Source organism: Gopherus evgoodei, chromosome 11 (genome assembly GCF_007399415.2).
Source record: "Gopherus evgoodei ecotype Sinaloan lineage chromosome 11, rGopEvg1_v1.p, whole genome shotgun sequence".
NCBI classification, from domain to species: domain Eukaryota; kingdom Metazoa; phylum Chordata; order Testudines; family Testudinidae; genus Gopherus; species Gopherus evgoodei.
This window is the reverse complement of record NC_044332.1, coordinates 40769021-41012605: the sequence shown is the minus strand read 5'-3', so window position 1 is coordinate 41012605 and position 243585 is coordinate 40769021. Positions and strand designations below refer to the sequence as shown.

General features: G+C 41.3%; 3 protein-coding genes across 11 annotated transcripts; 2 read left to right on the top strand and 1 right to left on the bottom strand.

The window, feature by feature from the left end:
* The first annotated feature begins 9965 nt into the window (after positions 1 to 9965).
* On the top strand, positions 9966 to 68271 carry LOC115659506 (cytochrome b reductase 1). 4 transcript variants are annotated; one of them, XM_030579724.1, is made up of 6 exons: positions 9966 to 10322; positions 19054 to 19262; positions 22236 to 22390; positions 22583 to 22868; positions 67485 to 67627; positions 68131 to 68271. In XM_030579724.1, the coding sequence occupies exons 1-6, from the start codon at positions 10136 to 10138 to the stop codon at positions 68141 to 68143; spliced, it is 993 nt and encodes a 330-aa protein (XP_030435584.1). In that variant the 5' UTR covers positions 9966 to 10135; the 3' UTR covers positions 68144 to 68271. The 4 variants fall into 4 exon arrangements, with proteins under 4 accessions (XP_030435584.1, XP_030435586.1, XP_030435588.1 ...); XM_030579726.1 differs by lacking the exons at positions 67485 to 67627; positions 68131 to 68271 and adding an exon at positions 48051 to 48248 and having other exon boundaries at positions 9972 to 10322; XM_030579728.1 differs by lacking the exons at positions 67485 to 67627; positions 68131 to 68271 and adding an exon at positions 34865 to 35540 and having other exon boundaries at positions 9973 to 10322.
* Positions 68272 to 83530: 15259 nt separating this feature from the next.
* DYNC1I2 (dynein cytoplasmic 1 intermediate chain 2) lies at positions 83531 to 138922 on the top strand. Of its 4 annotated transcripts, none has more exons than XM_030579784.1 (17): positions 83531 to 83891; positions 85824 to 85941; positions 88115 to 88229; positions 98179 to 98323; positions 102599 to 102658; positions 104029 to 104144; positions 129490 to 129579; positions 129858 to 130020; positions 130117 to 130216; positions 130746 to 130871; positions 131863 to 132009; positions 132365 to 132478; positions 132937 to 133070; positions 134051 to 134195; positions 135211 to 135351; positions 136972 to 137097; positions 138219 to 138922. In XM_030579784.1, the coding sequence occupies exons 2-17, from the start codon at positions 85834 to 85836 to the stop codon at positions 138330 to 138332; spliced, it is 1944 nt and encodes a 647-aa protein (XP_030435644.1). In that variant the 5' UTR covers positions 83531 to 83891; positions 85824 to 85833; the 3' UTR covers positions 138333 to 138922. The 4 variants fall into 4 exon arrangements, with proteins under 4 accessions (XP_030435644.1, XP_030435645.1, XP_030435646.1 ...); XM_030579785.1 differs by having other exon boundaries at positions 83533 to 83891; positions 98233 to 98323; XM_030579786.1 differs by lacking the exon at positions 102599 to 102658 and having other exon boundaries at positions 83533 to 83891.
* Positions 138923 to 151737: 12815 nt separating this feature from the next.
* SLC25A12 (solute carrier family 25 member 12) lies at positions 151738 to 241239 on the bottom strand. Of its 3 annotated transcripts, XM_030579238.1 has the most exons (20): positions 240521 to 240804; positions 239973 to 240026; positions 223996 to 224052; positions 222039 to 222135; positions 220222 to 220364; positions 207552 to 207667; positions 194842 to 194981; positions 191115 to 191261; positions 187522 to 187660; positions 185860 to 185953; positions 185186 to 185270; positions 174579 to 174663; positions 173322 to 173480; positions 169107 to 169159; positions 168770 to 168850; positions 159692 to 159832; positions 157013 to 157151; positions 153345 to 153503; positions 153054 to 153144; positions 151738 to 152377 (listed from the first exon to the last, which is right to left on the bottom strand). In XM_030579238.1, the coding sequence occupies exons 5-20, from the start codon at positions 220329 to 220331 to the stop codon at positions 152182 to 152184; spliced, it is 1935 nt and encodes a 644-aa protein (XP_030435098.1). In that variant the 5' UTR covers positions 220332 to 220364; positions 222039 to 222135; positions 223996 to 224052; positions 239973 to 240026; positions 240521 to 240804; the 3' UTR covers positions 151738 to 152181. The 3 variants fall into 3 exon arrangements, with proteins under 3 accessions (XP_030435098.1, XP_030435097.1, XP_030435096.1); XM_030579237.1 differs by lacking the exons at positions 222039 to 222135; positions 223996 to 224052; positions 240521 to 240804 and adding an exon at positions 241143 to 241239; XM_030579236.1 differs by lacking the exons at positions 222039 to 222135; positions 223996 to 224052 and having other exon boundaries at positions 240521 to 240807.
* Between the last annotated feature and the right edge of the window lie 2346 nt (positions 241240 to 243585).

Genomic DNA, 243585 nt, shown 5'->3' with positions numbered 1-243585 from the left:
AGTCAGCCATCTTGCTGGAAGGTAGAAAGATGAGACTCTTCCCTTGAACCAAGACTGTAGTTTTGTTAAGTCAGTCTCTAAAAAATGTTTTTCGCTTTTATTTGCTTGTATCCATTTCCAACTCTATCCTTTATATTTGAGCTCACTTAAAATCTTTTTTTGTTAATAAACTTGTTTTACTTTTAATAAACCAACCCAGTTCTGTGTATGATTTAAAGTGACGGTTAATGTGGCAAGCTGCTGGGTGTTGTATCTTTAAAGGGACAAACAAATATTGAGTGAGAGCTGCATAAGACACAGACACTCACTGCATACTTATACGCTGGTTGGGAGCATCCAGATGAGGGAACTACAACAGCAAAGTATTTTAAGGCACTCAGGTTACAGGGCAAGTAGCGACAACCCCCCACTGGTATGGATTGCACCCTAGAATATCACATTCATCCAGTACTGTTTTATTAAAACATGTTCTGTCATAAAATTTGCTTTCATATAACTTCACTTTAATACATACAATGGTAGAATGATATCAAATCAGACTAAAACCAGGCAGACTCGTTCAGAGTATATGATAGAAGCACACAGACATGGAGAGTACTCTTCTCTTCCTCTCCCCCTCTCTCAGTGTTCAGCTTAGCAAAAGACCAGCACAGAGCAGCCTTTATGCTCACCTGCACTACATAACTAGCAGTAGTAGTCATGAAGCTCCCAGCTCACATGTGGCCTGAGAAAATGGGCAATGTCAGGCCACAACACCCCTGTGTGTTCATGTAAAGCTGTCTCCTAGTCACACGTTAGGGATATACACAGAAAGTAGCCATGGTTGCAGTGATGTACTTTGGGTCTTTATCATTTTGCTTCAATAGGCATTTCTACTGCCCCTTCAGTATTCCAAAAGCACACTGGACCACCAATTTGACATAACAGAGGCAATAGTCAAATTACCGGTTGTTAATATCCTCATAATTTTCCTCAGAGTAACAAAGGGAGTGCAAGGTCCTTGTTAATCACAGCTGACACAGCAGCAGCACTGGTGTGTAATGAAAAAGTATTCTTGCATATCCCTTCCTGTACAAGCTTGAATGATTCAATATAATATTCTAGCACCATGAACCTTGCCAAGCCATCCTGTGTTTGCATCCATGAAATACCATCTGTAGTCAACCACAGCCTGCCTGATCAATGAGAAGTAAGACTCAGTTGTAGAATTCTGAATCTGATTAGGGTAACAAAGAATTGGAAAATGAGTTCCCTGAATGATTCCAGTACAGTTTGAGAAGCTTCAGCATTGTTCAAAACCATCCATTATTTCAGGATCACTCGTAACCTTGATCACACAAGTCTACTTCATTGCACTCCACTCCTCTAGTCCAATGTGATCTTCTACATGCCAAGGAGCATTAGTATGTGTTGAGGGCTAGTTCCCAGATGCCTATGACACCTCTCGTCACCAGGGACAACAGCTGTCAAATGTGTTGTTTTATGGTGTAAGCTAAGCCTTTGTAAGGAATCTCAACCACAGCTGTCTCAGCTAGTCACTGTCAGTCCAGGAGTCATAACATTTTCCCACCAGTGGATAGAGCCTGATCTGGCTCAGAGTCTGCGCTCCTCGCAATTCAGTTCAGCATGTAGGTGAACCCAAATCTGTACATATCCCCTTGTATTCTTTTCAGGTACCACCTCAGAATGCTCTGGATATTGTTACCATTTCTGCTCTGCTCTTCCTCCAGTATGTCATGCATCAAAATTCAGAAGTTGGAAGATGCAACTATCAGCAGTGACAAAAAGGTCTCTGATACCAAGTGGCAACTGTGACTGCCTTGGAAGAAGATTATGGACTTTATGTAAGAAATTGTATAATCTTAGGTAGAAAGAAGGAGTGTTGCTGAATTACACATAGGCCATGGTACTGACAGCAGCTGATAGGGCATTATGAAAGAGATGCCCAGAAAGTCCTAGCATGAACTGCTAAAAAGAGGTGGAGAGGTGGGTGTGGACATAAAAGTACAGTTGTGATAGAAGAAAACATGCTATTTTCACAGACCAACTGTGTAACTTACAACACAACTGGTTAAGGTGACCAATCCCATAACTGGTAACCTACAATCCTAGCTGTGGTCTGGGTGAGATCCACTGGAGGATTAGAGCCTCTAAATATTTATAATCCCCAATCCACCAATGGAATCTGACTGCATGGGCTTCTGCACCTGTGCAGAATCCCAGTTAAATCCAAACAAACTTTCATTTTAAAGATTAAAAAAATAGCCTTTATTGGCTGCAAAAATAACCTTATATGTGAATCAAATGTAAACAGGTAAAGCCCTGTGTATGGACAGCCCCAATTCATTTCAGGTTAGATTCTGAAACACAATATACAGCCACCAGAGAAAGGTGACAAGTATTGTGCCACTGTCATCGAGCCCAGTTTTGGCCTGCATTCAGTCCTGGTCTATTTTCATTTCCAGCAGACTCAATATAAAAAGCACTAAAGCACTTCTTTGGTTGCTGCTGTTGGTGAGGCCAAACTGCTGTGCAATCTCAAACTAAAGTGAAGTCTGAATAGATATATAAAATCAGGCCACATCTGGCCTGTGGACCAGGAGCTTGATAACCATATACCAGCATGTGACTGTGGAGCAGTTACCTTTCTCTGTTATAACCAGTGTAAAATAGATACTTGGAAATCACTTATATTAACTGAATTATTCAATATGCTAAACAGTAAGAAATATTAGTAAAGTGGAAAAATTCCGCGGATTTCCATATGGTTCCAATTGCAAGAAAAATAATGTTTGATATCCACATGCTCAGCTCAGCATAATTGTCTCTTTCAACATCAAAGCATGGCACTGGCACAAGGAAGAAGGAAGGAAATACCTCTGAAAATTGCGTGTAGCTTTCCAATGCATTTGAAATAAAGCGGAATATTTTATTATTTTTTCAGGGTTGCTCATTTGAAACTAAAATCTGCATTTTCTTTCCAGGCAGCAGTTCAATGGTTTAAGATCTGGAAAGCTGTGGGTTTAGCCCAACAACAAGAATTGCCTGGACTTACGAAGAGTGAAATGCTAAGCATCCTTAATTCCTACTGATTTCAGCATGAGCTGTGGGTATTCAGCATCTCACAGGACCAGGCCCTTACTTCTATCATTCTATGAGATTTTCAAATAAAATTCAGACCTTCAAGAATTAGAACAAGGATTGATGCGCAGTCACATTGACAGAGATGTCTGCACTGCCACTCTTTGTGCTATATGGATAAATATGTGACTTTCCACAAGCTCTACATTCAATTACATTTGTTTTTAAAGACAACTTTAATATAATACTCAAGATCATTAAAACATATATCACAAGAAAAAAACTCAGAGCGTATTACTCACTCTCCACTATGCCTCTCAACCTTGCAGTGCTATGAATCACAAATATTGTATAGCATTTTGTTAGTCCATTCTTGCTATCTTTGTCCTTTCTATTAACAACCTCTTTCTTTATTGATCCCCATTCTCCTTGATCCCTCTTCCTGTTCATAAGTAAAATGCTGCTTATGTGACTTTAATTTATCTGTAATACACTCCCATTACAAACAAAATAATGCCATATTCATGACTGCAATATCTTCAGTTACCTTTCCTGCATATGCTGAATCCTTTTTTTCCTATATCCATTAAATTAAGAGACCCTGAGAAATTACATTTTTGATTCAATATATTAACTATCTTATTATCAAATCTATGTACTTGTTTTCCTTTTGAGAAAATCACCATATATCATCCTAAATTCCATGGACCTCTTTTTACATGCAAACTGTGTCACTGTCTTTGGTACAACAAGCCATATCCTTTTTTCTCTACAGTCTGCATGTTGCTATTATCTGCAGTGGTTGAAGAAAGTATGCCAAAAGAGTCCTGGGGAACAATTTTCAAAAGCATCTAAGTGACTTAGTAGCCTAAATCGAGCAAAAAGAAGTCAACACTAAGGCTTTGAAATTGTCTCTTATCCACATTAATTTGTATTCCAAAAACTTTTAAAAGATAGTCTTATAAAGAATTATACCTTAATATTTACTTATGCAGATGTGCAGCTATTTAAAATGGGAAACTTTTTTGTAATTATATTTCAACTTCAAATTCATCCAGACATGGCCACTTGAAACTCCCCAGCTCCTGGTTTTAGCATACACCCAATCATGATTTTAGCAAATATTTCTATTATGTCACAAAGTAATGTCCCATGTAGCCATCAGGAGGGCCCACCAGAATATGGTTACCAACCTTTTGATACGCATTATTTAAACAAGAAATCTTTTGGAACAGTAACATTTCTTGCATTGCACAATAAGGAAACAAGCACTTGGCTGCAACTCCTCCCTCCATCCAAAACCCACAACCATTATACATTCTTCCAGCACAACAAATGGGGGTAGTGAAACAGTCAAAAGAATTGAGCTTCTTGGTACAGCTTTTGCGTAGACATCATAGTTACCAACATGTGAAAATGTTTGTCAGCAACAACTCACCTCATAGGCTGAGTGTACCAAATCAACTCGGGATCCTGTGCATACTCTGGTGAATTTTAGGCCATTTTCTTTTTAGTAAGGAGAGATGAAAAAAGCAACTGCTAGGAGGACCCTACAATTCACCAGAATTATCCTTCCACCAGTCCCAGGCCCCTGGCTTACTTGTGGAGTTTTCTCTTGAGAAAAATATTGCTCATCATCTGCCCCTCAACTTACCTTTTCTCTTCATCTGTCTGATTGCAGGCTCACCAGGCAGTCCTCAGTGTGGGCTGCCTCTCATCCTCATCAGGAACAGGGTGGAGGGGACAGATGGGAAGTGGCTAAAACCAGAGGCAGTCAGTAGAGGTAACAGAACTCCAGCTACCGGCCTGTCTACCTACCTCCACCGTGTGTTCACATGCACATACACATACCTTAATCCCTACTAAGAACCACATAGTTGCCAACCTTTGTGCAGCTCCAGGTGTGAAATGTATGAAATTTTTTTGTCTAATTTGCATGTTTGCAAATAAACTTCAGCTTACAGTCAGTCAACAAACCTTGCTCCAGGCAATGGTAGAGGTCAGGCAAGGAGCTGCACTAAACTCATCTGCTATGGTTTGAATAGGTGGGGGCTGGAAAGTGTCTGGAGTGTTAGGGAACATGAGATGGGTGGTGGAGGGTGCCTGGGGGTAGAGTTGGCTGCTGAGTGGAGTGGGAGACTTGGGGACTGGGGAGGCAGGGAGAACTGCATAGCTGCCAACTTTTGTGCAGGATAAATGTATATAGGACCATAAACTTCAGCTGAATGTCAATATGCCCTGCCCCAGGCAATGGAAAGGGATCGGATATGGATCTGCACACGCCTTGGCATGAGTGGCTGGCAGGTGGATGGATGCTGAGGTGTGTGTGGGGAGCAGGCGGGTGCTGCACGAGGGCTGTCAAGTAGCTAGGGCTGCAGGAAAGCTGGGTGGGCAGTGGCTAAAGGCAGCTGAGGTTGTGGAGGAGGGGGTGACTTGGGAGTAGCTACAGGGAACGATAAGGAGATGCTGAGTGGCAGGAGGCTGGGCACAGGTGGGGTGTGTGGAGCTGGCTGGGGGAGTCCTTGGAAAAACTGGGCAGTAGCTGTGTTCTGCGGGTTGTGGGATTACTGGAGAAGCTGGGCTTGTGACACCTGCGGGGAACACAGGCCCAGTACTGGCTCCCCGCCTCCCCTCACTTCCCCTGCTGCCTCCACAGCAGCTGCAGCTGGCGCCACTTGCCTGCTACTCCCGCTTCTTGCCTCGCTCAGATCCAGCAGGGGGAGCAGCCTAACTCAGCAGGTACCACGGCGCCCTCTGGTGGGCGTGACCTGAATCGCAGGGGATTCCTGCAGCTCAGCTGTGCGGGACATACTGCCTGGCCCGCGGGAATGCGCCTGTCTGTGAGTATCCGAGAGAAGAGAGACATTTGGCAGACCTGAAGGTGAATGTTTACGGGCTTCTTGAGGGCAAGATGTCAATTCTCGCTTAAATCAATGCGAACTGAGGGCATTCAGCACTTTGCAGGATTGGACTCATTGAGCAGAATCTGGCCCAGAGTTATTATTGTTTGCTGTCTATTTAATCATTTTTTACACTGGTTCATTTGCGTTTCACTATTTGAAACTAACAAGCACTATAAGCTATGTAACATTTTTACAACTATTTAAAATTTCATCAGACATCCGAAAATGTCAGAAATAAATATACTGTAAAAACAATACTTTGGGAAAATAACTCTTTACCAGAGATCCCCCTCAAAATACTAATTACAGATGGGTTGCACAAAGAGCTTGAAAATGTGACTTATTATTTGTTTTCATGACCCCAACATTAATTTTTTTTTAAATCTCATGATTTTAAGCCACTCATGATTTTTGAGGGAGGTCTGACTTATGATTTTATTATGGATTGGGTTTGCAATACATAATATTACTGTATTATAATTCTTTGTGTTGCCATAGCACCTAAAAGCTCTCCTCACAGGCACGCTGTGCTAGCACTTAAGTGAATTAATTTTCTTTTGCATATGTGTCTCCTGATTATACAGTATAGAATATACACTGTGTAAAAAAATTATAGGCATAAATTTGGGATGACCTGCATCTCCAATGAGCAAGAGTTTGTGATCATGTGCAATTCATGCAAGTTTATTCATGAGTAAATTCATCCCAAACATATGCTAATAAAAACCTTATGCCACACTAAACTTTACCACAGCATTGCTCACTTTAATTACAACTGTTCCTCAAACTTTTGAAAGTTTAGTGCTCCTTCAGAAAAATAAAATTGCATCCTCCTTCAACCCTGCCATATGTTGTCAAAGGCCTACCCATATTTTAGAATTTCAACCAAATTAAACTAATTTAAAATATTTTCTTAAATGTTTATTCAAAGAATGATGTATATTTAATATTGGATGGTAAGAAATGTTTGAATAGATGTTATTTCATTATTTATAACTTAAACAAAATATTATTTATCAACTTTATAATAGTATTATTTAAGTGGCATATCATTGCTACTGTTAAGTGGCAACTTTAATTTCCTCCAAGAAAATATCTCACATCCATAAGCTCCACTGGGGCCTTCAGGTTTGGCCTCCCTTTAGTAGGACTCAGATATCCCACTGGGCTTTTGGGCCTGTCTCTTTCTCGACTGGGGAAAAAAAGTAAGTGAACATATCTCCCAAGTGCACCCACTGGTGGCACAAAAATGAGCACAGGTTGTGTAGATCTTCATCCTTTTCTATATGCTTTAAGCAGTGAAATAATTAACACTGGCATTTAAAGTATCATTGTCATCTGAGTTAGCATCCACTGAAATGATGGGGCAATTCATACCTCAAAACTATTGTTTCAGGCCCCCTCTGATATCTGGAAGGAAGAAAGAACATTGTGTCCCATCTGAGGGTTTCCTTGATTCTTCTCTGATGCTCTACCCCTCCCCTCATTTCTGAATCCTCCTCTGTAATGAAAAGCTCTAGTGCATACCACTCCTGTTGCTCAGAGCTTTCCCAAGCAGCACCAGTAGAGTAAAAATGATTTAATTCTTGACATACTCCCTGTTTCCATAGTACACCCAATAAAAACTGGAAAGGCACTGGTCAGTTTTCATTTGAGGTGGCTTGGGAAAGCGAGGAGACACAGAAGAAGACTGCAGAATTAGGAGGATAACTTTATATAGATTTACATTCTGTTCATGTTTGGAAGGGTATTTTCACAGCCCCAGAAGCTAGAAGTTTAATTTTTTGTTTTAAATTAAAGCTTAGATTTTTTCAGAAATTAATGGCACTTAAACAGGAGAACTGCCTGCTCGCTGCCAGTGAATGAGTAAGTGGAGTTTTCAAGTCCTGCTCATAGTAACTAAAAAAAGCCACCTTGGACCTCTGGCTGGAGCTACTGGAGCAGGCTAAGCAATCACACACTGCTACTGAGATGTTGGAGCAGAAGAAGCACATGGTGGCCAACTACATTGCACACAGCCTGGCCATGCATGAGTATAACCATGCATGGCAGCATGAGAAGAGCCAGCAGCAGGTGGCCATGTTCAAGTGGTTGCTGGCCATTATGGCTAACAGTACCCAGAGCAACATGGGCTGACACCTGCCCTGGAAGAGACGCATCCTCATCTTTCAGCCACTCCTCCTATATACCATGATCTGCAGCCCATGATCTCAGGGTGGGGTTTCAGCCAGAGTATGGAAGGAAGTATATCCTTTGTATCCACTGTTAGACTGTAAAATATTAAAAGCATCAGCACAAATGTGAAATAAATTATTGATTTGTTCAATCTCTTGTTTTATCTGATCTGTTAAAGAGGGGTACTTCCACTCCTACATAGCTTTATCTAGGTATCACCACCACACCAATTACTCAGTGACATAAGGGTCTCCTATTTTGGAAAGCAGTAAAGACTCACCCCCTGCCAGTCTCTAGGGGCACTTCTGGCAGGGTAGGGGCTAGGTGGAGAAGAAAGGATCAGGCCCAAGGAAGTGGACACTCCTTTACAATACAGTAGCAGTAATGTTCATTGGACAGGCGAGGTCATTAACAACACCCTACATGAAAATTCAGCAGATATTCCCTATCAAGCTTCAATTACACAGTTGTAATCATCTGGTCAGACTCAATCATTTCCCCTTTCCTCCATGTGTCCTTCCAAGTCCAGGAGGCCTGAACACAAGGCATCCCTTATTTCCCTAGCTCTCCTGCACCCACCCCCAGTTGGCACATATTCTGGCTGCTTTAATCTAGCTAGCTCAGATATTGATAGCAATGAAACTGCAGCAGCTTCAGAGGTGACTGTACAACCCTGCCTGGAACGCTTAGGAATTATTTGGGCAGCTAGGCCACACTGAAACCTGTGCTGCCACAGCTTAATTGATACCGGTACCCAAACTAGACAAATTAAAGCTAGCTTGGGTATGTCTACACATGCAGCACTCACACCCCGTGATTGCAGTGTTGTAGGCATATCCTTAAATATGTCTATACTGCACACTAAGCCTGGGCTCTGACTCAGGTTTGAGCCCAAGTCCCCCTTCCATCCACACACAAATCAGTCTCACTCAGATCAGCAGGCACTGAGGACCCAGGTCCTAGGATCCTGCTAGGAGGGTGAGTCAGAGACCCAGTCATTTTGCAGTGTGGAGGCAGGTCGAGCCACAGACCCAAGTCAGAAGGTCTGCATAGTGCAGTAGTGACACATTAGCACAGCCGTGAGACCCGGGTCCAGCAACTGGGCTTGGAAACATCAAGTACACAAGCAAGGGTCCCATAGACCCTGGTTTAGAGTGCAGTGCAGTGTAGACATACTCTAAATCTCTGTCTCCAAGTATATTTCTGTACTGTGTCTTTGTATATGTCTGTCCGTTTTTCTCTGTAGTGTTCTGAATCTATTTTGTGATTTTGGCTGCCTATGTTTGTCTTTGTAGTCTGTCTCTGAATCCTTGCAGTCTGCCTCAGTATATGCTTTTGCCACTTCAGCAGACTACCTCATTACAGCGAAAGGTATAAAACTAAGGCTGATTGTTACAAAATATAAAATCAGGGGCTATGAATCAGAAGTGAAAACGGGGAGAGAGAAAGCACCAAAATCCAGAGGAGTTCAGTGCAATCTATCTGAAAAAGGAGAGACTGAGACAGAAAAACCCTGCGTTCACCAATAGTCAAAATGTGAGGGATTGGGAAAAAAGTGTTTCCTCAAAATCTTAAACATGAGACTTTTCATCAAAAAGAGAGGCAGAAAAGCTGGGGGAAGGAGAGAGCCAGTGGTGGCACCCTACTAGCCCAGAAAGGGACCCAAAGGAAAGAGGGATAATAACCCATTCCCCAAACACAATGCTAAACCCCTAGGTGGGGCAAACGGTAACTCAGCCTGTCAGTCACCAGAGGAGTCCGTCTTGGACGAGCTGTGTTTGCCTTGCCACGCTCATGACTTGCTGAACTGCTGAGAGCCACACATCCAGCGGGGGAGGGAAGCGGGGTGTGCCTCTCTCTGCCCCCGGCCCACTTCCTCTCCCCCTGGCGCTCCGGCCCGGCTGCGCTGCCCTGCGGAAGGGGTTTAGCGCCAGCGCCTGCCCCTCTGGCTGCGGAGTGCGTGCGGGACTCGGGACATGGAGGGCTACGGGCTCTTCCTCGTGCTGCTGGTCTCGGCGCTGCTGCTCGGCTTCCTCTCCGTGCTCTTCGCCCTCGTCTGGGTCTTTCATTACCGGGAGGGGCTCAGCTGGGACGGGGGCTCGGCGGAGTTCAACTGGCACCCGGTCCTCATCATCACCGGCTTCATCTTCATCCAGGGGATCGGTGCGTGAGGGGCGCCTGCCCAGCGGGGAGCGCCGGGGGGGGGGCCGGGCGGGGAAGCGCAGGGGGCTGGGAGGAGGGACAGGGAGTGCCTGGGGCTGTGGGGAGCGGAGCATGGGGCTGGTGGGACGGTGCGGACCTGCTGGGACAAGCCAGCGAATAGACTCGTGTTGACGTTGTTATTGTTGACGGTATCCAGCTAGAGAGTCTAGTTCTCTCGAGTGAGCGCCCAGCCCCCTCCCCCCCGCCAGGAGAAGGGACAACGGGGCTTTCGTCATTCGCTGGAGCTGCTGAGTGTGTTTTGCTCTAGGGCCGCTTATTTACCCTGGCCTGGCATTTCTTTGCGCCGCGAGTAACGCTGCGGTGTGTCCGCAGCAGGCAGGCAGAGTGCAGCATTTATGCAAGCGGTGGAACGAAATGTCAGGGCTGACGCGTTGTGTGCGCCTCTTCCTCATGCTGTGTTTGGGTCTCTGCAGCCCCTGAACAGGCAAATCAGAAAAGAGAAAGGAGGTTCTGCACCACTGAAACCATGCTAGGGAAGGTCTGCCTTAGCCAGAGCAAACGGCAGCATCCTAAACGCCGTTTAGAAAGTAATCAGTCAGCCTGGCTTTAGTGCAAATCGCCCCATCAGGCTTTCACTTCTTGTTTTATTTAATTTTAACGCGGCAACGTAGCTATTGTGAAATGACCAGGGCGGGGAGGGAGCTATTTTCAATAACTCTATTTTTGGTTGCGTAGTCTTCAAACTTTCACTGACTTTCATGCGCTTCCTGTTAAACAACTGCACCGAAATTAGTCCCTGGCATCTTTGTTCTAAATGCAGAGGTTGCTCAAAATGGGCTAATAGTTACTTTCCATTTTGGACTGTGACTTAAATTTTATTACTTCGAATGTTTGCTAGCTCCCCAGAAACACCGAATGACGACAGAATATAGTGCACAATTGTATCTTTATGTAATAAGGGGGAGAAGAGGAAAACTTTCGATTCTTTTATTAGGCTTTAAACAATAGAGAAAATGGTAGGAAAGCTCTGGATGAGTGGAATAACAGTGACATTACTCTATTATGTCTATGGTTTGGTCCAAATTGAGACTAAAAAGTGCAAAAATAAAGGCATTAGACTGTATCAGAAAATGTTAAGTGTTGAGTGGAAATAAAAGGGATAGAATGATAGAGGAAATAGACACAGAAGAATAATAAAAAGGTTCCAATAATCTGCTCCTACTGCAATCTGGCATAATTCTTGTTGGCTTCAATAGGAGCAGAATCAAGTCCTACATTAACAGTGTCCAGGTGCAGTGCAGGAAAAAAAAAGTAAAATACCAGATTATTTTACCACTTTTTTCTTTTTGTTCAGCTTTTAAAATTTTTTGGGGGAGGGCAGGGAATCATTTCTAGTCCTTTTGTTTTGAAGAAAAATCAATATAAATGTAATTCAGGGTTTGGTTTTTTTTCTTCACTTTTTGCAGTAGTGGTTAATTTAGAAGGTGATTTTTGACCACTTTAAATACCAAAATTTTTGTTTGGTTCACTGCTGAATGATGCTCCAGATTCATCCAGTAAGCTCACTAGTCCAAAACATCTCGATATTTCATAGGAAATTGCTGCAAGCACATTCCTGCAGCAGTAAAGTCAGGCTGCATCTACACTAGGGGGTATCTATGTCAGGTATGCCCCCTAGTGTAGACACAACCTATGCAGATGGAAGATGTTTTTCTTTCAGAGTGTCAATACCACCTACTCAAACCACTTTATCTACATTGATGGAAGCACTCTGCAGTGGGGGTTATTAGCCCTGACCAATGCAGATATGCTGATGTAACTTTTCAATGTAGACAGAGCCTCAGATTTAAAATCAAAACATAAGGGTGGGGGTGGCCTTTAAGTTTTGGTTGGGACAGGGAGTAAAACTCATATTGACTTCAGTAGAAGATGGATCAGACCTATGACAAGGTCCTAGACCCTCATCCCCTGAGGCAGGAACCACCAAGGACTCTGTTACTAGGCCCTTAATCAGTCTGCATCAAACTAATAGTTTTTATTTACAAGCAGGGGAATTTATTTTTGCAGAAATTAGACAAGTTTCTCTCTATAGACCTTTTCCCCACCACCCTGAGATTTGGTATGCCCTTCTGCTGTGATCAAAGGTTTTGTTTAAAGCAATATTTGCACAGGGGATTTTTTAAAAAAGTAAATAAAAGGTCATCACAGCTCAAAAGAAATAAATGTAAAAAGAAGTCATTGGTAAAAGAATTATCTGTAATATTAAACTCTGAGTACAGTTAATATTGTCAAATAACAGGAAAAGCAAATGTGGAAAATGAAAATAAGTTTGTGCAAGAAGTTGGGATTAATACAAGATTAAGAACATAAACAACAAATTATGGACCTGATCTAAAATTCACTGAAGTCAATTGAAAGACTGCCATTGACTTCAAAGGGATTTGTAATTGGATCAGGCCTTAAAATAGGGCACCCTTTTGTTCACATACTGTGAAAAGAGGTAAAATTTCAAAGTAATTAATATTGTATTAGAATGGAATCTCAAATTAAACTTAACTGTGGGATATGAATGGGTAACCAGATCATCACAAACTGAGAATAAAATGAGCACATGTGGTTATTTAAGGGTGGGATGGAAGGAAGCAGAGGGGGTGGAAAGTTCTGGAAAAGCAGAAGTCTGAGGTATGAAAAAGAAGCATGGACAGTGGTTGAGAAGTAGACTTGTAAAATGACTGAGAAAAGGTAAATTCAGTGCAGGGGAAAAAGGGAGAAAGCTGGTTGTTTTTCTGTTGTTTGTAAGCGACAAAAGAATAAGCATAAATGGAGAACAGACATAGTAAATGAGCTGGTGAAAGAAAAAGGTGCATGGGCCACTACACAGAGGTAAAAAATATTTATTGCACGACACCAGCTCTACCACCAAGGTGAGTTTTGACACAACAACGTGTACAAAGATGGGCAGTTTCAGAAATCAGCATGCATATTTAATATAGCTAAATTAAATATTAATTTTCTTAATGAATAAAGTAATTTCATAGCAGTTTTTAGAAATACTTGTCACTGTTTCAGTATCTTTTTGATGGAGGATTGTGCAGGATTGGAGAATGCCTCAAAGTGGTATTTTTTTATGTCCACCTTGAACTGCCCCCTAGTTATCACAGTGATGAGCATGGTGCCAGTATATGAACATAAACAGGAAATAATTTAAGTTCCTCCACTCATGGAAGTGGAAAGGATGGTGAGCCCTTAATCATCTGAGTTTTAAGGGCAACATTTTCACTGGAATTCCTTAGTTTCACAAAACTTTGAATACATCTGTGCTGCACCTGCAAAATTCCCATTTGTCACTGTAAAATGGATAATAGAAGCAAATAATTCAAGTTCAATTACAGTTATGGAAGCCATAACAACTGGGCCTCAAACATGGTCTGAACTCCTATTGCACTCCCATGAAGAGAGACAAATAAACAACTATTGTGGAACCCAAACTTTTTCCTGAAGTTGCCTTTACAAGAAGAAATACTACAGTAAATTAGGATGATGCCAAAATGGGTGACCAAGGAACTTTAGCATGTCTGAATAGTTGCTAAGTTCTTGGACACATAAATATCCATTCCCACAATTTATCCAAAACCCAGTGGAATTTTTGCCCTTATAATTCAATTCTGAAAGTTTCATAAAAAGATGATAGAAAATGCATTACATCTTCCTCAATCTATTTGTGCCAACCAAGTTTCTAAACAAATTTAAATGTAACTTTCTTATTTATGAAGGAATCTCAGGAAGATGTAGAAAGGTATGCAAGCCAGTGTTCATCAATGGGGACGATGGAATAAATCTTCCCAGTTTATTTAGAGTGTCAGCTCTGTGACATATTACAAGTCCTATCTTAAGTTGGGCATCTATAAACTTTAAAAGTTTAATGGTAAATGAAATTATTTTTATTAATTGAAAAAGCATCTTATGCTTAGGTTAGCATTTAGTAGGAAAGTTATGAACTAATTTACCAACAGAGAATTGAGGAACTGAGGTACATTCCAAAATATTTTAAGAAGGGCTGAAAATGAGGGAATGTGATGGATATAGGATTGTTGATAAAGCTATTAGTTATTTTTATCAAGAGATAATTCTTGCTGAGTGTGTACCTCATGCTAGAACTAAAAGAAGAGGTTGCACCAATTTGATCTTGTACAGCCAGGAACATTCAGATAGGATTTTCCATATGATGAAGTATGGCTTAAAAACTGCTCACAAGAATTACAGTTACTTTATCCAGAATACTTGGATACACTTAGTTGGTCCTGAAGTTACGAAGGTGGTCTTTGATACAGAATAAAGGGAAACCTACCCTATAAAATTTAAGACTATGTGGAAAGAAAGTAATGTCTCTTGAGGCCAGAGCAATACCTGCGGCCACATACTCCTTGCTTCCCTTGAAACACCTGGGTCATCATCGTCAGTACTGGGCAAATTAGTTGCAACAATAGTTAAGAATAAAATTGTCAGACACATAGAAAAACATAAACTGTTGAGCAATAGTCAACATGGTTTCTGTAAAGGGAAATCATGTCTTACTAATCTATTAGAGTTCTTTGAAGGGGTAAACAAACATGTGGATAAGGGGGATCCAGTGGACGTAGTATACTAAGATTTCCAGAAAGCCTTTGACAAGGTCCCTCACCAAAGGCTCTTACGTAAATTAAGCTGTCATAGGATAAAAGGGAAGGTCCTTTCATGGACTGAGAACTGGTTAAAAGACAGGGAACAAAGGGTAGGAATTAATAGTAAATTCTCAGAATGGAGAGGGGTAATTAGTGGTGTTCCCCAAGGGTCAGTCCTAGGATCACTCCTATTCAATTTATTCATAAATGATCTGGAGAAAGGGGTAAAGAGTGAGGTGGCAAAGTTTGCAGATGATACTAAACTGCTCAAGATAGTTCAGACCAAACCAGACTGTGAAGAACTTCAAAAAGATCTCACAAAACTAAGTGATTGAGCAAGAAAATGGCAAATGAAATTTAATGTGGATAAATGTAAAGTAATGCACATTGGAAAAAATAACCCCAGCTCTACATACAATATGATGGGGGCTAATTTAGCTACAACAAGTCAGGAAAAAGATCTTGGAGTCATCGTGGACAGTTCTCTGAAGATGTCCACGCAGTGTGCAGAGGCGGTCAAAAAAGCAAACAGGATGTTAGGAATCATTAAAAAGGGGATAGAGAATAAGACTGAATATATTATTGCCCTTATATAAATCCATGGTACGCCCACATCTCGAATACTGTGTGGTCTCCTCACCTCAAAAAAGATATTCTAGCACTAGAAAAGGTTCAGAAAAGGGCAACTAAAATGATTAGGGGTTTGGAGAGGGTCCCATATGAGGAAAGATTAAAGAGGTTAGGACTCTTCATCTTGGAAAAGAGGAGATTAAGGGGAGATATGATAGAGGTATATAAAATCATGAGTGATGTTGAGAAAGTGGATAAGGAAAAGTTATTTACTTATTCCCATAATACAAGAACTAGGGGTCACCAAATGAAATTAATAGGCAGCAGGTTTAAAACAAATAAAAGGAAGTTCTTCTTCACGCAGCGCACAGTCAACTTGTGGAACTCCTTACCTGAGGAGGTTGTGAAGGCTAGGACTATAACAGTGTTTAAAAGAGAACTGGATAAATTCATGGTGGTTATGTCCATAAATGGCTATTAGCCAGGATGGGTATGGTGTCCCTAGCCTTTGTTTGTCAGAGGATGGAGATGGATGGCAGGAGAGAGATCACTTGATCATTGCGTGTTAGGTTCATTTCCTCTGGGGCACCTGGCATTGGCCACTGTCAGTAGACAGATACTGGGCTAGATGGATCTTTGGTCTGACCCGGTACGACCGTTCTTATGTTTTTATGCCAACCTAGACCCACTGTTGCTGCCAGAGAGAAGCTACATGCTTTAAGTTATGACCTATGATCACCTAGTTCCAGTTAACGGAATAATAATTTGGTGACTAGTTTCAGCCAATATGAAATGGATTTTTTTCTGAAAAAAGTCAAACAGTTGGTTTTCATCATTTTGAAATAAAATGTTTGGACTTTTCATTTCAAAATGTAATTATAGTTATTGGGGTTAAAAAGTGAAAAACATCAGGAACCAAACAATAAAACCATTGTGGATCGAAAAACACCCCAAAAACTAAATGAAGTCTCTCCTCCCCCAACAAAGTTGTTTTGTTTTGATTTTTTTTTTTCATTGTTTTGGGTGTTTTGTATCTGAAACAATTTTTTTTGGTTTTGGTTTGAATTTTCATTTTGTCAAGAAACCAAAAATTAATTCATTTTGGTTTGAAACTAACCAATTTTTTTCTGGTTTGTCTCCCAAGCCAAAAAATCAATTATTCCTTCAGTTCCACATGCGAGTTAAAGATCATAAGAAATGTAAACTCTTTAGGCTGTTTATCATTTAGTGCACGGGGATGTCTCAAAGCTCCTGTCCTCTGAGTGTGTGAATAAATATTGTGTTGATAGGTAACACCTTTAATAGTCACCTATCCTAAATAAAATCCAGCTAACCTTAAATTAGCCAATAACTCTTCAGAGTTAAGGAATAATATTCTGGAACTGGCTTAAGACTTCGTAACTCTAAGTCATTTTTAATTTGAGATAAAAAATTTTCAAATGTAATGGGAAATCTATATTTCTCAATGTTTTAAATATTATTTATTAGTTTGTAAAATATAAAGGACCACATTCTGCCCTCAGATACCCATTAATAATAGAAGTTGCATTTGGGTATCAGAGGGCAAAATTATGCCCACATTTTTTTCAAAAAACTTTGGGAATAATTGCATGAAAATCTTCAAGAAGTTTACGATTATGCTACTTAGCTTCATTCATGGTAGGACAAGGCAAGGCATTTTCCTTCTTGTTAGACAGTAATCATGAGACTGACATGCTGAACTGTAGCAATCTTTGCTATGTCATGTGGTTTGACTCCTGCCAAGCTGTCTTTAAAATGAGGCTGCAACCTTTTTTGAGTTTGAATATTGCATGCTTTACTTGTATCCCATTCTTGAACAAAACCCCATAAAATATCTAAATGCTGTATGCACAGTTATATTAACAGGATTTTTTCATTCCTGTTATGTTTCCCATAGGATGTAGAAATTTACATTGATCTGAGACCTGGTCATATTCAAGGCCATTCCATTTGTGAACAGTTCTCTTTGTGAATTCTGTAGTGAAATTCTGTCATTTCTGGCATGCATTGTACCCAAATAAAAATCCAAATGCATAAAAGCAATTTGCCATTCATTATTATTCATCCAAACACACACAATACATATTTCCTTTCAGGATTCCTATCATATATAATTTCATTAATAATGCTAAGATATAGCACAGTAGTGAACTGAAAGCATGAGTGCTGTTTCTTTTGCTAAGTAGTGATTTTATCCTTATATTACTGGGGAAAAGTAAAGAAATATACTCACCCCCATTCCCTGTGGTGTACATAATAATGCATTCATGCTCCCTCAGAATGGGAACATTTCATATAGCTAGGAATATTCTCATTCTTTTGTTTTCAGCATAGCTAACTCCATATTCTTAGCTTGAGCCTAACACATCTGAATGCCAGGCTGCAGCCAGAAAAATTAATTTAGGATTATATCAGTTAGCTCATTGTTAAGAAACTGTTGCTTTGTTAATTGTGAAGGAATTGTCTCCTCCAACCATTAAATGATTTTTGGATTTTTTACATTAAAGTGATAAATTTCTGCCTCTCTTCATTCAATTGCTTTTCTTCCCTTCATTGATATTTCCTTGTAAGGGAGGGACCCATGCTTATAATCTGGCTTTTTCTTACTGGTGAGCAGTTAAGATAATGCTATTTCATCTGCATTCCAGAGTCAGATGCAGCCTCTCCTTTCTGTAAATAATATAGTTTAAGGACCAACAGCTGTGTAAAAGGGGTCAGTGCCAAAAAAGACATGACTTGTGTACCTACAGTGAATTCTGAATTAGTAATAACAATTGCACAGCGATTCATTCCACAAATTTTCTCAGGAAGGGCGTGTGGTAACTAAAAAATCAGTACCTGATAGGAGAGCAATGCTTTCAGACTTAGATAAAATGTACAATTTGCTAGCATTCTTTTGCAATATGCATATACTAAAAACTATATTGATACAAGATTAAGTTTTGCTGGACCCCTTAGGTTTTAAGGGCCAGATTTTGATTCCCTAACTCTCACTGAGTAGCATCTTACTCGATACATAGTCTCATTGGGGCAACGGAGCTACTTGTGGAGTAAGGCACTATTTAAAGGGAGTAAAGGCATCTAAATAAATTTTTCCAGTATATGATCCCATGAATAAATGAATTAGGCCCCAATCCTGCAATTTTATCAGCAAAAGAGGACCAATGTGCCCCATAGGATCCCATACAGATCAGGCTTCAGGAGTAGGGCCTAACACTTGTTTGCTGTTAGTTTTTAACCTGCTTGGCAAAACTTCTACGAGAAAGTTATAAGAAAGTTTCTCCCTAGAGGTTATACTTTGGCCTGAATTGTATGTTGGGAACTAATGAACACTATGAAGTGGGAGGGAAAAAATCTGACTCCTCTAAAGTTTTTCCTGTTCTGTAGTTTACATTTGAATGATTTGAATTATGCATGATTATCAAAATCTTTATAGAAAAGAGATTTACTATTAAATCTTTCTTTTATTCCCTCCTCAGCCATTATTGTGTACAGATTGCCCTGGACCTGGAAATGCAGCAAACTCCTGATTAAATTCATCCATGCTGGGTTAAATACCATAGCAATGATTCTTGCAATTGTTTCTCTGGTAGCTGTTTTTGATTTCCACAATGCCAAGAACATTCCCAACATGTACAGTCTGCACAGCTGGATTGGACTGACTGCTGTTATATTTTATACTCTGCAGGTCAGAATTTAACGACTGTATTTATAAATAAGATATAAAATGGAAGAATGTGATCTATAATTAATTAAAGTACAGTAAAGCCTCACTAATTTACATTAACTACCGGGAGACCTATTTTGATTTACTGAATTTAGCAAATGTGCAAATAAAACACACAAACAATTAAAAAATATTAAGGATCCTGTAACTTGTTCATCTTACTTTGATGTAAAAATAGTAGTATCACCACAATAGCATGGGCAACGGTGGAAGTGGCGCGGACTAGTCGTCCTGAGTATGTACTCAAAGGATTCAGGTGGGTTTGTGCTCAGGGAAGCTAGCCTGTGCTATCATGGCTGCACTACTATTTTTAGTGTATTAGCTCAGATAAGAGCTAGCACGAGTATGTGTACATGACCTGGGAATCACATCCCTTGCTTATTGTGTAGACGTACCCTACAAGTTTAATATGTGTCATTTTCTTTACGTTCAGTTTAGTGATTCTGCATTTTGAGCTGAAGCCCGTACAATAAAAAGAGGCCTTGGTTACCTAGTGTCAAGAGGAAACACAGAAAATACCCACTCCTGAGCTTTGTCCCTCACTCCCCAGGCTGGCAAGAGCAGGGAATTCCATGGAGTCAGTGTGTTCTGATACTACAAAGGGGGAGCATTTTGCATTCCTGTTCAGCATACTGTCTATTCCTGACTAAAGGAGCAACTGGCTTATGAGGGGCTGTGTCCTGCGTCGGTTGGCCCACCGAGCTGCTAGGGGGTGGTGGGTAGCTACTGTCCCACTGGCCAGCCTGCGTCAGGCCGTCTGTCACTACGGAATTAGCAGAGGGAGGGACGCCAGCAAGACTCTATAGCGTGCCCCTCAGGCAGGGGAGCACCGGCAAGAATCTATAGCGCTATCGGGATTTTGCTACCCGAGGCGGGTAGGCCAGGGAAGGGGAATGCAGGCCCACCCAAGTCCACTGCATTCCAGCCCAGGGCCCTGACAATGGCAGGGTGAGGGTCCCGCCACCAGGTCAGCAGGGGTCCCTCTGCAACACACTGACCAAATAGACTCACCGCACTGTGCAGTTCTGTCCCTGGGCTTCTTCCTACCCAGTCCCTTGAGCGAGTCCCTCCAGCCTTTCCAGCTCATCCGGGTATTCCGCTGCTGGCAACTCCAACTCCCCCTCCGCCTCAGGCTCCTTCAGGTACTTGGCGGGGGGCAGCTCCAGCTCCAGCTCCACCTCAGGCTCCTCCATTTCGTCCGGGTACTCGGTGGTGGGCAGCCCTGGTAGCCCCTGTCCTTCCTCCAGGTCAGGTTTCTCCTGGTCCAGGGCCTGAAGAGAGCAGCCAGCGGTCCGCATGTGCTTCCCTCCCTGGTGCTGCCCTGACTGGGCTAAGGGCCCCACCCTTTGTACTTTCTGTTCCATTCCTCCCCTTCCAGGGGGTGGAATAAGCTTGGTTTGGCCCTGCCCCCTCAGGCTGAGAGAGTGGCTCTTTACCCTTAGGTTCGGAGGGAAGCCACCCTGGGCTCCCTACAGGGGCCTATTGAAATATAAAAAGTATTACTCTCATTAATAGACATTCCACCATTCCCACCGTTCGACATTTCTCTAGTGAAGCAGTAGTGCCTAAAGAAAAAAGGTTTAATGTGATAAAATAAGTTTTTACAAATTAATAGTCTGAATAATTATATTTCAGTAGAATTCCTGAGGCTATGCTCATATACAATACTGTAGCTAGAATATACCCTGTTCCTATGGATATGGTACTCTAACCTGCCCTATTTGGACAAAATGTATTTGAATACAGTGAAATAAAAGGTAATCTATCTAGGAACAGAAAAGAATGCAGGCCATCCCTATAGAATGGGGGCACTATCCTGGAAAACAAGGACTCTGAAAAGGACCTAGGGATCTTAATGGATAAGTAACTCAACATGACCTCCTAATGCTGGCCGCCGCTTCCAGCAGCTCCCATTGGCCTGAAGCAGCAAACCACAGCCACTGGGAGCCACAATTGGCCGAACCTGCAGATGTGGCAGGTAAACAAACTGGCCCGGCCCGCCAGAGGCTTTCCCTGCACAAGCGGCAGAACAATTTTGGGAACCACTGATGTAGAGATATGTCTATACTACCCGCCGGATCGGTGGGCAGCGATCAATCCAGCAGAGGTTGATTTATCGCATCTAGTCTAGATGCAATAAATCGACCCCAGAGCGCTCTCCCGTCGACTCCTGTACTCCACCGCCGTGAGAGGCGCAGGCAGAGTCAACAGGGGAGCGAGAGCAGTCAACTTATCGCAGTAAGTAGATCTAAGTATGTCGACTGCAGCTATATTATTCACATAGCTGAAGTTGCGTAACTTAGATCAATTCCCACTCCCACAGTGTAGACCAGGGCTAGTAGAGAAAGGCACAACAAGAGCCAATGGCTGGTAGATAAAGCAGGACAAAGTTAAATTAGAAATAAGATGCACGTTTTCAACAGTGAGTGGGATTAACCACTGGAACAAACTACAGAGTGAAATGGTGGATTTGCCATCTCTTGATGTCTTCACATCAAGACTGGATGCCTTTCTGGAAGATATGCTTTAGTCAGACTTAAATTACTTGGCTCAATACAGGGGTATCCAGGTGAAATTCTATGGCCTGTCCTATACAGGTCAGACTAGTTGGTCCCCTGGTCCACACCACTTCCAGCAGCTCCTATTGGCCTGGAGTAGCGAACCGCAGCCACCGGGAGCCGTGATCGGCCAGACCTGTGGACACGGCAGGTAAACAAACCGGCCTGGCCCGCCAGGGGCTTTCCCTGCACCAGTCGCATCCCAAGTTTGGGAAACACTTCTATAGGGCAACATACTTAAAAATATATTCCTAGTCCAATTAGGTTCAGATCTTAGACACTTTAAAAATGAACCTTTTATCATGGTTTCAATCTTTATTTAAAAGTACAGGATTTCTTTCACGGTTTTAATGCTGAATCTGTATTCTGTGTTTAGCTTGTCTTAGGTTTTGCTGTCTTTCTGCTGCCCTTCGCTCCAGTTTCTCTTCGAGCATCTCTCATGCCAATACATATTTATTCTGGCCTCCTCATCTTTGCAACAGTGATTGCAACAGCTCTCATGGGATTCACAGAGAAACTTATTTTTGCTCTGTAAGTACTATATTTCATAATTTCACTCTTCCACTTGTTTGCTCATTAAATTCAACCATTGAAAACTATCAACAATGTATTCTAGTATTGATCCATTGTTTATTTTTAACAACATGAATAGTAGTCTTTTTTTTAGGCAACTTTAAGATGATTGTCCTTAAAAAACAGTTCTATTTATTTTTTCCCTCAAAGGAAAACTCCTGCACCTGCATATAGCACATCTCCACCAGAGGCGATTTTTGTCAACACTCTTGGTCTTTTGATTGTTATCTTTGGGGCTCTTATTTTGTGGATGGCAACAAGACCCCACTGGAAACGCCCACCAGAACAGAATTCTAAAATTCAGCAACCAAATGGAGGGACACCTGAAGGTACAGAAGAGGAATCCACTATGACAGATTGCAGCAATACAGATAAATCTGATGTGGAGTTCAATAGTGAAGCAGCAGCCAGAAAACGAAACCTCAAACTTGATGAGGTAGGGCAACGGTCTACCATGTAAAGGGAGTACACAAAATTGATGCAGTTTTACATTATAAAAAAATGCTATTCCTATCCAGCTATTGATTACATTTGGTATGTAAATAGGGAATTTCTATCAGGCTTGCTTAATGCAGTTCAGTTTTTCTGCACAACTAGTATGAGCTGAAAAGGTCTTTAAAATTCAGTAAGATCCATATTTGTCATGATATTCCTTATCGTACCTCTGTTTAAAAGAATTGAGGACTGGGGTGAAAAAACATGTTGAGATTTGCGCCTTTTAAAAAAAAGGTCGTATGTCTGGAATAAGGACAGAGTTTTAAAAAGCATCTAATCGGAAAATAATTTTTACATCACATCTTAATGTATTGGTTGTTTCTATGCAGTTCACTAGTTTCTTTAGCAAGTTGTTATGACTGGGACAAAATGCTGCCCTGAGTTATGCTGTGAATGGGCATGAAGGAGAGTTGTATATGCACAGCAGAGTGCAGAATTTATCCATTAGCACACGCCTATGCTGTTTTATAATATTGTTCCACTTTTGTAAGGGCCTGGTTCTCAAGCTTATGAGCATTCTCAATTCCCACTGAAGTCCATGAGAACTGAGGTCACTCCGGAATTTTCAGAATCACACCATTCAAAATTTTTGGGCAAAACTATTTAATTAGGAAAGAAATTAAACAGAATTTTTGTTGAAATTTTCACTAAAATTTCATGTTTTTGACCAGCTTTTTCCATTTATTTTTTTAATAAGAGTTCATCAACATCTTGAATAGGTTTTAAACCGGCTCTAGGACATGTATAGATTTATAGCCAGCATTCACCCTTATATACACATGTGATTGCTACTGAAATCCATGTAAGCTACAAGTAAACATCTAACAGCAGCATTTGACCTATCTTGAAATATATGCAGCTTTTACATTCACTTTATTAACACAATTACAAAAACTATGTATTGAGTCATCACATCCTTTCCCTTGGCCTCTGGAACCAGTACAGTATTGTTCTTTATGGTTGTATCTTACAAGCCAATATTCTGAAGCCTTTTTTTTCTCCATTTTAATCTGGAACAGTAAGATGAGGAAAGCAGTGTCTAATGGTTTAGGCACAAGTAGAAGTCAGGACATATAGTCTATGTCTACACTTCAATTAGAAATCAGTGGTTAGTCTGTGCCAGCTGATTTGGGCTTATGGGGCTTGGGGTAAGGGGCTGTTTAACTGCGGTGTAGACAGCTGTCATGGGCTAGCGGCAGGTTTTTAATTACAGTGTAGACATACACATGGATTCTGTTCCCACCTCTGCCACTGGCTCACTCCAATCTTATAACCTCTGTCTTACTTTCTTCATTTGTAAATTGAAGATTTACGTAATGCTTAACTTAGGCAATTAATTTAACATTTGTAAAAGTGCTTTGCACTTCTATAGCTTCCTTTGACAAATCAGTATTAATGCATTACTTTTATCTAAAAATCTCTCTCAGATATAATAAATAGACATTGCTTTTACTTACTTACATAATTCTAGAAGAATGGAAAACTACTCTAATAGAAAAATAATTATAGTGGATGGCTTTATGTGATTTCAAGTGTCCAAAGTGATTAGCCTTTCTCTTGCAATCTGCTTGTAAGGGTTGCCAAATTTACTTTTGTAATACCAGTGTCTAGACCTAAAATCATTTTGACAAATGGCATAACTATTTCATGTTTACCACTATTCATGTTGCAAAGAGCTCTGGACTAGAGCTTTGGGCACTATACCACTTTCCATTCCTTCTGAAGACTATTTTCATTTTGATTTATATATCAGCTTCTCACATATATTTAAACACATTAGGATCCCACAAATATTTTAATCTTTCTAGCTCAAAGTGATGTATTGATGTACATAGTTTTGATTACTTATTGTTATTTTAGGACTCCTTTGAGATAATAAAGCACCTTGGGTCACAAGCTTGGGTTTGTAATAACATTGAATCATTTGAGTACAATACAAGAAAAGCTAGTATATTAATTCTTAGGAAAATTTCTCTACAGTTCTGTTTTGGTAAACAAGGTTATATCCTAGGTTTCTGTATAACTTACATATATGTCTGACAGAGCTGTGTGCTTGATCTTAATTGCTTAGAAAAAGATTTCTACACACATTGTTTAAAAAAAACACCCCATATTATTGACATCTGCCGTTTCCTCTTAGAAAACATGTGTCTTTAGGAGATCAAAAACTTCTACACATTTTAATGTAGAATTGAGATATGAGAATGGAAAATACTTTCTTCCCATTGCCTGATCAGACCTCCAGTACCACTCTTTGTAAAAGAGAGGACTGTTGCTTCCGTCTTTTTAAAGTGTACCCTAGGTGTGTCTATATTTCCCAAGACAATCTGGATTCACTAAGAATCCCTCTGTAGTCTGAGTCTAAAATCAAGAAGGCACTCTGCATTCATGGTATTGTTTGTTAAGATGAGAGGAAAAGTGAGGAAATTTAGAGCGCTTGTTAAAGTTCACTGTGACCAATTTATATGTCCTTGAAGTTACTGCATCCTAGTATGGCTATACAAGTTACGCATTAGAAAGGAAGGGTCGCCCTAATTTATACAATGTGATAAATTGCACCATGTTTGATCAGATTATGAAAAAATCACAGGAAAAATCTACAGTGTTTTGAAAGGTCGACTTAGTGAGCACCTGATACCTGAATAAGGCCCTTAACAAAAACAAAACAACAAAGATGCTTTAGTGCTTATGAAAGGTGCCATCTTAACAACTCTGGAGGCTGGATTCCTCTGTTTATCTATAGAACAGGTACAGCACAGGAAGCAGTAGTTTTAAATGTCTACAAACTTGCCAACTATTGTGTCTCAACCATCTGTGGAGATATGTAATACATTTTTAATATCCATGTAATCCTTCATGTGCTGTTGAGACTGCACACAAAACACCCACATTTATTAGCAATATGGACACCTGTCCAGGAATTGGCCTGGAATAGACTAATTTCACATGGGACATAGTACAGTAACTATTTAATCACTTTTAACTTGGGCTATGGTGGAACCAGAAACTTATAGGTGAAAAGTTCTGCTGTTGCGTGCCTGGATGCTCTGCAAGGACGAGGCCCACACACACAGGTGAATTAATTGGCTTTAATGAAAGTTAAGTGACACACCCACAACGGGGACTCCACACGTTGCTGCCACTGGCTTGGGGAGTCCAACGTCCGAATAGCTCGGTCAGGTGCAAAGTCCAACGCGCAAGCTCCAGCCCATAGCAATTATAGCATCATTCTAATAGCATGCAAAGCAGCCTCTACATATGCAATGGGGGACTTTCCAACAGCAATGGCCGCCTCCCCTGGCCTCGGGCAGGGACTTTCTGCAGTTCCCCAAAACACCGGGGCTTCCCACACAGGGCAGTTCTAACCGGTTAGAAGAAGCAGCTGCTAGCAACTTCTGTCTGCTAATAACCTCTCCTTGAGAAAGCGCAGGCCCTAGCTAAACCGTAATAATGTCTTCCAGGGTCCCCTACATCTGCATTCTGTGAACAGTATAACTTGTTATACTAGTCACTATGCCTTTTATTTTCTATTTGCTACTTTTACTATCTAAGGCCTGATCTATACTACACGTTTAAACCAAATTTAGCAGCATTAAACCGATTTTAACCCTGCACCCGTCCACACAACGAAGCCCTTTATATCGATATAAAGGGCTCTTTAAACCAATTTCTGTACTCCTCCCCAACGAGGGGAGTATCACTCAAATCGGTATTGCAATGTCGGATTAGGGTTAGTGTGGCCGCAATTTGATGGTATTGGCCTCCGGGAGCTATCCCACAGTGCACCATTTTGACCGCTCTGGACAGCAATCTGGAGTCGGATGCACTGGCCAAGTAGACAGGAAAAGCCCCGCGAACATTTGAATTTCATTTCCTGTTCGCCCAGCGTGGAGAGATCATCAGGTAACAATGCAGTCTCCTGAGAATCAAAAAAGAGCTCCAGCATGGACTGGATCTAATCGCTGTATGGGGAGAGGATTCCGTGCTAACAGAACTCCATTCCAAAAGACAAAATGAAAAAACATTTGAAAAAATTTCCAAGGCCATGATGCAGAGAGGCCACACCAGGGACTCAGTACAGTGCCATGTGAAAGTTAAGGAGCTCAGACAAGCCTATCAGAAAACCAAAGAAGCAAACGGAAAGTCCTGGGCAGCGCCGAAAACATGCCACTTCTATGCTGAGCTGCATGCAATTCTAGGGGGGTCCGCCACCACTACCTCACCCCTGTCCGTGGATTCCAAGGTAGAGGTGGTAATCACAGCCATGGCTGAGGATTCTGTGGACGGGGAAGATGAGGAGGACAAGCTTATAGAAAGCACACAGCACTCCGTTCTCCCCAACAGCCAGGAGCTTTTTCTCACCCTGACGGAATTACCCTCCTAGCGCTCCCAAGCAACTATCCCAGACAATGAAGCCATGGAACGGACCTCTGGTGAGTGTACCTTGTAAATATAAGACATGGTTTAAAAGCAAGCGTTTTTTAATGATTAATTTGCCCTGAGGACTTGGGATGCATTCGCGGCCAGTACAGTTACTGGAAAAGTCTGTTAACATGTCTGGGGATGGAGCGGAAATCCTCTAGGGACATCTCCATGAAGCTCTCTTAGAGGTACTCCAAAAGCCTTTGCAGAAGGTTTCTGGGCAGCTCTGCTTTATACCATCCTCCATGGTAGGACACTTGACCACGTCATGCATGTAGCAAATAATCTGGTATCATTGCATGACAAAGCCTAGCTGCATATGGTCCCGGTGATTGCTGGCATTCAAGCAACATCCATTCTTTATCTTGCTGTGTTATCCTCAGGAGAGTGATATCGTTCATGGTAACCTGGTTGAAATTCAGGAATTTAAGTAATGGGACAGAGATGGCCATTCCTACTGAGCTGTTTGCCTGTGGCTTAAAAGAAATCCTTCCCTGCAGGTAGCCAAGTGGGGGAAAGGGGCGGGGCGATTGGCGCTGAGCTTTTCCACATTTGGCTAGCAGGGACCTGCTACCAGCCACGTGGTTGGGGGGGGGGGCAAAAGGGGATGTTTAGCAGTGATCTTCCATGATATCAGCCACGGGGTGGTTTCTGCTGCTGCACATTAACAGGAAAGCAACAGCGCTCAATGGGCTTTGCTTGCTATTTGGGAAAGGAGGGTGCTGGATAGATGAAGGCTGCAGAAGACGAAAGACAATGGCTTACCATGGCCACATGCAAGCCGAATTCTGCTGCCTGGACCTGTGTCTGTGATCTGTAACACCAAAGCCGCAGGCACTCAATATTAAGATGCAAAATGCGACTTGTAGTGAAAACACGTGTGCTATGTAAGGTGAATAGTGTTGTTCACCATGAAAGAGTATGACCGTTGTTCTCTAGAATGTATATTTTTAAATACTTCTTTCCCTTTTTTCCCTCCCTCATGCAGCTGCAAATTTTTCAAGCCTCCCTAGTTCGTCCTGAAGGCTATCTCAGATAAGGCGGCAGGAAAAAAAGACGCGAGAAGAAATGTTTTCACAAATCATGGAAGTGACCCGCAATGAAAGAGCTCATCTGAATGAGTGGAAGGACATGGTAGCAAAGTACAGGAAAGATGCCAGTGACTGTGAGGACAGGAAGGACCAACGTGAGGACAGGAGGGATGAACGTGAGGACAGGAGAGATGCTCGAGATGAGAGGTGGTGGCAGGAAGATCAGTGGTGGTGGGATGCAACTCTGGGGCTGCTGCGTGATCAAACTGACATGCTCCGGCATATGGTGGAGCTTCGGAATGGCAGCAGGATCACAGAGTGCCGCTGCAGCACCTGTATAACCACCTCCCCCTTCACCATGTTTGCCCTGAGGACTTGGGATGCATTCGCGGCCAGACAAGTAAGAACTCGTGGGGGCAGGCTCTGTGCACCCGCCCACTCCACCCCAGTAGACAGCCCAACCAAAAGGCTGTCATTATGATGAAGAAATTTTTTTAGTGGCCTTTTCCTTCCCTACTATTCTCCTCCCAAACCCCATCCGGGTTACCTTGTCAGTTCTCTCCCTCTTTTTATAATGAATTAATAAAGAATACATGATTTTTAAACGAGAGTGACTTTATTTCCTTAGAAAGCAAGCTGTGATCGAAGGGGCGGTGGGTGGGTGGCTTACAGGGAGTGAGTCAATCAAGGGAGGTGAGGGGTTCATCAAGGAGAAACAAACACAACAATCACACTGTACCCTGGCCAGTGATGAAACTGGTTTTCAAAGCTTCTCTAATGCGCACCGCTTCCTGGTGTGCTCTTCTAATCGCTCTGGTGTCTGGCTATGCGTAATCAGCAGCCAGGTGATTTGCCTCAGCCTCCGACCCCATCATAAAGGTCTCCCCCTTACTCTCACAGAGATTGTGGAGCACACAGCAAACAGCAATAACAATGGGGACATTGGTTTGGCTGAGGTCTGAGCGAGTCAGTAATGTGCGCCAGCGCGTCTTTAAATGGCCAAAGGCATATTCTATCACCATTCTGCACTTGCTCAGCCTGTAGTTCAACAGTGCCTGACTACTGTCCAGGCTGCCTGTGTATGGCTTCATGAGCCATGGCATCAAGGGTTAGTCTGGGTCCCCCAGGATAACTACAGGCATTTCAACATCCCCAACTGTTATTTTCTGGTCTGGGAAGTAATTCCCTTGCTGCAGCCATTTAAACAGAGTAGTGTTCCTGAAGACATGAGCGTCATGAACCCTTCCCGGCCATCCCACGTGGTTGTTAGTGAAACGTCCCTTGTGATCCAGCAGTGCTTGCAGCACCATGGAAAAGTACCCCTTGCGGTTTATGTAGTGGGTGCCCTGGTACTCTGGTGCCAAGATTGGGATATGGGTTCCATCTATTGCCCTACCACAGTTAGGGAATCCCATTGCAGCAAAGCCATCCACTATGACCTGCACATTTCCCAGAGTCACAACCTTTCATAGCAGCAGCTTAGTGATTGCTTTGGCTACTTGCATCACAGCAGCCTCCACAGTAGATTTGCCCACTCCAAATTGATTCCCAACTAACCGGTAGCTGTCTGGCATTGCAAACTTCCAGAGGGCTATTGCCACTCGCTTCCCAACTGTGAGGGCTGCTCTCATCTTGGTATTCTGGTGCTTCAGGGCAGGGGAAAGCAAGTCACAAAATTCCATGAAAGTGCCCTTACGTATGTGAAAGTTTCACAGCCACTGGGAATCGTCCCACAGCTGCAACACTGTGCGGTCCCACCAGTCTGTGCTTGTTTCCCGGGCCCAAAATCGGCGTTCAATGATTAGAACCTGCCCCATTAGTAGCAGGATCTCCAAAGCGCAGGGGTCTGCAGTTTGAGAGCATTCTGTGTCCATGTCCTCATCACTCGTCGCCGCTCTGCTGTAGCCGCCACCTCCTCACCTGGCTTTGCAGGTCCCGGTTCAGCATTGACTGCACGAGAATGTGCGAGATGTTTAAAACGTCCATGATTGCTGTCTTGAGCTCAGCAGGGTCCATGCTTGCCATGGAACGGCGTCTGCACAGTTCACCCAGGAAAAAAGGTGCAAAACGGTTGGCTGCTGCTGCTTTCATGGAGGGAGGGGTGAGGCTGTACCCAGAAGCACCATTGGCAATGTTTTTTGCCCCATCAGGCACTGTGATCTCAACTCAGCATTCCCAATGGGCGGGGGAGACTGTGGGAACTATGAGATAGCTATGGGATAGCCACCCACAGTGCAACGCTCAGGAAATCGACGCTAGCCTCGGTACATGGATGCACACCGCCGAATTAATGTGCTTAGTGTGGCCGCGTGCACTTGACTTTATACAAGCTGTTTTACAAAACCGGTTTATGTAAAATCGGAATAATCCCGCCGTATAGACGTACCCTAAGATTAACTTGAAATTAGTTGTAATTATACTGTTTAAAAGGGCAGTATCACTTTTTCCCCTTCCTATGAAATACATTACATAATCTCTCATTCTAAACTGATAATAAAATAACATTTCTATCCCAATTCAAAAATGCTTCTTTTAGTTCCTTCCTGGAAAAATATCTTTAAAATAAAGCTGCTTTAAGGACTGAAGAAAAAAATATTCACCGTTTAAATTAATTCCTAAAAGGCAGTGGAACTCTCACATCCTAATTTAAATTATTACATTGTATGTGGAGCAGGTTACTTACCTCTCATCATAGGGTATAATAGGGTATTTCTCAGAGCAGTTTGTCATGAAATATGCATCACAGACGTTAAATCTTAAATCAGTTAAATAAACTGCACATATTCTTGCTCTGTTTGAAATGTTGTAAATACGTAACTTGCATTACCTCTAGTAAAATGTGATGTGCAAAAACAAGTTCAAGTCTTGAAGCAATATGGAAGCCGAGGGTCATTTTCAAAGGCACAAATGGGAGTTAAGACCACAGCTCCCACTAACTTTCACGTGGATGCCTAACTGCGTTTGAAAATGTCCCTCTAAACTATTAGGCTTTTAAAGGGAGACTGTCACAGAGCTTTGATGCCAACTTTGGATTTGTGTAAAAATATATATAAATAGGGAGCAGGGAAGGCTACAGAACCTAAAATAAACAAGTATTTTCTTTTAAATTGAATGAAAACAAGATAACTTTTAATGTATTTAAATACTTTTCTGCAGTACTGGGCATTGAGACATGACATTTTGTTCCTCATGAATGCAACTGAACAAAAGGGAAACTGAGAACTAAATTCACTCTCCTGAGTGAATGCCAGCAATAGACAGCACACATTATTGAAAATTAGATTTAAAAATAAATTCTATTTTGAATATTTAAAGTGGTGGTAATGATTTTTAAGCTAAAATGGAGTTGAATAAAACCAAATAGCTGAATGTACAATAATTACAAGTAAATTTCTCTGCCAAAGATAATGAAGACGATTGCATATGATATTGTAAATAAGGATTAACAATGTACATGAAAATTATAACCTGGGATTTTAGTGAGATGGTAAAAGAATATTACCAAAATATTTTCTATTTCATAAGATTTCTTTACTCTATTTCAGCCTATTTATAAGGAACTGAAGCAACTGAATGTTTTATTATTTGCAGTGCTTATTTGTAGAGGAAAAGAAAAATGTTTTATCACAATGTATAATTCCTTACTCTTTTTTGTATGTCAATAAAAACTATTTTTGAAGCTTGCAATACTACTACTACTACAATACTACTAGTGTAGAGGTATATTCTGATACTAAATCTCAAGTGTTTGAATTTGGTACGAATTCAAATTTGGGTTTTAATTACAGTGTATAAAATATATTGTTATAGTGAAGAGTGCAAAAAAAATTCAGTAACTGAAGATGTAAATATTCTCTGTAAGTTTCATGCTGAATATTATACATGGTACAACATTAAAAGATAATCATGGTATAATAAGGGAGAAATTTTGCATATTCTCCAACTAATGATTTCAGTGGAAGTTGTACAGACATACTGGAGAAAAGAATATGGCCATAAAGCTGTTATATTCTATAAGACTATTGCCCCCCTCATAGTGATCTTTGCCAGCTGTTCTGTAGCACTGCCACCTTCTCACCTGGCATTTAGGCAGAGTTACCTTGACCCCAAGAATAATGGCCACAAGATACCCTGTTCCGTTTGGCCTAAACTAAATAAGTCTATTTGCAGTTTTACTGAGAGATTTTAGGACAAATGACTATGGGTAATCTTTTACAACCTGCCTAAATTCCATTTTTTAAAGTTGCGTAAATTCTTAAGAGCCTTAATCTCACTGAAAGTCTATGGGAATTAGGCTCATAAGTCATGTAAGTGCTTTTAACAAATTTTTATCCCATAATCACATGTACATGAATAATAGGAAACTACTGTCAGACAAACTTACAAAGTAGAACAAAATTATCCTGTAGATTGGTGTGAAAAAATATCTTTTGGTATCTTCCTGCCTGGGAGATGCATAGCAGAAAAGAGTTTCCTCTGCAGAAATTCCTCCAGAGAGAGTTATGACCTTTCATTTAGCATTTCCATGCACCCTTCTCACCTGTCTCAGTATCAATTTTCCCACACCCTGGCGGGGAGCCAGTTTTCCCTGTAGCCTGCTAAACTGTCTTAACATGGACCTCACTCACATGCTCAACTGCCTCAGTGTGGACCTTGTCCATGTGCCAGTAGGGTGACCAGATGGCCCAATTTTATAGGGACAGTCCTGATCTGTGGGTCTTTTTCTTATATAGGCTCCTATTACCCCCCACCTCTTGTCCTGATTTTTCACACTTGCTGTCTGGTCACCCTGTGTGCCAGTGAGAATAATGGAAAGGAGGAAGATTTTTTCCCTCCAAAGATACCCTCCCTCTCCTATAGGCATGGGTCCCTTATTCTCACAGTTTGCAGAGCAAGCAGGAAAATTTCAAACACGGTAGTTCTGTGAACTAATCAGGCCTCCATCCCCAAAGTCTCCATGATCTTCCTCCTATGGTAGCAGTGGTACTGTTGCCCTAGTGACTGAATCCAAATATCCTAAGATTGTGGAAATGCAGAAGTTAGATGTGGACAGAGCCTATCGGTGAATATAGCAGAGGGAGTCAAAGCCTTAGGTACAAATCCCTCATTACTTTGTATCAGTGAAAAGAGCAGCAATTTTGTGAGTGGTGTGATCTCGCACCTTCTGAGGTGGTCTGCACAGCTCCTATAGTCAGGGCTGGGTCTAGGAGTGGGCCAGCAGAGGGACTGCTTGGCTACTCATGGGGTGTGGGCACTGAAAACATTTTCTGTCCTGGCTAGCAAAATGGCTAGGGACACTTCTGCCTACCATGTATTCCATACACACCCTTTCTCAGATACTTTAGCATGGACATCCTCACTCCTGCTGATACGGCATTTGGTTGAAGGGTGTTACAGAACAAGAGGCCCCAGTAATCCACAAGTTCCTTTTCAGTTCTCTCGCCATAGGGATAACATACTGTTTCTATGTTCCATCCTGAAGATTGTCTGACATGGAGGGAACTGAGAATGAAAATTCACAAGTCAGAATTTTTCCTTTTTCATGTCAGACAGTATGACTCTCCCTCAGAAGACTGCATTATATCCAGAGTTTTATCTGATTATTGCTCACTTGTTAAGTAGTTTGAAAAGGGAAGAGAGTGTTCCTACAGGAAATCCCAGCTCTGCTGCAAATGGTTTGAGTTGAATAGCACTTTTATAAAACTAATATTTTTTAGCTTCTGGAGAGTTCTTTCTGAATGGTAGTCCTAAAGGCAGTGTGAGAGCACAGATTTGGTCTGTCTTCAGTTGCCATGAAGACAGGGAATGCCACACTGTGAGGCTGTCTGACATGGAGAACCCTAGATGAAAATTCACAGATAAGTCAGGATTTGCCCTTTTTGTAATATTCAATGGCTACAGATGTAACATACTGAAATTTTGAGGCAGTACAAGTTATACTGGAGAGGAGCTTTTAAGCCTAAAATATTTTTGTTCACTGCTTCCAGCAACAAATCACAAGAGGACACACTTAAAAAAAATCTAGTTAGCCTGGGAGTATCTATGATATATTTCACCCTTATCTAAGAACTTCCTGGCTTTTATGGTTCACTGTTATTTTAAAGTACAATATTAAGCCGTGTTACTGCAACGACTTACACAGAGGCTTAACTTAATGAAAATGAGTAGTACTACTGAAGTTAATAATAGTAAGAGCTGGCTTCAGTGATGGTTTTACAGTTATTATACTTTTGTGAGTAGTTCCTCAGTTGATGAAACTACTCACGTATGTAAATGTAAACATAGGCACAAGTTTTTGCAGGTATTGCCTTGTTTAGTGCTTACTATTATGAAACTTCAAATGTTAGGGACCATTTATTGACACAATATTTTTATTCAAATAAATTGGATGATAGCCACTAACTTGATGTAGCACATTTACAAACAAGTAAAATTGCACAAATGATTCCTGCTTTAATAACACCACGTGTGTCTCTCTTTGCAGATAATATAAAAAGACAATGACTCTGTGCCAAAGAGTTTATACAATATAAGTACTAGGACCTGCAACCCTTATCTACAGTGGTACTCACATGGTCAGCAATTAGAGGTGAGCCTCAAGGGACATGTCTAGCTCTCATTGAATTCAAAGGCAGTTTTGTCCCTGACCTCTATGGGAGTTGAAGAAAACCATAAGTTATATTAAATAACAACAATAATGTCACTTCATCTTTGTTAAGGCTGCTAAATGCAATTCAAAAGGTAACATACCATTAAGCATATCTGCAAAAAGTCCACAAACACCAAAGAGCATGGAAATCACTAGCGAAGTTTACATAAGCAATTTTGAAACCAATTTTAACACTCAATTCACACAGACCATTAACACACACTCTCTTATGTAGAGTGTTATCTTCGATTCAGCCCTTTCTTTTGTTCCTCACATCCAGGCCACGTCTAAATCTCACTGCTTCTTCCTGCATAATATCTCTCATGCTTGACTGTCAGGATTGGCTGATTACAGTGGAGTCAAACATGTCCTGGCTCACTGCAGAGCTGGATCCCCTGGTCACCTGTGCCTCATACTCCTCCTTCTCGCTGTTCATAGCAGGGGCCTGTGACTCAGGCTCCTCAGAAATATCAACAGACAGCAACTGTGAAAAAACGGGACAGGGGGTGAGGGGTAATAGCCTATATAAGAAAAAGTCCCCAAAAACGGGACTGTCCCTTTAAAAAGGGGACATCTGGTCACCCTAATCAATGGTACTCTTGGGGGGTGGGATGATCCTACCAAGGATGGCTTGCAGCTCTTTGTAAAAGTGGCCGCTCTGCAGCTCTCCACCAGATCAACTGTTGGTCTCTTCGGCATTCTGGTATGCCTGCCACAGGTCCTTGGCTTTCATGTGACACTGCCGCTGGTCCCTGTTGTAGCCCTTCTCTTGTATCCCCCTAGCAATCTGATCATAGATATCCATATTTCTATAGCTGAATCGGATCTGTGCCTTCACAGCGTCTTCTCTCCACAGACCTAGTAGATCCATCACCTCCTGTGTAATCTAGGCTACGAGCATGTCTGCACTGTGTAGCTGGCATGGTCAGCTGGGCAGTTACACTCAACAATGGAGAGCTGCTGGGTGTGCTTGCCAAGCGGAGCAACCAGAAAAAGGAATTTAAAAAATGCATGGGGCTTCAAAATGGGAGGGGGTGGTTTCCTGTCTACCTGACTCCAAAAGAGTTTACAACAGTGACCAGAGCGGTCAGCATGAGTCATTGTGGGGCAGCCCCTGGAAGCCAGTAACTGTCGATGTAAGTCACGTAGTGTCTTCACTGCCACTGTGTCAACCCTGACTCGACACAACTTGGGGAGATGATGTTATTAAGGCGGCATAGGGGGGCACTTACATCGGTAGGATCCAAATTTACATGAAGATACATACACAGCAAGGTAAGCTGCCTTGTGTCGACCTAGCCATGTCAGCCATGTAGCGTAGACCAGGCCTCAGATCCAGCCTTTCCCTAACATCCAGACAACTAAATATATTATCCATGCCATCATTATCACATCTCAACTAATGGAATCCCTTCCTCACAGATCTTCAGAAATGCAGTGTTGTCCCTCATATACCCATTCAAAATACTGCTGCAAAGAAAATGTTCCTGGCTTGTTGCTTTTTCTATGTCATCCCTGTTTATATTTCTCCACTGGCTGCCATCCTACAATGCCGCAAACACAAACTACTCACCTTGACTTTTAAGGCCCTTCATGGTCTACCACCTCCCTATCATCTCTTAGACACTATCAAGATGTTGACTTCCACTTCTGCTCCACCAGTGATGCCAGCCTTCATTGCTCATTTGTTAAAATTTCCAATAAGCATGTTTGTTCTTTTTCCCATGCAGTTCCTTAAGCATGGGACAACCAATGAGGAATCAGATAGACATTATGTGGAAGGTCAGCTGCTATGTGCTTGAAGTTAGCGATGGATCACAAAGGCTTCCAAAAATTCTGCTACGATGTCACTGATATTCAGACATGAATAAATTGGTTTACTTACTTACAGTAGTTCTAACCACAAGAAATCACCCTGAAGGTGGTATAGATGCAGCTCTTTGTCCTGGATGTTGAAACTGGATATACTTGGTTCTCTAAGGTCGTATCTAAACTGGAGGGACTTTTTTAATCTCCCACCATTATATTACCACTAATACAGATCCACTGGTGATAGCAAAATTGGAAGCACTCACATAGACAGAACATTTATTGTTTTGCACCTGTTTAGAGCAGGTCTGGATGACAAAGTAGACACCTGACCCCAGTATATACTAGCTCTCCCACTAATGCTGTGACTGCTGAATCTCAATTGGCAATAACATAATGGTGGGAGAAATCAAGTGTAGATACAGCCCTGGAGTATCAGGTATGCTCAGCTTTAACACATCTTTTTGTTAAAATTTTCCACTGTTGCACTAGTTCACAAGCAGCTCCACAGATGGCAGCATTGACTGGCTACTGGTTCTGAGCAGACCGAGGCAACACTGTATTTAAAAATGCTGGACCATCAGTTTACACTAGTGCTCCCACCATTGCTGTTACTGGTGGAACTGCACTGGTGCTAGTGCCGGCAGAAGAGATTTTAACAAAAAGTTCAAAGTAGACACAGTTATTGAGACTTGGTGGAACAGATCAATTTCCTAGTGTTGACAGGACTTAAAAATTATTATCTCCCAAATGTAGGATTCCCAATGGGCAGTAAAATATATAATTACAATAATGTCTGGTTAAATTGTTCCCTCATGAACTGAGTTAATCTGTCCAGACTTAATATCTAGGTCATGCAGAAATAAAGGTTTCTCTATCCATAATCACACTTCTGTCAAATTTTCTTCCTAAGTTTTTAAGAAAAACACTAAATTTCAAAAAACAAACTTTTTTAAAGTGTATTTTTAATTGACATATTTCAATATAGTTTTAAAACAATGGCAAATGTGTTTAATGAAAACTAAGTCGAGTAAAAATGTAAAACGTAAGATATCACTTTTGGTATTTGCAATTCAACCACACCTCTGATCTGTTTTTCTTCATATCTAATCTGTACAGCAGCTAGCAATATGGTAGTACTCCCTTTGTAAAGCCTACCAATATCCTGTCAAAACCAAGTCCTGTCCCTCAATGTACAGTCTATGTATTCTGTGAAGGTTGAGGTTGGAGGGTCCCCACAAAACTCGCTGCAGTGGTCACCGCAATGACAACAATTGATGTAGTACTCAGCGATACCCTCAGCTGCTCTAGTCTCTGTGGCTGTTACCCCTCGGTATTGAGAGTACAGCTGGTGGTTGCACATAATGGCAGATTCACTGATCATATCCCTACCCCAAGTCCCACTGCATAGCAAAGAGGGAGTGTTTTAACCTTATTCCCAGATTCTGGACCTTAGCGTCCAAAATATGGGGGTTAGCATGAAAACCTCCAAGCTTAGTTACCAGCTTGGACCTGGTACTGCTGCCACCACCCAAAAAATTAGAGTGTTTTGGGGCACTCTGGTCCCACTGAAAAACCTTCCCTGGGGACCCCAAGACCCAAATCCCTTGAGTCTCACAACAAAGGGAAATAATCCTTTTTCCCTTCCCCCCTCCAGATGCTCCTGGAGAGATACACAGACACAAGCTCTGTGAAACTACGCAGAGTGATTCCCCCTCTCCGTTCCCAATCCTGGAACAAAAGCACTTTCCTCTTCACCCAGAGGAAATGCCAAATCAGGCTAGCAATCCAACACACCGCTCTCCCCTTGATTTCTTCCTCCCACCAATTCCCTGGTGAGTACAGACTTAATTTCCCTGAAGTAAAGAAAAACTCCAACAGGTCTTAAAAGAAAACTTTATATAAAAAAGAAAGAAAAAATACAAATGTTCTCTCTGTATTAAGATGATACAACACAGGGTCAATTGCTTAAAAGAATATTGAATAAACAGCCTTATTCAAAAAGAATACAAATCAAAGCACTCCAGCACTGATATTCATGCAAATACCAAAGAAAAGAAACCATAGAACTTACTATCTGATCTCTTTGTCCTTACACTTAGAAACAGAAGACTAGAAAATAGAACTACTTCTCCAAAGCTCAGAGGAAACAGGCAGACAGACAAAAGACTCAGACACACACTTCCCTCCCCCCAAAGTTGAAAAAATCCGGTTTCCTGATTGGTTTTCTGGTCAGGTGTTTCAGGTGAAAGAGACATTAACCCTTAGCTATCTGTTTATGACACGCCCACCAAATTGCAGACAGTGGGGAAGCTCACTGGCGGCAATTTCCTTGTAGAACTTGAAAATAAACAGATTAATACAACACATGCACCTTTACATATACTACTAAGTATATAACTAACAGACTTTTACATTTTAAGAACACTTTTTAACTACTGGATTCTGGGAAACTCTCACGGGAGAGTGCATCAGCAACTTTGTTAGAAGCTCCTGTGATGTGTTGAATTTCAAAATCAAAATTTTGGAGAGCTAAACTCCAACGAAGAAGTTTCTTGTTGTTCCCCTTGGCAGTATGAAGCCACTTTAGTGCAGCATGGTCAGTTTGTAGTTGGAACCGCCGTCCCCAAACATATGGGCGTAGCTTTTCCAGGGCGTACACAATGGCATAGCATTCCTTTTCACTGACTGACCAGTGACTTTCCCTCTCAGACAGTTTCTTGCTGAGAAACACGACAGGATGGAAGTTGTGATCTGTTGCTTCCTGCATGAGCACTGCTCCTATACCACGCTCAGATGCATCTGTGGTTACTAGGAATGGTTTGTCAAAATCCGGGGCCCTGAGTACAGGGTCAGACATGAGCGTTGCCTTAAGCTGGGTAAAGGCTTTTTGACACTCATTAGTCCACTTAACGGCATTTGGCTGGGTCTTTTTGGTTAGGTCGGTCAATGGGGCAGCGATTTGGCTGTAGTGTGGTACAAATCGCCTGTAGTATCCGGCCAAGCCTAAGAAGGATTGGACCTGTTTCTTTGACCTTGGGACAGGCCACTTTTGGATAGCATCCACCTTGGCCTGTAGGGGGTTTATGGTTCCTCGACCCACCTGGTGCCCCAGGTAAGTCACTCTGTTTTGGCCTATTTGACACTTTTTGGCCTTAACAGTTAGTCCTGCCTGCCTGATGCGCTCAAAGACCTTTTCCAGGTGGAGTAGGTGTTCGGGCCAGGAGTCTGAAAAAATGGCCACATCATCGAGGTAGGCAACTGCAAATTCTCCCAGTCCAGCTAGTAGACCGTCTACCAGCCTCTGGAAGGTGGCGGGTGCATTTCGAAGGCCGAAAGGAAGGACATTGAATTTATACACCCCCGTATGGGTGACGAATGCTGACCTCTCCTTGGCAGGTTCATCTAGCGGTACTTGCCAGTACCCCTTGGTTAAGTCTATGGTAGAGATGAACTGGGCACGTCCCAACTTTTCCAATAGCTCATCAGTACGTGGCATTGGATAGTTGTCCGGACGAGTTACAGCATTTAGCTTACGGTAGTCCACGCAAAAGCGTATTTCCCCATCTGGTTTGGGTACCAGAACCACTGGAGATGCCCAGGCACTGGTAGATGGGCGGATTATACCCATCTGTAGCATGTTCTGGATCTCCCGTTCTATAGCAGCTTGGGCATGAGGAGACACCCGGTAGGGTGGGGTTCTGATTGGGTGAGCATTACCTGTATCAATGGAGTGGTATGCCCGTTCAGTCCATCCTGGGGTGGCTGAGAACAATGGGGCGAAGCTAGTGCACAGCTCCTTGATTTGTTGCCGCTGCAGACGTTCCAGGGTGGTTGAGAGGTTCACCTCTTCCACGCCACCGTCTTTTTTTCCGTCGTAGTAGACACCGTCAGGCCACTCAGCATCATCTCCCTGGACTGTAAACTGACAAACCTGTAAGTCTCTGGAATAGAAAGGCTTGAGAGAATTAACATGGTACACTTTAGGCTTTAGTGAGGAATTGGGAAATGCTATGAGGTAGTTTACAGCTCCCAGGCGCTCTTGGACCGTGAATGGCCCTTCCCATGATGCTTCCATCTTATGGGCCTGTTGCGCCTTCAAGACCATAACCTGGTCTCCTACCTTGAAGGAACGTTCTCTGGCATGTCTGTCATACCAGGCCTTTTGCTCTTCTTGAGCATCCTTTAGGTTCTCTCTAGCAAGGGCTAAAGAGTGTCGGAGGGTGCTTTGTAGGTTGCTTACAAAGTCCAGAATGTTAGTTCCTGGAGAAGGCGTAAACCCCTCCCATTGCTGCTTCACCAACTGTAATGGCCCCTTAACCTCGTGACCATACACAAGTTCAAATGGTGAAAACCCTAAACTGGGATGTGGTACAGCCCTGTAGGCAAACAGCAACTGCTGCAACACTAGGTCCCAATTATTGGAGAATTCGTTGATGAATTTTCTTATCATGGCCCCCAAAGTTCCATTGAACCTTTCCACCAGGCCATTGGTTTGATGGTGGTACGGGGTGGCAACCAAGTGATTCACCCCATGAGTTTCCCACAGTTTTTCCATGGTCCCTGCCAGGAAATTAGACCCTGAATCTGTAAGGATGTCAGAGGGCCAACCTACCCTGGCAAAGATGTCTGTTAGGGCCAGGCACACAGTGTTAGCCCTGGTGTTGCTTAGAGCTACTGCTTCTGGCCATCGGGTAGCAAAGTCCACTAAAGTCAGTACGTACTGCTTTCCTCTGGGCGTCTTTTTTGGGAAAGGGCCCAGAATATCCACAGCTACTCGCTGAAATGGGACCTCAATTATGGGGAGTGGCTGGAGAGGGGCCTTGACCTGGTCTTGAGGCTTTCCCACTCTTTGGCATACCTCACAAGACCGGACATACTTGGCAACGTCCTTGCCCATCCCCTCCCAGTGGAAGGACTTTCCCAACCGGTCCTTGGTTCTGTTCACCCCAGCATGGCCACTGGGATGATCATGGGCTAAGCTTAAGAGCTTCCCCCGGTACTTAGTTGGAACCACCAACTGTTTTTGCGGCTGCCATTCTTCCCGGTGTCCACCAGAAAGAATTTCCTTGTATAAAAGTCCTTGGTCTATAACAAACCGGGATCGATTAGAAGAGCTGAGAGGCGGTGGGGTGCTCCGTGCCGCCGCCCACGCTTTCTGAAGGCTGTCATCTGCTTCCTGCTCAGCCTGGAACTGTTCCCTTGAGGCTGGGGTCACCAGTTCTTCCTCAGACTGTGGACTTGGGCTTGGTCCCTCTGGAAGCGATGTAGGTGATGGGGTTGTTTCCGTTGCTGGTGAACCGCTCTCCGCTGGTGCACCTGAGGGTATTTCAGGCTCTGGCTGAGCCTTTTGGGTATGGCTGTCTTTTGCTTCTGCCAGTTCTGGCTTGCTGGCGCCCTCTGGCGTTGAGTTTGAAGATGTGGTTGCACTTGCTGGTGCTGGTTGCTGTTCCAGTTCCGGGCCTGGGACTGGAGATGCTGTGGCTGTTTCAGTGGTAGGCATGGAATCCGGGTCCACTGCCTCTGTCTGGGTCTCTGGTAACACAGACGGGGCTTCTGTGGACGGTTCAGGAACAGGAATGGGTCTGGAAGCTTGCCTGGTTTGGCTACGGGTAACCATTCCCACTCTCTTGGCCCGCCTCACCTGGTTGGCCAAGTCTTCCCCCAGTAGCATGGGGATAGGATAATTGTCATAGACTGCAAAAGTCCACATTCCTGACCAGCCTTTGTACTGGACAGGCAGTTGAGCTGTAGGCAAGTCTACAGCTTGTGACATGAAGGGGTAAATTGTAACTTTGGCCTTTGGGTTGATGAATTTGGGGTCAACGAAGGATTGGTGGATAGCTGACACTTGTGCCCCCGTGTCTCTCCACGCAGTAACCTTCTTTCCGCCCACTCTCAAATTTTCCCTTCGCTCCAAGGGTATTTGAGAGGCATCTGGGCCTGGGGATCTTTGGGGTGATGGTGGTGTAATGAATTGCACTCGCATGGTGTTCTTGGGACAGTTGGCCTTGATATGTCCCAGTTCATTACACTTAAAGCATCTTCCATCTGATGGGTCACTGGGCCGAGGTGAGTTACTGGAGACTGGTGAGGTTGAAGAGTAGGGTATCTGTGGCTTTACTTGGGTGGTATGTAGGGTCTTTGGCTGTCCTCGGTTGTAGGGTTTATGGTCTGTGTGCCCCCTGGGGTAATCGTTCCCCTTGACAGTAGCTTTTTTGCTTTCTGCCAGTTCCATCCATTTGGCTCCAATCTCCCCCGCCTCAGCGATAGTTTTGGGATTTCTATCTTGTATGTACCGTGTGATGTCTTCAGGAACACCATCCAAGAACTGCTCCATTTGTATGAGGAGGTTCACTTCTTCCAAGGTTTGAATGTTGTTTCCTGTTAACCAGGCCTCATAGTTTTTTGCAATGTAGTAGGCGTGTTTGGGAAATGACACCTCTGGTTTCCACTTTTGGGTTCTGAAGCGCCGACGGGCATGATCTGGGGTTATCCCCATCCGGTATCTGGCCTTGGTTTGAAAAAGTTTATAGTCATTCATTTGCGGCTTGGGCATTTCAGCTGCCACCTCTGCTAAAGGTCCACTGAGGTGTGGCCTTAATTCTACCATGTACTGGTCTTCGGGGATGCTGTACCCAAGACAGGCTCTTTCAAAATTTTCCAAGAAGGCCTCGGTGTCATCACCTGCCTTGTAGGTGGGAAATTTTCTGTGCTGTGGAGCAATAATTGGCGCCGGGTTGTTAGGGGTGGCTGGCACATGCAGCCCAGCTTTTGCCAACTCCAGTTCATGTTTCCTCTGTTTTTCCTTCTCTTCATTTTCTTTTTCCATTTGTTTTTGTTGTTTTTCCATTTCTTTTTGGTGTTTTTCCATGTCTCGGCGGTGGGCCGCCTCATCTTCTGCTTGTTTCCTTCGGTAGGCCACCTCTTCTTCTTCTAGTTTTCTTTTGTGTGCTGCCTCTTGGGCTGCCTGTTCTCTTTGGAAGGCTGCCAGTTTCATGTTTTCTTCCTTTTCTTTTATCTCCATCTCTTTTTGTTTTATTTCTAGTTCCTGTTTGTGTTTTTCCATCTCTCGCCTGTGTTCAGCTTCTTTGAATTGGTCTTCGGCCTCCATTTTTGTCCTGGTAGACATGGTTCCTGTTTTCTTGTGTTGGGGTGCCCTCCGGTGTTTCTCTTTTGAACTGCAGGCTCTGTTGCCTCCTGAAGTCTGCCTAGCAACAGTGTTTTTTTCCCTTTCTCTCTCTAGCTAATGTTCAATTAAGGGAAACCAGAAAAACCACTTTATTTGCATGCATATAAGTGCTGGTACTTGCCACCTAATGGGAGGGCTATTGCATGACAAAAGACCCTCAACAGTCTTCTCGCTTAACATGCAAACCACAAACTGCTAGAGAGAGCAGAAAAAAAAAATTCTCTCTGGTTCCCTTTTAAAACCAAACTGTTTCTCTCTGCTAAAAAGCCCTTAGCAGAGAAAAGAAAAATATAATATTCCTACTGGCTTCTGGATTCTGTCTATATCCCGCCGCTGCCACTCATGTTTTAACCTTATTCCCAGATTCTGGACCTTAGCGTCCAAAATATGGGGGTTAGCATGAAAACCTCCAAGCTTAGTTACCAGCTTGGACCTGGTACTGCTGCCACCACCCAAAAAATTAGAGTGTTTTGGGGCACTCTGGTCCCACTGAAAAACCTTCCCTGGGGACCCCAAGACCCAAATCCCTTGAGTCTCACAACAAAGGGAAATAATCCTTTTTCCCTTCCCCCCTCCAGATGCTCCTGGAGAGATACACAGACACAAGCTCTGTGAAACTACGCAGAGTGATTCCCCCTCTCCGTTCCCAATCCTGGAACAAAAGCACTTTCCTCTTCACCCAGAGGAAATGCCAAATCAGGCTAGCAATCCAACACACCGCTCTCCCCTTGATTTCTTCCTCCCACCAATTCCCTGGTGAGTACAGACTTAATTTCCCTGAAGTAAAGAAAAACTCCAACAGGTCTTAAAAGAAAACTTTATATAAAAAAGAAAGAAAAAATACAAATGTTCTCTCTGTATTAAGATGATACAACACAGGGTCAATTGCTTAAAAGAATATTGAATAAACAGCCTTATTCAAAAAGAATACAAATCAAAGCACTCCAGCACTGATATTCATGCAAATACCAAAGAAAAGAAACCATAGAACTTACTATCTGATCTCTTTGTCCTTACACTTAGAAACAGAAGACTAGAAAATAGAACTACTTCTCCAAAGCTCAGAGGAAACAGGCAGACAGACAAAAGACTCAGACACACACTTCCCTCCCCCCAAAGTTGAAAAAATCCGGTTTCCTGATTGGTTTTCTGGTCAGGTGTTTCAGGTGAAAGAGACATTAACCCTTAGCTATCTGTTTATGACAGGGAGCCCTTACAGAGAGTCCTCTACCCTATGTAATGGAACCACTCCAGTTTCACTGCAGACAGTGTCTTCTATTTCTGCAAAATGTGAGGCAGAATTTGCCTCTCAATGAGGTTGCAAGTGTGTAACTGACAGAAGAATTCAGTTCTCCCCACCACCCACATCAGGAGTCCTCCCTAATCCCCACAGAGCCCTGTGATCTCCTCTGTTTTAACCTCTGAGAGTTTCTAATCCTTGCTCAGGTTCCAAACCCCAAAAAGGAACATAGGACATAGAAATTGTGGTACTGCATCAGACTCCAGCTACACATATTGAGCAGAGATCTAAACTGAGCTGTTTGCAGTAATGCCCAATCCCTTTCCTGTATTGATACAGTTACTTTACAACCCTGTAGGTAAGTGAGCACATCTGTAGTTCAAATCTTTCCCCCCAATGTACATTACTTTGCATTTATCAACATTGAACTTAATCTGCCTTGTGTTGCCCATTCAGCTAAATTGATTATGTTCCTCTGAAGTTTATCACACTCCTCTCTGGTCCTGACTAACCTAATTAACTTTGTGTCACCTTCAAATTCTGTTATTTCATTGCTTTATCTCAATTTCCAGATAATTAATACATATATTGTGCAACACCAGAACTAATAAAGAGCCTTGAGGCACTCTGCTGTTAGCCTTTTGCCATGAGCTGTTTGCATCAGACACATAGGTACACCACTTGGGCATAAAAAAAAAACAAATAATCATATGCAGCCAGTCATCTGTAGGGATAAGGACAGAAATTTGTTCCCCCTTGATGTACTCTGTTTTGGGGGCTGATTTTATTGGTGCAGGGGCGGAGGGGGAAGGTTCCTCCTTTCTTTGACGCATCAGAGATGGCCATGGCTGGAGATGACACTGGACGGAGTGAGGTGATGCACTGAGGTGGCACTGAGAATTCTCTCTCAGGTGCTTGGCTGATTGATAGGTGTTGCTCATGCGCTCAAGGATGTAACTGACTGCAATATTCAAGACTGGTAAGGAATTTACACCCAGGTCAGATTGGCCCGGATATTGGGTTTTTGTTTTTCTTCTCTTCTTCCTCCCTTATTCTGCAACACTGAGGGTGGGTCACTTGCTAAAATCATCTAGGTAAATCTCACTAAATCAATTCCCTCCTATTGCAGGTGCCTTGGGCAGAGGTGCACCTCAGTTCTTCCCGTTCTCTGCCTGTGGCTCATAATAGTTTCATCTCCTGAGGGCTGTAATCAAACATGCCAAACCCGCAAAAAAAAATTGGGCTTGTTTTTGGCTTAATTGGCTTGTGAGTTGCTGGTTGGCTAGTTTTTGGCTTGTAGCTTATTGCTTCTTTTTTTTGATCGGCTACTGGCAAGCAGGGGCAAGAGGGGCAAGGGGCACAAGCAGGGGCAAAGAGGGAAGAGAGTCGGGTGCACAGTGGGCCCACCACAGTCCCAGACTGCACGCCATGGGGATCTAGTCACATAGAGTGTTGGGGTTCTTAGGGATTGGCTTGTTTTGACCTTGTTTTGAAATGGGATTAGAGTGATTTTTGGCTTATTGTGAAAGTCGAGGTGCTTATTTACCACATGAACGTTGGCAACTGTAGCTGTAATACTTTAATTCTGGTTGTTTGCTTGTGATATACAGGAAGTCATAGTAGATGATTAGTTTAAGACTCTTCTGGTCTTAAACTTTGAGTGTAAACTGGCCCACCCTGGTCAGTGTGCAATAGGTGTTCTACCGCCTTACTGAGACTAGGTTTAAACTGTGAGTATAGTTAGAGTAAAGTTTCTTTGTGCTCTATTTAATCACTTAGGGAAAAACCTCTAATTATTTACTTTAATCATCTATTTACATTTAGAAGCCTATTCCCCCCCCCCCCACAGGGCCACCCAGAGGACTCAGGGGGCCTGGGATCTTCGGCGGTGGGGGGCCCCACTTCAGCGGTAATTTGGCAGCAGGGGGTCCTTTCGCTCCCGGACCCACCACCGAAGTGCCCCAAAGACCCGCGGTGGGGCCCCCCACCGCCGAATTACCGCCGAAGACCTGGCTGCACTTCGGCAGCGGGTCCCGCCCCACTTGCCCCCCCAGGCGGCCCTGCCCCTTCAATGTAAACTCACACATAGTTCAAACTCCCCACTCCATCTGTTTTCCTCAGTGTGTAGCCTCTACTCACCCAAGAAGATCCTCTCACTGAGGAACACTGCACCATAAACATATTTCTGCATCTCAATATTCTTTATATTTTCCATAGGTACTGTAAGGTAAGCCACAAACAATAGCCTGAAGGCTAACTGTAGATGATTGAACATCACACAGGTCTGCATTATAAGCAAAAATGTTTTTTCCTCTATTTTATCATTCAGAGCCTGTAATCCAAAAATCTAAAAAACACAAAAAAAGACCATATGCACGACAACAAATTGCTAAAATGACTGTAATGATGTACAGTTCTACAATGACTCTTTTCTTTTCGATGAAGAACCCTGCATGCAAGCGAAAGCTCCATCTGGCAAATTCTAATGGCAGTCTCTCTTATTTATACATACATTACACAATGCAACATGGTTGGCTTTAAATAAAAACACTATGTCACTTCTATTATGGACTGGCAACTGGTACAGATGGAGTTATGCTAAAATACACAGTTTCTTTGCTAATCTCAGACCTTGATTCCAGGCCAGCAGCTGTCCTGACTTTTATTAGTTGCAGCAGAATCCAAAATAGAGGCTGAATAAAATAATTGAACAGAAATATAGCTCCAGATAATATTGCCTATGTGCCTCGCTCTCTCATTTCCTTTTTCTCTCTCCCTAGGGGGAAAGCACTTATTCTTCCTCATGCTAAATCCAGTTGCTCCCCACAGCAATCATGTAAATCTTGGCATCCGTCACACAGAAGAATAAAAAGTCAAATCAACACGAATCTTTCACATGAAAGCAACAGGCAGCCACGCGGGGGGGGAGGGGGTGACACCCCAAAAATATCCTCTCAAAGTGTTCCACTTTTCTCCTAAGATTTCTAGTCACTAAAAACTTTCAAATATTGTAGTGATTTAAAAAAAACCCAAGGTAATTTGCATTCAAAGGGTAACAAGAAAACATTCTAAAATACATTAGAAGCAAGATGAAGATAAAGGACAGGGTAGGCCTGTTACTCAATAAGGGGGAGGGGAGGAAATAACAGAAAATGTGAAAATGGCAGAGGTGCTTAATGACTTCTTTGTTTCGGTTTTCACCAAAAAGGTTGCTGGTGATTAGACATAGTGAATGACAGTGAAAATGAGGTAGGATCAGAAGAGGCTAAAATAGGGAAAGAACAAGTTAAAAATTACTTGGACAAATTAGATGTCTTCAAGTCACCAGAGCCTGATGAAATGCATCCTAAAATACTCAAGGAGCTGACTGAGGAGATATCTGAGCCATTAACGATTATCTTTGAGAAGTCATGGAAGACGGGAGAGATTCCAGAAGACTGGAAAAGGGCAAATATACTGCCCATCTATACAAAGGGAAATAAGGACAATGCAGAGAATTACAGATCAGATCAGTCAGCTTAAATTCTGTACCTGGAAAGATAATGGAGCAAATAATTAAGCAATCAATTTGCAAACATCTAGAAGATAATCAGGTGATAAGTAACAGCATGGATTTGTCGAAAACAAATTGTGTCAAACCAACCTGATAGCTTTCTTTGACAGGGTAAGAGCCTTGTGGATGGCGGGGAAGTGGTAGACATGGTATATCTTGATTTTAGTAAAGCTTTTGATACTGTCCCACAAGACCTTCCCATAAATAAACTAGGGAAATGCGACCTAGATGGAGCTACTATATGGCGGGTGCAAAACGGTTGGAAAACCAATCCCAGAGAGTAGTTATTAGTGGTTCACAGTCATTCTGGAAGGGCATAACAAGTGGGGTCCCTCAGGGATCAGTTCTGGGTCCAGTTCTCTTCAATATCTTCATCAATTATTTAGATAATGACATATAGAGTACACTTATAAAGTTTGCGGATGATACCAAGCTGGGAGGGTTGCAAGTGCTCTGGAGGATAGGATTAAAATTCAAAATGATCTAGACAAACTAAAGAAATGGTCTGAGGTAAATAGAAAGAAAATCAATAAGGACAAATGCAAAGTACTCCACTTAGGAAGGAACAATCAGTTGCACACATACAAAATGGGAAATGACTGCCTAGGAAGGAGTACTGCGGAAAGGTATCTGGGTGTCATAGTGGACCACAAACTAAATATGAGTCAACAGTATAATGCTGTTGCAAAAAAAGTGAATATCATTCTGGGATGTATTAGCAGGAGTGTTGTCAGCAAGACATGCAAAGTAATTCTTCCGCTCTACTTTGCTCTGTTAGGCCTCAACTGCAATATTGTGTCCAGTTCTGGGCGCCACATTTCAGGAAGGAGGTGTACAAATTAGAGAGTCCAGAGAAGAGCAGCAACAAAAATGATTAAGGGTCTAGAAAACATGAGCTATGCGGGAAGATTGAAAAAATATGGGATTATTTTGTCTGGAAAAGAGAAGACTGAGAGGGGACATAACAGTTTTAAAGTATGTAAAAGGTTGTTACAAGGAGGAGGAAGAAAAATTGTTTCTCTGAACCTCTGAGGATAAGACAAGAAGCAATGGGCTTAAATTGCAGCAAGGGAGGTTTAGGTTGGACATTAGAAAAAAAAACTTCCTGTCAGGGTGGTTAAGCACTGGAATAAATTGACTAGGGAGGTTGTGGAATTTCCATCATTGGAGATTTTTAAGAGCAGTTTAGACAAACATCTGTCAGGAATGGTCTAGATAATTAGTTCTGCCACCAGTGCAGATGACTGGAATAGATGACCTCTCGAGCTCCCTTCCAGTTCTATGATTCTATGAAAGAATAACAGTTAATGGTTCAGAAAACTTGCCATCCTTCTATTTCAAAGCAACAAATCTGTAAAGGGAACAAATTGAAGTCTCTTTCACTGTATTTTGCATATAGGTTATATAGTCTATCTTTATCAAAATGGGTTCGACCTCAAATTACTGATCTAAATGATTAAAAATTGTTAGCATGAGGTTTGAGGTACATATTCTATATCTTTTACACCAAGATGGAATCTATAGCCAGAAAAATATTTTGAATCCAAAATTCAATAGATTAAACCAGATAATCAAAAGCCCTGTTCTTTAAGACAGTATTATAACTTCACACAATTTTTCTAGTAATTCAGTTTTAGGTAGTTTTCTAACATTCTGAAGTATGGAAAGAGAGAATCTGATACAAGTATAAGTGAGCTATTTATATACATATATCAACAACATTATGGTAAATCTACAAGAGCTGCATTGGTTTGTGGTGTCATCTAAATTCTTACATATTGTACTGTTTTATTCCTTGTTCTTCTGTGATTTATTTTCCATATCTGATGGATTGCACATGATATCTTTAATAAGAAACACATTTTTTAAAATTAAAATCATATACAAAATGTCCATCTGTCCTGCTGTATATTTATTTTTTGTGATATGCCGTTAGGATCTGTCACAGGGTGAGCTACCCTTTAAGGGGGCTGGAACTCAACATTTTCTGTGACAGGTTTAGACCATCTCCCCAGCTTGGAGGCAATGAGTACAAGGTCACATGGCAGGAGAATATGTGACTAAGAACCAGGCCTGCTAGTAGTGAGAAGGCTAGCCTCCCTGAGTCAGAAGAGAGACTTTATTTAGGGAGAGCAGACCTGGAAATAAGTGGTTATTAGAGTAGGAGAACAGCCAGGAAAAAACTAGTGGGGAGCCTTAAGCTAATGTTTGTATGCTTATCTGACCACATGCAGGCCCCTTCTCACAAGACTTGATGATCCTCCCTCCCCTAACAGACTCCTTTATGCCTATGGTTTTCTATCTAGGGGAAGCCTAATGACATCTACCAGCTTGTTTAGACACTTGGGGCAGGCTTGTTCCCTACAGTAGTATCTTTAGAAGGTACCTCTTGTTTTCTCAGAGTGGGAGTTTGGGAATTCTCCCTTTTGGAACTGGGAAGACTTGGGGCTTCTCCCCTCTCTCTCAAACTCTCCTTTATTTCTCACTTTCCCTTTGTCCTGTCTTCCCTCTTCTCTTCATGACATCATGAGATGGCGGATCAGAGCCTGGGGGAAAATGGGCAATCTTCACATCTCTTTCCTCCTCCTCCTTCCCTGTGGAGTGCTCAGACTTCCAAAGTGGAAAAACCAGGACACCTGTTTTAGGAGGAGATGTTCACAGACTTTAAGGCTGGAAAAGACCATTATGATCACTAGTCTGATCCCACATAACACAGAACATAGAATTTCACCTAGTAATTCCTGCATCAAGCCCATAACGTCTGTTGGAGCTACAGTGTATATTTTAGAAAGACACCATTCTTGATTTTAAAACTCAAAGTATAATATTCCTACCTACATTATTACTATGGTCAAGTACCCTTGCTGTCAAATTTTACTTTATTTCTATTCTGAATTTGTCCAGCTTCAGCTTTCAGCCACTGGATCTCTTCTATCAGTTCTTCTCCCCATTTAGGTACTTACAGACCATGATTAAGTTCCCTTTTAATTATCTCTGTAATGTAAATAGATTACAAAGAGCTGAGGGGCCTCAAAAAGGTGTGCCTGGAAGGGTGAGGGGGGAAAAAAGGTGCCAGCTTCTCTCTCCTGCACTACAGAACTCACCTGATACCACATGATCAATTGACTCAGCTAGGGTCAATAATTTCTCTGTCTCATCTGACTAATGGCTCCTTTTTGTAGCCATTACACATTTATAAAAACTGGCACAAAACTGATTTTTGTAACAGGGACAGTGCTGCTTTTGCTTTTCAGGGGTAGATGGGCACTCTATTTCTTCCATTTCCTCCTTGTGTCACTTTCATACATACACATGACTGCAACACCAGGACACCTGCAGAGAGGCAGGAGGCCAGTTGCTGACAGCTCTTCCCTTCTCCCTCTCAGTCAGTTTTTAGATCCACTATGTAATGGATCAGAGCAGCTATGTCACAAAGAAAAGAGACAGCATTAAGTCATCAGCTTCCTACCTCCACCCCACACAGCAACATATAATGATGAGACACATTAAAACACACACACAAACAGATCTATCCAGCATTTTGGCCAGCGAAACAAACACCAGCACTGTTAAAAAAAAAAAAAAAAGCACGCACAGTCCGAGTGAAAAGGGAATAGTTGACATATATAACTGTGGGTGTGGGTGTGTCTGCCACCCCATTAATCCAGCTGTGCAATTCCCTGTCAGACTCCATTTGCAAAATGAACTGCCTGTAGCTAGCAACCTGACAACAAATATAAACTGATATATACTGCTAGGCATGATATGGCATGATAGCATGTTGTTTCAGCCATGGTGTTGGTGAGAGAAGCGTAAGGCAAATCTGAGTCCATTATGGTACATGCTGCCTTCTTCCTCCCCTCTGAGCCTTGTCTTCCAGCTCACCAACCCTGTAGCTCTTGTCTACATTCAATAAATCAGTTGGTGCTATATACATTGGTTGTTTAACTGCTGAGTATGGTCATCTTCTGGCAAAGTCGGATCATCTTCTGGGGCTTCTGTTGCCATCTCGGCAAACAGTTCCTGGCTGGTAGGATCTCTCTTATTCTCATCTTCCTCCTTCTAGCTCTCTTCTTCACCCAGACAAGGCTCTCCTATGAGCTCTGGCGTTATCTACTGCTAGGTTGGATGTCTGGCTCTTTACTGACGATTCTGTCCATGTCCTGGTAGAATGGATACATAGTAACAGGCAATGCAGACATGCTATTGTGACCTTGGGTTGTTTTGTTTGTTTGCTTGTTTGCATGTTTCACATCCTTCCCCCCTTGCAACAGTGTGCAAACAGCTGCTAAGTCAGACATTAATACATGTTGGTGTTGTTTTGGTAGTTGTCAGTTATGCGTTGAAATGTTCCTCAGTTTAAAGGCAAAGGTACAGATATCCTCAAAGGACCAGTCATCTGAACACTGGGGCATTTCAATGGGTTCTGGTTGAAAAGCTTTGCTATGAAAATGACTTGCAATTGCACTCTCTGTAGTGTGCTGCACTACTTGTTCAGGTAGATAGCTTCTGGACAATGAAGTGGTGAAAGGTGACTGCACAGGCCACGTCTGCAGGGACTGTTGTTCTCTGGGATAAGTATCATTTTGGAATACCCCAATAATTTAATAACCCCATAATAAACTGGGCAGCAATAGGCTAGCTTTGGTTCAGGATAGTAAAGGAAGCATACAGGGAAGAATGGCAGACACTCCCCCTGTGCACTGCTATTAGGCAAGTACTAGGAAACTTTTTCAACCAACGTTTAAATGAAAGTAGATAAAACTGTCCCTAGCCATTACCATCAAGCAGCCTCCAGTTTTACATTAGAATCAGCACAGCATTAACCTGTCTGGACAGGATATCAAGCAGGTGTCAACTGTCAAATAGAATCTTAGAAATGTAGGGCAGGGCCAGCTCTGGGTTTGTCTCCCCAAGCAAAAAAAAAAAATTGCCGGTCTGCTGCCCCTGGAATTGTGCCACCTCAAGCATGTGCTTGGTTTGCTGGTGCCTAGAGCTGGTCCTGATGTAGGGCTTCAAGAGGTCATCTGGTCCAACCTCATGTGCTGAAGCAAGAACAAGTAAACTTAGGCCATCCCTGGTGGGTGGGTGTTTGTTGGAGATTTCTAAGAACAGTTTAGACAATGGGGATTCCACAACACCCTTTGGCAGGCTATTCCAGTATTTAAACTGTCTTTAGTTAGAAAGGTAGCCGTGTTATAGCCGATACAGACTAACACAGCTACCATTCTGAAACCTGTCACCATGCAAGGCATTGAATTTAGCCGTTTATATTTGGAAAGTTTTTCCTAATACCTAACCTAAATCTCCCTTGTTGCAAATGAAGCCCATTACTTCTTGTCCTACTTTTATGGAACATGGTGAACAAGTGATCACAATCATCTTTTTAACAGCCATTAACATATTTGAAGACTGTTATCAAGTTCCCCCCCAGTCTTCTTTTCTCAAGACTAAACATTCTCAGCTTTTTTTTTAACCTTTACTCATAGGTTAGGTTTCTGAAACTTTTTCTCATTTTTGTTACTCTCCTCTCCAATTTGTCCATCGTTCTGGGCACATCGGTGGCCAGAAATGGATATAACATTCTAGCTAAGACCTCACCTGTGCAAAACAGGGCGGGAAAATTACCTCCAAATTCTTACATATGACACACACAACTGCATCAGATCATTGACTCATATTCAATTTGTGATCCATAACTCCCAGAAATTTTTCAGTAGTACTACCACCTAAACAGTTATTCCCCGTTCTGTAGTTGTGCAATTGATTTTTCCTTCCTGAGTGAAGTACTTTGCACTTATCTTTATTGAATATCATTGTCTTGATTTCAGATCAATTTTCTAATTTTTCAAGGTTGGTTTGAATTCTAATCTTGTCCTCTAAAGTGCTTACATCTCCCAGCTTAGTGCCATCAGCAAATTTTATAAGCATACTCTCCACTCCATTATCCAAATAATTAATGAAAATACTGAATAGTACTAGACCCAGGGCATACCACAGTAGGACCCCACTAGATACTTCCTTAGAGTCTGACAGCTAACCATTGATAACTACTCTCTTCCAACTAATTATGCACCCATCTTATGCTTGGGAAGCGTTACAGACAAGTGCTGGAGGATGTCTAAAGATGTGGATGCTTGTATAGCAGAAGCCACTGCCATATTCTGGGGCCTCTAGCAGTCTCTGTGGATATGTTGGACATCAAGCTTACTGTGAAGCTGTAGATGAAAAGAACCACAGTTATATCAACTCTATTGTGAAACATGGAGGCTGAGAAAGACTGAAGACCACCAGACTGACATTCTCAAGTCTCAACACTTTCATCAGCTGCTCCTTATAAGTAGCAGGACAAGATCAGTAATAATATCCACAGCCGAACCTACAAACCATCTCCATCAGCACTGCTGAGATTTTGGCAGTTTTTTTGATACTGACATATTAGAATGGAAGACCAAAAAATGCTGCTATATGGTTGGTAATTATATGGGTGTCAAAAGCTTTGGTAGCAGGATAAGATCACCCATGATGATGGGATGATTTAGTTCGTGTTGGTCCTGCTCTGAGCAGGGGATTGGACTAGATGACCTCCTGAGGCCTCTTCCAACCCTAATCTTCTATGATTCTATGATGGACACTGACTGGATATCCAGGCAGATCTTCTTAAGGACCTAACTAGAGACTGATCTGGGTAGCACTCAATCTTCAAGAAGGTTACATCCCTTCAGGATTTGCCATGATGATGGTCATGATGAGATAAAGAGTCTTTAGCTAATACCATTTCATAGAAACTCAACCTACAAAAGCTCTCTAGCAGGATACTGAGTGGCAACATGCTCAACCAAAGAAAAAAGACAGAAACAGAACAACAGATGTTCAGTGACCTGAACATACCTTAAAAGCATGACACTCACCCAACAACTACTGAGAACTGATAAACCTGCTATTTAGCAGGACACTGGTACCTAGAAACTACTTGCATGGCTATAAGTCAGTACAAACTTGGCCTAATACACTCTGAAATTAATCTTTCACTTTGGAGTTCAATATAGCTATTTCTTTTTGGATACTTCTGTACTTAAAGCTTTTCTAATTATGTAATATAAAGGGTCAAATTCTGAGCCTGAAATCAAGCGAGTTACTCTAGACTTACACTGGTATAACTGAGGACAGAATTTACTCCTCTAAATGTGTCGCTCTTTTTTCCGCTTACACATCACATTATGCTCTTAGGCTTTGCTGAAACAGTATAACTAGCTTTTCTCTACACATTAAGTAAAATATTTCCATTGGCCCACATCACAACTTTTGGACGTAGAAGACTTCCAGCTTTTTGGTAATTTAGGGATGTTGCAATAACACAATTTTTCAAAGTCAAAACAGGACTGTTTTGTATTTAGTGAAATGTTTGCATTCCTGAGGTTTTTCTCTGGAATGGATTCAGCTCCCTTGTGTACTTTGGAGCCTGCAAAGTCATTAGACACAAGAAGAATTTTTCCACATTTTTTTCCTCTTTTAAGGATATAAACATTTGAAAAGTAATAAATGCTTTCACTTAGCTTTTGTTCTCTTGCTGTATTAATATTTTGCAATGCTAGCTTGATTACTGCCTAAGCATAGTAATATTTAAACAGACATAATTAAAAAATAATTTTAGATCTCTATCTTACAGAATTTTAATTTTTTATGCCTATAAAAGGCCCATCAGAGCAGCACCAAGTAAAGAATGGGACTACGCCCATATGGGCAAAGTTCAGACATCTTTTAGAACAAAAGATTCTCCCCCGCCCAAAAAATAATAATAATAATAATACAAAACAAGTAAAAAGAATCCTGTTCTTGTAAGGCCTAAACAAAACTGTAAGATTTCCTTCAACCACAGCTCTATATTTGGGGAGTGGTCAGAGGACTGTTTGTGCTCTGAGCTGTAGCTGCTGCTAGCTATTTTGGAAAAGGAAGGTAACACACTTTACAGGCTGCTTTTGAAAAACAGCTTCTGATTCTGTGAACTCATAAAAATGCAGGAGCAAATGCTAGTATCTAGATGGATAGCAACAGAAGTGTACTCAGAAATCAGGCAGTCAGATAATATCATTAAGTAGTTCTATTCTGGTAGCACCTAGAGATCATGGGACTTGGATCCTAATGTGCTAAGCACTATGTACACATACAATAGAAATACAGTCACTGCCCCAAAGAGTCTACAATCTAAGATACTGAAATGTTAGCATTTATGCCTATCACTTGTTGAGAGTGCAAAATTGGTGGACACACTTAAGATCCTTTTATCTTAGCTGGATGTGTTATAACATCTTTTCTTAATCTATTAAATATAAAATTGGATGTTTCAAATAGCACCTCCAATTACATAAGCAATTGTAACAATGCCTACCTAATAACCCTCCTTTGATATTTAAAGTGTTCTACTTTCTTCCTAGAAGGAAGCAGAGAAGCTTTATTTATATTATAGGATCCAACTGCTTGATAGCTATTATATAAATTGTCCAGAAATGTTGTCCCATACAGATGTATTTCTAGAACATACGGCCCTGGACTACTGAGTAATATACACATTATAAAAACCTTTCTCCACTGAAGTCAATGGGTATTTTGCCACCAACTACAATGGAGCCAGGATTTTGGCCATTAGCCTCTTAACATTCCCAAATAAATTAAACACATGGAAGGAGGAACTGTGTTCAGTACTCCATTAATCAGTGCATACTGTCCATGGCAATGGGTCTAGCAATACCTCTTGTGTCATTCAACAGAAATTCTCTGCCCAGTTCATGTTCTCTCCTTTCACCCAAAATCTGGCCAGTATTGCCCAGGCACCCAATCCAATCAATCCTTCACATCCAGAGCTCCTACTGACATCAATGGGAATTTTAGGTGCAAGCAGTGGAGGAATCTGACCCTTGAACTTTACCCACGCAAGTTACAGTGAGGTGGCAAAGTTTGTAGATGATACTAAACTACTCAAGATAGTTAAGACCAAAGCAGGTTGTGAGGACCTCCAAAAAGATCTCACAAAACTAAGTGATTGGGCAAGAAAATGGCAAATGAAATATAAGGTGGATAAATGTAAAGTAATGCACATTGGAAAAAATAACCCCAACTCTACATACAATATGATGGGGGCTAATTTAGCTACAACGAGTCAGGAAAAAGATCTTGGAGTCATCGTGGATAGTTCTCTGAAGATGTCCACGCAGCGTGCAGAGGCGTTCAAAAAAGCAAACAAGATGTTAGGAATCATTAAAAAGGGGATAGAGAATAAGACTGAGAATATATTATTGCCCGTATATAAATCCATGGTATGCCCACATTTCAAATACTGTGTACAGATGTGGTCTCCTCACCTCAAAAAAGATATTCTAGCACTAGAAAAGGTTCAGAAAAGGGCAACTAAAATGATTAGGGGTTTGGAGAGGGTCCCATATGAGGAAAGATTAAAGAGGCTAGGACTCTTCAGCTTGGAAAAGAGGAGACTAAGGGGGAATATGACAGAGGTATATACAATCATGAGTGATGTGGAGGAAGTGGACAAGGAAAAGTTATTTACTTATTCCCATAATAGAAGAACTAGGGGTCACCAAATGAAATTAATAGGCAGCAGATTTAAAACAAATAAAAGGAAGTTCTTCACGCAGCACACAGTCAACTTGTGGAACTCCTTACCTGAGGAGGTTGTGAAGGCTAGGACTATAACAGTGTTTAAAAGAGAACTGGATAAATTCATCGTGGTTAAGTCCATAAATGGCTATTAGCCACGATGAGTAAAGAGTGGTGTCCCTAGCCTCTGTTCATCAGAGGATGGAGATGGATGGCAGGAGAGAGATCACTTGATCATTGCGTCTTAGGTTCATTTCCTCTGGGGCACCTGGCATTGGCCACTGTAGGTAGACAGATACTGGGCTAGATGGACCTTTGGTCTGACCCAGTACGGCCGTTCTTATGTTCTTATGATGCATTGTCCCTATTAATTATAATCACTACAGACATCACATTTTTATACCTATAATTAAGTGCTAGTTATCATAAAATTAAGGAGAACAAGACTGAACAGATTTATTTTCTCTCTTGTAGTATCACAAAAAAAGGGGACAAATATTAAGGTCACTGTGAAACAGGCATCAGAGTAATTTTTTTAATTTTTTTTTTTTGCCTGTGGACTTTCAGGTTCAGTGTTAAAACTTATAAGACAGATAATAGGATCTGGATTTCAGTATCTGTTCTAATCAATAAAGGCTTTTTAAAAAAAACAAAACAAAAAAACACTGAAGCGCAATTTTGTTCTGGCTCTACAAAATGGCAGTGTGGGGTTCCATATTTATTTTCTGTCTCAAAAACGTACGTATCCAATGTACTCGTACAAGTAAACAAAAAATTCTGACTGCCAACCCTGCAAACTCAAAGTCAAATTACGTTCTTTCATTCTCATACATTAATACCTGTAATAAAGGTTGGCAGGATTAATTAGGCCATCATTGACACGTGTGCAACCCTATGTCTTGAAGTCAGCCATCAGTGACTCTTCTTATAAATACACTGCCATTAATAAGTTTGCACAGGTAGAACCAACTGTAATTGGAAGTCAGTAAAAATTTCTGTTGCTATGCAAGAAGGAATAGAATCCAGCTAACATGCTCTTAGTTGTGTTTGGTTTTGAGGGCATGTCTACATGCAGACACTCGGAAACTTAAGGGAAATCAACTAACAGGGTAAAGTCAATGCACATAAATAACAGTGGGTTAAACGCATGTGAGCATGCTCTCACTCAGGAATAAAGTGGTATTCGTTTGCTGTAACTTAATCTATAAGCCAAGACAGAAGAAAATAACGGTATAAAGTTAAGCCATGTCTACATGGGGATATTACAGTGACGTAATTTGTTTGCTTTAAAATTGAGTGATTTAACTGTAGTGAACAGAAGTGCATCCACAGCACTTATTACAGTGTACTTTCATTGTTAATCATAGTCTCCACACAGTTCTGCCTTAGATCAAATTTACTGCTCTTCATTCTGGGCAGATATCTCACAGTGCACTGTTCCATTACTCTGCTCTCTGTTCTACATTTTTTCACATGATACATATGGTGCATGCTGTAAACTCCAGGAATACTAAGGCTTGGCATCAAACTAACAGTCTCCTGCCATTTGTTCATTTTGCTGGTCCCATTTTCCAGCTGGTATCAGACAGCATGGAGGACCCAGAGCTGAGGACTGCAATCATAGTAATCATTCATATGAAGAGGATGATGCATGTGAATTTTAACTCATGTAGGCAATGGGTTTGGCTCTGTGGTTTCATAGGAATGATGAAGTTGTGGCAATATGGCTACAGGGTGAGGAGAAGGAGGAGGATGAAACTGAGGAGTTACTTTCACAGAGTATGTACCAGGAGCATCTGTACCCACTTGAGTGCTGCTTCTGTGCTTGGCCAACTAGCAGTTACTGATGGGAGAGGGTAATGATACAGACCAGAGATGGCCAGCAGTGATGGCAGAACTTCAGGATGATAAAAGCACCTTTCCTAAAAAATCTATGCAGAGCTCATCCCAAATCTCCAACAGCAGAAGACTACCATGAGAGTACCCTTCTGTGTGAAGAAACATGTTGCCATCACCATCTGGAAGTTCACCATGTCTGATTGTTATTGGTCAGTAATTAACCAGTTTGGTGTTGGCAGAGCAACTGTCAGGGCTGTTGTCAGGACGTCTGCAATGCTATGAGGAGGGTGCTACTGTGCCATTTCATAAAGCTTGGCAATGGACAGGAGGTTATTGATGGCCTGGGGTTCTCAAACCATATAAGAACTATTGAGGGGACATATGCACCTATTCTGTGCCCCCAAATCAGGCCACAGAGACTTTATCAAAAGGAAGGGGTATTTCTCCATAGAGCTGCAGGCATGCTTGATCACTGTGGAAGACTAATCAGTAGTAATATGCTATGGTCTGGAAAGATCCATGATGCAACTATGGTTAGAAAATCATGCCTGTTTGCTGGAGTGAGCAAGGGAACTTTTGCTCCTCAGAACACGGTGGACATTCATGGAATTACGACTCTTCCATTCATTCTGGGAGATGCAACTTACTTTCTGCTTTCTTGGCTTACGAAGCCTTACACTGGACGCTTGTGCACATGGAAGGAGAGATTTAACCTTAGCCTGAGAAACTGCAGAATCTAAGTGGAATGTGCTTCTAGAAAGCTGTGAGGAAGATAGCAGTGCCTGATGAAAAGGCTGTTATGTGCCCTGACTTCAGCTGACATTGGATTAGGTCCCTATGTTTGGAATCGCTATTGAGTTGAATGGAAGTTTTATGCCTAGAGGGCTTCCAGGATTGGTCCATAAGTAACTATAATGAAAGTAAAAATGTCTGCATGTGATTCCCCAGGCAGAAATACAAATACAGTAGAATCCCATTTATCGGGCTCTCCACATTAACCAAACACCAGGGCTCACAGGCCCAGAAGCAGGCGATCTCTCCTGTGACCACTAGATGGTGCTGCAGCCTCGCACTCTCTCATTCTCTGGCTTATCCAAATTGTTGGTTAACTGATCTGGCCCCAGTCCCAATTAGATTAGATAAACGGGGCTTTACTCAGGGCCGACGCTTCTATTGAGGCGAACTAGGCAATCACCTATGGTGCCAGGATTTTCAGGGGGCGGCATTTTGCCAGGGGGGCAGCAGGCGGCTCCTGTGGACCTGCCGCAGTCGTGCCTGCGGAGGGTCCGTTGGTCCGCGGCTCCGGACACACTGCAGAAATGGCTGCGGCAGCTCCACCGGAGCGGTGCCCGGGGCGGCGAAATGCCCGTGTGCCTAGGGCACGAAAAACTCTAGCGCCGGTTCTGCATCTACTGTATCTCTGCTGAGATGATCTCTCATTCACACATCATTACTCAACATCTGTTATGTTACCCACACCCAATCATTTGCTATAGAAAACAAAAATAACATGAAAACCCCTATGTATGTTTCATTGGCTCTGAAAGCACTGGAAATGATGTGCTGTGACTCATGACCATTTCACTGGAAATACATGTAGTCTAAACAAGCAGTTTCTTCTCTTGATATATATTTAAATCATATAAGATTTGATTCCAGAAGGCTTAGCTAATTAGTTTTCCTCCTCTTGAATTTATATTTACATTTCTTAGCTCCTGTTACAAGTTTTATGGCAGTATTTTTCAGTAAAGGTTGCCAAAAGCACTTATTCTTGTCTTTTCTTAACTCTTTTGCATAATTCTGTGCTTCTGCTTCAAATGGATTGTCCACAAAAGGGTCTGGTTCCTCTAGATGCTCCACATCAGGGGCGGCTCTAGAGATTTTGCCGCCCCAAGCACGGCAGGCAGGCTGCCTCTGGAGAGTCCGCTGGTCCCGAGGCTTCGGCGGACCTCCTGCAGGCACGCCTGCGGGAGGTCCTCTGAAGCCGCGGGACTAGCAGACCCGCCACAGGCACACCTGTGGGAGGTCCACCGAAGCCACGGGACCAGCAGACCATCTGCAGGCAAGCCGCGGAAGGCAGCCTGCCAGAGCTTGGTGTGCTGGGGCCTGGAGTCCCCCCTGCTCCGCATAGTCTTGTCCACATACAAAAGTAATTCACTGACTTAAGTTCAGTTGGTCCAACAAAAGGTATTACCTCACCCATCTTGTCTCATTAAATCAGCTGAAGTGAATCCATAGTAAGTGTCTGCACCAGCTCAACTAAACCAGTTTCAAACCAATTTAGTTAAACTAGTTCACTTTTCTAGCCTAAACAATGACAAGACTAGGAAAGAGTGAGTTAGATAAAAACTTACTTTGTGTGTGGGCATTTTGCCTAAGAAGGAACTACAGCACTGTGCCCACAATATATAAAACTATATTATTGCTTTTCTGCTATTATGATACATATGATATGTTATGACCAAGTCTGCCATATGCAACCATCTTGCAGAAGAAACTCCTAATACAAAGTAAAAAAAATCCAATACAATTTACAAAAGATGGTCACAGCTGACACTGTTTATACTGTGGATCAAGTTACATTCTACTGTTTTTACATACTTGGTATAATTAGGCAAAACAAAGATAGATATATTATTTTCCTATACATCCCTGTACAAACAAAATTAATTGCTGTTTCAGATAATTAAAAGTAGGTCCTGTGGGTTCCAGAGGGTTAGAAAACCTGATCCTGCAGTCCTTACCTAATTTAAACGGCCAATGAAATCAATTGAAGTATTGCCCTTGAATGACAATTTTCAAAGTGGCTGGTGATTCTGGGTGTTTAAGTTTTTAATTGCATAATCTGAGACATGCTGAGTTTGATTTTCAGAAATGTTGAGCGCCCAAAACTACATGTTAAGTCAATGTGGTCATTATATCTGAAAATCAAAACCAAAATATCTCATGATGGTCACCCAAAAACTGAGGGACCCAAAATCAGTGTCACTTTTAGAGAAATAGTCTTGAAGTTGACTTCCTGATTCTGAATCTCAGTGATTACTCATTCATTTTTACGGCAATAATTAATATTCATACATACATACAAAGCAGAGGTCTAATAATTGGCTGTGTAACTACTTCCAGCATTTTGATTGCTAAGGTGTTTTTTTGGAAGTTATCACAAAAGTATGACTGTTTCACTGACAACGGTACAACATGATGTGTAGTTAAATTTCCATGCTAAAAGGTTTAGCATAGAAATTACAAAACAACTTCAAGTGATCATTTCAAATCCATGTTAGCACTTCATCAATGTAACTTGCTTAAGCACGGAACTGGCCCAAAAAAACTGGAATATCAGAGCTAGCACCCTTCAAATGTCAGAGTTCAGGAGACTAGATGTTAATTCCCAGATATGAATCCAATTGTATTGTTTTGGAAGGAGTTTATTTCTCAGCTTCAGTTCAGATGCAGCCAAAGTTCTGCAAAAGCAGCCATTGTCAGCAGATTTTCAGTCCAAGCTGGCAGAAATCTCACTAGAGCACTTATCTTGAAAGACTTCCAATGCTCAAGATAGGAATGCCATTTAGGGCTGAAATCTTGCAAGAACAGTTTGCAAGATTTTGGTATTGTCAAATAACCCTGATTTGCCCTTGAACATGAATCTCAAAATTCATGATCCAAAACCACAGCTTCCTTGGCTCACCTCTACTCCAACTAGAGACTTACACCTCAACTTGAATCCTGGGTTTTGTTTTTTGGGTTTGTTTTTTTTTTAAACTTAAGGAACTATACCTATTGGAATATTGGTATATTATTTATATTTCAGTTTCTAATTTAACAATGTGATTGTTGCATCTTATTCTCCTAAAACTACTCTACTACTACTTTATCTATAATGTTACTGTTTTCCAAACAGACAACCAATTTTTCATTCACCATTCTTTCCATAATTTTACCCAGACAGGACGTAAGGGCAATTGATATACAGGCAATTGGTATACAGGTGGATAGTTTGCCTGGTTTTCATATTGGAATTACTGAATGTTTCTACCTTACTGGTATTACTCCTTTTCCCCCATAGTGTTATATAATTCCAAGAGAACCCTCAAACTGCTCTCTCAGAGATATTTAAACATTATGTTACATACATTATTTTTAACTGGGAATGTATTCTTGCTGCTATCAATAGCTTTCTCAAATTCCTGCATACAAAACCATTCATACAGTATAGTATCTTCATGTTTACGCCAATTACATAATAGATCATGACTCTCTTCAATATTGTCTTTTAATCTGATGGAAAACTTCTCTTTGATTTTCATCGCTACTCACCCCCAGAAAGTTTCTGCTAAAATTTCTGCTCTCTCATTATCAGAGCTTCTAACTATGTTGTCAGTACCAATAAGACCTGGGATGTGGCTGCATTCCATTCATTCTTCTAATTTGCCTGCATATTTCTTGATATCTTTATTTATTCACCCACAGTACCTCCTCCAACTTTCTTTCTTTGACTTTTTTAGAAATTCTTTTGCTATTGCCTTAGTTCTTTTATACTTCATTAGATCCTCAGTATTCATTGTATTTTTGCATTTTTGTGTTTTGTTCCTTTCTTTAACTCACATTTTGCACTTATTCTACCATGGAAGTGAGATTTTAGTTTTGGGAGACTTCAATATTCTAGATATGGCTACAGTAGCTGTTGCTATTAATCCCTTTATTACATTATAATCAAAATTCTCTAAGTCATCACTCACACAATTAGTCACAAATTCAGTACAGTTACTTGCAAATATCAGGGGGGTAGCCATGTTAGCCTGGATCTGTAAAAAGCAACAAAGAGTCCTGTGGCACCTTATACACTAACAGATATATTGAAGCATGAGCTTTAGTGGGTGAATATCCACTTTGTCAGACACATGTAATGGAAATTTCCAGAGGCAGGTTTAAATATGCAGGCCAGAATGAGTCTGGAGATAATGAGGTTAGTTCAATCAGGGAGGATGAGGCCCTCTTCTAGCAGTTGAGGTGTGAACACCAAGGGAGGAGAAACTGCTTTTGTAGTTGGCTAGCCATTCACTGTCTTTGTTTAATCCTGAGTTGATGGTGTCAAATTTGCAAATGAACTGAAGGTCAGCAGTTTTTGTATATTGCCATTCCTGTAGGAGAACACTTCAATCTCCCTGGCCAATAATAGCAGATTTTAAGGTAGCCATCCTACAGCAAAAAAACTTCAGGACCAGACTTCAGAGAGAAACTGCTGAGCTTCAGTTCATTTGCAAATTTGACACCATCAGCTCAGTATAACCAAGACTGGTGAGAGCCAGAGTATAACCCAAGTATGGCTAGCAGGCTGCAGTTACACACAGACATGCATGCTGGAAGGCTGTTTGTGAGTGGCCCAGGTGGGAGTTACTTCAGCAAGACATTATAAGGCAGACAAGGTTGCAGGGCAAGGGTGACACAGCAGCTAATTCATCCAGATTGTACAGTGGTATGTCACAATGGTCATATGGCCAATGTGATATAATATTCAGCAAATAATGCAATTAATTATCTAGATTCTCAGGTGTGCCAGCAGAATCTAGCCCTGAAGACTAGGCCCCATGCGGCCCAAGGCTGGACTGGCATAGAGTTAGTCCAGGATTTGAGAAGTGCAAAAGTGAGCTTTATGCCACCCTTCCATCATCCCACATCCTAACCTGACTATATACTCTGCAGCCACAGCTGAAGATCTGGTCCACTATGTACTTTAATTTTGGGTGGTGGGGGACTCAAAATGACTATCCAGATCAAACTTCACAATTCCATCCAACTTTTACTATGAGAGTTGTTTACTTTCCATTCAAAATTATATTTTTACTATCCCTGATTATTATGCTGACAAATTTCAAACAAATCTAAATTCAGTGTGGATTAAGGAACTCATTTAAAACAGTACCAACATTTTCTTAACTGACATTACACCAGAATTTTCAATCACTACAGCACCTATGAGAAATATCTATTTTAAAATGTATTTCAGTCCAATGCAGCCACATTCATAACATAGTACTTTCATATCTCTCAGCCTTCTAGCACTAGCACTGTGCCTTATAGTACAGAAACAATTCAAATGGAAAAAGATCACATTAAAATTCCATAAGGTCAGAGATGTTTCAACAAACAAAAGAAAATGATTTTCCAATGCTAGATGTGGCGTTATTTTGCTATAACAAGAAATCTATATTCTACATGAATTTGTTAGCATTTATTTTAATAAAATAAGCTCCAATATAAATAAAATAATTTCCCTATATTTATTTAGTGGGAGATTTTCAAATGCACAAATGATAGTGAGGCACACAATTCCCATTGACTTTCAATGGGCGTTAGGGGCTTGATCCTGTTTTCATGTAAATTAATGGTGAAACTCCCATTGATTTCAATGGATCAGGATCAAATCTAGGCCCCTAACTGCTATTTGTTCCCTTCTTAATATCCCCTTTATTAGCTTGATCCTGTTCCTATTGAAGACAATGGCAGTTACGCTAATAATATCAGAGTGAGCAAAACTAGACCCTAAATTACCAAATGCATTTGTAAGATTACTATTCCATATATTAAAATTGAAAATAATGTGATTAATGCACCCAATCCTGCTCTGATTTGCCTATTTTGGGAGGAAAACTACTGACTTCAAAAGGAGAGTTATTGAACAGAATATGTGTACAAAAAAATAATGATAATCACATATGTCGTCACTGATATTTATTAAAGTAATCTAAGGGAGTTAGACACCCAAATCCCACTGAGTTCAAGGGGAGTTGGGCACATAACTGCCTTAGGCCTCTTTGAAAATCCCAGACTACATGCACAACCACTTTGCATTTATACCAAAAATCTACACATCTTTTTTTGTGAAGCCAAAATGCTAAACGCATATTTTCATATCTTAACAAAAGAGGAAAAATGTTGATTTTATATATATATATATATATATATATATTCAGTAGAATTTATTTTATAGTAAGTTTACTGGCAATTTTACAGTTTGTTGATGCATTTTAGTGTTATGAGCTAGGTGAAATCTTTTTATGGATTGAGTTAAAACCCCATTGAGATTGATAGGTGTAAACTCACCCTTCAATTAACATAACTGTAAGCGTAAGCCAAATGTAGGGTTACCATACTCCAGGTTTTCCCAGACATGACCTCCTTTCTGATCTGCCGATCTCCGTCTGAGCAGATTTTTGAAATCAAAAGAAATGTCCAGGATTTTTCCTGGTGGAGCAGACATTGCAGCTCAGAAAGAACCATCTCCATACACCGACTGGCCTTCCACTGCATCGGCAGCTGCTGGATCCCACCCGCCCTGGCCCAGCCCACCAGGTAAGCAAAGCTGCCAAGAGCCTCTTGGCTGGTCTGCCTGACACCATGGGGCCTCAGAGCCCAGCCAGGAGGGGTGACAGGGCTGGGAGACGTGACAGGGCCAAGGCCAGCGCCAGGCCTAAGCTCCCCACCCTTGGGAGGGGGAGAGGCCCGCAGGGAGGCTCTGACAGGCTGGTGCTGCATCCTGGGCCTTTGCCAGCCTGTGCTATCATAACAGAGAGCACAACACTGCCCCCTCAACCTCAAGTGTGAGGCCACAGGTACCCCCTTCAGCCCCCCCATACCCTTCAAGCACCTCAAATACTTCCTCCTAGTACACACACCCCACCCTCCAGCACCCTCCAACTGTACACTCCCCCTCCAACCCTCCCTACCTCTCCCCCTGGCAGTGTCCTCTGCTTGAGAAATTGCAAAGGACTAACCCTAGCCATAGTAGCCAAAAGGAGTACATGAACTCACCTAAGATAAAAGGAGCTTTTCCTGAGTTTTGCTTTGGATTGCAGGAAGGGCATGTGACGTGGGGTATGTATGTGTGAAGGCTGAACAGACAAAAAAACCAAGGAAAGGCCAAGAGTGAAAGAGAGAGAGAAGGCATGCGTGCACCTGAAGGAGCTGCTGCAAGCACAGTGGCTGACCCTGGAAGAAACCTGTGAGAAGTTTTTGGGTCAGGGTCAGGCTGAAAAGTGTTCCTGGTGCTACAAGCAATAAAAGCTGTTTCATGTTATTTGATTCCTTCTGCTTTCAGAGACACAGACTTTATATATTCTTTGTAAATAAACAAAACACTCAACTGTCACCAATTTCTCCTCTCAAGTGGAATAACCTACTAGGCCCCACATTTTTGCCTAGCGACTCAGATCACAAGGGGTAACAGTCTATATTGTGGGCTTACATGGTGCTTCTCTTATTTAAGTCAATGAGACTATTTCTGAGAGTAAGGTGATCAGGATGCTGTGCATGAATTCTACACACAGTTTTTAAATGGTTCAGTATTCTGAATTATTATTTATTGGACCATACCATTACTGGTGCAGAACTGAGGAAAATTTTATCAACTATACAATTATATGGAAAGTGTCTGATTATATTTTTTCTATTAAAGAAGTCAATTGAGTATTTAAAATGTACTAATATCAAGGAGTAATTAATTATAGAGGGAATATTTGCACTGAAACTCACAGTCATTTTATAGTTATATGCACAATTCAAATAGGGGTAGTAACACTGTCATGGTATAATTCCCCACTCTGAACCTTAGCGTCCAAAAGATGGGGTACCAGCATGAATTCCTCTAAGCTCAATTACCAGCTTAGAACCTGTAGCGCTGCCATCAACCAGGAATTCCAGTGCCTGGTACACTCTGGTCCCCCCAAGACCTTGCCTAGGGAACCCCAAGACCCAGACCCTCTGGATCTTACCATAAGGAAAGTAAAACCTTTCCCCCACCATTGCCTCTCCCAGGCTTCCCCTCCCTGGGTTACCCTGGAAGATCACTGTGATTCAAACTCCTTGAATCTTAAAACAGAGAGGAAAATTCACCTTCCCCCCTCCTTCTCTCTCCCACTCCCAGACTCTCCCTGAGAGAGAAAGTAACCCTAACACACAGAGAAATTAACCTTTCTCTCCCCCTTCCCTCCTTTCTCCCCACCAATCCCCTGTCCCAGTCCCCTGAGGTCTCACCAGAATAAAAACAAATCAGGTTCTTAAACAAGAAAAGCTTTTAATTAAAGAAAAAAAAACAGTAAAAATTATCTTTGTAAATTTAAAATGGAATATGTTACAGGGTCTTTCAGCTATAGACACCGGGAATACCCTCCCAGCCTAAGTATACAAGTACAAATTAAAATCCTTTCAGCAAAATACAAATTTGAACTCCTCCCAGCCAAATACACATTTGCAAATAAAGACAACAAACATAAGCCTAATTCACCTTATCACCTAGTACTCACTATTTTGAATCTATAAGAACCTGTATCAGGGAGATTGGAGAGAAAACTGGTTGCATATCTGGTCACTCTCAGAACCCAGAGAGAACAACAACCAAAACACTAACAGCACACACAAAAACTTGCCTCCCTCAAGATTTGAAAGTATCCTGTCCCCTGATTGGTCCTCTGGTCAGGTGACAGCCAGGCTCACTGAACTTAACCCTTTACAGGCAAAAGAGACATGAAGTACTTCTATTCTGTTAACCCTTGACTATCTGTTTATGACAAGCACTATTACTCGAAATTCATTTAGATGAAACAATAAGATAATTTCTTCCAAAAATTCACTGTGTTATACTCAACACTGTAAAGGATCGATTTAATCTAAAGGTGAGTAGAGTATATACCACATCATCTGATCCAAAGCAGTAACCTACTTGATTCAAATGCAAAATGCCTATTCCTGTTGCAGATGAAATTCACCAAGACAAAACGTTCAACAGAAAGAATTCATTTCCAGTGGGGCAGAAAGGTATTTGCCAGTATCTCATTATGGCTTTGATACAAATATCCTGGATTTCAATCAGCATTGAGATAGAATGGCAATAATCCAGTAGTAAGACTCTAGCTAAAGCTTTGTTTCCTGCAGCATTGTGCAGGGTTTGGTTTTTTGTGTGTGTGTGTTGTTTTTTTTTATCTACAATAAAATCTTGAAGGATTTCCAAGAGGAAAGAAATAGAAGGAAATAACCTTCTAGTCATTTTAATGTCAGATATATGATGCATTTAGTGATGTCTGCCTGATAACTTTGCACCAGGAGGAGAAGGTGACATCATTAACATTTTTTCTAGCATAAATGAAAAGCACTGAATTCCTTGAACTGTAAATGTTCCATCAATTCTTCTACCCTCACTGCCCCACCTCCTATCATTAACATAGCATACCCACTCTATCTGATGCATTTGATCCTTTCCTAAGAGAAGTAATTTGCCTTCTTAATGGAAATGTATGAAATTTGCTTTAGCAGATTTTATGAGTTTAAACTAAAGGTCCACTGAACATTTTCATCTTGAAAGAGGTAACCTTTTAGCCATAGAAGACATGACAAATTTCAGTCATTTAAAAGGTTTACTTCTAAGTATTATTTTTAATTATGAGAGATTATGTGGTCTTGTGGTTAGACCATGGAACCTGAGTCTTGGATTCTACTTTTGGCTCTATCTCTTGAGTGGCTCTTTGACCTTGGTCAAATTGTCTAAGACCTCTGTGCCTAAGCTGTCCTATCTATAATACTGGGGCTAATACTTGTCATATTTACCTCTCAGGGGTGTTTAAAGCTTACTCCATTAGTTTACTAAAAACGCTGTGAGCTGGGATCCTTGAAAAGAAAGTTATGTAAATATAAAGTATGATTAATTTACTGATTTCTCTGTTAAGAAAAGCTCTTATACTATATTAATGAATTTAGCCTCACTTGTAAAATAGTATTATCATCCTCATTTTAAGGAAAACTGATACCTAGAGAGAATAAGAACCCTGATTCTGCCCCCACAGAAACTCCCTTTGACATCAGTGTGAGGAGGATCGGGTCCTAACTCACTTGCCTCAAAAAAAGAAACAGGATATATGTGCTAGATATGGGGAAATAATCCAGTTCTTCTGACTTTCTGTTCTGTGTACTAACCACAAGACTGATTTCCTTCCCATGAAAGTGAGTTCTAAAAAACATTCAATTTTCCAAAGAACAAAATATAATAATAATAATTACTGAATTGTATAACTCCATTTTTGTTACACTTTTACCTTGGATTTTAAAAACATTAATGATTACAAATATATCACAATAATTGACCAAAATCTGCCCTTGTAACTATGGACTGTAGATTTACATATGTGGTGATTCTTTGCTCATCACTAGGGTGAAGAACAACTACAGTATGCAATTGTTTCATTTGGAGGGGAAATGGAGGAAAATTTCTCCTAAAACTAGAGGGGAGAGGCATTTAAATATTGCACACCTCAGTAGCCTAAAAAACCCACAGCTTTAGCTAGATTTTGATCCTACATATACATCTCAGACTCTGTGCTAGATTTTGCTAATACCAACATGCAGAGCTAACAAAAAGAAAAATTCTCTCAGCTTCTGACTACATGGTTATAACAGTTTTGATTTAATATCCATGGCCTCTGCTCTACATGGGTTCTACATACTAAAAATTCACACAAACCCCTACAGATAGGCAAGCAAGCATTAAAAAAAACTGTTTGATTCTAGGGAATGTTTTAAAGAAATTCTGCTTCCTTGGAATTCATGGATTTTCCTCATCCATTAATATCTGTTGTCCCAGATATACTATTAACTAAAACTCAAACAATGCTCACCCATACTTGTTAGATTTCACGCAATTGAAACAGTGACAACTGTTAATTTGTTTTTTACCAGAAGAGGGCTCCTTAACTACACCAGTCACTCAAAAACACAATGAAAAATACTTAAAAAATGTATAAATAATGTCTGTTATGTGAAACCTATCAATTTTTATCATGCTGTATGCTTAGATTACACCGAAAGGACAAAAGCTGTGCTGAAAGTTCACTAAAGCCTAGTCTATAGCTAAACTTAGGATGACCTAGCTACATTGCTCGGGAGTGTGAGAGGCACAGTTAAGATGCAATGCCCTTATAAGCCCTGGAGTAGACACTACTAGTTAAATGGAAGAATTCTTCCATCGACTCAGGCTCAGCTACCACCTCTTGGAGGGATAGATTTACCACTGTGGTGGAAAAGCCCCTTTCATTGCTTTAGCAAGTGTAGCTGCAGCATCACAGCTGTGCCCAGTAAAGCTGGTAGTGTAGAGATACCCTAAAACAGGGGTCAGCAACCTTTCAGCAATGGTGTGCCGAGTCTTCATTTATGCACTTTAATTGAAGGTTTTGCGTGCCAATAATACATTTTAACATTTTTAGAAGGTCTTTTTCTATAAGTTTATAATATATAACTAAACTATTGTTGTATGTAAAGTAAATAAGGTTTCAGAATGTTTAAGAAGCTTCATTTAAAATTAAATTAAAATGTAGAGCCCACTGGACCCGTGGCCAGGACCCAGGCAGTGTGAGTGCCACTGAAAATCAGCTCATGTGCCACCTTCAGCACCCGTGCCATAGGTTGCCTCTCCCTGCCCTAAAACATGTAGTCTTCATCGTGAATAAAATAATGTATAAAGACCACCTATTCCTTTCTGCAAATGCACTCATAAAACATACAATTAAAAACACTAAAGGTTAAACAGATGACGTCCCTGAAATGAAAAGAGCAATATAAACAACATAATGGATGTAGGGCAGCTCTTCACCTATACTTAGGCCACTTTTAACCTCTACTTTACCATAATTTACTGAAAAACAGTTTATTTGGACTAAAGGTGAACCATATCATTACAGGTCAGGTATATCATCACAGAACAAATGTATTTCATTTCCGATCAACTTAGAATACACCTCTACCCCAGTATAATGTGACCCGATATAACATGAATTCAGATATAACACAATAAAGCAGTGCTCGGGGGCGGGGGACTGCACACTCTGGCAGATCAAAGCAAGTTCAATATAACGCAGTAAGATTTTTTGTCTCCCGAGGACAGTGTTATATCGGGGAGAGGTGAATTTGTTTGCACTTCTTCCATTTTCTCAAACCTTGAGGCAAATTCAACCTAGGTGTGAGCAGGCGTAATTTCCACTGATGCCATCAGGAGCTGACTCCATTTATGCCAGGACAGAATTTGGTGCTTTGTTTTCCATGGACAAAATACATTTGCAACCAAAGCCTTGTACTCAGGCTACTATTATGGGGGCTCTCCTTAAAGACCTACATAGCAATCCATCAGTATTCTGATACTTAGCATCAGTGTACATATTCAAGTTGAGTGGTAGTAACACTGGGCTGTTCAACAGGACTCTGATTTTGCTAATTGTAGGGATTTTACGTGATAGCTCAATAAAGCAAGGTTTATTAAGTTTGTCCATCTCTAATGATAGCATTCTCTTCTGAGAAAACTGAGAAGCGATATGACTGCAATGGGAAAATAGTCAAATTCTCAATTCAGATGGTTGCACTAAAACTCAAAGCATCCTAAATTCTTTACTTCCTGGGAATGATTCATACCCTGGACAGATAATTTAATAATGAGCTATGCTGAAGTCTCCTTAAACACCAGAGTAATTCCTTTATGATTTCTTCTCTCTTTTTCTTTCTGTGCTAATGTGAATCACAAAACATAACCTCAAAATACTGCTCCACATTGTACTCTCCCAGATTCACACATGAAAGATGGTGCAGATCTCCACCATTCAATGTAGAAATCTGCTCAGCCACCTCTGCAGCAATGCTCCACCTCTTCTCAGCCTTGAAGAGCCCTCTTGTGGCGAACAGTAGGCCTGATTCTCATTTACATTACAACTGCTCTACATCTCTCCAGTAGAGTAAAGGGACCTTGAAGTGGGTGTAAAGGTTTAAGTTGTAGTTTTAAGAATGAGATTCAGGCCACTACCTGATAGAAGTATTTTTATGTGTGTATAATTTTAGCTTTGTAGTTTCAAGAATGAGAATTAGGTCCACTATCACCATCAATCCCTTCAGATTAACATGTTCTGCTATGCTAAATCTAGATGTACTGCATCACACATGTTGAAGTAATAGTACATTCCTCTCTAGCCACAGGCTAGTGGGCAGTCCCCTATGAGAAAGGAACATCTTTGATGGCATTTCTTTAACATTCTTTTTTATACTAGTACTTCTGCTCCAATAATAACTCAAACAACAAAACACAAACACAAACTGCGATTCCATAAGACAAATAGGCTTCACATCTTATAACTGACATAACTTATGACTGACAGAAAGGACAGATTTGACTCCACAGGAAATTGAACACTACGAATCACTGAGACCTGTGGAGATTACCCTTATGGTTAAAAGCATTTATTGGATAAAAATTTGCCAGCAGTAGCGTATCAACTTCTACACATACATAGCAGCAAAGTACACCTTCCTTGCAGGAAATGGCACACTTCCCTCAGCTTTTTAAAAACTAAAAGCAGCATTTGTTTAAATTTCTAACATTATGTGATATGTGCTTTTCATTGTCTTATGATTTTCTTGAGTCTTAAAATTCCATGTTAAAGGATGGATATAAACTCATTTAATTCCACACAATTTAAGCATGTATTCCATTTATTAGAAGCATAAAAGAAGGCCTTTTTCAATTTGTTAATATTTTATTTATTGCTTTTTTGCATCCCATTATAGGTCCTCTAAAACAATCAAGAATATAAAATGAAACACTCTATGACTCAAACCAGATTGTTGGGGCATAAAAATGTGAGACTTTTGCTCTAAAATAATTTTATTCCTAAACCAAACCACTTTTAAAGACCAGAGTACTTTATGAGAAAAGATATACCAAAACATTTATCAAACAGATTTGATTAGATAGAGTAATTCAGAGTGGTTCACAGACATAGTCTGTGTAAAGTCTCGCAGGGGAAGTGGTGATAGTTCAGGACTTCTAAAACTAGAGTGAACAACTTTTCTGCACAAATAGCAGAGCCAGTGCTAGGCACAAGCAGATTAAACAATTGCTTAGGGCCCCGAGCAGCTCAAGGGGGCCCCAAAGTAATTATTAATATGTGTTGGGGTGGGCAAAATTATTGCTGCTTAGGGCCCACATGGGCTAGCACCAGCAGTGATTAGAAGGGAGATTGACTACCTGTTCAAATACATATTTCCTGTCTATAACATGTATTATTCTTCCCTTTATATTATAAGAAGTTAAGAAAATATTTCCAGATAAAGGGCTAAATCCTATGAAGACATATTGGTTTTACATTTAACTTTTAAAGGTTGACGTCAAATTAGGAGAAATGCTACAAAAAAAAAGCTGATTCAGAAAAAAATCAAAATATGGTTCACTTACAACATCCTTCATTGACAGTAACCCCAATTTTTGCACAATGAGTTGAGTTAATGAATGGCCTCTATAACTGTGTGCAGGGCCGGCTTTAGCAAGTGCGGGGCCTGATTTGTACTCACCTGGCGGCGCTCCAGGTCTTCGGCGGCATTTCGGCAGTGAGTCCTTCACTCACTCCAGGTCTTCGGCGGCACTCAAGGACCCACCACCAAAATGCCGCTGAAGACTCGGAATGCCGCCAGGTGAGTAAAAATTAAAAAAGGCGCTGGTGCAGGGTCCAATTCCGGGGAATCGGGCAAACTGACCTAAAGCTGGCCATGACTGTGCATTATACATCCCAAAAAGATAAAGAGCTTGATTACATCCCTCTTCGTACCCATGGAGGCAACTGTGCCAACAGCGCTGTTGAGGAATTCACCATATTGATACCATTCTCACACAACCATTCAACCAGAAAAGGGCAGTTTGAAGTTCTGGCTAAGGGGACGTAAGAACTCTGACAGCAGAGGTTGCCTGGGAGATGCTGTGAATTAGTGCATCTCCCTGATGTCATGTCTCTGCCCTGTGCAGCTATCTCCACCCACTTTTGGACCCGTTCCTGTGAGCTTCAGGGCCTGTTTTGTTGCAGTAAATAGCCAGCTTTTACTTCTGTCTTCCCACTCTGGACAGACCTTCTGTTAGGGTGACCAGATGTCCCAATTTTATAGGAACAGTCTTGATTTTTGGGTGTTTTTCTTATACAGGCTCCTATTACCCCCCATCCCCTGTCCTAATTCTTCACATTTGCTGTCTGGTCACCCTATCGTCTGTAGGCAAGAGCCAGGAGTGCAGGTTCTTCTGACAATGGCAGAACTGCATTTTTGACTACTTATAGCCTTGCTACTTATTTTAAATGAGGGATTTGTTTCAGTTTTAAGGCAAGGAAGAAGAATGTATGATCTAATGCAATATTGTTGTTTACACATTTTCTCTGTAGTTTAACTGCACATCATATTTCAGGACTTTGTCCATCACATTGGCAAGGCTCTTACTGAATCCTCAATAAAGGGCCAGATCATATTTTCATTTACACTGTTAGCTCCAGTTCTAGTTGATATTTTCATAAATGACTTGATTAATAGATTGGAGATTATGTTTATAAAATCTGCAGATGCTGCCAAACTGGGAGGGGTTGCAAGTACTTTGGAGGACAGGATTAGAATTCAACACAACCTTGACAAATTGGAGAATTTGTCTGAATTCGAAAAGATGAATTCAATAAAGATAAGTGTGAAGTACTTCACTTAGGAAGTCAAAAACCAAATGCACAAGATGGGGAATAACTGGCTAGATGGTAGCACTGGTGAAAAGGATCTGGGGATTATAGTGGGTCACAAATTGAATTCAAGTCAACAATGTGTTGCAGTTGCGAAAAGGGGTAATATTATTCTGAGTTGCATTAACATGAATTTTTTTAAAAGACACAGGGGGTAACTGTCCCGCTCTACTTGGCACTGGTGAGGCCTCAGCTGGAGTACCGCATCTAATTCTGGGCATGACTTTAGGAAAGACTTGGACAAACTGGAGTGATTCCAGAGGAGAACAACAAAAAGGATAAAAGGTTTAGAAAAACTGACCCATGGGGAAAGGTTAAAAAACCTGGGCATGTTTTGAGAAAAGAGAACCGACAGGGAACTTGGTAACAGTCTTCAAATACATTAACAGCTGTTATAAAGAGGACTGTGACCAATTGTCCTCCATGTCCACTGAAGGTATGACAAGAGCTTAATTTACAGCAAGGGAGATTTAGGTTAGATATTAGGAAACACTTTCTAACTATAAGGTTTGTTAAACTCTGGAATATGCTTCCAAGGGAGGTAGTGGGATCCCCATCGTTAGAGTTTTTTATGAACAGGTTGAACAAACACCTGTCAGTGATGGCCTAGGTTTACTCAGTCCTGTCTTACCACAGGGGACTGGACTCAATAACTGCTCAAGGTGCCTCCAGCCCTGCACTTCTATAATTCTGAGATTCTCAGATGAAAGGCAATGTATAAATGCAAATAATAATAATTATTATATCCTTATATTTTATTGCTCTGTCATGTTTATTACTTGTCATCAGCATACTGAACTTTTTCTATAACTAGAAAGACTTTAAATCTACCTAGGATTAGAAACCTATATATAGTTCCCTGGTTTGTAGCTTTAAGATTATTTTCTTTTATGTAATCTTTGTTTTTTTCTGAATTCATAAAACATTTTGCATATTAGTAACTGGAAATTGCTACATTATGGGAAATAATACTGCTAATAATACTAAGAAATTATAATTGCAAAGGACTGAACAATTATTAATCTTCAGCAGAGAGCATATTTTATCCTACAACTTAAAAAAAATGTAAAAAAAATACAGGACTGAAAAATGAGATGCTTCATCTCTCCAGACTTACCCTATTAATTATTTTCATTAACAAAATGTATATAATAAATTTATAAGGAATTCCTATAGCATCTTCTAACAAACATTCAGGCATACTCTCCCCTTGGTGCATACACATAATCAGGGCCGGCGCTTCCATTTAGGTGACCTAGGTGGTCGCCTAGGGTACCAGGATTTGGGAGGGTGGCAATTCGGCGGCAGGGTGTCCTTCCGAGCTCTGGGTCGGCAGCTGCAATTCTGCAGCGGGTCCTTCACTCGCTCCGGGACCCGCCGCTGAAGTGCCCCGAAGACCAGGAGCGCGGAAGGACCACCCCCCCCACGGCAGAATTGCCGGGAATGCAGAAGGACCACCGCCTAGGGCGCCAAAAACCCTGGTGCTGCTCCTGCACATAATCCCTGTAAGGGTTTAATGGGAGTTAGATTCACAAATTGAGAGCAGACTATATCACAGCCTGTAGTATATCTGAAAATGGTTCTTTGTGTGCTGATCTTTTGGCTGTGTTTTGATTCTATCTTTTTAAACTATTATAACCAGCACAGGTTTGTGTGCATTATAGGGACCTTTAAGAAACCTTCATTATCTCTCCTCTTCTTAACCACATAATAGGAACAAATGAGAGTATAGTACATAGACCGCACGGAGGAAAAGAAACTTACCTTGAATTTTTTAACTGGTATATCTATTTTCTATAATGCTCAGTGGTGAATCACTCTTAAGTGCTGGCCCATTCACCAGTATATGTGTTTTGTGCCAAAGGTTATCAGACTGCAAAAGTGTACTCATCTCTCAGGGGACTCATAATTCACCATCACCTTATTTTGACACTAAGAGAAAAATATGTGGATCAAGCAGGGGAAATAACAGTGGAAAAACCCTATGTTAATGGTGTAGGAAATCTTCCAAAGGGAAAAAACAGGCTAGAACAATAATAAAGATAACAGAAAAGTAATACTATCACATTATGAGAAAAGACTTGCCTGTCAGTTCATGAACTTCATAGAGTTCCCAACCTGCATTTGAGGAGTTTTCCTGAAATGCAAGGAGAACAAGACAAATAAAATGCTCATTTTAATTAGCAAAATCTGAACCAGGTTTACAATGACTCAAAGAAAAGAGACGACAGGATTTATTATTCCTGAAAATACAATAAAAGCTTGACTAAAAAAAATTCCTGCAAGGTGACTATAGATACGGAATATTCCCATACAGCTGTATAGTCATCAGCCCAGATCCCCAGGTCTGGCCCAGCTGTGCTAGGCATAGGAGATGAGGTGTGGGTTGGACAAAGGAAGCTAAAAGGCACCTTTACATTTCCCCAGTCCCAGGAGCAGACAGGGCCAACTGTATTCCCATCATAAATTAGAGCAGCTTCAATCTAATTTACACAGGCTTGGAGACAGAGGCTATTACACAGCTGGGAATCCCTGTAGTACAAGATGCTACAACAACAGGGGAAGCTTAGAGATAGCTACGCTGGCTCCATGCCAGCCAGCATTTGCCCTATTCAAAAGAAATTCTCAGATGCCCTGTTAAGCAGCTTTACTTTGAGAATACTGGGATGAAGTAAGGAAAATGATGGATTTATGCTGGTGCTGGACCTGCACTGTATCTGAATTAACATTCTGTAGATGTTTGTACACCATTGCCAATTTGCCCCAAATAAAATTATTTTAAAACTAATCAGCAGAAGTGGTTGTGGGGAAAGAAGAAAGATAGGGATTCTAATGCTAATAAATATTAAATATTATACATAGTATTTTAAATGTAAAACTAATTTAAAAAACTGGGCTTCATTAAGTACAATAACTATCCTCTATACTAAGAAATATGATCCAGTGTTAAAGAATTCAAGGATTAATTAATAAAAATCAATGAGCCAAATTCATCATGATTTTTTTATTCTGTCCATATGACAATCTCTTCTTTGGACTCTCATTGTTAAGGATTAATATGTTTTTCTCTGCATAGAATCTTATATATGAAATATTATTTGATTCCTGTAACCTGTCTTTTGAAAGAAATTTGCAAATATTTCAAAATCTTAAAAAGCATTTTAAAATGACTTAACTAATATCAAAATAAAAAGAGCAGAAAATATCAAAATATATAACATTAAAGAAATAAAATTAAAATCTAGTACATTCCTGTTTTCAGGCATACACAATTTTCAGAAGACATATTGCCCTTAGCAACAAAATTCAAACACAGACAGATGTTTGTGGAAGTTAATTATTGTCGCCTTCGTATTCTCATCACTGAAAGGCAGGTGCAGTCCCTTTTCTTGCACATCATGAAATCTCCTCTGCCAGTTCCATCGAGAAGCATTTCTATCCTCCCTTGAATGGTATCATCTTTACTCTACTACCATGATAATACCTCTTTAATGATTAGTAGCAGCCAGGACACAAGACACCTTTTCTAATTCTCCCTAAACATACTCTAGGTCAATTGTACTGACTCACAGAACAGACAAGCTATTGAATAATCAGCACTGCTTCTTGCAGCAACCTGAGTTTTCCTTGGAGACATATCTGTCATGTACTAACCTGTTTAGTTTATCACAGTGATCCCCAAACTTTTCAAGGCTGCATCCCCCCTTACCCCATCCATGGCTCCCCAAAGCTGGGGCTGGGGCCATGGTTCGTGGGGGCAGGGGGGCATGGACAGGGTAAGGGGGCCAAAGCTCAGGCAGCAGCTGGAGCCCGGGCCAGGGCCCCAGCTAGGCCATGGTCAGGGGCTGGGCACAGGATTGGGAGCTGGGGCCATAGCTGGGGGCAGAGTGGCACTCCCATAGCTGGGGCTGGGTGGCATTCCCTCCACTCCATGTGGGGGCTGACCTGGGCCCCACCGTGCCCCCCAAATGTTCCTCCACCCCCAAGGAGGGTCACAACCCACTGCTTGGGGACCGCTGGTTTATAACAAAATCACAGCCTGAAGTGTCATGAATGCAGGCTTGAGACTACATATTCTGAGAACAAAAGCAAGCCAACCTGGAAACACTGGAGTATTTCCTCAGCAGAGGAAAATTAGCACAACTCCATTATCATCTAAAGGGCTATGCCAATTTACATCACCTGAGGATCTGGACCCTGACTCTTGAGCTAACTAATGCAGGTCTTTGCTCTACTACAGTGATACTGACCACAGGGGATCAACATTACCCAAAAGAACCACAGTAGTGTGAATTCATTGTTTCATTTACTATAGTACTATGTATTCATATTTAAACAGTATGACAGGGAAATATTTTCTGTGTGTATGCATATATATTTATTTCTCACAACAAAATGACTGACCAAATATTATTATTTTATCAACTGCAATTGGCTAATAACACAGTACAACCATCCTGACTGGTTAATAACTTAGATTGGTTAATAATTAAATCACAGAGTGTTTTCATATCATATCCTGCAAAGGAGAGATACAGAGCCACTTGTGGCTTGCAAACCTCAGTCTGAGTATCACTGTTCTACAGATTCAGTTTTACAAGATGCTGTGCACTCTGGTCCTGATCTAGCAAAGCACTTAAGCATATGCTGAGTAGTCCACATTAATAAAATGCTCAAAGTGTATGCATAAGTGATTTGCTAATTCGGAATCACAGGGATCAGCATTTTGAGGGATCAAGCCCTGTACTGAGAGCGGCAAGGTTTGCCTATGGCTTTGGCTTAACCAGCAGGAAAAAGGGCAGATATTCATGAGGGTTTGCCCAGGGGACAAGTGGCAACCCGCTATCTTTTGGAATATTTGTCTTAACCTTACTAACCTATTAACTGTATTATTAAACTGGGATTTCTTTATGTGTAACTTCAGCATTAGCTTGGAGTCTGAATCAAAGCTGATTGTTTGTGTGTAACTTCACCCCAGCCCAGCCCTCACACTGAAACAGCTTGTGTACAACATCACCTCTAGCTTAGCACCTGCATCAAAGTGACTTGGATGCATGTAATCTCATCTCACCCAGTTTGACACTCATATTGGTTTATTTGTGCGTAATTTCACTTCTAGTTTAGCACTCATGTTAAAGCAGGTTTTTAGTGCACAACTTCATCCCTAGTTGGCACTTATACGGAAGTAATTTGTATCTAATTTCATTTTTATCCTCTTGCAGAATCTAGCAGAACCAGCTAGTTTGTAACTTCACCCAGCTTGATACTCACATTGAAGTGACTTGTGTAGAACTTCACCCCAGCTTGGTGCTCACATGGGAGTGTCCTGTGTATCTTCACCCAGCTTGGTACTTGCACTGAGACAGCTTGTTTGTGTCCCAGCTTGGCCCTCACGCCAAAGTGGTTACTTTGTGTGAAGCTTGAATACTGGCCTGGCACTTGCACTTAAGGGGCTTTGGTATCACCCCGCACAAAACAGTGAAATTCCTAATAGCCTTGTTAAAATCGCTTCTTTATGAACCCAGGGCCATTACTGTCCCCTCACTAGTAGACATGTTAGTAAGCAGTGGCAGCTGTAGGCAGGAGCAGCGCCAGGGTTTCTGACGCCCTAAGAGGACGGCCATTTCGCCGCCCCCCGCGGCCCAGTGGACCTACTGCAGTCATGCCGGCAGACGGTCCGCTGCTGGAAAGGCTCCGGTGGAGCTGCCGCAGTGATGCTGGTGGGCGGTCCGCTGGTCTAAAGGCTCCGGTGGACCTGCCGCAGGCATGACTGTGGTAGGTCCGCTGGAGCCTTTAGACCAGCGCACTCTCCGCCGAAATGACTGCGGCAGCTCCACCGGAGCCTTTCCAGCAGTGGACCGTCCGCTGGCATGACTGTGGTAGGTCCACCGGACCCGCATGCTGCCCCCCCGGCAAAATAGCGCCCCCCCCCAAATTCTGGCGCCCTAGCCCATTGCCTAGGTTGCTTAAATGGTAGCGCCGGCCATGGCTCTAGGCATTTTGCCGCCACAAGCATGGCAGACAGGCTGACTTCGGCAGCTTGCCTGCGGAGGGTCCGCTGGTCCCGCGCCTTTGGCGGACCGCAGACCAGCGGACCCTCCGCAGGCAAGCCGCTGAAGGCAGCCTGCCGCCGCCCTTGCGGCAACCGGCAAAGCGCCCCCCGTGGCTTGCCGCCCCACTCACGCGCTAGACATGCTGGGGCCTGGAGCTGCCTAGTTAGTAAGTGGAGGGAGAAGCAAGTGAGGAAGTGGAGGGTTATGCAGGCGATGTCCCTGCTTGTGTCCCTAGCCAGAACAAGGTGGGAAATGCCTCTCCGTCCCTATCTCATCTCAGCATGAATGTGATAAGGCTGGGAGCTCTTGGGGACCAGCAGTGCCATGTCCTCACACCTGTTTGTAAAAGGATCAGCAGTCAACACACGTTGGGAGCCTTCTGCGTGAGTGACCAGAGCAGCACAGTGACCCCTCCCACCGCCCAATTCCTACACTGCGGTCCCTGACTACGTACGTTCTCAGTATGCAAATATGGCCTATTGAAACTACACTTTCCAGCATGCAATGCTCGAGGTGAACCGGTAGCTCCCAGAATGCATTGCTCCATTCCTGGGGCTGCGGCCTGGCCGCATTACCTGCTGGGAAGGGTTAGCCCAAGGTGGCCGCAATGCATGCTGGGAATTGTGGTCTCTTCGGCCATAATTCCGTACGTGACGCTATTGGAGCAATATTGGGTTTACTTTATGCCATTTAGGTGCCGCTCTCAGGCCCCTCATTTCGGGTGCTGGAGGTGAGCCCTCCTGGGCGGTGTCGGCAGCATTTTGCCAACACTTCCATTGTATTTGTGTTCTGTGCCGAAAAGTGAATGTGTCCCTCCGCGAACGCCGTAGGGTTTGCAGCGCGTGCGCGTTCCGTCGGGAGAAGCTGGTTTGTCCTTCCGCACTTGCTGTAGGTTCCCGGCTCGCCCGACGTTGCCACCGCCTTTGTGAAGAGGCGAAAGCGGAGCTGGGCGCGGAGTCTCCGAGCGGCAGTCTAAGCGGAGAGAGGCCCCGCTGTCAGGTTAGCGCCGTCCCCGACGCGTCCTGAGGGAGAGGAGCGCCCCGTAGCCTCGGAACCAGCCACCGCCCACCACCGCGCCCCTAGCCTGCGCCAGCGGCAGAGAGGGCTCGGGGGCCCCTTCCCCCCACACCCAGTGCCGCCCAGGGGAGGAGAAGCTACCCCCACACCCGGCACCGCCGGCAGCGGGGAGAGGGGGAGCAGGTTCCTCCCTGGGACTGTGAGGGGCGAGGCGGCCCCATATTCTGGGCAGTTGAAGGCGATGGGCCCGGGCACTGGGGTGGTGGGAAGAGAAAACACCGGCTCAGGCGGAGATGCCAGGTGCCTCGGGAGGCGCTTGTTGCCTTGTGTTGTGGGGAAGGGACCCTGGGCTGAAGCGCCCCGCCCCCAGTTGCTGTAATGAGCGAGCCCAGGCATCCCGGTGGCGTCTCCGTCCAGCCCTAAGGGCTCCGGGGTGCACCGAGGCAGTCACCTTTGGGTGACACCACGACTCTGTGCAGCAGCAACAACACAGCCACCGTGCCCGGGTATCCCCTCGAGCTCTCCCTCATCCGTTGTTCGCTTATCCCCGCTGTCACAGCTCCTTTCAGGCGTCTCTGGTTTACTCTGAGGCTGTTTGCAGCTGATGATAACGTACCGGGTCAGGAAGACGCACCTAATCAGATCAGTTTTTCATCTTTTTCCAGTTGTAGCAGTGCTGTGAAGCTGGCTTTCTGTATTGGAGCCACCACGTTATATAATTTGTGCTTTGTAAATTTAGTATTAAACTTCCATTTCCTTTATTTAAAAACTAAACAAAAATATGGAGTGATAGTATTTATCTCTGAAGTTGTTTTGGTGATCTTAAAAACAAATCTATTGACAATTTTATGTTTAAAATATATAAACATCAACATTTATATTTGGACAAAATAAATGAAATTTATGGTATGTTTCTTTTCTCATGCACACATGCATGTATGTGAAAAAAGAAACAGCTATCAATTAATTGTTTAGGGCTTTTAGCTTCCTCATCTTTGGAAAGCACTGCTTGTGCAAACGTGCAGAAGTGCATAACTTCACGCACTTGAATAGTTCCATTACTTGGGCTTAAAGTTAAGCACGTGCATCACTGTTAGCAGGATCGGGGTTTAAGGGCATTCACAGCTCCTCTTGTTCACTGTAGAACTTTGGATTTATGTTGCGTCAGCAAATTTGATCTCTTATTCTTCCACCCCATATGCATACAACTCTTCTGATCGGTATATAATTTTTTGGTATCTTTGTTTAATGAGAATGAACTCTCCACTTCTACCAACCTGTTTAATTTGGGAAATCTTGCTGTCTGTCCAGTAGAACATATAATTGACCATGCATTTCTGAATCCACCTGTGTCTGTATCTTTCCTTTGAAAAATACACTGGAATCAGTGACAGTAAACACTAGACAAAAAAAGAAAAAAGAAAAATATTTTATGTAGTTCAAATTGTGTTCTCTAATAAATTATACTTACCTTGCTTTTTAATTCATAATAAAGTTGGCATTCCTCCTATGATTCAGAATATAGATTTAATACAGCTACATACTGCAGAATACACTGTTAAACTGCAACATTTAAAATGAACTAAAATACAAAAGCAGTTCCGTTTTTGTTGATATTCTCCTTCCTACTGTCCTATCCCAGGATCCTGAGTGTAGTTGACGGATTGTAGGATTAGAGGCTCTAACCTTTGGTAGCCAGCAGGATATGGTGAGTGGGAGAGATCTGTATATGATATAATAAATGTTTAGGAGGCTCCTTAAGGCTTTGTTTCACAGCTTTGTATTTTGTAGGCCAGATAAGTATATTTTATCAAACTGACTAATTTTTTGAAAAATCATGGAAATCCACTCTGTTAAAAGTACTTCACTGTCTGTATTATATGACTTGTTTAATAATCACTTCATGCTGATCAGGATTCCAGCCATGTCTGACAAAAGTGAATTGAAGGCAGAGTTAGAGCGCAAAAAGCAACGCTTGGCGCAAATCAGAGAGGAGAAGAAAAGAAAGGAGGAAGAAAGAAAGAAAAAGGAAGTAAGAACTTAAATGTTATCAACAAGAAAATTATAAAATATTTGCTTATGTCCTGTAACTTGTCTTGCACTTAGTAATTTATCAATTTGCTTCATGTTACTTAGAAGTATGCTGTCAAGTAGGGTAGGACTAAAACTTAAATGTGCAGTTTTGTTTTTAAGGGGGACTAACAACAGTTTTGAATAGAAATATTTCGATGAGAGTGTTTTTCTTTCCTGTGCGTTGTTAGAAATCCAAACATAATAGCATTATACTAGTGCATGAGAAACAGAAATTTGAAGTGATTAGTGAGATCTCCTTGTAGAAAGTAAACAAACTGCATAAACTGAAGTTTGTTTTTTTTTAAAAGTACTTTCTTAAATGTAGTTCTCAACATGTCCCTCAGTAATGACTATCAGTGCTGTCAGTGGCCTAGTAGAATATTATGCCATTAGCCAACTCTAATCTTCAACCTGCATTTTCAAGTCAAAACAATAATCAGGTCATATCCACCTACTTTGCATGTTAGAAGATAGCCAAGAAATTGCTTAAGTGCACAGTTGGCAGTTATACTCTAGAGCCTTCTGCTGCAAACTTCTGCACATTGGCACACATTCAACAAAGCACTTAAGTATGTGCTTTGATTAAGCATATGTTTAAATGCTTTGCTGAACTGGGGCCTGTGTTCATGTCTTTTCTGCACTTAAGTTATGGGCTGTTAAGAATCTTAAAAACAGCACATTACTGAACACGCCAGAAGCATGATTCATATGTAAAGAAAAGACAGAGAAATATCTCGCAATATAATCCATGTCCCAGTGATCACAGAAAAGTGTATTGCTAATTTGCACTTTCCAGGAATCATGTGTTGATAATATTTTGGCTTGTTATAATTTGGAACTCCTTGATTTAGGAGAAACCATACAATGATTTGAAAATATTACATGTATCCAAGAGAGGAATAGGCATTTATCTTTAACCATTACATAGTGAGAAAATTGACTTATCTAGGTTTTTCCACCTATTCAAAAGATTCCTGTTGGATGACCAGTTCATCTTTACAAAAAAGAATGATTGTGACAGAGTGCCAATGATACATTTATTGTGTGGTATGAGCAACTTGAATTTGAATCATATTTCTTCAAGTTATCAGAGGGGTAGCCGTGTTAGTCTAGATCTGTAAAAGCAGCAAAGAGTCCTTTGGCACCTTATAGACGAACAGACGTTTTGGAGCATGAGCATCCGACGAAGTGAGTATTCTCCCACGAAAGCTCATGCTCCAAAATGTCTGTTAGTCTATAAGGTGCCACAGGACTTTTTGCTGCTTCTTCAAGTTAATAAGTAATAGACTTATTTGTTTAAACTTAATGAATTGTTTTGGCTCTCTCTCTCTGTAGAATATCAGTTTTTGTAGACTTTTTTTCAGTGACCAGTTGGAGGACAGTTCATTTGATTTTTAGCCTCAGGTGATGTTACTGGGAGCTGAGTGTGCTTTAATCCTAAAATTCACTTGGCCCAAATATTAATCTTTTGGTTGTTGTTTTGAATAATATGCTAAAAGCGTTTGGTTACTTGATTTTTCCTTTTGTTTTGGTTGGAGTGTGGCAAGAAACAACTTAACTTACACTGTACTGTGCATCTATCAGTTGTGTTTTTGTGTAAAGAAAGAGGGTCTCACATAGTTCTTTCACCCCGCCCTCTTTCATTTTGTGAAACCTATGTGATTGACAAGAAAACTTAAGCAGCTCATGTACACCCCTACAGAGAAGTGGTTCTGAATATGTTCATGCCTGCTAGTACATGATCTATATAGTCTTCTAATTATTAAATGTTTAAATATTTGCCATATCGGGCAGAGTGTCCTGTCACACAATTGGCCAAGGTTCTGTCTGTCTCCTTACTGTCCCAAATCCATAGTATTCTTCTTTATAACAGTTACTGCCATTCTAGAGGTTTTCCAGACATTATCTCATTAAGGAACATAGAAAGAGCTCTTTGACTTTCCCTGCAAAAAGGAGCTTGAGGATTGCTAGATCAGATTTTTCCAAGCTCTACTCATGATATTTATTTGCTAAGCACAGAAAAATGAATACTGAAAAATAACTAAATGTTTTCTCACATATGAAACCACAAAATGTTTTACACCAACTATATATTGTTTCATAAAGGTTGTCTATTCCCGAAATTTTTTTAGACTGATCAGAAGAAGGAAGCTCTTCCTGTACAAGAAGAGTCTGACCTTGAAAAGAAAAGAAGAGAAGCTGAAGCATTGCTTCAAAGCATGGGATTAACACCAGATTCTCCTATAGGTAGGAATAATACCAGTTAAATGTTTCATCTCTCATATCCTGCATTAAGAATATAGCATTTGTATTAGAAGCATGAAAATTAAATGACTGACTCAGTAGTTCTAGACTGTTTGTGTCTCTTGTCTTTGGTGAACAAATTGTGCCATTTGTCATAAGTGTCAATCCTAAATGATGTGCCTCAGTGCACACAATTAAATGCTCGATCTCTCTTCTTTTACAAAATATTGCTAGTAAAACATTTAACTCTGCTAATCTGCTCAATATTTAAGACCATCTCTGAGAACTGGGATCTGAATTTAAAGTATCTTTGGCACATATTAAATAAAATTGAGGAATATGTTGAAAGTAAGCTTCCTTCAGAGCATAAACAAAAGTAAATGATTGGGAATCTGTTTTGGTCTGCATTAAATAACATACTTTTTTGTTTTCCTCCTGTTTTCCCTGAACAGCACATTGGTATTTTGTCCTCTGTTATCAGGCAGGGTTTTAGCTAGAAATTGTGCACTTCTCCGTAATCACTGACCTTAATTACTATATATTATCAGTAATGCATCAGTTTGTGCATTTGTTCTGTTTCTACTACTTAACTTCTCCCTTCCACCAACACAATCTTATGGGTGTTGGATTGAGGTTCACTTAATCAGCAGATGGGTCTAACAAATATTTATTAAGGAAAAACAGAGTAGTGATCAGTTACAAGTGGGATCTCATCAGTCTCTTCCAGGACCAAACAATACAGCAGCCTCCCTTTGTCACAAACTTATTTATAACTTTTGATTCTATTTTCTTATACATATGTACTAGTCTCTCATTTCCATGTTAACTCTCTTCCCTGTCCGTACAAGTTTAGTGTTAAATGAGACCGGTCTTTTCTAACTTTAGTTATTTTATCTTGATTACGCTGCAATTTCTTACACATATGCAACACTAAACATGATTAGTCTGCAATTTCTTACACGTACACAGTTCTGCTTATGTTGTTAAATGTTATCAGAACAGTGTGTTAAAATCCACAACAGTTTTCTCTCAGGCCTAAAGGTGCGTTCACTTCCAATAATGGGGGTAAGAGCAAGGTCAAATGTAAGTTTTAACTGTCTAGGAAAATATACTTGTTCTTAATTTATTCTTTCCCCGTTTTAGCCTCAGATCCTGCCCCGTTCTTGGATAGGTTTGTATATCAGGTATGTCTGATTGCTCAGACTTTGGCTTTCCTTAGTCAGTCTTTTCTTTCTGAAAAAAAAAAAATCAGACTGGAGAAGTATTTTTAAACTCCATCCTGAATCTCAGATACTTCTCTCATCACTAGTTTTTGACCACCCAGGATTTCAAGTTATCCTTTTGATTTGGGCTAGCACTCTGAATCTTGTCTTGCAAGTAAGAAGCAGTGTGGTAGTTGCTTTTCCATTATGGATAAGATCCTTCTGACTACCTGTTGCATCTGGTCTTGAAACAATCCCTATGTATTTTGAAAGCGACCATGGGGATGCCATTAAAAACATTCTTATTCCATAAGTTTCAGCAATGATCTACAATGGCTTGTGAGGGTAGAATCCTCTCTCTTAAATCATTACTCTGGCAATTGTACTCCACTGATGTTTGAGTGTGCCTATGTCTGCCATTCAGAGTTTTGGCATCTTTAGCAGTACAATATGTTACAAACAATCCATTCCTCTCCGGGTATTTTTGGTAGACTGAAATTTTGGACGTTTCCGTATAGGAGAAATAAAGGCTTGATAGTTTTGCTGAACTAATATGAAAGACTCTTTCAGAAGTCCACAAGCACATGCTTACTAGCTGTCTGTAAAAGTCTGAAAGCCATGAACTGGTACATCTCTATAAAATAAATCTGTGGGTTTATAATGTGTAACTGTTCGTGGAAAATTGTCTGAAATTCCATGCCCTAACAAAATTGGTACTCTTCAGGCAGGGAACCATATGTCCAAAGCCTGGACCTTGCTTGCATGTGACAGTGGAGAACGCTCCCTTTCAGTGGCTATATTTAACTTCAAGTAGTAGCTTTGATCAAGCTCTAACTCAGGTTTCATTAAGTTTCTTCAAAGGAAAGAGTTGTATTGGAAAAATGTATGAAGTAAACACATATTGATAGTTTTTCCTTTCTGTAGACTTCCAATAAGGTTGTTTTCCTATATCACATATTGCCTTAATGATAATATGGGATTCCACTTTTAAGAACTCATCCTCTGATCCAGGTTTTCTTAAATACCACCATATCCCTGATGTAAGAAGACATACTTGTAGTAGGAAGAGAGCCTGAGATATAAGCCCTTGTGTTAGAGGTCTGATATGAGGCCTGAGTAGAGCTTTGCTAATATAAAGCAAAGTTAGCAAAAGTTAGGCTGTAAGCAAACGTCAGGTTCACAGAATCTGGCAAGAACGGGGCTGATATTGGAAAAACACACATTGCATAAGTACTTTGTGCCTAGCACTTCTTAGAAAACACATTTCAGAAGAGTGGTACCAAAACATCCTGATATCAAGGATGGTACAAAAATATTTTCCAAGGTTAACAGGAACATGCTGACCCCTCCTAAAAGACAAGGTCAGGATAACAGAGTGATAGAGATGTTTAAATCGAACCAACATGCACAAGGAGATGGGTGATAACTAGCCACATTGGGGCAGTAACTATTTATCTCATGGGGACAGTACATAATTTGTTTGTATCAGGGTATAAAGAGGAGGAGAGTGTCTTGGTCCAGCCGAGGGGGGAATGGAAAGTTCTGCCATTCACAGAGCTGCGTCCATTGTCACAGGCATACATGTCTTAGTATCCTCGTTCTATTACTGGTGCTTTGTCGACAATAAACCTGGCCTGGTACCTTAACGGATCTTGTGGACATTGGTTCGCGCAAGGTTTGCTGTGCCGGCTGTCTGTGTAGACCTAGAGCAGCACAGAAGGAGAAAAAAAACACACACACACACACACTCTCTTTATCTTCTAATAATCAAAATTAAGCATCCTTATTTGGAGTGTCTCGTAAGTTAATTACATTTGCATTAAATAGACATTGTCCCCACCAAGGGGGCGACTTCCTTCTTGGAAATGACATGCTCCACAAGGGGGCATTGCAGTATTGCAGGCTAAACTTGAGTGCTTTAGAAATAATAAGGATTCTGTGCACAAATTTTTTTCTCAACAGTTGTCTGATCTGCACTTCCCATTAGCCCACTTAACAACTAGGAAGAGTGTGCAAGTTTTAGTCTAGTAACAGTAGGCCTCAAACTTCTTCACTGCATGTTAATATTTGTAGTATTGATTATGAATAAAGTAGTGTAGAAGGAGATCTAGTAAATCATGGTATTATCTGAATCTGTTTGCTAGATATATATGCTAAATGATAGACTATTATAAGTTGCCTTTTGATAAATCCATATAAAAGGACTAGTTCTTGTCAATTCCTTTTACATTTTGCCTAATTTTAGTCTGCCTTCTACTCATATTACATTATTTTAGATCTGCTTTTACCAGAGGCCTATTGGAGAGCTCTAAATGTAATTTCCTCTGCAAGAAAAGCATTTTGTGGGAGGAGCAAATTTAGGTTTGTTTGTTTGTTTTGTTTTTTAACTAGGCAGAACAAAACACTGGATTAGATCTGCCATTTACTTTGGTAATGAGAATCTATTTCTTTAGCATATACATGTTGTACTACAGTAAAATCACTCAGCTATGCTGTACATAGCAGTTTTTTAAAAAAATGGAAACTTCATACAAATGTAAATAAACTGGGAGGCATAGAGTAGGTACTCAGACTGACACTAGTCTTTCCTTTCCACCTATACAGTGCTGTCTCTGTTTTAAAAAATAATAATTCTGGTGCAAATAGGATTTAATAAAGATAGAACTTTGATTAAATACGTGTGTGGTCTTCTGTTGAACAAGAGATTGCTTTTTTTAAAAAAAAAAAAAGCATTCTAACTTTACTGTATGTTAGAGGGTCAAAATCTGTCTGACTCTCACTCCATGTAGTTTCAATGTCTCTAACAGGGTTGCATCCTATGTAAATTGGGGCAGAATTTGGTGTAAAAATATCAGGGAATCTTCAAATGATTGTTTTCATTGGTTAATTACTTTCATGGCAGTGATCATAGAATCACAGAAACATGGGACTGGAAGGGACCTTAATAGATCATCTAGTCCAGACTCCCTTCACTGAGAGGATTATTATCGTAAATATTATCTAGGTCATCCCAGACAGGTGTTTGTCTGACCTGTTCTTAAAAGTCTCCAATGATGGAGATTCCACAACTTCCTTAGATAATTTGTTATAGTGCTTAACTACCCTTACTCTTAGGAAGTTTTTCCTAACATCTAACCTAAATATCCCTTACTGTGGTTTAAGCTCAATTACTACTTGTCCTGTCCTCCATGGATGAGGAGAACCGTTTATCACTCTATTTGTAACAAACTTTTACATACTTGAGGACTGTTATCATGCCCTCCCTCGTCTTCTCTTCTCCCACTAAACAAACCCAGTTTTTTGCAATCTTTCCACATGGCTCACGTTTTCTAGACCTTTAATCATCTTTGTTGCTCTCCTTTGGATTTTCTCCAATTTGTTTACATCTTTCTTGAAGTGTGGTAGCCTGATCTGGACAGGGTACTCCAGCTGAGGCCTTATCAGTACTGAGTAGAATGGAAGAATTACTTGTCATGTCATGCCTGCAGCATTGCAGAATTATGTTAACTTTTTTTGCAACAATCTTGCATTGTTGACTCTCATTTAACTTGTGATCCACTATAACTCACCCCCCCCATCCTTTTCTGCAATACTCCTTCCTAGGCAGTCGTTTCCCATTTTGTATTTGTGGAGTTGTTTGAAAAATTACTTCTTACATGTTGTACTTTGCATTTGTCCTTACTGAATTTCATCCTATTTGTTTCATACCATTTCTCCAGTTTGTCAAGATCATTTTGAATTCTAATCCTGTCCTTCAAACCACTTGCAACTCCTCCCAGCTTAGTAGCATCTGTAAACTTTATAATTGTACTCTTCCATTATCCAAATAATTTATGAAGATACTGAACAGAACTGCTTCCAGGACAGATCCCTAAGGAACCCCCTTTCTGCGTTCTTCTGGCTTGATTAAACCATTGATAACTACTCTATCATTTTCCAAACAGTTGTGCACTCACCTTATATCAGGTTCATCTAGGCTATATTTCCTTATTTTGCTTATGAAAACATCATGCAAGACAGTACCAAAAACTTAAGTAAAGTTGAGATATATCACATTTACTGCTTCCATTCTATATCCACAAGACTTATGTCAAAGAAGGATATTGGGTTGATTTGACATGATTTGTTCTTGATAAATCCATGTTGACTGTTAGTTATCAGATTTTCTTCTAAATGCTTACAGACTGTTTGATCATTTGCTCCATTAACTTTCCAGGTACCAAAGTAAAGCTAACTGGTCTAGAATTCTCTAGGTGGTCTTTTTTCCCCTTTTTATAAATAGTTACTATATTTGCCTTTTTCTAGTCCTCTGAGATCTCTCCCATCCTCCACAGATCCTAGCTCATTTACACTTATGTTCCCAATGTTAGCTTTTTTGGTGAAAAACTGAAATAAAAAAGGCATTTAATGCTTCATCCATTGCTACGTTTTCTGTTACTTTCCCTCTATTGAGTAATGGGCCTATTCTGTCTTTGGTCTTCTTCTTCTAATGTATTTGTAAAATGTTTTCCTATTACCCTTTATGAGTCTAACCTCATTTTTGGCTTTGGCCTTTCTGATTTTGTCCCTACATATGTGTTGTTTTCTTACTTTCATCCTTTTGTAATTTGACCCAGTTTCCACTTTGTGACTCTCTTTGAATTTCAGGTAATTGAAGGTCTCCTGATTAAACTTGGTTGTTCTCTTAGCATACTACTTGTCTTTCCTACACATTGAGATAGCTTGCTCTTGTGTCCTTAACAATATCTTTTTTTAAAAAACTTCCAACTTTCCTCAACTTTTTTCCCTTAAACTTACTTCCCATAGGATCTTCCCTACCCGTTCTGAGTTTATTCAGGTCCATTATCTTTATCCTTGCTATATTCTCTCTTACTGTTCCTTAGAATCATGAATTGTATCATTTCATGATCACATTCACTCAAGCCGCCTTCCATCTTCAAATTCTCCTTCATGTTTGTCAGAATTAAATCTCAAATAGCTTCTTCCTTGTAGTCACTTTGACCATGTTCTGTAATAAAAAGTTGTCTCCATTGCATTCCAAGAACTTGTCAGATAATCTGTGGCCTGCTGTGTTATTTTCCCAACAGATGTCTAGGTGGTTGAAGATCCATGTCACCATCAAGTCCTGTACTTTGGATGATTTTGTTAGTTTAAAAAAGCCTCATCCAACTCTTCTTCCTGGTTACGTGGTCTATAGTAGACTTGTACTATAACATCATCCTTGTTTTTTACCCCTTTTATTTTTATTCAGAGACTTTCAACAGGTCTGCCTCCCACTTCTGTCTCAATCTCAATGCAAGTGTATACATCTTTCATGTACAAAGCAACCCCTTCTCTTTGTTTCCCTGCCTGTGCTTCCTGAACAAGATGTACCCTTTTATATCGATATTCCAGTCACATGAAGTATCCCACTAAGTCTCTGTGATACATAGTATGTTGTAATTGTGGTTATTCAATAGTATTTCTAGTTTATTCCCCATACTACTTCCATTAATGTACAGATATCTAAGATGTTGATTAGATTTTCCCTTCTATATTTCCTCGTCTCCTGCATCCCTGCTATGACTTCCTATGTGCCCTCCAGATTCCGACCCTTCATCTAGGTCTCCATGTTTTGGACTTACTGTGGATTTTTGTTTCCTGCTCCCTTTGAACGTAGTTTAAAGCACTCCTCAGTAGGTTAGCCAGTCTATATCCAAAGATACTCTTTCCCTTTCTTGATAGGAGGACCCTCTTTCTGCTCAGCAGTCCTTGGAACAGCATCCTATGGTCAGGGAAGTCCAAAGTGCTCCTGGCAACTGTGACCCAACAGCTCTGCATTCATCCCAGGATATGTGTCTGTCTGTCTGTCTGTCTGTCTGTCTCTCTCTCTCTCTCTCTCTCTCTCTCTCTCTCTCTCTCTCTCTCTCTCTCTCTGCTTGGGTCCCTACCCTTGACGAGAAGAATTGATGACACTGCCACCTGTGCCCCCAGCTCCCTCACCTCACTTCCAGAGGCCTATAGTCATGTCTGATCTGCTCAGGGTTATATCTCACCACCAGGTGGTTTTCTCTGAGGACTGTTAGCCACATTCCTTCCAGCCTTGGGGATATGTGGCGTTTCCTCCTCTGTCTTTGGTGGAAATTCCTCATCCCTCATTGCCAGTGTAGAGAACTAGGTTTTGGTTTTGGTTTGGTTTTGTTTGGTTTTGATCTCTATGGAGGGTGGGTTGGGAGCAGAAGTAGCCAGCATCCAGGTTCCTCCTCCCCTGGTGGTGCCACTGCAGGCCTCTCCAGATGGATTGCTTCCTCAGTCTTGGAGGTCTCCATGTGTATATTTTCAGTCACTTGCAACCTAGCCACCACCTCCTGTAGTTCTCCCACCTGCTTACTGAGGGATTCTACCAGTAGGAAACTCTCACACTGGATGATCTTCCTAGCCTGGCTTTCTGCGATATAGACTACAGGTCACAGTCTCTGCAAATCCACACCAAGACATGTGTAGAGTAATCTGTGATTGGGTTCTCTCTCTGGACCCAGGAGCAGTGTTGGCATTGGCAATGTGACCTTTTTGAACCATGCCCCCTCGTTAATGCACAGGGGAAGGGTGATCAAGAATGATTCAGGATCAAGGGACAGGAGGCTAGAGCCTTGCTAGCGCACACTCAGCTGGCCTCTGGCCCCCACTCCCACACAATCCCACACAGATCATGCTGTAAACTTTAAGCAAGCCAAAAGAAAAATGAAACAGAAACAAAAACTCACTCACCCCAAGAACTAGTGTTCACTCCTTTAGCAGGGCATCTCCCTCTCAGATTCCCCCATTTGCAGCCCCTGTTCAATAACAGTCATATTATGTGTGGGTTTTTTTGTTTTGTTTTTGTTATTGCTACTCTTACCTTTTTTGTATCTGACTCTTTCGTGATCTATGAAAAAGAAATCCTGGAAAGTCAGTCATTTGTTCTCATCTTTTCTTCCTTTGGATTTTTTTTTGAGGGAGTATGGGGAAGAGCTGCTCTGCTCTGGAGCATAAATATACACAATTTTAAGTTGCAGTATACATAAGTATGTCACAGTTCAGTGTTTGAGCTGTAACTAATAGATATGAAGTATCAGTCACTGGATTGCACATTATTATGGCCCCTATTGAATTCATGGTCCATTTTGGTCAATTTCAAAATCCTCGGAATTTAAAATTAGTCAATTTCATGGTTTCAGATGTTTTTAGACCAGTAATTTCATGGTGTTGTAGGGGTCCTGACTCAAAAAGGGTCGTGGGGGGTTGCAAAGTGGTCACAGGATTACTACTGTTGCTTCTGCGCTTCAGCTGGGCTACCATCTGATCTTCCCCCTCTCACAAGAGCAGCTGTGCAGGGGAAGAAGTAGTACCATCCCTCCCCAGTCCTGTCAGGACTAGCAACTGGCACCACCGGTGGTGCATGATAGGAGCCCTTGGGTGGGGCACCCTCAGCCCTGCCCCTCTCTTACTCCCCTCCAATAGCTAGATTTCACAGAGGAGAATTGATTTCATGGTCCATGACACATTTATCACAGCCGTGTATTTAACACAGTCTGAGCATTGTGATCCCTTAGCTCTGTTTTCAGGTCTTAACTGTATAATTTAGTAAAAGCAGAACAAGTTTTCATTCATGCTTGTCTGTTTTTTATGTTAATTGCCTTTTTTAATTGAACAAGTTAGTGATAAAATCATGCAGTACTAGCTGGAATAGAGGGTTGTCGGCAGTCATTCTATAAATTATCCAGCAGATGGCAGTGACTACCTAGTAAAAGTATACCTGTAAAAAGAGCTAGCTACCAACCCTACCTGTAATTTTTCCCTGTTTCGGGAGGAAAGGAAGGGGGGGGGGTGTTTTTTGTTGGTTGATTTTTTTGGGTTTTTTTTCTTTAACTCCGAGTTTAGGGGAGAACTATGGCTTTGGGTGTCTGTGTGCGTTACTGAAAAATAGAACGTGCAAAGAACTTTGAGGCATTATTAGGCTGTGGAAAAAGGTATAAAGCTGGGTTAGACCTTTCTTACAAATCATAATTTCTAGAGTGGGCAAAACACAGTTTTGCATGGTATTTAAATTGCATGATGTCACTCAACAGTTCCCAAAAGCATGTTGCTTTTTGAATTTTGTTTGCAATCTTCACCCAAAACGCTTGAAACTTTTAAAGGAGATAAATATTTTAAATATAACATTATTATATTTAATTAAAAAACAGCTCCAGGATAGCAGCTATTCTTGTGTCTAAAAGAAGTGTTAATTACTATTATCTGATAAAACAGTAGTACAGGTTAAAGCTTGCTGTATGGCAAAATAAACTGTTGCAGTTGTAACTGAAGTGAAGGCAAATTTAGCAGAATTTAAATAATGCATTTTTATGGTCTGTTTAATCCATGAAAACAGTTCTTAATGCTATACTAACAAATGTTTTGAACTTATTTGGAAACGACAAATTGTAAGGATAATTGTCTCCTTTGAAAGTTAGTGACAGCATTTTGTAGAAATTGAGATATTTTTGAAAAAGATTTACCAGTCATTTTCTCCTGGGTGTGTCTTTTTTTTATATTATATAATATATATATATAGACACATATAAATCCCCGCTACATTAAATGCCAAAGAGTTGCATGAGTCTCCAGCATGGAATGTTAACATTGTCTTTTCCCCTCTCTTTGTACTGTTCATTTTCATCCACGTATTTTTTGTTTGCCATCTTTTTTTTTTTTAAATACTTCATGTTAAATTAATTTGGAAACATCCTAAGCTGTGCAACCTCTACGAGTAGTAACAGCGGATACCTGTCTGTTTCACTATTTAGTCCCTCCTCCTATGTCTCCGTCTTCCAAATCTGTGAGTACTCCAAGTGAGGCTGGAAGCCAAGATTCTGGTGATGGTGCCGTTGGATCTAGGTATGGTAACTTTCTTAAAATGTTGTTAGAAATGTTTGTAGGTTGAGAAGTGCTTTAAAATAATAGTGTTAGTGTTGATAACTTAAAATTTGTACATGTCCAAGTCAAATTTTATATGTCTAAGTCATTTTAAGATAAACCACATAACATCTCTTGTTCTAAAGCAATTAATGTTTTCTACTCTAATGATTATGTAAAACCATTTTATCCTCTGATTTGGATAATTCTCTTTTGAACGTATTTTATTTAAATACTGAAGCTGCATGTAAAATGAAACTTCGAATTCCTTTTTAATTTCAAGGAGAATCAGATGTTTGTTTCTAATGGACCTATAGTTTAAAGTGGGTGGGAAGAAAGAGGATGTTATATCAAAGGAGTCTTTTCACTGCCATATCGTGCACTCTCTTCAGATAGTAGGTAAATTCTCATAATAATTTGCTCAAAAAAATCTATTAATTGTCATAGAGATTAAGGTGGTATGCCACTATCAAATATGTTTAACTTATCACTATGTTTATATTATGGAATAACTTGTTAAAACAGTTATCCTCTAGATTTCTTTGTCTGCTTGCACATGAGTATTGCTCCCTTTGGAAGAAGTTTAAATAAGATTTAAGTTGTTTGCTATAATATTTATCAGGGCGCACATATTCATGTCTTCTCCACATATTTGTCTTGTGGCTAAGTCATTCTCATTTTTGGCGTACCGTAGGCTTTCAAGAATGAGTGCTTGCACCCCATTTATGTATTGTTTAAATGTTGCTATTCCCACCATCCTAACTGTAAAAACGTGATTATTTTCATAACCAGTTAGTGGCATTAACAAAGTGTAGGTTGTTGCTAAAAAAGTGAGCAATAAGCAAAAACAGGAGAATGCAACACGTAACTAACATGGAGACACATTGCTTTCCTGACTGCTCGTAGACACTATACCTCTTGAATGCAACTTTGTGTTAATATTTCATTCAATCTGTGTGGATCAAGCCCACTTCTGATGTAATAAAATATCCAGTAATATTGCTCTTTCATTTAGTAACAACCAGATTTTAAGTAGTACAGTTCACATGTGACATGAGATCTGTGAATCATTTCTATCATAATCCATTGGGTGGGAGGGTTATTCTCTGCTAACATTATTTTAATCTAAAATATTTGAAGATTAAATTCCATTCATGTGTAATATTGAATGGTGAAGTGTGTATGAAACATGTTTGACATGAAACACATTTCACATGTACATTTTATGGTGAATTAATCTCCAGCTAATGAAAATATTATTGTTCTCACCATTGTGTATTCTGCACATACAGTTACATAAATGCATGTCAAATAAATGTAGAGTAGGCACAGGTCCTTAAACTGTTGAGAGAAAATAATACCTTGCATTTCCATAATTTCATCCATTTATCTCAATGTGCCTTACACATTAGGATTAACAGCAATTTTTGGGGTTTGGAAGTACAATACAGCAGTTTTCCCATCTTGCAAATGAGGGAACTGAGGCACAGGTAAACCAACTGATTTGCTGAAGATCAAATAGTGAGTCAGTGGTAGAAAAAGACTAGAATTTAGAGCATTACATTGGGAGTCAGGAGATCCAACCACCAGACAATCTTAAAGATAATTTTAAAGTACTAAAATGTCTGCCTCTATGTATAGTATATTTGTACATATGGACTCTTGGTGAGAGACACTGGTATTCAAAAAAATCTTGAATTTGGAAAATCAGTCTGCAGGAATAGTTTAGTATGATTGCTGCTAGAAACAGTTCTAAGGAGTTAACCAATTTCAGAGCCCATCAACGTGCTCATATCAGTACACATCAGCATTTGGAATCTAGTTCTAAAAGTTTGATACTGATCCGAAAATGTAAAACTGATCCTTTCCCCCCCCCCTCCATGTTTTTAACCCTTTAATCCCAACATTCCACTTCAGTTGCATGTTGAACAGCTTTGAGATCACATGATTACAGTACGCCTCTCATGCAGCAACTCTGTTTACAAAGATTGTCTTCCTGGTTAGCTTAGCATCTCCTCTGCATTTTTACCTCTCTCTTATGTTAGCTGGCACACAGCTGCAGTTCTTAACTACCTGATAAGCAGTAAACCACTGTTCAGGCCCTACGTCCACTGCTGCTATCAGTTTACCTGACTGCTTTTCCTATCCTTTTCATCGGTAAACCATTTTTCATATCTGCTTCTTCTCATCCTCAAGTTGCTGTGTTTATTGCAGCTCTTCTGCCTCTCTTTCCCACTCCCTATATTTCTCAGGAACATTCAGAATCAAAATTCAGGGCTGTGGAGAACAGTTGAAATATCACATTGAAACCCAGTATCACTTACTACTCTGATGGAGAATGTTAGAGTATATTGAGGTATATATTAATAATGTACACGTATGTCAGAAGGATCTTGTGAGGCTTCAGTTAATATTTATGAAGTATTAGGCAACTGACTAAAGTTTAACCATTAAAGCAGATGGATAATTCATACTTTAAGACGTTACATACTTGAGTATATGATGTCACAGTCACCCCAAATAAAGGGCTGAACTCCAATCTCAGAATGCTGTCTTCATTTCAGAAGAGCATCTCTGGTTAAAAAATAATCATTATCATAATCATCCAACAAAAATTGTACGGATTGAGAAATTACAAATGAGAAATCTTAAAGGACATAATATTCCTTATACCAGTGAAGAAACTGTAAAGTGTATCAGGGAGTGAGTTTGAATGAATGAGCAGCCTCTAAGAAGCTAGGTTTTATACCAAAGCAATATGATTCAGTTTTCTGAAGACAACTTTAGAGTTGAAAAGAGTGAAAGAGTTTGAACATATTAATTTGCTTCTGCAATCAATACATCTTTGCAAAACTCTGATGGCATGATTTATGTAGGAGAGGGAAGGAGAAAGTTACTAAGAAACTTAACAGTACACTCAAAACAATTTATTTTGGACACACAGACAATATCTCCCATTTGTAAGTAATACATAGACAATTTTCAAATGACTTGGAAAACTATTGTGTCCCTACTTTCAGACAGTAGAACCAAAGCTTTGCATTTCTAATTAAACCATTAATGAAAGTTGATGCCTTTTAAACCAAAACTTGCTACTAGAACTACCTAGTACGTAATTAAAGATACTGAAAATTTAATTTAATATTTTCACCACTCTGTGTTAAACTATTGGGAACAACTTTACATCTGTCTAGGAACTCTCCAGTTACACTGAAAAATAACTTCAGTCTTCCTAAAATAATCATACAGGAAAAACTTTTATTGATCTGGCATACAAACATATTACGTGTTCTTTATTTTTCAGCTTCTGTTACAAAATAATAATAATCTCTACAAAGTATGGTAGCATATGCAAGCTTACTAAAAGCAGATATTCTGCTGCTAATATTTCACGTATGTTTGTTTGAAATTGCTGCTTTGTGCCCTGGTAGAGTTAGAAGTAGACACCAACACCAGATGAAGTAGATTTCCCTTCCTGGTCCAGGCAAGACTAAAATATAACAAAGGTCCTATTTTATATAAGTGACATGTAACAGATCCATTCCACTTCTTATTCTTTTATGCTGTGCTGAAAACTCACTATTTTGAAACGTTTTAATATAAAGCCTACTGTTTTCTAGGATACTGAATAACTTAAATTGGCTTTAAATCGGATGACATTTGTAAGCCCAAGGCAGTGCTTAACCCATAATTACAGCAATGTCACATCTTGGAAACACTAGCAGTTCTATATCCCAGTGGAAATGCATTTTGCTTCTCTACCAAAAAGTTTGTGTTGACTCATTTCCTTTACCAATATGACAATTTCCTGCACATATTTAATGCTTTGGGCAGGATTTCAGTACATTAACAAACCTGACTTCATATGACATAACCAAATTAGTAAAACTTTAAACTTCATTTTAAAGCTAAAAACTTCCTAAGCTGTTTCAAATGGATTTTTAGTCATTTGGCTTTCATATAGACTACATTTGTCAGTTATTCTGCAATGCTTTAATTTTCCCCTATCTGAAATAATTGAATGTCTCTAATTGCTTTGAATTGTATATTTCTGTTTAACTGTTTTATAGTTATTGCATGTATTGTAGCATTGAATGTTCACTGAATTTCCACTAACTGACATTATTTTTTTTTTCTTTTAAACAAGGAAAAAACTGTAAACTTACAATAGCTTTAACATTTCATAGTGTGTATTTGCTTCACTAATCTCTGGCCTCTTTTGCTAATGCTGCATGGTTATTCAACCTACGGTATCAGGACGCTGCATTGGGATACTGATCCATCAGTTCTTCAGCTCCACTCTGATTCTGATCTTGGGTATTTCATAGATTTTATATTCCCTCTTTTGTGTATTTGTAAATATACAATTTTATGTATATATATCTATATATCCAATATGAGCTTTTTTTAAAAATGAATTTTAAATTACTATTAAGGGAACACAAGTTCTGAAAGAAATCAAAGTTCATGGTGTCCCTGGGTTTAATGCAACTGGCTAATAGTAGGCAACTTCAGCCTTACTGTGATTGCAAGTTTATCATTTTCCCAGCAATATGTTTCACTCTTTTTAAACATTTTTTATCTACATCTTGGAAAGACAAACTATAAAATGTCATTCTATTGAGATAAAATAACTACACATTTAAATATATACAAAATGTGCCTAATATAAGAAAAGATGGGAACTCATTGTTTTGTGGCTAATGTATCATGAAGTCTATTATAACTTATAAGCTTTTTCATTAAGCCCCACATCATGTTATAGAATTGTATTTGCCCTCCAAAAATTTAAAAAGAATGTTAGAATTTTTCCTTGAGCCTATTTAGTCTGTAATGGATATTTTAAGTGTGAGAGAAGATGGAAAGATTAATTTTCACATACTGCTTTTTATTGCTGGATTATTGGAATAGTGATGAATATATATATATTGAAGTTAATGAGAGTTTTAAATAAAGGTCTCCTGAGATGGGTCTAACTTGCACCACACACGCACACAGTGAGTGAGAGTGTGTTGCGGTTAGACCCATTTTCTCCATGTCAGTATTTAAATAAGATCTTGTTCTCAATTTTTCTTGTTAAATCTTTATCTTTAAGTTCTTTAGTATTCTGTTCAGGGATATTATATTACTGTTTTGGAACAGACTTACAGTTCTAAGTCATAAATAATAGGTTTGGGAAAGCTAAGGAAATAGGCAGCATACTTAAATGATACCAGGAAACAGTCATTAATTGCTGAATAATTAAACAATTTTGCAAGCTATGCAATCATGGAACTCTGGTCCTGCAAATATCTTTCATGTGAGCAAGGAAAAGAATGGTAGTGCTCACATGAGTTAGGTTTGTAAAACAGACCCTTTAGCCAGTGAAAAAGAGCCTTGTCATACATTAAGATTTAGGAAGCCTTGAAACACAGTTTGTGTAAAGTCAAGAAATCCAGATGTCTTTGCGTTTTTTTCTTCTAGTCTGTGTGTATAAGCTAGCCACCTTTTAAAAAATAAAGCTAGCATATTATTAACATACATAGCATTTTTCAGATGGTAGCATCCTTTGGATTTAAATTTGATTTTTAGAGGTGTGGTGTGAGATGATGCCTTGCATATCACTGCAGGCAATCTGAAACTCTTTATAACTTAGTCATGATTGTATTAAAAATATCAATCGTTCTAATGTCTTTGTTTTAATTTAGACGTGGGCCTGTTAAACTTGGAATGGCTAAAATTACACAAGTTGACTTTCCTCCTCGAGAAATTGTTACATACACAAAGGAGACGCAAACACCAGTTATGACTCAACCAAAGGAAGGTGAATGTTAACTTATACTACTATTGCATGTATTTTTTCTGGTTATTAAAATGTATCATGACTATTCTAGGACAGATGGAGATCAGTCATTTTCTTCTTGATGTTTTATATTTTACAAAATAACTAGTCTTTCAGAGCTGGACATGGCTAAGTGTAAACTGATCTGTGGGATGACTGGTAATGTCTGTTAAGTCCATATACGTCTTCTTAAAGAATGTCATTCTGCATCTTGTAATTAATTAAAGGAAACCTATTAAGCACTTGTATTTTCCTCTCCCAAATGTACAGTTTTCTAGAAGACTTACAACATTTATTTGTAGATTTACTGCTGTTTAAGCAATGTAGAATGTGTTCCATGCACATTAAGGTAAAAAAATCAGTTTATTTGAAGGCTTATGTGTTTTTAAGCCATTTGTGGCTTGCTGCCATCGCTAGCATTTGATTGAAAAAATGCCACTCTCAAAGACTTTTTTATAAATTGATTTTTATGTGTAGGGACACAGACTGCCCTCAGTCATTGATGAGATTTCCATTGAGAATAGGAGTTGCATATGCTAATCACATTTGAGTCTTAGCTTATGGTACAAATTGAAAACGGTTGGAAGTTTCTAAGTTATAGCTTCAGTTGTAACTCGCTGTCTTTGCAGGAAAGTTTTTTGTTTTGTTTTTTAAAGAAGATTGAGTGGGTTTAATTCACTTGTTGTTAACCTTTAGAGACCTGGGAATTAGATCACAAATGACAATATTTGGTCTTTGCCTAGTCCACATCAGAAAAACATGGAATTGTTCATTGTGACTGCCTGGCTGATCTCTGATGAGCAAGTTTACTATGAGAACATAAATTGAGGGTCTAGAATTTCAACTTCAGTTTTGTACTTCCTAGCTTTCTTGGGGTTAGTGTTTAATTTTCTGGCATCTTCTCAAGGAAATATAGATAAAAGCTATGGTCAATGTGTTCATTTATTCTGTTAAATTTATATTTTACAGGATTTAATTCTTAAATCTTTTCATTTAAGAATCACAAGCATATTGTCTGAAAAGGTTTGATGCAGAATGTATAGGACTCTAGCTTGCATCAGTACACTATCACTTGTTAAACATTGACAGTGGTTTATGTTGAAGCCATTTATATTAGAAGCACACCTATATAGAAGAGAAATGAGGAAAAAGCACATCACAGTACTATCTCTCTGTTGAAAAAGAGCTTTTCTTTCTTCCCCCCCTATTTGTATCAGTAAGGGAATCCAATATATGTTCCAAACACCTAACTGGGCAGGTTCCTAAACTTTATTACTTGATGAACTTGAGTAGAAGAGGATTTTTTTTCTGTATTTAAATAGTTTATTTCCCCACAAAAATATATATAGACCTAGTATTTATTTTATTTACCTGGCAAACTGGAATATATACTAATATTTCAATGAAACATGTTTATTCAATATTCAGTATATTGCCTACAGATCATAGGCAAAACAATTCTCTTGTGAACAAGCTTTCTACCTCTTCATAGATGAGGGTTTTTTAAAATACTTACCAGTTCAAAGGCTTTTCTGTAGTTTTCTTTTCCATCTATACATGGTGGCTTGGAGTACTGGCAAAAATGGAAGCTGAATGCTTGTTTGTCAAGCACCCGTGCAAAGGTACATCAGTAGATATCAAAGGAATCATTGTTCTTCAGAAACTCACCAGTTCATGAAAATGCTGATTTCCACTTCAACTGTTCTTTATTTATGAGATCTTCTCAATTCTGTCTCCGAGAGCTTGCAGTAGCAAGAACCATATAGCTGTGCATTCACATTCTACATGTATTGTGTTGGGCATGGTGTCCGCTGTCAGTGTTTCAAACTCTCCTCTGCTCTCCTAGCATCATGTAATTCACTGTTTTGGTGTGATCATACCTGGGTGGCATCTCAGAATTTTTCAGTGATAGAACATCTTTTCCTTAAAGAATCTTCTTATCTGAAAAAAAAAACAACAGGAGTTTGTTGCAGAAATTGTACGTAGGAGAGTACTAAAACTAAGTCTGCTAAGGGTTGACTGCGTCTCTCTTTAGCATGTATCAGAGGGGTAGCCGTGTTAGTCTGGATCTGTAAAAGCAGCAAAGAGTCTTGTGGCACCTTATAGACTAACAGACGTTTCGGAGCATGAGCTTTCATGGGTGAATACCCAGTTCGTCAGATGCAGTGGGTTTTCACCCACGAAAGCTCATGCTCCGAAACGTCTGTTAGTCTATAAGGTGCCACAAGACTTTGTTCTCTTTCGCATGTTGTTGCTGCAAATCTTGCATAGGCTGAGGGCAAATTAATGAACAGATAAAATTTAGCCCTTGGATTCAGTTCTTCATCCAAGTATTTGACTAATAATCCTCATCAGATGTTTGAGTAGTAAGTAGATATTCCTATTTTATAGGTGGGGGAACTTAGTCAGAGGGTAAGTAAAAAGCAACAGAGTCCTGTGGCACCTTATAGACTAACAGAAGTACTGGAGCATGAGCTTTCGTGGGTGAATACCCACTTCGTCAGACGCATGGTTAAGTAACTTACTCTATTCTCTCTTGCCTCCAAAACCATGGAGCTTGGATTAGAATTCATGATTTTCTGTTTATCAGTGCTCAAACAAATTTTAATATTTCAGAGTGATTTGTATACAATTTTATTTTTAGAAATTTGGAGGTGGGGGAGAGTTAAATCTGGTAACTTAAATGATAAAAGGGGAACAGGATACATTAAACTCAGAGTTAAACCTGAAAATCCAGCTTAAATCCTGTAATGTATTTTTTGAGGGTTAAAGGTGACTTAACTCTCAAATTCTGTACCCTCACTGACTCTCCTGAAAATAACCACTCCTTTGCCTTGGAAGCTCCCTGTAGAATACTATGCAATACTGCTCCTTCCATCCCTTCGCATATCTAGACCACTGAATGAGACAGTGTGATGGAACATACATTGAAAATACAACTGGTTATGTCTACCAACCTTCTAATATAGTCTAGAAAAAGGCAGTTCAGGTTTTTTAAAGATTAAACTTGAAACATTTTAAAGGAAGAATGCTGTCTTAAAATGTAGTGAATTTAAAATAGTTTCAAGTACTACAACTGCCTCTTAATTCCTCTGCATGTTTTGGTGGTTTTAGAGTCACTCCTTTCCAATTTTTACAAATGTTTTTCTCTTCCCTCTTGCTATGAGAGCCACACAAACTGTGAAACCTGACTGTATGCAAAGTAAACAAATAGAAAATAGCTTTTTTTTCTGTAACCTTTCAGTGATACTAATTTTGTTATATATAACAGCAGTAGGTAAAAATATTGGACAAAAGTGTATTTAAGTTGACAATATTCATTTAAATGTGTTCTTGGTGACAGAAATAACTTCTATGTTGACATCTTCTACATCAGGCTCCCTTCCATGCAACTTTGGGAAAGTCCATACTATTGGAAAACAGCATTTCCTAATGGAAAGACTGGAAATATTAAATGTGAGGTTCTTTGCTGTTCCATTATTTCTATTGTGATATGCAGTGTTGTAGCTGTGTTGGTCCTAGGACATTAGAGACACAAGGTGGGCAAGGTAACATCTTGCATTGGCCCAACTTCTGTTGGAGAGAGAAATGAACTTCCTCAGATCTGTGTAAGCTTGAAAGCTCATCTCTCTCTCTCTCCAACAGAAGTTGGGCCAGTGCAAGATACTACTTCACCCATCTTGTCTCATTATTTCCAGATAGCTTCTGGCTCCTGGAACACAGTCCCAGGGAGTAGACCACAGTTCCAGGGAAAAAAATTGCCCCACATTACTTTTAATCTCTCAAGGCAATCTTACCTGTAAACTGCAATAACCCATATAGCTATTTCAAAAAGCAAGTGAGATACCAAAGTTCTTCTTCGAGTGATTGCTCATATCCATTCCAGGTAGGTGTACGTGCCGCGCGTGCACGTCTGCCGGAAACTTTTTACCCTAGCAACTCCAGTGGGCCGGCAGGTCGCCCCCTAGAGTGGCGCCAGTATGGCACCAGATATATACCCCTGCCGGCCCGCCCACTCCTCAGTTCCTTCTTACCGCCGTGTCGGTTGCTGGAACTGTGGAGTGCGGCTTGCTGACCTCCACGTCCCTAGCTCTCCTGTTCTTGTTCATCGTTTTTAGTTGTAAATAGTTCTTAGTTAAGTAGTAGACAGACTGTTAGCATAGTAGTTAGTTAGAATCTTGTAAATAGTTATTTAACATTGCTTGCGGGTGGGCCGTTGCCCTCCCCGGAACCCGGCATCGGGCCCATGCCTGGCTCGCCGGGTTTCAAGCAGTGCTCGGCGTGCAAGAAGCCGATGCCTACGAGTGATCCCCACGATGCGTGCCTTAAGTGCCTGGGGGAATCGCACATTATCGAAAAGTGCCGCATTTGCAAGGCTTTTAAGCCTGGCACTAAGAAGGAGAGAGACCAAAGACTTCGCGCTCTCCTTATGGAAGCGGCTCTGTCTCCGGCACCGGCGGCGCAGTCAGCCAGTTCTACTCTGGCACCGGACCGCGCCGGCACCGGCAAGACTCCCCGGCACCGACCATCTCCGGCACTGGGAGCAGACTCACGTCCCTTAGCGTCTGCAACACCATCCAGGCAGGCCCGAGTGGAGCGCCCGGCACCTACCCTGGCCACAGCACCGCCTACAGGACTGCTGTCGACTCCAGGCCCGGAAGGTCCGTCGAGTCCAGCCCCTCCTAGCTCCCCCTTAAGATCAGGGGTCGAGCTACGGGTACCGTCTACGCCGGAGACCTTTGCCTCGGCTCGGGACTTGATCGCATTGACGGAGCCATCTCAGCCTCAGCCGGCACCCCTGGGACGGGTAACCTCCAGGGGTAAGCCGATGCTTCGAGCGCTGTCTCCTGAGTCCCGGCACCGATCACCCCGGAGGCGTGAACGCTCGTGCTTGGGGCGCCGCTCGGAGTCCCGGCACCATTCTCCCAGGCGGTACCAGTCGTACTCGCGGCACCGATCGCCATCTGCACGGTCCCGGTCGGGCTCGTCTCACCGCCGGCACCGAGACTCCAGGAGCCGTTCACCTCGGCGTTCGGCTCCCCAGTCGACCTCCCGGCACCGAACCGGTGGTAGGTCCCGATCCCGGTCGACCTCCTGGCACCGCGCTGGTGGCAGGTCCCGGTCTCCGCTGCCGTCCTGGCACCGCGCTCATCGAAGGTCGCGGTCCCACTCCTGGCACCGACATCGCTCCCGATCCCAATCCGGATCTCGGCACCGGTCATCACGCCGTTCCCGGTCCCGATCCCGGCACCGATGTGGGTCGCGGCACCGGGCCTCGGCACCGAGGGGAGCGTCGGTCTCGGCACACAGAGCTGCATACCAACCAAGCTCAGCGCCTCCGTGGCCTTCTAGGGAGCCATCAGTCTCTTCCCAGACTCCCAGCGCCTATGCCATGGGACAGGACAGACACTCGGTCCTGTTCCAGGACCCTCCACCACAAGAGCGAGGGCCTCAACAGTGGGGGTTTTGGACCCCATGGGTGTATTCCCAAGCCCAGGATCCGCAACACGTTACCCCCCGCCCTATGGGGGAACGCAGACCACCGGAGGCGACGGTATCTAGACCCCCATACTCCCCGGAAGCAGACGGCAGGTCCAGTCACCAGGACCCAGAGCTCCCTCCAGAAACGGAGGTGCAGCCCCACACGGAACCCCCCGTGGACACTTTGTTGCCGGGGGTTTCCTCGTCCTCTTCTCCGGATGAGGCAGTGGCGGGTACCTCGTCCTCCAGTCCTCCCCCACTGGATCTTAGGGCACACCAAGACCTCCTCCGCCGGGTGGCACAGAACCTGGACTTGCAAGCGGAGGAGGTGTCTGAAATTGAGGACCCGGTGGTGAGCATCCTTTCCGCCGATGCGCCCACCAGAGTGGCCCTGCCCTTTATAAAGACAATCCAGGCCAATGCCACTAACATCTGGCAGTCACCGGCCTCCATCCCTCCAACCGCTCGAGGGGTGGAACGAAAGTACATGCCCCCCTCAAAGGGCTATGAATACCTATATGTTCACCCGACACCCTGCTCGTTGGTGGTCCAGTCGGTGAACGACAGGGAGCGCCACGGACAAGAGGCCCCAGCGCCCAAGTCGAAGGAGGTGAGACGAATGGACCTCCTGAGCCACAAGGTCTATTCGGCGGGGGCGCTACAGCTCCGGGTCTCAAACCAGCAGGCCCTCCTCAGCCGCTACTCCTTCAACTCGTGGGTAGCGGCGGGGAAGTTCGCGGAACTCTTGCCTCAGGACGCCCGCCAGGAATTTTCCACCATCCTGGACGAGGGCAAGAAAGTAGCAAGAACATCGCTACAGGCCTCCCTTGATGCTGCCGACTCGGCTGCTTGGACCCTAGCCTCGGGGCTCACGATGCGCCGAATTTCTTGGCTGCAGGTCTCTGGCCTTCCACCGGAGCTCCAACATACAATCCAGGACCTCCCCTTTGAAGGCCAGGGCCTATTTTTGGATAAAACAGACCCTAGACTAAAAGACCTCAAGGACAACAGGGTCATAATACGGTCGCTGGGCATGCATACGCTGGCGACACAGCGCAGGCCATTCCGGCAGCAGAACCAGCAGCAGCAGCGGCGGCCGTACCCTCAGTTCCGCCCACGGCAGGACCTCTCTAGGCGCCGAGGCAGGAACAACCGCCGCAGGCAGTCTGGTGGTCAAACGGGACAGAACCAAGGCTCCGTCAAAGCCCCTCCAGAGCCTAAGCCTTCATTTTGAAGGTGCGCCCGAGGGCGCAGTACCAGTTTCCCCTCCGGATCCCTCCCCGCAGTTTTCCATCCCTGAATCCCGGAGACTGGTACGCCACCCTCGATATGCAGGACGCTTACTTTCACATCTCCATTGCCCCCCAACACAGGCGTTTCCTCCGGTTCGTGGTCGACCGCCAACATTATCAATTTGTGGTCCTTCCGTTTGGCCTCTCTACGGCCCCGAGGGTGTTTACAAAATGCATGGCAGTCGTCTTCGCACACCTTCGACGTTACCACATTCACGTCTTCCCCTACCTGGACGACTGGCTGATCCGAGGCACATCGGAGCTGCAGGTCCGCGACCATGTTGACAGGATCAGCACCCTCTTTGCGGCCTTGGGCCTCGTCATCAATGTGGACAAGTCTACTCTGCTCCCCACGCAGCGGATAGAGTTCATCGGGGCTGTTCTGGACTCTACCCTGGCCAGGGCCTTGCTACCCTTGCCCAGGTTCCAGTCGTTGTCGGCCAGCATTCTACGTTTGCAGGCGGCCCCGCTGATCTCTCTACGAACATGTCTGGCCCTTCTAGGCCACATGGCAGCCTGTACGTTCGTAACGGCATATGCCTGACTCCGCATGAGGCCTCTTCAATCATGGCTCATTGCGCAGTATTGGCCGGCCAGACATTCGTTGGACACAGTCGTCACCGTTCCTCAGCGGGTGCTGGACTCTCTACGCTGGTGGCTGGACCAGTCCGTAGTCTGTGCGGGGCTCCCGTTCCATCCGCCCCAACCCTCAGCATCCCTGACCACGGACGCCTCAGATCTGGGCTTGGGGGCACACTGCGGACTCAGAGAACTCAGGGCTTGTGGACACCTCAAGAGATCAACCTCCATATCAACATACGAGAGTTGAGAGCGGTCCGCCTTGCTTGTCAAGTGTTTGTCCATCTTCTTCAAGGTCGTTGTGTCGCGGTGTTCACCGACAACACGACGACCATGTTTTACATCAACAAGCAGGGTGGCACCAGGTCCTCTCCCCTGTGTCTCGAGGCCATGCGTCTCTGGGAGTTCTGCATAGCTCATTCGGTTCACCTTTCCGCCTCCTATCTCCCTGGAGTGCGGAACACTCTAGCGGATCGGCTGAGCAGATCCTTCCGTTCGCACGAGTGGTCCCTCCGTCCGGACGTCGCCCTCTCACTCTTCCAGAGGTGGGGTCGTCCCCGGATGGACCTCTTCGCGTCCAGGCAGAACAGGAAGTGTCGAGCATTCTGCTCCTTCCAGGGTCGGGAACCAGGGTCTCTAGCAGATGCATTCCTGATCCCATGGACAGCCCACCTGTGTTACGCATTCCCTCCCGTTCCGCTGATGCACAGGGTTCTCCTCAAGGTGCGCAGAGACAGAGCCCGAGTGATTCTCATAGCTTCAGCATGGGCCAGACAGCATTGGTAGCCCATGTTGCTGGACCTCTCAGTGGCCAATCCGGTTACCCTACCCCTTCATTGGAACCTGATCACTCAGGACCATGGCAGGCTCTGTCACCCGGACCTTCCGTCTCTACACCTTACGGCATGGCTCCTGCGTGGTTGACAGGCTCCGAGTTGCGCTGTTCGGGAGGTTCTCATGGGCAGTAGAAAGCCTTCCACCAGGGCTACTTACTCAGCTAAGTGGAGGGGTTTCTCCTGCTGGTGTTCAGAGAGAGCCCTTCGCCCTATGGAGACTCCCGTCACCACTATTTTAGACTACATCTGGTCCCTCAAGACCCAGGGTCTGGCGTTGTCGTCCCTCCGGGTCCACCTAGCGGCCATCTCCGCGTTTCATCCTGGAATGGACGGATGTTCTGTCTTCTCCCACCCTATGGTGGCGAGATTTCCTGAAGGGACTGGAGTGGCTCTATCCACAAATCCGCCCTCCGGCCCCTTCATGGGACCTCAACCTGGTCCTATCTCGGCTCATGGGCCCTCCATTCGAGCCATTAGCTACTTGCTCCCTGCTCTACCTCTCGTGGAAGACCGCCTTCCTAGTGGCCATTACCTCAGCTAGACAAGTGTCAGAGCTGAGGGCCCTCACAGTGGACCCACCGTATACCGTCTTCCATAAAGACAAGGTACAGCTGAGGCCTCACCCTGCCTTTCTTCCCCAGGTGGTCTCAGCTTTCCATGTTAACCAAGAGATTTTCCTCCCAGTCTTTTTCCCAAAGCCCCATTCGTCCCGCAGGGAGCAACAGCTCCACTCACTAGATGTCCGTCGGGCACTAGCATTTTATCTGGACAGGACCAAACCCTTCCGCAAGTCCCCCCAGTTATTTGTGGCGGTAGCGGACCGGGTCAAGGGGCTGCCGATTTTCCTCCCAGAGGCTATCTTCCTGGGTTACCTCCTGCATCAGGACCTGCTACGACCTGGCCCACGTTCCGATGGGCCGTGTGACTGCTCACTCCACCAGAGCACAGGCATCATCGCTGGCTTTCCTTGCCCGCGTGCCAATCCAAGAGATTTGTAGGGCGGCGACCTGGTCATCGGTCCACACATTCGCTTCCCATTACGCCCTGGTTCAGCAGTCCAGAGATGATGCGGCCTTTGGCTCTGCAGTACTCCAGGCCGCGACCTCTCACTCCGACCCCACCGCCTAGGTAAGGCTTGGGAATCACCTACCTGGAATGGATATGAGCAATCACTCGAAGAAGAAAAGACGGTTACTCACCTTTGTAACTGTTGTTCTTCGAGATGTGTTGCTCATATCCATTCCACACCCGCCCTCCTTCCCCACTGTCGGAGTAGCTGGCAAGAAGGAACTGAGGAGCGGGCGGGCCGGCAGGGGTATATATCTGGTGCCATACTGGCGCCACTCTAGGGGGCGACCTGCCGGCCCACTGGAGTTGCTAGGGTAAAAAGTTTCCGGCAGACGTGCACACGCGGCGCGTACACCTACCTGGAATGGATATGAGCAACACATCTCGAAGAACAACAGTTACAAAGGTGAGTAACCGTCTTTTCTCATTTTCTTCCCTCTTTCTTCCTTCAGTGTTAGTCTTCTCTTTTGCTTTGCCTCTTTTTTCCCCATTCCCTCTCATTTTCTTCCCTTTTTCAGATTCTCACTGGAAGGTGGAGAGTTAGCACATGGGTTGTGCGCTGAAGTGCTTTACTTACAATGCCTGCTGTGAGTGAAATTGCCTGGGATTGCATGATCCTTGTTAGTTTTACTCTCGACAGATATGCTGTAGTTAGAGTTTTTGTTCAGGAAAGTGACTATGAACTGTCTGTCTTCCACTGGTGATTACCAGAACCCTCCCTTGGATAAGCTGGGGTGGGTGGGTGCAAGCAAACTTAAAAGTTCCTTGCTTCCTGTTCGCTTGAGAACTACTGCTTTAATTGTATTGTACAACTGGTATTGTGTATGTGCATCTCTCAAAAATGACTTGACACTTGAATTAAGAAATGGGACTGACGAATTTGCTTTGAAGCCTGAAAGTCTTTTTCATACGACTTCTTTCCAAATACATCTTTAATAAATAACTGGGAATTGTGCTCCCACCTCTTTAATATGGGGACTACAAATAATACAACAGTCAGAAAGCGAAACTACCACAGAAAATGGGAGTCTTGAAATGTGGGATGCTATAGTCATAGAAAAAACTCTAAAATATCTAAGAGGATACAACCAAATATGTACTCACGATTTGTGTGAATTTGGTGAGAATGGAGTGCCTTTAGTTCATGTATATCTTTTCAATTATCCCATTTAATCTCTCTGCATTATTTAGTTATGGAATTTCTAATTCATATTGTATAAACTAAGTAGCAAGACTGTAAGAAGTATACTTAAAGCTCATTCTGTTTACCTTAGGATAACTTGATATTACATAGAATAACAATGTACTGTATACAGAAAACCCCTTTGGAGTCCGGAGGGGCTCGTCCCTCTCCGGGGCAGTGAGGAACCACACCGCCTCGCTACATTCACATAATTTGAAGTCGCATATCTTTTCTGTGGATGATTTATAATCTCAGGTCCTTTCAGAATGGCTGAAGCGTATTTTCTCCTCTTGAAGCACCCTGGTGGGGTATGACGGTTGATAAAATGGTTGACCTGAGTTTAAATAATAGTTAGTGTCTTTCATTTGAACATCAAACTTGAAATTGTACAGATCATTTATCCCTCACTGAAGTGGGTTGAAAAGGCAGCACTTCTCTGAACACTGCCCAGTATGGAAATTAAGACAGGAAATTAAGAACACCCTATCCTATAGGAGGATTTAGGTAGGTAGAATAATAACTACCCAACTGGAATTTGTTGAAGATACAGGGGCTAAATGAGGATCTTGATTTTTACATCTCATCTGCAAGTCATTACAGTGCCTCCTTATGTCATGCCCCCGCACTTGGTCAGGTACTAGTTCAGATGCAAAAATTCCACATACTGAATCATGACTTTTTACTGTGCTCCATTTTGCTTGAAAGTCTTCCCTCCAAGCACTAGCTGGCTCATCTATCCCACTTCTGTTATACCAGGCCTATGTTTATGAAATGTGACCACATCCAAGCCAGATGCGTTGTAGCTGCAGGCAATGGGAGGCATGAAAATTGTTCAGCTATTGTTGTATAGATGTATTATGACCTCTGAGTTCCTTAAAATAGTTATGAGAAACTCAGTGTCTTGGAGAGATTGAAAATGTTTCTCTCTTGCTTTTCATCTAACACTATAGAATATGATAAGCATACCTCTCAGCATGTGTTTACTCCATTTTGTGACTAGGATGAAACGAATAGTCTTTTAAGAGATTCATTAATGAATGTTTTGCCACAGATTTTCATAATGCTCCCAGCAACACAGCAGAGTACCTTCTTTTCTTCAGTCTTGATCCTAAAATGAAGTAAACTCAATAAGTGCTGGAACATAAGCAGAATTCCAGAGTACAAAACAGACTTCTAAAGGAAGTTTACTAAAACTTACTTCAGGTTGCACATACCATTTGAAGGTTTCATGTTTCCACAAAGTACTCCTAGTCTCTGTGTAAAGAGTATAGTCTAGAAGAAGTGAGCAAAAAGCAGATATCCATGGTTACAGATGAAAGTGAACATAGCACCTAACACAGCAGGGTCCTGATCCCTGGTAGGTGTCCTTGGTGCTATGGTAATACAAATAATAGATTACCATTGGGGATAGGCAGCCAGACATTCTCAAAAGAGGGCCTTAATGCTCTTGAATTTGCTCAGTCTGGGTCCTTGGTGCCAGAATGGCCTTCCTGTGCTGGTCAAAAATCCAGCTTTATAAGGTAGGTCAAGATAAATCTGTTTAAAAACCATTTTTAAAAATAAATACAAAAGCACATTAGACTATTATTGCAGAAATTCACCATTTTTTCATATTTGTGGACTATTTCTTCAGACAGATCTTCTCTTATGGACTGTCTTTCCTCCCAGTGCTAATCCCACACCTATGCAGTAGCTATAATGATTGATTACCTAAAGTAGTATTAAAACAACATAAAAGAGATGAGATGAAAATAAACTTGTTCCAATGCAGCAAGTATGTTGTCTTGGTAACATTCTTTCCTTATTTTGTTTTTGTTACCTTTCCATAATGTAGAGTGAGTGAGTGAATTCATTCATTCATTCATTCATTCATTCATTCATTCATTTATTTATTTGTACGGAATCTTTTCCTGTTGCCCATAATTTTCACTACACTGATCTAAATTCTAATCTGTCTGGGTCACTTTACAGTTTAGGGGTGTCCTCTTGTGATTTGCTACCCATCAGTTTTTATGGTGTCAGCAAATTTGATCATAAAATAATTTTAATACTAGGGACACCTGACAAAGACTTGCTATGATTCATGTGTAATCCAAACAGGAATAGACATCCAAGGGAATTCTGCTTAAAGACTGGCTCATTAGTAATGGAAGCTTTCTGGGATAGTAGGACTATCTCTTGTTTTAAATGCCACGTTGCACCTTTGTCATGGAAGCACTTATGGACCAGGATTTGAGAAACACTGATTTTGTTAGACGAAAGATGGGATGTGGCTCATTTATTGTTAAACATTTAAATTTTGTGTGTATATATACATGCCTAGATCCTATGTAACTGGCATGAAACAAATTCTTTAAACTAGATACAGTAGAACCTCAGGGTAGTGAACTAACTGGTCAACAGACCTCATTTGGAACAGTCAGCAGCAGAGGCAAATGCAGTACAGAACTGTATTAAACGTAAATTATTAAAAAAAAAAATGGGGAAGTTTAAAAAAAATTTGACGAGGTAAGGAAACTGTTTCAGTGCTCGTTTCATTTAAATTAAGGTAGTTAAAAGCAGCATTTTTCTTTGCATAGTAAAGTTTCAAAGCTGTATTAAGTCAATGTTCAGTTGTAAACTTTTGCGAGAACAACCATAACGTTTTGTTCAGAGTTATGAACAACCTCCATTCTCAAGGTGTTTGTAACTCTGAGGTTCTACTATACTGTGCTGTACCAGAGCAGTACTAAGTGAGGGTATGTCTACACTACAGGATTATTCCGATTTTACTTAAACTGGTTTTGTAAAAAAGATTGTATAAAGTCAAGTGCACGCGGCCACACTAAGCACATTAATTCGGCGGTGTGCATCCATGTACCGAGGCTAGTGTCGATTTTCTGGAGCATTGCACTGTGGGTAGCTATCTCATAGTTCCCGCAGTCTCCCCCACCCATTGGAATTCTGGGTTGAGATCCCAATGCATGATGGTGCAAAAACAGTGTCGCGGGTGATTCTGGGTAAATGTTGTCACTCATTCCTTCCTCCTTGAAAGCAATGGCAGACAATAATTTCGCGCCCTTTTTCCCTGGATTGCCCTGGCAGATGCCATAGCATGGCAACCATGGAGCCCATTTTGCCTTTTGTCACTGTCACCGTATGTGTACTTGATGCTGCTGACAGAGGTGGTACTGAAGTGCTACACAGCAGCATTCATTTGCCTTTGCAAGATAGCAGAGACGGTTATCAGTTGTTCTGTACCGTCTGCCATGCCATTGTAAATTGGCGATGAGATGACGGTTATCAGTCGTTCTGTACCGTCTGCTGCTGTCATGGGTGCTCCTGGCTGGCCTTCGCTGAGGTTGGCCGGGGGCGCAAAGACAAAAATGAGAATGACTCCCCGGATCATTCCCTCCTTTATGTTGTATCTAAAAATAGTCAATTCTGCCTAGAATATGAGGCAAGTGTACTAGAGAACTAGTGTACCAGAGAGCACAGCTGCTTCGTGTCAGATTCCACAGAAATGATGAGCTGCATGCCATTCTAGGGGGTGCCCCTGCAACAACCCCACCCATTGCTTCCCTCCTCCCCCAACCCTCTTAGGCTACCGTTGCAGTGTCCTCCCACTTGTGTGATGAGGTAATAAAGAATGCAGGAATAAGAAACACTGACTTTTTAGTGAGATAAAATGAGGGGGAGGCAGCCTTCAGCTGCTATGATACTCCAGGCAGTACAGAATCTTTTCTTTAGACATGAAAGGGAGGGGCTGTGAAGACGGTTACCAGCCATTCTGTACCATCTGCCGGGAATGACCGGGAGTCATTCCTATTTTTACCCAGGTGCCCTCGGCTGACCTCACCTGAGGCCAGCCAGAAGCACTCACGGGATGATAAGGACAGCTACCAGTCCTTCTGCATTGTACCATCTGCCACTGGGGAAGGGAGGGGAGAGGATGCTGCTGTTCAGTGCCGCAGCACCGTGTCTACCAGCAGTATGCAGTAGACATACGGTGACATTGAAAAAAGTCAAGAAACAATTTTTTTTTCCTTTTCTTTCATGGGGAGAGAGGGGGGGATAAATTGACGAGAGATACCCTGAACCACCTCGGACAATGTGTTTGACCCTACAGGCACTGGGAGCTCAGCCAGGAATGCAAATGCTTTTCGGAGACTGCGGGGACTGTGGGATAGCTGGAGTCCTTAGTACCCCCTCCCTCCCTCCATGACATCCATTTGATTCTTTGGCTTTCCGTTACGCTTGTCACACAGCACTGTGCTGTGGACTCTGTATCATAGCCTGGAGATTTTTTTCAAATGCGTTGGCATTTCATCTTCTGTAACGGAGCTCTGATAGAACAGATTTGTCTCCCCATACAGCGATCAGATCCAGTATCTCCCGTACGGTCCATGCTGGAGCTCTTTTTGGATTTGGGACTGCATTGCCACCCGTGTTGTTCATAGCTCCACACTCGGCAAACAGGAAATGAAATTCAAAAGTTCGTGGGGCTTTTCCTGTCTACCTGGCCAGTGCATCCGAGTTCAGATTGCTTTCCAGAGCGGTCACAATGGTGCACTGTGGGATACCACCCGGAGGCCAATACCGTCGATTTGTGGCCACACTAACCCTAATCTGACATGGCAATACTGATTTGAGCGCTACTCCCCTCGTCGGGGAGGAGTACAGAAACCGGTTTAAAGAGCCCTTTATATCAATATAAAGGCCCTCATTGTGTGGATGGGTGCAGGGTTAAATTGGTTTAATGCTGATAAATTCGGTTGAAATGCGTAGTGTAGACCAGGCCTGACTGTAAAGCTGAAAGGAGCAGCTGAGGATTCCCCTGCTGTGAGCAGGGCTGGTGCAAGGAAGCTTCGCTCCCTAGGTGAAACTTCCACCTTGCGTCCCCCCAGCCCTGCAGCAGCTCCCTGTCCCTCCCGGCCCTGAAGTGTGCCGCCCACCCCCGTGGCAGCTCCCCACCCCCTGGCCTGAGGAGTCCTGCGGTACCTCCCCACCCCAGCTCACCTCTGCTCCGCATCCTCTCCAAGCAGGACTGCCCAGTGGAACCCCTGGGCTGGTCGCTGCCCGCAGCGGCATGCTGACCCAAGGGACCTCCCTGGGTTGCCAGGGGAGCCCAGAGGATTCCGGGGGCCTGGGGTCTTCGGCGGCGGGAGGCCCTTCCACTCCGGGACCAGTCGCCAAAGTGCCCCGGAGACCCGCCGCGGGGCCCCTCCACCACCGAAGCGGGACCAGCTGCTGAAGTGCAGCCGGGTCTTCAGCGGTAATTCTGTGGCGGAGGGCCCCCGCCGCAGGTCTCCGGAGCGCTTCGGTGACTGGTCCCAGAGCAGAAGGGCCCCCCGCCGCCGAATTACCGCCGAAGACCGGGCTGCATGTCGGCAGCGGGTCCCGCTTCGGCGGTAATTCACTGGCGGGGGGTCCTTCCGCCCGGGGCGGAAGGACCCCCCACCAGCGAGGACCGGGAGCAGAAGAAGCTCCAGGGGCCTGGGCACCGTGAGAGTTTTCCGGGGCTCCCGGAGCGAGTGAAGGACCCCGCTCCAGGGGCCTCGAAAAACTCTTGTGGGGGCCCCTTCGGGGGCCTGGGGCAAATTGTCCCTCTTGCCCCCTTCTCTGGGTGGCCCTGCTGTTGCACTGACCCAGAGGAAGCCCTGGGCTGCCGGCTGCCGCGGCGGCGCGCTGACCCAGAGGAAGCCCTGGGCTGCCGGCTGCCGCGGCAGCGCGCTGACCCAGAGGAAGCCCTGGGCTGCCGCGGCGGCGCGCTGACCCAGAGGAAGCCCTGGGCTGCCGCGGCGGCGCGCTGACCCAGAGGAAGCCCTGGGCTGCCGCGGCGGCGCGCTGACCCGGGGGGACACCCTGGGCTGCTGGCGGCAGCTCAGACTCCCTCTCTGTCCCAGCAGCAGCGGCTGCTTAACCATTTAAAAAAAATTGGGGGGGGCGCTTGTTGGCGCCCCCAAATCTCGGCGCCCTAGGCAACCGCCTAGTCCGCCTAAATGGTTGCACCGGCCCTGGCTGTGAGGGAATCCTTGGCTAACCTACAGTTGATGTAGCCAGCCCATTCTGGCTTTCCTCGCTCTCGTCAGAGGGTATATATCTGGAGCACAGTGTTCTCAGGTGACCTTAACCAGTGCAGGGGCTGTTAGTGGGAGCAGAGAAAGTTAGTTCAGTCTTTAGACTGGACTTAGTTGTTGTGCCAGTTCAACCTCTGGACAGGCCCATGATTTGAGGAGACAGAAAGATGGCAAAGAACCATGTTTTCCTCCCCTTAGCTGTTTGTGCCAACTGTACTCTGGTACAGCAGAGAATTGAACGTAGGATGTCTAGTAAGAAAAGTCAGATGACAGTTTTTTTTTCTCTATAACCAAATCTTTTATAACATCTTTCAGATTACTCAGACAACTGGAACTTCACATTCTAGTATTTATTTCTAGGGATAGGCTAACTTACAGCACTGCCTTTCATTTCATCTCTCCAAAATACATCACAAGTTTGATGTTAACATAAAGTAAAAACTCACCCTACATTCGGAAAGTAAATGGGGGAAGTGTCCAGGCTGACACACTCCCTGAAAGTTTAGCAGTTCATGTTTGTTGTTAGGGAATTCAGAGTGACTTCCTATGAGTGAGTTGCTGATAGGCAGCAGAATAGAATATTGCATGAAAGACTGAAGCTGTCATCTTCAGTGGTACTAATAAGTATAATATACAGGAGTCTAGGGAGAGACTTAAAAGGAGAGGCATATGTGAACATGTAAGTATTATAAACATGAAAATCAACAGAAGATCTGTATAAAGGTGAAAAATAGCATAGAATTACACTCAGTTCCTGCTTGGGACACTATTTAGTAATGTACTTCCTCAGAACCAGATGGAGTTGGCTTCTTTCAGTACCTTATTGCACAGATGGGACACTTTTGATGTGTAATATACTTAAAAATTGAGAACTTCTTAATTTACAATTATTGTATTCCTTACTCTTGTAGATTATAGGACTACTGTATTTGCAGTCTCCGTACAGTAAAATGCATTTGTGCAACTCATATCTAATTATTTCAGTTAACTAAAGACAATATTGCTGCATTAGCTACACACTGAGGATCTGTAATTTATTACTGGTTTTTAAAAAGTGCATAAAAACTTTGTATGATGAAAATATTATTTGGTTAAGACTGATTATTTTAACTCAGGTTTTAACTACACCTCTACCTCAATATAACGCTGTCCTCAGGAGCCAAAAAATCTTACTGCGTTATAGATGAAACTGCATTATATCGAACTTGCTTTGATCCACCGGAGCGAGCAGTGCGCCGCCCCCTCGCCCACTAGCACTGCTTTACCGCGTTATACCTGAATTTGTGTTATATCTGGTCACGTTATATCAGGGTAGAGGTGTATATTTAACAATTCAGCATGTAAGGCCTCTGAGTGCTACAGCAGTACAGATAACACTCCCAGTATTTATATATTCCAACAGTACTCTTTAAGGAATAGTTCAGTTTTATATATGCCTGTATTTCCCAGTACATGGTGTAAATATACAGTGAAATACAGATGGAAAACTTAATAGGAAGACAACTTCACCTTAACAAAAGCCACCCATTTCACAGATGATTTAACTTTGATTAACCTACTCTGCAGCAACAGATTACTCAGACAACTGGAACTTCACTCTATAGTGTTATTGCTAGGTGCAGACTAATTTACAGCAATGCTTTTCTTTCCATCTCACCAAAATACATCACAATTTTGATGTTAACGCAAAGTAAAAATTCAGTGGTTCATTAAATCTGGTTTTAGCATTCATCGACTAGAGATTTGTCACTTTAAAAGTAACTGCTACTTATATGCACTCTTTACGGCTTAGTTTATAACCTTAGATCCCCTGTCAGGAAAAAACATGGAGTTAACCACTTAGAATATTGTAATGAATATTCATCAGTAAATTGATGTGACATATAGTCCCATTTCCAGTCTTCATGCTCCTGTGCAGTTTTTAAAGTTTTATCTGCTTTATCTTCATCTTATTGGGAAAAAAAGGTTAGCATTTTTTTTTAAAAAAATAGAAATTGTATCAGATGTATTGCTAACTTAAGTGGTATAAAGAATGAAGAGTATTTGTGGCACCTTAGGGTGTGGCTACACTACGAAATTAGGTTGATTTTTATAGAAGTCGATTTTTAGAAATCAATTTTACAGTCAATTGCATATGTCCACACTAAGCGCATTAAGTCGGCAGAGTGCATCCTCATTACTATGCCTAGCATCGACTTACGGAATGGTGCACTGTGGGTAGCTATCTCAGAGTTCCCGGAGTCTCTGCCGCCCATTGGAATTCTGGGTTAAGCTCCCAAAGTCTGATAGGACAAAATATATTGTCACAGGTGGCTTGGGGTATATTTCGTCAGTCGCCTCTTCCTCCGTGAAAGCAACGGCAGACAGTCGTTTTGCGCCAGACACCAGGGCGATTAGAAGAGCACAGCAAGGCGTGCTGTGCATCAGAGAGGCTTTGAAAACCAGTTTCATGACTGGCCAGGCTTCGGTGTGACCATTGTATGGGCTTCTCCTTGATGCAAAGCCACCCCCTTTGTTGATTTGAATTCCTAGTAAGCCAACCACCCTCCCCTCTTCGAAATAAAGTAACTATTATTTTGAAACCATTCATTCTTTATTTAAAAAAAAAAGAGATAACGGACAAGGTAGCCCAGGTGGGGCGAGGGAGGAGGGAAGGACAAGGCCACATTGCTTATTGTAGCCACACTAAAAATCTTAATTGTTTGAATGGCAGCCTTCTGTTGCTTTGGCCATGCTCTTCAGTGGAGTGGCTGAGTGCCCAGAGCCTGCGTCTCCCCCATGTTCTTGGGCATCTGGGTGAGGAGGCTATGGAACATGGGGATGAGGCGGTTATACAGTGGATGCAGCGGGGGTCTGTGCTCTTGTTGACTTTCCTGCAGCTCCAACAGATGCTTCATCATCATGTCCATTTGCTCCCCCAACAGATGCTTCATTATGTCCGTTTGTTCCCCCGTTAGCCTCAGCAGCACGTCCTGCCTCTGCTCTTCGCGCTCACTTAATTCTTTCCTGCCCTCTGCCACTGAATGCCTCCATGCATTTAAGCTGCGCCCTATCAATGTGGGAGGACTGCATGAGCTCAGGAAAACCTGTCATCACAAATGCGTTTTTTTTTTTTGCCTTCTAATCTGCGATAACCTCAGGGACAGAGATGACGGGGGAGCGTAGAAACATTCTACACTCTACGATTCTGGGGAGACTGCATGTTACCTGTGCTGACAAGTTTGCCATGCTGACCAAACAGGAAATGAAATTCAAAAGTTCCCAGAGCTTTTCCTGTGTACCTGGCTACTGCATCGGATACCTGGCTACTGCATCGGATACCTGGATACTGCATCCTGTGTACCTGGCTACTCTGGGATAGCTTCTGGAGGCCAATACCGTCGATTTGGGTGCTATTCCCCTCGCCGGAGAGGAGTACAGAAGTTGATTTTAAGAGCCTTTAGGTCGGCGGAACGGGGTTGGTCATGTGGACGCATTTATTTTTTAATTGACCTAGCGTGGCTAAATTTGACATAACCCCGTAGGGTAGACCAGGCCTTAGAGACTAAAATTTATTTGGGCATAATCTTTCTTGGGCTAAACCCACTTCAGCGGATGCATGCAGTGGAAAATACAGTAGAAAGATAGATATAATATACAGAGAACATGAAAAAATGGGTGTTGCCATATCAACGCTAACGAGACTAATCAATTAAGGTGAGCTATTATCAGCAGGAAAAAAATTTTTTGTAGTGATAATCAGGATGGCCCATTTCAAACAAACAGTTGACAAGAAGGTGTGAGTAACAGTAGGGGAAAAAGAACAAAAAGTAACAAATATCTAAGGTGCCACAAGTACTCCTCATTATTTTTGCTAATATAGACTAATATATAACATATAACTAACTACTTTGAAAGTAGGGGAAAAATTAGCTTGGGGAAATACATTTTACTTTGTATAATGACCCATCCACTCCCAGTCTTTATTCAAGCCTAATTTAATGGTGTCCAGTTTGCAAATTAATTCCAGTTCTGCAGTTTCTCATCGGAGTCTGTTTCTGAACTTTTTTTTGTTGAAGAATTACGACTTTTAGGTTTGTAATTGAATGACCGGGGAAGTTGAAGTGTTCAACTGTTTTTGAATGGTATAATTCTGGTCTGATTCGTGTCCATTTATTCTTTTGTGTAGAGACTGTCTGGTTTGGCCATTGTACATTGCTGGCACATGGCATATATCACATTGGTAGATGTGCAGATGAACGAGCCTCTGATGGGGTGGCTGATGTGATTAGGTCCTATGATGGTGTCACTTGAATAGATATGTGGACAGAGTTGGCAACGGGCTTTGTTGCAAGGATAGGTTCCTGGATTAGGGTTTTTCTTGTGTGGTGTGTGGTTGCTGGTGAGTATTTGCTTCAGACTGGGGGGCTGTCTATAAGCAAGGGCTGGCCTGTCTCCCAAGATCTGTGAGAGTGAGGGATCATCCTTCAGGATAGGTTGAAAATCCTTGATGATGCGCTGGAGAGGTTTTAGTTAGGGGCTGAAAGTGACGGCTAGTGGCGTTCTGTTACTTTCTTTGTTGAGCATGTCCTGGAGTAGGTGATTTCTGGGTATTCTTCTGGCTCTGTCTGTTTCTTCACTTCAGCAGGTGGGTATTGTAGTTGTAAAAATGCTTGATAAGAGATCATGTAGGTGTTTCTCTATCTGAGGGATTGGGGCAAATGCAGTTATATCTTACAGCTTGGCTGTAGACAGTGGATCGTGTGATGTGGTCTGGATGAAAGCTGGCGGCATGTATAGCGGTCAGTAGGTTTCTGGTATAGGGTGGTATTTATGTGACCATCACTTATTAGCACTGTATTGTCCAGAAAGTGGATCTCTCTTGTGTGGACTGGTCTAGGCTGAGGTTGATGGTGGGATGGAAATTGTTGAAATCATGTTGGAATTCCTCAAGGGTTTCTTTTCCATGGGTCCAGATGATGAAGATGTCATCAGTGTAGCACAAGTAGAGTAGGGGCATTAGGGGAGGAGAGCTGAGGAAGCATAGTTCTAAGTCAGCCATAAAAATGTTGGCATACTGTGGGGTCATGCAGGTATCCATGGTAGTGCTACTGACTGGAAGGTATATATTGTCCCCAAATGTGAAATAGTTGTGGGTGAGGACAAAGTCACAAAGTTCAGCCACCAGGTTTGCTGTGACATTATTGGGGATACTGTTCCAGATGGCTTGTAGTCCATCTTTGTGTGGAATGTTGGTATAGAGGGCTTCTACATCCATAGTGGCCAGGATGGTGTTTTCTGGAAGATCACCAAAGTACTGTAGTTTCCTCAGGAAGTCAGTGGTGTCTCGTAGATAGCTGGGAGTGCTGGTAGCATAGGGCCTGAGGAGAGAGTCTACATAGCCAAACAATCCTGCTGTGAGGGTGTCAATGCCTGAGATAATGGAGTGTCCAGGGTTTCCACATTTATGGATCTTGGGTAGCAAATAGAATACACCTGGTTGGAGTTCTAGGGGTGTGTCTGTACAGATCGTTTCTGTGCTTTTTCAGGAAGCTTTTTGAGCAGATGGTGTAGTTTCTTTTAGTAACCCTCTGTGGGATCAGAGGGTAATAGCCTGTAGAATGTGGGGATAAAGTAGTCAGTAATGAACAGAGGGGAGACTGAAGTAGAGAAGGTCACCTCTGCAAAAGTTCAGGCTAAGATCATAGATTTGTGTGGTGGTGTGATGCACTTAGATTTTAAATGAGGACTTAATGCATTAGAAATGGTAAACTGTTTTTCAACATTAGAACTTTTAATACTTTTTACTGTGTGTTGCTATTCATCAAATTGTATCACAACTCTTGCAAACACTTAACACTTGGACCATTATTGTTAAAGTAAGAGGAGGTGATTGGGGAAAGGGAGGGGAGAAGAGGAGAGGAAAGAAATTTTAAAAACTTAACTCTGATCCTTCCTGTTCTCCAGTGGATTCTGGTTGTGTCTTTAGATTGTAAGTTTCTCTGGGTAGGGACCATTCTTTTGTTTCTTGCAAATTGATAGAACACTCAAATGTTGTATAAGCTTTTATGTTTTAATTCAAGATTCTTTACTAATCCATTTATATAAATATATAAAAATAAATGGATAATAGTGTTGCTTAATGTAAAGTAACCACAATAGAATTAAGGCTACAAGGCTTATGAACCGGGGGATGTTTGTACATATGTAAGCCTAAAAATAGGATTGAGTCATCAACAGCCCTGATACCTTAAAGTATTGAAATGATTCCTGCTCTACTGTGTCTGGCACTCAGCTGCAGCAATAACTCATAAGCTGACAACATATACTAAGAGTAATATGAAGGAATTTGGATCTCTGTATAATATACACCATCTATGTTGAAACACTAAAAGAGAGGAGCAATCTGCTACAAGATATTTTCTGTAAAATATGTAGATTGAGGTCACTTAACACTAAATAGCTGACCATCTGCATTTGTTAGGAATTTGACTCCTGTCATTGAAAATGGTACTTAAAATCAGTGTGATGCCGCAAAGTTGTGATGCATTTTCTAATTCATTACATTTAAAGCTAGAGTAGCTGTCCAGAGCGACCAGGATCCAGGTCTCTAAATTTAGAGTATTTTGTTAACTGCAGCAAGATTGCTTAGGGAAACAAATATTTTTGTACATAATTAAATTTTCATTGTACATCAATTGTCTTGCAATTTGCTAATCAATCATATCTAGTAAATATAAATTTATCAATGTTCAGACCCACAGTGAGTGGACGTTAGAATTTCAGTTTGGTTTGAAAAGTACAGTTTAGGATCTGCTACAAGTTATACAGTTTTCAGATTAATAGTCAGTTGTACATGCGAATCCATCTAAAAAGGAGCAGTGTCTTTCTGTTTTTCCATGTGATTATTTTGCCCAAAAAAGCTTTCATTTTTTTTAAGTAGCACAAAAGCTGTAATTGGCATGCTTTGTAAGGAAGTGTCAGTGTGCAGGAGAGTGGAGATCACTAAGAATTCTTTTACGTGTTCTTTCCCCTTTGCACCACCGCCTCCTCAGCAGGGTCACTGAGATCACTAGCTTTTCTTGAAATGGCCATTTTCACTGGCAGGTGCATTATACCCTGTATTTTCAGATTGTTTTTCCATTCTGAATGTTTGGCAGGTTGATTGCTCTGGCTGCATTGACAGAGAAAGGGCTGACAAATGCGGTTGGGCTGGCTGAAAAGACAGTGATTACTGTTTTCCTTTGTGGCTGATTGAGGCCCTTGAAAGGAAAGATTTTAACCTTCACCATTTGGTTCAAAAGTATGAGCATATATTGAAATCATTCATGCCATTTATCCTAGTTCTGTAAACTTGTCAGAACGTAAAAATCGCTCAATTTCAAGTAATGTACGATTGGCATACGTCATTATCATTTTGATTAAGTTGGAGTTTGTATTATTCTGAGCATTATACAGTGTCACTTAAAGCTTTCTTTCCTGCAGGTACAGTTATATTTTTATTGCCAGTACTATGGAGTTAGAAAGATATTCAGACCTCTCTAAACCTATCACTATGTGTGTGGTTTGGCAGCTGGTATGGCCTACAAGCTGTATTTTGTTTAGAGGGTAAAGGCTTGTCTGTGGACCTCCTGGAGTGCTGGTAATTGCACAGGCTTGCCATTGGGGAAAGACATGATTGGAAGCAGTGAGGCAGAAAAATGTTGTGCCATCCCATTGCCACCTCATAGCAGAGAGACACAATCCCAGCAGTACCATCTGGTTGATGCTATCTAGTCAGCTGGCCTGGCTGCTGGGACCATGGCTTGGCAGCTGGTTCCCATCCCTTGACCACTCTTTTGTGTGTGGGTGCATGTGTGTTTTTTGTTAGAGAACTTTGAACATGGGTCAGAGAAATGTCTGTGACAAACAAGAAGAGGCCCTGTTGAATACTGTCTCGTTACTTGTGATGAAGCATGCTGTAGACTCCTGCTGCCATTCCCTTACAGACAGATGACATAGCTGTTTAACCAATAAAAATAGTCTTTTCAGAAACTTACCTTAGAAAGGAGAGGAAGAAAAGACAGGAAAAGCGTATTCCACAACACTAAGTAAATTAAAGTTATTTTCTGGTTTCCAGTATTCAAAGGATAAAACGTAGTAATGTAAAAAGTGCTGTAAACCTTGTCAGTATTCCAGAACATTAACATTTTATGTTATTCATTGCAATTAGGGAAAACACATTTTGCTTTAAAATTCTCATTGCCAAACATGATACAGATAATGAGACTTGCATTTAGAATGACAGAAAAGAAAATGTAATCTCTCAGCTATTATCTTTAGCAGAATTTGCCTCTCAGAATAGCAACCTGAAAACTAATGTAAGTCATCTTTATGCCATACGAAGACCCATTAGACATTGATGGTTTCAGATCACAAGGAAGCAGCAGCTCTGTAGGCTATTTCAGACATTTGATTTTCTTTATTCTGCAGCATTAATGTGTCAGCATGTTATATAAAACTATGTGGTACTTCCATATTCTGTCTGGAATGATAAATGCTTGTAAATTTAGAGATTTCCACTGTAAATTCTCTACAATTGCTTATGTATTCTGTTTCAGTTTACACAGCTACGCAATTTGGTATGACTGTTGTATGCTAAATAGTGGTGTAGATAATGTTCTCATTAATATTCCCTCACTTTAACCAAATGTTATACTTTTTAAGGATTAAGTTTTAGAAAATCAATTTATGTAAAATTATTCCATATGCACAAATGTATTTACTTTTGTATTGTTTGAAACTGGATGGAACTTTACTGTGCTTCTCTAGGACTGTTGTTAACTATTTTGCTGCATCATATCTTTTCAGATGATGAAGATGATGATGATGTGGTGGTACCAAAGCCATCAGTTGAACCCGAAGAAGAAAAAACATTGAAAAATGATGAAGAGGAGGAAGGTACAACTCACTTTAGGACACAGTATTAGGCATTGTAAATAAAAGGATGTTTAGTAATTTTAATGTAATAGTTTTTTTTTAATCAAAGTGACATTTTTTCACTTTTTAGCAGCTTTCTGTAAACAAAAATATAAATAACTTAAAATCCTATGTAAAAATTAAAATATATGGATATAAAAAAAATTAATTTGAAAAGTATTTGGTTTTTCTTCATAAATGTTTTGACAGATAAGAATGAACTTTAGGAAAATCCAACCTTTTTTTCACACCCCCCCCAGCTGCCCCTCATGAGCTTACAGAAGAAGAAAAACAGCAAATTTTGCACTCTGAAGAGTTTTTAAGTTTCTTTGACCATTCTACAAGGATCGTGGAAAGAGCTCTTTCTGAGCAGATTAACATTTTCTTTGACTACAGTGGAAGAGATTTGGAAGACAAAGAAGGGTAATGTGGAAGTATTGAGTGCTTTACTGTGTTTACTATATTTGTAACTGAAAATGTGATCTTAGATTAGTACCCTCTATTTGTCTCTCTTTACAGAGAGATTCAAGCAGGCGCTAAACTGTCCTTAAACAGACAGTTTTTTGATGAACGCTGGTCAAAGCATCGTGTTGTTAGTTGTTTGGACTGGTCATCTCAGGTAAAAACAACGTTTTCTTTGAGTCACCTTTGCAGATACTTCAAGTTTTGTGCACTCAACTTTATTTGAACCGTACATGCACAGTACTTTATATATAGTCCTTAGAAAAGCTCTGACACATTCTGCTGTTTACATACTGTAATTGAATGTGATTGTGTTTATATATTTTGAAAGAGGTAACAGAAGTTAACAATGTTCTTTCAAATGCAATCTATAAATAGAACAGAAAATGCCCAAGGCATGAAGGTGTAGCATTAGCTCCAGGAAACTAGCCTTACCTAAATGTTTTAATTATAATACATAAATACTGAACACAATATTATCTTGTATTTTAACTCTATTTTTGAGTAAACTTTGTAATTATACTCACTATGGTAATTAGTTAATCTAATATTTTTGTTTATGGGGCTGACTTATCCATGGGTTACACTTAATTTTGCCACTGTAAATCACGATTCTAGGACTGACTGGACCATAAGGCAGTTGTTTATTTTGAACATTTTTTCCCCACTAACTTCTCTATGACTAGTATCCAGAATTGCTTGTAGCCTCCTACAACAATAATGAAGATGCCCCTCATGAGCCTGATGGTGTGGCTCTTGTGTGGAATATGAAATACAAGAAAACTACCCCAGAGTATGTCTTTCACTGCCAGGTATGATGTGAGTTCCTGTCTCACCAGGCTCAAGATTTTATGTTGATTAATTTGGACAAGTGCCTTATTTATACTTGTCAACATAATGATTTCATTGGGTTGGCATGTACTTTAACCACATGTATTTGCAAACAGATGTTGATGGCTGAAGACATCATCAGTTTGAAAAGATTCCTCTGTTGCAAAATTTCTGACATTCAGAATATTTTAACATGTCTGAAAATCTCTGTTTCTTAATCTAATTTATTAAAAGAAAAACTGACATCATGTGTTAAGTCCGAGGAGGTTTTCAGGAACTATGATGCAGAATGTACAACTAGACTGTAGCCCACTGAATAAAATGTACATAGCCTGAGGAATTGGGAAAAAAATAGATAAGTACAAACACATGCCTCAAGCAGAAAACAGATGCAGGTTTTAAAATGGATTACTGAAAGGTAAAAATGTGCAAACCTGTTCTGTTTGACCAAACCTGCAATAACCATTTATTTTCAAAATGTCATAATTCTGAAAAATCACTTAGTTGAATTAAAACTAGTTTGTAATCTGATTACAGATTACTGTCAAGGCATAGATTGCAAAGGTAATTATATTATGATTTGATACTATAGTGACAAAACAGTTTTCCACTCTCCTTGAAAAATGACCACAGAATGTATCTTATTGCTGGATTCTATTTCTGTTACTACTAACTTCTAGGAAAGATATAAATCAAATGTATGCATATGGAAAGAATGGGATTTTTAATTGTAATTAGTAAGAGTTGAGACCAGAAGAATGTCAAGGTTTTTAAGTAACCATTCAACTCATGTAGTTGTGAACCTTCGTGTGTTCGGACAAAGGAGCAGAAGATAGTAAAAGCAATATCAAATATAACTGAGGAATCAGCTTGCTACCAGTAATAGGTCAGATTTTCTATCCTTAAATTCTTGATTTTAGTCTTAAACATAAAACTCTTCCCTTTGTATATGTATGTGTGTCTCCTTTGCAGTCAGCAGTGATGTCAGCTACATTTGCAAAATTTCATCCAAATCTGGTAGTTGGTGGCACATATTCAGGCCAAATTGTGCTATGGGATAATCGCAGCAATAAAAGAACCCCAGTGCAGAGAACTCCACTTTCAGCTGCTGCTCACACGGTAGGGGGTGAAATGAGAACTACTCACTATTGAGCCATTAACCCCTTCGGGTGGGAGAGGGTTTCCCCTGGATGAACAGTAATGATGTTTTAATACTTTGGTCTGCTTTACCAATAGTAGCACTGAAAAATTGTCTTTGTCGTAGAGCTGTCCGTTTTATAGGAGCCTATCTCAACACCATGTGTTAGGTGCTAAAAGGCTAAATGGGTTTTCCTATATTTCAAATAGTATTTAGTCAACTTGAATTGCTTTATGAAATATTAAAATTTGTATTTCAGTCTTATGTTAAGTGAGTGTCATTGAGTTTGTTACTATGGAAATTGTTTCTGAAAAGGATTTTGTAATGTCTCTTCAGCACCCTGTGTACTGTGTAAATGTGGTTGGGACCCAAAATGCTCATAATTTGATTAGCATCTCAACTGATGGAAAGATATGCTCATGGAGTCTGGACATGCTTTCCCAACCGCAGGTAGGGTAAACTTTGGAAAAGAATGTAAGAGAGCTATAGATGAGGCTATTACTTAACACTTACTCTCTTTTGAGCTCATGTAGTCTGTATCTTACTAAATACTTAGCATTCTAATATTAATTTCACCTGTTTGCCTTAAGTATTTCATAAGACTTTGTAAAGTAGTGTTAAGCTGGGAATGTCTGCATATTGTCAAAATGCTTAAGTAGTTGTATAGTAATTCTGTAAGATAAATTCCTTTTTTACTGTAGTAAATCAAGTGTCATAATAATTTTTGGATTCTTCAGTACTGATGCTAAAGTTTGGATTCGTGAATAAGAGACAGATCTTCCAAATGTAGAAAAGGTTTGGAATAAGAATAGCTTGTGAACTAACTAGTACTAGAAAACCTACACAATATCTGGTAAAAGTTAAGATGGCAAGTTTGAAAAAGAAGTTCCTTGTACTTTTTTCTACAGGATAGTATGGAGTTGATTCATAAGCAGTCCAAGGCTGTAGCTGTCACGTGCATGTCCTTTCCTGTTGGAGATGTCAATAACTTCGTTGTTGGAAGTGAGGAAGGCTCTGTGTACACAGCATGCCGCCATGGCAGGTGAATAGACACTCAAATTATTTTTTTTGTTTAAAATAGCAACGCTTATCAGGATTTTTCACTTTGCACAAGAAAAATTTTCTATATTAATCTTAATGTTCGTAGCAGAGCTTTGTGCTTATATAAAAAGGTAATATCTTAAAAATATGAAATATTAGATCAGACTTTTAAAGGTCAAGGAAAGGACCCACCATTGCTACTGGTGGATCTTTACTTTGGCTAGGAATACTTTTAATTATGAAAAGGAAGATGAACTGGTAGACTTCGGTTCTGTTCATTTGAATTGTAGCAGAACATCCCAAACTTTCAGTTCTACGGATAATTGTACAGTAAAATCACGCACAAATCTTAAATTGGCTAGCATTTCTCCTGCTGTTCAATCCGTTTTGAAATGGGCTGGCTGTATCTTATCAATTGCTTTCTTAAATAAAATTGAGGTGTCCAGTTTTCATTTCAAATACACATCACTCTGATGGCATAGCTCTTAGGTTTAAAAGTAGCCAAAATTGTATCTTTTGTTTGCAACATCCTTTTTCCCCTCATCTCCACTTTATCAGATTATTGGAGATGTATTGTCGCTAGGACTAAACTTTGCCTCAGCTATTTACGTGCAACTCCTGTTTAAGGCAATGGGAGATTCGTATCCATATTTGAGGACTGAATTTTGTTACTTGATCCAAATATTTAGCTGTTGCTTGAAGAGGTACCTCGTCAAATCTGGATGGGATAGCCTTGCCACATGTTACTGTTTGTCTGTGGTATTACGTCTGCACTTACATATAATAGAATAGGGGTTTGGAAAAAAGAGGCTAATACACAGAATCATATTCAAACCCACATTTCACTTTCCCCTCTGCAGGCCATATCTATTTGGATTCCATTGAAACCCACTCCCAATTTATTTAAAACATGTATTCCTTATTGCCTCTGTGTGAAATAGTTTCAAAGGAAATTAACCTACATAATGTATTTTAAAACAGCAAAGCGGGAATCAGTGAGATGTTTGAAGGACACCAAGGACCAATCACAGGTATCCATTGCCATGCAGCAGTTGGACCTGTAGACTTCTCTCATCTTTTTGTCACCTCATCATTTGACTGGACAGTAAAGCTTTGGACAACTAAGGTATCTAAAACAGAGGTGTCTAACAGTTTAGACTTTGACACAAGGTGGTGCTATAATGTAAGCTTTAGTTAACCAAAGTGGTGTTGTCAAAGGGTTTAGGGAAGCTTATTAAGTCGACTGGGTGAAGGGTAATATCAGATGAGTTAATTTATGTAGCTTAATTCTCTTTTAATAACCTGCAAGTAGCATCACCAAGATTACTGTAACTCGTTATCACCTAAATGTAACGAGTATGTAAATGTGGCCAAGTTTGTCTATTTCTGGTCCATTTTGCTTATCCTTTCAACTTTTGTAACTGGGTTGGGAAGACCAATGCAATGATTGAAGTCAGTTATCTTGTAATTCAGGTATATGATGTATTAAGTATATAATTATGGTAATTCAGGTCCATTTCAGGTCCTCACTGCCTCACTACAGCACACAAGGCATTACCACAGTCTTATAGTGAATTAGGAGGGCTCCCATCAAAACCAATCAACACTGTTTCTAATGAGCCTGAACCAAGTTGCAGTCATGAGCCATGACTAATGCTCTTTCCATCGCTTTTCTTAGCAAGCTGCCTCTGCAGCATTGCTGTCCCGGGGAGCACGAAGCTGGGCTAGGGTTACAGTCACACCAGGGTCTCTCCCATAATGGTGCACAAGCCTGCCCCCTAGGCCATCCGGTCAGCTCAGGAGACTATAGCAGAATTCACTCATATTTAGGTTGTTATACCAGCCTCCTACTGAAGCTATGTTATAATATCAGGCAGTAAATGTGATATATAATTCATCCAAACGAGGGCGTTGGGGTTTCTCCTCCTCCCCCATCCTGCGGTTATTTTTTTGGCCTCTTTCTGTGTAAGAGACAATTGAAGGAATTCTTTAAGCACAGATCGCTACTTAATTTTACAATTGCTGCAATATGAACTGTACAAAAACTCAATATTTCTCCTTCATTGGAAAAAGATTTTGCTTTCAGAATCCCAAATGTAAAGATTGTGTGGTGTAAAGTACTATATGGTGCTTTGTTTTAGAATAACAAGCCTCTCTACTCATTTGAAGACAACTCAGACTATGTTTATGATGTGATGTGGTCTCCCACTCACCCTGCCCTGTTTGCTTGTGTGGATGGAATGGGTAGGCTTGATCTGTGGAATCTCAACAACGATACTGAGGTGAGGCACAGTAACTTCACATCTGACAAGAACTAAAAATCTTAGGCTTCAAAAATGTGTATGGCCAGAAATGCTTTATCATGGTTGTGCTATGTATTTCTGCTGCTGTACTGGCATTGTGCAGTAGATGTGTGATTAGAGGGGAATAATTCAAATTACCTTGTTTTTAGTGCCTGACAATGGTAACTAAAATGTTGTCCTCCCAGTATAAAAGCAATACAAAATTCCTATCTATATAACACATTATACTTGTGTGGCTTTTTTCCTTGGACTTGCCCAAGTACATGATCCGGACACCTTTTAGTGGCTACAGCATACAAGGGCTAAACACCCTCATACTATGAATGAGTCACATAAGATCACTGTTACGCTGTTAGTTGCCATAGTAGATTCACTGGCTCAAATTCAAATTTGGCTGGTTGGTTGTTTTTTCCACACTAGAAAATTATACCATAATCATTAAACACCTGATAGGATGAGAGACACTTATTTTCAGACATAAGAACGGCCGTACTGGGTCAGACCAATGGTCAATGCCACGTGCTTCAGAGGGAATGAACCGAACAGGTAATCATCGTGATCCATCCTGTTGTCCATTCCCAGCTCCTGGCAACCAGAAGGTAGCCTATCCTAGCTAATTGCCAGAGGATGTTGTGGAGGACAAGACCATAACAAGGTTAAAAAAAGAACTAGATAAATTCATGGAGGATAGGTCCATCAATGGCTAAGAGTTCCACAGGTTGATTGTTGTGAGAAGAAATACTTCTGTTTGTTTTAAACCTGCTGCCTATTAATTTCATTTGGTGACCTCTAGTTGTTGTCTTTAAGAGTAAATAACACTTCCTTATTAACAGCACAGCTTTGCAAACAGTGAGGTTCTGTAAAGGACTGTAGTCAGTACCTATCCCAAAGCCCAAGTATAGTTGCTTATATTACATTTACATCGAGCCTTTAATACCAAAGGGCTTTGTACCTCAAAACACACCTGAACCTCACTGTACTAGCAGAGGCTATTAAGGTCATTCCTAAATGCAGGTCTTCCAAGTAGCAATGAAATTGATTGCCACTAAATATATATCTGTTTGCTGTGTTATGTTTTGAGACTAATTTGGGAGGTGGGGGGGAATTGTTCTAAGATTTTTTTTTGTAAATTTCGACTCCATACCCATTGTCCTGTAGCATATAGTATATTTACACCCGAGATGTTCCTAGTGATATAGGAACTGTTTGTATTAATATTATGAAGCAATTTTTTCTTTAAATGACTGCTTAAAATAGGCTCTCGCATGAATGCTACAAACTCAGGGTTTATTTTAAGAACTGAGGTTTCTTTTGGGAGGAAAGAGGAGTAGAGGAAAAGTAACTGGGGTAAGATTTGTAAACTCCCATCTCTCCCAGTACCATTTCCCAATGTACTGAATGATTGGGGAAAATACTTGTCAGATCAGTGCTGAAGATTAGTTTCACCTTTTAAAATCTCCTTTCTCCCTAGGGGGAACAGTTGGCTAGAATACACTTCTTTATGATTTTTTTTTTTAAATAACGGAGGGACATGGGCAGAGAGAATAATTACATCTATAGAAATGATGCTAGTTTTTTAACTGTTTTAAATGGATACAGGTGCCAACTGCAAGCATTACTGTGGAGGGTAATCCTGCTCTTAATCGTGTGAGATGGACACATTCTGGGCGAGAGATTGCTGTAGGTGATTCAGAAGGACAAATAGTTATATATGACGTGGGAGAGGTAGGTAACTTTTGTGTTTGCTATTTTGTGTTACATGGATTTAAAGCACCTTTCTGAATTTACTCTGTCACTTAGCTTTTTGACTTTCAACTTTCCTTCAAAACATTTTTGCCAGGAATAAATGGTAATTCAAGATAAGGGTTCTAGTCCTCTCTTGCTTTCAGGATTAATAATAGTTTTTAAATGTTTCAGTCTCAGTTCAACTTCATACAATACTTTAGCATTTTAAAGAAAGTTTGACATTTTGCTGTAATTGTGCAACTAAAAGTAAATTTAGATCTCTATTTCAGCAGCTTAATACTGACAATTTTACAAGTTCTATGTAATTTATACTGCAGTAGAAACTGCAGGCAGAGGAGATTAGTAGTGGGTGTGGACAAGATTTCACCAGCTCTATCACTACTCTGCATGCATGCCAGGTTGGTTGTGAACAAAAATGTACCATCCAGTGGCCATTTGAACTGTAAAGTGAGAAGTAGTCTCATTTCAGTTCCTAGTGGGCAGGTGTCAATCTCTCTCAAACAATTACCATTGGTGTATATATACTTCAAGGATAGAGAACTGCTCTCTCACCTGTGGAGGTGGTCTCTCCAGACTGAGGTACATGGGCCAAGCTTATCACTACCATTGCCCTATTTGTTTTGTGTTTAAACACAGGACTTCAGTGCTAGAGGTCTGACAGCACCCTTATCGAGCACTGAATTTATTCAGGCTTTGTATACACTGGCACTTCGTTGAAAAATCTTTTGTCATTTAGGGGTGTTTTAAAAAAAAAACTCCTCCCCTCTCCGCTGCAGGGGGGGAGGGGCTGTTGCCAGGAGAGCTGTCTCCTGCTGACAAACAGCAACTACCCTGTGCGACTTTTAGCGGCACACCTGCAGCAACACAGCCATGCTGCTAAAATCTGTGTAGTGTAGACAGCCCTAGTTTCCACCATTTGTTGTGCAATGCATACCAGCTGTATTTGCTGGTCAGACTATTTGAAAACTTTTTGAATAAGATAAGCTGTTTTTTCAACATAATTCATAAATGTGGTTTTTAGACAAGGTGTTAAAACTGAGCTAAATTACATTCTCTGTGTACTTATCAATGGGTGTAAATAATATTCTATTTCTCTATAGCAAATTGCTGTTCCCCGCAATGATGAATGGACACGTTTTGGTCGAACACTAGCAGAAATTAATGCAAACAGAGCTGATGCAGAGGAGGAAGCTGCAACCCGCATACCTGCCTAAAATTTCAAAACGGGTTATAGTAGTGGATTTGGGAATGACTTATGTAAGTTTTCAGAGTATTAGCATGCGTCAGTCTAACTGATAACCTGAGGAGAAATATGTGGAATAAACTGTGGATTTTGAAAATGTATAAAATCACTGGAAAATTAAGTCTTGCAATGTCACTCTCTTATATATAATTACAAGCACATTATTGAATTTGTTTAATATTTAATACAGCTGCCCTGACTTAGCAAGAAACATGTTTTGCTGAAACACTAACCTAGATGTATATTAGCTGTAATGCTATTGAATTTTTCAACTAACAGTATGTAACTGTTTCTGAGGGATAAACACAAGTTCCATTTCTCACTCAGAACTTTCTCTATTGCGCTGGCTAACTTTCATTAGGTAGTTAATCTCTGAAGGTTTGTTAATATTAGGATATTAGAACTGCCCACGGAAGTGCATGTATCTGTTCAAAGTAAACCTTCATCCTGTTTTTTTACTTGCTCTTCTTTTTTAATAAATAAATAAGGCTAGGGTAGTAGGTTATGTATACGAATAAAATCATAAGTCTGTAATAAACTTTATTTGGTCACTGAACCTGACTTTGTAGAATACATATTTAGTATTACGTCTTTGTTTAAAAAGTTCATTAAAAGGTGAGATTTCTTTATAAATAAAGGTTACACAAGCTTTTATCACCAGCCCAGCCCCCTGATCCCTCATCCTTCTTTAGTATGAAGCTCTTCACTCAGATGTACAAAATCATTAGGAACCACTTCATTACATTCAAATAAATCAGTGTAACATTCTTTCCTGTTCCTCCCAAGACAAAGAACCGAGAGGTACCCAACTCCAGTCCTAGAAGATTACTATCCCTATCATACTGTAAAAACCAGGTGCTGGTGTCTTTGTTGCCACAGCCCATACATAGAAGTATATGGTATTAAAACATGGTTACTTAATATGTGCAAAGCATGTAGAAGTGAGTCCTTATTTAGTGTTTTGGGTAGAGGTTTCCAGGATTAGCACCAGGACTTCTGAAGAATGTTAAAGCCTATTATAATCTACAAGATGAAAAAATGACTAATAGAGTAGATGAAATTACTTACAAAAATCTCACCTCATGCTTGGCAATTTTATCACCTATAGCAACTAGAAAAAGCAAAGAGAAACATGTTCCATTTGTGCCAAGCTCATGTGAGGCAATAAAAGAGCTTTTGTAGAGATGTGCACCTAACTTGGCCTATCCCCTACTGCCTGCCCTATCCCACCCTTTTTAAATAAATCAATCAAATCAAATCAATCAGCCAGCTTGTGTCACAAAAAAAATTTCTTAAACTCTTGTTTTCCCCACAAATGTCACCTTAAGTATTTCTGATTAATCCCTCGAGGATTTAGCCCAGGTCAGCTTTAAGGTGCCGAATGCCTTTGCTACTTTCAGAGACCATGTGATCCCAACTTTTCAAAGTAGGACTGCCTACACAAAGGCTCTTCATATTATCATAGGTGCTTTTCTCTCAAGGATTTGCCAGTAGTATCACCAATCTGCTTTTAAATTATTTTTCCTCTATCAGTTACTACACTCTGTCCCCTCCCTTGTTGTGGCAGGGAGAAAGATACTTTGCTGTTTGTGTAGAGACAACAGTGCCTCTCCATTCTTGATCCAAGACTCTGATTAGCATGTCTGCTTCAATAAAGCCTTTTGTCTATCAAGACCAACATTACTCCTTCATACTTCCTGTGAGAGTATGGACAGTGCTTTTAAAAACATTTATGAATTCTATGCCCTCTTAACTCTGTATAAAAAAGGCTCTAATTGAACATCAAGGAGAGTGCCTGACTCCTCCATTAAGCACATTTGTTTCTCAGAGGTTCTCCACTCTGCGAGATAGCTTCTATGTAGTGGAATGATGCTACGCACAACTCCACACCTATCTGCTTAGAATAGTGTTCCCCTAGTGCTGCACCAGACCCATCTTAGAGGGGAAGGGAACTCTCAGCTTGTCTCTGCTCCCCAAACTTGGGCCCATTTGTTTAGCAAATGACAAAAATAGGCTTTCTAACTTCCAGCTGAAACTGGAAATGCTAGGTCAGTGCTTCCAGGAAAAAAAGTCTCTGTTCTACTCTGAGGTCTAGGTCCTATTTCCATTATTTCCCCTCTTTTTACAGCCATGGCAGAAGCAGCTCTTAAGTGCTGTGAGCCTGAGGACCACACTGTGGCCCAAGGCCAATCCCACTCATGCTGGAAGAAGTCCTACTTATCCACCATGCATGTAAGGGAAGGGCTGTATGTCTCCATTGCTCTTGAAATGTACTCCTTCTGACTATATAAGGTAGTAGCTCAGAGCATATTCCCTACCATTATCTAAACTTAGCCTCTTCCCACCCACCCCCAAAAATATCTGCAGGAGAAAAAAGAATGCAGGCAGAAGTCTAGCAGTAGAATAGAGGCTACCAGTTTATTGCACTGAATGCAGCATGTCTGATTAACTGCCTTGTAGGCAAGTGGCCTGAGTACAGGCTCTTTAGACTAGAGTGGCTGAACTGGAGGAGCTAAGAGAGACAAAGACGAGACTTTCTGGAATATAGTAGAACAATCCCACTCCACATCCGACAGCCTCAGTGCTGTTGAGGAGGATGAAAGTCTCAAGAGGAGAGAAATGATCCCATAGTTGAGACCCTCCTTCCTGATATCAGGCATGGTATCCTTTCATACTGAGGATATCTCTCCAGGGAAGGGAATCCTGGTTATTAGGAAATGACCAGTAATAGCAATGTAGGATTCAATCATTAGAAATATAGATAGCTGGGTTTGTGATATCCTAGAGAACTGCATGGTGAATTGCCTGCCATGTGCAAAGGTGGCAGACCTCTTGAGACATCTAGGCAGATTTATGTGCAGTGGTGGGGAGGAGCCAGTGTTCATGGTGCAATGACCTAGGGAAAGGCAGGAGAAATGTCCTGGAGGCCAAATTCAGAGATTTTGCCAGATAAGAGATTAAAGTCTAGGACCTCCATGGTAGCATTCTCTGAAATGCATCCAGTTCCATGTGCAGGCCCAGTTACACAGGCAGAACTGCAGGGCCTTACTGCATGAATGAAACTATAGCATTTGGAGGAGGGATTTAGGTTTAGTAGGAACTGAGGAACCATTTGGAAAAGGAGGAGCTTTTACAGAAGGTTGGATTCCACCTAAACAAAAATGGAATCAGATTGCTAGCATGTAAAATTAAAAAGATTGTAGAGGAGCTTTTAAACTAAGGGCTGAAGGAAAGTTGACTGGTGCAAGAGAGGATCTATTAATGGGGATCCTAATAAAGAGGAGAGAATAGAAGCTGATAAAGTAGGAACCTAAGAGAAACAGTCAAATTAAAAAGAATCCTACTCAGTTACATCACATGAAGGCAGACAAGTAAAGTGACATTTTATAAGTGCAAGTATACAAATGCTACAAATCTAAATACTAAGATAAGTGAACATGGGTGCCTGGTATTAAATGAGGATATTGATATAATAGGGCCACTGGATGATCAACATGCTAAAGGAGCACTCAAGGAAGAGGAGGACATAGTGGGAAAGCTAAATTAATTCTTTGCACTGGTGTTCACTACAGAGGATATCAGGTAGATTCACACACCTGAGCCATTCTTTTTAGGTGAAAAATCTGAGAAACTGATCCAGATAGAGGTGTCAGAAGATTTGAAACAAATTGATAAACTGTAATAAGTCACCAGGACCAGATGGTATTCACCGAAGAGTTCTGAAAGAACTCATGAAAATTTCAGAACTGAGGTATGTTACCTATCACTTAAATCAGATTCTGTACCAGATGACAGAAGGATAGCTAATATGATGCCAATTTTTAAAAAAGACCCCCGAGGCAATCCTGGCAATTACAGGCCAGAAAGCCTAATGTCGGTACCAGGCAAATTGGTTGAAACTATAGTCAAAAACAAAGATCAGACATCTAGAAAAAACACAATTTGTTGGGGAAGACAACACTGCTTTTGTAAAGGAAAATCATGCCTCACCCATCTTTAGAATTCTTTGAGGGGGTTCACAAACATGTGGACCAGGCTGATCCAGCAGCTAACAGTATAATTGACCTTTCAGAAAGCCTTTGACATGGTCCCTCACTAAAGACTCTTAAGCAATGTAAGCGATGACGGGAAAAGAGAGAAAGTCCTCTTATGAATCAATAACTGGTTAAAAGACAGGAAACAAAGGGTAGAAATAAATGGTTATTTTTCAGAATGGAGAGGTAAATAGTGGAGTCCTCCAGGGGTCTGTGCTGTTCAACATATTCATAAATTACTTGGAAAAAGGTTACAACGTTTGCAGATGATACAAAATTACTCAAGACAGTTAAGTCCAAAGCTGACTGCAAAGAGTTAAAGGGATCTCACAAAACTGGGTGACTGGGCAACAAAATGGCAGATTAACTTCAAAGTTAATAAATGCAAAGTAAGGCACCCTGGAAAACAGTCTCAACTATACATACAAAATGATGCCTCCTAAATTAGCTGTTACTAAAGAAAGATTTTAGCGTCATCATGGATAGTTTTCTGAAAACATCCACTCAATGTGCAGCAACAATCGAAAAAGCTAACACTGTTAGGAACCGTTAGGAAAGAGACAGAAAATATCATAGTGCCACTATATAAATCCATGGTCTGCCCACACCTTCAATACTGTGTGCAATTCTGGTCACCCCAGCTCAAAAAAGATACATTAGAATTGGAAAAGGTACAGAGAAGGGCAACATACATGATTAATGGTATGGAACAGCTTCCATATAAGGAGTGGTTAAAAAGACTGGAACTGTTCATCTTGGAAAAGAGACGACCAAAGGGGGATATGATAGAGATCTCCACACCATTCATGATTTTATAGAAAGTGAATAAGGAAGGAAATGTTATTTACTCCTTCACATAACAAATGAACCAGGGATCACCCAATGAAATTAATATGCAGCAGGTTTAAAATAAACAAGAGCTACTTCACACAGTGCAGTCAATCTGCAGAACTCATTGGCAGGGGATGCTGGAAAAGCCAAAAAACTATAACTGAATTAAAAAAGAATTAGGTAAGTTCAGGGAGGATAGAGCCATCAACAAGCAACTCTTAGCCAAGATGATCAGGAATGTTGTCCCGTGTTCCCAGGCCTCTGACTGTGAAATGCTAGGACTGGGTAATGGGATGGATGATTGCCTTGTTCTGTTCATTCCCTGTGAAGCTTCTGGCATTGACCACTGTCGGAAGACAGGATACTGGCCAAATGGACTATCGATCTGACCCAGTATGGCCATTCTTATGTACTGGCTTAGATCATGCTCTTTTCCCTAGGACAGGTGAAAGAATTATTAGGTACAGAGGGCAGAGTCATCTGACCCTAGACTTGAAATGACTGATAGTTTGTGGTTTTCAAATGGTTCAAAATTGAGTCATGTCCACTAAATGAACTTGGCATCCTGTATGCCTGTTTCAGAGTAGCAGCCATGTTAGTCTGTATCCGCAAAAAGAACAGGAGTACTTGTGGCACCTTAGAGACTAACAAATTTATTTCAGATCTGAAGAAGTGAGCTGTAGCTCACGAAAACTCATGCTGAAATAAATTTGTTAGTCTCTAAGGTGCCACAAGTACTCCTGTTCTTTCTATATGCCTGTTGATGCTCCCCTTCACTTTGCAGCTGAGGGACCTCCCTACTGTTACAAGTAGATAAGATATCCATCATAAGACACAGCCCTCTGTCTGGTGAAAGCACTGCACTAAACAGTAGTTACCAAAACGAGGAGTCCTGTGGCACCTTAAAGACTAACAGATTTATTTGGACATAAGCTTTCATGGACTTCTTACTCACAAATGCTTATGCCCAAATAAATGTTAGTCTTTAAGATGCCACTGACTCCTCCTTGTTTTTGTGGAAACAAACTAACAGGGCTACTCCTCTGATACTAAAAACAGTAGTTGTCATCCCAATGTGAGAACAAGTTAGGAATATAAGCATTGTTCTAAACTACACAATCATCTGAGACTGAGGGCGGGGGGAAAGAAAACCAGGCCTTTCCAGCTCTGATTACTTGAATTACCTTAGCAGACCTGTTACTAAGGCTTGTTAGCCTCAGTCTCAGCTTGAGCACTTTCCAAAGGATAGCCCTGAACTCCAACCTTTTCCAGTTCAGCAACCTCAATGAATTGGTAAGCAAGGTAGGATCTGCTTGTTTCTAAATTCTTTGGCTAAATCACCTGAGCCCAAGATTGAAACCTTGGCAACCCAACCTTATATGCAGTCCCATGATTATTCTTGCTGTTGAAGAGAACCTGCTAATCTCTGGAAGGATAATGCCTTTCTCACTAAGAGACCAAAATGGTGATGCTCCCTTCTGGAGGCAGATGGAAGGACATTACGATAAATTGTTGTTGCTTTTTGTACATATATATATTAGTGTATGGGTGGGTACTTACAAGAACCATCACTGGGATCTCCAGAGACATAAGTCAAAAAGAGGCTGAAATAATGCTCATTTCTGCTGTGACACTGCATCTGCTAGAATACCTGCCAGAATCATGGTGGGAAATGCACAATGTTAATATGTGTTATCATACTAAATGTAGCCATGAGAGAGGTGGTGGTCACCAGTGACAAATCCTGACCTATGGCCAGAGCTCCCCTTACGCTCTGAAGAAGAATATTGCTTCCTATCTCATGAGACCTACAGGTCTCTTTCAGGATTGGGAAGCATGAAAATTAGACAGGATTGTGAGCAACCCCAAAATAACCTAATGAAACTGAGTAAGTGGTAGAGCGGATTAAAAAATGGGAATAATTGTCATTAAACAAGTCTGTTGAAAAATTTCAACTCAAAATGTGACCAATTGTCAAGCTATGTAAAATCACCCCCTCCCCCTTTTTCCCATCAAATAGAAACATTCAAAAAATTTTCACCAGCTCTAGTAATCGGGCAACATGACAGTTGAAATTCAGTGTAGACAACTGGAAAAGAAGGCAGCTCTTTAAAAGCTATACTGTAGCATTCAGGGGCTCAGGATTGGTCATCAGCTTAAAAACTACCAAAACCAGAAAACATCCTGAAGAGGACACAAAAATAAGACCCTGCTGCAGGAGTCTAGATAGAGGGGGAATTAATAGGAGTGGGACTATTTAATCTTAGTGCTTTTAATCTCCGAATGTTTCTTAATAATTTAGAAAGAGAAGAGGAAGAGGAATACAGCATTCTGAATGGTATAAAAGAGGTTAATCGTAGTTCAGTTTATCACGTCCTATAGTGCAAAGGTGAAATGACCAGGAAGGCAATAAAGATCAAGCTGATAAAAGGAAATATATTTCTGGGAAGCAGACACCCTGTGGAACTCCCTATTGCAAGGTATTGAAGCAAAATCTTAGCAAATGCTTAGGAGGTGCAATTACATTTACTACATTAACATGCAACGGCTTTTTATTTCTTATGCTTCAGAGCAAACTCCAGTATGGCAGAGTGAAGTTAGAAAGACCTTTTCTCAATAATTTAGTATGTCAAAAGTAGATGTATGATCACTATCAGACACTGGCCGTAGTAAGGGATAGGATGCTATATTTGATTAGATCAACCACTGAACTTGGCAGCTTCCAAAGCAGCCTGAATAGAGAAAAATTTTAATAGTGCATCTTTCAGCAAAAATGCTCATGTTCAGAGCAGGTGCCCTTTTCCTAAAGAAACTTGGATCCAGGTTGTTTGAGAGTAAAGTAAGAAATCTATACTCACTCCTAAGGTAGATGAAAGCATGGCTTTCATTTTGAGAATAAGTCACCTTTCCGGAGTTTTAGCTTACCCTATTTCAAACAAACAATCTGGCAATACTTCAAACGAGATTAAATATTAGTAACTCTCCAGCCCTGGAAATCCTAGGAAAAAGTAGGCTAAATTCAGGCCAGGAGGCACACTAGCTTCCAGCGGCATCGACATTGACCTTGCTGCAGGGCCCTGACAGTGGAAAGTCCTCTGCACAGTGGACACTACAGTAGCAGAGAGCAGTTTTAACCACATAGCAAAAGAGGAGGCCCAGCACAGCCCAATAATGGACAAGGCTGGGCAAGGTGTATGGGGACATGGCAGCTGGCGAATGCACTGATTCGGCTCATCCTCTCAGTAGCCTCCCACAGCCCAGTCCCTACTCAGCACCAATCAGAATTGAAAGCTACTCAGGGCAGGCAGTGACATTGCTTCTGCCTCCAGGTGCCCGGGAAGATAATTTACACCTTGTTTCAGCTTCAGCAGATAAACCACACTTTACAACAAAAACCAACTTGAGACTGAGGATTTAACAAAAACAATAGAAAATCCAACACAGGATCCAACATTAGTATCAGGTAGGTTTAAAGAACACAAATCTCAAGTATTCGTCTGATTGTGCCTTTCAGATGGGTGGCGCTCCAGGTACATGCACAGGATAGCTGCAGCTTACTGCACTATATTTTTTTATGGAAATAAATGCCATGCAGTATTGGATGTGCTAATTACGTCTTTGTGTCTATGTAATGAGACCTAATCACAGCACTAAAAGCACTTGTTTATTTCAGTGTGTGTTAGACATGCACAGAGTTGGAATGCAGCACTGCTACATTCAACATATTTGGCAGAAAAATCACAGGTGCTCAGAGACATGCAGGACTCCAAAAGCAGCAAAGCTCAGCCATCCACTATGCAAGGGGACTGGGCTCAGATGGCCCAGGATGAGAATCTCTCCCCTCTCCCACCACAGACCTGTTGCATACATCAGTGGTAGCATCAAAAGGATGTTTTAAAGAGAGGGCAGGGCCATAACCAGTGGATCCTCAATTATGCAGCTCCACTAGCTAACTCTGCCACACTGGGCTGGAAGGGTCTATATCATAGAGGCTATTTCAGTCTATGGGCTGCAGCAGCAATCCAAGTGTCTCAGCTGGCACTCTGGTCACGGGGAGACCTCTGCATTAAGTCCATTTGCGCTGTGGTTGCAGGGAGAGCTGGGACCAGACTGCAAATATGCTATGATTTTTAAACAACTTAATTTCTGATCTAAATCACTTCAAACACTTCAGTGGCACTTGTCTGAAGGGACGACTTAATCCAGTGGGAGACTAAAGTTTTAAAATTAATCCAGATGAGTTATCCAAGGGGAAAAAAAAAACATCAGACTTAATCACCTGCACAAATACTCTGAAAACCTCAACAGCTGCCCCAGTGCTTCACAAAACAAAAAATACCCTTTGGGCCAAGAACAAGGGGAAACCATTATATCCCCCAGCATTTTCCCCCCCAGCAAGTTTCAAGTGCCTGAAAATGGGCACATAAAGGGAGAGTGCTGCCTTCACCATCACAGAAGCTTTGCAGAGCCCTATGGTAAACAGTGGAGCTGGCTGGAGAATGACAGTTGTTTTACAACAACTTGTGAAGTTTTGACTTTTCTTTTTATTCCACACAGTGCAAAAAACAATTTGGCTTAAATGTTGACCAAAAAAAAACAAAAACACCAAACAAATACACACAAAATGTTTAGATGAAAATGCTTTAACTAGCTCCACTGTGAAAAGAGTGAAAAATCGTCTTCTGTGCATTAGTTCCAGAGAGGATTCAAAGTTTACTTAGTACCATTTGTTCTTAATCTCTTCTACAATCCTACTTCTTGCCAGGAGAACTATTTCACATACTTAAAAATCAGAAATGGGTTTATGTTGTTATTTAATCTATGCTATAAACAGAAGTTCTCTTACCAATTCTTGGTATTAAAAAAAACCTCATTCTATTATGAGCAAAGCTCATATGGGGACTGGCTACTGCAATCGGAATTGTGTCTTCAGGAGGTTATCTTCGCTCAATAGATTTGAAAGTGAAATAACATCAGGCTTCCATCAGCTTTGCCCTGTCTAAGTACCCCCTCTATTTTCAATCCAAAATCATGCTGCTCAATTTGACATTTGCCCTGTACATTTTCATCAAGCTTACCATAGTAGCTTTCTGTTCAGTTGAGACACACAGGGACTGCATAAAGAACAGGCATGTCGTGTGATGGTGTCCACCCTCCAGGCATGGGAATTTTTAGTGACCAGAGCACAGCTTTGCAGCTTCTGCTGGAATTTAAATATATTTTAAGAGGTATTTTTCCCCTCCCTCTCCACTCCAAAACAATTTCTTCTAATTATAGATTAAAATTTTCAAAAACACAACAAACTAGTTTTGTTCCAGAGGACTCCTGACAAGAACTAGGTATGAATATGAGTCTTGGTAGGCTTCAGCATGGATCTGGATCAGGTCAGGTATCCTTTAGGGTAATGTATTAGAAAATGGAATCTAGTTTCAAGCAATTTATAACCATTTTTATTTTTCCTCCCGAACTATATTTGCACTGACAACCCATCCCTCGAAACATTTAGGGAATGAAAAGGAGGAGAGGGTGGATGGGATTTCTTTAGCCAATCCCATGTCAGCAGTTATGGAAGGACCAGCATGCCAGTCTCAGGATGCTAGATATTGTAAATGATCATCTCAGGAGCCTCACTGTCCAATCACTATTTCGGAACTCAAGTCAGTCAACAAGCTGTGACAAAGATTAAATGCCAGTGGGTACCAAGTATTTTTCTTCCCCTCAAGGAAGCATATTCTTGTCATAGAGCAGAACAAAATTTGAAGATATGTAAGTGTGAGCTGCCTGCGAAGCCTCGGCCTAGGCAAACTATGTAAACAGATATATTCTCTGACTGAGGATTGGGAGCCCCATAATAGCCTTGGTTACATGCACTCAATTCCTGTTGAAGTCAAGGGAAGTTTTGCTTAAAAGTTAAGGGCTGATTGTAGTTCTGCAGCTACAAAAGTTACCATCTTTTGGACAATTACTAAAACACAGGGAAGATTTGCAAGTGTTTATTTGGCAGAGACAGGAATGGCTGAGCATTCCTATTCATTTTTTTTTAAAAAGCTCCTTCTTCCTTAAATGCTCTCGAAAACCCTGGCCTTCACCTGTTGTAAGGTGAACTAAAATATTTAACTGGAATAAAGTCAAGGCAATTTTAGTTGTCTTTATGAAAAAAAAAGAAAAATAAAAAAGTCCAGGAGGCTATTTAACCCAACCATGGCCCAGAAAACATAGTGTCTGAAACTGAAGTTGTAGGTTAGGTAGTTTTCTACCCTGCTTATAAAAACCTGGCCAATGCCTGTCTTTTGGAATCAACAGCTCTCTCTTCTCAGTATTACATTTCCTTAACAGTTTCCTAAGGAATTGCAAACCTTTCACTGTCACCTATTGCAATTAACATACACCTCTACCCCGATATAAAACTGTCCTTGGGAGCCAAAAAAATCTTACTGTGAAAGTTATATCCAACTTGCTTTGTCCCGCCGGAGTGCGCAGCCCCCGAGCGCTGCTTTACTGTGTTATATCCGAGTTCGTGTTATACTGGGTCACGTTATATCGGGGTAGAGGTGTAGCTGCCTGAGATTACATGGCAACAGGATTGAGCTCAGGAGCCATTTTACCTGTCATTTGGTATTTTACTGCAGTTCTTAACCCCAGAACAGGGAATTAAGCCATTAACTTGGCATTAATTGAGCAGTCCCTACCCAAGTCAGTTTGTAGGCAAAGCACAGCAGGGCTTCTCCCCAGATTACCAAGCACACACCCTCAGACCCCCTCTCCTTTAGACTGGCTTATGTTTGGACAATAAGCCTAACAAACAGAAAACAGTCCTTCTGCTCACCTTTATCCAACCTCTCCTCCCAGAAATCTCTGGTAATTCTACTTCCTGCAGCTTCCCTGCTCAGCCAGTCCTCATTCAGCCAGCTCCATAGCTCCACCACAGGAGTTAACTCCACTCTCCTGTGGTGCTAGGTACAGCCAGTCCCAGTCATTGTTTCTCTGACAGGCTATTACAGCCCCAAGTGTAATCCTGCCTCCTTTAATTGGCTTAGCTGGGCCCACCTGCTCTGATACAAGGGCACTGGTGCTGCTCTGCTTACAGGGACCAGCTATCCTGTGACAGTAGGGTGATAGATTACAACTATGAGCAGAGACTCCTGATTTTTCACATGCATCTGAGGAAGTGGGTATTCACCCACGAAAGCTCATGCTCCAAAACGTCTGTTAGTCTATAAGGTGCCACAGGATTCTTTGCTGCTTTTACTGATTTTTCTCGAGTCAGGCTGGAATTTTGCATTTGCATTGTTCCAAAAGCAAATTACCCACCAGTCAAAAAGGGCTTTTAATTTTGCAAATTTTAATTTAGCAAAATTGAAGCAAAAGTTCTACATAATTTTTTCTTCAAAATACCTGGAAATCTTCTCTGAGTACAGCACCCTTTCTTTGGAACTCAACTAGGTGCCTTCATTTTATTTTTTCTGGAACTTAAAGATTTTGCAAAACAACTAACTTTCCCCAACTTGTGTTCCTCCTACCAAGAAAGAACTTAGCTCCTCCTTGAGCAAGTATTTCAAAGTGGATTAATTCTTATATACCTCAAGCCCACAAAGCCAGGAGGGCTTGCAGCTCCCAGAGCTGTCAGAAGTCATTCTTCTAAAGCTACAGGAACCACCTGTGCAGAATACAGAGCAGCTTTGTAAGTCTGCAAGGCTGTACTCAGAGATGTTTGCACACATTCACACAGTGCTGCAGATCAGATGTTAACCTCCAGGCAGCAGGAATAGGATTTCCCCATGCTGCATATTAATACAAACTTTGTACTGCTAGTGAAAGCACAATCATAATAAAATGGAAGCTGTGTCTTTTAAACAAAAAGAGATTACATCAAAGTTCAGGAGATCTGAATATTCACCAATCCAACCTCTGGGTGATAAGATTTCCTAGACTACATAAGGAGCCAAATTTATCTCTAGGCCATTCCACTGAATACAACAGATGAGTTAGGCCAAGGCCTTTTATTACTTAATTACAAATATGACACTTTTGGGACTTGCTGGCAAACTAGCAGTGCATGTCCTGGCAATTATTTCATCCAAATATGCTCAAATTAAACCCCGGACTTATTTTACTTGCTATTCAGATATGTACATTTACAGGATAAATGTATTCAGAGTGCTCATACAAAAATCCACTTAGAACTGGTAAATACAATCTCACTAAATTTAAATGTGAGATGCTGGAATTCAGAATTACCAAAAAGTTACTAGTTAGCATCACTGTGAGTTTCTGGGTAATCCCTACAGTTTCCAAGCACTCCTCCCCACATACACACCCACCGTTCCTGTGGGTAACTTCCTATCAGCACAGCATCTTTATGCTTTTGCCTTTATTAGCTAATATCTTGATTTATTCCCTAAGCCAAGTCACGCTACACGATAATGGTCCCTTTTTGGCCTTAAAAATCTATGACTAAATACACTAAATATCTGATGGTTTATTTTTATAAATTACACAAATATAAGAAAATGAAATGACTTTAAATATATTTTATTGTCACATGATTCTTAATAAAAACACCTTCAAAACATTCTGTACATTTCAAACTGCTTAGAACCACATACCCATTATATAAATGTAATCGTGTATAGATGCCATGATGTCTCTGTACAAAGATGTACAATATGTACAGTAACATTAAGTGCAAGCTGTGCAAAGCCAAGTCAAGGTTACTGGTTCATGCCACTGGTTAGGAAAAAGAAATCAATGCAGAACTAAAGCTTCAATCCGTTTCTTGTGTGCAAATGATTAATTCAGAAACAAATAAATGCACGTTGTATATCATATAGAAAGGAGTGATTTGACTTGAATTCTCAGTTCAGCAAGAGCAACATGCAGCTGACAGGATAGAAACAGCACTGCTCTCAAACTTTTTTTTTTCACGGCGTTGTTATACTAGGCTGGAAGGTCATCTCAGGATTCAGCTGCTACTTTTGGTAGAACTGAAACAACATCAGGAGATCGAAATTTTGGAAGATAAAGCCCAAACTTGTTTTCTATGCCAGCAAATGTAGCTGTAGCAAGTCTGTATCCACCTATGTGGTCAGGATTAACAGGAGGAAGGTCTGAGATTCGAGATTTTGGGGTAGGTTCTGATCCAGACGGTTTGCTGTTTGAAAAGAAAAAAAGAAAAGGTTGCTTATTTAAAATGTTTCTCCTGCACCAGAGTAACAGAGCACAATCTATAGTAAGCCAATACTAAAAATGATCATCTGTCTACAATATATAAATCAACATAGTTAGGAGTTAATTATTCTGATTAGCTTTTAAAATAAAGAAAGCTTGCTTTAAAGGCCACTATCAAGTAGTTCAGGCTAAAATTTAGTTTCTGGATATTTTAGAACAGAAATATTTTAATGAAAAAAATGTTTAAATGATTTTAATGAAAACAGTTTGAGGAGGATTTAATCATCATCTTGCAGTGTAAGAAACCCAAATACAGCAGTTTTGTGCAGTGCATTAAAAAAAGTGAAACTGACATACTTCATGTTGCTTAGACAGTGAAATAGTATACAAATCAAGTCAATTTGATTTAAGCTCTTTCAGTTTTAGCACCCAAAGATGTTACTAGTAATATAAGTGTGGTGTGTGTGTGGGGGGGGGGGGGGTAGGGGTTGTGCAGGGTACAATTAAAACAAAATTCTGGCACTTTGATTTACACTTAATAAATATCATTAAGTTTAACTACATCTGTTTCAACATATTCTTTCCATTTAGTTCTCTGAAGTCTCTGTCTAACTTGGCAGACCCAGTTTGCATGTTAATGAGCAAATGTTTGCACTTACATTCCTCCAAAATCCACATAGAACCATCGCTGCAGAAGTTCATAGGTCACTAACGTAACACCAAACTGAGGTGAAGATCTGAACACTCGAGCTGTTGAATAGTACAAATAATAATGTAATACAGCAACGTTAGATCAAGAAAGATGGTCTGAGAATTTCAAATGAACCCGTGCATTACAATACCAGGGCCCAATCCTGCAAAGTTTACTGCTGGGAGTAATCTGAGTAAAATAACAGAGAAAAAATGTGCAGGATTGTGGTCTGACTTTAAATCTAAAGAAAATTCCCTACCTATAGCGCCTTTCCAAAAAGCCGAAGGGCCTTCTTCTCTAAGTATCTTTCTAAAACAGTCAATAACTCCACTGTATGTTGTCTGACCAGCGCGAGCTGCCACTTGCAGTCTTGTCTTGATGACATCAGCAGGGGTTACCAAGGAAGCAGCAGGCACACCTTTTAGAAGCAAACAGCATTTAATTTACACAAAGTATCTTGTAAAAGATAGAAATATTTCTAAAGACAAAGAACATACCTGCAAACGTTAATCTTTTTGTGAAATCAAAGCTTATGAAAAATGTAAACCCACACACACCTGGTACTAACGTAAAGTATTCAAAATAGACTCTTCCTGCAGCTAGCATAGCACAATCCTTCTAAATGTTTCTTCTAAATCACAAAGCTAATTTTATGACAGACGCTAAAGAAAAATATAAATGAAAATACAGCCAAGAGAACTACAAAAATTATGCAACGATATTAACAGAACAATTCTCTCAAGAGCTCCCCTCTGAGTTTTATCATCAGTCATTTCAAATACCTTTTATTTTTCCTTGTTTAAAGAGCGAAGCAAATATTTCCAAGTATAAACAGTTAAAACTCTCTCCCTCTCTCTCAATATAAGAGATTAAATATTCTTGACACAAATTAGTGGTGCTCTCAGCTGATTCTAGGAGCTCTGTCAGCCTTACTGTGCTTTGTGAATATTAATATTTCTACTCCCCTATTGTATGTACCAAGTACTTTGTAACAGTGTAGCTGATTAATTGCTCTGCAAACCTCTCATGTACTAACATTCCAATCCTTCACAGGTCCATTTGTTTAAAGGTGTAAATATGCATTTAAAGGTGTAAATATGCAAAGTGATCATTTTGAGGCCATCTATTCTACAGTGATATTTCTGTGATGCTCTTTGGCCAGTTCATTAGCAGAACACAAGTCTATTTAAAAAGTAAACTATAAAGAAAGGTTGACAATAAAAGCATTTTTGGCACACAGTATGGTAATAGCCATCAGTGATGGTACAGTAACAGTACCCCACCCCAAGCACCACCACCGGTTTCTTATTCAAATGAAAGGGTAACCGTGCAGATAAAGTACTCTCCTGAAGGCACAATGGATGATGTTAGAATATTTATAAAATTTAGATGTAAAAATCCAACTCTCATTTTTAATATAATGTATATTGACTCATTTCAATCACTTAACCAAAAACAAGAATTCCCTTCCAGCTTGGAATTTGAATGTTCACTTTCAGTCTTGGTTGAATTGTTACTATTGATTTCAATACAATTAAAAAACCAGCGTAACAGTTGTCTACATAGCACTTAAGGGAGATTTATCAAGTTGACAGGTCAGAAATTTAACGAAGTTACAGTAAACCTTCCCACACATCCTGCTGATCAAGTCAGTAAGTTTTACATTGGAACAGGAGCAGCAAAGCCAGTCTATTTGCTAAAGCTAACTATGCACTATTACAACCCTACAAACTTTCTTTGAAGCCACATGTGTACACACAATGGTCTTCTCAGTTATGCTTATCTGATGCATTCGCATTAAACAGTAAAACAAATTTGCAACTCAGAAAGAGGGATTCTTGTAGGCTAAATTTTATATCTCATACAAGATTTATAGCCATTTCTATTGATCTCATCACATTAATATCCAAGTACCTGATAAATATTAATGAACCAAGCTGTGGTTAAAAAATACAAATGGCAAGTCTTATTATAGGATACTACACCTCACGGTGAATTTTTCAGCAGTTCTGTGAATACAATGGATCAGATTTTCTTCCCATTTCAGGGCCCTTTGTGCCATTCAAGAGCAAAAGGGCCCAGAAAATGGTCACACCTCCCCGCTGGATAACCCACAGCCATGGAGGCATACCCAACTGGGAAAGAGCAGGCATAACCAGGTCTTACACCAGCTCCAGATTAGGTGGCAGCTCTAGTGATCCCTGGATAGCTCCAAGGTTGGTCTAATATATTACAGCCCCAAATGGGCCCAGAATTAAGAACTGCAAACACTTTCTCTGCATTCTACCTCACTTGTGTTACACACAGCATATACTGGATGCAAAAGAGAATTTGGCCCAGTATGTCCACCATTAATTTGTCCAGCAGTGCATTTTTAACCTATGCACCCCCATCACATTTGGGCCTAATGTTATTATACTACTGACTGAGATAAAAGGCCATCATTACCAAAAGACCAGTTACACATTTTGTTTGTTCCAAGTGTAGCCAATGATTTTAATTTATTGTATATTCATTGGGTAATGTTGTGAGTTACTAACACGTTATGTTACATATAATCACTGTATGCTAAACAGAGTCAGATTATAGAAATATAAGATTGATCAGTAGTTAGAAGGGATAATTATGTATTAGATATTTAAGTAAGTCGGGTTGCAATGCAAGGCCTACAGGCTGAGTGAGACCTGTAAGATTTCAGCTTAGCCATACTAGGCCAGAGGCTTAAGAAATGCTTGACAAAAGTAAGTGACCAAAGAATGACCCTATGCCACAAGATGACCAGCAAAGATGTACTGATTAGTGATACTGCAAAAAATTAACTGTAAGAGTAATTTTTTGCTTACAAGATGCTCAGTAGTCACATTTTTCTAACACGTGCCCTAACCACAGGGTGCACTATGTGCATAAATACTAATGAGGTATAGTCAGAATCACATTATAAAAAGAGGGGGCCCAGATTAGGAAAACTGAGGTCCCTGTGGGAAATTCCAGCAGGAACCATCCCTTTACTGATGATCAATCCATGAGAGACCGATCAGACCCTAACACTATCTAGGAGAATGAGAGTATAACTATATAAATAACTTGTGCATAGATCTGTATAGAATTTCTATGTGCTTAGGTAATAATAACTTTGATTGTAATTTTAATAAAAACTTGTCAAGCAGACTAGACATTGTACTTATAAATGTATGTGTGGTCTCTACCCTTGGTTTCTGTGTGTTCCTAGAGACTCTAAATCTGAAGCAAGTAGCAGAGGTGACTTTTACTCTGTTGAGCCTGAAACTGTAACCAGCAGAGTCGAACCCATGGTGGTGTAATACCACATTACAAAATTAACTTTAAATAAAATAAAAGGCTACAGAAGAAATTTCTAAACACTAACTTCATGTGAGTGGGGTGAGTTTGTCCCACTATCATTACAAGGGAAATCTTGATTAGAAATTCTTTAAAAAAAAACCATGAAGAGTATGTTATTTTCACTCCTGTCTCCCTACTGAACAGTAAGACACCTTCAAATCTTTATTTTGGCATTTACCTTCGAACTGAAAGTTTCTTCCCCAGTTGTTCAGGAGCCCTAAGCTAGATGAATCATTTTCTTTTTAATTCTTCTCAGTATATGTTCATCAAAGATTCAAATTAGCCTTCAAGTCAGAGAGCCTGGTAACAACTAAAACCCCATTGAGACAGACAGATCAAATTTGGCTACAAGTTGCTGAGCTGCATTAAGCTGTTTATCCACATTATGCAAATGTAATTAGCTCTCATCAAAATTATACTACCTCCCACCAAGGATAAAAGTGATCAAATTTAGATTAAATCAGATACAATGGCATACTACCATTCATATGGGACTGATGAACGAATATTAAATATTATCTATTACAGGGAAAAAGGTTATTTCTAGAAAACACATTGAGAAGTTACCTGCAATAGCACCAGCTATAAGGAGATTAAGCCCTCTCACGTGGCCATTTTCATCAGCAAGCATCAGTTTACTGTGAGCATAAACAGGAAAATAGATTGCAGAAAAGGGAATGTCTCGGAGGAAACATGCTTTGGCACCCTGTCATACAAAAAGGAAACAATACAAACAAGTTATATAAATAGAGTTAGAATTAAAGGCTGGCTGGCAGCCCCAGGCCACTGGGTATAGACTGAGCCAAGCGGATCTACCAGGTAACTAGTAAATGCAATATAATGTCTTAGGGAATGTCATATGGAGATTTGAACATCAAAAGAAGCACAGGTTTCAGAGCACAGTTAGTCATTCGATGGTCAGCTCTCAGCCTCAGTGTTCATTTCTAAACTTCAGCAAAAGAGTGACACTTGACAATTGAGGGCCTGCCATCAAACCTTAGATACATAGTTTGTCGTACAGAAACGTACACGAGAATTTAGCCTGCAAAAAACCTTCTCTTAGCTGATCCTGCTGGCCTGCTGACAGGGAATGTGCTGTCACACAAAAGATTCGACTGGAGCCCTTGCTTGCCACTTGCTCCACAGGAAGCTGAAAGCATTAGTGAGCATCTCCACTGACCCTCTCTGGCTGCCAGAAAAAACAGTACTGCAGGGCTAGCACAGTTTGCCTTCTTTCCCCATGGGAAAGTTGCCACAACATGGAAACTCAAAAACTCCATAGGAAAGTAATACGGAGACAAAGGATGGGGAACTTGAATGACACTTTTGCCAGGAAAAAATTAATTGGTTAAAACTTGGCATACAAGGCCTAAAATCAAACTAAAGAGATTCCCTCTTGACACATGCTACAGTAGCTGTGGAGATGCTGTTAAAATATGTCTTGTTATTTGTCTGATACTGGGTGAATTATCTCCTGCTGCACAGAGCTCACCCTGAGGGTGAGCCATGGAGGCTGCAAAACTGTCTCCTCCACCCACCACTCCAGTCCACTCTGTGCCAGGGGCCACTGACTCTCTGGGTTCCCTACATAAGAGGCTCTGGGTCATGGACCACATAAGAGTGATTCCAGGGCCTTGGGAGGTCACATATTTCTAAAAGTTCCCTTCCACGCTGATTTATTTGGAACAGACAGAGAGCCCTCTGCAGGGGATCTGTGGGGCTTAAGTGATATGGATGGTCTTGTGGAGAGACACTATATGCTTGGATGAATTTCACTCACTGTGATTACATATTTTAAAACCAGTCCCCTTTTGGTATTTACTCCACTGAGCTTTGTATTCTTTTTTTCTTTAACTTAATTCTCCTAAACCTCCTTGAGATGACTGTGCAATTTTAAAGAAAGATAAAATTTGTAATAGAATCACCTTTCTTGCCACCACACACAAAAATGATTACTGCACTAAAATTTTGCCCCATGTACCAAAACATCAATGATAGTTAGGGAAACATTATAGCTGTGTGAATCTAATCTAGTGAATTCAGACAAAAAGCTGCAGCTACAGAGGGAAATTTACACATTTTTATGGTGCTACATAGCTCCATAAATAAATCAGCTAAACCAATATTTTGGAAGTGCACAGCTGCCTACAGCTGTTGAATTTACGTATTACTCCTTGCACTGGCAAAGGATACAGGAAAAAACACTCTTCCTTGTTTAAGAAAACTAATCGCTTCTGCACCATTACATCTGATCTGTAATGATGGTAGTAAGTATACCTGCAGGGAAGGAATCTGTTGACTGGCATTCTGGTAAAGTACAGTACGGGCTTTTTTTTAAATGGAATTCATTATTGACAAATCCCACCACTTAACTTCTTAAAGATCTGAATCCTACTAAATTCTACTACTGTTTCACTGCTGCCAAATTATTAAGACAAAAAGAGGATGCTGCTGTGAAGATAACAATAGAGATAACTGAGATTCAAAATAAATATAAAACATTTGGGCTCCTAAACAAACACATAAGAAACTTTTCACAAAAGCCTCCAAATGAAATGATCCATGCCAGAAGTCAACAAGTCTGCAATACAGAACTCCCTGCAGTCTGATATAAAAGCCCAAAGGATAGAACAGGGGTGTATTTTTATGTATCCCACTTCCACTAACATGAGTATAAGGGCAAGTCTACACTACAAAATTAAGTTGACCTAAATTATGTTGATGTGCTGTCACTGCAGTAATTAAACTGCTTTTGCATGTCCACACTATGTTCTGTGTGTCAGCAGTGTGCATTCTCACCAGGAGCGGTGGCACCAATTTAACTGTCGCTGTGGGATGGCTCCTGAAAGGCAGCAACAGTTCATGTAACAACACAGAGTCTACACTGACACTGCGTTGACCTAATTACATGGACTTACGAGCTATGCCTCTCATGGAGGTGGAGTTATTAAGTTGGTGTAGTGGGCAAGTTACATCAGTGGCAGCTGCATTTTACTGTAGACGCTTACAGGTTTAAGTTGATGTAAGCTGTCCTACATCGAACTAACTCTGTAATGTAGACCAAGGCTAAATGTGTTCTCCCCCCCCACACACACTTTTCTACCAGGGGGCTGCCTTGCAGGAAGAGATTATTCTTAAATCTGAAAAGATTTCTTTGTTTTACAACAAAGTTTTTGTTTTAAAAGTTTTTTAAATTTAGCATAAAATGGTTTAAAAGTAGTGTTCCAGGAATGCTCAAATACATACCTTATAAAGACCAAAAATCCCCAGGTCTTTAAGAACAGTAAGGGCACTGACTCTGGGTCCTGTAGTGATTTCTCCTGCTACCTGCAACCGAATCTTTACAATCTCTAGTGGATTAGTGAAGATGACCTGTGAACCTCCTGCCTGCAAGACCAGAGAAAATGAGTTACAGTGAATTCTATCATTATATCACACCAATAAGAGTCCACTCCTGCAAGGTGCTGAGCACCTTTGGCTCCCACTGAAAGACAACAGGGCCCTCTTACATTATGTATATGCAATATGGAACACACTCAGTAAAATCCCTGTCCTGAAGTTTCCCATTCTTCTGCCTAAAAACATGTGCTTTTTAAAGTAAACTGAAACTTAGAAACAAAGGCAGACTACCATGGTTCTGTATGAGTTTGTGATTTCTATTACAGCAATTCATTCAATTTTTCTTCTCCCTCGGACATCCATTTTTCTAAACAGCCACATTAGTACCTAAAAGTTTATCAGCTTTCATCCATATAAGATATCAGGTTAAGTTAATCATAATACTCTGCAGTCCAAGGCTTTGGAGACCAGGAACAAAAGAAAATTGCTCTGATTCACAGACAAAATTAGAGTCTCTATCAAGTACAGTTTTGCCACAGAGATGAAGAATAAATATTAAAAAGGGAAATTTAATTGACCAATATTAGGGGAATATGTATGAAGGTTACAATATGCAGTGACAGCTCAGAAAAATGGATATTTTAGTGGCCATCACTCTATAAAACTGAAAGTTATGAACTTTTGTACAGTTGTATTTTATATGCAGTACAATAGTTGGGTTCAATAAATGAAAACCAGCCAATGTGTTGAGGTGTTATTTGTATTTAGTGCTGCTGCCTGGGGGAAGTAAGCTGACTGAAATTTATATTTGAGGTTGTAATTTTAAATAATCGGAAGAGTGGTCAGATTTTTTGTGAGGAGCTTTTAATTGTTCTATCTGGAAAATTAAATAAATAAATGTAAACAACAGATATACCAATATTTCCAAATTTGTTACAAAGGAAAACCGATAGCTAGATACAGACCAGCATCCATTTCTCTGACCTGAGCATGACACAGATTTAATAGCTGGCAAATTGTTTTTACATTATTAGCAAAGCAGAAGCACCATATCTTGCTCATTTCTCCCATTCACGATTGCTGCATGAGCTGTTCTACAGGTTCTGCATTTTAGCCTAAGACTTTCACAGAGCTGCATCTCAAATTTTACAGAGAGATTGATTCAACATGACAGTTTATTCCAGAAGCATGTAAATGTACTTGAAAGTGACATGTTTAGACTTCTCTTTGGTATGCTGTAGGTACCACCCTTCACTTCTGGCAAAGTGCATGGTCCATCACAAAATGGATAATTTGTCTTTACTGCCTACCCCAATGTTCCTTTCTCTCCTCACCCCCTCTTTAATTTTTTTTATTAAAACCATTTACAAATTTTATTTAAAACACATGGCACTGAACAAGCCCAGCCTTACATTAACTAGTATTTTCCTTTCATTTTAAAAACTCTGAATCCCTTCCTCAGAGCCCTTTTACATTCACCCCAACCTGTCAAAAACTTCACCTAAGGAAAGGGAGACTACCCTGAACAGCCTCCTTTTTTATCATCCAGGAATTCAACTCCCACTTTGTGAGCACAGTGGAAAAATACAGGAACTTGCTTCTTCTGACAGCTATCTATCTCCTACAAAGCACCCAAACAGAGGCTTTGAGTACCTACTAAATGATTTAAGATTACTAAGCTAAATACGCAGTTCAATCAACTCACCCCTCCTGACAAGCAGTAACTTATAACCAAATCCCAACACACCCAGAGTTGCAATCTGTATTGGGGTTTGTCAGGGCTCAGCCTCTTCTGTTATGTGTAGTCATGCTGGCAAGGGTGGAGCAGCATACTCTACAAAATGTCATCTTCTGTGCAACATGACCTCACACACAGTGTGTGTGCAAGGTCAGGCCAGCCGAGAGAGCAGCACGCTCTGCAAAATGGCGTGCTCTGTGCAGCACCCTCTATTTAAGCCCCAGCATAATTTCTTTACAAAGAAAGCACTAGACACGCCCATATATTGGCCTATACATCTATCTCCTTAGCTCTCTTCAAAGGCCAATGTAATTAAAGGGCCATGCAATATGGCATGAAAGTTAGCAAATCTGGGCTACTTCAAACCAGGGGCAGGATGACACTGCAGAGCCCCAGGACCCTTTATTTATCCCTCACTCCTTCTGTTATTTAGAGAGGGAATCAAACATTAACTCCTCCACTGATCACAACTGCAGACTGCACAGACTGTAAATTATTTCACTACTGATCAAAGTTCGCAATAAAGGAGAATGACAACCCTGACAATTAAATGGTCGTTATGCTTTGAGACAACACCCCTGACCCCAAATAAGGGCAGTTCACATTTATCTTAATGGCATAGTTTCCCATTTGTCATCATCATATTGGTTTACTTCTGGATAACTTTTTGAAGGATCTCTCTCAAACAGAGGAGTTAGGTTTTCAATTTTTCTGTTTCTGGAACACTTGATGCAACCATCAGGGAAAATGCCAACTTGCTGAGCCCTCACAGGCCAGCTCAATTTGACCCCAGCTCCTCTGTGATGAACTATATACAATAAGCTGTCTCAGTGCAATAATGCCACTACTGTCCAACACCATTTCTCAGACCTAGTTTCCTTTCTTCCAGTTTCTCTCCCACTCACACACACTTAAAACAACAAAACAATGGATGATGCCCTGCAGAAGAAACATTTCAAAGTTTCAATCTAAACAAATTTTATAAAATTGCCAGCTGGCAAATTCTGTTAAATTATAACCTAATTCATTTTTCTTCATGTTGTATTAAACAAACCAATTTGAAAACTTTATGATTTTCCTACTTCATTTATTTCAATAATTATGGTAGCAATAATCTTAGGCAGAATACTCCTGTTATAATGCAATATACAGTACCACAAAAACAATCCTTGAAGAAACCACAAATTTAGATGCTGAAACCAGAAATTCAGTTCTGCTAGATAATAATTTGTTAACTGCTCATTAAATGTGCATACTGTGTTTACATATATGAAATTCTGGTTTTTATTTTTAATCAGCTATAAATTAGAATATCCTGCAGGGCAGGCAAAATAACAGTCCCTCATTGCCCAACATCCAGCACAGAAACACAAACAGACCAATTCATAAACAATTCTATTTTCTACAAAAAATCCAATCTTCCTGTAATTAACATTCTCTATCTATCTGCACAAGTGGCTGGGTCTCTGTTAAATCCCAACAAAAGCCTGCTTCTGAAGGGGCAGAGTTGCACAAATAAGACTCTAATTCACACAAAACTCTTTAATCATTTTCTATTAAAAATGTGTGTTTTGATACACAGATAGCTGCATAAAACACATCTTCTACAAGGGGAGCCCAAACATGCGCAGGCTTATGTGTCATCATTAATGCAGTATCTTGAGAAGTGCATGAATCATACCAACCTCATTAACATTTGGCACACACAGTATTCGAGATATTGACAGACTCCAATAACAGGCATACTTGTCACAAAAGTGACTTGGGAAGTTTCACAATATTTTAAAGAATATAATAATATAATAACTACAACCACAACTAAAACCCATTTTAAATGCTGCTCTTTAAAAATAAATTCTCTTGCCCAAACATTGATTTCTCAACACAACTTTATTTTTCATCCAGTGTTATAGGTGTGCCTGGACTGCTGCAGGTCTGTAAGGGTATGTCTGCATACCATGCTAGCTTAAATCTACTTAGAATGGCTAAAAAACCCCACAAAAATACAGTGGCACAGCATGAGCTGTACAAGCATGCTGGTGACCCTGGATACATACTCACATTGTCAGTCTGTGCCATCTTTTCTTCACTGCTATTTTTAGCAATGATAGCTAAACTATAGCTAGCGCACACATTTGCCAGCTTGTGTTGCAATCACACCTTTTACTACAGTGTAGACATACCCACGAGACACCCACTTTCCCAAAATATTCTTTCAGTCTAAGACCTGATACTGCAAACACTTTGGTACATGAGTAACTTTACTCATGTGAGTAGTTGCACTGAATTCAATGGAACTATTTGCATGAGCAGGGGTTTGTTAGATTGGTTCCTTGAACATAATCATTCATGAGTATGACAAAAGAAGGAGGGAAGGCAAGACAGGACAATTACAGAAAACAGGGGAACTGGAAGTTAACATTTTGAGAGTGTACGCATTGTAATTTTTTAAATTATTTTTATCAATGTATTGTTTGTTTCAAAGATTGTGAAAAGAGGAGGATTCTGATGAATAAGGAAGAGGAGAGAGACTATATGGGATAGGATCACGGAGGTAATATGAGGCATAGGGAATAGCATGGAAGATAACGAAGAGGCATAAAGATAGAAAGGAAGTGTTAATGGAAAGAAATTGGTGAAGTGCAGGCACTGCTTGTAAATCCTCAGTATTTGTTTGCAAATTGGCTGTGCAAATATTCATGCTTTTTCCTTTTTCAAACAGTCCTATTTCTATTTATTTATTTATATGTGTGACACAGTGCGTGCATGTGCGTATATACACACAGACACACATATCTCAAAGGAAATTCAAGTACCAATATTAAAATTGGTGTATTTTTAATATAAAATTGTTCTTTTGGAACTAAATTACAATAGACATGTTAAAAAAAAGTTGACAAATTTATTTCTGAATGGAGGTTATTCATACACATCAGAAATAACAATAATAAAAGCTTCTATTTAACCTTAATGTCACATAAAATAAAAACCCCACAAGGAGCAAATGAAGGAACTACAATTGACAGCAAAGGTTATGAGAGAAAAGATGTAGTTTGAGATCCCACAGCAAACACCTCATGACATGCCAAAGCCTGAAGGAAATACACAAATGACCCTACAACATAAGACCTCTTGCCCTTTCCAATTCCACCCCAGAGGCATATGCTACAAAGGGGGAGATGTCTGCTCCAAGCCCTTGTTTACTTCGTACTTGGAACTGCCACATCCTGGACCAAAACTATTTCCCCACTCAACCAACTAAAATAAGAATATGTTCTTTGATGTTTATGAGGTAGTCTGATTTAAAGAACTGGCACTCCATTCTCAAGTCAGGGCTTTCATTGTTCATACACCTACAGTAAGCCTACTACAATACTGCTAAATAATATACCCCCTCTACATTAAAATACATATGTTTAAGATTGTAACAGAAATCAAAGCAATTTCAAATCGTAGCTGACTCTGCCCTTAACTCTCCTTGTACCTCCAACAGGCAAAGACGTGAAAAATGTACAACAGTACAAGTAAAGGTAAACTATCATCTCTAATTCTATACTTCCTGCATTTTTCCTCTTTGATAATTAAAAACAATTGTTTAAACATTTTGTAACTTCTTTAGTTTAAAAAAAAATATTTGACAAATGCCTACCTTGACAAGCTAGAAGGAAATGCACACAAAAAACATGAAAATGTAATAAATTCTTTTTTTGAAATAAAATCCAAGAAGCATTTCAAGACTAGACAATATCACATTTGTTTTTTAGTTAAAAACATAAAAAATGGTTTTTAAAAAATTATTTTTAGGGCCATATTTGGCCTTTGGATGCATGCATATGACAGCTACAGTGGAATCTCCACATCTGTTTCAAAGAAAGAATTTGGGCCTTGGGCTTCCTGCATCTCTTACACCCCACATCCTCCTCCTCCTCCTCCCTCCAACAGAGATCAGAAATCTCCTCTAGGTGGGACTGGATGCATTCCTGTCCCAAGTTTTAATATCACACTGTCTCCACACTGTTTAGGAGCTATCAACTTTTTCCTGTTTAACTTACAGAAGTCACGGAACATTGTTTCTGAAAGGCTTTTAAAGTCCTTTCAATGCATTTATACAGCACAAGAGGTGTGCATGTGGCTTCAGAGACTTAACATGGACTCTCTCCTCCTGACTGATGAACTGATTGTTTCAGAGACAATATTTAACTGTACAGCCTTATGGGACTCTCTCATTCTTATCTAAAAGCAAAACCCATGATGCTGAGTAGGAGGAAAGCTTGTAACTTACAGGTCTCCAGAAATTAATTAATTTTTGTTTATTTAATCCATTTATAAAGCAACTATCAGCCAAGTGTTCAAGAGTCATACAATAAAAAAAAATTACAATACTTAAAAATAACCCACTAACCCAAATACACAGCCTGAAATCACAAATAAGTCTAGCATGAGGGAGAATCCAACAGCCCCACTAACAACCCCCCACTCCCAATTAATAAAAATGGATTAATGGGAAGGAAGATGAAGGTGGGTCCCCAAAATGGTCAAGAATAGGCAAAAGAGCAAGGTAGGACTTGCAATGTGTTCTAAAGACAGACGAGGGACTGTGACACCTCAGTACAGGGGTTCACATCAGTGCTGAGAAAACCCTGCCATGTCCTGGCCCTCACCGAACCTAGGTACTGAGGGCAGACCTGTACCAGCTGACCATAACAGCTGGGCAGGGACACATTTGACATATTTGTTGATATCAGAATTGAGAAGAACTTCTTCACTACTCAGTACCGCAAAGCAGATGACATTCACAAAAGCTGACCCACATTGAGGGTGGGGAACCAAGGTTCAGGCTAGGATTCATGAAGCATCTGCAGCAGTGTTCCACTTTCAGCCAGCACAACTATTGAATATCCTCACTTTGAACTCTTCTGCCCTACCTTGCTTGGAATAGGATCTATATGGAAAAGGTACTGCACATGTAGAGGGAAGCACTGACAATCAACTGGCATTGTTTCAACCACCTAATCCTGTCAGTTTTCTACTTTAGGTTTTAATGAGTTGCCAAGCAGTATGTCCTGGATTCAACACTAGTATTCATGAAAAGAATAAAAGAAGTGAAATGGCGTGAAGCAACAGTGCAGTCACCCATTTGTAAGCTATCATGTGACCTACGGGGGCTACAAGGAAGAGAATGTGATCTCTGAAGTAGTTGAAGTGAGGGCAAGTGGCCTGCTGTCTGCACCTCCTAAAAATGATTGGAGGGGCAGAACAGGTATGTCATCTTCCCCTAAATATGCCAAAGGGGGAGAAACAGGACTACTAAACACACCATAATACTCCAGAGTGAAGTAGTAGGCCAATGGCCAGTCCACCAAGAAAATAATTCCTGAGAAGACAGCCAGTTGGAGGAGAGGATTGTGTTTGGATAGCAATGTGGGAAGTCCTCAATTTCAGAGGAGCATCTGAATTTTTGAACCCTTATATGAAAATCAAACACTCTCTCAAATTTTCACATGTTCTCTAAAATATGATAAAGATCCTTCAAATAGGGAACTACTTATCAGAAACAGATATGGTACAAAAGGATTTAAACACAGTAAATCTAATTATCAGAATTCGCAGCCAGATGGAAATTACAAATACTTTGCAAACATTTTTAACCTAACACATCACAGGAGAGAGAACACCTAATGAATTACACGGCCTGCAAATACTGTTTGTAAGACCGAGCCTTTGAGAAGAAGATTAGCGTTTGTGGTTGATTTTTGCTAGCTACATATCACAACTCCTTTTCCCTATTTCCATGAAAGTAAACTTTGCACACTGACAGGTGAAGACTCAGGTATGTACCATACTGCCAAATCTAATCAGGGAGAACTATAAGTAGCCTACCTTCAGGGCTTCTTCTTTGAATTTAAATCTTGCAGAGGTCAACCACCTTATTGCCCCAGGTTTTGTGGCAAGCTGAGAAGGTTTTATTCCAGCTTGCCAGCCTATCCAGCTGGAAGTTATTAGGGTTTTATGCTACAAAAGGATCCCTAACCAGCTTTAAACATTCTATACTGTTACCAAATGTTGGGAAATCCCACAAATGAAATTAGCCAAGTTACAAACACCAAAGTCTGTTGTCATTAAAAATGCAAACCAAGTACGGATTGCTTAAAGAACTACCAAATTATAGACTTCATTTCCAGTGTAAATTCCATTGGTATATTTACATGCTGCTTTTAGTTAAACATTGGAGCAAAATAACTCTAAAATTTTGTATAAAGGAATTAAAACAAACAACTCCCTCAGATCTGTTAGCGCAAAGCCAGTATATACTGTTATTCAATCTCCTTACATTTATGTAAACAATCTATTAAGAGGAGTTGTTGTCGTTATTTTTAAATGGAAGATACCAAGTGAAAACGTCGGTTTAATTCACTTTTGAGATTTACAGCAGGAACTGGGCTATCTAAGTCAGTTTTTAAACCCCCTTCTATGGGACTTTTTCTGGGAGGACCAAAGGAAGTTGATGATGGTCCCTCTACTGTATTCTCAATGACTACTGACAGTGAGCATCTCGTCCCATTTACGCAAAGTATAAATACCATCCAAACATGCCAATAACTTTGGAAAGGGAAGAGGAGCAACCGCTCTTTGAAACTGTGGAAGCCCCTCCTATGCACACCACATCCTGGGACTCAGTCTGACTGAGCTGGGTAAGTACGGTCAGTCAAAGATAGGATCAGTAATAAGCAGCCAGTTCTCAAAGCAGGCTTCCATGGCAAATTTTAGGAGTATAAGATTCATTCAGCATCAGTGTTGCTGACAGCAGTATTCACTTTATCTCTGCTGCTGAAGGTAACAATGAAGAGAGGTGGAAGTAACAAGCAGCTTTGGCTGGATCAGCAATGCCAGCACATCTCATATGTTAGCTATACTGAGAGCATGGAAGGAAGCAAGGAGTAATACAGAGGGACCATAATTCCACGCTGCTGTCCACGATTCATGAGATTGGGAACTGGATCACTCTATTTTTCCTGCCCCCTTTCTCACAGCACTGAAACAAGCAGATAATGCCTTGGGCATGCCATATGGAGAACCAGAGAGTTTCAGTAACTTTTCCTACGTTTCTGTGTGGAAGAGGATGGTATTGCCTTATGTCATGGAATATACATTATACTTTATCTGTTATTCTGACTGGGCCGTGCGAGGGTGGGAATTCTCTCTCTTTTTTAAAAAATAGTTATGAACGGCACAGGACTGATACTTACACAACCTCCAGCAAGGATCTCTGCAAATACTGGAATGGAACCATCTCTCTGAGTGAACTTGTCTCTGACAAAATCATTAACCTAATAAAAATATACAATTTATATATTACAAACAGTTTCCTACTTGAACCTTTTTTTCTGATTAACCCATACTACATTTGTAACCAAACTTAATGGAACACTAGTTAAGTGTTCATCATTCATGCATTTAAAGGAAACAAAGCCCAGCTGCTTCTACAAACATGGGAATGCCAGGAAAACAGACCTGTATTTTATTACTGCAAATCAGATAAAAATTAGTAAGAGACAGAATTAATTTAGAAATGGAGAAACTTACTGTGAGCTTAATGGCCTTTTCTGGAGCAACACCTATAAGCTGTGGTAACAAGCCTGTTGAAATAGAGAAAATCATTAGGGAGCATTTTTTCTATCAAAGAAAATATTACTTTTGTAAGAGTCCAACACTGCTGCCTCTCCACAGGTGGAACTTCCTTTGAACTCAATGCCAGTTCTGCATGTAGAGCTGGCTGTAGCACTGGCTGCTGAATGTGCACTTATGCAACTGAATATCTTAACACTTCTGCTGAAATTGGCAATATAAAGGATAATTGGATCCCTCTTCCATAATCAAGTCAAACCAGAAATAGTGGTAAAAAAGGGGAGGGGCTTGGAATATTTGTTCAGACAATGGATCATTCAGCATTTTCATGAGTATTTTTAGCCTCCTCACTCAGTACCACTCTCCAATGAAGTATACAAATGAATGATTTACCCTATGAGAGAGTGAGGCTGAAGAATGACTGTTCAATATTTTCATCCTTGCAGTACACTGAAAGCAGACTGAGCTTGGATCTCTCCTCCACAAACGTTTATCTTGTACTTTTGATGAAGGATGTTCCCTACCTGATTTAATTTATTCACATTAAACACATAAACATGCTATCTGATAACTAAAGCGAATTTGGTAACAACCTTTTAAATGTCAAAATTCCCAACATAAAATAAATAAAATGTGTAAGGTTGAAAGCTTGTCTCTTGCACCAACCAAATTTACTTCAATAAAAAGATACTACCTCACTCACCTGGTCTCTGAAATAAAAGACATTAGTAGACATGTAAGCAAAGCATTGTTACACACTGCCAAGTGTTGCCATTGCTTAGGTCACTTGTTTAATAAAACACAAAACACCACATAACTTTCCTTTGCCCCAATGACAACGTACTACTCAAAAATATATGTCTTTTTTTCCTATTACTTACTTACATAGTTAGAATGGATATAGAGGATGAGCATTAGGGAAAAAAAGTTAGTTTTAAGTAATATTCAATACAAATTCACTAGTTTCTCTACAAGCACCACATGAGGTGGCACATGCAGTACTTTGACTTTTAAACCATTAAAGATGTTCTTTGTTTACAGGCTGCATTTTGGCATGCAGCAGCTGCCTAAGACAAACTAACAATTAACTTCTATATGGAATCACAGGGCTCAATTTTCTAGAGGCTACAGATTATCTAAGGATTTAAAGGATTTCCATTCTTTCAGTATAACATGGTAATATGCACTTTAAAAATTGTTACTAATAAATGTTTTCTATCCTGTCAAGTGTGTGTGTTGATGGACCCCTAAAACCTACTTTGAAGAGACTGATGAGAGACACTTTTTTTTTTTTTGCTTGCAGACAGCCTGCAAATATTCTTGCATATATACTACTGTCAGTCAAACCAAATCAATGACAAAAGCATGGCCTACTCATACACCTTTCTAGGAGCAGACTGATTTAAAAGAATAAATCAGTAGATGGCAGTCTTAACTTCCTAACATCCAGGATTAGATCAGCACCTGTTACTTTTTAATCTAAATCTTCTGCATAATCATGTCAGTATAGTATATGTGTTGCAGAAATAAAAGGTTACAAATTGTTAATAAAATATTGATTTGTCCCTTTGATGATATCTGTAGCTTTAACGAATATTATAGGTGATATCGGACAACTTCAATAAACAATACAAACACAGGTTTCCTACTGTCTTGCAAGGGTAAGGCAGAAAAAAAAATCTATGAAAGTATTATGCTATTTAAATAATAAAGGAGGTATAAAGACTCACCACACTCAGCCCATTTAATTTACATAGTACCTTCCTCTAAGCCAACCCACAGAAAACATGCACCTACACAGAAGGATCAGCAAATAATATATGCAATGTCTTGTTTTCTTCCAACCCAGTACTTTCTGTGCAATTTACAGGCTTACTACACTGAGGAAAGGTACTTATTACATACAAAGAAAGGTTGACAATGACAAAAAGAAACACTGCCCTCCCAGCCTGAGTCTCTGATCCACTGTGAAAAGAAAATCCAGCTCTGCAGTGCCCACAGTTTAAAAAAAACCTACTAGACAAAACACCGCAAGACCCACCTCCCACTGCCTTTTATGTGCTGTTAAATATATGCATACACACACTCCGTAAATCTATATCTCAGAGAGCCTGAGATTCAGTGAGTTCTAGCAAGGGGAATTTAGAAAACATTTCAGAGTTAATTCTGGAGTTGGGTGGCAGAATCCAGTAGTCTTATGACAGATATTAATAAAAAATGAAGCGTTCCTGTAAGGGATCACTTTATTTCTATGCAATTTATGTAGAAAAACACACATCACGTCTGCACTGTCCTGTTCTGTCTGAATACAATTAAAATTAACACATTTATGCATATAAGAATCCACCTACAGATACACTGGGCAACTCTTCTGTGAATGCAATATAAATGTTTCTGTACTTCTACTTCTATATAGTTGGAATTATGACAGTCTGGCATGGTTGTGGAAACAATCTAGCGCTATGAACTCAGTCAGTGTCTCCACAGATTTACGTTTTTCAGGGACACAAAAATACTATAAATGACCATACAATCTAAATAAAAGAACAAGTATAGAACAGATCTAAAAATATTTTGATCACTAGTTATTTTAAGCAATACTTTAAAAATGTAAAACATTGTTTCATTCATGTATAGAGAGTCTTTGATTTCAAAGTGCTTGTCAAAGGTTACAAAAAGAGGCACCAATGGTACTGTGAGCAACAATCAAAAGTCAGAGAACATCAAACCCAGAAGCTCCAATGCAAAGCTACTGACTAAGAAAAAGGAAAGGAGGATATTGTCAATACACTAGAAAAGGAAGAGAAGTGATGGGGTTTCAGGAGAAATTTTAAATTATGAATTAAGGGGTAAAATTGTTCTTGTGAAACAATTAGCAAAACTGGAAAGCACATCTATTTACCAGTAAGATAAATGACTAGCAAGAGCCATAACAAAAGCTGTGCTACACTAACTATGTCATCCCTAATATATCCCTACCTTTGTGTTCACTTTCATTGCAAGCCCCCAGAAAGACAACGTAAAGGTCGTACATTAATGACGTACCACAAATAATGAGATTATTAAAACCTCTTTAATCTGAGCAGTTTAGTTTTAACTGGATTCCCTAGTGTAAAAACTGCTCAGGGGCTATCCCTTAAATAAATTGGAAGATTACCAATGCCTCCATGGACATAGCACAATGCAGACTACCCAGACAGGGAGCATCAAGGAGATGGGGAACTCCACCCCAAGGAAAAGAACCAACTTAAGAAGTACTCCTATGGCAGCTGGAGAAAGTTTTTGTGAATACAATTAAGTTACACCAAATGGTAAATAAGAATACAGGGGTTGGTTAAACACAACAATTTCAGATGACCAGTTAGAAGGGTCCCAACCATATGACTTGAAATAGTAACAGTACTTTGGAATATGCCTGAGCTAAAAACAGAAGATAGACAACCTATATTTGAGCACACTGAAGCACTTGATTGATAAAGAGCAGTTTTAATTTCTCAACCTAGACTTTAGAATCAGTACTATACTGATAATCAAATGTACAAAACAGGAGACATATTATTCATATTTTAGAACTAATATAATAGTAGGCAGCAACAAAAACAAGGACGGTTTCACCTAGCGAATGATGTTTAGTTTTTCCTAAGGAAACATTTACAAATCATGGAGCAAATCCCATTTATCACTCATGTGAACAGAACCATGAAAAGCATGAGACTACCTGCTTGAGTATGATGAGCAGGATTTGACCCTTAGTTCAGACATTACATTTCAAATTATTCTGTTTCTGTCATCTATTATGTATTTCTCATCCTTCTCTAACAAATATTTGCATTAAAATAGGATCTTTGCTCCCTCATCTGCTCCTGCTGTTTATCTCCCACCTACAGTCACAATCCTTTGTTTGTGAGATAACAATCAAGTCCACAGCACCCATAATGCCCCAGAAAATTAGGACTTCAAGCAATGTAAATAGCACCAGAGGAACAAAGATCTTGTTTTTTCCAGCGTTTATAATGACACTGATCAAGAGAAGATAAATACTCAGTTCAGCTACATGAAATAGAAGCAGAATTGTTCTGATTAACAAGGGGGTTTTTGGTGTTTCCATAAGGGGTTGGCTATTGATGACTTGGATGAAGAAAATCACTACATACCTTTGATTTATTCACTTACCTCTGTAAAGCCCAAAAAATCCTTCATAACGTAAAACTTTTTTAAAACAGTCATAGCTATTTTTATACATCAATTCTCCCACAACTGAACCAGAGGAGCGCTGATTCTGCATTCGTGTCTTCACCAGGTCTATGGGATACACAGCAGTGGCTCCCACAGCTATAAGCAAAAATTACAAAAATTATTATTTCTACAGTATGACAGGTGTGTATATTGCACTTGACTGTTAAAAAAAAACTACTAGTTTTCTACAGCAGTGACCCAAAACATGAGGTTCAGAGGGTAATGCACGTTTATGGGCACTGCAAGGGAAAGTTGACGGCAGAACACGAGGCAGAAAAAGAAATCTTGGATGGACAATGTGGCCTCCTTGGTGGAGCAAAAGAATTATTCAGGATACTTCCCAACCTCACAAGGATGTTGTAAGAATAAATATTTGTATTTGTGCGGCGATCAGATATTATAGTGATGAGAACAACAGAAAAGTGAATAAGTAAAATAATCTGTTCTCCTTGTCTGAAATTTGCCAAAGGTTGTAAGGACTGCAGAAGGCTCAGAATGCAGTGTAACTTCACCTTTTCTGCTGCATGGCTGGTGCGTATCTGGAAGTATATGTTCAGTGGCTCTCTGAACCCTTCCTGCAGGCTATGTGATGGATTCTGGCCCTCCCAACCCTGGAGTAGTTTTCTGCACAATGATCATTTATTCAGGCTGTGTAGGAGTAGAAGGGGTTGAATTTCACCCCTAACGTACAATATGTCTTAAGCAAAAAGTCACTGAAACACAAAGCCTTCAAATGCTATTACAAAAAATGAAGGACAAAACCTTGTGACACCATTAGAATATAGATTTTTTAAGGCATTTTAAAATGTTCAAAAACTATATTGGGGAAAATTGACAAAAGCTAACAAAATACAAAAAAGTTTGGTTTATAATTACGTAGACAGACAGCAAAATCCTCAGTTTTTTCCCCTCTCAATTTTGTTCTTATGTTTTTGGTATCACTCCCATCAAGTATAATCAATGGCAGTGCAATATTGCATCCAGAAAGCCTACGTCATTATGAACGTTTGCCCTGAAGGCTGTGTGGAGCCAGAGGTGCTTCTGATCATTGGTAAAAATAAAGAGCACTTCACAGAGCTCTCCAGTTCTTACCCTTTCAAACAATGAACTGCACCGTAGAGGACCTCCTTTAGTCTGGTGAGATAATATTACATTAACCCAGCCTTGAAAATAGAACAGAGACATGTCACTCACCTCCAGCAACTGAGCCCAAAGTGAACCTGTAAGCAGACTCTGCTACTTGGAGCCAGATAGGCCTGCCCATACCGCCATAAGATTGCTGGGGGGGAAGGAGGAGGGAAACATAATTTGGAAAACATCTGAGAAACTGAAGCACAGCCTATGAACTGGCTTTTGTAAAGTTATAGAAAAAATTTGACAGAACAGCAGCTTTAGTTCAAGGGAAAAAAGACTGGATAATCCTCCTTTGGCATAACAGAAACAGCACATTTTCAAATAAATCTCTCATATAGTGCTACCTCCTATACTCCTTGTCTGACCAAAGAAACAGTTCTAAAAATGATTTCTTTATATGAAAAAGAAGGTGCATGCAGAGATACTTTTAATTTATGATTTTTCCCTTCTGTGGCGCTCGATTCTATGAGTTGGTGAGCGCCTTCTACTCCCATTGATTTCAATAAGCTTTGAAGATCTCAGAGACAGAGCTCAGCACCTCATACAATCAAGAGCATCATCAATATAGTCTATGTTTTATCAATATGTATGCATTAGATATCCCTACTTAGCACATACAGCACTTTACAGTCTCAAAAGCAAGGAAAAAAGTTATCTAGTCTTCATAACACCACTGCAAGGTTAATAAGTTATAAATATAGGGTTGACTTTTGTTTTAAGTTATAATGATAAACCTCAGATTTCACTGACATATGCTAGAGTAACAAAGCAGTACATGGCCTTGGGATTTTTCAATGATAGACTTAAACAAATGTACATCTGCAAGGAAAAAGTCTACAGAGGCTGATGTAGTCATGTCGACTAGTTAGAAAAAAGGTGCCAGTAGCAAACCAGTCTAACTTGCACTGATGAGGCATTCTGAAAAGTATGCAAACTGAGCCAAACAGAAATCAGTGGGGTAGAGGAGAGTTTGTTCATTGAATGTAAGATGAATTGCACACAGAAGGAAAGGAAGATGGCAGCAAGACTAGTCCCCTCCTCCCACTCCCAAAAAAGTCAATGATTAAAGATTGTGCATTGAGATCAAATGGAAATTATTGGGAATTAACTGTGTTCAAGTCAGAGAAGAATCTGGTCCAGCATAGTAAGGGTGATATTTTTACTTTGCCAGAGATATGCACAGTGCTGTACAGACACAAAAAACAAGACCCTGCCTCCAAGGCCTTACAATCAAAATTAGTCTCAAAGTCCCCTCTTGCTTATCCTGTGGTTGTACAAGCAAGGGGGGGAAATATCAACAGGTATATAAATATATCTCCTTGCCCCATTCTCCCCACTTTTTTAAAGCCATTTGCCCCACGGCAGGTGACCCCAACAATCCCAACAGTATATTTAGATCCTGAAGAGGCCCCAGGATGTTACGGAAAGGTTTTTCTCTTAGACCACACATCATGAACACATGAATATGCATTAGAAGATATATGGCGTTTTACTGAAAATACAGTGCCTATATCCACAGGAGTGTATTTTAAAGGATCTATCACTAAGATTGCTTAAATGAGTTGTGCTGAGCTTGCTGCAGCACTAGGGAGCGAAATAGCCATTGCCATGCAGCAGGCACTGCAGCAAATTAATTTAAGCAGCCCTAGTGGTATTGATATTCTGTTGCACAGGTACAAACCTGAAGTTATAATATATTGGTATATTTTGCTTTACTTGATTGTATTAAATAAGTGTGGAGAATACAGTAAAAATTGCAGAGATTATATAATTTTGGGATCCACAATTCTTTTGCGCTTTGATTGGGCAGATTTATTTATTTGTTTATTTTTAAAGGATATTACTGTGTGTATTTCAATGGGACATTTAAAAGTTCCCTCATGCAAACAGTCCCAAGCAGAGGGATGGTGCAGTTTTATGTCACAAAATTTTATGTCACTGATCTTTGTTAGCATCTTCTAAAATCTTAGCACACATCCACTGAATGTCCTTGATCCTCCATTGTGTGGCATGCTGCTGAACTGCTCCACTGAAATTAGTAAGGCTTCATGCTGCTCATGAAGTACACAGTACTATATAGGATTGGCAACTATGACATTAAGATGAGCTCACTTCTTTTCAAATATAATGAAACTTTTACACAGGCCTTCCACAATATACACAGCCATCAACCTTCCCCAAGATATCTTCTTCCAGAATGGCTTGCTGGAATACAGCCTAACAGAGAAGAATGGAGAATATTCTGAAATCACATCAGATATTTATCAACTGTGCGCATGGATAAAAAAAAAAAAACTCATAAGATTACATCAGAAGAAAAACCTTTAGTTAAGATCAGAAATATATTTTCCCGATGGGTGCCATGGAAAAGAAAGATAAATCTGAAGAATTTCCTCATGAATCTCAAAAAAATTCATACTGAAAAAAGCAACACTAAAATAAATCCCCAAGGAAAATAGTGTCTCGATCTATGTCAAAAAGCAATGAACTCTTAAAAGATTTGAAAAAGGACTAGTTCTTTTATCCCTGCAGTTTTCTTCTGTCTTCAGCACACTTGCTTCTCTTTAATCTTTTAAAGCTAGTCTCTTCCTTGTAAGCATCAGAGTCTTATCAAAACCAAAGCATTATACTCACACTTAAATCTGGATGTTAATACTCAAACTCTTTGTGGAACAAAAGTGACTTTCATCTATTAAATAAGTGTTCACTATAGTTTGTGGTTCACTTGTGTTCAAATGTAAATAAATATAATTACTGCTATAGCTTTCAGATCATGCATATTTATAAACAGAAAATTACTGAAGATGTCATCCCCATCTAACCACTGTATACTCAACTGCTAGGTTTAAAAAAGTCTTAAGATATGTCAGCACTGAAAAAAAGGAGTGTTTTTAACATGGGTTAGCTAACTTGGGTTAAAATAGCAGTGAAGACTCAGCAACTCAGCTTTTAACTCAAGCTAAAGCCTATGGGGAGCATGGAGTTGAACTTGAGCGGCTAACTTGAGTTAAAAGCCCAGTTGCCATGTCTTCATTTCTATTTTTACCCTAGTTCAGAAGACACCTTTCTTTGCACTATAGACAAACTCTTACATTAATCAAATAATCAGCAAACATGGCTGACAAGCTATGTCTACACTGAGCTGTAGTGCTGACAACAGGGGTGTGAACTGCAGAGCACAAAGATTTGCACACAGACTTGGTACCTTTTTGTTCTTGCCAGCAACATTCACACAGGGCAGTTTAAGTGCAACTCACACTATGGAGTAGTGTAGACAAGCCCTAAGTTTAATTCATACTAAATTTACTGAAGAGATATTTACATTAAATTTTCTGTTACATTTCATTATTTTTTTTCTAAAAAAACAGAATTTAGGTGTCATTTAGAGTCATTGTAGAAACATCTCTATTTCTCTTCCCAAGCATAGCTCCCTTGCAAGGTAGATACTTTTTAGACCTCACAGAATTTCTTATCCTTCTCTAGGATTTGATAACATATTCTCCCCAGTATAGATCATAAAATACAATAAGATAATAAAGTGCAGTGGAGATCAAAGTTCACCCCCCGCTGATTCAGGAACATAAAGAAAATTAAGTGAATATTCCTTCTAATCTGCATGTTTTAAAACGGAGCAGAATAGGTAGGATGAATAATATCTTATTCCAAAAGTGAGAAAGTGAAGGAATATACATTCTGTGCTTATTATTATTACCACAGTGCCTAGGAACACTAGTTATGGACCAGGACCCCATTGTGCTAGGCACTGTTTAAACACAGAACAAAAAAGATGATCCCTGCCCCAAAGAGTTTACAATCTAAGTATAAGAGAGACAAGGCCGGTGAAGTAACATCTTTTACTGGATTAACTTCTGTTGGCAAAAAAGACTACCACAACACTGCATAATCTAAGTATAAGACAAGAGATAACAGAGGGATAGACAGACAGACAGACAGACTCACAAAGAAACAGTGAGACATTATTGGTAAGCACAATAGGCAGTGATCTCAGCACACCAGCAGCCTAACCATTGTCAAATGTATTGTAGACATCATGACAAAGTAGAGTTTTCAGGAGGGTTCTGAAAGTGGACAATGAGATAGCTTTCAGGATATTTGTGGGGAGCCCCTCTCAAGCATGAGGGGCAGCATGGGAGAAAGCACAAAAGTGATTATCTGAAAAATCAGTAAGTGGACAATGGAGGCTGGCATCATGGGCTGATCAGAGGTGAGATTCAAGATCTTGATAGTGAATGCAAACAGCTTATATTTGATGCACTAGTGAAGGAGGAGCCAGTGGAGGGCTGCAAAAGCAGGGATAACAATTAAAATGACAAAGAAAATGATCTTTGCAACAGCATTCTGAATGGAGGATGATGATGCTACATCAAGAAAGGAGAGAACAGTCCTAGCTGAGCAAAACTTTTTTCTTCTCCACACTCCTTTTACCACATAGGTGAGCTACAAAAATAATTCTGACCAAGGAAAAGCTACAGCACTGTATCTGAAGGCATTAATGAAAACCAAATATAACACCATAAAATGCATGTTTTTGACAGTACAGTATTTCTCAAAGTTCTTTTTATCAGTCCAGATTAATAGAAACAGATTTCTGCAGGCAAGGAAAGATGGAATGGATTGCCACAAAAGTCTACAAAATCAAGCATTACCTGTACATAACTTTTGTAGACTCATATCAGAGGGGTAGCCGTGTTAGTCTGGATCTGTAAAAGCAGCAAAGAGTCCTGTGGCACCTTATAGACTAACAGACGTTTTGGAGCATGAGCTATCGTGGGTGAATACTAGTTTCTTCAAGCAGCCAGGATGGATGTGTCAAATGCACGCAATGCAGTATAGCTTTCTGCCAGATGAAAAAGAGATGATCCCAGAAATGTGTCCCAGTGACACTGCATTACTGAACAAGCAGAGCTTTCCTCTCCAGGATGTCCAGTATGTTGAGTGTCTATCTAGTCTAGTGGCCATGTGGGTTACCATCTCCAAAAACACAAAGACCTTAACCTTAACATTCACTTTCCATTGTGACTATATGGACAATGGTACCTCTGAGTGTTTTATCTATAGCTGCTGCTGTTGGGGCCTTGAAGTGTTCTCCCTCCAGACCGATGGAACATCTGAGCCAGATAAGAAGAAAGAAGAGGACTCAGGATGATATGTTCAATGAAATCCTGCAAGCCAATGCTGCATCAGACTGTGAGCAGAGAGCCTGGAGGATGAATATTACAGACTGTATGGAGAAGAAAAAAAGCAGCAGAAGAAAGGCCCAGGAGTTGCAGCAGGAACAGGAGAGGGAGATGCACCAGGACATAATGAGGCCTCTCTGGTGGAAAACCGAGATGCTACAGACTCTTATGGTCCTATACATGGTCAACAATCCCACCTTACCTCCCTTTGCAGTTCCTGGAGAACTCCAGTAGAGCACCTCTCTATACCTCCCTCAACATTCCACATGGCATCAGGGGCTGAATCCCTACCCATACCACTCCACATCAGGGACATTAAGCACAATCACAGCTTCACATACACTGACCTGAGAGAGCCACGGTCGATGTATGTATAGCTAAAATGGATGAACATTCCTTCCTCTTCTTTAAGCTTTGCTCTATAAATTTATTAAGGTTTTAATGTATTTACTTTTAACTTATACAGAATTCTTTTTACGTGTTTTCATTACTCAATAAAACTCTATTGTTTGGAAAACAATTTACCTTTATCAGTCCCCAAGATATGCTGCAGAATGCCTGGTGGCAGTGAAAGCACCCACTTAGTTATTATTGTACACTGTGACATAGCTCAGGATCAGTGACACATACAGTGTAGTAATCATAAATGCACAGCAAGCACTACAAAATGAATAGGTTTATTCTCAGTGTTATATTCATAAGATGTGCACCATCCTCCACACAATTCCTAACAGACCTCCAGACTTCAAGCCCAGGTACAGATTAGTTCATCACAACACATTATTGTGGCTTGCATCTCAAGTACTCTTTCAAAGCCTGCCTGAGCTGTATAACTCCAAGCTGAACTCTTCTGATACCCCTTGCATCTGGCTGTTCAAACTCAGCAGACAGCCGTTCCACCTCCACCTTCCACCCTAACTACAACTTTCCCCCCTTGCTTCACAGATATTATGCAGGACACAGCAGGCAACTAGAACCATTGAGACGTTTTTAATCACTGAAATCCAAACTTGTAAGTAAACAACCCCAGTGCCCCTTCAATATACCAAAAGCATATTCAACTGTCACGCTGCGCCTGCTGAGCAAGGAGTTGAAGCACTCTCTGGTGCTTTCAAGATGGCTGGTGTACAGCTTCATGAGCTAGGGGAATAAGAGGTAGGCTGGGTCCCCTAGGCTCACTATGGTATTTCAACATGGTCAATGATAAACTACTGATCAGGAAAGAAAGTCCCTGCTTGTAGCTTTCTGAACAATCCTGTTTTCTTAAAGATGTGAGCGTCATGCACCTTCCCTGACCTTCCAACACTGAGGTCAGTGAAGGGTCTCTGGTGATCCTCTAGAGCTTTCATACCCACAGTAAAACAGGCCTTTCTGTTGATGTACTCTGTGGCAAGATGGTCAGGTGCCAAAACAGGGATGTGTGCGCCATCTCTTGCTCCACTGCAGTTCAGGAACCCCACTGCTGCAAATCCATCTACTATGTCCTGCACACTGCTGAGAGTCACAGTCCTACATCACAGATGATCAATAGCCCCCACAGTGGATTTTCCAACTCCAAAATAATTTCCCTCTGACTGGTAGCAATCCAATGTTACCAGTTTCCACAGTGCCATTGCTATTTACTTCTTCACTATCAGTGTAGCTGTTCCTGCACTGAAAAGCTGTGTGAGCTCGGCATAAATATCCAGAAATATGGCCTTGCACATCCGAAAGTTCTGCAGCCGCTGCTCATTATCCCAAACCCGCATTGTGACCCCACCTTATTTTTTGGGCCCAGAAGCAGCACTCCACCATTTGCAGCTGCTCCAAGAATGCCACCAACAAGACTGAATTGGTTCTCATTATGTCCCACAGCAATCTGTCCACCAGAAAATCATCATGTTCCCCACAGCTCTTCTTACAGCTCTGCAGATATTGAAAGATCATGCATAAGGATAAGATTATGTCATGCAGGTGATGAAAGTCACAGATTCCATGACCTTCAGAGACCTCTATGGCATTTTCTGCTTCAGCTCTGGCATGGCGGGACCAAAGCTGTCAGTCAGCTGGGGGGGAGGAGCTCTCAGTTGCTATGGGGCTGGGGCCACAGCTCTCAGCTGCCACCGGTGGGGAGGGGGCAGACCCACAGCTCCTAGCCACTGCAGGTGGCAGGGGGACTTGGAACTCTCAAGCCTCTGCAGGAGGCAGGGACCCCAGAGTTCCAAGCCACGGAGGCTGTGGCAGGGGCCACAGAGATGTCATCCAGGGTGGGTGCTGGACCCTTCACCCCCTCCCACAGCAAGGCTCAGGCTCTCATTCCCATCTTACTCAGGCTTCAGTCATGCCCCATCAGCCCCACCCCCAATTATTTTTAGTATGAGTCAAGGACAGGTCACAGGATTCCATTAATTTTTGTTTATTGCCTGCAACCTGTCGGTGATCTTTACTAAAAATAACTGTGACAAAATCTTAACCTTAATCATATGTCTTGTACTTGCAATGCTCATGACAATAACGAAGTGCTGTTCAGGCTCCATGCTTCTGTCAGAGATGGTGGAAAGTGACGAGTCTCATGTGGGTTTGTGGGATTCTCAAAATAGGCATGAAAATTATAGGCCAGAGATGGAATTATGTATTGAAGAAAGTATCCGGATGGAAACTTGACCTTTCAGTCCCAGTTGCCTATGCACAACTTGTTTCTTTCCCACCATGCATTGCCAAACTTCCCAAAAAACAGTGTGCTGGATGGTGGCAAGTTGCACACTGGGATACCTACCCATGGTGTACTGAACCGTCCATCAAAACAAACACTCCTGGTAAGTACATGCAGCGCTAAGACAAGAAGCCAAGGATGCAGGTACACAAGCGATATACTTTATGCTGACATAACTTGTGGTGGCAAAAGTTTGTAGTGTAGACATGCCCCAAAATCCCACTGCATTACTAGCTTGAGCATCATCAGCATTCATTTCAACCCATATCTTGGACAAGCCATCTAGCTCAAGTTTAAAACATCACTTAACTCAAGCTACAGATTTTTGCATGTGCAGGGGAGTTAGGTTCAGGGTAGTTGTCAAGGCTGATTCCCCACTCTGGCACTTCGAGTGCAGAAGGTGGGGGCCCGCAAGGATTTTAAAAATTAATACTGGCCACTTCAGGCTGGCATTAAACTCCCAAGGTCCCAGCTTCTCTCTGATCTTGGATGGGTAGATGCTGCCACCACCCAAGTGCAAAAAAAACCACCCCCTTTTGAAAAACCAGAAAGAAACACTTGGGAATTCCTTCCTGTGGGGTACCCTCTAGCACTTTCACACACACCCCTCCAAGGAAGAGCTGGGAAAAAAAACAAAGGAAACCAGATGTTGGCACCAGCTAATTAAACAACATGTGCACAAACCTCTTAGGGACACAAAAATCCAATCCTGTTCTTAAAAAAGGTAAAATTTGTTAAAAACAAAAAGAAAGGAAATACATTTGGAACTTAGGCTTTTTGCTAGATCTTAAAAGAAACAATTACAAAAATGAAGCATCAAGATAGCTTTCGAGGTTCATCTTAAAGTTTACAAACAAAACAAAAGCATCTGGGGTTAGCACAGAGGAGTCCACAAGCCAAGAAATAAACAGAAATAAACCTAATCACATCTTTCTAAACATTCCTAATCTATTTACATATTTGGGAGTTCCAAATAAGCGGTTCTAGGTATGGTCTGATGATTTTTTATCATACCTGGCTTAAAGCTTCTAATAGCATAACTGCTCCTTGTTCCCCTCTTTCCCGGAGAACACAACAGAGAGACAAAGGGAAGTTTTTTCCCCATTTAAAAAAGTTCTAGCCCTCCCATTGGATCTTTTGGTCAGATGCCTACTCCTTTCCTTTTACCTGTGGGCTTGTTAACCCTTTACAGGTAAAGCAAGTAGAGAACAGCTAGTAAGAGGAATTTTATAGCTAACTGTCTGGCTGAGTATCCATAAAAGGAGGCTATCCCGCCCCCCCTTCATTTATCACAGCAGTGAAGACAGGCACTCAGAATTTAGGCTTTCATTTTTAAAAACATAAGGGCCATATTTTTCAAAAGTGCTCGGTACCCAACTACCACCACTGAAAGTCCCCAGCCCATTTCACATAAGTGCCTAAATATTAGATGAGCACTTTAGAATATCTCACCCTAACAGTCTAGCTCTCATGGTTGTGAAAAATAACCTTCAAATTTGAAACAAATGTAAATTTAAGGGTTCCTAACTGCATGGTTTGAGTGTAACATGCCACACAGGACACAGAGCCTTGACTTGTAAAAATATCAGAGGGTAGCCGTGTTAGTCTGGATCTGTAAAAGCAGCAAAGAATCCCGTGGCACCTTATAGACTAACAGACGTTTTGGAGCATGAGCTTTCGTGGGTGAATACCCACTTGCATCTGAGGAAGTGAGTATTCACCCACGAAAGCTCATGCTCCAAAACGTCTGTTAGTCTATAAGGTGCCACGGGATTCTTTGCTGCTTTTGTAAAAATATCTACATCTAAAGTATATAAAACTTCCACAAAAGGAAACCACACAAATCTGTGAAGAAAGATCTCAGGTGAAGTAAAGAGTTAACATTCTGAAGCTATATTTCCATTCTACATTATTCATCAGCCCCACACAAACAGGATTTTTCTGTTGCTATGTAAATCACAAGAGCTAATGAGTATCAAATAACATTAGCAAGATTCAATGAGCATTCTAACAAACCATCCAAGTCAATCACCATGGAAGATGATTACTCCAACTAATCTCTCAAAGGAGAACACGTTTATCAGCTTTACATGCTGTACATACATTCTGTATATGTTCACAACGTAAAGATAGAGCATTATTATGGAGCTCAGTATGGAAGTGTACTAAAATAGAAACAAAACTCAAAGTGAACTTCCAAGCTAGTATTTATTTAAGGATGGATTTTAACAGAAAATTCCAGATATTTTCAGGAGTTAGTGGATATGTTTTTAATTGGTTTATTAACAATAGTGGGAAATCCAAATGCATAGACAGTTCATCAAAGGACTTAACGGTTTCGTAACTTTTTATCTAGTACAAAAAAAATTTAATATTTTGATTAAAAACTGTAAGCATCTACTCACTGAAATATTTGTTTCAGGAAGTAATGTTTTAAAAGTCTTACAATTTCAGTCCAATTATAAAAAAATGTAATAAGAACTTTCCTTAAAATCTAGTGCCTAGTCAACAAAAACATCACTAATGTCAGAGGGATCCAACGTGTTTTCTTTAAGTTTAAGACAGCAAAGAAAATATGTAAAATCTGGGAACAGATTGTCTTGTCTTTTTTTTTAAACTAGAAGCATAGATTTGAGTTTTGTAAGTCTTTTTAAGGCAAAAAGTTCTAATTTTCATAAGCAAATATTCAGGAGTTTTATAAATTGCCAACTTCTAAATGTTTCCTTCAGTTTAGCATTTTCACAATTGACTGTACACACGATATCACTCCTACCTACCTGCCGCTGGAGTTCTGCCAAGTTGTAAGGCAAGGCACCTTCAGCTAGTGGTGTTATTCTCTCAATATCTGCCAAAGTTAAACGCCTTCGGACAAGCCCAAGGGAAATAAATCATTGTTAGTCAAAATCATAAACAAACCTCAGCAAGCACCTTTTTTTCAACAGACTGGATTATGGCTTTATATATTACTTGTTATATTTCAGGTATCCCTAAGCACTTTACAAAGTACTGTTACAGGATCCAATCTTGGGAGTTTTAAGCACTTCTGCTCTCACTGTCCTCAGTGGGAATAAAGGGAACTCAGCATTACCCAGGTTTAGGCCCTTGCCTACTGGTAGTATAGGGTCTGTGCTCTGTAAATGCAGCAGCCACCACGTGCCACATAATAACTCACATGCAGCAATCTGGTCAAGACACCTCTCACACTTCAAGTTTACACTAGCAATCTGTGTATTGCAAGTGTTTTGATGCAGGGAGTTTATTTTGTTATTTTACACCATATACTGACTATCTGATGACTGCTCACTGCACTATACATATACTTATACACCCCCTAGCAAAGCCAGCAGTCATCAAATAATCCGTAATGAAAGATACGTAAAACAAATCTATTTTAACAAATATAAATAGGATGGACAGACTAATATGAATGATTATGATGGTTATAAATTACCCTGTAGCATTGTATAAGTCTGCAAGCTGGTAGAGAATATCGACTTCCAGTGGTGTGACTTGTCCAAATTTGATTGCAGCCTGGGCAAACTCCTCTGGATTTAAGAGGAAGGGAAAAATAAGGTAACTGATCCTGAATCATTTATCACATTTTCACTTTAAATGAGTATAAATAACTTTAAAATTAAAATCTTAAGAATAAAATCTATCACTTGGCAGACTAATGAGGAGCAAAATCTAAAATAGAACAAAATGAGCCAGAATTAGTACCACATCTATTTCAGAACAGCAGCTTCAATCAGAGAGTAAATCTGATCTTGCAACTCTTACCTATGCAAGTAGTCCCCATTTAACTCTATAACAACTCTCCTATCAGCAATGTCCATAGATCAGACCCAATATTTGGGACTCTTGTTACTAAACTACTGTAAAAGCAGACAATGGTATAATTTATGGATGAACCAATCAGCATTAAAACTAGCACAATCATTTCAGTGTTCCTTCCTCCCCTAGCAATCATTGTTCCCAGGTTTGGATAAGTGCCTATCCACACTACAAACACAATTTGTAACCTCTAGGGTGACCAGATGTCCTGATTTTATAGGGACAGTCCGGATTTTTGGGTCTTTTTCTTATATAGGCTCCTCTTCCACCCCACTTCACCCCACTCCCACCCCACCCCAATTTTTCACATTTGCGGTCACTCTAAACACATCCATGACACTCCTCTAATCAATTACAGAAAACATGGTTCAGTAGCTTCTATAAAACAAGTTTTTCAAGTTTTGTTTCTATCAAACAAGTTTTTGTTTGTGCATTCACATCTACCAACATAGTTAGTGTGACGTATCAGTGCAAACAGGAGAATCTGGACAGATATCCCATCCTATCATCCAAAGACAGAGGGTGCCCAGAGCATATGAACACAGAACAGCAGAGGCGGGGCAATGCACTCTTAGATGTCTTACTTCATGAGAACTGGAAGGAAAAGGGGGGGCCAACCCAGCAGATATAGTTAGTGGGTTTCATCCACAGATGGAAAATAGCTATGTTATGAAATGGTTACAGAAAGCCAATCAATCCAGGCTGCTGGCAAGATTGAATCATAGTTAACTTGCATGCTTGCTAACAGTATTAGCCTTATTATCTGTGGAAATAAATTATGTGTAGCTCACATCATACCATTAAACGGTTACAAACTGCTAAAATTGTGTGGAAAAAGCTTAAGAGTGAAAAACTGTTGCTACAGTAGCACACAGGAACAGCCAATGGGACACAGAGAGTTTCTGATGAAGAATTTTTGTTTTTCTTAAAGCATACCCATTCCACCATAGCTGCCATATTCCCCAGACTTTTCTCTGCTCCATGTAAACACCTATCATTACCACAAGAAGGTCCACATTGTAGTGTTATTCCCAGGAAATCAGAACCGGTCAAGACTCTTGTCAGAACCCTGACAACTCTTCTCCTTCAACCCTCTGCTGGCCTGTGAAGTCTGGAGTTGAGCAGGAGAGCCACATTCAGAATCAAAACTTGAAATACTTGCACAGTTCTGCTAAACTGCCATATTACACCAGCCTCCTGCTAGTCTTAACCCGTATACAGTACAAAAGACATACTTTATAGATCTGAAAATTAATAAAATATAGTAAATTTATTTTACCTTTTGTGACTTCAATATCTTTCCTTGTCCCTGCTATAATACTGTATATCTTTCTAACGAGTTCCATGTTATTCAGCAGGGCATTAAAAGCATTGAAATAGGAGAAGCTGACCTGATGTGAAATAGTTCCACCTGCTACCTTAAAAACATAAATAATAATAATAAAAAAAAAAGATAAAGCATGGGTCCCGATATGTGGTCAGGGTTCAGCTGATAGTCTTAAATCCCCTGACAACCCAAGAGAGCTTTACTGTAAATTAACATCCATCTAGACATACAAGATTAAGATATATTTCTATCGTAGTAGTTATATCCTGTTTTTTAGTGATAGCAGTGAGGGGGCTGTTATTACATAGCCAGGGTACTTCTACGGTTTTTGATGCAATAAAAATAATCAGGAAACAATTGTAGAATTACTGTTCAACTTTTTTGTAGAATGCGTTGTTCTAGATTTGCGTATATTTTATTTTAGACGGAGTTAACCTTTACATCATTTACAGCAATAGTTAACAGTGTTAACAATTAACCTTAGAAGCTGAAATTAACACAAATCCATACTTTCCAAACTAAGACACCCTCTCCATCCAGCAAAGCACTTAAGTATATAAGTAGTCCCCATTGACTTCAATGGGGCTTCTGATGTACTTAAGAGTAATCACATGCTTAATTTCTTTGTTGGACTGGAGACTCGGCTATAAAGAGCAGGGAGCCAAAAAATGGGCAAATTCTGACTCACAAGAATAGTCCCATTCAAGTAAATGGAACTACTCACATGAGTAAGAATTTGCAGGATCTGGGTCGTATTTCATGCCACTAATTATAATACTGTTTACACTGCAAATTTCAGCTCAAATTTTTATTTACTGTGACAGAGTATACAAACCCCATACAAGGTGCAAAAAGGTTAATGAGAACCTGTGCGCACAATTAGCCCCATCCTGCTTCACTTGCAAGAAGTGCCAAGCCTGGAGGAGTTTAAAAGGGGAACTGTTCAGTGCAGGGGCTGACTGGAAAGAGGACAAGGACTCTTGAAGGAAGGCCTGAGTAGGGCAAGGGCCGACCCCAGAACTGACTGAAAAAAAAAAAAAAGCCTGGCCAGAGCCGAAAGATAACAAGACACAGTTAGACCTGAGTCTCCCTAGGGGCAAGTAGGCCTGGCAAGGGACTCATATATGTCATTTGTACCCAGAGCTATAGGTTTTTTCCTTTTGGGATCTGTGCAGAAGTGAACCAGGAAGGGGCTTGTGGAAAGGCCTAGAAGCAGGCCACAGTAGGAAGCAGTGGATACAAATAGGCAGACCTTAGCTGTTTATTACAAGGTCCCTGGGCTGGAATCTGGAATACAGGGAGGGCCTGGGTTCCCCTACTGACAAAAGTAATGGGGAGGCCTCTGGAGATAAGGGCTGGAAAGGATTTAAGCCTGTAGCTGTGATGAAGACCCAACATAATGCCACTGGGTGACAGACACACAGGACTCTGTTTACTCCAAAGGAGATGGGACCATACAGCAGTCCCTGGCTGGAGGGCCAAGTCACGAGAACAGCAGACCGTTGCAGGGCTAGCGTGGCTGTCAGCAGAAGGCATCTAATGAGACAACACTACTATGACATGCCCAGCCATAAGAATGTGCACCTATAGTGACTCACCTCATTGACACTTACAAAGAAGCAAAATACTCAGCTATTCATGACAAACAATCTTGCTTTCAATAATGCAGAATAACTTATACTTTGTTATCATTATTATGGCTGTCAAGCAATTAAAAATAATCACAATTAATCATGCAATTAAAAAATTAATTGTGATTAATCATACTGTTAAAACAATAATAGAATACTATTTATTTAAATATTTTTCGGTTTTCTACATTTTCAAATATGTTGATTTTAATTACAACACAAAATACAAAGTGTACAGTGCTCACTTCATATTTATTTTTGATTACAAATATTTGCACTGTAAAAAAAACCAAAAGAAATACTATTTTTCAATTCACCTAATACAAGTACTATAGTGCAAGCTCTTTATCATTAAAGTTGGACTAATAAATGTAAAATTATGTACAAAAAAACCTGTATTTAAAAGTAAAACATTATAAAACTTTAGAGCCTGCTAGTCCACTCAGTCCTTCTTCTTGTTCAGCCAACTGCTCAAACAAGTTTGTTTACGTATGCAGAAGATAATGCTGCCCACTTCTTGCTTACAGTGTCACCTGAAAGTGAGAATGGGCGTTCTCATGGCACTGTTGTAGCCAGCGTCACAAGATATTTCTGTGCCAGGTGCACTAAAGATTCATATGTCCCTTCACGCTTCAAACACTATTTTAGGGGACATGCTCATAACTGGTTCTGCTCGATAACAATCCAAAGCACTGCGGACCAACACACGTTCATTTTCATTATCTGAGTCAGATGTCACCAGCCAAAGGTTGATTTTCTTTTTTGGTGGTTTGGGTTCTGTAGTTTCTGCACTGGAGTGTTGCTTTTTTAAGACTTCTGAAAGCATACTTCACACCTTGTTCCACTCAGATTTTGGAAGGCACTTCAGAGTCTTAAACTTTGGGTCAAGTGCTGTAGCTATCTTTAGAAATCTCACATTGGTACCTTCTTTGCGTTTTGTCAAATTTGCAGTGATAGTATTCTTAAAATAAACGTGCTGGGTCGTCATCCGAGACTGCTATAACATGAAACATACGGCAGTACGCAGGTAAAACGGAGCAGGGGACATACAATTCTCCCCCAAGCAGTTCAGTCACAAATTTAATTAACACTTTTTTTTTTTAAATGAGCATCATCAGTATGGAAGCATGTCCTCCAGAATGGTGGCCAAACCATGAAGGGGCATACGAATATTTAGCATATCTGCACGTAAATACTTTGCAATGCCCAGTACAAAAGTGCCATGCAAATGCCTGTTCTCCCTTTCTGGTGACATTGTAAAGAAGAAGAGGGCAGCATTATCTCCTGTAAATGTAAACAATCTTGTTTGTCTTAGCGATTGGCTGAACAAGAAGTAGTACTGAGTGGCCTTGTAGGCTCTGAAGTTTATATTGTTTTGTTTTTGAGTGCAGTTATGTAACAACGACAAATCTACATTTGTAAATTGCACTTTCACGAGAAAAACTGCACCACAGTACTTATGAGGTGAATTGAAAAATACTGTTTCTTTCGTTTATCATTTTACAATGCAAATATTTGTAATAAAAATAATATACCCTTTGATTTCAATTACAACACAGAATACAATATATATGGAAATGTAGAAAAACATCCAAAATATTTAATAAATTTCAATTGGTATTTTATTGTTAACAGTGCGATTAAAACCACTATTAATCACAATTAATTTTTTTAAGTTAATCACGTGAGTTAACTGTGATTAATCGACAGCCCTAATCATTATTATTTCTGTAAAAACACTATTTTGCATAAAATCCCTATGTGAGCAGTGAATGGTACTGCATTGTCAGTATTGCTAATAAAGAGGAAGATAAGGCATGTGTTAAGGATTTAAGACATATAGCAATTAAATTACAGTACAAACTCTTACTTGAATAGCACTTATATTTAAGATATTATTTTCTTTACACTTACTGAAACTAGATTTTCTTCCACAAACGGACTGAGCATATGTGAACGAATGGTAGCCATGATGTCACTAAAATCCAGTCCAGTAATCATACCAGTTTTGTTTTTGTCTTTCAGTGCAAAGGCTTGTCTTGCATGTTCTGACTGTAGCTCCTGAAATAAGAATTAGAAATACCACATAGGAATATGATTCTGTACACCCATTGTGCACGGAACTCCCACTGTCTTCATCCCCCTGCCTACGAGTGTGCATGCACGTTATACTCTATATAAAAATATAACAGTAGTTTTAGTACCAACGCCCAACAAACTGATTCCTCCCAAAAATCTCCAATCCAAAATGAAAGCCAAAAATCTTCCCACCACTCCCACCCATTCATCTTTGCTAGCACAAGAAAATCCAAGGAGAACAGAATTTGAATTGCCATCAAATCTGGGCTTTGGTGAACTGAAGCACAAAGGACACTTGACAGTTAGAACCCAATGCCCTGCCTACAGCCTCCTCAATGTTAAACTAGGAAGCTCTTAGCCAATGCTCCTGAGACAATGTGCTATGCAGTACATAAAAGGTTGTTACACGGAGGAGAGAGAAAAATTATTTTTCTTAACCTCTGAAGATAGGACAAGAAGCAATGGGCTTAAATTGCAGCAATGTCAGTTTAGGTTGGACATTAAGAAAAACTTCCTAACTGTCAGGGTGGTTAAGCACTGGAATAAACTGCTTAGGGAGACTGTGAAATCTCCATCACTGGAGATATTTAAGAGCAGGTTAGACAACCACCTGTCAGGGACGGTCTAGATCAGAGATGGGCAAACTACGGCCCGGGGGTCACATCTGGTCCTTCAGACTTTTTAATCCAGCCTTTGAACTCTCACCTGCTCTGGCACTCCAGTTGGGGAGCAGTGTCAGGGGCTTGCCCTGCTCCGTGCATACTATGGCTCCATGCAGCTCCCAGAAGCAGCGGCATATCCCCCCTCCGGCTCCTACATGTAGGGTCAGCCAAGGGGCTCAGCATGCTGCCCCTGCAGTTCCCATTGGCTGGGAACTGCAGCCAATGGGAGCTGAAGGGATGGCACCTGCGGACAGAGCAGTGTGCAGAACTGCCTGGCTGCGCCTCCATGTAGGAGCTGGAAGGGTCATGCTGCCACTTCTGGGAGCTGCTTCAGGTAAGCACCACTTGGAGCCTGCCTCCCCTCCCACGGCCCAACCCCCTGCCCCAGCCCTGATCTCCCTCCTGCCCTCCAAACCCTTTGGTCCCAGCCCAGAGCACCCTACTGCACTCCAAATCCTCATCCCCACCCCTACCCCACAGCTCGCATCCCCAGCCAGAGCCCTCAGCCCCCAACATCTCAAACCCTTGCCCCAGCCCAGAGCCCCCTCCCTCACACTGAACTCCTCATTTCTGGACCCACCACAGAGCCTGCACTGCCAGCCGGAGCCCACACCCCCTCCCGCACCCCAACCCCCAATTTTGTGAGCATTCATTGCTCGCCACACAATTTCCATACCGAGATGTGGCCCTCGGGCCAAAAAGTTTGCCCACCCCGGTCTAGATAATACTTAGTCCTGCCATGAGTTCAGGGAACTAGACTAGATCACCTCTTGAGACCCCTTCCAGTCCTGATTATATGAGATGAGGAGAGTGCTGATCTCTCACGTATTCAGGACTGAACACAATTAGGGTTTTATAGGTTAAAATGAGAAGCTCGAATTGTCCTGAAAACAAACTGGAGACCAGTGAAGATTCCAGAATATAAATTTAGCATGCTCCCGAAGAGAAACATCTCTTTACAAGTGGGTCACTGTATTTTACACCATCTAATGTTTACAATGAATTTAAAGAGTAGCCTCATATAAAGCACACTGCAGCAATCTAATCCCAAAGTGACAAAAGCATGAATCACTCTAGTGGGATACATATTAAAAAAACGGCATCCTTCTAGCCATGCATAATATAGGCACACACTCAACTCTCATTATTCTTAGATGTCTAGATTAGAAGCAGCTTGGAATCCAAAATATGCCCAGCTTATTAACTAGAGTAACAGAAGGCATGCAAAATTTTCCAAGTGATACCCACTGAACTAAATCTTCTGGTTAGTTTCCCCAATTTACCAGTACTACCTCAGTCTTTTCTAGATTGAGTTGCAACCATCTTGCCCTCATCCAAACTCTGATCTCAACACGACACTGACTAAGCTAGCTGAATGCAACGGCAGGTCTGATAATTTGTCAGCTTGCCAAAGTTGAGCCCTGGCACTTCTAGGTTTGGCAGTTCATAGCCCTGGCACCTCTGGGCTTGCTGCATCAGTTATGAATGTAAAAAAATTGCTTAAGCCCCCGCACCTTTTATTACAAATTAAGCACTGGACAGAACCTTGCTGTATCCCATAAGGATACTGCTCTGGGTTATCGCAACAAAAATTGTCACTCGGTATGTCAACAGTGCTTGCTCTGCATTGTTGCCCAAAACCCTTATCATCCACACTCAAAGCCCTTAAACCCACATCTAGGGATGTGCTGAACCCCAACTCACACGTTTTTATGAGGGTATACTGAGCTGTGACCAACCACTCCCTTACCATCCCCTATACAGTGTGGGCGTAGCAGAGGTATCTGAGCTTGAGTTTAGATGGCACTCCACTGCCATTCCCACAATTTCTTGTATCACTATCTTCTGGCCCTTCTATCTACTTACCTCCCACAATTTTACTGCTTTTCTTCCATACACACCATGGACTTTAGAACCTACCTAGCCAAACCCTTTATTTTTCAAAATGCCCTCAGTATCTATGTCATAAACTATAAATAGAAACAATATAACCAATCCAATTCAAAACCCTGTACTTTCCTGCAATTATTTCCAAAAACAAAGCAATTTAATTTTACAGGCCAGCCCTGGAATTATATATCAGTTATGAAATTTTAATTTTCTTTAGGCCTAAAAGCCAGAAATCCACAACAAAAATATAGTATGAGTTGATCATTTCAAATTATATAAAATTGAATTACCTACATAAATTTGTAAAATCATTTCTCTTTAATTACAGTGCACAGCCGTCCATATTCTCCTTCTTTCTTTTTCTCTTACTCTCTATAGCTGACAACTTCTTTTTCACCTCTGCTCTGAAGTATAGCTCTGAGAGTGAATACTTTTAAAGTCCTCTCCCCATAGGATTCTTCAGCAAACCTCTTAAAGGAAGACTTCTGGCTTACTACGAGTTTGGCCTTAATGAAGAATGAGTGGCACAAGGGTCTTAAACTTCTGAGGTGAAGCAGTGTGTATTATGGGAAATGTAGGATAAATAATAGGAAAAACTTTATGAAGCAAAATGAAAAATGTATCAATATAACAAAGTGTCATGGGAAGCTATGGAGTAACAGCCAGTGGAGATGTTCAGGGCCCAATCCTTTTCCCATTGAAATCAGTTTTGCCACTGAACTCCAACGGGAGCAGGACCAGACACTCACACTCATCAGTGAGGGGATGTTTTAAAAACAAAATTAATCCTTCCCTCCAACTGGGTGGTGAGCCAAAATCTAATGCACTGTATGTGATCTTATTATATAATCGGCATGGTATAGTGATAATTTAGCTGTGGTCTAGCTAGTCTATCTGGACAACAAATCTCTCACCACCATATAATAAAACTAATTTATAATGGCATTAATGCAGCACAAGTGACGGATCTGATGGCTAATTATGCACAGAAAGAAAAATAAATAACTGACCTGCAGAAACTGTGTAAACTCCGAGTAGGTAAGATGCTTCTTCCTGTTATGTCCAAAATGTAGTCGAATAAACTCACAATCCCAATTAAAAGGGATATGATGATGAATAATGGTCTGTCCAAAAATTTCTTTGACATTTTCTTGGGAGGGGAAAAAAAGCAAATGAATTATAGGATAAAATATTTCACCCTGCCTAAATGTTCCTGGTAGAAAAAAGGAAAGTTTATAAGGCCATTTAGAAAGTGTTGTAGTCTGGTCACTTTAGAGTAATTTCTAAGGCCATGTCTACATCTAAAATTTTGCAGCGCTGGTTGTTACAGCTGTATTAGTACAGCTGTATAGGGCCAGCGCTGCAGAGTGGCCACACTTACAGCAACCAGCGCTGCAAGTGGTGTTAGATGTGGCCACACTGCAGCGCTGTTGGGCGGCTTCAAGGGGGGTTGCGGGACGAGAGAGCAAACCGGGAAAGGAAACCAGCTTCCCCGCGGTTTGCTCTCTCGGTCCCGGAGCCAGCCAGCAAACCGCAGGGAAGGAGACCTGCTTGCTCGGGGTTCCGGGACCGAGAGAGCAAACCGGGAACGCCGCGGTTTGCTCTCTCGGTCCCGGAGCCACCCAGCAAACCGCAGGGAAGGAGACCTGCTTGCTCGGGGTTCCGGGACCGAGAGAGCAAACCGGGAACGCCGCGGTTTGCTCTCTCGGTCCCGGAGCCAGCCAGCAAACCGCAGGGAAGGAGACCTGCTTGCTCGGGGTTCCGGGACCGAGAGAGCAAACCGCGGCGAAGCTGGTTTCCTTTCCCGGTTTGCTCTCTCGGTCCCGGAACCCCGAGCAAGCAGGTCTCCTTCCCTGCGGTTTGCTGGGTGGCTCCGGGAACGCGAGAGCAAACCGCGGCGAAGCTGGTCTCCTTTCCCGGTTTGCTCTCTCGGTCCCGGAACCCCGAGCAAGCAGGTCTCCTTCCCTGCGGTTTGCTGGGTGGCTCCGGGACCGAGAGAGCAAACCGGGAAAGGAAACCAGCTTGATTACCAGAGGCTTCCTCCTTCCACGGAGGTCAAGAAAAGCGCTGGTAACTGTCTACATTGGATTACCAGCGCTGGATCACCAGCGCTGGATCCTCTACACCCGAGACAAAACGGGAGTACGGCCAGCGCTGCAAACAGGGAGTTGCAGCGCTGGTGGTGCCCTGCAGATGTGTACACCTTCAAAGTTGCAGCGCTGTAACTCCCTCACCAGCGCTGCAACTTTCTGATGTAGACAAGCCCTAAGTTGCATATTCAGAGCCATGTGTAAGAACACATTTACTACAGAATTTAATACTCAACTTGGTACATTACTATGTAAAGCCATGGAATTAATAATTTCACATTTAATTTTAATTAAGTAGCAATTTCTCTTGTGCACTATAAATAGCTGCTACTTTGTACTCTGATACAAAAATCAATAGTAATTCCTCATTTCTGCAAGGAGTCAAATTAAGCCTTTTATCAAAAGCATGAATACCTACATCACTGTCTAATGCAATATTTGTCATACTAAGTATGGTTTGATTGAGACTTGATTATTACATTCACACTAGCCTGAATATGTCTATTGAAGATAGGCATAAGAAATGCCACCTAAAGCATATCATTAGCTCAGCAGAAAGCACCTTATTAAAAGCTTCTGATAGTGTCATAAAATATGGCCCTGACACAGAAATCAAACCCTATAAAACATGATTGGTAGTCTCAGTTATTAAAATGTTTTAAGATAAGTGAAATTAAAGATGTCACCTTTTAAATGAAGTAGAGGGGGGAAAACACGTTTTAGGGTATGGAATTCTATTGCGTGTGCTGTACAACAAATCAATGCCTAATCCTATAGCATATTTGTCCTTAGTAACAAAGCCCGATACAGAAAAATTATATGGGATATTATGTGCATACAAGTCTGGTATGCGTGTGCAAATGACCAGCTGGACATTTGTTCACACAAACTGGACACATGCAAATTAAACTAGCACATATTTTTCTAAATTCAGATCAAAATGTCTAACTTTTAAAACAATTCTAAATTTGCTTGTGAAACTAAACTAATTTAAAAGCCCACCACAGAGCTTAAGTTACAAGAGAAATGCTAAAATATTTTCTTTAAGACAGGACCTCTTCCCTTTTCTGTTAACAACTTAGTTATCTTATTTAACATTTTTTGAGTTTACATTAATCAATAGTATTAGAGATATATTATTAGAGGACTCTTACCTTGTGAGCACAGTTATCTACTCTGTTTCTAAGGGAAAATTCACAGATGTGGACTGCAATATCTTTTGTCCATTTTTCCATCACAGACTCTTCTTTGAAGAAAATCTGTTCCCTTCTCTACATTAAGTGATCAGTTGGTTTGTTCACGTTTTAAAGTATATGCTTTTCAGTCCTATAGCTGCCTTCTTTTACATGAGTCAATGCTACTCCACGATCGTAGAGGCTTTATTGATTCAGGGTATGAGAAATCATTGTGAGAAAGAAGGAAAGAGGGACGACTGGAAATCTATCGAAGGTATCAGAGTCCCAGAACAATTAACGAATGTACAAGATTGGGTTTTTGGTTATATTATTTGCCTCACATTATAGATTATATATTTATTTTAAAGGAGAGATTGCTAAATGAGGACAAAATGATAATAAAAGTTACCAGAAATAGGTAATAGCAGTCAAATAATAAAAACCAGGTTGATATAAATGTAAATAGTCAAAAATTCCGAAGGTGCAGTGGGTGAGAGAAAGAGAACAACAATTATGCACAAAAGGAAATGAGTCAAACACATTTTGCTGCACTTGTTTCAAAGCTCTTAATTTAATGGGAGGCAGTAAACCTACTACTTATAGCTACAGACCAAGCACCAGGAGACCTGGATTTATTCCCCAAACTACCACTGAATTCCTGGTCAAGTCACTTAGGATCTTCATGCATTACCAATACAGCCAGGTCAGCATTGTTCCCTGCAGTGCTAGCAAAATGGAACCGTGTTGTAATTAGGACAGGGGACACCAGTGCTGTAACTGGGTCCACTTATCCAACTGTGTTTGTAGTGTAGATAAACCCTAAACTTGTGACTGTTTCCCCCATCTTGATGTTTGCTTTTGCAAAGTGCTCAAATCTTGTCATGAAAATGTGAAGTAAGTATTTGGAGTTTCCTTTTTACTGTAAAAACAAGAAAAATAACAGTCTAGAAACAATGTGCTGAAAAAATTGGGTGATTCAAAATACTTATCCATAGTCCTCCAACTATTATTTCAAAATGTCTGCAACTTAAAAGGAAAAATTAAAGGTAAATGGAATTGCTTTTGTCACATGGAATTATTCACATTCCTTCTAAAAGAGAGGCCTATATATAGATAAAACTCAACTATTTTAATAAGAATTAAGTACTGACGATAAGCCCTCAATCTTTGCATAACTCTTCCTTTAAGCATTTTCTCCATAGACTACTTATAGCTCTGAGAATGAATTTCCTCCTCTCAATGTTTTCTATGGCTATCAATAAATACTTTTAAAAATCTGGCCTGTTATCTAGGTGACTAAAGATGTAAATAGGTGCCTAACTCCCACTGATTTGAAGTTGGGCACCTAGGTACTTTTCAAAATCCTGCTAGGGTGCCTAAATACTTTTAAAAATCTGGCTCGACCTTAACGATATTTGTTTAGGACTATCAAAAAGGACTAACAATTATTAGTATATGTTGAATATCTTTCAGGAAGCTGGAGATAGTAACCCACTTTGGTATTTTATATTTTGTTCCACACTGACTTTGTACATAACATTCAAGATACACTACAGAAGTAATTCATAGAAACAATTACAGTTTGAATTATGACTATAATGCTCAAAAATATACAGAGTCTTCAGCTATTGTGGGAGAGGCATTAGAATATGGGACTCATTCACGATAGATGGAATTGTTATTTCCTGACAATATTACCCTCTTGACGCACTATGCCAAGTACTGGTTTCTTATTTTATCCAGTTTTGTCAGTTCCTTTCTGACATGAAAGGGAAGTACAATCATCTCAAATTCATGTACAACTAATAACAGTGCAGTGGCAAGGGAGGTTTCAGAAGTGTGGTCATACTCTGGTGACTGTGAATGAAGTGATGTCCACCAGCACATTTGTCACACTGTACCATGCTCTAATCTTTCTCTTTAATCTGTTCTATCACACAGGTGCAGGTACTTACATGTCTACATCTAAGCTGACACAGTATTTATAGCAACAGAAATTGATAAAATCGGCTAATGTTAAGGTACGTGAACTCCTTTTATTTCCCGAGACAGAAGTCAGCAAATTATCAAAGATAAACTACTTGCAGTTCATATCTCTGACAGAACCAGTCAAATGAGAAAGATGAGACAGTAATTCACTAAACTTAAAAAAAAAAATTGTAAAAACCACCATTTTATTACAATTTGATAGAAGTTATTCATTGTCCCCACCAATCCAAGCTTCTTATTTACTAGATTCTCTTCCCCGTCTTTGCTAACCTTTCTGTGGTAGAATTACCTTTTGCTGGACAGATATTCTCCTCCAAGGCAGATATCAATGTAGCTCCATGATGCAGCCTGGATGGGGGCTGCCATACAAAATGGCATGGCCAGAGCACAGCCCTGTGATGCATCCAATCTACCATCAGTCCCAGGAGTGATAATCTTAAAGCCACATACAAACCCATAGCTCCAGCATTCCAGTGCACTATCTCCAAATTAGAGGCAAGTGCTTAGACAAAATGTTTACATGACTGACGCAGAAATTTTCCACCTGAACATTTAAAGCAAATTATAGCTGTATCTAAACAGCATTTATTTGAAGGCCGCGCACACCAGATTTTGTCCAACCACCTTCAAATATTTTGAAGATAGAGCCAAAGTCAGCACCTGTGAGGCTCAGTAAATTTTCTCCAAAAGTCCTTTTCAGACAACATTCAGTTTCAGGTGAACAGGCTAACTACCAATTCTGAGTTCCAGGCACGCAGATACAAAGATGAGGAGCATAGTTTAAGAACCCAAACAGAACACATGCACAACTGAGCACAACCATCATCCTCCTAACCCACCCACTCATGAGGGGGAAAGGGGCTATGTTACTGCAGAATCACAGCAGAGCTACTCAATCCTTTTGATCTGAGCTATAGTTCTGAAAGTTTTCTATTTATATATTTGTTTTATTTTTATATATTGTAATTTTTTTTTTAACTGTAAACAAATAGGAATATCAGCTGCAACCAGGAATAATGTAAATTACTCCATGTAGCTCTAACACTGCATCTACATCATGACAATCTCCAATAGCCCTTATCTTTTAATCTTGGCTTTTCACTGAGCAGAGGGCTAATCAAGCTGAATTGTACAGCAATTTAGGCTAGAATGGAAGTTAGTATAGTGCTTAGAATATTCTAGTTATGGCTAAGGCTACTGGAAATGCACACAATGGAAATTCTATGTTGCAACACAAATTTAGGATCAGCATGCAGATTGTTGGATTTTAAATGTTTTCAGTAGAATGTAAACTTCAGGACTCAGACTATGCTATTGCATGTACATTAAAAAAAGGAAAGGCAGCAGCCCTCACCAACAATTTAACACTCAGGTAAGCTCAGAGCCAAAATTGGCTGTTGGACATCTTGGCGCTTGAGTGATAGCTAGTCCAAAGCGTCTTACACAAAATGCTTGTACTTTAAATTGAAAAACACTTAAAATGAATTAAATTTCATAAAAAATTGAAGACATATCCTTGGAACAAGGATAAAGGAGTCATTCTGTAAGATGTCCATGTGACAGGGTTATCAGCTGTCAGGCGTTGCAAGCTTCCACAGTGCTATGGCCACTAGCTTCTCAACTGTGAGGGTTGCTCTCATTTTGGTGTCTTTGTGCTTCAGGGCAGGGGACAGCAAGTCACAACTTTCCATGAAAGTAGCCCTATGCATATAAAAGTTTTGCAGCCACTGGGAATCATCCCAGACCTGCAACACTATGTGGTCCCACCAGTCTGTGCTTGTTTCCCGTGCCCAGAATCGGTGTTCCAAGGCATGAACCTGGCCCAATGCCATCACGATCTCCCAATCGCCACATGCCATGCTTCTAGGAACATCTGTGTCCATGTCTTCATCGGTATAGTAATCACACAGTCACTTCCTCGTCCGGTTTTGCACGTACTCCACATACTGCTGGATAATGCATGAGGTATTTACAATGGTCAAAACTGCAGCGGAGATCTGAGCGGGCTCCATGCTTGCTGCGCTATGGCACCGCCATGGGTAATCCTGGAAAAAGGCTGTGAAACATAGGAGAGCTGTTCAGTTCCAGATGGCCATTAAAAGACGGTAAATGGTTGTCTTCTGTAGCTTTCACAGAGTCAGGAAGCTTGCTAGAGCTGCAAGAGTGGGAGAGCACAGTTTGCGGCGGAAATGTGAGCAGAGTTTGCAGCGGAAGCTGTACAACTCAGTTCACAATGGCCAAGAAACGGCGGAGAATTGTTGCCATCTGTAGCTTCCATGGGAGCCCAGAACTGACAACATGGAAAAAGAAGCGGAAACTGTGCGGCTCAGTTCACAATGGCTGAAAAACGGTGGGGAATTGTTTCTTTCTATAGCTTCCAAGGGAGCCCAGGACCAACAACATGGAAAAATTAGCTAGTGATGCAAGAGCGGGAGAGCAGAGTTTGTGGCGGCAGCTGTGCTGCTCGGTTCATGGTAGCCTTTTTCCATCATGGCCCTGGAGACTTTAGCGTACGTATTTGCATTCCTTTTTTTGGAATGTAGTACTGCCATAACAGATTCGTCTCCCCAACATGCAATGAGATCCAGTACCTCCCGTTCGGACCATGCTGGAGCTCATCTGCAAATCCAGGACTGCATGATCTAATGTGATGGTGGACTCTGCATGGTTGCCTGTGATGGCGGACTGTGCTGATGCTCACCTGTGCTGATGGTGACCAAACGGGAAATGAAATTCAAAAGTTCCCGGGGCTTTTCCTGCCCACTTGGCTAGTGCATCGGAGTTGAGAGTGTTGTCCAGAGCAATCATAAGGGAGCATTCTGGGATAGCTCCTGGAGGCCAATAACGTCAAATTGCGTCCACAATACCGTTAACCCAGGATTGCAATCTCGATTTAAGCGCTACTCCACTTGCCAGGGTGGAGTACAGAAATCGGATTAAAGAGCCCTTTATACAGAAAAAATGGTTTGGTCGTGTGGATCGAATCATTTTTTTTTCCGAACTCGGCTAATTCCGAAACAACAAACTAGTGTAAACCAGGCCTGAGCCTGAAACTTTAGGCTCACTGTAAGTACAAGTTCATCACTTTATATAGGCAATGCTTATAGTTTGTGAGGCCTCCAATACAGGTCATCCAAAAACCACAATTGAGATTTCACAGAAGTTCTACACTCTGCCAGCCTGCATAGCAGAGCTTGTAACTCCCTATCACCTCTCATGAAGCAAAAGGTCACTCTAAAGTTACAGACAAAATCCATTCCACAAATATGAACATAAACACGTCAATGTTGTGGGCTTTTAAAGTGAGATTTTATTTATCTATCCAGGTTCTTTTATGGTCCCCATCACTAAAAATCTAAGCACTAATGTAAGCAATACATTTCTAAAGTGTTGCCATGAACAATTTTTGCTATTTCATACACTTCCACCTTCAGGATAAAAATCAAAACAAAAACCTGCTGTTATTTGCAAACAACAAACAAAAGTCTGTCTGAAAAGCTCCCTGGGGATGTTGCGCAGGTGGTGTGTTAGGGAGTAACAGTGGAAGGAATCCAATGGTCTGTCTACACAGCAACTGGAAGGAGGCTTCCCAGCTCAGGTAGACAGCCATGCACTAGCACAATAAAAATAGCTGTATAGTTTCAGCAGCATGAGCAAGCCACCCCAGCTGCTGCTATTGCTGCCTGTGGCCATGCTGTTATTTTTAGCACAATCACCCAGGCGGAGCTAGCGTGTGTCTGTCTACCCATTCTAGGAAGCACCCTCCCATCTGCTGTATAGCCATACCCCAAGTGTAACAAGTGCAGCAGTATGCCTGCTAGTGTTGAGGGGGGAGAGTGGGAAGAGAGTGACGCATGGGGTGGATAAAAAGGAACTAAAATGAATGGAAACATATTTCTATTCCTATTTAAAAGGTCAGGACCATTATTAGTAGTGGCCAAGGTACAAACGTAATGAATTAATCATTTCTGTGTAAACGAACACTTACAAGTTACTGCTTCCTCTGCTGCTGAGCTCCTGTTCTGTAAATTAACACTCTGATGAAGGTTCAAGAACTGTCCTTGAATTTTAAACTATTTACTATTAAAGCTGAATGGGTACTTCTCACCAATCGATAACAGATTATGCTGAGTGGTTCTAATTGTTAGACTGGAGAGGAGAAAGGGTAGTGGGATAGAAGATAGATTAAACAGAAAACCATATAGAAGGACCAAAAAGGGCGCCATTTCTAATTTCACAGAAACTACCAGGATTATCATAAATAACTAAAATGCATTGATGGATCCATCATGTTCCCATATTCACTGCATATACCTACGATACCATGTTAAACAGAAAACAACCTCAGGTTAGGTAATAAATGTACACTAAATTTAACATGAAGGTGTGTTGCTGTGTTGTATTTAAAGTTTGGGGGTTTTTTTATCCAATCTCATGAGTTAGTTTTAGAGCCCGACTGATGATTTTTGAGCATTTGGGGTTGGCAAAATAGGAAAACAGTTATACTGAAGTGTTCTCAGCTACCTCTCACTCACTCTTCCTCATCTCCTCCCCATCCTCCAATACTCTCAAAACCTCTACTGTTTCTCACTCTTAAGGAAGATTTAACCGTCTCTTTCCCAAGGAGTAATTTATTAATAAATTTATGGAGTAAATTCACTGGTTTAAATCAGAAATTTGGTTAATAATCCCACCCATCTATAACAGTATAGACAGAGCTTTTGTAAGTGCTTTTGTAAGAGATTAGGAGATAGTCTTTTTTTTGCTCTGAGCAACAATATTTAAATGCTTTGCATTAGTCAGCGTTCAGGTATCCAACTTGCTTCAAAAGAATCTGAAAACTGAACACTGGGAAATCACGAACAGGAAAACTGTAAAACAGTATACAATTTTGGTTATTTTATCTGTTCTTCTGCTCTTCATAGCTACAAGATTTTAAGATAGCTCAGGTGTTTAACTAAAAATCAGTCTCTGAAACATTTCATGGTTTCAGAGAATGGCTGTCCTAGCCTTTGCATGAAAAGTTGAAAAATTGGAAGAAAGTGCTTGGACTTGTAAGCACCAGTTAAGTGACACAATCCAGATCAGTTTAAAGTTTATCCAGTTGACAGTTCAAGGAGAATCCTTTGATTTCCAGTCAAGTGCCTACTTCTAGAGAAATTTTAAGCAGTCTTTGCAATCATGGGTTCCAGTCACTTTTACCCTCCAGGATGGGGATTATGCTTAGCATCAAGCAAGGCCACAGTTGTTTGGGTTATCTCAGAAGACAGAGGTGAAAGGCAAAAACTACCCAATATGAATGTTTACCCTAACCCAATTTCAGTTCAACTAAACATGTATAGAAAAAAAATCTGTAAAATTCTCTCAGCTTTGTAGCATTTGTTTTATATCTTATTTTAAATACTTCTTTTAAGTTAAGATGGTTTATCATCAATGAAGTAGACATCATCAATGAAGGTTAAAAAAAACAAAAAACAAAAAAACAAACCAGGGTCTTACAATTACCTGACTAGGAAAAGTCCTCACTTGAAAGTATTCTAAAGGTGAACTGTGATTTCACAAATCCTTAGCATGTTTATCATTAAGGGATGCTAAATCCCTTTCTCAAAAATTGTTTTCTTTCTATTACAGCCAAGATTGAAACAAGAATGAATGGTTTAAATGAGGTTGTTACTTGTTCAGCTAGGTACTGACTGCAAACCGTTTCCCTCATTTTTCTTTTATTTCAATAAATTTAGATTTTAGACCATTCTTAGTAATGTACAATCTCACACACGTTATCCACTGATAACTGATCAATCGTTCTGACAAACAGTTTCCATATAAACATAAAGCTATTACCCTTGTCATCTCTGAGATTTTAGGAGTTTCTGCATAAATGCTTTACACATAATTTAACAAACAAGTTACTCATTGGGAGTAGAGCACAAAGGTTTTTATCAAGAGCTAGCAAGAGTAGAAGAGTGACAGACAGAGGGCAAGAAAAACAGCAAGATGCCGAGATTACCACATTTGTCATGGGTATATATGCAGGGTTAAGCCTAAGGGCAAGAAAAAAAACCAGAGTGAAGGAATCTACCTATTGTGTTGTTGAAATGTAACCGCAGTTCCAGTTCTACAACTATCTACCAATCGTGTGCTCTAGTTGACTAGCTCCATTCCATTTCAGTATAATTTCTAATAATTCTCTACATTTTAAATATTTATACATATGGGACATGATACACATGCATAGAACCTTGTACACTATACAGATTAATATAAACAATATGCCACAATTAAGTGTGTGTATTTTAGGTCAAGCAATGGGTAATAGCTTTGTTTATTCTCACTTCTGATTGGCTAAGGTCAAAAATTACAAACCGAAGCTGACTTCCTCCCTTCACCCCACAAGGAGTAAATGTCTTGTAAGATTCTTTGAAGCAAAGAGCCAAAATGGAAATATCACACTTCACCATGATCTCATCTCATGAGGTCTTTGGAGAGTTTCCTAATTTGACATAACTTAAATTGTCTCCTGCACTCATATGAAGCTAAACTACTATCTGATACATATGTGATGGGAGGGGAGTGGGAGCCCAGAAATAAATCAATACAGAAGCATCTCCTTAATTCACAAAAGTGATCTGAGACCAACTGCTGATTAGCAAATGTGAGTATTTCATATGAAATTATATAGTGCTTTATATTTCCCCCATACTCTAAGCAAACATCTTCACAGGGTTATTATGAGTAAGTATGCCATTTTACACATCGGAAAATTGCCAAGGGAAACTGCCAAGCAGGCAACAAAAGAAAATCAGGGGTACTACACCACAAAACACATATTATAAAGAATTAATAAATTTCACAGTATACCACTAACTATAAAATATACTAGTAATTGCACTATGGTATATTTTGTAAAAGTAATGAACTAGGGGCAGTAGTACAAAACTTCCCTACAGCACTTTGCTATTAAAAGGAATATCAACTTAAAAATCACAACTCTATCTGAAAGGTTGGTTTTAGTTGTATTTTTACAACTAGCGTTATAATAATTGTGAGAAGACCATTTGTATCTATTTTTACACATTACCTTGTGCATCTGACAACACTCTGTATCTAGTCAGTTTCCCTTGTTTTGTGATCCTTTAATACAGCAACAGAAGAGGGAAAACACAATTTAACAGTAGGAAGCTCTGATCATAAAACCACCAAAATTGGCAGAGAGGGACACAGGGGCACATGTACTCTGTGAAATTACTTTTAACTCATTTTTGGAACCAACAGTTTCAACTTGACTATGCTACTGTATGTTTGAGAGAAATCGGGGCATCATCACTTTTTTGGCGACAATTAATTTAATGGATTGCTTTGTCACAGTTTGACTGCTAGCTAGTACTTGAATTTACTGTTTCTTTTTACAAAGTTCTTACATACTATTTCTCTTTAGGATGTGGCGGACCCTGAGTGCTTAATATTTTGCCCTGTTTGTTAAATCAAGTCACTTTATAAAAGTAATGATTCAAGTAATACCATAGAACCTTTTTCTGACAAAAAAAGTATAATGCATGATTTGAGTTTCATCACCACCTCAAAAATTGGTGCAAAAATGTTCAGAAATTGCTGATACAGACAGTAAGTGGCTACAAATCCAAGCATAAATTGCATTACCTTTATTGAAAGCTTTATTCTTTTGGATAAAATTAACATTTCTCACTCCATTTATTAAAATTCTCAGCATTAAATATTTTCTAATCTAAATATACATTTTAACTTAACATTAAATTACAAATCTACAATCTATTATAATCAGTAAGCCTTTATCTGTTCAGTAACATGATTAAATTAAAATCTTTCATCTACAGAGCCCTGTTCAGTTCAGTTCTTAAACAATGATAAAAATTAGACTGGAACAATAAAAGTCTAAAAGCCAAATTCCACTCATATTTACATGGCTTCAACTCAGGAGTTGTACCCATATCAGATAGAACAGAATTTGTCCCTAAAACAGGAAAATTGAATTGGGATTTCCAGAACATGAATTAGAACATCTTCATTTCTACCTCCAGCCCCTATTATCTTCTCAATAAATGTAGTAACAGTTCTCCAAAGGTGGTACATGGAGATCCTGAACTTCTTACATAAATCCCTTCAGGAATGAAGGCATTAGTATCTATAGTTCACTGTGTTTCAGGATAGTCCTGCACAAGCAAGTTTTGCACCACCTATTTTAGGAATGTGTAAGAGTCAATGATTCAACAAAATATAGTAATTACATTTTTGGATTTCTTACACTTGTGTTCTAACCAACACTTTGAAAAAATGAAAACAATGTTATCTATAGATACCCTTTTAGGAAATCAGTACTGTATTTGCTGAACAATATGCATTTCCAATTAGATTTCCAGGGAGTCTTGGCAATTCTTGCTATCTATACTATTGACCTTAATCTGTTAAAGTGCTTTCTGTGAGTATTCTTACCAAATGTCACTTCTCCATTGCCACTCTTGTCAAACAACTGAAAAGCAACAATGAACATTGCATCCGGAGTACACAAAACTGACTCAAATGCCAAAAACTCTTGATAGGAGATCAACCTACAAAGGAAAAACAGAAGTTAAAGGCTCTAAAACATATTCACAAGGGCCATGAAGGTTGGGGTTTGATAATTTAGAAGGCTTCACAATCCAGAGATTAAGAACAGGTGTCAAGAAACCTGATTCTATGTTAAAAATGGGAAGAAATATGCTGTGTGGCCTTAGGGAAGTCACAACCCCTGTGACTCAATTTCCAATTGCATTCAGATCTGTGAACAGAAGTCTCAGTACGAACCTAGTATTTAATACTTCATAATTATTTTTCAAGTGCTGTTCTACTTGAACTTACAAAGTGTCAAGTAACAAAGCATTTCTGCTGAAATGAAATTTGGAGGGTTGCCACATGCTGTACTAGAAAAAGTTGGATTTTTTATGAACTAACATACAGATAAAAATGAGATTTTCCTCACAAAATGCAGAATATGAACACACCTTGGAATTCCTTTAAGAACACTGAAATAATACACTACTTTTCAAATTAAGCAAGCAAAACGTGTATAACTAGAACAGTTCTGATTTTCAGATTAGCATGTGTCTAGAAAAAATAGTTGCAGTATAGCACAAAGCCCATTTTATTCACATTCAATCATTAATTTCTTTATCTACTTTATTTTAACATCAGTTAGATTTTTTTATTTCATTGTAATCTCCAAAATAAGTTTAAACCACAAAAATGAACTGCATCTAAAGCAATAAAGTAACATGCATAACATTTCTGCAGATTGTCAAGGTAAGAATTCTCAAAAAAATATTTATTGATCTCAATTTACAAAATATAGCCTTCCAGTACTCTCAATGCTAAAGGATGAACTCAGTGAATTAAGCATAGCAGTTATTTTGCAAAGGGACTTTTCATGTATGAAGACCTCAATTGAACAGATGCATATTTTATGAAACAGTTTAATGAATTAGGCCATGGTAGCCACTAGTTTATCTGGCCCTTATATATATACTAACCAAAATACAGATCCTTATAACAAGATCTCTTAGTTTCCATATTCCCATTTGTCATAAACAGATAAGTAAGAGTTAATAGAACAGAAGTACTTCATATCTCTTTTGCCTGTAAAGGGTTAACAAGATCAGTGAGCCTGGCTGTCACCTGACCAGAGGACCAATCAGGGGACAGGATACTTTCAAATCTTGAGGGAGGGAAGTTTTTTGTGTGTGCTGTTAGTTTTTGGTGGTTGTTCTCTCTGGGTTCTGAGAGTGACCAGACGTGCAACCAGGTTTCTCTCCAATCTCCCTAATACAGGTTCTTATAGATTCAAAATAGTAAGTACTAGGTGATAAGGCGAGTTAGGCTTATGTTTGTTTTCTTTATTTGCAAATGTGTATTTGGCTGGAAGGAGTTCAAATTTGTATTTTGTGAAAGGATTTTACTTTGTACTTGTATACTTAGGCTGGGAGGGTATTCCCAGTGTCTATAGCTGAAAGACTCTGTAACATATTCCATCTTAAATTTACAAAGATAATTTTTACTGTTTTTTCTTTCTTTAATTAAAAGCTTTTCTTGTTTAAGAACCTGATTGGTTTTTTTTCTGGTGAGACCCCAGGGGACTGGGTCTGGATCCACCAGGGAATTGGTGGGGAGAAAGGAGGGAAGGGAGAGAGAAAGGTTAATTTTCTCTCTGTGTTAGGATTACTCTCTCTCTCAGGGAGAGTCTGGGAGGGGGGAGAGAGAAGAAGGGGGGAAGGTGGATTTTCCTCTCTGTTTTAAGATTCAAGGAGTTTGAATCACAGTGATCTTCCAGGGTAACCCAGGGAGGGGAAGCCTGGGAGAGGCAACGGTGAGGGAAAGGGTTTACTTTCCTTGTGTTAAGATCCAGAGGGTCTGGGTCTTGGGGGTCCCCAGGCAAGGTTCTGGGGGGACCAGAGTGTACCAAGCACTGGAATTCCTGGTTGGTGGCAGCGCTACAAGTACTAAGCTGGTAATTGAGCTTAGAGGAATTCATGCTGGTACCCCATCTTTTGGACGCTAAGGTTCAGAGTGGGGATTATACCATGACACCATTGAATTAGAAACTAGAAATATGATACCCACATTATGGGCCACTAAACACAGGAAAAATCTCAACTTTGACATATCTATCATAGACCACCAGTCTAATAATTTACAAAAATGAGTTTTTTCCACAAGGTGATGATTTTGGAAGAGTTGAAATCTAAGGACCCTGGTTCTATTTATCAGATTTTAACCAAGAAAAATTAGAATGGGAGCAAGAACTATGCAATTACCAACATAATTACATCCATCCAAAGGCTAGACTACCATTCAGTCTTATACAACACACAGTTTACTACAGATTAAAGATAGGCAAATTAGGTTTTAGCCCCTGAGAAACAACATCTTTTAAACAGGTTGATAGCCAAACTGTGGGATAAAGTAAACAAGAAACTAAACCAAATATACACAACTTGCATTGTGTCCTGAAGATCGTCAGTTCTGGACTGTGGGAGAGCACCAACAACTAGGAGGTTTCAAAAGAAGCCCTCTATCAAGAAATCTCAAACACTGCTGCTGGTGAGTTCAATCCCAGAAAAATGACAAATGTATCAAACTAAAGGACAGAACAACTATTTTTTAAAAAACCTTTCTAAGATGTACCTAAAGAAAACTGGTCCTCAAATACTCCATCTTTTTCCAGAACTGTCATAAACTTTGGTCATTCTTGACCATTTTTTCAAGGATTGTTAATCTTTCTTGAGTTACTTAAAATCTGAGAACTTAATTTTTAGGGGTAGACTAGTTAATGGTTATTCAGAAGACCTTGGTTCAACTCCCAGGTTTTGTCAATGATCTGCAGTGTGACTTTGGATAGTCGCTTTAGCTCTCTGTGTGAACTGTACACAAAAGGGACATTAATGCTTACTTAAACACTGTAAAGCAATTTTAGATCCTCAGAAAAGCGTAATGTATTATTACAATTTGGTTGCAGACTAAAGTAATTAATAATGTTATACATGTAACTACCTGTAGAAATAATACAGTTATCAAAGACTAAAATTTGGTATAAGATGCTAAGACTCACGATGAAGGCTATAAAAGAATATGCTTCTGGAAAAAAAATTCAGGGATAAACCTGATGTTGTCATCACATACAGACAGAATAAATCTTTCACATGAAAAAATCCTGACTACAGATAAATATAGATCTGAAGATTCTGGAAGGAGCAGTTTCAGACAACTGAGTGTCCAAATATTTTGTATTCCAGATCACACAATAATAGTTCCCCATCACATCATCAGTTATTTGCATATAATGCATAAAGTCATTTTATTTTTAATTGTACAACTAAAACTTCACATTTAAGTTGCAATTCACACCATCCTATTTTGCTAATAACTTCTACTTTTGAACAAAAAAGTTATAAATAACACCAAATTACTATTTCAGACGTCTCTCACAAGCAAATATGATATTTAATCATATCCTTATTTTTTCTGTTCCCTAATCACATTCATTTCTAGATGAATTTTGTGTTTTTAACTGTGAGGAAATAACACTCTGGCACTAACCATGCAGCAGTCTGTTGCTGTGTGAATTGTTTCATATAATTCTGAAAATGCAACTTAATCTTAGCCAAAAATCCTATTTTAGTTATGTGTTTTCCTGAACTGAGACTACTGATCAGAAGAAACAGTATTCTTCATCTGAATCAGAACAATAAACTGGGACAAAACCAAATGTATTTTCATTTGTGACTCTTTTAGGATCTGAACCTAGGACTCCTAAATAAATCCAACTCTGAGTTCCTATCTCCCACCAATTTTGGATGATGGCAACAAGAAGAGAAAAGAAACACTTTTCTTGACCTTTTCAACTAAGAATCTCAAGCACACAATATTAATTGCTTTTATTTTGAGTGGAAGAGAAGAATTATTAAAGAAAGCATCCAAAAAGAATGTTAAAATAACTACAAGTAAATTTGAAAAAAGATTAGTTTTATGCAAGCAAGATTATTTTAAGCTACACACAAAACAGAAAGTGGCAGAAAACCAGCAATTTTTCAATCTCAGTCTGCTATAAGAAGTGAAAGATACTCTTGATTCCTAACTGTACATAAGATCCTTTTATAAAACCACTCTTCAAATAAACACACTTCTAAAAGATGCCCAACAGCTGTGGGAGAAAGCAAAATATTACAGATTTGCTTGTTTACTGATCATGATTTCAAAAAGATATGTATCCTCAGCTATGTTGCTGGTGATACATCCCATTACATCCATATGTTAGAGACAGTAATGTAACTTCTTTGGGTTATCAAATACCTCCTAAAAGTCCAAGGAGAAATGCTGCAAACTTATTTAACAAACATTATGTAACTATAGAAAAAAGAATAAATTCTATCTTCGCTATTTAACACAAATTATATGCATTTCATAGAACGATAATTTTATTCATCAACTGCAGATGCCAACCCTTTTTGATCAGGGTCCTTGCAATATAAAATAAAATATTCTAAAATACTACAATAAAGGAAAACAAAAAACATCTAAGTACTATCCAGGGTCAGATTTACACTTACAGAACCAAGAAAAATAAGAGGTTTTCAATTTCAAATAAATGAAACTTATCTATAAAAAAAAGACGGTTACTCACCTTTGTAACTGTTGTTCTTCGAGATGTGTTGCTCACATCCATTCCAGTTAGGTGTGCGCGCCGTGCGTGCACGTTCGTCGGAAACTTTTTACCCTAGCAACTCCAGTGGGCCGGCAGGTCGCCCCCTAGAGTGGCGCCGCCATGGCACCTGATATATACCCCTGCCGGCCCACCCGCTCCTCAGTTCCTTCTTGCCGGCTACTCCGACAGTGGGGAAGGAGGGCGGGTGTGGAATGGACGTGAGCAACACATCTCGAAGAACAACAGTTACAAAGGTGAGTAACCGTCTTTTCTTCTTCGAGTGATTGCTCACATCCATTCCAGTTAGGTGAATCCCAAGCCATACCTAGGCGGTGGGGTCGGAGTGAGAAGTAGCGGCATGGAGCACTGCAGATCCGAAGGCCGCGTCCTCTCTGGACTGCTGGACCAGGGCGTAGTGGGAAGCAAAGATGTGGACCCATGACCAGGTCGCTGCCCGACAGATTTCCTGGATGGGCACATGGGCGAGGAAAGCCAGCGACGATGCCTGCGCCCTGGTAGAGTGCGCAGTCACACGGCCCGTAGGAATGTGAGCCAAGTCATAGCAGGTCCTAATACAGGACGTTACCCACGAGGATAACCTCTGCGAGGAAATGGGAAGTCCCTTAATGCGGTCCGCTACTGCCACGAAAAGTTGAGGGGATTTGCGGAACGGTTTGGTCCTCTCCACATAAAACGCGAGAGCCCGACGGACATCAAGCGAGTGGAGTTGTTGCTCCCTGCGTGAAGAATGAGGTTTCGGGAAAAAAACTGGGAGGAAGATCTCCTGGTTGACGTGAAAGGCTGAGACCACCTTGGGGAGAAAGGCAGGGTGCGGTCTCAGCTGCACCTTATCTTTATGGAAGACTGTATACGGGGGATCTATCGTGAGAGCCCGGAGTTCCGACACCCGTCTAGCTGAGGTAATAGCTACTAAAAAGGCAGTCTTCCAAGAAAGACAGAGCAGGGAGCAAGTAGCTAACGGTTCAAAGGGGGGCCCCATGAGCCGAGACAACACCAGGTTAAGATCCCAGGTAGGGGCAGGGGGTCGGACGTTAGGGTATAGACGTTCCAGCCCCTTAAGGAATCTAGTCACCGTCGGGTGAGAGAAAACGGAGCGGCCATCCCCACCCGGGTGAAAGGTGGAGATAGCCGCCAAGTGGACCCGCAGGGACGATATCGCCAGGCCCTGTTGCTTAAGGGACCAAATATAGTCCAAAATATTGGCCACTGAAACTTCCATCGGGAGGAGACCCTTCTCCACGCACCAACAGGAGAAACGCTTCCACTTGGCCGAGTACATCGCTCTAGTGGAAGGCTTCCTGCTGCCCAAGAGTACCTCACGTACCGGGGTGGAGCAGCGCAGCTCGGAACTGGTCAGCCATGCAGGAGTCACGCTGCTAGGTGCAGCGATTGGAGGTCCGGGTGACAGAGAGTTCCATGGTCCTGGGTGATCAGGTCCGGGTGAAGGGGCAGGGGAACTGGGTCGGCTATGGCCAGGTCCAGCAACATGGGGTACCAATGTTGCCTGGGCCACGCCGGGGCTACCATGATCACGCGGGCCCTGTCCCTGCGCACCTTCAGAAGGACCTTGTGGACCAGCGGGAACGGGGGGAACGCGTAGAACAAGTCGGTCGTCCACGGAATAAGGAAGGCGTCCGCTATAGACCCGGGTTCCCAGCCCTGAAAGGAGCAGAACGCCTGGCATTTCCTGTTCCCCCTAGACGCGAAGAGGTCCACGCGGGGACAACCCCACCTCCGGAAAATCGAGAGGGCGACGTCCGGGCGGAAGGACCACTCGTGCGCGAGGAAGGATCTGCTCAGGCGGTCCGCCAGCGTGTTCCGTACTCCGGGAAGGAAGGAAGCCGTGAGGTGAATGGAGTGGGCTATACAAAAGTCCCAGAGTCGCATCGCCTCGTGACATAGGGGAGAGGATCTGGTGCCACCCTGCTTGTTGATATAGTACAGGGTCGTCGTGTTGTCGGTAAATACCACGACACAACGACCCCGAAGCTGGTGACAGAACGTTTGACAAGCAAGGCGGACCGCTCTCAACTCCCGCATGTTGATATGTAGCTCCACCTCCTGTGGGGACCACAGGCCCTGTGTCCTCAGGGTTCCCAGGTGGGCCCCCCAGCCGAGATCTGAGGCATCCGTCGTTAGGGACACCGAGGGCTGGGGTGGGTGGAATGGGAGCCCCGCACACACGACGGACTGGTCTAGCCACCAACTGAGAGAATCCAACACCCCCTGGGGGATTGTGATCAGCATGTCTAGTGACTGCCTTGCCGGCCGGTAATGTGCGATGAGCCAAGACTGGAGGGGCCTCACGCGGAGCCGTGCATACCCGGTCACAAATGTGCAGGCTGCCATATGGCCTAACAGGGTTAGGCATGTCCGTATCGATGTCAGGGGGGCTGCCAGCAAGCGCTGAACGATCGCCGACAACGACTGGAACCTGGGCAACGGCAGAAGGGCCCTGGCCACGGTGGAGTCCAGGACGGCCCCAATGAACTCCACCCTCTGCGAGGGGAGCAGGGTGGACTTGTCCACGTTGATCATGAGGCCCAAGGTAGCAAACAGGCCGGTGATCCTGCGGATGTTGCTGCGGACCTGCAGCTCCGACATGCCCCGAATTAACCAATCGTCGAGGTAAGGGAACATGTGAATGCGACTGCGCCGAAGATGTGCCACAACGACAGCCATGCATTTTGTGAATACCCTCAGAGCCGTAGAAAGGCCAAATGGGAGGACCGTAAATTGGTAGTGATGGCGGTCGACCACGAACCGAAGGAAACGCCTGTGGTGTGGCCATATGGCAATATGAAAATAAGCGTCCTGCATGTTGAGGGCGGCATACCAGTCTCCAGGATCCAGGGATGGGATAATGGTCCCCAGGGATACCATGCGGAACTTCAACTTTACTAGATATTTGTTGAGCTCTCGCAGGTCGAGGATAGGCCTGAGGCCTCCCTTGGCCTTGGGGATCAGAAAGTAGCGGGAATAAAACCCTTAGCCTCTCTCGTTCTCCGGAACCGCCTCTATAGCTCCTTTGTCGAGGAGCGTCTGTACCTCCTGTCGGAGGAATTGCTCGTGAGAGGGGTCCCTGAAGAGGGACGAGGGTGGGGGGCGGGAGGGAGGAAAAGATACAAACTGCAGACGGTATCCCGTCTGCACCGTGCGTAAGACCCAGCGGTCGGATGTTATCCGGGACCACGCCTGGAGGAAAAACGAAAGGCGGTTGGAAAACGGGGGGGAAGGATCCATGGGGGATACTGGTACTACGTCCTCGGGCGCACCTTCAAAACGAAGGTTTGGGTCCAGGTGGGGCTTTAGAGGAGCTTTGGTTTTGCCCCCCTTGATTGCCCGATGGCCTGCGTCTGCCATTTCTGCCGTGGCGCCTATTAAGGTCCTGCTGCTGGCGGAACTGGGGGTACGGTCGATGCTGCTGCTGTTGCTGCGGCCGGAAGGGTCTGCGTTGCATCCCAGGCGTGTGCATCCCAAGGGAGCGCATGACGACCCGATTGTCCTTAAGACTTTTCAGTCTGGGGTCTGTCTTCTCCGAGAACAGGCCGTGGCCTTCGAACGGGAGGTCCTGGATGGTGTATTGGAGCTCCGGTGGAAGGCCAGAAACCTGAAGCCAGGAGATGCGGCGCATCGTCACCCCCGAGGCAAGGGTACATGCAGCCGAGTCCGCAGCATCCAAGGAGGCCTGCAACGAGGTTCGTGCAGCCTTCTTACCTCGTCAAGAATTGCCGCAAATTCTTGGCGCGCCTCCTGTGGCAGCAGCTCTTTGAACTTATCCGCTGCCACCCAAGAGTTAAAGGCGTAGCGGCTAAGAAGGGCTTGCTGATTGGAAACTCTGAGCTGCAGGGCCCCCGCCGAATAAACCTTGCGGCCGAGGAGGTCCATACACCTGGCCTCCTTGGATTTGGAGGCTGGGCTTCCTGCCCATGACGCTCCCTCTCGTTCACAGACTGTACCACCAGGTAGCATGGTGTCGGGTGAATATGGAGGTACTCATAGCCCTTGGAGGGGGCCATGTACTTCCTTTCGACGCCCCATGCAGTAGGGGGGATGGAGGCCGGCGATTGTATTGGCGTTGGCCTGGATCGTCCGAATAAAGGGTAGGGCGACCCTGGTGGGAGCATCGGAGGAGAGGATGCTGACGACGGGGTCCTCGATCTCAGAGACCTCCTCAGCTTGCAGGCTCAAATTCTGTGCTACTCGCCTGAGGAGGTCCTGATGTGCCCTGAGATCTAGCGGAGGAGGGCTATTAGAGGAAGTGCCAGCCACCGCCTCATCAGGAGAAGACGATGAAGAGACCCCCGGCAAGAGAGTGTCGAGCGGGGGGTCCGCCTCAGCCCTCGCCTCTGGCTCAGGAGGGAGATCAGGGTCTTGTTGCTTTGACCCGTCCTCCCCATCCGGGGAGGGAGGGGGGCGAGACAACGACGCCTCCGGCGCCCTGTGCTCTGCCGTTGCAGGCCTAGGAGGAAGCTGTTGGGGGCCCTGGGCTTGGTGATATGCCCAGGGTGTCCAGAACCCCCACTGCTGCGGACCCTGGTCCTGTTGCGGAGGGTCTTGAAAAAGGGCCGCTTGTCTGTCAGTGCCCAGCGCATATACACTGTCCGCCTGCAATGACACCGACGGTTGTCTGGAAGGCCATGGAGGGGCCGACCGCGGCTGGTAAGAGTCTCTGCGTCCTGGCGCCGGAGATGTTCTCGGTGCCGGGGACCGGTACCGGGAGTCATACCGGTGCCGGGATCGGGACCGGGGTCTGTCTTGGACTCGGTGCCGGGATCGGGACTGGTACCGGCCGCTGACTTGGTGCCGGGATCGGGACTGGGACCTGCGACCGACGCGGTGTCGGGAGGTCGACCGGGACCGGGACCTGCCACCAGCTCGGTGCCGGGAGGTCGACCGGGGCGCTGATCGACGGCGGGACTGGCTCCTAGAGTTCCTGTGCCGGTATCGGTGGCTGGAACCAGATCGTGACCGTCTGGAGGCCGATCGGTGCCGCGAGTACGACCGGTACCGCCGAGGGGAGCGGTGCCGGGACTGCGAGCGGCGGCGGGATCTTGAGCGACCATGGTGTCGGGACCTCGACAGCAAGCATGAGTCCCGAGACGGCGCTCTCATCATAGGTTTGCCCCTGGATACTACCCGCACCGGAGGTACCGGGGGTGGAGGCTGAGTTGACTCAGTCAGGGCAATGAGGTCCCGCGCTGAGGCGAAGGTCTCCAGCGTCGATGGGACCAATAGCTCAACCCCAGATCTTATGAGGGAGCTCGGCGGGACCGGACTCGATGGACCCTCTGGGCCCGGAGTCGACGGTGCCGGTAGCGCCGTGGCAGATGTCGGTGCCGGGCGCTCCACTCGAGTCTGCCTGGATGGAGTTGCAGACTTCGAGGGTCTTGCTTCTGCACCCGGTGCCGGGGAAGGTTGGTGCCAGGGAGTCTTTCCGGTGCCGGTGCGATCCGGTGCCGGTGTCGAGGTGACGGCCTGCAAAGCTGCCGGGTCGAGTGCCGCTTCCATGAGGAGAGTCCTAAGTCTCTGGTCTCTCTCCTTCTTTGTTCTAGGCTTAAAAGCCTTACAAATGCGGCTCTTGTCCGATCTGTGCGATTCCCCCAGGCACTTTAGACACGCGTCGTGAGGGTCGCCGGTCGGCATCGGCTTCTTACAGGCCGCACATTGCTTGAAGCCCGGCGAACCAGGCATGAGCCCGGTGCCGGGTGCCGGGAAGGGCTACGGCCCAAACCGGCTAACAAATATCTACAAATATTATTTACACTATTAACTATATAACTAACTACACTTAACTACTAATTACAACTATCAACCATTAGAACAAAGAGAGCTATGGACGTGGAGGACAGCTATGCCGCGCTCCACAGTTCCAACGACCGACACGGCGGTAAGAAGGAACTGAGGAGCGGGTGGGCCGGCAGGGGTATATATCAGGTGCCATGGTGGCGCCACTCTAGGGGGCGACCTGCCGGCCCACTGGAGTTGCTAGGGTAAAAAGTTTCCGACGAACGTGCACGCACGGCGCGCACACCTAACTGGAATGGATGTGAGCAATCACTCGAAGAAGAACAGATTGTATTCTATTTTAATAGCAGCCTTCCATCTCTTCTCTACCAAATGCCCACTCCTCTCTGATGGTATTTTTGACCTCTGCTCTGACGCTTCTTAACCTCTTGGCTCTACCTTAACAACATCCATGCTTCTTGCTATGATACAGTGCCAAACCTGGGCACCTAAATGCAGCAGTGGAGAAGAGCAGGCAGGCAAGGCTACTTTGGAACAGAGTAGGTTAAAAAAATAACATACATTTTAGAAGACTGGGCACTTTGTGAAACAGTTTCAGAGAGCAATTTATAAGCAAGGATAAGCAATGATTAAAAAACTCTGTGTCGTATAATCTTATCTTCATTAGGTTATATTTTTCCTCCTACATAAAACATGTTTGGTGTCTCTCTTGCCAAGAGGTGCTCCGTAGTTTGATCGGTATGTGAATGGTGGCAAAGAGATATTATAAAGACCACATACTACAGAAATTGAATGACATCTTTTCTATTTTTCCAAGCTGTGTTTAATTATGGATACTAAAGACTAGGGCAAAGTTTTTGGCCCGAGGGCCACATCTGGGAATAGAAATTGTATGGCAGGCCATGAATGCTCACAAAATTGGAGTTGAGGTACAGGAAGAGATGAGGGCTCTGGTTGGGGTGCAGGCTCCAGGGTGGGGCTAGAAATTAGGAGTTCAGGGTGCGGGTGAGGGCTCTGGGCTGGGGTAGGGGAGTGGGTGCGGGGGCGGTGAGGGCTCCGGTTGGGGCTCTGGGGTGTGGCTGCGGATGAGGAGTTTCAATTGTAGGAGGGTGCTCCGGGCTGGGATCAAGGAGTTCAGAGGGTGATCAGAGCTGGGGCAGGGGGTTGGGGTGCTTGAAGGGGTACAGGCTCCAGCTGGGGATGTGGGCTCTGGGGTGGGGCTAGGGATGAGGGGGTTGGGGTGCAGAAAGGTGCTCTGGACTGGGACTGAGGGGTTCAGAGGGTGGGAGGGGGATCAGGGCTGGGGCAAGGGCTTGGGGCATGGGGAGAGGCTCAGGGGTGCAGGCTGTGGGTGGCACTTGCCTCAAGCGGCACCCAGAAGCAGCGGCATGTCCCTTCTCCGGCTCCTACACTGAGGCGCAGCCAGGTGGCTCTGCACACTGCCCCATCCACAGGCACCACCCCTGCAGCTCCAGCCAATGGGAGCTGCAGGAGCGGCAGTTGGGGCGGGGAAGCATGCAGAGCAGAGGCTCCTGGCTGCCCCTACGTGTAGGAGCTGGAATGGGGCTGTGCCACTGCTTCCGGGAGCCATGTGACACAGCCCTGACTCTGCTCCCCAGCTGGAGCTCTGGAAGGGGCTCATGCCACTGCTTCCGGGAATCATATGGAGTGGCCCCTGACCCTGCTCCCCTGTTGGTGCGCTGGAGGGGGGCCATGCAGCTGCTTCCAGGAGCCACATGGTGCAGCCCCCAGCCCTGCTCCCCGGCTGGAGTGGGGCAAGCCCCAGACCCCGCTTCCCAGCAGGAGCTCGAGGGCTGGATTAAAACGGCTGGCAGGCCAGATCCGGCCCGTTTGCCAGCTAAAGGCTCTATAGTTGTTGATCAAGGATCTGAACGAACTTCTTCAAATACTAAGTACTATGTTAACACCTCAGTTAAAGCACCTTAAAAGTTGTTATACTTTGTTATACTCTATAGTCTGAAACAAAACCATCTGTTGAATTTGAGAAAATCTCATTATTTAGGTAAACAATTAAGCTCATACAGCACAATACAAATACTAAGATATTGTTTTAGAAGGCAATAAAGTAACCAGAAGACATACTAAATCATTTAAATCATTTGCCAATTATACGCTTGTAATGGAAAGCAAAATTCTCACCCATCCTTTGTCTGATCTGCTACTCCCGCCAATAGTTGCAGGGTTTTAGGATTATAATTTGGGTCTGTATACAGTCCTAGGTATCTCTGCACAAAATCTCCTGGTGTCATGTAATGCTCTCCATCTTTCTCAACAGTGGCATACTACAGTAAAAGAGAGAAAACAAAATAATATAATTTGGATGCTGATTAGATTAGCGGTTATTGAATTAGTACAGTTAGTCAAATATCAATTTCAAAATTATGAAACACTGCATAGAATAACAACTACTTTGTGATGTAGGGCTTTTATTCAAACAGTTGAAGTGTCAGCAGGCTAGTCATTTCATACAACGAATCAGATTATGCCTGTGGAACAAACAATGGATTCACGCACCTGCCACATCCTTTAACAAAAAAGCAGATTACAAATTTGCTTACATGCTTGTATATTTACATAAATTCAGACAAACCATTAGAACTACATAACTTCTCATTTAAAGTTGTAAAAGGCCATAATTTTCATGCTACATTTTCAATATCGTCATTAGAAAATGATTAGGAACAAATCCTTGAAAGACTGTCTTATCCCTTACTTAGCTATCTAACCCTTACAAACCAACAATATCATAGGAAATGCAGAATTGTTAAGCCACTTTCAATAGCTGTGTACTGGTAATAGGCGGACTGGTGGTAATGTACACTATAAAGTCATTACTGTGGTGAGACAGATTTGGAAGCAAAATACATTAACTTATGTTGAATCTAGAACTGGTCAAAACTTTAAATCTCTTGTTTGCGGGAAATTATAAGATTTCAAGATTTGTTTTTAGTTCAAATCAGGAAAAAAAAAAACTTTCTGAAATTTCCTATCAATCAAAATTTCCAAAACATTTCAGTTCCAGAAACTTTATTTCAGAATTCCAAAATACCAATTCTGATTTTTACTTTACGGCTTTTTCACCAGGGGGGTAACCACAGGTGGGCCTGGGTGGGCCATGGCCCACCCAAACCATGGCCAGAGTCCCCCAAATCTATAGACTGGGAGGGGTTGAGTCATTGGGGGGGTGCCTCATGGGGCTGAGTCAGATGGGAGGTGTGCCTCATAAGGGTGGGTCTGGGCCGGAAACTAGAGGAGCAGAGTGTGGTACTAGGAGGAGAGGGACACGGCTAGACAGGCAGATGGACACCGAGCTGGGGTCAGGAAGGGTGGGTGGAGCTCCTCTGCCCCATGGGCATGCCCCGCAGCCTGTGTGCCCATGGGAGACTCATCTTCTGCTGAAGATACATATAAAGAAAAGCATTACTCAAAGCAACTTCTAAGGACCCCATTTCTACTTTGTCCAGAGGTTGCTTCATTTTTGGGGGTAGGTGGGAGTACGGCACGGATGTTGCAGCTTCTTTTTTTATGCATTAAACCAAACGCATCTATTTGTAACAATATACAGAAAGATCACTGTCCAAGCCTCTGGGCTCCACATCCTCAATAAAAAGATCCTTCCTTCCCTTTTTCTTAGATCCAGAGTTGAAAAGCCTCTATTTTTAAATTTTAATACAGTAATAATTGACCGCAAAAAAAAAAAAAAAGTTACATTGATAGCAGGTGTAAAGACAAAACTGGGTGGTGCCCGAGAGATTTTAATATTTCAAATCTAAAAACCCCACTAACTTCAAACAGAGAAAGATCAGAGAATGAATGTGTGGAAAAACTGAAACAGCATGGAGAGCCAGGGAAGTACCAAAGGATTTTGGCAGGGAAAACAAGTTTGCTAACTTTTCAAAAAAAGTTATACTCAATATTTTGAAGTGTAAATTTAAAAAAAGGTCTAAAATACTTACAGTAAAATGTGAGGTAAGCCAGGAAAACCTTACACGGACTTCATGAAAGTCAGCTACGCATCACATACTGCTCTGTATTGAGTTCTGACCCAAGATTCTCATATACACAGTAGAAAAGAAAAGTGGTAAATCACAAATACTGAAATTAAATAAACTTATCCTTTAGTCACACTTCCAAAAAATCTGCCACACATATATGAATTCATCATTACCTTTCACAGGCTCAAATGCTCATATTAAACCTACATACCAGTATGATACATCCAACCAAAATAATATATTTCTAAGGCTGGAATATTTTCCTATTTGTAGTGAGAGGATTTTTATGCAAGCCTTTATAGAATCTGTCTCCATGAATATGGGGTAGGACACAACTGTGTCTGGAGAAAACTGTTTAGGTATAGTTCGATTTTAGCTATAGTGTATAGGTACTCATCTTAAAACTTAATTGTAAAAAATACTCCAATTAAAATTGAGAAAGTTAAACAGTTTACATTTCACCCTTTATGCTGTTTAGTAATTTGCTTTCTTTATATCTTGCACTACATACATATAAATTGGTCTCACTTTCTGGTTTTATTACGGCAAATACTGCTGGGAGAGATGACTGGAAACATTACTACTCTTTTGTCTCAAAACCTGAATTTCAGGTCAAATTTACTCTTACTGTGTCCTTATAATATTTCAGCATTTCCAAAACACAAGACACTTAAATTGCATATTTCCAACACCTATTAATCTCCAGTAGCCACTTTTGCCATTTTAGTTAGATTCCCATATTTAAAAATTTAAGGTTGAATTCATTTTAAAGTTTTTAATCCAGAGAAAAATGTATTGTTACTTTCCCAAGTTCCCCTTACAAAGCAAGTCCATGCTTGAGATGCCAAAACAAGATGCCATTTTCAGTAGATTATGCAGATAGTCATATGATCATCCCTCTTCCTATTCTGTATGCAGGAATAATTGTCAGCTGATGCCATTTTTTTTGCATATTTGCATCAATGAAGATTAACAGAATTTATTATTCAAATTATAATTATGCTCTAGAGTTAACATGTACTGAGATAAGTTGGGGCAGTTCATGCCTCTGAGCTCTGTTTCAGGTTGTGTTCAGATTCAGAAAAACATCCCTGCACTTGTTCAGAATCTGAAAGCTAAGTTAAGTTTATATTTTGGAGTCCACCCAATTGTACCAGCTCACCAAGCCACTACAAGCCAGCTGAATTTGACTACTGATTCTCTTTCCTATGACCACCACTTATTTTACACAATGGTTCTTGTGAAAAATAGTTATTATTTTTATATTTAAATATGTTTGCTCAAGCCCTAAAACTGTGAAATATTTGCAAAAATCTGAGGGTCTTCTAGAACAGTCTGCCAGTGAACACTGAATAAATAAGATCAGAGTGCTCAATTATCGGTAATGTCAATGTAGAAATTGACTCAGTGAGTGTGTTTCTTCTAAGAAAGGCAAGTGCCTAAGATCCCAAAATTCCAGAACAGCACTTTGTATCCAGTCTTTTCATTAAGTCTTTATTCAGATTACTAATAAAAGATCATTCCAATAGGTATAATTGAATTTGTAAAAGCTTGAATCATAAGCATGTCAGTCAGTTTGATTTAAAGAACAAGTAAAAAAACTAGGTTTTCCTCAAAAACGAAACAAACTCCCATCTCCTCCAAATACAAACATGAAGAGCAGGAACCCATAAGCATCTGACGAATAACAGGACGTTCAAATTTCACCCAATTAAGGGCCATATTTGTAACTTGACAGAAGCAAACTAGAGCCTCAGTAGATTCCTCCTTATAGTGCACCCTCTTCAGTCAAGTGACCAGGACACATTAACAATCTTGACATTACCCCTTTAATGTTTATCATTCTAGACCTTCTTGGAGGAAAAAAGGAGAGGAAATGCCTGGTTTTAGGACCACAGTAATCTGAGGCAGAACATACCTAGATAGTCTAGTCCAATCCCCTTGCAAAGGCAGGATGCAGACCCTACTGCTATCCCTGTAAAAACATTAGATATTAAAAAGTAATACTACACTTGCTTATAACATAACAATTTTCAGAGTTTGGGGTATTTGTGAATGTTTCAGATCTTCCCCAAATACACGCTACAGCCAATTCTTATTAACTAAACTAAAATTTATTAAAAAACAAGAGAGAGAAAAAGAGTATGGTTAAAAAAAATCAGTATACATACAGACATGAGTTCAATTCTTAAGATTCAGGTTCACACCTCAACTGCTAGAAAAGGACCTCATCCTCCCTGATTGAACTAATCTTGTTATCTCTAAACTGATTCTGGCCTGCCTCTGGAAATTTCCATTACATGCATCTGACTCATTATTCACCCATGAAAGCTTATGCTCCAATACATCTGTTAGTCTATAAGGTGCCACAGGACTTTTTGTTGTTTTTTTACAGATCAGACTAACACGGCTACCCTGTGTCTGATAGTAGAGATGGTGAGCTTTGTAGTTGCAGAGTTCCTTTAGAATTCAGTTAATAGGTCACAGTCCAATTTCCAAGTATCATATTCAGGGTGTACCAGCATAACTGGGACATCAGTCTTGCGACTCAAACTTCCCCTGATGAAGCTTAAGCAGACCTGAGATGACAGAATCAGGACCCAAGGATCTTTTATACAATTTCATGTCTTTTGACAAGTTGGAATTCCTCAGGGAACAAAAGGTAATTAGGATGATTTTGAAGGAGGTCCATCATTTGCTTGTTCCTCTACCATTCACAATACATTTCAAGAAGAGATGAAAATTGAGATGTCCCATGTTTACAATTCATTTACATGATAGGATGTTCTTTTGACCTTGAATTATCAGAATACACAATAGACAGGGACTGTTGATTACACTGTTGACCCTACTTATACATATGTAAATACACAAAAACACAAACATTAGCTCCCTACATATCTTTTGAGTATTGTTTATTTTGCAGGATGTTTAACCCTTTTCAGCCATGCGTCAAACCCCCAGCATGAGACTTGCGTGGAAGGGCGAAATTAGAGCTCCTGGATACACCTTAAGGCTCTCCCCACATTGATATGAGCTGTGTTTACATTGAATTCTTTGTAAGGCCAAATTATTGATGCATGCTTTGGCCCCAGCCAAAAACTTAACCCATACTTTGTGAAACACTTCAGTGATTCCAGAGTTTGGCTATGTATTAACATAGCCATTAATATTCTTCAGAGAGCACTTATTCTGGCATTCAGCCCTGAAGGCTGTGAGGTGTTGTACCTCAATTTCCCTTTGTGCACAACAGATCAAGCTTGTAGTGTATTTTCTGCTGGGAACAGTTTCAGAAATATGTATATGCACTAGCTGTGAAGTCTCAACATCAGACCTTTTAACACAAAGTGTGTTCTTGTTAAAACAAAGAGCATAATCATAAGGGTTTCAATTATGTACCACTGTTAACATATTTAAGGGCTTTTCAAAAGATCATGCATATTGTACATTTTTATAGTTCTTGGTATCAGCAACAAGTTAGTTACAATCATTAGCAACAACATTAACATCAGTTCTACCACATATGTATGTACATTTACAACATCGTCGCGGATGGTTTTGGGTACATGTCATCAGTCGCCCCTCCCTCCGTGAAAGCAACGGCAGACAACCATTTCGTGCCTTTTTTCCGTGCAGACGCCATACCATGGCAAGCATAGAGCCCACTCAGCTCAGCTCACCATCATCGCTGCTTTTGTGCCCTGGGTGCTGCTGACAGCAGACGGTGCAGTAGGTCTGCAAACCATCATCATCCACTGCTTCCGTTGCAACTCTGCTCTCCTGCCGTTGTAAATGAGCTCAATCTCAACTGAGTAAAATGATGACTGAGCTAAATAGAGTAAACGACCTCAGTCATCCACCGCTTCTACTGCAACTATGCTCTCCTGTCCACTACGCAGGTCCTCTCATCATTCAGTATAAATATCTATTCTCATGGCATCTGTCATCAACCACCGCTTCCGCTAAAACTCTGCTCTCCTGCAGACACCATACCACGACAAGCATAGAGCCTGCTCAGCTCACTGCTGCTGTTTTGAGCATTGCAAACACCTCGCACATTATCCTGCAGGATGTGCAGAACCTGCAAAAGCATGCAAAGAGGTGACGACAGCATGATCACGACAGTGATGAGGACGTGGACACAGACTTCTCTCAAAGCACAGGCCCTGGCAATTTGGACATTATGGTGGTAATGGGGCAGGTTCACGCAGTGAATGCCGACTCTGGGCCCGGAAAACAAGCACAGACTGGTGGGACCGCATAGTGTTGCAGGTCTGGGATGATTCCCAGTGGCTGAGAAACTTTCGCATGCATAAGGGCACTTTCATGGAACTTTGTGACTTGCTTTTCCCTGCCCTGAAGCGCAATACCAAGATGAAAGCAGCCCTCACAGTTGAGAAGGGAGTGGCGATAGCCCTCTGGAAGCTTGCAATGCCAGGCAGCTACCGGTCAGTCAGGAATCAATTTGGAGTGGGGGCTGCTGTGATCTAAGCAGCAAACGCAATCACTGAGCTGCTGCTATCAAGGGTAGTGACTCTGGGAAATGTGCAGGTCATAGTGGATGGCTTTGCTGCAATGGGATTCCCTAACTGTGGTGAGGCAATAGACAGAACGCATATCCCTGTCTTGAGACCAGACCACCTTGACAGCCAGTACATTAACCGCAAGGGGTACTTTTCCATGGTGCTGCAAGCACTGGTGGATCACAAGGGACATTTCACTGACTTCAACGTGAGATGGCCGGGAAAGGTACATGACGCTCGCATCTGCAGGAACTCTGGTCCGTTTGAACAGCTGCAGGAAGGGACTTACTTCCCAGACTAGAAAATAACTGTTGGGGATGTTGAAATGCCTAAAGTTACCCTTGGGGACCCAACCTACCCCTTAATGCCATGGCTCATGAAGCCATACACAGGCAGCAAAGACAGTAGTAAGGAGCTATTCAGCTACAGGCTGAGCAAGTGCAGAATGGTGGCAGAATGTGCATTTGGACGTTTAAAAGTGTGCTGGTGCAGTTTACTGACTCGGTTAGACCTCGGCGAAACCAATGTTCCCACTGTTATTGCTGCTTGCTGTGTGCTCCACAATATCTGAGAGTAAGGGGGAGACGTTTACGGTGGGGTGGGAGGTTGAGGCAAATTGCCTGGCCACTGATTACGCGCAGCCAGACACCAGGGCAATTAGAAGAGCACAGCAGGGCGTGCTGCACATCAGAGAAGCTTTGAAAACCAATTTCATGACTGGCCAGCCTACGGTGTGACAGTTGTGTGTCTTTCTCCTTGAGAAAAACCCACCCCCTTGGTTCACTCTACTTCCCTGTAAGCCAACCAACCTCCCTCCTTCAATCACTGCTTGCAGAAGCAATAAAGTAATTATTGTTTCAAAATCATGCATTCTTTATTCACTCGTCTCATAAATAGGGAGATAACTGCCAAGGTAGCCCAGGAGGGGTGGGGGAGGAGGGAAGCACCAGATGGAGTGGTGGATGAGGGAAGGAGGGAAGGACAAGGCCACACTGCACTTCAAAACTTACTGAGTGCCAGCCTTCTGTTGCTTGGGTAGTCCTCTGGGGTGGAGTGGTTGGGTGCCCAGAGCCCTCTCCCCACCCGCAGGAGCCTCAGCATTGCATCCTCCCTCCTCTCATCGCCCTGCCGCTACCTCTCATCTCACTCATCCCCCCGTCATCGCATTCATTTTCTGCTTTCCTGAACTCTGCCATCGTTTGTCTCCATGCATTCTGCTGAGCGCTTTCAGTGCGGGAGGACTGCATGAGGTTGGAGAACATTTCATCGCAAGTGGGTTTTTTTCACCTTCTTATCTGCACTAGCCTCTGGGATGGAGATGATGGGGGGAGCTTTGAAACATTTGCAGCTGCAGGAGGAAAAAAGGGAGAGTAGTATTTAAAAAGACACATTTTAGAGAACAATGGGTAGACTGTTTCAAGGTGAACCAAGCTGTTAACATTACATAGCTCATGTGCTTTCATTACAAGGTTGCATTTTGCCTCTTACATTGAGGGCCTACCTGTTTGCTGTGAGACATCACTCACGCAGGGCCGGGCAACAGAATTTGGCTTGCAGGCAGCCATAGTAAGCCACAGATTTTTGGCTTCTTCAACCTTCATAACATGTGGGAATGGTTTCAAACAGCAGCGCCCTCCTTTCCCATACCAAGCACCTGCTGGGTTGGCCATTTAAAAGGAGGGGCTGTACTGGCCACGAATGCATCCCAAGTCTTCAGGACAAATAAATCATTAAACACGCTTTCTTTAAACCATGCATTACATTTACAAAGGTACACTCACCAGAGGTGCCTTCTCCAGCTTCCTGGTCCGTGAGCCCACCTTGGGAGGGTATTGTCTCCAGGGTGATAAACAGATCCTGGCTGTCGGAGAGAATGGTTTCTCCGCTTGCCTGCTGTGCGCTATCCTCATCTTCCTCCAACTCATCTTCCTTATCCCCAAAATCCTCATCCCTGTTGAATGAGATTCCCCCCTTGCAGGTGTCCACAGACAGGGGTGGGGTAGTGGTAGACACTCACACCCGAATTGCATGCAGCTCATCATAGAAGAAGCATGTCTACGGCTTTGGTAGGCTTCCTTGAGCTCCTTAATTTTCAAGCGGCACTGCTTTAGGTCCCTGTTGTAGTTTCTGTCCATCATACCCTTGCAGATTTTTTGAAATTTTTTGGCATTTCGTCTTTTGGAACGGAGTTCTGATAGCACAGATTCATCTCCCCAAACAGCAATCAGATTCAGTACCTCCCATTCAGTCCATGCTAGAGCTCTTTTGTGATTCTGGGACTCCATGGTCACCTGTGCTGATGCGCTCGCCACACTGGCCAAACAGGGAATGAAATTCAGAAGTTCCCAGAGTTTTTGCTGTGTACCTGGCTAGTTCATCTAAGTTGAAAGTGCTGTCCAGAGCCGTCACAATGGAGCACTCTGGGATAGCTCCCTGAGGCCAACACTGTCGAATTGCATCCACACTACCCCAAATCTGACCTGGTGAATTCGATTTCAGCACTAATCCCCTTGTCAGGGAGGAGTACAAAAATCGATTTTAAGAGCCCTTTAAGTCGACCAAAATGACTTCGTCCTGTGGACAGGTGCAGGGTTAAATCGATCTAATGATGCCAAATTCGACCTAAACTCGTAGTGTAGATCAGGGCTAAGAGACTACAAGTCATAATCAAAATATCTAGAGATGAGAGTTTGCCTACTCTCCCCTGCATCCTTGTATCCCACTAACCCGATCTTTCCTCAGTGCCTGAGTCACAGACTGCTTACTTAAAGAATCAACATGGAGACATTCATGTTCCAACAACATTGCCTCGCCAACAAGTTGGTTAAGCTTACAGGGCTGTTTAAATTCCCTACCAATTTTTATTTCATTCGAAATCTTTTCAAAGATATTCACTGGATCTTTCTAAAGAAAAGTCTGTGGATCTATACAACTCAGAAAGACTCCGGCAGTTAGGAACTAGAACAAGTCTCCTGAACAAACTGTTGCTTTCTCTATACAATGATTCACCCTGAGTTAACTCAATCAAATCACTTCCATACCCATTAGGGTATGTCTACACTATGGGATTACTCCGATTTTACAGAAACCAGTTTTGTAAAACAGATTGTATAAAGTCGAGTGCACGCGGCCATACTAAGCACATTCATTCGGTGGTGTGCGTCCATGCACCGAGGCTAGCGTCGATTTCCGGAGTGTTGCACTGTGTGTAGCTATCCCGTAGCTATCCCATAGTTCCCGCAGTCTCCCTCGCCCATTGGAATTCTGGATTGAGATCCCAAAGCAAAAACAGTGTTGCGGGTGATTCTGGGTAAATGTCGTCACTCAATCCTTCCTCCGTGAAAGCAATGGCAGACAATCATTTTGCACCCTTTTTCCCTGGATTGCCCTCGCAGACGCCATAGCATGGCAACCATGGAGCCCGTTTAGCCTTTTGTCACTGGGGTAAATTGACGGCATATACCCTGAAACACCCGGGAAAATGTTTTTGACTCTTCAGGCATTGAGAGCTCAGCCAAGAATGCAAATGCTTTTCGGAGACTGCGGGGACTGTGGGATAGCTGGAATCCTCAGTACCTCCTCCCTCCCTCCATGAGCATCCATTTGATTCTTTGGCTTTCCATTACGCTTATCACACAGCACTGTGCTGAGTCCCTGCTGTGGACTCTGTCTACCATAGCCTGGAGATTTTTTCAAACACTTTGTCATTTTGTCTTCTGTAATGGAGCTCTGATAGAACAGATTTGTCTCCCCATACAGAGATCTCCTGTATGGTCCATGCTGGAGCTCTTTTTGGACTTGGGACTGCATCGCCACCCGTGCTGATCAGAGCTCCATGCTAGGCAAACAGGAAATGAAATTCAAAAGTTTGTGGGGCTTTTCCTGTCTACCTGGCCAGCGCATCTGAGTTCAGATTGCTTTCCAGAGCGGTCACAGTGGTGTACTGTGGGATACCGCCCGGAGGTCAATACCGTCGAATTGCAGCCACACTAACCCTAATCCAACATGGCCATACTGATTTGAGCGCTACTCCCCTCGTCGGGGAGGAGTACAGAAATCGGTTTAAAGAGCCCTTTATATTGATATAAAGGACTTCGTTGTGTGGATGGGTGCAGGGTTAATTCGGTTTAACGCTGCTAAATTCGGTTTAAACACGTAGTGTAGACCAGGCCTGAATTGCAGCAAACTGCTTGCAAAAAACTATCCTGAAGATTTTTCTCTTCAGGAATTTTTCTAAGCAACAACCCATTTTTCACAGAAATTCTGCCCTTGCCCTTTTCACCTAGGGCTTGCTCTAAAGGAACATTTTCCTGAGCAAAACAGACACTTTCTGGGTTTCACTTAAATCCAGAATCATCTCTGTCCCATTAGGAGGATTTTCACAAACTCTCTTTCAGGTAAACTGCTAGACTTCATAGTCACAAGATTAGAAGCATTCTCTTCCCTGTTACAAGTTTCCACACTATTAGTGGATAACAGTCAAGTAACCTTATGCTTTCCTTGTGCCCTGGCTATATCACCCTGATCAGACAAGGTTATCATATCTTTACCCAGCAACATACTAGCAACAGGCAAAATAGAAGCACCAGAATCGCTTGGTCTCTGAGAGCTATTTATGACATTAACTGGATGCAACCTAGTTATAATGTCATCATCCCTAGCAGATACAAATTCAGGACCACTTCCTTCCTGGGCTTCAGTTGTATCCAGAATCAGCTCTAGGTCAACTGATAAATTTTCAACCATCATAGGCTGACAGGCTTCTTCTGTCTGCTTTACAGACAGAAAAGAGCTGGAGAAACATTCCTCTTTAACAGAAAAACAGCTTGGAATATCCCTTCCTTTTTCCCAGCACACATGGCTGTTCACAGACAATTGCTTGGAGATTGGGGTAGCTCCCTTCATAGGCAAGTCATTACCCCTAACAGACACAGGAACATTTCCTTCACTGTCAAAATTCTCCACACTGGTAACAGGTAAGGTACAGGGATACTCATGTTCCACTAACCTTGCCTTCCAAAACTGCTGATGAGACAAAGCCATCAGCTCAGAAGGCTGCCTATGTTCATCTAAACTTTCTTTGCCTTTCCCTCCCTTAACAGATAAACTGCTGTTTTCTACAAATAGTGTCTTATTACACTGAGCTACTTTAAGCAGATCACTTTTACCTGGGTCAGACTTGCTTTCCCAAGCTTTACTAGCCAACATTCCATGACTCATAAAAAAAATTACCCTTTTCTTCCTCAATTAGGGTTTTAACCTGATCACCAACTTTAATTTGCTCTACAGAAACATCTCCCTGAGCCTTAAAATCACAGAATATCAGTTGGAAGGGACCTTGGGAGGCCATCTAGTCCAACCTTCTGCTCTAAACAGGACCAATCCCTGGACAGATTTTTGCCCCAGACCCCTAGAGTGACCCCCCTCAAGGACTGAACTCACAACCCTGGGTTTAGCAGGCCAATGCTCAAACCACTGAGCTATCCCTCCCCCTGGGTCTAATACCAGATTCACTTCTGAGATACCAGACAATTAGGAATTTTTTCCACCTATTCACTGTTTCATTGCACAGATAAACAGCTATCTTCCTCACACAAACATTTAGAGAAACTCTCCATAGGCAAATCCTTGCCCCTAGTAGACACAGGTTCAGGATTATTTCTTTCCTGTGACTGGTTTATGTCATCAACTTAACTGAACAAAGTTTTAATATCATCCCCAGTCAAAAGATCCTTAGGCAATAACTTCCTTACACCAGCTATAACTTCACGTTTAACACCATTCCATTCAAGATGGATTCTGGTTAAAGGCACATTTACAATAAACTCATAGAAGATTACAATATTCAATATTATTTGGTAAATAATGTTCCTCTTTGACAAAATCTGTTTTAACAAGAGTGATATTAGAAGCTCTAATTTGCCATAAACAGCTTTACCATTGACTTTTACATTCTCTGCATGAGTTATGGGATTACCTTCACCCAAACTCAATGTAAAAGCATTTACATAAAAGGTGGCAGGGTTGGGGTAAATTTGGTTACACACAGACAATTGCTTAGAGTCAAACAACACACCAACATTGTTACAAACTGGATAGATTCTATCCCCATCTTTGCTGTTGAGAGGAGCTGACTTTCCAGAATGATACAGTTTCTGTCCTTTTATTCTCTTGAGTTGGAGCTTAAGTTTGTTCACTTCTGCCTTAGCTTCTAGTTCCTGCAATCAAATTTATGCCATTCTTTGTTCATGTTCAAAACACAGGTGTTCTCTTTCAACAGCTTCTCCTTTCATATCAGCTATTTTTTTGCTTTTGGTCAAGTTCTAGCTGCTGGTTTTTCACTGCAAGCGTTTTCACTGAGCCTGCTTCCTTATCAATGGCAATTAACAGATTTTTTTAGTTCCTGCTCTGGGGCCTTTTGCTTAAAATAAAACCCAGTTTGTAAGCACAATTCTTCCAAGCATTTTCTGTCAGGATCTTGATCGTGAGTCACTCACTGTAACTGATTTTTAACCCTTAAACTCTCCAATATCAAAATTAAATTTTGACAAGCATACGGTTCTGATTCAAAAACCCAATTAACCTGTGTTAACGTGTATCCAAGCATGACTACACCACTGTGACCAGGGTCCTAGTGGGGAGCCAGCTATGGTCACTCAATTAGGGTGAACTGCAAAGAATGGGGTAGTCAAACCCCAAAAAGCTGGTGGGTATTGTAATACTTAGATCAGGGGTAGGCAACCTGCGGCACGTGAGCTGATTTTCAGTGGCACTCACACTGCCTGGATCTTGGACACTGGTCTGGGGGGCTCTGCATTTTAATTTAATTTTAAATGAAGCTTCTTAAATATTTTAAAAACCTTATTTACTTTACATACAACAATAGTTTAGTTATATATTATAGACTTATAGAAAGAGACCTTCTAAAAACAATAAAATGTATTACTGGCATGCAAAACCTTAGAGTGAGTAAGTGAAGACTTGGCACACCACTTCTGAAAGGTTGCTGACCCTTGACTTAGGCCTTGGGTACACTGGCACTTTACAGCCCTGCAACTTTCTCGCTCAGGGGTGTGAAAAAACACCCCAGAGCGCAGCAAGTTACAGCGCTGTAAAGTGTCAGTTGTAAACAGTGCCCCAGCACTGGGAACGCAGCTCCCAGCGCTGTAAGCTAATCCCCACAGGGAGGTGGAGTACCTGCAGCGCTGGGAGATCTCTCTCCCAGCACAGGGCCGGCTCCAGGCCACAGCGCGCCAAGCGCATGCTTGGGGCAGCATGCCAAGGGGGACTCTCTGCCCATTGCCGGGACGGCGGCAGGCAGCTCGGGTGGAGCTCCCACAGGCATGCCTGCAGAGGGTCCGCTGGTCCCGCGGTTCCAGTGGAGCATCCGCAGGCATGCCTGCGGGAGGTCCAGCAGAGTCGCGGGACCACCAGACCCCCCGCAGGGAAGCCTGTGGGAGGTCCACCGGAGCTGCTGGACCAGCGAGCGGTAGAGTGCCCTTCGCGGCGTGCTGCCGTGCTTGGGGCGGCGAAATTGCTAGAGCCAGCCCTGTTCCAGCGCTGGCGCCGCGACCACACTCACACTTCAAAGTGCTGCAGCGGCAGCACTTTGGAGTTTCGAGTGTAGCCAAGCCCTCTGATTCACCAAACCAGCATAAAACAGCTTCTTTATTATTATCTTACTGGTTACTCAGAAGTCCAAACAACACAGTTCCCTTAAAGTGATCCAGCCTCAGGTTTCCATCCAGGTATTCACGTCAAATATGATGAAAATTTCTGTAAATCTTATTTCATCATATCAAAGAAAAGGTTCTACCAATCCCAAAGGATCCGACACATTACCTTCCAGATTAATGTTTCAGATCTTACCCAAATTCACGCTACAGCCAATTCTTACTAACTAAACTAAAATTTATTAAAAAACAGGAGAGAGAGAGTATGGTTAAAAGATCAATATACATATAGACACGAGTTCAATTCTTAAGATTCAGATTCATAGTAGAGATGGTGAGCTTTGTAGTTGTAAAGAGTTCCTTTAGCATTCAGTTACAGGTCACAGTCCAATGTCCAAATATCATATTCAGGGCATATTAGCATATCTGGGACCTCAGTCTTGCAACTCAAACTTCTCCTGATGAAGCTTAAGCAGACCTGAGATGACAGAATCAGGACCCAAGGATCTTTTACACAATTTCATGTCTTTTGACAAGTTGAAATTCCTCAGGAAACAAAAGGTAATTAGGATGACTTTGAAGGAGGTCCATCGCTGGTACTAAGCTATACGAATTAACATAAGGCTCTTTGATTGTTCCTCCACCACTCAATACATTTCAAAAAGAGATGAATACTAAGATATCCCGAGTTTACAATTAATTTACAATATATGATTTTCTTTTGACCTCTGAATTATCAGAATACAGTATAGACAAGGACTGTTAATTACACTGTCCACCCTACTTATACATATGTAATACACAAACACAAACATTCACTCCCTGTATGTCTTCTGAGAGTTATTTATTTTGCAGGATGCTTTACCCTTTCTAGCCACGCGTCACAGTATTTTTATAATACTCTGATGTGCACACACCATTTAAGAGAAACACTATAGTCCCATGTACATGCTGGAACTAATTTCTGCAGCAAGGCTCCCATGCATGTGCAGATCTCTGGATGGCATACTGGAAATTCTGGAGTAGCTTCATTTAAAATAATTGGAGTGTTTTGGCATATTAAACAAAATGAATACAGCAATAATTACAGTAGCCCCAGTGTTTACTTTTGTTACATTCAAATTATGGTAAGCTGTGATCCACAATTTTAGTCTTCAATGTTTCATAGTTTTTTGCACTGAATATATATTTTTGTTTTGACAATCTATAACTGCATCACAGAAGTTATCAGAGAAGCTAGAAGTTTCAAAATCTGAGAAAGAGGAAGGCAGGGCTTTTGGCTCCAGAGAAAGTGTGGCAATTGTTTGGGACTGCGGGTTAAGAAAAATATTAGATGTATACTGCTGTTAAAATTATCAGCAGTGACATGATTAAAAGCAAACATTTAAATTTATTCCTTGTAATTAGAAAAAATAAATAACTTTAAATGACTACAAACCTATAATTATTATCTTCATCCATCTTCTCCTATTTGTTTGTTACATCCACTTGTGTCTTGTCTTAGACTGCAAAGTTTTTGGGCCAGGGAAGGCATTTGTCTATGTATTTGTACGAAAGCTAGCAAAATGGGCCCTTTTTTTGACTAGGGCATGTGGGACTCACCATATGACAAACAATAAACTGTTGTCTTAGATTTAAGAATTAACGCTCCATTAAAATGAACAGGGTAGTTCACATTTTATCAGAGCTATTATTTCAGAGTTCCTGCATGTTTGCAAACTCAGGCAAACATCATTGCAACACCACCTTAAAGTTACCCTTCCATTTTAAAATAATAAAACCTTAGATTATGAAGCATGATTCTGCTGTAAGGAGTGCATTCCACAGTAAACTCTGCATATGCAAGATCACAGAACATACAGGGTACTGGAAATATCCACAACAGCAGCAGAATTCAGTTATAAAAGAGGGAGCATGGAGTCAAGGGCACATGAAAGACAGTAAACATTTAAGCATGTAAACATAATCATCCTATTTCTTTAGAAACAAACTAATCAAACTATTTTTATTAAATTGTGAATTATTTTACAATAAAGAAACTGTTTTGGAATTTATTTTTTATACAAATCAATGAACCGTTATCTGACAGATTATACTCAGCTCCATATGAGAAAGTCACGATACTGTATTTAGAAAAGGTGCTGGCAAAAAGCCAACATAATAAGGAGTGACAAAGTAGATAAGCCTTTCACTTTCGACATGCATTTATAAGTTCATAGTATCTGGCCCCAAGTGACCTTTCTGCGATGCAATCTATAAAGCAAGACTCTCTTAGCATGAAAAAAATAAAACATTTGACTAAACTCTGATAAATATAAGTGAATATATAAAGAAGTTATTTAATTTACCCCAAAATTAAAACAAATTTACTTCATCACATATTAAACTTTATACTAAAATTAAAATGGATTCTTCAATTTCAAATTATTTCTTTGCAAAAGAGAATTCTTATCACACATAAAAAGGATCATTCAAAACTGAGCATTTGATTAATTCGAACATCTTGTTTTCTACCACCACAACATAACATGTCTAAGCTAACTACAGTCTGTCTTTTTAACATACAGTTAGATGTCATCACATTGGTTTTCAGCCTAAACTAATATTTCCTCTAGCCCTCCAAACTTTATCCTTTACAGAAGAAAAAATTCACAGGTATTCCTCTCATCATTCTCATTAAATCAGGTGCAATGGATTTGAGAAAATGGACTTTTAATGGAAAAAATGGTACTGCATTTTTAATAAATGGAAAAGGGTAACATGTTCCTTTTTCTTTCTTGCTAGTTGAGTTCCATTTTGGGTTCAAGTGACAGGGACTCATTCAACCAGATACTTCCCACATTTAACTACATCTCCTTTAGGAAAAAAAATGGAGGCTCACCAAGAAATTAGATAAACACTGTCCTAAAGAGATCTGTGTCCCTCCTGCTCTCCATTTCAACTTCTCCTTTGTTTTGTTCCTTTAAGCTTTTGTACTCTAAAAATAAAAATATTTTCTGCTAACACTTTAATAATTTAAATAATAAAATCTTACACCAAGCTTCAGAAATTCTGATAATATAGGCACAGCATACACACTAATATATTCACGTGAATTGGATGGTAACATTTAGTAGAATGTATCATGCGAACAGGAGGAAGGATAAGGACACCCTGTACCACAGTGCAAGGTGAACACATGAACTCTATTCCACTTCATGATTCTCAATATTACTTGTGTCTATTTTCAAGGGAAGCCAAATTTAGGCAGGAATGCACGCCCTTTAGCTGAACAACATGGAACAGACTTGCACTCTCAGCAAAGAGCACAACATATCTGACCTATGAAATGTCTTGTAACACTATTTCTCAACAAAGTTCTATTCGTTTTTGTCTGGAGGGTTTCTGTTGTGATAAAAAAATTATAAATACAGTAAGTTTATTTATAACCTACCAACATAGCATGAACGGGATTTCAAACTTGTGTAATTTGCCAAATTATCAAAAAGAAACACAAGAAGATGTCTCTCTATGCCTGTAACTTTTTCTTAATTTGATGTACCTCTAAATACTAGTACAATTTAAAATGTTTAAGTTCCTATAGCTTTTTTATTGCAAGTTTCAGATATGCAAGAAAAGTAATATGGCAGCCATTACATCTTCATTTCTCATGCGCACAAAACAAAGCATATCTGTTGTAGAACTTGTGGAATTAAGACTTTTTAAAAACAACAAACTGCCTACCTCCCAGTAAAATATTTAACTTCATATCGAGAACTTGCAGATTTAGCATCCCTGTAAGGATAAAACTACTACATACATGACTTCAAATAATTTACTTCATTTTAGCAACAAAAAACTCCTACTTCAAAACAAAACGTAAGACAAGAATCACATATGCTCCGTATTATACAGAGCATTCCAGTTGAACAGAATCAGAGTATGCAAAGAGTTAAATACGTCAAATGTCAGAAAACAACCCAGTCATGTTTCAAGTCTTGTGCATGACTTGCAAAATCTTTGTTTGACGGTCTAACTACCAGAAGTCCAGAAGCCAATAAAACAGCTTTTAGATATCTAATATTCATTTGTACTTCAATAAATTAATACTTAAACTATTTTATTCTTTAAGACTAAATACTACATCTTCAGTTTATGCTTTTATGCTGGGGGAAGGGAATTTACATGGTATATCAGGTGTTAAAAAATCAGACAGAATCATTTGAATATAACATTGCAATTTTTAGCACCCACCCCTGTATTCAAGTTAACAAAAAATGTGGTGGTTAGATATAATCAGTTCTCTCAGCCAAAAGGGTCTCTTGGCTGCTTATCACATCTGGGAACTTGACAATACAGCATCAAAGGTCACATGTCAAGGGAGACATAAAGGTGACTTGTGTTATTACAGTCTTATTTCCAGTGGAACTCCTTAATTTAAAATTACTTTCATTTCCTGTATTCTAGCTAAAGTATTTTACTTGAGAATTTCTGAATGTAAGGGAAATACTTTTACATGGAAAGATATTTAAAATATTAAGGGACACAATCTAGGACCAAAGACACTGCCCCACATTTGATCACATCAATCTTGTTACAAAATCTTACTTTCATAATTTTGTGTTTTCCTTTTAGAATTATCTTTCTGACGGCTTGAGAGAAATCAGAGAGGAGGGGAAAAAAAGCTTCCAGTAATTCAGTATAAACATACCAATTTGGGTACCTTACACTAAGAAAGTGACATGATATAAACAGATTAGTACTTACACACACACAGCAAGCTGAGGTGTAGATTTTTTTATGACTCTTAACTATAGTACAACATTTTTGTAAGAGAATCAGGAAAATCCTTAAGGTAAGATCTACAGTAGAAAACCACTTTCAAGGTAGGGCTTTTTATTATCTTGAAAAATGTAACTTAAAAAAATAATGCAGCTTAGGGTTTGAGGTTTTGTTTTTGTGCTATAGAGGAAATGTTGTAACTATTTCAAAAATATTTGAAGGAAAGAAATATTAAGCAATAACTTGTTTCAGTATCAGTTTACCTTAATACCAGTCAAACCTAAAAGGGCCTTTAGACATACAATATAAACAATGTGAACTTTAAAGATCTGAGTGTGACATAAAATGTGTGTCACATACTTTGACATACACCTCTACCTCGATATAACGCTGTTCTTGGGAGCCAAAAAATCTTACCATGTTATAGGTGAAACCATGTTATATTGAACTTGCTTTGATTCACCGGAGTGCGCAGCCCCGCTTCCCGGGAGCACTGCTTTACCGCATTATATACAAATTAGTGTTTTATCGGGTGGCGTTATATCGAGGTAGCGGTGTACCAACCGCTCTCCCATAGCAACCACCCCACCATAGTAACCACTCCCCAAAGCAACCACCCCTCCCTGGCATATCAACGGTTAGGCCTTGTCTACACTGCCACTTTACAGCTCTGAAATGTTCTCGCACAAGAATGTGAAAAATACCCCCGTGAGCAATGCAAGTTTCAGCACTATAAAGTGGCAGTGTAGACAGTGCACCAGCGCTGGGGAGCCACACTCCCAGCACTGGTAGCTACTACCCTCGTGGAGATGTTTTTTACAGCACTGGGAGAGCTCTCTTCCAGCACTGGTGCCGCAACTACACAGCCGTGGGAGCGCTTTAACATTGGTAGTGAAGGCATACCTTGAAATAACTGTCAATCAAATGAATCAGTTTACCTGCAAAAATATGTTCCGTAGCTCATTGGGATCCGCTCTTTTGGTTGTTTGCACCTGTAAAGTCAAGAAATTAAAGTTAATGCTTTACTAGCTAGGTAATTGACTTGTAGCGTAGGGAATCCTCATGCAATCTATGCTGATAAGGGTAACAAATGTCAGCTCTCTTATCTAACTGATAAACAGAATCCCAAACATTACAATCAAAGTTTTCATTGCTTAACTTTAAAACAATTCAGGGAGTAGTGATAGCTGTCAAACTCAGTAACTGTTGTCTGAGAACAAGGGAGACAGTGAAACAGGCCCAAATGTCAGGAGCAACAGTATCTCCAGTGCTCCAAATGGTAGAAATTGTCCTTAGCAGAAGAAGTTGCAGTAAATTGCTAACACTTGTGAAGTGTCTCCATTTGCATTTATAATTGTCTTAGTTAACTTGAATTAAAACATGACCACTCTCTAGTTCAGACAAACAATTGGGAAGACCTTGGGACACTGAAAAGTTCAAGCACATGCGCCAGCATCCAGGCTACACTTGTAGGCTAAAAACTTACCAAGCAAACACATTTTACACCTTTGGCTTGACTAAGTGCAACAGAACAACAAACATGCACAAGAATCATCAATATTTTTCCAAGTGAGATGCATTGTTCTGAAAATTCCCTGACCCCAACTGTGCTCCCCCAGCTGAGGACTCCTCTGCAAGCTCCTGCTGGAAAACTCCCATTTTCCCAAAGAGCTACTCTATTCACCCTCAATACCTCCCCAGAACTGCTCTCACCCCCACACTGCCCACAACAGACCCTTAACCCAAAGCTGCTCCCTGCCCCCACCACAGGACCTTTCCATCCAGAGCTGCTCCCTCCCATCCCCCACCACAGGACCCTTTCCCCCCAAAGCTCCTCTCTTCCTTCCCACTACTCGCCCCTGCCCCCCGAGGGGCGCTCTCCCCTCTTCCCCTCCCACTCCTTGTCCCGCGGTGGGGGGCGCTCTCTTCCCCCCATCTCCCTCACACCCCATCGCCCCCTTCCCCAGCGTTGCTCTCTGGGGGCCGCTGCCGGGTATCAGGCCCACAGAGGAGCAGCAGCCCCCGCCGCCAGCTCCCCGCCTGCCCCCGAACTGGCCGCCCGCAACACCCGGCTCCTTATGCAACAAGCGACGGAGGAGCAGAGTCACCTTGACCGCCATGCTGAGCGCGGGGAGGGGGAGGAGGAGTTGCCAGCCCGGCGATACCACCAGCCAGCCGCGCCGCCGCAGCCCGGCCCTATGCTAATGAGCCCCCCCGCCGGCACCCTGCGCCGGTAGGCGGGGACGGGGACCGTGGTGCTGCCAGGCCGCAGGCGGGGGACTGAGGGCGCCTGAACTTTGTGACCCCACTAAGCGGTCCCCAAGGATGGTGGGTGGCCGGAGTGAGGCACCTCCCAGAGGAGGACAGCGGTCTCGAGCGAGGCAGGAGTGCCTAGCCCTGGGGTGGTGACGCCTGGCACCTGCCAGACAGGGCTATGAGGAAACTGACCTAGGCCAGATGCTGGGGGTCCAGGGGTGGGGAGGGAGGGTGCCAGCCTTTGCTACAAAGACCTTGGGATGGATCTTGCCCACTAGTGCACAACCTCAAACTCTTTGTGTGACTCCTCTCCCACCTACCAGAGCTCTGGATCAATGGTTCTCAGCCTTTACATTTGCAACCCCCTTTTCTATAAAGTGACCACCCCAGGATGCCCCTCTGTTTCTACCAATGTAGAAAGGTTAGGGTAATCTTGACCTAACATCTGTTCATGACTCCCACCCAGACTAAGAACTGTTATAGGGGTTTGACTCTATACTGCCTTACACCTTATACGCTCATTTACATCTAAACAAGATGCAGTGCAGCGGAAGCAAGGTCTACTAGGTAGAAAAGACTGACTGGGAGTCATATTCCTGGCTCTACCAATAACTTAGCAAGTCACTAACCCCTGTATCATCTGTAAAATTGCCCCTCTCACATCATGTTGCATGAATTATTTAATAATGTTTGTAAAGTGCTTGAAGATACTTATTAAAGGCACTATACAAATCACAGTATAAGTAGATCTGGTAAAAAAAACACTTGAACTTTTGACAAAAACTGCCCCATACCTCAAAAAATCTTTTTGCCAGCTCTAATTAGTGTTATTATGTTGCATATATAGTTCCAGCAATTATAATTAGTACTTATATTTAGTAGCATTTCATATCTGTAAAATGTTGGACAAATTCATTACTGGCATAACCAAATGCAGCAACTCCATTGAAGTCCAGTGTAATTGCACCTGTTTACATCTAGTGGTATATTTGGCCCATAAACTAATAAATCCTAGCAACATGATCCATACAAGACAGATAAATATTATTATCCCCACTTTATGGATGGGGAAATGGAGACACAAAGTAATTAGTGTGCTGTGATTGGAATTCAAAAGCTTCTGGTTAGAAGCTGTCCTGTGCTTTAAATACTAGGCAATGCTGCCTGCCTCTCTTTAAACTTGAAAGAAATATGCAGGTTACTCATTCTCAAGGAGGGAGACGGTGGCACTGTGTTTGGACAACTTGTTCACAATCTGCCTTTGGGAACCAAATGTTTGAGAATAATGCACTTTTTATTTTGCCATATAAAAATTTCAAAGTGACCAACAAGATATCTTATGTTCTTAGCAAAGAATATATGACTGTTGCTGTTTTAACCCCAGATAAGATCCACACAAATACTTCCAACTACAGTAGATAGGCATCTGGGGGTTTATAAACAGTGTGCTAAAGCCATAGGTCCTATGCTGTGATATAAGGGTAACTGGAAAAGTAGATTTATTTTTATGAATGTTAGAGTGGAACTTTGTTAGCCCACTTATGGTTCATTAACATTTTACCTACTTACTGGCTGGCAGCAGAGATAATCTTGCAAAAGTCAACCAATATATATGCTATTTGAAGAGCAATATCATCCTAGATCTACAGAAAGAGCCTAAAGCCTTATCTACTATAGAAACATTTTTAAAAACTTCCCCCATCAATGTTAGCAATGGTGAGAGCTCTATGAATGGGCCACAAGGGCTTTTAACAAGGTTTCTGGTAATCTTAATCAGAGTACTTACATACACTATGCCTCCCACTTCTGCCAATAGCAGAAGAGTTGAATACCTCCCTGTGTGGACTTGGGACCACAATATAGCAACCTCATGATGTGAGTCGCAATATCCCCCATTCCAGATACAGACAATGTATGCTTCTTTACCCAGTCAATTGCACATATATAGTGCCAAATTATTTACTGGTGTAGGTGAGTACAAGGCCTTTGAAGTCCAATAAGACTTCTTGAGAATTTGTCCATTAGCACACAGATCACAAAATATCTAATTTACCAGACCAATCTAGCTCTTCATTTACTATTAGCATGGGAAAAAGAGGAGTTCACATGGAGTTGTGGTAGTCTCTATATATTTAATATGGAATTAGCAGCCTATGGTAAGCCAAAATTTCAACTTCCCTGCCCTTTCAGTTTATCAAAAAGAAATTAATAATCCCTCTGAAATTTCACATACTTTATGTCATGGCAGGATAGAGCTTTTCTGGGGAGACTAAAAACATTCTGGGGAATATTCTT

Bases quoted from the DNA above. Each gene is read 5' to 3' on its own strand.
- SLC25A12 (XM_030579236.1), bottom strand. From the start codon at position 240,589: ATGATTCTTGTGCATGTTTGTTGTTCTGTTGCACTTAGTCAAGCCAAA. The intron at 185,954-187,521 runs GTAAAATAAATT...TCTTAAATCCAG, and splicing joins AGATATTGAAGTCACAAAAG to AGGAGTTTGCCCAGGCTGCA. The intron at 173,481-174,578 runs GTGAGTGACATG...TTTTGCTTATAG, and splicing joins TTTGGGCTCAGTTGCTGGAG to CTGTGGGAGCCACTGCTGTG.
- DYNC1I2 (XM_030579784.1), top strand. From the start codon at position 85,834: ATGTCTGACAAAAGTGAATTGAAGGCAGAGTTAGAGCGCAAAAAGCAA. The intron at 130,021-130,116 runs GTAATGTGGAAG...CTCTCTTTACAG, and splicing joins GATTTGGAAGACAAAGAAGG to AGAGATTCAAGCAGGCGCTA. The intron at 137,098-138,218 runs GTAGGTAACTTT...ATTTCTCTATAG, and splicing joins TTATATATGACGTGGGAGAG to CAAATTGCTGTTCCCCGCAA.
- LOC115659506 (XM_030579724.1), top strand. From the start codon at position 10,136: ATGGAGGGCTACGGGCTCTTCCTCGTGCTGCTGGTCTCGGCGCTGCTG. The intron at 22,391-22,582 runs GTAAGTACTATA...TTTCCCTCAAAG, and splicing joins GAGAAACTTATTTTTGCTCT to GAAAACTCCTGCACCTGCAT. The intron at 22,869-67,484 runs GTAGGGCAACGG...CCGTCTGAGCAG, and splicing joins GAAACCTCAAACTTGATGAG to ATTTTTGAAATCAAAAGAAA.